Genomic DNA, 239,736 nt, shown 5'->3' with positions numbered 1-239,736 from the left:
AGATATTGAGTACACTAAGATTACGTCTCTGTTCTATTAAAATAACGTTGCAAAAAGAGGGGTTCTGAAAGTAATCTACCTAATTTTTTTTAAAGAACCAACAAGTACTGTCAGTATCTTTTTTCTTGTAATCTAGCAGACAATCAAATCATAACACAATTTTCATGATAAAATATTCAGGTTTCTACTTCACATTTTAAAAAATATACTGATCAATAAAATGTTCAAAATTTTACTTTGTACTAATTGACAAAATATGTTGTAATTCTTATTTTAAAGTTACATTTTTATCCCTGACAAAATCATAGACGACTTTTAAAGGCATCTTATCTAAACTTTTTGAAGAAAAACTTAAAAACGTTAATTAAGTATGAAAACTATTTTCTTCGATTTTTCTGAAGTTATTATCGCATTCTATGGGTTTTTTATTATCATTTACTTATATCGAAAGTGCCAAACATTGTACCCTAACTTATTCATTTAATAAAAAACCAGCCGTGTATGGTTAGTTTTGTTGCATATACGTATTTCAAATTGTTTACTACTGATGAATGTTGTTATCCTTGTTTCATATTGCCACAACAATAGTCGTATTATTTGTTAGCTTTTACCAGCCGCAACCGCAGGTCAGCTGCTTGACAAACAAGGACGACTCCATCCAAAGGTATTAAAGCCATTAAATAAATATTTGTGCGTGTTTTACATATAAAGCTTTGACAAATGTGATAGAATTGAAATATATGTAAGATGGAAAAGGAAAATATATAAAGGTGAAAGGGAGAAGAAGGAATTTTATTCTGCCTCTAATCTAGTAAATTTTATCAAGAAAGGACGGTTGTTATTTATTGTAACAGGCAGACATTATTTCCAATCTGAAGAAAAAGTGACTGCAATAGTCGAACCTTCAGACACAATTGACTTGTAGAGTTGCTTCGCTTTAAATAAAGTAAATGAGACTACTTCTGCAAAGTGGTTTTCCTATTGTCACATACTTTTATATAAAGCCAAGTATATTTGATAAATTTATCTCAATTATAAAAGGTTTTTAGCTACTCCCTATTACATTTTTTTGTGTAATTAAGATCAGCTAATGCTTTTTTCAAACAAACTACACGTCTTTTTAGTGTTTTAGAATTTGTATGAAGAAATATAAATATGAATCTTGGGTGTAATCTTTTTTTTGAGAAAAAAAATAATAATTTATCCTTTACGCATCTCTCGACAACAGTTCTTAAAATAATGCAGATATAAATGTAAACGCAAAGCGTCTTAAAACCATTTTAATATTTTACAAAAATCGATCCTTAGTAATTTGTCAGCAAACTTGCGAGGAGAATTTCGGTACTTAAATTTTTTTCAGACACCCCTAAGAGCGCGGCGAATACTTATCAGGTTTGTCTGTAACCTAGTCACTATTAAATGTATTAAAGTTCTATCTTTATTTGGCTCTCCATCCTATGATTTTTTTCTAGAATCGTTGGTGATTTCCTATAAAGAGCCTGTGGAGAACCTAACCCCCACTTATTTTCCAAATAAGTTTAAAATAAGTAAGAGGGGGGGGGGGGGGTCATCTACTGAGTTGTGCCCTAACCCTGCGTGACTACCAAGTTCTTTTATAGCCTAACCTGTCCAATTAAAAAACAAACAAATTAAAAAAAACCTTCACCGACCATATTTATAAGGGGGTAGCGGTGGGTGGTTACTTGAGCTAGTGGCACTTTCAGGGAAAACACCCAAAATTGATATGAACGTAGCTAAAGTGATATTTAGGTATGTTGAAATTGACCGATAAACCTGACAGATAATCATGCTAATTACATGCCTCGCGGAAATTCTTAAAAATAGTATTTTTTTTTATAAAGTTGGACAAGAATGACATCTTCAATGAGTAGGCAGCAGTATACCGATTAAAAACAAGGATGACAACATCCATAAAAGCGAAGCACTGAAACGGTAGGACAAACGGACATTAACACTTGTATAGTATCTGAACTGAATAATCAGAATTTTAAAGTTTAAGAGTCGAAGCAAAATTGTAAATAAATTAGTTGAAAAACTGCTTAAAGAAGGATAATGTTTATGGACATACTTACATTTTTGGACTTGATTATAGAGATGCTTCGCTTATAATATTGTTCTTTGTTGTCCCAGGAATCAATATACCAAAAATCAGATCAAACGGATAATTAGAACACTTGAAAATTTGTTGTTAAAAAAGTAGAAAAATCAACATGTTTAAATGGGACGTACGGACATTCTGGTAATGATTATAGAGTTGCTACGCTTTCTAAATCGTACCCAACTACTACAGGAATCATCATGCAAAGTTTGAAATCGATAGGACAATTCTAACATGCCTAAATTAACGAATAAAAGCTATCTATCTCGGACGGACGGACGGACGGACGGACGGACGGACGTACGGACGGACGGACGGACGGACGGACCGACCCTAATTATAGAAAAGCTTCGCTTTTAAAAAGAAAAGTAAACTGTAATCGTAACGACCACAACTGCAGTTGCTGCCATATATTGAAGGCATTTTCCCTCAAAGTGCCTTGTCACACACGGAAGTATCTCCCCTTTTTGAAAAATAAATTTAAAAAAGAGGGGCAGGGTTAGTTTTTCGTTTTTTTTTGTTATTTCAGGTCAGGTTTGGTTATACTGGGCATAGAGTATCTCTGCATGCATGGTTAAGGCATTGCAGGTACAGACTCCTTAGGGTAAGTGCCGCCCGTAGGGGTAGGCTTAGGAAAAAAACTAACAATTTTATTTTCAAGTTATTTAAAAAAAGGGGGGAAGATTTCAGTGCTCGATAAATTTGTATGGACTTTAAAATACCAAGTTAAAACGTATAAGTAATTTTAATTAATTTTCTTTGCCTATTTCAATATTCTTTTGCTCCAGTATTCATTTTTTAATTTTAAAGTTATTCTAAGAAAGTGATTGAGTAGCTCTACTCGAATAAAGAGACATATGTGTGTGTTTTTTAAATGTGTGTCGCAAGAAAGCAAACTGTCACTAACAAACCAAAATATTCTCAATCCGAAGGAGGGATACAAAATAGTAATATTTTTCAATAGCAAACAAACAAAGGACGTCCAGGTTTTTTGAGGGGGTAAAATGAGTTATTTTAAAGGTTTTATGGTGTTAATCTAATGTATTTTATCAAAATTTTTAGGGGGTAAAATGAGTGATTTAAAAGTTTGAACCTTTAAGAAATGTGAAGTAGTTGGGGTGTGGTTGACCCTAATGTTAACCTGAAATAATCCACAAATTCAAATGACAACCAGTAAGCGTTGGCTAGATCTCAAGTAACCGACAGACAGACAGACCACACTTTTATCTTGAGCGTGTCATGCTAGTCTCTGGTAGTGGTAGCATCTTGTAAACAGAGAGTTTTATTTCTGTAAATATTTTTTTGGAGGGGAGGTTAGAGTTGAAAAATAGACTAGGAAAATTGACATACCCTCACCTGGACCTTTATAAACCAATTTCCTGAAGAAAAAAAGATACATACAGACAACCAACTTAATACTTTAATGATTACTGTTTAATTAGTTGGAAATATTTGTGTTTATTATCTGTTATCACCCTCAGGACACACATTTAGGAATTAGGATACAATTGAAGGCTAGATCACTACACACACACTCATTCGCTCACACACACACACACACACACTTTCACTCACAGTAGCGAGTGAGAGTGAGATGAAAGCTAAAAGCTTGCAATCAATCAATAACTAAACAAGTTGCTATGCACGCATGTATAGGTAGCTTTTATGTTTAACCATGCATAATTATATAATGGTTAATTAACCAGAATAAAGAAGGTAGCGAGAAGCTAAATAAAATTTTAATAAAATTTTTCAAATTTAAGAAAAGTTGTCACACTATTGTTTCACAGTAAAAGCTATGTCTGACTGTAATCTAAATATACAGTAATTTTAGAGATACAAAATAGTTTTAAAAACCACGTTTAAGATATTTAAACTCCTGATAACTAAATTATAGGTGATTAACTTCGCTGTCAAACAGATAAGTTAAACACATATTTGAAAATAGTTAGAAAATTTACTTAAAGCTACTGCTTCAATCTGTTTGTCAAAAAAATTATCAGTAAAATGTAAGTTTTTTAGCCAAAGACATTCTTTTGTCGCTGGAGCCAAAACCGAATATTGGAGGTTTTACCGAATCTTGGGTGTATGAATGTATAAAGTTAAGATTCATACCTCCAATAGCTTATAACCTGACATTCATTAGATTAAAAACTCTTGGGTTTAAGTTTAAACTTTGATTGGGATGTACAAAATAATATTGTTCAACAATTTGTCTCGTATAATTGGGTAGTATATCCATTTATCGCCCAATGCATCACCCTTTAAAACCTCTATATTTTTCAGAAAACTGACCCTTCGATCATCCTTTTGAAAACTATTTGATAATATAATATGTCTAATGAATGTTGTTAAACTAGAAAAAGCTGGATAATATTGTGCGCAGATAACTTGTAATGGAAAGCTGTCCTGTCTTAGGTATATGCATCCGTCTAATAATCGCAAACAAGGATGACATCATTAATAGTAATGACAAGGATTATAATATCACTGATGTGTTAGTGCTAGAATATTATTTCCAGTGTGGCTTCGGAACTGATTAATATCCACTGGATTAGAACCGGTTCTAAGCCATGCTGATAAATCATTTATCGCATCGTATTATGTCCAGTTTTCCATGAATATAAAAATGTACAATCATAATATTAAAACCAGTTTTGTTAGCCCTTTGCTTCGGCATCTCGTGGTGAACTAAACTAGTTTAAACTTATAATTGTACATTTTTATAACCGCGGAAAGCTGTTTATAATACGATGCGATAAATAACTATACGTATTTTATTCTTCCGACAACATTGTAAATCTCCCGACACCATTCAAGACTTAAAATTTAGCACAGTCAAAATATTTGGTTATATAAGTGCTTTGCGCGACATATTTTCATTTCAATGAGTAATATTTTTTTCACAGGCAATGATTAATCTTAATAAACATATGATTAGAGACGCAGCTACTAAGTAGATAAGGTATTTTTGAAGACTTTTGTGAATACCTAAAAATTGGCTTTCCGGACATGGCAAGCAGACATACGCACTTGTCAGTTGTATAGGGAAGCTGTAGCTAGAGTCCAAGTCACAATCACTGTGTTCATATAAAGGGCAAATATATACTAAATATAAATCATCATACCAAACAGCCCTAATCTTTGTAATGGTTGAGTTCCACTGCCCTGTGTTTATGGGGGACGAGATAATCAAACAATAGGTTTAAAAATAGCATTACAGATAACACAACATTATGTACAACATAGATGAATACAAAATTGGTAATTTTTACAAACGTTAAACGAGTGTGCAAACTTTATATATCTGTGTGTCCATGCTTTGGTTATATCTTTTATCCTAAAAATAAAACATCTAAGTGCCTCGATATAATTGGAAAAAGTCACCATTGTAGATAGTGCTACTACTCTAAAACTAGACCAACCGACAATAAACCAATGCAATGTCGCAAAATTAAGATAGCACATGCAAAATAGGAAATACAAACAATCAATACAATTAAACCAGAAGACACATACTTGTGTTTATTTACGTGCAGTTGTACTCTGTTTAACATGTGTGATTAAACTGTAAACCAAATTGTGGAAATAATCGTCATTGTTTTAGTCAAGCTTGGTCTAACGATTAATCTAAAAATATATCATTACCCTTTATAATTAAAGTGAAACTGTGAAGAGAAAATTGCCCAAACACGTACATATATTATACTGCCATACTTACCCTAGAAAAATTTAGAATGTATGTACATACATGATAGATATAGCAGAATTACGTACAAAGTGTTCTACATTTTAATTGCACTCAAAGTCTAGCTATTTATTACTTAAACTTAACTTTTTAGTGGCGAAACTACTCTATAATTCACTGAGTCATCCGTCTATGACTCCGTTCGTCCTTGAGTCAATCAGTCCATAGCGCTATGGTGGAATGTAGGAAATGGGATTTTCAACGCTGCTATTTAAGAATGAAGGCTGAAACTTCTTAGCACCATTCCCATCATCATGGAGCTTAATTAACTATAAAAGATATCCATGGCGGTCGGACTGTTTTTAGCAGGTTTTTGTCAACGTAATTACTTTGGCTTCCAGTCATCATACAAAATATAAACATTAAAAATAAAAAATACGTGAGAATGGTTTCATGATTTTTTTCTCCAATAAACTTATTATTGATTTCAACAAATGCTCTTAAAATCTCCTTTCCCTATTCTTTATCAAGATTCTTTGGTGCTTTGCTACTTCTGGATGTTGTAATCCTTGTTTAAAGATACTTACATGAGCTAGGTGTTGAGAACTTGAAACCTCTGTACACAATACACATCCCTCAAGCACTCCCTTGTTTAAGAAACCTTGGACAACTCTAGGAGAAGGATCTAACGAATTTGGTTTCCATGATTTTAGATCACGGTGGCATCATTAAAAGATTAACTCAAAATCAAGGATGATTGCGTCCAAGAACAGCGATTCTGTTTAGTTTGTAATAAAAGTAACATGACGTGTGTCTCTGTCTGTTTCAATGTTTGTACCGAAAGATCTCGATGACTGCTTGCCAAATATGGCTCTATTTTCAGTTTTTTTACTTCCTGGACAGGTTTGTTTATAATTTTAGGGATGTTGCCTTATCCGTCAAAATAAAAATTGACCCCCCCCCCAAAAAAAAAGCATAGGAGATCCCCAATGGTTTGCAGAAAAGCTACGTGCTTAGCCTCTGAATAGCCTTGATTTCTAGACGAGTTATACTTTTCTAATCTGAAAGACTTGTTAGTTTTAGCTTTATTGTAATGTTCAAAATTGTTGATTTTTTTTCCTTTTTCATAATTTCAAACGCCCAACAAATAAATGCGCTTTTTCTTACATAAACGTAATTTCCATGGAAACTTTAATCCTTGTTTTTAGTACTTAAGTAAGTAATTTTTCAATGATTTAATCAAACTTTTGTAGAAAAATATCGGGGAAATGATGATTTTTTCTGCCATTTTTCTTTCCCTCCCTGATAATTATTTGTGAAAACGGCCAGTCGGATGATATCTTATTAAGCAGATTTGTGAGTTGACAAAAATAACCAAAGATTTAACGCTAGTTGAACATTTAGGGATTTAAATTTAGTTTTAGCCACATATACAATTTGTTCATTAAATTTTTTTTCGGAAAATCGAATAGAAAATGACGACATTTAAGTATTGATGCAATTTTTACAAAAATATTTTAAACTTTAGGGAAATAGTCCAGTAGATAGCAATTGTTGATGTTAAAATATCTTTCGGGTTTAAAACTTTTATAAAGATATTTCCATCAAGGTTTGGTTTAATATAGTAAGCATATTTTCCTTCAATAATTGTTGTTATTTTTGTTTTTCTCTGCTATTTTTTTGTCTTCGCTTTTCTTAATTCTTACCCGTACAGCATCCTATTTCAAACAATTCTCCACGAATATTAAAATAAAAATCATATATAAATACCAGTTTTAATATTTTAAGTTTTCATGCTAATATCCTCAGAAGGCTGATTATAATATGATGCGCTAAATAACTATAAAATTGGAGAAAGGGTGTGGGGGGTTATCCACGAAAAAATAAATAAAAATGATAGAAAAGAATAAATATTTTTTACATCCCATTAATCCCACTTTATAAAGCAGTATTTTTGTGTCCCCTTATATCTCCCTAACCACTGAACCGTTTAAATTCTTCATTTTTGCGACTCCATATTATATATTAAACTTAATTTCTTCATACATGACAGCTGAATATTGTATCTTATTTATCTATCTTTTGCATGATATTATAATAGCACTAATTGACAATGAAATCATATTAACTGTTTGAATTATGGTCTACTAGCGGCTTCGCCCCTAGCCTCTAGGGGCTTTGCCCTAAGAGATGATAAAATAAAGTGAAAGGTGAAATTTAAAAAAAAAATAAGAAGGACCAAGGAAATCTTCTACAAAGGAAATCTTCTACAAAGGAAGTCTTCTACAAAGGACCAAGGATATCTCCAAAAAAAGGGGGGTGGATTTTTTTTTTTTGGGGGGGGGGGCGGGGTGGGGGTCTCCCACCCCTCAAAAAATAGCTTAAAACCACCACAGGACCAATAGGTATAGACCCTGAAGAGTAGAATCCAATCGGTTCAGTGGTTAGCGAGATCTTAAGGGACAGACGGACGGACTGACATCGTTCTACTTTGTATTATAGATAAATAGTGTACAAATAAAGTCTTTTTCTTAGAGGCAAATTCAACAAAACCCCTAAAGGGCAACGCACAAAATAAATAAGGATTTTTAAAGTGTGATCCTCGACTAATTATACAAAGGATGATTTTTTTTCTAGGGGCAATTTCTCTTGGGAGGGTGGTGATATCCTTTCCAAAAATAGTTATGAACCTTCCCATAAGAAGCTTCAATGTAAAGGAGAATCATAAAGGTTCAGCGTTTAGCGACACACAAACACACAGACAGACAGAAACAGAGACACGCAGACAGACAGAGATTCTTTTACTTTATTAAAAGGATAATGTTTGAAAAGAAATGTTGTTTATGAGTATAGTGACACAGTTAGAATTGCATCTGCTCACTTTTCTTCCTTAACATACAGTATACAGTCTAACTACGCTAGGCCTGTTCATTTTTAAATTTTAATTTTTTGTTTTGAAAATTCTGCCGTAGCTATCTCAAATAGCAGCCTTATTAATTACATTTCCCCTCCAGGACGGCCGAACAAACAAGATAAATTATAGGGTATGTTCGATAATATAAACTACGAGGACCTATTTTTAGGGGATTTTCTTTCTAAAACTGACCTCATTATTAAAATATAAGCAACTAATTATCTATTTAATATTGTATAAGACCCGAATATATAGTTTTAGGTCTCTCAAACCATGGCTCGGAAGCCGTGCATCAGCCAGCTGAAAACCTCAACGAAATAGCTTATAAACTTATAACCTTTTCTGGTCTGGAAATACGTCTGTACAGTAAAAGCAAATAAACGGGTTTAATTTTCATGCTGCCAAGTGCTGTCTAAAAGATATTTATTTCACCACTGATCATAGAAAAAGAAGAAAATAATGAACAGGCCTAACCTACATACAACTTACTTACAACTGTTCGTTTTCTACCATGATTTTATCTAAATTTAACTGTAGAATTAATCTTGAATTAAAACTATATTTGGTATATGTAATACATTAATATGTAAATAAAAATGATAATTAATATATAGAAGAAAATTTGCTACCAATAAATTATACATACATGAAATATTCTAATCAAAATACGTATAAATGCGTGCGTGTGTTGTGTGTATGTTAGCATGGCTGTTCGTGTGTGTGGTAAGCGTGCGTAGCTGTAGGTGTGTGCGTGTGTATGGTGGGCGTGCGTGTATGTGTGTGTGTATAAAGGTAAGTTGATGGCATGGTCAAACCTTCTGAGCTCAGTTGGTGAAATCTGTGGATGGAGTGTGTTAGGAGAGGGCGAGCAGGAAGGACATTCATGGAAAGTGAGAGTTACACTTCCTTCTATAAATAATTATACATATAAAAACTTAACAAAACTCTTAAATCTTAATTTGTTTTATATTTCATATAGATTTATTTTATATGAAAATATAAACATTAATAGAAGTGAATAATACATCAATGTATTGACCTCATAATAAATATTTACTAGAAAATGTTCACAGTTATAAGAAACTGGATTAAGAAATTGTAAAGATTTCACCAAATGACACCGTTACTAGCACCACCAGAAGGAGTACACACTCTAGTAGGCCTAACACACACATTGATAATAAGAAAGTATTTATAATATTCCCATACACATATTAATACTTTAACTCCTTATAGTAAATTCTTGTGAATTCTTAAGAAGAATGTGTAGAAGCCATATAAGAATAAAAAAAGATTTTATAAGATATTTATGATTTAACTTTAGTTATCTAAAGGTTATTTATTTATATATACGTTAAAAAGTTTTGTAGGATTCACTATGAATCATACCACCGAGGAACGTAGATCAAGTGATAAAAAGCAGGCGAGAAATAAAAGCATTTTAAAGAACGGAAACAACGGCGGCAGTGGAAATAAATCGAGCCGCTCCTCAACAACATCCTCTTCGCAACGCCACCATAGACAGCACAGCGGAAGCGGCAGCGGCGGCGGTGATAAAGAGGAAAGTCCGCGGAAGAAAAGTTCTAAATCTCGGAGCACCAGTGATATTTATGATACGCCGAGGGTCAGCAGCTCTGTGAAATGGCGGGAGGATTTGACCGCCGCGTACGAGATGACAATGGCGGGCCGCTATAATCGGCGTGGGTCTTCTGTTGAACATGGTAAGATTATGCAAAAGTTTTATTAGAGAAGCTACTCTAAGATTAAGGTTCTCTGTTTATAAAAACAATTTTGAGGGCAGCACCGTATGAGAGTTATGTATTTGTCAAAATGTATTTATGTAACAAATTCAAATAATGTACTACTTAAAATATTTCCTTCTCTCAATATATGACGTGTTTTGCAGCTGAGCTTTTTAATCTAAAATAATGTTAGCTTATTGCTGCGTTACACATGACTCTTTATGTTTTTCAAAATAGAATTTATTTCGTCTTAAAAAATTGTTATTTTTTTATTTGTAAAGATTTCACGTTGATTTATTTCCTTAAAATGTAGAAAAGGATGACACTATACAAATGTAGTGTTAATCATAATTATCTTTTTAGTGTCACTTGAATGAAATGATTTTTATATGCTTTGCAAAATAAGATTATAAGAAGCTTGCAGCTGCGCTTTTAATAAACCTAATAACAAAGTTATAATGTTTGGTTTTAAATAACACATCAAAGATTCTGTACAAAATAAGCAAGGAAATGATTATGTAATATATTCACTTCACACACACACACACACACACACACGCACACACATACGCACACAAACACAATCTTTTTTTAATGATTCAATTTATTTCCCATATTTTTTCTTATTCTTCCCCCTTGAAAGTGAAATTTAAACAATTATTTCTGAGTAAAATTTTAACAAATATAATTTTGCTTTAGTAACAAGGATCTTAACCTGCATAAAAGCGAAGCTTAACAGAGTAGCATGTACGTACAGCTTCTTATAATAAATCTTTTGTGAAATTTTTTATTATATAGGTTGCTTATTATTTTCGTAATTTACTCTAAAATATCTAAATATCACTTCGTGAAAAAAATTGTAAGTTCTTTCGATATCGATCATACAATGAAGTTGCAGAATTTTTCAATGAAATGTATGAATTTGGTATACGTATTTGGTATAATTTTACTAAAACATGTACAGATGCACTGAAGAACAGACCCTAAATATTGAAAAGCTTTAAGTTTTATAATACCACAAGCCTAGTAGATATGGCTGAGAAAAATAAACGTATACGCCATACAAAAACAGTTCTGTTATTTTATAAACAAAAACCTAGCTTCTGCATATATCAATAAATTAATTCTCAAACTAAATATCGTATTTGTAACATGTACTTGTGCTGGCGATGTTGCCTTAGCCTCTAACCAAGGCTGGAATGTATGTGTCCTCTGTGAGGGGACATTGGACTGTAAATTATACTAATACAAGTTTTAGGAATACACTTTCGTTGGCCTTCAATAAACAATTTGATTTCAAAAAGGGGTAAAACTTAGTTTATCATAATTGGGAGTATTATATACATCTATTTTTCACCCATTGTCTTATTCCATAAGCTCCGTGGTATTGTAGTACCAACCCTAACTGCTCAACCTAACCCTCTAGCTGGCTGAACCCCCAACCTTGTGGGGCTCCACTCATTATTTTATCTGTATATGTATTGATTTTTTGATGAGCTTATTAAATTAGTATGAATAAAGGTATAAAACTGACAACACTTCTAGTCCTCCTTTCATAGGCGCGATCCCCATATTAAGTATCCTCCGTAAACACCCGCTCTATTTAACAACGGACGTCAGTACAGGGCCGCAGCCCTTTACTACAGTATCTTAAACATCACAAACAAATTGTTATTGCAGCTATTTTGACTAAAAAATATAACATAAATATTAAATTTTTCATGGAATCATGATACCTGAAAATTATCATAGGAAAATTAGAAACCTTCCATAAAAACTGGATACGACATAAAAACATACTTTTAAAATAATATTTTCCTTGTTCTGTGGGAAAAAACTATCTAAAATATCTGTTTTCATCACTTTTGATTAATTTTGATTTTAATCTGGATTTACGCCAACTTTTATTTTCAGTTTTTTTATTTCCTGTTCCTTTGTTGCTGTTGTTCTCAATTATTTAATAAAATTATCATAATTAGGTCGAATCGAAATTATTAAAGCTTGTTTTAAAGAAATTATATAAAAAAAGGTTTCTACAACGTAGAAAAATTCTAGCGGCTTCATTATCTTTACTATAATAGCCAAGCAACAAGTTTAGGTATTTTACACTTTATTATAAAATAAATTTTACTTTAACATTATATTATTATAATTTCAATAGTTATACAGAAAAAGTATTTATAAAAAATTAGGAAAATGACTAATTTATATTTTTTGGAGGGGGGGGGGGGGGGGATTTTATCCAGTGGTGATTTCCCCTTCGAAGGTTGTGGTACCCTTTCTAAAATTAGTTATAAACCTTCCCTGAATCAGCAGTTCAGCAGCTGGAATGATCCTTTGCTTTTGGTAAAGACAAGCCAGACTAATAGACATCCTGTTACTTTTATATAAGAATAATTGTAAACTGATCAAATATGAAATCTAAATAAGAATTTGAGCACTGAAGTTATTAAGTAATTATTAGATCAACCCTTGAGGCATCTATTATTGTTCGTGTTTGTGTTGCTATTTGTATCAGATATTTAAGGGATATAGACCTCAAAAAAGAAAAACATGTTTTGAAACCAAGTAAAACCAAGAGTTTAGAAATCGCCATGTATTTGACTGTAAGGCTATAAAGAAATCTCTTAGTGGATAGTTGATTAATAATGATTCACTGAAAAACATTAATTGAAAAACATTTTATCCTCCCCCTATTACAAATCCCTTATAACCCTGGCCTGTTGAGTGATAATTGTTGCAACCCAATCATTATGTTCTCGCTTCCTTGCCCACTATAAAACCATGTTATGGACGGACACTTGGGCTTCCATGAATAGGACAATGGGAGAAAAATTAATCTTCCTCACATAATTAGAGCGTGGATTTATTCTCGACAGCCTGAAATTATGAAGTTGGGTTGGAGATTAATTAATTTTTAATCCTTTCCCTTAACAACTATGATTGTGGAGAAAGTGCTGAATTCTGGACTCAATTAGATTATATTCAAGGTCAGGGGTGGTAGGGAGGAAATGGCTTTACCATAACAATTATTTATCTAGGGAAGCAACATTATATTAAATACAAATTATATTTTCATTGATATATTTCAAACAAAGTAATTATGAGGAAACTTAACATGTGGAAGGAAGTTGTCTACACCTTATTAGAATTTCACCTCCTAAATTTGTATGACACTTTGGTAAAACCCTATACACGACGCTGAACATTACTATTTTTTTTATAGGAATTCTCCTAGTGGCTTCGCCTCTTGCTGCCAATTAATATAAATATAGAAATAATAGATAAATCTAAAAGATAAAAGAAATAAATAGTTCCTCCAATTCTAAAACTATTGTATATCTAATTATAAGACAAAATATGCCATTCGTATTATTGACATTATGTAAATAAAAAGTGTATTTGTAGAAAAATATTACATAATACATGAAATTAGAGACAGTTCAACCATGATATCATTAATTTGTACGCCAAACAAGCTTATACATATGCAAATAATGTGTTCAATTGAATGCGCAATACATTATTTTTCATCTCAAAACACAGGACAGTCGTTAAATTTTCAAGAGCTAAATATTTGTGTTAAAAATTGTTACATTGTTTAATTATTCGAATTAGGTTAAGTAAACATTATATCAAGTTGTATATGCTATTATTGTAAATTAAAAAATTTAAACTTCGTGCTAAATTGAATTATTGATACGTAAAACTCTTCTATTTTGAAATTTTTCTTTGATAATCTGAAAACTTAACTGGTTGAAATGAACACCTTGCAATAGCAAAGTATTCATTCATTGTCATGTCCGTACATTCAGATGTTAATGAAAGTTTGATTTGGTCTGATGCTCACTAAATTCAGGATTATATCAAATAATTATTTACAAGCGTAGACAAATACAATTGTCTTAAAATGTCAAAAAATCTTGGATGGTAGTCATTGTTTTATGAATCTCTCTAAACGCTGAACCAATATGGTTCTCCTGTACAATGTAGCTTCTCATAGGCCAAGGGAATGTTTATAAAGGAAAGGGAAGGGGAGGGTACCCTAACTTGCGAAGAAAAATAGCCCCTAGAAAAAAATAAATCCCCCCCCTCCCTTTTAAAAAAAACTAACTTTAAAAATGGGCAGGAGTCGAATTCCTCTTCCCCTCAAGTGCCTCTAGAAGCCTCTAGGGGCGTTACAGCTAATAAACTACTATTAGAAAGACTTGATTAACTGATTGCAAAGAAGCATTAATAAATAAATCTTTTTTTTGTGAAAAAAAAGTTTAAAGTATTATATTCAACCAGAAATATTTAAATATTGAAAATTATGAATAGATTGTAAAATATTTCTCCTTAATATTTCTTAAACACCAAAATAATCAAAAAAAAAAATACTTCACCAGCAGCGTGCTCAGTCCTTTTCCAGGGGGTAAACAAGGGAAACGTATGCACTCCTTACCCTGAGTTTAGGGGGGTGTATACACCTACCTACACACCTTTTCGCACGTCCCTGCTTTTCCCTGAAAAATGTTATTAATTTAATTTGAAATTTAAATGCATTTAAATCAAATATTACAAATTATCCAAAATTTATCATAAATTTAAGTTTCATTGTATTATTAAACATGTTTGATTGTGGTTATTACCTATGAGGAAGAATAATAGTTTGGTCATTTTTCAATTTGAAATATCATTTTTTATTCATTTAAGTTGATTCTTAAAAGGAATATCTATTTATTGTACATTTTTATTCTTCATGTTTTTATATTGGTTTAGTTAAAGTACGAATAAAATCAACCTCATAGGGCCTGAAAGATTTATTTAGTGTATGTAATAATTCTATGTTAATTTCTTCGTCGGTTTGCCCTAATTTGATTAGATGCTTGAATTAAGTTAAGTAATGGTTAGGAGAGCCTTGAATGATTAGTGCCCCGTAGGTTTGAGCTTCTCACAGGGGCATGCGACACATTTAAAAAAAAGTGGATATGTTGGTCCTCTTGAATAGGTTGAAAGGTCTTGAATAATGAATTCCGATAAATTTTCTACTTAAGGAGATATTTACCCGTAAAATTATTATAAATATTTCTTTAGCTATTCGAAAATTGGAGAAATTGAATATATTAAAATAAGTAGCATTTGGAATTTTGTGCATTATGTTATTTATATCTGGATAGTATAATAGTTTTGCATAACTTTATTATTACTACAATAATAATTACATAATTTTTGTATCTGGTTACTTTCAAATTAACATTGTTTATTTATAAAATTCTGAAGTAATAATAAAGTCACCTAAGGCGTAAAAAGTAAGAAATTTTTTACATTGTTTAAAATTCATCGAACGTGCCCTATTAACAAACAATATATTTACATTTAGGTCAGAATCGCCTTATTAGAAGTACTTTTATGATGTTTAAGATTGTTTTAAACTATTCTTTAGTATGGATTAAGTTACAATCACTCCTGTGCAGTGGCGTGCGAAGCACTTTGTCTAGGGGGGGGCATTTTGAAGATTTTGTAAAATTTTGCCCCCCCCTAAATCAAAGTGCCCCAGGGGGGCATTTTGATTTAGGGGGGGGCATTTTGATTATATATACTAATTTTAAATAAGGGCGTTTTAAGGGGTGGGATTCTTTGATTATAGGCCTTCTAATCCTTATCCCTTCTTTCTTCCCCATCCCTATTTCCCATTTATATCCCCCTTCTCTTCCCCCCCCCATCTCTTCTCCCCCATCCCTTCTCCCCACCCTGCAATGACCAAAGGGAAGGGAGCTAGAAAGCATCTTCGAAAAAAAAGTGCAGAAGATAATTTAACCTTCCCCCCCCCCCCCACCACAAAACATTTTTTTTATGGGAGGAAGGGGATGTTATAAAATCTCAGCAGGAAGGATGAATAACCCCATTAAAAAATTTTCGGAGAGGTGGAGATAAAAACACTTATTTTGGAAATAATTTACCAAAAATTAACCTAATACGTAAAACTGATTTTAAATATTTCTTTATTGTATGACAACAAGGATGACAACATCTTTAAGTAGCAAAGCACAAAAAATCATCAATAAGAATACAGACAAGTAGATTTAAAGAGCATCTGTTGAAATAAATATATATTTTAGGTAGAAAAAGTCACTAATCCTTTTTCCTGTATTTTGTGTGATGACAGTCAAAGTAAATTACATTCTGGATGCTCGAAACAGCAAAAAATTTTATTTTTTTAATATTATAATCCACAAAAAATTTATTGTACCATAAAAACCAAAGATATAAAGAACTATGTAAAAAATAAAAAAAATTACTTGTCCTATCATCTACAGATATAAAAATCTCTTAGAAATATGGAAAACTTTGGGGTATAGTCTCTTTTGTGGCAACACCTCTTAAGGGGCATTTCGTCGTATTTTCATAGTAGCTTTTAATAGGTTATTCAAGGTTAAGTTAGGTCATGTAATTACCCCGCAGGGTTAGGCAATTGGCTCCGCAGGAGCTATAAATAGGTGAAAAGCTACTTAGAAAATACGATGAAATGCACCTTAAGAGGCAATGTCACAAAAGGAACTATACCCGAAATTTAAAAGATACAAAAATAGCCAAAAACGTCCTGAAAAGCAGTCTGACCTTCATGAATTTTTAATAGTTAATTATACTCCATAATGATGGGAATGTTAACATGAAGTTTTAGCCCTCTATTTTTAATTACAGTTGAAAAAATCACATTTCCCCCTTAGCATTACGTACTGACAACCATAGTGAATTATAGAGAAGCTAAAAAGTTATATCAACATATCCTACCCTCTTTAAATGGCACTTTAAAACACTGTTAATTTTTGATTAAGTGGTGTTTCCAAGGATTTATAAGGGCGGTGCGTGAAGCGCACCTAAAAATATTTACTCCCCCTTTGAACTAAAATCAATTAAAGACAACAAGAGTGGCGCATTTTATCAAGTAAGGAATATAGAGTGTAGTTAGTTTTAAGGGTTTTTAATGAAAATTGCCATAAAAAAAAACATGTCTTTTTGTAAGGGTATGTACACAAAAAAAATGATAAACTTATACTGAAAATCATATGACATCATATATAGTTATTCATTTAGACAGACATACAGTATTGAGAAAAAGGCTTCGATAAATATCAACGCTGTTTCTTTTTTATATAAAATAACTTTTTGATTGAATATTTGTTGTTTACACATGTTTTTATAGAAATAAAAACAAAATATACAATGTTATAAAAAGCAGAAACCATTTGGAAGGGCGCGAAGCGCAAATTTTTTTCTTCAAATATGCAGGGAGAGAGGGGTTTTTGGGCTATTTATTACACTAGTCCCCAATATTTCATATAAAATTTTCTTATTCGTTGTCTCAACAACTTTGGGACTTTAATGGAATTTTGATTGGTTGGTTAATTAAGTCGAGTTTCCATACATTTCATCCATTAATTGTAATCTATATAAGGGGTAATTTTGTGTATCATCATTGGGGATGTACAAAATTTCTTTGGTAAAAAGTTTATATTATACAAAATAAAATACGTCCTATCACCTGGTTTGTTATGTTCAGTGAAAAAAGATTATAACCTAATTTCTACACTAATTAAAAAATTTGGTAAGGTTAAATAAATAATAACTGTCTTATTGGCGCGAAGCGCCAAAAAATTTTTTTTTGAGTATTTCTTGATCTTTTTTTTGGAAACTGGAATAGTTTTGCTTTTTGTAGGGTAGGGGGCAAAAAGGGGCATTTTTGTTGACCAGGGGGGGGCAAAATGGGGCATTTTTCAACATTTAGGGGGGGGCAGGGGGGGCGGTGGCTAGGGGGGGGCAGGGGGGGGCGTTTTGGTCGCTAGGGGGGGGCGATTGCCCCAAATGCCCCCTTCGGTTCGCACGCCACTGCTCCTGTGAAACAAAACTTTTCAGCTTTTTAGAACTATAAAATTTCTAAAATTTTGACCTCCAAGTTTTAGACAAAGCTACTTTTTAATTAATAGGATCTGTGTATACACATACAACAGTATCTAAATTATTAGTAGGAAAGTCTACGCAGTTTCTCTCTCTACACAAGAAATCCTCTTTCAACTGACCACAGCACACAAACAAACACTTTAGCAGAAAAACTATTACAATTTGAGTGACTTACTACAGTTTAAACATATTTTTCCTTGTCATCAAAAATAACATTAGCTTACTTACGTCCTTGTTTAGATATTAATTGTACAAATAAGTAGATTTAATATACAATGAGAACATCGATGACAACATCCATAAAATTAAACGGTAGAACAAACGAACGAGAACACTTGTAGAATAGAAAAACCTATACGCAGAATATTGATTTAGAAGTATAAACAAAATTTTATACAAACTTGTTGCAAAATTACGTAAATATAGTCCATTTTGTTTAAGGACATACTTACATTTTGAAACTTGATTATAGAGGTGCTTCGCTTGAAATATTCAGATGAATAATTTAGCAAAGAAGTTAAAAGTTATCATAGTTTAAAATGGACACACGTACTTTCTGGTAACGATTATAGAATGGCCACGCTTTCTAGTCAGTACCCAATTATTACAGGAATCAAAACTAAGTTTGAAATAGATGGGACAATTTTAACATGCCTAAATTGTGAGCAGAAAGATCTAACAGTTATGTACGGTCAGACGTACAGACCCTACTTATAGTAAAGCATCGCTTTTAAAATATGTAGATTTTCTAATGTTTATTATTTATATTTCAGACGATGAAAGTGAAAGTGGAGCTGTTTATGAGAATCTACGGATAGGAAGTGGAGGTGGGGGAGGGGGAGGCGGGGGCCAAGCTGACGGCAATAGTTTGTATGACGTTCCCCGCCCCATACCCAAGAAGATTGACATGCTCTACATTAACAAGAGCTTTGAGGATGGTGTGTATGATGAGCCCCGCAGACAACCTGCCAAGACAACCAGCCATGATAATATCATGAATTCTGATGAGGATCTTATTGAGTGGGACTATGATCTTCCAAAGGAAACACACACAAATACAAAAAAAAACATGAAAACACGTTTTTGTAGTAGAGCAGCTGCTATTACCTAACTAGTACGTACGTATGTCACTTCTTTTTGAAAAAATGACGGCTTTTTTTGAGCGTAAATCTACATCAATAATCAAAAGCTTTTCCTTGTTCCACTTTTTTTTATTATTTTATGAAAATTGTGTTAGCGCTTCTTGTGGATATAATTGTTTTTGTTTTATAGTATCTAAAATTAGCTTCCTTATTTTTATATCTTTTTTTCTTGAAAATTTCATTGTTCTTCTTAGTTTTAATTTACGGAAGAACACATTACTATCGTATTAACAATCTAAATAGATTTTCATTGTTTTACTCCAAGAGTGTTAAAAATGAAAATAGCGAGAATTAATTTTCTGGCTTTGTTCAATTTAATATTAAGATAAGAATATTAAGATTTATTTTTTCAACTTAAAAACCAAAAAGTGACTCAAATGAAAAGAAAAAAGTAGTTGAAATTTTTACAATAGAACTGGATCGTATAGAGAATTTTTTTGACCAGTGATGGACTCAGTGAAATGTAACTAAAAGAAAAAGGAGATACATTAAACAATTTTCTAAAGCAAGGGGGGTATAGGTATACGCCATTATAAATAAACTGTAAATTTTACATTAAAATAAGTTTTCCATTATTAAAAGAGTATTTAAAATTTAAAAGCAAAAACTAATTCTTCCTAACTTGTCCGAGACCTTCATGGTAAATAGCTCTACTAGCTGTAGCTAACCCTTCTCAAGAACAATAGTCCTTATTTTTCATTCTTTCATCTTAATTTAAGGTCTTAAATTAATTTTAAATTGATTATTATCTTTCTCTCTTTCTCAAGGTACACAACACAGGCCACTGAAATTAAAATTATGATATAAACAAGGGTGAAAACATGCACAAAAACATAGCTAATAAATAATGATATAACAATCAACGATGGACGCACTTACTTGTTTTCTAAAACTATTGAGTAGCAACCATTATATAACCTTTTTTTATCTTTTAAATATGAATTTTCACATTTCTGGAAAAGACTTTTAAGTCTATTTGGTTACAATTAATAAGAATATATATTTTTTATACATATAGCAAATCGTCTCATAATTCAATTTGCAAAGTTTTGTGAAAAAACGACCATCCTTTTAGATCCTAGAATCGGAAGTACAAATCCTAATTATGAAAAGTTTTGCTTTTAAATTTATGAGATATTTTTGTATAAATATTTTTCTTTACAGATATTACAATTTAAATTATATTTTGTGTCATTGTTTATCTTTTATTTTTAAAGAAATTTGAGATAAAAAATGCATAGAATTGCATTTATATTTTTCCATAAAAATTGTCTTGACAGGATGTGAGACTTTTTTTAATATGCGTGCAAGCAAATTACAGAGGTATCATTAGAGTTTTAATATAATCTATTAACTATAAAATTGTTATTTTACCTTAAAATCAGAAAAAAATACTAGGTTTCATATCCATAGGTTTTTTATTTGTTTTAATGTACTTTTTCAAAACTTTATCAATCAGTAAAATTTTTAAATGAGGTTCATTGATTTGTTTGAAATTTTCGCATATTTGATATTTTATTTGGTATATTTATTCGCAGTAATTAAAAACATCCAAAGGCCAAGGGTAACAAAACTGGTATTAATAATTCATTTTTCATTTGATATTCGTGAAAAATTTTCTGTAATACGATGCTATACATAATTTTTCAGTATGGCTAAGAACCGGTTATAATCCAGCGGATTTCAATCGGTTTCGAAACCATACTAGACAAGTATTTACTTAATATATGAACAGACAGCGTAATTTGGAGACTCAACGGTTAAAAAGGCAACTGCGCCGAGACTTCTTTGGAAAGTACAGGGCTCCTATAAAAATTGCTCTGGTTCCGACATAGACATTTGACATCCTTTGAAAAACCTGTCAGTATTATTCTATTTAATTTGTCTATTGTTTCAAATGCTTATGTGTGTGTGTTGTAGGGAGCTATACCAGAGGAGGACCAATATGACACACCAAGGTTACCCTTATCTAATTTTTAAAAACATTTTACAGGCCAATGGTCAAAATCCTTAAAGATAGTATTCTATCTGTTATGTAACAAAATAGTAACAAAACAAAACAAATAATTAGCTTTAAATATTTGCACTATTAAAAAGTTACCTTTTGCTTAAGTGGAGTGCTTTTAAAGTTATCCTTGCATAGAAAAAGTAAGATGAGTAGCTGAGTTTAGTGCCCTAGGAAAATGGGGATAGTTGTCACCGCTTTTGGCCTACCTATTATATTGACGTCATAGTAGAGGGAAAGAGAAAGGGAATTGGGTAAGAAACCCACTAGAAAATAGATTGGGTATAGGGTATTTTTTGACGCCAATAGAATAGGTAGGCCGAAAGCAGTGACATCTATCAACATTTTGCTAGGGCACTATAGACAGCAACTAAGATGACCGTCTCTCTCAAAGATCTCGTTTTTCAACTTTGACAGGAAAGGTAGCTTATTAAATATTCCAAGATAAAATGTTCTAATTGACTCTTTAAATAAGCAAAATTGTATATGTACTTTGATTGTCCAAGTACATAAAATAATAAATGAAAAAAGGAATTCACGTTTCAAAAATAATTAAAACTTTAGCAAACACTGAAACCATAAATTAATTTAAAATTTTTGTCATTTCATTGCAAATGTCACGAAAATAAATATTTGTTGATTCATTGACCAAAAATTAATTTTTTTTATTACAAATAAAGATTTATGTTGCAATAACTTGTTAAGTTTGAGAAAAAATAAGATTGAAATCCACAAAATAAAAATGCAAGTAATTAAAAATATTTGGCAAGCTATTCCAAATATTTACGTTATCTATTGTTCAATTAAGGCACCTTTTTCTCGAGTAACGTCAAATTTTAAGGTGGTTGCCAATTTTATTAACAATTTAAATTTTTATCATGAATAACTTTATGTAAATTTTTAGAAGAAATTCTTCAGTTGAGAATCTAGATGATAATGTTTATGAGAACGAAGATTATACAGCGGTAATTCATTATTTATATGTGGATATGTTATGCTTCTTTGCAAGTTTTTAGTGTCAGTCTTGCGCTAGATTAACCTCTGTATTGAAATTTTTCTTTCGGCTTTAATTTTTAAGATGGAGGGAGGGGACATTGGACTGTAAATTACACTAATACCCAAAGTACCCAAAGAACGTTATCCTTTTCGTTGCCACAAAAATTTTAATTGGGTCGTTTAAAAACTATAAGTGTCCAAATATTTTAACCAATAATTTTGATCTTCAGAGGTTGAAATTTTGTTTATCATTATTGTGGATGTATTTTAATTTATCGTTCAAATTGTCTTATCCTTTAGCATCACTGATAACAAGGCTCCAATTATGTAGATTATGTCATTTCAGTTTTAAAAAAATATAACATAAAGTAGGACTTTTATCTTTTATTCGTTCTAGAAAGCCGAAGGACTGACAGACAAACAGTTCGGTTTAATTGCTTGTTAGGTCTTCCCATGACCTCTAACAATTAACAACTAAAATAGCTAACTAAACAAGCCTTTTTATTGTCTATTGTAAAATATACAAAAAACATCCATTGAGCAAAGCTCTGTTATAAAAAGATATGATGTTTGAAAAACAAAAAGAAGTTTCTTTGATAATTCAAAGTTTAGCACAAGCTTCTGTAAACTCATATTGTTATTTATGTAAAAGTAGACTTATAGAGTAGCTTTACGCAATGCATTTTTACAAGAAATAAACAAATAATCCATAATGCAATTAAACAGTTCGAAAAAAAACGCAATAAAACTTTTTTTGTTAAAGCACCATTGATCCTGATTATTTTTCTTAGGGGAAGAGTGAGCCAATCTACATGAATGAAATGAATTCCGACCATAGTTCTGGGTACAGGAGTTCTCCATCTGTACACAGCGAGGAAAATATAGGTAATCATAATGGATGTAGAACAAGTGGACATTGCGAGAGTTTTTTGCACACCCTGAAAAGATACTTCTTCCAGTTGGCTAATACAACTATACCCCTAACCCCTCTTATGACTTTACCCTACTCCCTCCCCTGACCAATATCATGGAGGAACGTGTTGACCAATACCTGAGAACTTATTAGTAACCACAACAATTACCATGTTACAATATCCTCGTATTCTATATCTATTGTAATCATTATATGCTCTAGCAAACAGTTTAAACAGTGCTTCATCAAAATTCTCTATAGCACAAAATTTGTTTCTTTACGGAAGTCATGGCACAACTTTATGTGTACTTGCCCCATAAACTATAGATCTATTTAACAAAATTAAATAACAAAATTCCTAAGGTTTCATATGGAGGGGGTATGAGTATTTATCCCCCCCCCCCCAAACAATTTTGGGGTAAATCCCCCCCACAAAATAAAAAATCTCTAACATTTTTAATACTAAATATTTAAGAAAATTTAAATCACCCCCCCCAAAAAAAAAATTTTACCCCAGGGGTAAGTTTTTTTTTTTTGGGGGGGGGGGGTAAACAAAATTTACCCCTGCCAACAGATTTGAGGGGGGGTAATTATCCCCCCAAGCAAATTTTACCCCCGTAAAAAAAAAATTCGGCGCGATTCGCGCGCCATTTTACCCCCCCCCCCAAAAAAAAAGCTTGGACGTCTATGATTGAACGGTTGGTTTTTTTTACATTAAGCAGTTAGGGAGTTGAATCCATTTTTATAGAAGCAGAAATATAATCTATGATTATGGTTTGGACCCTCTAAAACTGTAATCTACCCTTCCACTTTCCCCTCTCTTGGTGAAGATATCTTCAACGCCAATACGATTTTTGAAATATAAGATTCCACTTTTGTCTCTCTTGTTGAAGATATCTTCACTAAAAGACGCAAAAGTGGAATCTTAAATTTCAAAAATCGTATCAGCATTGAAGATATCTTCACCAAGAGAGGGGAAAGTGGAATCTTAAATTTCAAAAATCGTATCGGCGTTGAAGATATCTTTACCAAGAGAAGGGAAAGTAGAATCTTACATTTCAAAAATCGTATTGGCGTTGAAGATATCTTCACCAAGAGAGGGGAAAGTGGAAAGGTAGATTACAGTTTTAGAGGGTCCAAACCATAATCATAGATTATATTTCTGCTTCTATAAAAATGGATTCAACTCCCTAACTGTTAAGCAGATCCCGTTAAGTTCCTTCTTTTTACGTTTATAATTAATTTTTATATGGGTTTTTGCATGCTTCTTTTTCAGTGCAAGTAGTAAACCAATTTTGAATGGTCTTCGTAATAAAATAAAATGAAAAGTAAAAAAAAAGTAAAATTGACTGCCAATAGATTTTTTGTTAAAAAATGGATGCAATCTTTATTTTCTCAACAAATGTTCATTTTTTACTTTGTCTCCAATTGTTTCTGTTATTTTTTTTTATTTTCACTTTAACTCATTAGGGTCTGTTAACAACAAAATTGTTTTTAATGTTTCTTAGATGGTTCACATTTTACAAGAAAAAACTACAATAATTAAAACTCTGAAGGACAGGATAATTGTGATTTAATTTGGTGTGTACTTCAAATTATAATGATTTATAACCTTTTACATTTACCTAACATATTGCAAATGTAAAAAAAATATTCTAATTACATAAATATGGATAATTCTAAATAAGGAAAGGGTGCCGGGAAATTAAGATTCTTGCAGGGAATGTTCGGAGATGCACCGAAAAAGTTTAAATCGATTGGGAGTATGGCCCCGTGGCTTAAAAAATTCTACCAATAATTTAGGCCTAATGTGGTCCCGAACATCCACAGACATTAAATAGTACTTATTTTTGTTGTTGTGTTTCTATAAAATATTAAATACTAGGATCAGCTACGGCTTGTTGGCATTTTGTCTGCCTGATATTCGTTGCAGTTACTTTCAGTCATTATTTTTTTATCGGAAGACTAAAGACTGCATCGCGGTGGCGGCTGCTGTTTTAACTGTGGATTGTCAAATATTTGGCAAACGCTAGGCGTAATCATTAGAGGACGTGGTTTTAGCTCCAGATTTCTGTACATAACACATTCTTTAAAAGAAACTAAATGGGGTTTAAAGTGCTATTTTTTCTAATAAAATTTTGTCTCCCCACCCTTAATTGATTTTAAGAATTGAATTGAATTGATTTACAAATAATTCAATAGTCTAAACTCTGAAAGATCACTCTTAAACTCAGTACGTCCTGATAAGCATATATGTAGTATAGAAAATTAACACGAAATATCAAACGGACAGACAACAAAAGTTACAGAAAAGCATTTCTGCTAAAAACAATGACAACAAGAGTAAGGAAATAAAAAATATAAGAAAAAAAAACAATATAACAATTATATTTGTTATTATATATTTTGCAATGGGAAGCAATCAATCTTTAATCGTTGAATGTTTGTCTTACTCTAGTTTTTATTACAGACAATTTTGGTCAATAAAGATTAGAATTGTCGTCTAAGCTATATAAATTGTCTTATAATATATGGAGGTGTGTAAAGGTCATGAGAGTTGAAACTTCCGGGCAAGAATTACATTAAAACAAGGATGACAACATCCATAAAAGCGAAGCTCTGAAACGGTAGGACAAACGGACATTAACACTTTTATAATGTCAGAACTGAATAATCAGAATGCGAATGTATAAGAGTCAAAGCAAAATTGTAAGTAAATTTGTTGAAAAACTGCTTGATACAGGATAATGTTTATGGACATACTTACATTTTTAGGACTTGATTATAGAGTTGCTTCGCTTATAAAATTGTACTTTGTTGTCCCAGGAATCAGTATATCAAAAATCAGACCAATCGGATAATTAGGTAACATACAAATTTGTTGTTAAAAATGTAAAAAAAATCAACATGTTTAAAATGGACGTACGGACATTCTGGTAATGATTATAGAGTTGCTACGCTTTCTAACTCGTACCTAACTATTACAGGAATCACCATGCAAAATTTGAAATCGATAGGACAATTCTAACATGCCTTAATTAACGAAAAAAGCTATTTAAAAAAGTAAAAAAATCAATATGTTAAAAATGGACGTACGGACATTTTGGTAATGATTATAGAGTTGCTACGCTTTCTAAATCGTACCTAACTACTAAAGGAATCACCATGCAAAATTTGAAATCGATAGGACAATTCTAACATGTCTAAATTAACGAAAAAAGCTATCCGTTACGGACGTACGGACGGACGGACGGACGGACGTACGGACGGACGGACCGACCCTAATTATAGAAAAGCTTCGCTTTTAATAAAATATTTCAAATGTTAGACGCACACACATTCATTTTTGTTTTGAGGGTATTTTTCTTTAGTTGTTTCGCACCGTAGTCCCCACGCCCCCACCCAATAGCCTAAAACCTTTCCTAGATCAATCATAAACTTTCCTAAAACTTGGGGAAAGAACGGTCCAGCCATTTACGAGATCTTTGGATAGAGACATACTTACATATAGACAGACAAACATCATGTTACTTCAATATACAGGAGAAGTATCTTTTAAATAAGCAGTTCTATCTATTAGAAAATTCATTTAATCCTGGCAAAATTGAGGGTTGGGGGGAGTAAACAATGGGCGATGAATTGATATTCCATCTAGTTATATTTTCTACTTATTAAATACATAATAAAGAATAAGAAGGAAGTTTTATTTATCTTCATTTGTCGTATCCCCATTTTCAGACAATTACAGTTTTTTCTCTTCATTGTGAAATTTCCTGACCAAAATTAATTTTATGTAAGACCATTACAACTTGAAAAGCAACAAATTAAAAATACTTTATCTATATTAAATGTTATCCATATTTTTTTTTCTAGATTTAAAACATAATTAGCTTATTGTTTATATTAACTATAAAATCCAAGACAATGTTAACTTTAAAATCAATCTCAGAACATAAAATCACTAAGGACAAATGGCTTTGATTACCAATTTTTGTTGAAACAAGGATGAAAATAATTTGAGTTACACTATTTTAAAGTTAAAAGTCATTTTCACTCTTCTTAAAATAAAAAAGTAATGCTTTTAAAGGGCACTGCTAAGGTATTACAGACTATAGTCAGCCTTTAGTAAAATAATAAATGATGGTTGGTTATGTTTTAAAATTTCAAATTCAGAGGATTTTGATATTACTTAGGTATCAAAATGGTCACAAAGTAACATCTAATTTTATACTTTTATAAATAACCAGAAAGACTTATAAGGATCCTAAATCATGCTCATGCACAGAGATCTTAATTGACAGGAAGAACATTAGTTTATGAAAAGGACGCTGATATTGAAACCCAAGCATATAACTTAGTATAAGTATATGACTCAATAGACATGTAGAAAACGAAGTAGCCTCGTATTTCCACAGTAGCCTATCTCCTATTTCAAGCTCCTTGCTAAGGGCTCTAAACCAGCAGGGCCAATTTTCTAACCCTGCGAGGCAGTAATTAACATTTACCTAACCTATAATAACCTAACAAAAACTACATTAAAAATACGACGAAACTTGCTACTTCGTTTTCTTTCCATGGTCCTTTAGTTTTCCTTAACAGATATAGTTACCTTTGGACACATAGAGTTATTGAGTAGCTGCACTACTTAAAAAAGTGTGACACATGGTAGCAGATGTTGGTTTGATTAAGTAGCAACATTTATTGATGCACCGTGAACTAAACTCTATAGCCCCACTTCCTCTCTCACCACACACTTCCAGGGATATACAGGGATAGCTAAATGAAGGACAATTAATTTAAATTGACAGATATAGATTTACAAGGAACATAAACTATTTGATATAAATGAGAAAAAAATGAATATCAATAACGGTTTCGTTATCCATTCCCATAATATACATGATATATGCAATATTGAAGTTGAATATTTATAGACTTTTTGTCTTATCCCTCTAACTCATGACTTTGCTGACCAAGCTCCTTTTTTTTCTCAACTTATTAGCCTTTTCTAAAAATACAAATTCTCCTTTAAAAATGCTTCATAGAGATTTTCTACACTTTTCACTTATTAGGACTTGAGTTGATAGATTTTTCACAATCAAACTTACTATTTCTTTTTTAAAAAATAAGCCAATATCTAAAAATTTAATACCTACTTCTTCTATGAATTTGATAAAAAAAAATGCGAAATATAAATTATTTTATATTTTTAATGCTTTAATCGATTTTTTCACAATCAAACTTACTATTTCTTTTTAAAAAAATAAGCCAATATCTAAAAATTTAATACCTACTTCTTCTATGAATTTGATAAAAAAAATACGAAATATAAATTATTTTATATTTTTAATGCTTTAATCGATTTATCAATATAGATTACGGGCAGAATATATAATCACTAAATAATCCAAACTTTAGAAAAGCTTTTCATGAAAAAATACTTTTTTTGAGACAGACTACCATGTGCTGTACAAAACTGCATTGTCTTTCTCTAAATATAAACCAACAATATGGTCCACAATTAAAAAAAATGTCTTTGATTTAAAGTAAATGATGTAGTGGTTTAGAATTAAGGAAACTATAAGGCTTTTTTTTACACTTGGCGACAAGAAGTAATTAGATCATAACTGTAAACTCAATATAACAAGGATATTTGTTTCCAAAAGTAAAAGTAGCTGAGTTCATCAATATTAAACTTTTATTGAGGATAAAACATCACTTTTACTAGAATTTTTACACGTGCAGTCAACGATTATTTTCTTTTAGGCTTTTTGCAATGGAGGAAAGCTTATTTGATTTCACTTTTTTTTTCTTTTGAATTTAAAATCCGGCGTTGAGCAAAGAAGTTAAAGATCGTGGTCGAAAAGTCAGATGGACAGACACAAAAAAATGAATAGTAGAGTAGTCTCTATACTAATAAAAAAAATCTAGCAGGTAAGTCTGTCCGTCATTCAATAAGAATATTTTGAACAGCTTGATCGAAAGAGACTCTTCAAGAAACGTTAACCCTAGAAATAAAAAGAAAAATTTTCCTACATGGGGGGGGGGGGGCAGGGTTTCTATTCAATATCAATGTTTTTATCTCATGTAAGCAACTTATTCTTGTGAAATCAAATATCCAATCAAAGAAATTTCTTGTAATAAAATAATAATTAGTAATTTATCTTACTCTAATATTTAGCAAATTTTTGCACACTAGTTGGAGCGATGAAAATGTAAATGATTGTGCCGAAATTGTGGGGGAAAGGCGACCATATGACAGTGTGCAGGTTTCAACAACATACTCTTTATGTCTGTGTGTTAGAATGACTGTTTGCCTGTGTGTTAGTATGGCTATTTGTCTGTTTGTTAGATAATGTCTGTCTCTGTGTTAGCATGGCTGTTGTCTGTTTTTTAGTTTATGTTTGTATGTAAGTTATCACAGTTGTTTGTCTGTAAATACACACACCATGTTAAATCTTTCTTTGAATCATGTCTCAATTTGTTTTTTTCCCTTTCTCATTTTTTAAAAACCTAAATTGTTTTATCCCGACTGTTTTAACCATATAAAAACTGTATGTGAAAGGAAATGAAAGGGGTATTTCCTATTAGCCATTGGTTACATTTTTTTGCTTAATGTAAAAATGTACAAAATACTGCATTTTTATAGCATTTAAAAACAGAAAGTTCAACTTCAATATAATAATCAAATTTAAGTGTATAATTTCCAACAGCACACAATTTCATTTCTTCTTAGAAAATTTTTTTAAAGCAGAAATGAATGATAAAAATTTCTTTTTTAAAGAGCATTTATACAGTTTGCCAAGATTGTAAATAAATTAACATAAAGTTAATGAAAAGTTATGGAAAATGGAAAGTTTAAAATTCTTCCATTTTTGCTGGGTTATCTTTGAGTAGACATGGGTTTACAAATTGCCTAACCGAGCACAGAACGCGGAAGGGGAAAAAAGAAAATAAAGGGAGGGGTGTTCGTTTTGAGCTCGACTAGAACTTTGAGGAAAAGGAGGGCTTGTTTTTCTATTCAACAATTATCTTAATATGCTTACTATCTCTCGGAAAAAATATAATATTTTTTTTCCCTTTAGGATGGAGTCCTCCGAGTCCTGCCTCCAGCGTGAAGACCAGCTCCAGTCCTAGATCCCGAAGCAGTCCAGCAGACAACAGCAGAGGCACAAGCACAAGTCCACCAGCCGGAAACATGCCTCGCAGGGTTGAAAGTCCTGCCAGCAGACAATCCAACCGTGGGTCGTCCCATAGATTGATAGAAGATGCCAAGAATGGGCGAAATAGCAGTGACCGCGAGGGTTCTGTGGACCGTATCATCAATAACAAGAACAGTCATAGTCACAAGAAGGGACGGGCACCCACCAGCCCGGATGTTTTTAACAATAATAAGTCCATTCATGAGGATAACGAGAGTCCTGAGAGGGTAGATAGAGATGATAATATTGACAAGCTCAATGAGGAAAATATTCATTTTGATTCCAGTTCAGACTACTTTTCTGGACAGGTAACAATATTTTCTTAAATTTCACATTTTCGTATCGCAGCTACTCCAAAAGTTATATGTAGCAGTCCGTAAATAAAATGTGGTTAGCACAAAAATTCTAAATTTCTCCTGTACTATTTCAATTTTAAAGTGGGGCTGCTTTAATCCACCAAAAAATAATTTTATCTTATCTGTTATTTTTCGCATTTAATTTGATTTGTTGAAATTAACGAACTTTAAAATATATTATCCAAATAATATACAAAGAAGGTGTATCAACTTTTTTTTATAGCTAGCCGGTTCTTTTAGTAAGTAGTAGATGTAAAATTTTTCATAGAATTCAGATATGCAATCGGTTTTTTTGTAGACCTCTTATTTTTTAAGTAATTTAAGTTTAAAAAAAAAAAATTAAGTCGATTTTAAGGTACTAAAATGCAACAAAAAAAAGAAAGAAAATGGCCATTATGAACAAAAATAGTAAGATCTTTAATTTGACACCTTACTTTTTCAATTCTGTCAGGTAATTATTGAAAAAATCGATTTTTTTTAAACCACGAGAATAAAAACTTTAAACTTAATTTTATTATTTAACAGGTAAAAAAATATGGGTTCATATATACCTTTAGAATCAGAAAAATATTACGAATTCATTGTTAGCAAAATTGAAAAAAAAAGTTTACAATATAGTATATAAACTACAATAAAAGGAATTATATGAAAATATCATATTATATTGTACAGGCAACGTCTTAATTCTTGAATTGAGTATAAAAATGGGAAGGGGGTAAAGAGGGGGTAAAAAAGGGAAGACGATAGTGTTGCCTGAACAAAAAATACAATTGGCCATTTGTTTAATTTTTTATTTTTTTACTTTTTTTCAATTTTGCTTACAATGGATTCGTAATATTTTTCTGATTCTAAAGGTATATATGAACCCATGTTTTTTATGTCTGTTTGAGAAAATATTTAGGTCTAAAGTTTTTATTAAACCGAGGTTAAAAAAATAGATTTTTTCAATAATTACTCAACAGAATTTTAAAAGTAAGGTGTCAAATTAAAGATCTTACTATTTTTGTTCTTACTGGCCATTTTCTTCTTTTATTTTGTTGCGTTTTAGTACCTTAAAACCGACTTAATTATTTTTTTAAAAAACTTAAATTACTTAAAAAATAAGAGGTCTACAAAAAAACCGATTGCATATCTGAATTCTATGAAAAATTTTACATCTACTACTTACTAAAAGAACCGGCTAGCTATAAAAAAAAAGTTGATACACCTTCTTTGAAATTTTTGTATAATGTAAAATTAAAATATAACTTAACCGTTTACATTCCATTTATGGTTTCTTAAATACATTTTACTTAAGTTTTCCATTTCTTGTTGCATTGGTCAAAGATTTTACAGAATGTTTACATTTGTATTTTAAAAGCAGAGATTTTCTACATTTAGTGTTCCATCGCCCGTAGGGCATAAACTTAGATAGAGTGATAGAGTTATCATTTCGATTTCAAACTTTGTATGCAAATTTCTGTAAAAATGATCTGCGTATTTATTTTTTTATAAAAGATGAACATAATATTTTGTTTAAACTTATAACATGTTTACGTTCGTTCTGATTTTCTGAATTTTTGCGTTCTGATCTTTTGTTTGTTGTTATTCTTGTTTCATGTGCATTTGAATAAGTACTTACAAATATAGCTTTTTATATTTATGTACAATAGGATTTTGGTTAGAAATGCATTGAATTGTTTATTATGTACATTTTTATATACAAAATTGTTTTACAATTTTTTTTATAACATTATTATTCTAGAAGCGAAGCTACTATAAAAATCTGTCATTTTAGTCTGCCTGTCATTTATCTGTTTTTGTATACAAAAGTAACAGTATGTGTGTCTGCGTGTAATGAGAATCTTGCTAACCGCTGAAAAAACCTCCCAAGAGAAAACTCCCCTAAAAAATACACCCCCCAGCCCTGTATATTTTTAAAAAATTAAAGGTAGAGGGTCACCCCTCCCTACTTCATCCTTCAAGTGAGAGGTCTCTAGTAAATATAAATAGAAAGTAGACAAAAAAATAGAGCTAAGTTAACAAAATTGTGCTGCCAATAGATATTCAAAAAGATTCGCTTCTATACTAAATTATCTTTCTTATTAATGATTAATTCTTTTATTAATTAGTAATTCCAGCAACATTCTTTAGAACGTATTACTTTTAATGGTTGTTTCTTTACACTAATAATAAGTCAAAAATGATAAATATATCAAGATTTTAAAATAAAATTCAATAATAAAATAATTGTAATTAATGATTATTGATTAAGTTTATATTTTAGAGCAATGGAGTTGGACTACAGGATGTGAGTGTTGGTACAACTGATACACTACAACGTCTCTCTGATCAACATAATCAAACAAAGAAAAGCTCAGCCTATAAAGAATCATCTAAACGTGAAGATAACATTGAGCAGACAATAGCTCAGGAGCCAACATACACAAAAGTTAACAAGGAAGCTAAAAAGGAAAGAAAGAATCAGAATAAAAAGAATGAAGATGAGTTGAAAGTGAAAGAGGATTCTGATTTCCAGATGTTGTCTAATTTTGAGTGGAGCAAAGATGAGGCAGCAAAATCAAGTCCACCACCATTTGAAAAATCTCCGGGCGACACATGGACTCGCACTGAGGCAAAGAATAATAAATTAGTTACAAGCTTCCAGGAGCACAAGGCAAATAATAAACCAGGCAGTGGGGGTGGGGCTAAAGGAGGTGGTGGGGGTTACGATGATTTTGAGCCAGTTGAGTTTGAAGAGTTTAACCCAGAAGAGGTTGCTCTGCCAATCATTGAAAAGAAAGAGAAAGTGTTGAATGATAAAACAGCTGTGAAACCAGCTGCCAAAGTTGTTGCAGTGAAAACAGCTGTTAAAGCAGCAGTTCCTGTTAAACCGACGCCTCCAAAAGAAAAAGAATCGCCAATTGTTAGATCTGAAACAATCAACAAGCGAAACTCCATGGAAAATGTAATTGCGCTGCGTCAAAAATTTGAAACAATTGAAAATACTAATGAGTCGACAACAATTACTAATGGCATCGCATCATTTAAATCTGCACTGCATCGGTCAAACAATGAATCTCGGGAAGATTCCGCGAATGAGCTGACTCTTAACATCACCAAGTCTGTGGCAAAAGCAAAAGAGTCCATATGGGAAAATATTGATTTCAAAGCATACAATGGTCGTGAGAATGTAAAAAATTTTGCTCCAAACAGCACAGCACACACACCCACTACACCACACAGTGTCCGCTCTCCTATTTCTCCAGCAAAACAGTTACCCTTCTTATCTCCATCATCTGTGGCATCAAAGGGTTTCTCCTCGCCCACGCCATTCCTTGCCCACTCAGCTCCCAAGCCATTTCAACACAGATCTCCTTCTCAATCCCCCTCACCTCCATCGCCCCCATCTCCTGTGCAATTTTCCTCCTCACCACCAACTCACGTGCGTGCAAATTTTGGCGAGACAGTGAAAGAAAAGAAATTAAAAAATCTGAAAGATAGAGATAGATACATAGAGGTGTATCATGAAACTATTCGCCAGAGAACTGTTAGAGATACCAGGAATTTGACACCGGATGTTTTCAAATCAAAATTTTCTCCCATTAGTGGAGGTGCTACAAAAAGCCCGGGTGTGTCAGTCGTGTCTTCTGCAAGTAAAACTCAATATTTTGAGACCTCAACTATAAATAATAATCACATCTACAGCAATGAAGTTGTGGAAGACTCAGAACCGGAGCCGGAAGAGGAATCGCGTCCAATGTTGCCATCTGTAAAGCAGCTGCTGTCAAAGTTTGAGAGCTGCAAGAGCCCAGAATCCAAGATTTTGTTGCCGCTCCCAGCTGCGCCCATAGCACTCGGCAAGTCATTCAACATGAAGAGAGGAATGTCATCCGAGAGTATTTTCTACGCGAACGATCGCAAGAGCCAGTCCTTGGTAAAGTCCAAGCCGCTGGAAAGCCCACCTTTGGTGTCCAACATGTTGTTGAACAAGTCAGAACCCCATCTGCTGGAAGCCGACACCAGGCACGGTGCTTGGGATCCGCACAGATTTGTTAAGGGTTTGTACAATCTACCCGTCATTGAGGAGGATAATACCTACGCAAATCTAGAAGATGTTGATCGAGGTGAGATTGAGGGACATGTGGAAAAGCTGCCGACAGGACGGCGTCGGCCAACTCTGTGGAACGCCTGGAGGAAGGCCTATGTTGTCGCCAAGAAAGGATATTTGTATGTGTATCCAAATGAACACAAACAAACGTACCAGGAAAAGTTTGAATTGTTTGGCGGACAGATTGATTTCTTGGACAATTGTATGGTTGGCCTGGAGGATAGAACAGGAAAATATCTTGTATTGAGAACAGCTACCCAAGGTAAAGCACAAGTATGGGAAAAGGCATTGTCTGTCCAAACTCAAGAATCCTTCTCAAAAACCTTCCTGACTCCTCAACCAATACCCAGAGACATTAGAATGCTGACCAATCTTATCGTTGTTGATCTAGGAGGGTCGTCTGTTAGAGCTGGATTCTGTGCTGATAGTCCTTGCCTGCCAATGCTTTTCTTTCCCAGCCTGATGGCTGTAAACCCAGACAATACGCAAGAAAAATATTTTGGATTTGACGCATTGAAAGAAGAAGTGAGAAAGTCGTGTAACATCTACAACCCTCTGCTTGTATCACACTCGATCGACAAGTATTCTATTGATTTAGTAGCCCTTTGCGGGTTGCTGCTGAAGGTTTTCCAGGAATTGCGAGTTGACCCGCGCACCTGTGAGCTACAGCTCAGTGTCCCAAGGACATTCAATGAGAAAACCAAGCTGGCCATAGCTTCCCTGCTCTTTGAGGAATTTGAGGTGGAGGCCCTGAATGTTGGACACCAGTCAACATTTAGTTTACTTTCTTATTCCACCAACACTGGAGTTATTGTTGATATTGGTAATAGGATTGATATTGTACCTATTGTCCAGGGGTACAAGGTTGCTTCAGGTGTTTCTAAAGTATCAACTGGAGGAGTTCAACTTCATGATCAAATGCGCCAGTCACTGGCAGGCAGAAACTATGCTCTTAACTCTCCTTTGGATACATTTATTATTGGCAATACTATTGAGAGATTGTGCTTTATCTCAAGAAATTATTCTGATGAAATTGACGATGTTAAATCAGCTGAGAGAAGTGTCTACATGAACGAGGGATGCAAGTTCCAGAGCATAACTTTGGGTACAGAGAGGTTTCATGTCCCTGAGGGCATATTCAAGCCTGAACTTTGGGGCCTGGATCATCCTGGCCTTCATGTCCTGGTTAGGAAAGCCATTATGGAGTGCAGTGTTGATGTCAGGAAAGAGGTGTCACAATCAATTTTCCTCAGCGGTGGTCTCACACTTTTGCCGGGATTCAAGCAAAGGCTGCAGCAAGAATTGAACAAAATCCTACCCATCCCGCCACAAGTTCACGCCTCGTCGTACAGATATCACGCGGCATTCTTGGGTGCCTGTGCGCATGCTTTGTCGCCTGAGTTCCAGCAACAGAAGGTTACCAAGACTGATTGGAATTCTGAGAGAATTATGCTAAGTAAATATTGGGTGATGTAATAATTGTTGAACAATACCAAATCTTTGTGCAATATGATGAAATCTTTCTGTGGATAAACAATATTTTTATTACTAACATCTACTAACACAATACTAAATCGTGCTTAAGTTAAGAAGAATAATCGGATGAAAACAGTATTTTCAATATTTTTTTAACGACTAAATTATATTTTTATTATTAAAAACAGAGGGTTTTATTCAAAAAAGTTTTAAAAAATTATTAAACAGAATAAATTATAAAAATATCTTTTTGTCTGCAATTTATGCTGTGCTTGAAAAAGAGTACTTGATAATAAGTAAAAGGAATAATTTATTTCCATTTACATTTCACTGTAGCTATTGAACGTATGGTCAAACTTTTAATTATATTTTTGTTTGTCGTATATAAAACATGTAAAATTCAGCGAGAAAAAAGTAGTCAGAAAGAAATCGTATTATAAACAGCTTTCCGCGGTTATAAAAATGTACAATTATAAGATTAAAACCAGTTTTGTTAGCCCCGAGATGCCGAAGGCACGGCCTAACAAAATTGATTGTAATATTATGACTGTACATTTTCTTTTTCGTGAAAAAAATATAAGATTTTCAACATATTTTTGAGTATAAATATAGAGGGATATGATGCCTTTAATAAATTATTGAATTAATAAAAACCTAAGGGGTGAAGGCAAAACATATCTTTAGGTGTCATATCCATATCACCGATTCACGGTAAACATATTAAGAGTGTAAAAATAATGTATATATATAATTCAATAACTATTTGTGGTTGTTTTCTCCTCTATATATTACTAATTTAGTAACTTTAATTGAATGTTAAATAGCTTTTTCGTTATAGAATAATTGTGCCTTTTAATTTAATCAGCTTTCAATATAATTATGTGCAATACGAAAACATATTAAAATATATTGTAACCTTAAGTATGTTAATTCATTTGTGAATATATCAATTATTATTTTAAGTTTATCTTATTTTTTAAAGTAACAAGGATGACAACATCCATGAAGTAAAGCTTGAAAAATTGACATTGCATTAGGAAAAATACACACTAACAAATATTAATTGGCAATTTTATAATAGCTACGCAAATAATCTTATAACAAATTGTACCAAGAATCAACACTCTGCAGAGATTGTTAGTTTAGTTGTTATGGAGTAACACTCCTTTTAATCTGCGGCTGAGCAGCAAAAACAATGCATGGCTTTCAGTAACTTGCAAAGGTCAAGAATGGTTATTTCTCGCATCGTATTATTAACAGCTTTCCGCGGATATAAAATGTACATCGGGCTAAAAAAAACTCGTTTTAATCAATTAATAATGTATTTTTATATTCGTAGAAAACTGGATATAATACGATGCTAGAAATAGTTTTTTTTAATATGGCTGAGAACTGGTTCTAATCCACCAGATATTAAACAGTTTCGAATGAATACGAGAAATATTTTATATTTTATGAATTCAAATTAGGTGCAGATATAACGAAACCTCGAAAGAAAGAAATTTTGTAGGGAGTTTGGTGATTATTCTTTAAAATTTGACTAAAATACATCAATGTCCAATAAGTGATCCGGAAGTTAAAGTCTCTTAGGCGAAGTAAAATGACCGCCATATTTACACATAAAAACATTGAGAATCATAGTATTTCTTAAGGATTTTTGCTTTTTGACTTGAACGTGTATAAGGCTTTGGTTTAATTGAGCGATAGCGGTGATAATGTACTTTAGTGGTGGTGGCTGGTATTTCAAGTTTTATAATTTCGTTGGCTCAAACTTTGGTACTAATAATTTTAATCAAGAGAAAGGTTTATTAGATTTTCAACCTTTTCCTTATTCCTTAAGATCGCTGAGTGAAATTAAAAACAAAAAATAATAAAATCCAAAGATGTACAAGAATAAATTTATTGTAATAAGCTAAGTACCGTATCTCATGTAAATGTATTTATATAGTTATTATGGGCATAATACTATAAACATCCCTGGGCTAGTCAAGGAGTAAGGGTTTCCTAAGCTTTACATAAAAATAAAGGTAACTGTAAGAAACTTAGGAAACTCTAACGCCTAGGCTAACCTACGAACTTTTATATAATTAAGCTAAATGTATAATTAGAATATATTGCACAAAACAATCACTGTTCAAAATTGACAGGTTTATCAATAAGTATCCCGCCCACAAACCCGCTCATCTTCTTCATAGAGTCAACCTTGCTCCACTTGTCCTTCTCTGGCTCGTAGCACTCTACGGTGTTCAGGATACTCTTGTTCACACCAAATCCCCCGCTGACGTAGATCTTGCCCTGGTGAGAAACGACGGCACAACCAAACCTGGGCTCCAACATGCTCGCCACTGCAAGCCATTCATTTCGTTTGGGACAGTAACGTTCAACTGAAAATATATTAGAGTTAGATTGTTGTTATAAAAGCTTTCCTAAAAAGTGTAACAATAAACAAGTTTCTTAAACAAGGAAAATTATGTTTAAATGTAACAAAGAACAAATTAAAAAAAAAGATAAATCATGATACCAAAATGTAATTAGTAAAAGTGAAGGTAGATATTTGACAGATATTGTCAATAAAACACCAATGTGATATTTTAATTCATGGATTAATGATTTTTTGTATCATTTTGAGTAAAAAAAATTAATCAGTAAGTTATATACAAGGTAAAATACATGTTTTGAAATATCTATTGGAAAAAATATTAAATATGAAAAAGCCAAAAATGGGATTTCATTTTTACCTGTATTGAGCGGAGCCCCCCAGATGCCAGCCTTGGGTGAGTCCATGCCTCCAATGGCGTACAGGTATCCTCCATGATGAACTAGGCCACATTTCCATCTCTTGGTCAACAGGTTGGCTATTTCTCTCCATTCATTCTTTTCTGGATCATATACCTGAAAACATTTTTTTTTGTTATTTTATCAATCCTGAGATCTTTGTACATTACTAGCTGGATGTTATAAAAATTTAAGAGAAGTCACTAGATAAAAAAAAACACTAGTGTCTAAAGTTTTAAACTTGCAAAATATTTTTTTCTTCAAAATTATATTCTTATCGCTAAGTTAATGATCTTACAAAATTATTTACTAATAAAACAATCGCACTTTTACATACCTCAGCGGATGAGAGCCAATCAGCCCCATCGCCTCCGCCCACAACATAAATGAGACCGTCCATAACCTCACAGGTATGAGAGGACCTTGGGGTCGACATGCTCGGCAAACTCTTCCATCTGCTTCTCTCCGTCATGTCCAAGCACTCCATGGAGGAGAGGCGCTGCTCGAAAGTGCCTCCTTTGCCACCTATGCCTCCGATACAGTATATGCGTTCTCCTGGAAAATAAAAAAAATAATTTAATAATTGAAAACCCATTAGACCATTAGTCGTAACAATTTCTTTAAATTTTTAATAGGCAATTGTGTTATGTGAACCTAGTAATAGTGTCTAACTTTTTATCTTTGTGACGTAACAAAAATCCATCTCTTTTATAGGGGTTTCCTTTCCCACCTCCCTTCTCATCCTTAGATTTTTGTTACGTCACAAAGATAAAAAGTCAGACACTATTACTAGGTTCGTGTTATGTGTACTATTATATATGAGCAGAAATAAGAACCAGTTAGGCTGATAATTACACTAGCGACGAGCCAAAAGCATGCTAAGACAAGCTATTATTTGATGAGAGGGGAATAGTATGCTAATTTAATTATCATACCTAGAGCTATACTTGCTGACCAGCGACGAGCCAACAGCATGCTAGGACCAGCTGTCCATTCGCCACTCTCACAATCATACCTGTAATGAGAAAAAATATTAATGTTAAATCCACTATATATATATAACTGTATTGCTAATTTGTCTGATAATTACGTTGACATTATGACCGTCATTAAGCCTTACTTATAAATGCATAAAAAATATTAATTAACTAATTGATTGTAGATTATAAAAGTAAAATTATATGATTACAATATAATATATTTTTGGAAGAATATAATGTATTTTGTTTTAATTGGTTTAGTTTTACAATTATTAATACTAAAATTTTTATAGATTGATATCTGATACAGTAAACGGGTAAATGTTAAGTAGTTCAGGTGCGTGCACAGATATTTTTCAAGGGGGGTGTAAGACTATTAGGGTTAAAGGGGAAGGTAGAATTTCAAAATACTTTTCTCTGCAGAGTGTTTCTAACCCCCTAAAACCCCGGCTCCCCCTACCCCGGGTCAATTGTGTATAATCGTCTCCCCCCCCAAAAGGAATGAAATAGGCGTACTATAACAGTCCCAAGACTTGTAAAACATGTTCTAACATTTTATAACTTAAAATTTTTTTGAACTTTAAAATCTTGATTTAGTAGTACTAACTAGCAGTGTCTAGATTTTATCAACAATTATAGTCTATAGAAGGCGTAATTTTCTATCACAATCAGGGGACGGGTTGTACATAAATTTATTATACATTGTCTTATCCCTCCAGATGGCTGGGGACGATGAGTTTACCTGGTTACCCTGTTTACAGTTCTGGATCCTGTCGGAGAATTTGTATCCACCTCCTCTCCTCCCAGAAGATATATACTACTCTGAAATTGATCATAATCATTAATTATAGTGAAGAACATTATAGACAAGTCATAAATTTTTAAATTTAGTTTGAAGGCCCATCGAGAAAACAATACTCTGATTCGCTAGCCATGTAATTCGAGTGTGGTTAAGTTTTCTTCCATCATTTACTCCCTTTTTTCCTTTTTTGGTTGTTATAATTTGTAAATTATTTTCCGATTGTTGTTTATTAAAGAAGAGCTACATTTTTTTAGACATATTCTTCCTTTTTTGTTTATAATTTACATTAAATAATTTGTTACATTTGAATAATAATTTTAAATTTTTTTTTTCAAATTCTTATCCTAGCCAGAAGCTTTTTTAAGATGTAATTTTTAAAGTTTTTATCAAATAAAGTTATTTTGTACAGAGAAATAAAAAAGTGATACAATTAAAAGTTTTACTTAAGAGCAAAAATATTTTATATAACTTTTTATTACATTTTTATTCAAAAAGAAATATAAGAAGAAATGAAAGAATACTTTTTATATACATATTGCTAATTCAATTTGGAAGTGTTGATTCATTAATAAACACCGAATATAGTTAATAAAAAAGAGCTTTCTTGTCAGAATTGATTATAATTTCAATATGAATACTAAATAAATCATTAGGTCAAGTCAACTCATATGATATTTCTTAGGCTAACCAGGGAGCTACACTTTTCTATGTCTAACATATTTCTTTATATCCTTAAGGAAATCCCAACTCTAAGGCTAGCCTAGCAAATTTTTATAGGATTTTAGAAACTAACAAAAACTAGCGGAGTTAAAAATAAAACCTCAGCATTTAGCCTAATCTAACATATCTTTAGAAGGTAGGTATGAGTTGTGAGATTACATGAGGCTTCAATTCAACGTTTAACTTTTCAATTTTTGTATACTATTCCAGTTCAAAATTTTTCCAAATCCGATTCATTTCTGCTGGATTAGAATAGGTTTGAGTCACACGTAAAAATAATAAAAAAATAATATAACCCTCTTTATTTGCCTGGGTCTACGGTCCCTCGTAGCCAATAAAAACAGACATTAATGCTGATATTTTCAATGATTATCAGTGGAAAACTGCCAATAATGCTTGAGATAACAAGGATGACAACATCCATAAAAGCGAAGCTCTGAAACGATAGGACACACGGACATTAACACTTGTATAGTGTCAGAACTGAATAATCAGAATATAAATGAATAAGAGTCAAAGCAAAATTGTGAGTAAATTTGTTGAAAAACTTCTTGATACAGGATAATGTTTATGGACATACTTACATTTTTAGGACTTGATTTTAGAGTTGCTTTGCTTATAATATTGTACTTTGTTCATGTTGTCCCATGAATCAGTATACCAAAAATCAGAACATTCGGATTATTAAATTTTTTTAAAGTAAAAAATCAACATGTTTAAAATGGACGTACGGACATTCTGGTAATGATTATAGAGTTGCTACGCTTTCTAAATCATACCTAACTACTTCAGGAATCACCATGCAAAGTTTGAAATCGATAGGACAATTCTAACATGCCTAAATTAACAAAAAAAGCTATCTGTCTCAGACGTACGGACGGACGGACCTAATTATAGAAAAGCTTCGCTTTTAAAAAATATTAATATTTACCTTGTATCCAACTGTAGAGATACAACTTCTCCAATTTTCTACTTCAGCTAATTGCTTCCAACTAAAACAAACATTAATTTTTCCATCTGGGCTTTACACAATCAAACATACGTAACTAATTTCTAGCTAATATTAGAAATTGTAAAATAATTACTGCTTGCAAACTTAAAGATAAATAAAAAATAATATTTTACACCCAATTTATTCATTTTATATTTTAATCTCGTTTGAATGTCGTGTGATATTCTTATAGCAATGCTAAATTGTAATTTGTAACAACAATGTCTGTATTTCATTTCGTCTGTAACAATATGAGGAAATTGGATTTACTCGGCTGGTATTTGAGCAAAAAGTCTTAAATTTAAGATATTCCTGTCCAGCAAAATAGTTGGATATACTGAGATGTTTTATAATATGGTCTTTTGTCACTTCTTGTGATTCCATTTGCGGATATGCAAATCATCCAATCAACACCCATGTAGTCCGTCTGTCTGTCTGATTGTATCGATTAATTGTAAATTAATATTTCTTACCATTTCTTTCTGAAGTCGTAGTACTCCATAGGAAGGTTTTTCCAGTACATGCGCATGACAATGAATATCTTTGGCCACCTGGCAGGACGGGGGGTCTGGCTCCAGTGTGACAGCTTCTCGTCCTTGTTCTAAATAATTGGGGGTTTATGTTAATTTTTAATTTAGCTAACAAGTACACAAAATTTATAGATCAATTGAAAATTAATAGTAGTAACATCTTGAAAATTTTACCCACAAGTGAGTATTCATAAAATGACATCAACATTTTACATTACCTAAGTCACATTTATGTAAAGACTAATGTATGGGCATACCCCAAAAGCTTTAATATATGCGCTACCTAAAATATTGTTATAGTTATGATACTTTTTGTCATTATAAGATTTTTGTTTTAACTCCAAAAAGGCTTTTCACTCAGTCTTATATTTGTTAAACAAATTTACCTTCATTGAGTATTGTTTAGCTTCCTGGATTGGTCCAGAGAAAACAGGATTCTTCTTTATCATAGGAACATTTAAACATTGATCTATCTAAAAATTTAAACAAATTAAGTCTTCATTTTTAAATATACTAAATTAATTCTATTTTCTTATAAACAGGTCTTTGCACATATATTTTTTAAGGGGATTGTCATCATAAAGGGGTAAGGGGTATGTCAATCCTATATAATTTCATTTCCTATGGTGGTGTTAACAGTTACACCCCTCCTCACCAATTTAAGGACTGGGAAAAAGATCTTTTCAATTAAAAAACCTTTCCTATTTTCTTTATTGATAGCAATATAAGTATGCTAGTAAACAATACGGACATGTGGATGCCGAAATGAAATAATTTTGCGTCATCCATGCTATTTTTGGTTGGATGCTGTATAATACAATAATTAAAATAATTATTCTAAATGTACCTCATCTGAAGTCATGAGATGGAAGTATACAAATTCTAGCATCCTGTTGAGATCAGTGCTTCGTTCGGATGGGTCGCCTGAGATCCAATTCATCTGACAAAACATTATATATTAAAGCAAAAGTAAAATGCATGATACAAATCTACATATTCCAAAATATATAACAGTTGAACCGATTGTTTTTCCTTTTTATGAAAAAATCTGTTTCCACCTGGGAAGAATCCACTATCAACACCCCCCCCCCCTATCCGAGGAATTTGAAGCTTTACAAGGTGTCTCAAAAAATCAGCCATGTGACGTCATAAAAATAAGGGATGAGAGGAGAAGTGGGGAAGAAAATCCCTAAACAAGAGATGGTTAGTCTCTCATTTTTATGACGTCACATGGCTGATATTTGAGACACTTTGTAAAGCTTCGAGAAATTTTCTTTTGTGACAACAACTTCTAAATTACATTTGTATTATAATTCTTTGAAACAAAGCTGTTATGATTTTGTTGTTATTTCATACCTATGTATAATATAAAATTATGAAAATACTTACGATGGCTTTAAAAACAGAATATTCTGATGAGACGAGAAGTTTTTGACTAGAAATAATTGACAAGAGTTGTTCGCTTGAAAGCTCTAAGAAAGGCCGAGTTTTCGATATCTGAAAAATATTTTAAGTTAATATGTGATCTATCAAAAAATAGAATCATGTAAAATATAATTCTTAGTATTATATCCCTAATCTTATATACGTTAATTAATTAACAAAGCCCTTATAATGAATAAAATCAAAGACTATAGACGAAAAAATTTTATTTTCATCCCCAATTATTGCAAACAAAATTAATCCTTCAGTATAAAAAAAAACTATAGAGGGAAACTTTAAACATTGCTTTTGTTTTTATCAACCAATCAAGATTTGATAAAGTTGCCAAAATTTCTTGAGCAAAGGAATAAGAAAACGTGTTTATAAAACTTTGTGGACCAATATGATTAGTTCAATATTCCCTTCCCTCCCTGATTAATGGAAAACTAAACAGAACAGAAAATACCAAGAATTATACCATTACTGACCTCATCAAAGTGTTGAAGAATATAATCCTTGGCGGCTAAATGCAAGTCCCAAGGTCCCAGGTTGGATGTGTACAGGAAGATAGAAACTGCAGTTGTCTTATCCATCCTGAAAAAAATGAATGCGTATTTTTCTTCATAATTTTAATTTTTCTTAAGATATTGAAACATTTGCAATGAAATGAAAATAAATGCATGTAAATCCTCTAAATATCCTAATTATTTTCTATTTTAATATCTTGATAATTGTACGTCAAGGCAGAACTCTAAGTTCACTATTCTGATCATTACCCCACTTAACCTAACCTTATGTTGTACCTGCTGCGGTTATATTTATAAGATGAGCTGAATTGAGGGAGGAGTAATTTCAATTTTTCTAGAGAGGTGGGAAGATAATGAGCGCATGTAAATCGGGGGTTATTTAACCGTGTTTTGGGCCCTCTGCTTTAAAAACTAATGACCAATACCTGCTACTAATATATTGAACACATGTATGTGACAGAGCCTCAATCTGGAGGTATGTAGATGCGCACAGCAGATCCTGCACAGTGCGCGGGTTCAATACTAGGTCCTTGCTGTACATAAACTTCATTATCTAAAAAATAAAAAAAATATTTAACAAATGTAAATGCACAAAAATACATATAAAGAAAATAAAATAATTTGTATGATATAATTTCTTTTCTATTTTTACAGACTATTCCATCATATAAATGAAAATAATTGTATTATAGAAAAGTATATTTTTCTAGTTATATATTCATACATATGCATAATTATGTCTTTACAAAGTATCTTCTTTAGCTGTGTATATATATTATTGCATTAATGATAACATAATATAAATTTGGAGGAATTCAAAAGTGGCCATTTTCCATAGAACGACTGGAAGTTAATTTTTTAATAGTATATTTGTGAAAAAATGTTAAAATCAAAAAGTAACAAATGAAATAAAAGTCTGTGCTTTCATTTAACGTGCTAAGCGAGCACAGGAACCCATCCCACCAATATTATTTTATTGAAATTGAAATCGTGATGTGGTGCAGTTTTTTTTCTATTTGTCTCAACCCCGCAGGTGCCCAAATCCTGCTGAGCTACCATGTAACCAATATAAACTAATGTAAGGTAAAATACACTTAAAAAGCTACCCCTAAATTTGCTTGTCTAAATAGTTGAAATGCCTTTAAACTTTTGCCTGAAAAACACTGAAGAATTATCTTTAATATATGCTTCTGAAACAATTTTCCAAGTGAAATGATAAAAAGATTAAAAATGTCTTGTTTGGTCAACATATTGCCTTAATATTTCAATTTATGAAACTCAAAAATTTATGCATTTATTCTAAAATACAGGGCAGATAGCAAAGTTACCGCCAGAAGAAAATTATACTTTTTTTAATTTATGGAAAAAATAATTAATTAATTATGTACTAGTTAAATTCAATTAAAAGGCATATCAAATTTATCATCCATAAATATAAAAAATAAATGCTGGATCTTTTCCTCCATGTGTCATATCACTTTATCCTTGATTTAAACTTAAAGAATAGAAAGCATAATATGACAAATTGTGCATTTTATTGAATATATTAAGATATATGAAAATATTTTTTGTCTACACATTTATGATTTCGTTACAATAAGTTTATTTTGAACCATTATATCTATTGTTGGGTTATACTATTGGAAGATGTACCTTTGGGCTTTCCTCCCCCTTGAAACTGACTTTGAAAAGATATTTTGTCTTTTAAATTAAAACAAAGTTTATCCTGTTTTTGTTGTACATACATAAATACATCCAATCACTTTAGTTTTACATTTTGAGAAAAAAAAACTCATACCTGGCACATTATTTTACAATTTCTAATATCTTTAATCTCTACACATGACAAGGATCTCTCCCGGAAACCTCCAAACATTGACCGGAAATAGGAAGAATGCTCCATCAATACTTTCCTAAAAAGTAGTTTAATTTTAATTGTCTATTTCAGCAAAAAGTACTCATTAACGGTTGAGAATGCTACGGGGAAGCAAAACTATGGTTCTTATCTAGTAAAAGTTTTTTGTTTGTTTTTACCCTCATAGGAAATATCGAGCACTGAAACACCCCCCATTTCTTGTTAATGGATTGAAAATAAGAGTTAGGTAATTTTTTCCTATGCCTAGCCTCTACAGAGGCTACCCAGTACCTAGTAAAACCTAGTCAACCTATTGTGATAACGTGTGTTTAAAGATAAAATAAAACCCAAATATTTCTATATTTGGAAAGATAACTCCAAAATTAATTTTAATTAGTTATTCTTTAAAACAATTGTTAGCAAATTTTCGGGGCAGCAGAAAGTGTCATGTGTAACGTTATAAAAATACGTCTATTATCCATTTATATTTTAGGGGTTTCCTTTCCCACTTTTCCTCTTATCCTTTATTTTCAGACCTATTTTAACGACGTCACACATGACACTTTCCGCTGTACCAAATTTTCTCAGTTTTTTTTGCCAAGCCTTAAACTAACTGAAGAATGAGCAGACAAGTGTGGAAATGAACCAATATTGGAAAATAGATTTATTTCACTTTTATGATTTATTACATTCTTAAAATAACTAGGATTTCTTGTAAAAACTATGATCATAAATTTTATTAATCCTATACCTAGTTCAATCTAAAGTGAAAAAAGCAGTTTGTTTGAAAGTAAAATTTACTAATCTAGCATGTTATGTAAACCTAAACCGCGCAAAGGTTTACCTATATCATCCTTCCTTATATAATAATAAAGTAAATGGATCTCTGTCTGTGAGTAGTACTGTGTTCCGAAGGATTTCGCTAACTGCTGTACCGATATGGTTCTCCTTTACAGTGTAAAGGTCCTGGGAAGGTTTATAACTATTTTGGGGGAGGATACCACCACCCTACCAAGATAAATCGCCCAAAGAAGATAAATCACCCCCCCCCCATTGTATTTATTTTTTAAAACTAAGAAATTAAAATTTGGAGGGATGGTCGAGATCAATTATCACACACACACCTCTCTAGAGGCCTCTAGTGTCGTAGCCGCTAGTATAGGCATAAATAAGTATGTTTCCATAATTTTATAAGCAGAGATATGTATTGTTACAGGATATAGGTTAACCCTTTAACTTTTCTATAAAAAAATAATTGCACTTTAGAACAGATTAAAACGAAAATTAAGGTCAAGAATAATTGGTAAGAGTTGTAAAATGAAATCTGAGACTTGGAATAAAGTCAAATTAGTAAAATAAAATAATAGCATCTAGGCTGGTACAATCCATTTTTTTAATAAACAGTCCACCCCACCCCAACCCTTCCACAGTTTTATTTGTCCCCTTCAGGTATAATTTACTATGACGAAAACTTGATGTCATTTAACATAAAAAATAACACGATTAATTTTGTTAAAAATTAGAATTAAAAAGAGAAAGGTAGGTGTGGGAAAGGGGGGGAGGGTAGGGTTTTCTATAGCGACTTCATTTTTGATATAATTATGAAAGAACGATATTATATAAAATTCAAAATTTCACCATATATTTGTTATTCTTGACCATTACGCAATAAAAAGAATATAAATATTTACCTATGACAAGGCAGCCTAGCTCCACCAGCAACAATGACTGTATCAAACTGTCCATACTCCTTCTGCCACTCGTTCAGCTGGTCCTCGTCCAGGGTGGTCGCCAGCACGCTAGACTTGCCCAGCCCCATCTTGCGACACACTTGCTGAGCCAACAGGGTCATAGCCACGGATGCAAACGATACAACTATTCCAAAATAAATTTGAACTCTGTTTTGTTTAACTTTAACTAAGATGCATCTCTTTACGTCGCTCGTACAGCAGCGGAATTGTGTTGGCTTTCTTTGATTATAATACAGACTTCAGCTGCAGAGACCTTGGTCAAATAGTACCTGATCAGGCCAGAGATGTTGGAACAGTACTGACACACAGAACTGTACAGATATCTGTGTGTGTGTGTGTGTGTGGAGCGGAGACTCTCTACGGAGAAAGCAACTTCTTGTATGTATTTGCCTCTTATCTGTTTTTGTCAGCTAATAGAAAGACCTATAAGAAAATGAATGATTAAATAAATTAATAATTATGAACATATAATTTATAAAAGCATACTTTTGATAATTTTATATATTAATAAATATAAATACCCTATAATAAGTAAAATTGCAAAAAAATACTTCTGGTTTGTTTTTTTATAACCCTTTAGATGACGACAATTAAACAATCCATTTTGAATAGGTAATAAATCATTAACTTCTAGATGCTTCGTCCCTAGCCCTTAGTTGGGGGTAAGGTATGCCTAGAAAATAGTCTAAAACCTTTCCAAGACATCTATAAAGGTTTTCTAAAAAGTACGGCCAATTCTAACCAGCATTTCCCGAGATCTTTAGCTTAAGACAATTGCTACTTACTTTATAATATAGGAAAAGAATAAGATGAGATGAAAAATGTGTTTTTATATACAATTATATAATTTTATTTTCACTTGGTTGTTAAAGCTATATTATCACGACTGAAAAATGCTTTTAACTTACTAAACAATCTGATAATTTGAAAAAACAAATTTATATTTGAAATCGGAGCTGTATGTATGTATAATACATTTAATTTTAATCAGATAAAACAACTTCAAATTTACAATGTTTTAATTTTAAAACTATATTTTATATGCAATAATGTATAAGAAATAGTCATGTTTGATTTGAAGCTATCTATTTCAATAAAAATACTATTTTGTCGGCCTATATTGTAATTTGTCGACAATAACCTAAATATTTGGACTAACTTGACCTAAATGACAAAATTGTCCCAGTTTCTTGCAATTCAAGAAATAGAGAACTAAAAGAAATATACGTAAATGCATTCAAAATACACACCTGTACAAAATTCTTTTAGCTCATATACTTTTATTGCTAAAAAAAATAGTATCACAAATGTTTTTTTTTAATATTAATATAACAGATTTAGATTTAACTAGAGAAATTACAATTGACTAAAATGAAAGAATATTTTGTGTATATTTGGTTAAAGGACTAGAAATATACTGACAAAATAAATCGATATAAAATAACACCGGCGTATTCATCCTGTAAAGATCGATAATTTTTCTAGGGGACTATTTTGTCAACCAGCTGTTTAAAGGGGGTGGGAAAGGGGAGGGTGATAGGGGATTATAGATATGAAAGGTTATAAGCGATAAGGGGGAGGGGGGTGTTATAGGATGCTTTCTATTATTCAAGGGGAAAAGGGAAGTAATGTAGGGGAATTGTGCATAATAAACAGGAAGAAGCACCTGCCCATACACTTTGCCCCGGTCATCGCGATGTATGTGTGTGTACGTGTTTTAAAGCCGCATATAAACAGGGATAAAGGAGATATTGGACTGGAAAATACACTAGTCCCCAAAGTTTTATAATAGCGTGTTTTTATTCGTTGGCTTAACAACTTTGGGTATTTTATCAAATTTGATTGGCTGATTTATTCCGTTGAGTGTCCAAACGTTTTATCAGTTAATTGTAATCTACAGAAGGGGTTATTTTGTGTAACGTCATTGGGGATATACCTCAATCTATCATCCATTGTCTTATCCCTTTAGGTCCCTGTAAATAATGCTTTCCCTCCCCTACCCCGTCTAACTACCCCTAATAATTCCCCCGAGATTAAAAAATGAAACCATATGTTTTAATGTCAGATTTACGGCGAATAGTTCCACGGAAATAACTTTCGGGGGGATTGAGGGGGGAGGGGTAGGTAGGGTTAAAACATATTAAATATTTAAAATGTGGGGCATAATAATAGTTATAATGTTTTATATAAAAATATTTAAATTCATTTTTGATAGGTATGTTAATGAATATTTTTTTTACTCAAATTTACTTACGATCTGTTTATCAATGACAAAGTACGGTCTTGGTTAGACAGACTTACGTATGTTTCTTCTCACAAATTCAAGAATAGATGTGCAACAAATAAAACTTATACATATGTTTTATGCAGAACATATGTTAAAATTATATTTGATTAAAAAGTGTTATTATGCTTTACTTTGAAAGAATACAGATGAAAGCATCCCCCCTCCCCCCCCCCCACACTCCCTCTCGCCCTGCGCTGGGTTTTACAAGTCCAGGGATGAAGGGAAAAAATAAATCCGCGGCGGAACAAGAACAAAAAATGGACATATAATATGCAATAAACGCAAGCTAACAGTACCATTTATTTTTAAAGAATTATGAAAAACATACAATACTATTGTAGATGGATAGGGCTGTAGATTTAATTATTTATGATTAATTCTATATGTAAGTTATGATAATAAAAATGTCACTTTATCATATTTTGCTATTGAATAAAAAAGATTTAAAAACATTCTTTAATTTAAAGCAGGTAATAAAAACTTTAAACTTTTACAAAATATACATTACTTAAATTTCATTAAAAAATTTCTAAACAAAAATATTTGATTCTGAATTTATATTGATATAGTAAAACTTTTTTTTTTATTTCAATTTTATTTATCTTTATTTTCTATAGTTATATATTCCCTATATCCTAGATTGAAGCCAAAGTAGCAAATAACATTACCGGCACGCCTCGCGCGCTGCAACTAGGAGCTGCTAAGGGTTGCTGGCCCATGTAATCAATAAATATTTGTTTACGATGCTGGCCTATTCAAAAGGAAAGCTCTGAATAAAGAGAACAAGGGGAGAGGGTGGAGTTATAATAGTATTTATGGATACAGAAGGGGAAGGATGTGTTAGGGAAGCCGGAAAGAACATGTCATTTAATAACCTAAATAAGATTAGGAATTTAAACACACACGTTCATATTGTTCATATTTGTATTGATTTTTTAAAATTCAAGTAAATAACAACATTGTGAATTTAACCATTTATCGGGCTTCATAATTCTTATATTAAAGAATAACAGGATGTCTATCTGTTTGTATCTATGTGTATGTATGTATGAAAAGATCTCGCTCACCAATGGACTGACATGATTCTCCTTCACATTAAAAGCATCTTGTTAAACTATTTTGGGGGAAGGTGCTAGTACCGCCACATTGCCAAGATAAATCGCTCAAATGCATTACATTTACTTTTGGTTTATATTAAAACTTTAGGCTTTACTACAATGCAAAATACGGTCATGAGCACATAAATAGGTCTTAGATCGTATCCTTTGGCCGAAAATGAAATGTTTTGAAAAGTCGAGTTTTAAACAGAAACAAGCAATCGATTTTAAAATTTAAAATAAAAGTTAAAATCATAACTATCATTTTTTATTTTAAAATGTCATATCTTTAGTATCTATTATTTGCCTATTTCACTTTGTATATCCGTCGTCCGTAACGCTAGGGTTAAGATGTGATTTTCGCCCTCTATTTTAGATTGACTGCTGATTTTTTCGGATCTGCTACGAAAGATAAATATCTTTTTATGTAAAGGTTTATAAGTGCACACTTTAAATAATTGGGATGTGACGAGGTAAAACCAACACCTTTATTAATTCAGTTGTGAAAAAAACATAGACGTCCAAGGGGGGGGGGTTAACGATTTTGGGGGTGACCCCCAAAATTTTTTTCATTTTACCCCTCCCCCCCCCATTTAAAATTTACCCCTACCCTGGGGGTGCCGTAGGCAACCCCAACCATTTAGGAGGGGGTATTTACCCCCCCCAAACAATTTTGGGGGGGTAAATACCCCCCCAAAAATAAAAAAAATCTCTAATAAAAAAAAATTTTGCGCGCTTCGTGCGCATTTTTAATACTAAATATTTAATAAAATTTTAATTAACCCCCCACAAAAATTTTACCCAGGGGGTAAATTTTGGGGGGGGGGTGGTAAACTAAATTTACCCCTGCCAACAGATTTCAGGGGGGGTAATTACCCCCCTAAGCAAATTTTACCCTCGGGGTAAAAATTTTGGGGGGGGGTAAAAAAAATTTGCGGCGCGCTTCGCGCGCCATTTTACCCCCCCCAAAAACGAATTACCCCCCCCTTAAAAATTTTTGGATCTACTGCAGTTCACGGTAAAATATTGCTGGTAACGAATATTGCTAAAAAATTATTATTTTTAAAGGCTGCTAGCTGCCAAACGGCTGAACGTACAGATCATGCCCGCACAAAGTTTTAAGCGGCATAAAAGGCCTACAAATAATCTGGAATAGCCATAAATCAATTATGCATAATTATCTTGCAGTGCAGAGAAATGCGCGAAAAAGACCTATTTTACGCGGTTATTCTTCAGTGAAGCTTTCCCTGTGCATCATTGGATCTTGTCTATTCCAGATTATTTGTAGGTCTCCTTATGCCGCTTAAAATGGTGTGCGGGTATGATCTGTACGTTCAGCCGTTTGGCAGCTAGCAGCCTTTAAAATTCATAAATTTCTAGCAATATTCGTTACCAGCAATATTTTACCGTGAACTGCAGTAGATCCAAAATTTTTACCACCCCCCCCCCAAAAAAAAGCTTGGACGCCACTGGAAAAAAATATACATATATTTTTCATTTTGTTTTATGGGACGACTTGAAAGGTTGGACGAGGATGAAAACCTTTTTAAAACGCTATAAAGGAGAGCCATTTTGGTCGAGTCTAGAACTTAGGAGGATCTTCAGTTACAGAAAAATAAGATTAAGAAAACCATTGCATTAGCACCAGACATATAAAAGGATACACAGACAAACACAAACACTTACAGAGTAGCATCGCGTTTGAAAAGGGGAAAATAATGAATAAGGTTGTAAATTAGTTAATTTTATGCTATCCTAACTAGGATTAATTTAAAGAATGAATTTGTTCATTTTTCTCTCAAAATCCATCAAAATCTTATTTTACATTTTATTAATAGGGGTGCTAGATCGATTTCTAGATTTTTAGGTTTTCTATTGTTTTCTCAATTCCTATTCAAAATTTACGGCTGAAATTATCAGGGATTGAATATGCTAATAGTCTACATATTTCCATCAAGTTTCATTAAGATTTGTTAATATATTGTGGTGCTAGATCGATTCCTAGATTTTAAATTTTTCGTGATTTAAAAGTTGCGTGATTTTGAAGTTTTCGTCATTTCCCTATTACATCAATTATATAGGATGACACTGGTATATGGTAAATATATTCATAATATACATTCACAATTTCTGAGCTTCGCTACTTATGGATGCTGTCATCCTTGTTATTATACAAACGGAATATCTAGAGATCGATAGTCCAATCGAGTTATAATTACAATGGTTCAGGATTGAATCTTGATAACATTCTTTTACAGAATTTACTCAAAAAACTAAGTCGGTCATAACTAAACTTATGGATGAAAAACGAATAATCCTTTTATAATACAAATGGCAATTTTCTTAATATTGAATATGGGCTCAAATATTTTGAGGAAAAACCGTCATGCTGCTTATTTAATGTTAGTTTAGGTTATATAAGGAGAAAATACATTTATTGTATGATGTAATCCCGTTAAGTGAACAGCACAACTTTTTTTTATTATTTTGATAAATTCTTACGTAAAAAATAAAAATATAGATTATTTACTAAGTATATTTGCGATAACTTTTATTTAATGAAATCTTCCAATTTTTAACATGTACAAAACGGCCTGCTTAATTGCTTCAAGATCCATGTCAGATCTATATAGGAAATAAATGTCTATAAACGAGCTCAAGTTTTCCAAGGAATATTTGTTTAAAACTCATAGTGCTCCAATAATCCATAATAAACTCTCATTGCCCAGAACGATAAGACCCATTATTTTACTTTATTAAAAATAAATTCCTTTTTTAATTTCATGTTGCTATTTACCTTATATCAATGTACATTTAATTTCTAATCATAAAAAAGAACATAGACGTCCAAGGGGGGGGGGTGGTAACGATTTTGGGGGTGACCCCCAAAATTTTTTTCATTTTACCCCTCCCCCCCCCATTTGAAATTTACCCCTACCCTGGGGGTGCCGTAGGCAACCCCAACCATTTAGGAGGGGGTATTTACCCCCCCCAAACAATTTTGGGGGTGTAAATACCCCCCCAAAAATAAAAAAATCTCTAATAAAAAAAAATTTTGCGCGCTTCATGCGCATTTTTAATACTAAATATTTAATAAAATTTTAATTAACCCCCCACAAAAATTTTACCCAGGGGGTAAATTTTGGGGGGGGGGTAAACTAAATTTACCCCTGCCAACAGATTTCAGGGGGGGTAATTACCCCCCTAAGCAAATTTTACCCTCGGGGTAAAAATTTTGGGGGGGGGTAAAAAAAATTTGCGGCGCGCTTCGCGCACCATTTTACCCCCCCAAAAAACAAATTACCCCCCCCTTAAAAATTTTTGGATCTACTGCAGTTCACGGTAAAATATTGCTGGTAACGAATATTGCTAAAAAATTATTATTTTTAAAGGCTGCTAGCTGCCAAACGGCTGAACGTACAGATCATGCCCGCACAAAGTTTTAAGCGGCATAAAAGGCCTACAAATAATCTGGAATAGCCATAAATCAATTATGCATAATTATCTTGCAGTGCAGAGAAATGCGCAAAAAAGACCTATTTTACGCGGTTATTCTTCAGTGAAGCTTTCCCTGTGCATCATTGGATCTTGTCTATTCCAGATTATTTGTAGGTCTCCTTATGCCGCTTAAAATGGTGTGCGGGTATGATCTGTACGTTCAGCCGTTTGGCAGCTAGCAGCCTTTAAAATTCATAAATTTCTAGCAATATTCGTTACCAGCAATATTTTACCGTGAACTGCAGTAGATCCAAAATTTTTACCACCCCCCCCCCCCAAAAAAAAAGCTTGGACGCCACTGGAAAAAAATATACATATATTTTTCATTTTGTTTTATGGGACGACTTGAAAGGTTGGACGAGGATGAAAACCTTTTTAAAACGCTATAAAGGAGAGCCATTTTGGTCGAGTCTAGAACTTAGGAGGATCTTCAGTTACAGAAAAATAAGATTAAGAAAACCATTGCATTAGCACCAGACATATAAAAGGATACACAGACAAACACAAACACTTACAGAGTAGCATCGCGTTTGAAAAGGGGAAAATAATGAATAAGGTTGTAAATTAGTTAATTTTATGCTATCCTAACTAGGATTAATTTAAAGAATGAATTTGTTCATTTTTCTCTCAAAATCCATCAAAATCTTATTTTACATTTTATTAATAGGGGTGCTAGATCGATTTCTAGATTTTTAGGTTTTCTATTGTTTTCTCAATTCCTATTCAAAATTTACGGCTGAAATTATCAGGGATTGAATATGCTAATAGTCTACATATTTCCATCAAGTTTCATTAAGATTTGTTTATATATTGTGGTGCTAGATCGATTCCTAGATTTTAAATTTTTTGTGATTTAAAAGTTGCGTGATTTTGAAGTTTTCGTCATTTCCCTATTACATCAAATATATAGGATGACACTGGTATATGGTAAATATATTCATAATATACATTCACAATTTCTGAGCTTCGCTACTTATGGATGCTGTCATCCTTGTTATTATACAAACGGAATATCTAGAGATCGATAGTCCAATTGAGTTATAATTACAATGGTTCAGGATTGAATCTTGATATCATTCTTTTACAGAATTTACTCAAAAAACTAAGTCGGTCATAACTAAACTTATGGATGAAAAAGGAATAATCCTTTTATAATACAAATGGCAATTTCCTTAATATTGAATATGGGCTCAAATATTTTGAGGAAAAACCGTCATGCTGCTTATTTAATGTTAGTTTAGGTTATATAAGGAGAAAATACATTTATTGTATGATGTAATCCCGTTAAGTGAACAGCACAACTTTTTTTTATTATTTTGATAAATTCTTACGTAAAAAATAAAAATATAGATTATTTACTAAGTATATTTGCGATAACTTTTATTTAATGAAATCTTCCAATTTTTAACATGTACAAAACGGCCTGCTTAATTGCTTCAAGATCCATGTCAGATCTATAAACGAGCTCAAGTTTTCCTAGGAATATTTGTTTAAAACTCATAGTGCTCCAATAATCCATAATAAACTCTCATTGCCCAGAACGATAAGACCCATTATTTTACTTTATTAAAAATAAATTCCTTTTTTAATTTCATGTTGCTATTTACCTTATATCAATGTACATTTAATTTCTAATCATAAAAAAGAAAATTTAGATTTATAATATAATAAATTTAAGAAAACTCTATTTTAAAAGAATTCGATTGTGGCGACACTTTGTGTGTTCAAATATTAAACTAAAATTGTAATCATCATCATTAACCCTTTGGTGATGGTAATGTAAAGAAAAAAATATAATTTAAAAAATCTTTTTAAAATCATTTAGATTATTAAATATTTACTTTCTTTAGGAAAATAGATTTATTGAGAAATAGATATGCATATAGAAAACTAGCCAATAGGGAGATAATTATATCGAGCCAACTCTAGTATCAAATATTTAAGATATACGAGAAACAATATAGTAGGTGATATAAAGAGAAAATATGCGGGAAGGGGCAGAGGTGGTGGGGAGCGGGTGAAAGAAGAGAGTTTTGTTATGATATTAGATGTGGTAACTAGGTAACCAAAATTATTCATACACCTAGAGTTACATTCACTCTTTATCAGATAACATAGTATAAGCTAACAAATAATAGTTATAAATTTAAAAAAAAACTGTGATCATTTTGTACACTTGTTAGGATCATATTTATTTAATAAAACAAAAAATAATTCTGCAAACTATCGGTTTTAAAAAACTGCAATAAAAATAAATTTGTCATTTGAACACTTCCAATTAAAATTGAAAATGTTCAAGTACTTGTTTAAATGTAAAAATGGATGATTAATTCCCATATGAAATAAATAATTCTTTTTTTCAGCGTAAAACATAAAAATCTATCAAAAAAGTGAAAAGTGAAAACTAAAAATGTGAACTGTATGAGGAATGAAGATGAGGTTTGGTCCAATATTTAGTTTGATCATCATCAGATTGTTGAATCAAATAGGTAATGAATTATCTTTCACTATAAATCAATTTTCTGCTTTTTTTTCTCTCGCATTTTGATACGATAAAGATTTATTCTCTCTCTGGTCGCAATAAAAACGAATTGCCCCAGACTTACACTACACACTCAAGCCAATGAATCCGTTCTTGCGCCTGTCTGCAACCCTTGAATATAAATAATGTGTTATAGTTACATGGCCCTCTTTTCAAATTAGATCAATCGCTAAATAAGGTATAACCAACAAGCAAAATAAATCTAAAATAATATTTGGGGGGCAAATGGAGAGGTCGTCAATTTTACGATGTGTTACCCCCCCAACGACAGCTGAAAAACACGCATAGGTTTCGTGGTTTTTTTTTCACAATTAATTTCGTTATTGGTATAAGTTGGATCAAACGGATCAGAATAAAAAAGTACGATTCTATTGCATAGTAATTATGTCTACATAGGTATGTACCCACTTACTGCACCCGGCCGAACTCTAAACCCCTGATGGGGACTTAAACCTTGCGGTATCCTAACAGTAACCATTTAGATAGGTCAATTTTCAAATTATATCCTTGCATTAAGTAAGTATTTTACACTAATACAGAAGGCAAAAACCGCTAATTGTATAGTTATTAAAAGCATTACAAACTTCAGGTACAAAACTAAGCTTACTTCAGTATTGTATAACTGGAGTGTAACATATTAGACAAACTACAGTGTGTTTTTTTATGAGAACTTTTTTGAAAGCAATTTTACCCCACTTATAGTTATCAGAATTTAATGATAAATGGCTTATTTTCTTCGTTTTTTAAGGGAAATTATGAAACAACCAAAAAAAATTACAGTTTTTGTTGAAAAAGTACAGTAAAGTTGAAAATTAAAAACTTAGGTGTCAACATCTAAAAATGGTTTTAGCGCATTTTTCTTATGTTCAAATATTCTACCTTTTGCAAGAATGGCTGCAAAACGCTTCAAAGTTGAGATATAGAGCTATAAATTTATACAGATACTATTGGGGACATGTACAAGAATAGGTCAAAGTTTGAAGGCCATATCTCAATCAGGGAGAAAGTACTGGCCCCCCAAAGTCGACTACTGAAAATCCAATTTTTATCTTGCAAAGGGTAGAAGATTTGAGCATAAGAAAAATGCGCTAAAACCATTTTTAGATGTTGTCACCTAAGTTTTTAATTTTCAACTTTATTGTACTTTTTCATCAAAAACTGTAAATTTTTTTGGTTGTTTCATAATTTCCCTTAAAAAACGAAGAAAATAAGCCATTAATCATTAAAATCTGATAATTATAAGTGGGGTAAAATTGCTTTCAAAAAAGTTCTCATAAAAAAAACACACTGTATATGATCGTCTATTCTTAATTTCCATGTCATGCACCAGACTTACCATCTGTCTTTTCTGTCTTGATTTGATGCAAAAAAAAACTGTTAAAGCAATTTATGTATTTACTAAAATATTGATTGAGTGTGTAGTAAGATCTCGTAAACAGGTAGACCAATTGGTTTTAGGCTGTCTAGAGGCGTAACCGCTAGTACGATAAAAAGTATTTTGCTGGGACAACACCTAAAAGAAAAGCAAAAGAGAAAAATTCAAAGTTTTTTTGTTTAATTTGCATTATATTGTGAAGAGTTTGAAAGTAAAATAAGTTTAGATTAATGACTTAAACTTTTCAGTCTAAAAATATTCCATACTCTTAATTTAGGTTTCTTGCTGTAAAGTGCAATAATGGACTAGTAATTTTAATATTTACCTTTTTTTAGAACCTGGTATTAGTGTCGGACTGATTATGACGTAACAAAAAAAAATTAGCCAATGAGAGGACATTATTGACCAATGGTAAAATTCATAGTAGCCTCTCATTGGCTATTTTTTTTGTTACGTCATAATCAGTCCGACACTAATACCGGGTTCCTTTTTTTATAAGTAGAGTATATCCGCTAGTCCGCCTGTCGGACCTCCTGTCAGACCAAATAACTTACATTTTGTTTGTTGGTAGATTTTTAAAACATAAAAATAAAATTAAGAAAGTAGGCTTGTTTTTGTATGTTTCTTTATGGACTTTATTGCTCTTGATAACCCGCGACCCAGGCTCAACTTGTAGCGCATCCTCTCGTCGTCGGGGAGATGATAGGCTTAAATCTCAGATTAACAACGCGTCATAACCTAAAGCCGTTAAAAATGGTTTATCGTACTGCTTATGGCAGGTGCGCAACATTAATATTTAGAGTAGGGAGAATGCCTTGAACCAAAACAGGCGCAACTCATTACTTACTATGTACAGTTAGGACTTCCAGTCAAGGGTCGTGCATCAAAGAGTTTGTTGTGGGATTTATGTTACTTAAACTAATACCTCGGGTGTTTGGACAGAAAAGGAGATATTTGGCTCACCTTAGTTATCCTAAGTTGTTGGACTTGACGTTAGAGTGTCAAGGACAGCTGCTTCGTCCGTATAGGATATCAAAGTATCTAGTCCTTACAGAAAAAAAGTTTTAAAAAAATGAATTGTTATATTTCTCATATAAATCCATGTTTAGTTTATCCTTTCTTGTTTAATACATTACACCAAAAAAATAAAGTATACAATCTAAAACTGTATACATGTTACTAAAACGCACAAGAGCTTACTTATATATAAACATTTTTAGAAGCGAAGCTATCTGTCTGTCAGTCTGTTCATCACGCTATTAAAGCTAGACCTCTGATTCTGCTTGTTAACATTCCCATAATTATGGAACACATTTTAATTTTAGTATATAACATCCATAGTAGCCCGACTGCTTGAAGACGTGTATAACAGCATTAATTTATTTTACTGATTTCAGCCTATCATTGCTGTTTTTTGGTCTGATTTAAATTTTTTTGTGGGTAATAGTATCAAAATTATATATATCGTCGTTCTAAGGTTTTTTTTGTTTTATAATATATGAAAGGACAAGTATAGCTTTATTTTCGATTATTTCACTTATTTTTGATTACATCTACTGCTATTTAAGATTAATTGCTAAATTTTTTAGCGGTTTCATTTCCAAAGAGTATCCAGTATATGACTTACTTTGTCTGCTAGTCCAAGCAACAAAAAAAGATAAAAATATTTTTGATGAAGGTTTCGTGATTTTTTATCATTCTTAATATTTTTTATTCTTATGTATTTTCTCTTCGTCATTTCTTTTATTATATCCATTAAACTATTATTTACATTGTTCGTTTGTAAATCCACGTTTGTTTGTGCTACTTATGGATGTTGTTATCCTTGTTTCAATATTTTTGACCCATAATTTACAAGAATTAAAATCGCGCAACCTCTCCGATTATAAAGAAAAACCACCTGAACATTTGAAGGAAGCAATTAACATTTACTTTTTTTAAAGGTTAGGGCTGAAAAAATATTATAGAAAAGACACACATAAAATTAACTTATTTAGAATTATTACTTCAATAATATGGCTATTTATTACAAAAGAACAAAATTTAATTGTTTGTCTTGATAAGTGTGTAATTATTGATGAACATTGAAAAATGAACAAATTATTGAAGTAAAAAGAATTGAACTTGCTTATTGTCACCAAAACATAAAAATTCCTTATTCTCACGGCCGTCAGATATCCTTTGACAATCTAGCACTCTTTAATTAACTTAAAAGAATATGCCTTGATTCTAAAAATCAAAGCTGCAACCAACCAGACGCTATTTAACCCATAATGAAAGGCTCATGTTATTTCTTGAAAAAAACTTTTATCTGCAAAGATCTTGCTTTATTTACCTATGATTTAAAAGAATAGATTGGTTGTTTGTAATGATATATATTAGATCGGGTGTGCAATAATCGACGCATAAACAGGAATTTCTTACATGCATAGCCAATAAGCTTAATGCCTAGAAATAAATATTCCGTAATTTCAGCTTTTTCTTTCAAAACTATCCACAGTTGATTAAATTTGGTCAAAATTGGTACAGCTGCTGAGTGTTTCATATTAGTCAAAATAGACACAAATAAACAAGGATGACAACATCCATAAACGCGAAGCTCATAAATTGGAGGACAAACGAACATTAACACTTGTAGAGTGTCAGAACTGAATAAGCAGAATATTAATGCATAAATCTTTAAAATAAATTTAAGTAAATTTGTTGCAAAACTGCTTAAATACATGATACTGTTTAAGGACATACTTACATTTTAAAGACTTTATTCTAGAGATGCTTCGCTTATAACATTGTACCTTGTTGTAATATGAATCAGTAATAGTATACCAAACATCAAATGAATCGGATAATTTTAATATACAAAAATTTCTGGTCAAAAAAGTAAAATATCAGCATCTTTTAAATGGACGTACAAACGTTCTGGTAACGATTTTAGAGTTGCAGCACTTTCTAAGTCGTACCTAATAAGAATCATCCTGCAAAGTTTGAAATCGATGGGAAAATTCTAACCTGTTTAAATTAAGTAAAAGAGCTAACCGTAACAAACGTACGGACGGACGGAAAAACCTACCATAATTATAGAAAAGCTTCGCTTTTAAAAATGGAGTTTATATGACTTTATTCAAGTTAGAAAATGCACAGTTTATTTCAAATAGCAATAATTTGCAGCTTATAACAAAATAAAAAGTAAAAAGAATATGTGGAAGTGATGTTTCACCTTTATATAGCATTAGATAACCTTCAATTTGTTTCTAAACTAAAACAAATTTATTTTTGTTTATTTGATTTGAGGGGATATAGAGTGTATATAAATAGTATTAGTATGAGTCTAGTCTAGTCTTCATAATAGCAATTTTTTAGTAGCCAAGTTAGACTATTATCAGAAATGTGATTTCTCGTCTGATTTTTAAGGTAAAAGGTTGATTTTTTGGATGAAGATTTCTTGTATTATTAAGAATTCTGTATATAATTTCCTTGTTCCGTTTGCCTGTCGTTCATGCTACAAAAATATACAAATGCATATATATATTATGGAAAGAACAAGGTACTGTATGACAAGCGAAGCATATTATATTCAAGTCCTACACGCGTGAGAATGTCCGAAAACAGTATAGTGTATTTTAATGATATTTATCATATTGATATTCAAATTTATTTAGACTTTTATAAGCTAATATTCTGACACTCTACAAGTGTTTATGTTTGTTTGTTATACCTTCTAGTTTTAGTGTTTTCTTTTATGAATGTTTTCATCCTTGTTTAAATATTTTCTTATCAGGATATGCTTTTTAATTTTAGTTGATTTTACAACACACTCTTTTTGCAGTAGGAGTTTAAACATGTTGTGTTTATACTATCAAAATATTTAGGAAATTTCTTATGTTTGAAAATATTCATCATTTATCATTAGATAGAATGCTTTTTATGACCCCATCTAGGCTTATTTTAAATTCAAGCTGAAATTGAAATAAAGAAAGTTTATGGAATATCAATTAATTAAAAATGAACGCCTTTTTTAGCCTTTTATTTACTCCTATCACTAAAATGCGGAAAATCTATTTCTTATGATATCTTGTTCAATTCAATTTCAAATTTTCCTTCCTTTTGTTCAAGATATGCGTAAAACTTCTTATATCAAAACTCAAAAAATATGTTAATTGGATTGTTTTTAAATATTTTTATAATTTCTTCAATTCTAAGACATATCAAAAATTGGAATGTTTATCTCGAAGCTTTTCTATAATTAGGGTCTGTACGTCCGTGTGTACATAATAGTTAGTAAGCTATTCGTTAATTTAGGCATGTTAAAAATCCATAAATTCATAGTTTATTTTGCATGTTGTTCTATAGATTTTCAATTTTAGTTATTGCTTCCTGTAACAATTAGGTACGATGTATTTTTCCTATGATATATTCACCCTATTCATCTGATTTGGAACAATGATTTCTAGGACGACGAGGTAAATATTTTAAGCTATTTCTAATAAAGTCCTAAAATTGCAAGTATAACATAAAATAGAATCTTGTATTTAAGCAATCTTGCAACAAGTTTATTAAGTAATTATCTTTATACTTTTAAATTGATATTCTGATTATTAAGTTTTGACACTCTACAAGTGTTAATGTTCGTTTGTTCTATCGTTTTTATGGATGTGGTCATCTTTCTTTAAGTTCTCGCTTAATCGTAATTAAAAGACGCTAGAAGCTGTATTTGCTGCTGCTATGTCAAATGAGTGACATTAATTTGTAAAAAGCGAATGTCTTTGATAAAAACAGTGCAACTTATTATTATCCACAGTTTTTTTCTTCAAATAGTTGGTTGTCTGCATTAGTTTGAATGTCATTCATTGCCTTAAGAATTACTATAAAGTTCTGGCCCTAAGTTGTTTCCAACCGTCTTCAGAGGATTAGGGTAGGGACGACGTAAATAGTTTTTTGAAACTAAAAAGTTTTTATTCCTTTTAAAGGAAATTTAAAAGTCAACAAAATAAACTCACAAATCCTTAGAGTGAAAGTACAAATACTATATGTTGCACAATATTTCTTAACATTGAGATAAAACAGTCTTGTTTTGCGGTCAAAAACTTTTAAACAGGACATTTCTATTTTTTTTACGGACAAAAAACTTGAGTTTAGAATAGATACGCGTCTAAAAATAGCATTGACGCTTTTACTTTAGGAGGATTAAATTTAGGATTCAAAATATATAAAGGAACAATTATTTAAAATCAATTTATAACATAATTTATAAATGTGTTATATTTATTAATCATATTTATTTGGACTATGAAATTTTTATTTTAAATAAATATAATCCTCCCGATTATTAGGAAAGATTGAGTAAACGGGCGGAGTGTTGTTAGTTGGGTATTCCTTGGGGGGTTACAATAAAGAATGCGACGTAAAGAGACGGTACTTATTAGGCCTATATAGAGGCTCAATATTAGATTAAATTTTATAGAATACATTCCATGTAATTTTTGATGTGTAGCACTTATCAAGTTATCCTATTAATAAAGGTGAACGATGTTATTTTATATCTTTATGTCCGTTAGTAAAGTTCTATTAAGCTGCTGGTATTGGGTACTCATATTTACATGGAAGCTTTTAATGGGTCCCATATGATTAGATAAATTATCATTAAACAATTCCGTCCCAATATTTTTTTCTCTTTACATCTTGCATTAAAATTTGCTCAACAGGGCGAAACACAGCCTAGGTTCCTTTCATAACTAACTTTAAAATACTAAAATTATAATTAATAAATAACAAAAGAGCTGAAATAAATAAGTAAATATTTATCAAATGCAAATTTAAATTCTAATAGATTGCTGTAAGATTTTAGTGTACAATATTGTGAAACTTTAGACTGCAGTTGCTGTAGTTCTAAACTTCATTTTTCTATGTCTCGTACGGAGATGCTGCAAAGGATTACTTAAACTATGGGGTGTAGGGGGGGGGGGGAGATAAGGGCCTAAAAAGATGAAGTGCTTAAAGGAGAGAGAGATAGTGTGTGTTTGAGAGAGAGAGAGAGAGATAATAGTTAAAAAGCTAAAGAGAGTGAGACAGAGAAGAATAGGGAAAGGGCTAGACTGACTTATACACTGAGAGGGGGAGAGGACGTGAGTGCAGAAATCGTTGGGGAAGACTGCGAGGTTTTCACTGATATGGAATATGGAGGCCATGAACATAATATTAGTTTTGCTCCAACCAGTTCAATGATCAGCGTAGCTCAGTCAAGTAAACATACACACACACACGTGATTAGTTTCTGTTTAGAAACATTTATATATATGGATTTGAGTCAGTGTTAATATTGACATGTTTACGGTTAATTATAAATTGTGAAGGTTATATGTTAAATATATCAATTAATGTTTATGTTTATAAATAAAACATGCGGGCTGAAAATAAGATATAAATCATCCGAATTTTGTAGACTCAATAGTTTGGGATGAATGTAACAAGATTTAATGAATTCAACCAATGTTTCTTCTTTTCTATCCCAATAATGTATGTACTTCATTTTGGGCCTTGCCCAATTCGTACTTTGGCCTGGTTGCACTTTTTTCGAAGCATTTTTTATGTTTTTTTTTGTATTATAGAGAACTTTCAGATGATGAAATAGGACACATAAGAAAAAAAAGTCAAAACATTTACCTTTATTTGGAATTTAAAATCGTTTTTTTGTGTTTCAATTAATCTTTATAAATATCCTTTTTAATTGTCATTTTGTAGAATTTTAATAGACAAAATCGTAATCTAAACAAAAATAAAATAAATTTTCAACCAATTCAAAAGTAAAACTAATTATTGATAGTAGGAAAATTAAATTCTATTCACTATTGTGTCCAATTATTTTTATAACCAATTTAACAACTATTATTTTGACCATGGAAAAAGTAGAAATTATATAAAAAAAAAAACGTTCTATCTTACTAGGTATTTTACACAGTTTTTAGAAGCGGTTTAATCTTAATCTAAAATTTAGTATTTTAATATCTGAAAGGCTTTTTAGAGAATTGTGAATATATGAACTTTTAGCAATTATTTTTAAAAAAATTATTCTTGTAAGAATATACTATCCTTGTAAGCTTTAACTATGATTTGCTACTCAATCGCAAACTACACTGTAACACTTACCCTACAGAGGAACAAAAATTACGAACCAGAGTATTAAAAACTACCTTCTAGCGTATTGAATTTTATTCCATAGAGAGTATTAGATAATACTATAAAATGCACATTCTTTATTTAGTAATACATATTACTCCATAGAAAACTAAGTAATACTCAATACAGTATTGGAATCTTCCTTATATCGTAATGAGGTTTTTTTGCTAGAACGTATGGGATGATGCTAAACAGTAATGAAATGAATTTATAGTATTATCTGATGCTAAATTTAAAAAAAAAATTTAACAGTGCAGTGTATTAAAACATATAAAGAAGTAATGATGGACATAATTTTATTTATATGCATTGCTTATTAACAAATTGTAATAATGGTAAAAATTAGTATGAAATGTATGAAAAGTAAATAGTTGAATACTGGCCAAGAACGAGTAGAACAAAAGGAAAGTTGGGACTTAATTTTCATCCGAAAGCAAGTAACATACTGTTTGGCATTATTGACTTTGCAAGGGGTAAAGCGTTATAGAACACTTTATCATAATTCTATTGGCGCTTTTTTTGGTAGCATAATAGTTATTTCTTACCATAGACACTTTTTTTGCGGATAGTAAAGGAATACTTTATTTTGTATTGTCCTCGACGGGCTATAGTCCCGGGCCAATAAAACAGGGAATAATCATGTTATTTTCTACCTAACTTTTTCTTTATAAATTGTCTTTATAAGATGCCTGATTTTTTGTATGGCTAATGCAGCGGAAGTTATTTGAATTCAAGGCCTATACTGGAGTAGTTATTTCTCGCATCGTATTATAAACATCTTTCCGCGGATATAGAATGTAATTGTACAATTGAAAGATAAAAACCAGTTTTTTAGCCCCGGGAGGCCGAAGGCACGGGCTAAAAAAACTGGTTTTAATCTTATGATTATACATTTTTATATTCGTAGAAAGCTGGATATATTACGATACTAGACATGGTTTTTTCGTATGGATGAGGACCGGTTCCTATCCACCGGATTCGAATGAATACGAGAAATATGTTTCTTATCATTTCCTTCCTAATTAATAATGAATATAAATATTTATTTGTATTATATGAATTTTAAAATGACAAAAGATAAATAATCACAATTTGTTCCTATTTTATCTACTCCTATTAATTCCTAACAATAAATATTTTTCAAAGAAACTTTAATCTCCCTCTCTCTCTCTCTCTCTCTCTCTCTCTCTCTCTCTCTCTCTCTCTCTCTCTCTCTCTATCTTCTTTATAATCTTGCATTGATACAAGGATATTACAATATAGAATAAAAACTAACCATATCACTAATTAATTATATGAATGAGACCTTGCTTTTGGTAGCTTTTATATTTATAGTTTAATTTACAACCATTGACATTGTCCTCCCTGTCAATTTAATTTCTGGTTTAAATATTTGGATGCTATTTCGAAATAAATAAAATAAAATAAAATATAAAGAATTGAAAATGAATTTGTATCCTAATTTGTTTTCTAGATTTAGGGCTTGGCAGTCGGGCAATTTTTTTAAAGAGAATCTCAGCTCAAAACCATTGTAATTCAATTTTTGAAAATTGGTGGCTTGGCTGCCGTTTCAGTTCTATTATCCACTACATTGACGGCTACATATTGTCCAACGGCTGCATTTTTAAAAAGCATTTATGATTTGATATAAAAGATCTACATAACGCGAATGCCGAGCCTCTCAATTATTAGATTTGATAGAAACAAATATTCTTCATTAGAAATTGTATTTAAATTTTAAAGAAACAATATTAGTAAATATAAAAAATAAACTAAAGTGAAACGATTTGATTTTTTTTATCAATCTATGTTCTTAAATTAACCAATATGAAAGTAATATGTGCCCAATTGTTCTAGGAATAACACAACTAAATTCCGATAAAAATTTAGTTCAAGATATTTAAAAAATCTATTTTTGAAATTACCATACGCATTTTTATATAATTACAATTATATAGTTGATAAACTTTCTAAGTTATACCTTAATGTCGAGGAAATCATCATTCAATGTTTGAAATCAATAGGGCAATTTTACATGCCTAATAAAACCATCGTGAGAACATTGACTAATAATTGGGCTAATAAAGTAAATATATCAACTACTTTATAAAAAAAATTTTTGGGTCAAATAGCAACGATCGTATTATAGAGCCAAGAAGAAATCATCCAAGGATTCCAGGCCTTGAGAAATGAACAGAGAAGCTATGCGTCCAAGATCAACGAGTTGCAGTCAGACTTGGCTGAGCACAAGATTGTCATTGAAAATTTGGAGAAGGTTGATGGAGACAGAAAGTGTTACAGAATGGTTGGCGGCGTACTGGTTGAAAGAACTGTTAAAGAAGTTGTGCCAGCTCTAGTCAATAATAGGGATAAACTGACAAAATTGATAGAGAGTTTGAACACTCAACTTGTGGACAAAGGTGCTGAAATTAATGGGTACATGGAGAAGCACAATATTCAAGTTAGAGGACAAGGTGGAAATGAAAATAAAAAGGCTGACAAGGAAGGCGAGGTTAAATCTGGCGGAGTCTTGGTTCAGTAATCACACCACATTTTCAACATTATTTTCTAACAATGCTCACAATCGAGAATTTACAATTCAGTTTTGTTATTTGTAATTTTGTTAATGTCTTTTCTGATGGGCCTATTTGTGATAATGCACTTAATTTTTTACATATTCAGTTGATCTAGTACTGTAAAATAATATTAAGGCTCCCATTCATAAGTCCAGAAGGCCATAACGATCTTGTAACCAAAAATTAAACAACTTTTCTTTTGCGATATTCGTATGAATTAACAAGAATAACTGTAATGCACATGCACACAACAAGGATGTGGTGAAACACCTGCTTATAAGTCCGACTAAAATAGTCAAGATCTTTTTTGCTTATTTTAGTTTTCAGCCTTTTTTTTCCTATTTTTATATTCAACTCTTAATTTTTATTAATAATTCTTAACCTATTAATGATAAATATTGAAAAGCTTTACAAAAAAATGCTGGAGATTTATGCGAAGGGGAGAAAATCGACTTGGACCTCTTCTTTAATCCTTGAATTTTTCAGAAAAAAAAAAAAAAAAAAAAAAAAAAAAAAAGTATTATTGTACATTTATCAGGTTTGATTGGCAATTTCTTTAGGTTTCCGCCTAATATTTGTTGGATATTAATTATATCAATCCATTTATAATCCATTTATCAGTCAACTTTCAGAAATACAGTCGGATGTTGGAAAATATTCTTCTTTTCTTAAAAGCATAATCTAGGATTGCTTCTATACTTCTTTTAAACAAGTAAAGAATTATTACAAGTTTTCAAAAGCGAAGTTTTATATAATATGGATCTGTACGTCTGTCTTTTCATGAATATGATGATTCCTCTAAAAAATGTTCCTTAAACAGTAGCCTGTATGTATTTAAGCAATTTTGCAACAAATTTTATACAGTTTATACATTTTATGTTTAGAGTTATATATTGACATTCTGCCTATTAAGTTCTGTCACTCAACAAGGATTAATGTTTGATTTTTCTACCGTCTTGAGAGCTTCGCTTATATGGATGTTGTCATCTTTGTTATTTGATATTTAATTTAAAATCCGAAAGAAATAAACAATTGTAAACCTGTACTCCATAATCAAGAAAGAGGAATATGTTTAAAACTCCCAACTGTAATATTAACTAGAAATGTTATTATGATGGGAAAAAATGAATGATGGATAATATATACATTATTGCTATTAATATCATTGTTTCATTACCATGTTAAATTTAGTGCTGCTATTATATTGATTTAAGTCTTATTTTCTAAATTGTATTATTATGATAGAATATTAGATATATGATTATTTCTGAAAGGATACATCGGTGAAAACGTTTGCTATTTATGAAAAGCAACTCATATTTCATAAAATCTTTTATACATTGACAAATAAAAAGTTTTTGTTGACACAATGCTTCCTTGATAAGCAGGGTCTGTGCATCACAAAAAAGATGAAAATAAACAAAGACTTGTGAAAACAAAGTCTGATATAAAGAATTACGCAAAATGTGAGAATTGTAAAAACAATAATGTTAGGTATTGCCACAAATTCGACCAACAGAAAAAGGGCATAATAATTTGGTTGTAAGAAAAGGTCCACATCAATCCTTCATGAAACCCCAATGTCAACCTCCCCCCTCCATCTCGCATTTTTTAAAATTTTTTAGATAGAATAGATTTTTATATTATCCCCCAACCATTGAAATCCGTCATTTTCTAATCTGACCCCCCCCCCCCAAAAAAAAAGAATAGCTTGAGCTAGTTTCAAGAGTTTTTTGAAACCTTTGTCTTTTAGATTGTATGTATAACAAATTTTTATGATATAAGAGTCAAGGTTTATCCAGAGAATAGAGCTTTAGAAACACATGCACTATAAAAAAAACTATAAAAATGAAAAAAATGTAAGGTTTTTCTTTCAAAATATAATTTTGAATTGTTATTGAAAACGACCAAATTCAATCAAATTTCAGTAATATATTAATGAGAAGCATTGAAAAAATATCTCATATACATTAGTAAAAAAATAATAAAAATAAAAATTTCATAATAAAAGTTTTTCACAGTGTAACTATAGTACTACATTGCACGCAATCTTTGTTTTAATAGAAAGTTGATCAATTTCTTATAAGATAAAAATATAGGATTTTACTTCTTTCTCTACATAAAACAAAGACTAAGAATTGAATCAATGTAATGCTTATGTTACATGTTTAAAAGTCTTTATTCTTTTAATGAATAGTTCCTTAATAATCAAATTATAATCAATAATAAAATTAAAATACTTTATATTGATAGAAAAGTGAGAGCATAGGTTATCTATTTGTGCATTACAGACTACCAGACAAACATACTTATTAAACAAATTTTAGAGTAGATTGTCAAATAAAAACTAAATTTTTTGAAATATTATTCTATTATTTACGAGTTGGTTGCTAAAAAATATATAAAACAAAATTAATCTGTGTATATTCGATACAAAATTACGATAAAAAGTGTAAAAATTTGAGGCGTATTTTGGATCAGATATTAGCAGGGATCTTAAGGGATAAGACAATGGAAGATAAATTTATAAACATCCCAAATCCCCTCCCTCCCTAGATATGAGTGTCCTTGTCCCATATTCTAATATAAGATTTGGCATCAATCCTTCTAATCACTCTTGTCATTAAATGTCCAAACATATTCTGATCAGATACTCATAACATGTAGGAGGATATTATGATTAATATTTACAGTATAATTGTAACAAAAAAGTATTTTTTTTTCTCATTTATTACAATTTTTTTTATTTCTGTTTATCTTATTCCTTTCAAGTTATATTCCATTAGGCCCTTTTTGCCATTTTCATAGAGTTGAAGAAGAGACATTGTGATTTTGTTTGCAATACCGATGAAAAAATTCGCCATAAACATAAAATTACCACTAATACCTAGGATCGGTAACTGGATGTGTAAACATGTTCCTAACATAACAGTTATTCCGCTCAGTATTTTCTATTTCAATAAAATGGGGTTTAAAAAGCGTTTTACACGTTGCTGCCGAGCCCTGATTAAAACTATATTTTTGAAACATGAAATAGAGATTTTAAATAAAAATTAAGTTATATTTTTAAAACACTGTATGTGTTCATTATCACTGCGGAAAATGAGGAATTTAGAATACATCCTTTAACTTGCAAAACCAAGAGAAAAATCAATATCCATAATCAAGAATAAGATGAAGCTTAAGCGATTAACAAGATATAGATCTTTTTGTTGCTTCTTAATAGAAAATAAAAATGAATAAAATTTAGAAATTCCTTTATCGTCTTGAAATGAAATATTGAGGGAATTAATATTGTTTTACAACAATGAAGTTGGTTCAACCTTGACATTGTTATAATGTTATTACCTTGTGTAATTGTTGTAAGTTTGACTTTAGACTAGTGTTTGATTACAGTTACGCTAATTTACACAACTTTGTTTACAGCTTCATATAATTAACCAAACAGTTATTTGATTAAAGGATTTATGGATTATATAATATATTAAATCATTTCCTTCAAATTTTGGGTTAAAATACCGATTTTACTTTTTTGTAAAACAAAAATATATCTTTCATTGACCTATACACATGAGCCTGTGATAACCATAAATAATCTTTTATCATTTGAAGAAATATTGTTTTTTTTTTGCAGAAAATAAATTTATATATTCTGCAGAAATAGACATAAAAGAATTTTTCGAGCAGTTTTATTTTTGATGAGATCTTGATATTCTAAAAGCATTCTCCTGTTCTTAAAAGTGTTAAAAATTTTGTATGATGATTAATTTTACTTTGTACTTCAAATATTTGAGTTTTATGATGAAAACATATTTTATATTCATTCTTCTAAATTTACTTCAACTTTATTTTTAAAGAGTCTTAGAATTTAACCAAAAAACGCCTTTTTTATGGGTATAGATAATAAAGGCAAATAAATTAGAGGCCCGTAGGGGTGCATGTAACTAATGTGTGAATTTTTAAATCTTCTAATAAATGATAAGGTAACGTTTGTAACTTACTATGAGCCATATACACAGTGACAAATGTAAAGACATACCTTACCTATAGAGTAAAAGCGCTACTATAATAACAAATCATAAAAAAAATAACATCAAATCATTATTATTATTATATTCTATGATTTAATAAACGGTAAGTAATTTTAATCCTCTTCTATATATAAATCAAGTATAAAAATAAAATGTTGCAAAAAATTGATTTTGTAATATAGAATATTGGTAACTCATAAATTATTAGGCAGCCTGGGTAGAAGGATGGCAGAATAAGGCTGGGTTGGCTCACAGGTTTTATATCAGGGCTCGGCAGTCGCACCTTTACAAAGCGACTCTACTGCAAATTTACACTTTTAGATAAATACATATAAAAGACGAAAACGGCCATTAAAAAAATAGGAGATTGCGGATCTATTTTTGGACTTCAGCTTCTGTCAAAGTTTGACTGTACGAAATTGGCATGGCTCAATATTGATCATTAAAAATTGGAAGGTCAGATGTGGTAATTAAAAGCTAAATTGTATGCAGCTACAGCTGCCAGGCCCGTCTTACTTATTACTTATTGCTGTAATGGCATTTATTAAACTTACAATAAATTGTACACAATTGTCAAGAATTTATTATTATATAAACACGAAAGATATTTTTAGAGGTTAAGAAATATATAACAAGAATCATAATATGGATTCAAAGGTTTGTTATAGGTAAATCTTTCCAAACTTGCTTTTAAATTTAATCGTACTGATATTTAAATTTCACCTGTTAAAAAAAAAACAAATGTAAAAATTAAAACAAGGTCAGCTCAGGAAATTATTATTACAGTTATTAATTAGTTTGTCAAATAAATATTTAATTTTAACATAAATGTAATTATTACGTTTCTAAAACGTTGATAAATTTTAAAAAGTTTTAACTAGGGCAAATGTATTGACAAAAACGCAACAATAACAATCTAACATAATTTGATACAAGTAGGAAAAAAAGATTTTTATATAGACTAATATTTAAAAAGTTAGGAAAGTAAGAAAAGTATTTTGATTATTAGGTTTTAATAATCAATTAATATTATTTCACTTTTAAGTTTCCCCACTTTTCCCAGAAAGTAGCTTCTAACAGTTCATAAACAGACGCTTACCCACATTCAACTACTTTAGAAATAGTACACATATCGGCCTTCAATAACTAAATATTAAACAAATTAAAATGAAAAGATTAATCATACACAATATGTTTCTAATGATCCCATGTAAATGTTTTCAAACACGAAGTCTAAATTGAAAGATTAATTAAGTTGAAAGTAAAATTGTTTGAAATTACTCATGAAAGATTTAGCAGTTGAAATCCAAGTGGCAAATAATGATTAATTGATATTAAATTAGAGTTCTAAAACTTATAATTGCTTTAAATATTTTAACTACATATTTTACTTTTTGTTAACATATTTTTAAAAATGTTACTTGGCAATAAAATAAATTTTTATTAAAATTTTTAACTCTTCAACAAATTGAAAAAATATTGATTTGAAATATTTTCAACTTTTATTTGGATTAATTGGCATTTTATTGAATTGAGTATTAGAATATCTTCAGATAGAGTGTTTTAATCATTATTATTTCAACTTTAATGAATATTAATACATTTTAATAAATTTATGAGAAAAAAAAATTAAAAATGGGAACATTACCTTAGTTTGAAAAGTTGAATTTATTTGAAAAACGTCAACACTTTTTTATTATGCCTGTATTTTAACCTGTCCAACCTTCCCTTCCCCTCCTCTCTGTAGGTTCCAGTTGAATGAAAAGGTCATAGCTTGACGGTTACCCTGTCCTAAAATTTGACGTGTCAACTTCTAAAATATGATAAATATTGCCTATATAGTACACACACATGAACTCAGACATTTTTAGCTTACTTTACACTTTAGGGTACATCAGTGTGGTGTTTTAATAAACTATTGTCTGCTAATGTGGCAATTATATTATTCATTTTGATTGTCTCTAACACTTTTCAAGTTTATTTGAATGCATATCAATTACCAACATTTTTCATCTTCTAAATTTGAAAGAAGATTTTAAATGCTTATATAAAAATTGCTTATACCTACCTAAATTAGGTGACTACTATAATATTATGATCTATTTCCATATCATTGGATCACTAAAAACGAATAAACAAGTATTAATTATCTGTAGTACTAGACATTATGCGATTTATTTTAGGACATTATAATAATCAATAAAGCTAGGCTTGTAGAACTATGAATTAGCTTTAAAATCGTAGTTTTGTGAACCATTTAACGAGACCAATATCTATGAAAGAAAAAAGTAACTCAATTAAATTATAATCTATCTGTACTCCTTACTGTATAAACAACATACAAAAATATGGTGTGACATTACTTCCAACAACGTTCATAACTGTACGTGTTTCATTAGCCAAATGACAATAGATTGTGTCTTAAGATGTAAGAAAAGTAAAAGAAAGAAGTATTTAGTTAATAATAATAATAATAATGTGACAGTGAAATATAAATTGATATACAACAAAATAACCCCTTCTGTAAATTAACATTGCTGGTGGAAAAGGTGAACAACTAAAATTGTATACAAATTTCATTAGAAGTTACCAAAGTTTTAAAGCCAACGAATAAGAACTTGTTAATACAACTTTACAATTCACAGTTCAATGTCCCCTTTCTCCATGGGAATAGATGACTTTGAAAAATATGTCGAGAAATATCAATTTTTTTTGCGGTTTTAATAGCACGCCCAATAATATATATTGTAAATGTACATATGAACATTTTGGAATGCATTTTGCCCCTTTTGCACTTTATAATTCTGGCAATATATTTTCCATATACTTGCCTCATTGCATAGGACTCAACCTGATATATTTTAAAAGCTTCAATACTGATAAAATTACAAATACAATACTAAAAATACTTTTGCTCGTGCGGGGATTTTCATGGATAAGACATTGGATGATAAATTGTTGAACATCGTCATCCACCCTTATTAAAAACAAAATTTATCCTAAATAAAAATTTTAGTGAAATAGTTTAGACACTTTAAGTTTATACCTCCCAATCAAAAAATTTAAAAAGAGAACGTAATATATATTTTGAGTACCAGTATAATTTACAGTAAGATATCCCCTCCCGTCCTGAGCTTACGATAATTTTTTTACTTCCTTCTTTTTTTGTCACCTCCTTTTTTTCTAACCATCGAGTGGCAGGATTTTAAAAAATTAAAGTTTTATAAAAGTATAATTAAAAATTCTATACAGGTTTCTCTTTCATTTTTACACTTGAACAAATATTTTTGGAACTTTATTATTGTCAATGAGAGAAAAAATATTTTGATTAGTCATGATTTTACTTAATTCTCCTCTGCTCTCATTTCAAAGCAAAGCTTTTCTATTTAGGGCTTGCTCGTACATCAGTCTGTAAGCCGCCTTAACAAATAATTCATTACCTGAGACTTAAATTTTTATAGTTTAGATAACCTATGAGTTGTTTTTCAAATACTTTAGATATCTAATAGAGAGTTACCTAATATTATGACCAAAATTAGGCTTAACTACTAGAACCTTATATCTACAATAAAGTTTGCTCTAATAATCAATGACAATATTCTTATAATAACACAACAAACAAAAGATAGCCAGGGGGGAATTATTTGGAATACAATAAATAGAATTATTTTATAAAATAAAACTTTGTATAAGGATTTCAAAGACAATATAATAAGTTATAAACATTAAATTTTATAGATTGTATAATTGAAACAATATTTATATTTATTTTCAGAGTATGCATAAACTAAAAAAGTATTTCAATTAATGATACTTTGTACCTAAGAAAATGACATTCGTATAATCATGTGAACTAATATTTTGTCAGTTTTACCAACAACACTTATTTGTGGACTCAATACCCTGGAAAAATTTGCAATGAAACTAATAAATTAAAAATAAAAATGGCTGAACGTGGTGGAAACGGATTAAAATGCAGCCTGGGTACGGCCCCAACCCTGGCGCCTGACCCGCCCGAGCCCGAGGGCGGCAACGGCAGCGTTAGCACGGACACGCCGACTGTTCGCCGGTCGGGCATGAAGCGGAGCTCGAGCGAGAACGCTACGAACCTGGGTCGGGGGGACGGTGAGCACCTTGTGTTTGCGGAGCCTAATGTAACGAAACCGTGGAAGCAGAGGTTCAGCTTTCGCCAGCCACGTAAAGAACAGGTACCTAACACAGAACCAAACATCCCCGGCGACACTTTAATAATTATGTATCATCTAGTTGGGAAGTGTCTTTAGATTGGGAGGACTGATCTAGAGAATAACATGAATAAAGGTGAAATCGTATTATGAAAAACTATCAAATAGCGAAAACTGAGATCTGAAATTTGAGATCTGAAAAGACACATAACCGCTACGGCCGTGGCATTACTTATACCATCATGGGTTATGCGTCTTGCGTCAGGTTAGAAGGGTGACGCAAATTTCAGACCCCAGATTTGGCGATTTGAGAAAAATTTATAGCGAATTAGATAATCTAGCAAGCATCGCATTTACTTTACTAACATTCTCTTTTTTTCAGTCGTCAGTGGAAGGATCTCGTGAATGCTATAGATCCGCAAGTATGAGACATTCATTCAGAAACTCGAGTGCTAAATCTTCCTCAGCACAAATATGCGAAACAACTGCACAGGTTAACATTTTTTTTTGCAGAAGCCAAGCTACTCTAAACGTTGTTCGTGTTTGTTGGCGTATGTAACTGTTACAACTATGGTTTTTTATGGTTCCTACTGGTGCTATGCCAGCTGCATGACATTAATAGTTAGACTAGGAGAATTCCTTGGCCCAAATCAGTCGTTACTCTTTACCAGACATATCACCAGTAATACACCAAAACAAGACCTAATGGTGTATCCCGTCCTCTAGAGGTTATTCAGGTTATACTCTATAGTACATTAAAAGAATATACACAAACACAAAAGTAACACAAATTTGTGTTATAACCCTTTTTAAAATTCATTAGGTACTTTTGTATTTATTTAAAATTATCAGGGTATGAATTTAAAAAGCCTTTTAAAGTATTAAGTTATTTTTTTATGTAGAAAAATAAATTATAAATTAAAATCTTATCATTATACAACAACTAATTAATTTTCATAAACAACAACAACAAAAGATATTATTTAAAGAATTCTCGGTTTCAAAATGTTCTTTAGAACACTTTAGATAATGACGAATTTAGATAACAAAAATTATTCATATAAAAGTAATAGAATAATTGCATGTTAAAGGATTTTTATACAGAAATAAAGTAAGGAATCGAAATGTTGCCTAAAGATAACTATCCTGCATCCAAATTTTCGCAAGTAATAATTTGTATACATATATTTTTTGCAACCAATTACTTTAAGGCTATAATTTTACCAGCGGCAAAGAATTTGTAACATACCCTTTTCCAGACAAAAACCTGAACATATATTTTAGATATTTGAGAATAAAAAACATTATTGTACAGATATTGGTATACTCTTCTTTTGTACATTTTTATATGCGTAGCCTCTCTATAGACACGCCATATTCTCTGACTTCCTTACTGAAATTACAAAAAATGTTTTGATACTTCCTTTATCATTGAGGCGGCATATATATAGGCTCTGTTTTAAATGGGGGGGGGGGGAGTATAGCCTAACTAGGAATTACTTGAAGATTAAGTAAAAAGGAGAACTTAACCAGCTAAGTAGTTATTGAAATCCTAAGATTTAGAGAAAAAAATCTCACTTCTGTAATATAATAGGAGAATTATATTGTTTGTTATGTAATTTTTAGAAATATATAATGTTCTACTTAAACTTTCAAATAATTCAAAATTACTCATTATAAATTTCCTTTCTTTGTATTCAAAACTTAAAGGTTTTATTATAAGTAATATGACATTTGAATATCATGAATTCAATAATGTGTTATATTTGTGTGTGCTATCTATAATATAAAGTAGAACGATGTCTGTCCGTATGTGTGTTCGTCTGAAGCTTAAGATCTTGTTAGCCACTGAACCGATAACTACTTCAATTTTTAAAAAAATAAGGGAGGATTTCCCCACCTGTACACTTCTAGAGACACAGCTAATAGTTCATAAAAATATAATATAAAAACGCCTACACAATTACGACCGTTTGCGGTCTTGTTTATCCTTGAAAGTTTACAATTGTTATATGCAGGGATATATGGCTTTGTTAATACACATTATTTTTTTCGTTTTCCAAACTTTAAGGCTGATATCTCAATTCTTGATAGTTTATTATTATTAGTTGAAAAGGTGTGTAGATTAACTCCACCTACATTTACTCTCACAGGTCTCCTTAACCCTTACAGATCGGGGGGGGGCTCAAAGAGCCCCCCCCTCTAGTTTTTTCAATCTCATTTTTTTTGTAGGTAAGATGGAGAGCTGTAACTTCATGACTTTTTAAGTTTAGTAATTATACGTCGGCAAGAGTTGATTTTATTAGGATATCTGGTCTGTGTCGGTCGTGGTGTCCGGTCAAAGTCGGTTGGGTAGCAAAAAAAATTAGAAATAATTCTAAATAAATCTTAATTTCTACATTATGACTTTTGTGTATAAGGTAGTAACCTAAAATTTTTTTGGTGAATACTTAGATATCAATGACCTTCTGAGAAAAGTGGTGTTATGACCGTTTGACCGCTCCCTGACCGACTTTATGACCGATTTTTGTCCGGCTTTTACTACAGATATAAATCATGAATATCGTGGCTTCTATCACAGCTAGAGACCTATAATTTTTTTTGGTAAATCCTTGAGCAATAATACACAGATAAAAATATTAATTTGCGCCGCCAACCGCCGTTTTACCGCCGTAACCGCCGAAAATGGCGGTTTCCGTTATTTGCCGTTTTTCGGCGATGATCAGAAAAAGTAATTTTTTTGTTATAAAAAATAAAAGTTCGTCCTAAAATTTGGTCATCCTAGCTGCAAAATTGGCCGCTCTACAGCTGTTTTAAAATTTAGCGGCTGGCCGCTAAAAAGCGGCTAAGGAGCGGTCTGACTGCTATGACTAGAAAAAGTAATTTTCTCTAAAAATACACATGAACCACCAGAAAAAAATTTTACGTCTTTATCTGTACCAGGAGCCGAGATAGAGGGGGGGGCTCTTTGAGCCCCCCCCCCCCGATCTATTAAGGTGGGAATTGGGGCCCGATCTGTAAGGGTTAACAAAACCTTAGATTAAAAAAAAATCTCGAAAGAAACGGACAACAGGGCCTTCAAATAGGGTACAGTAGTGGTCAGAATCCGTTGGAGATTAAATCTTAGCTGCTCCTTCTTGCCAGATATTGCAATTTGAAGTTTTGTGGTAAAAATGCCTACAATTACAAGAATTCCAAGGATATTTGCATAAGTAAACACCTTAATTCATCAAATAAAAAGGGTGAGTTTCACATTTGAGGAGTTTATATGTCTCTGCATATGTAAACTACACAGTCCCTCCCCATTTAGAAAATTTTGTTTCTTTAAAGAAATTATTTAATGAAAAAGGTACATTGTTCTGTTTACAACTTTAATCTAGAGGCTGTTACCCTGGAACCAGTAAAGCAAACCTCAGTTCTAGTTTACATATAGCTAAAGTTAATATTTAAAATACTCTCAACCCCCCCCCCCCTTCAACCCCCTCTTGCAACCCATAAATTTTAGGGGGGAGGGCAAAGTAATAGTATTATGTTTTACTCAACCTACCTGAAGTATTGAAAGAATACATTATATATGTAAGATTCTTAGGCCCAAAGTTTCTGGAAATATTGTTGACTACACCTACACCCTCCCCCCCCCCCACCCCACCCCTAATAAAATCTAATTGGAAGTGGGTAAAGAGGCAGAAGAGTTCTTTAGATAGCACTAAATATATATATAAGCTTTAGTACTTAAACTTTAGTAGTCATCAAAATCTCTTGCAAATATTGCTGCAACCAACCCACTCCCTCCTTCTTAGACCACAAATTATTAGGAGGGATATGGAAAATATTCTTGTTTTACTTTGAAATCACTGAATTATATTAAGCAAACTTTGCAAACTCCCTTCTATTACTTATTTGGAGGGAGGGGGGGGGGAGAGATTGTAAAGCCATAGGGAGGGAAAGGGGGCTTGGAAGGAGGTTTCAGCAAAATTTGTTAAAATTACTTTTGACCTACCAAAGCATATTTGCTTTGTTGCTACAATTCTAGTGATTTTGTGGTAGGGTGAAGCAGTTTAACCCTACTGAGCGAGTCCGGTCAAAAAAGCCCCTAGCCTTAAGGATTCTATCAATAAAGTACTACAAGTAGTTACAGTTTGAATGTTTTATTTTAACTGATTATGCACAACAAATAAATGGCTTTATATACAAACAGATTACAATATAGGGTTAGGTAGAAAATGGGTGTGGAGAAGATGGGGGGCTGCAGCCAGGTGAATAGCAGATGGGCAGGCCCCTGTAGGGGGTAGAGTAGACGTCCCCCGGAAAAGGGTAGGTTAACTGGAACATGAAGGGGGGGAGGGGCAACTCCCTCCCCACATGGGCGGCTGATAACTTTGACCGCATTCTTTGGCGGTCAAAATAGAAGAAAGAGTTGGCTTATGAATGTGATGGGTGGAGCTTTAACACCTGTATTGCCGGGAGTCTCAGAACGTAGTATGCTCTGAAAATGACAGTCTGTCTGTCCGACTACCACAGTTTCTTAGTAACACACCATAGTAGTAACCTTTCAACTGCAACCCAACCATTCTCTCTTTACAAAATTTTATGTTTTTGATTTATGAGGGGAGGGGAAGAGGTCAGCAATATATGTAAAAGTGCTTTGTTAATATTAGGTAAGAAGAGCCGATAGGTTGAGGGTTTCTGAGATCTTGAAAGATAAAAATACACACATACTAACGACACATGTAAGTATATTCGTTCTTTATAATTTCTTACTAGCGGCTACGCAACAATACAAATCCAAAAGCTTTATATGTATCTCAAATATTTTCTTGAAACACATTGGAATGATTTTCTGCCACACCCCCCCTCCCCCCCCCCCCCAATTATGTCAGGACGAGGGGGAGGGGGAGAGAAGGTGGTCAACATAATTTCTACAAAATTTTGGCCTAAAAACCTTACATAATAATTTTTCCCACTATACTTCAATTAGTTTTTGAGAAACACATAATAGTATTACTATGCTCCCCCCCCTCCACCCTAAAGTTTGTAGGTTGTGAGAGTATGGGGGGGGGGGGGGGAAGCAAAATAACTAAAAGTAAATTGGGCCATATGTAAATTTAAACTGAGGTTTTTTCCAGGGAAACAGCCTTTAGGATAAAGTTGTAAATTGGGCAAACCTCTTTAAAGTTAAAAACATCACTTATAGTAGTAAAAATTGTTTTAAATGGGGATGAAGTGTGTAGTTTACAAATGAAGAGATATCTAAACTCCTCAAATGTTAGACTCACCCTTTTTGATTTGATGAATTAAGGTGTTCACTTATGCATATATCCTTGGAATTCTTGTAATTTTAGGCATTTTTACCACAAAACTTCAAATTGCAATATCTGGCAAGAAGGAGCAGCTAAGATTTAACCCTTACAGATCGGGCCCCAATTCCCACCTTAATAGATCGGGGGGGGGGTCATATTGACCCCCCCCTCTATCTCGGCTTCTGTTACAGATAAAGACGTAAAATTTTTTTCTGGTGGTTCATGTGTATTTTTAGAGAAAATTACTTTTTCTAGTCATAGCGGCCAGGCCGCTCCTTAGCCGCATTTTTGCGGCCAGCCGCCAAATTTTAAAACGGCTGTAGAGCGGCCAATTTTGCAGCTAGGATGACCAAATTTTAGGACGAACTTTTATTTTTCATAACAAAAAAATTACTTTTTCTGATCATCGCCGAAAAACGGCAAATAACGGAAACCGCCATTTTCGGCGGTTACGGCGGTAAAACGGCGGTTGGCGGCGCCAATTAATATTTTTATCTGTTCATTGTTGCTCAAGAATTTACCAAAAAAAATTTTAGGTCTCTAGCTGTAATAGAAGCCACGATATTCATGATATATGTCTGTAGTAAAAGCCGGACAAAAATCGGTCATAAAGTCGGTCAAACGGTCATAACACCACTTTTCTCATAAGGTCATTGATATCTCAGTATTCACAAAAAAAATTTTAGGTTTCTACCTTATACACAAAAGTCATAATGTAGAAATTAAGATTTATTTAGAATTTTTTTAAAATTTTGGTGCTACCCAACCGACTTTGACCGGACACCACGACCGACACAGACCAGATATCTTAATAAAATCAACTCTTGCCGACGCATAATTACTAAACTTAAAAAGTCATGAAGTCACAGCTCTCCATCTTACCTACAAAAAAAATGACATTGAAAAAACTAGAGGGGGGGGTCAATATGACCCCCCCCCCGATCTGTAAGGGTTAATCTCCAACAGATTCTGACCACCACTGTACCCTATTTGAAGGCCTTGTTGTCCGTTTCTTTCGAGATTTTTTTTAATCTAAGGTTTTGCTAAGGAGACCTGTGCTCTCCCTCTCTGTATAAATGTGTGTACATACTCGTAATTGAAATGAGTATATAATCAGACATAATCAAAAAGAAGGAAAGAATACAGACAGGCATTTTAGATTTTACTGCTACGAATAACTAGTTTTTTCCCCTCAAAAATTAAAATATAGGAAATGAAAAAGAAACAACATTTAAAATTATTTAGGTGTATGTTAGAAAATAAAACGTTTTACGTTTTACATAAATGATTTATTCAATAACTACCAAAAGAAATTAATAATATTAAAATGCAATGCATAATTAATCATGGATCGGCATATGCAGTCTTCTATCCTCATATAAAAGTAACAGGTTCTTTGATTGTCTGTCTGTCTCGAAGGAAACTATTTTGGGGATAGGTTCCACTAACCTCCCAAGAGAAATCGTTCCTAGAAAGAAATTATTCTAGAAAAGTGGGGTGTTCGATTCCCCCTACTTAAGTGCCCCTAGACCTCTAGTGGAGTTGCCGATAGTCTTAGATAAGTTATAAAAAGCTGCTGATCACGGTTGAAATCCTCAGCCACGTCTCTTACAAAAGTCTTATTTAACCTTTTAATTACACCCACTTCACGCCACCATGTTGAACCTTTTATACATTTTTTTTGAATATATGGCCGCGGCCATAACGATCTTTTTAAGTAATCCGCAGCCATAGCTGTGCCGTAATATAAAATATAGTGAGACTTATTTTCTTAAAGATATTATCGCCTTAATGATAAGAGTAAGATAAGATAGAAGTATTATTTTATGTATAGTCAGCAATTTTTCATTTTTTGAAACACTTTAAATAAGTCAATAATTAATTATGCAAATGTTTTAAACTTTGCATTATTAAATATAAGTCATGAAAATGTAATGTACAATTAAGATAGTGTAGGATCTTATTATTATTATCAAAGATATTTTAAAATGTTTTTTTTTACGCGATGGAGAAGTCACATTGCCTGGTTTTTCCTTAGACAATAAGGCTTATTTTAATAAAGAATATCTATAATCTTTAGTACGTTAAACATGCTACACTTAAGCTTTTCACGACATATTTGCGGTATTCCCATATTTACATAAAATTATTTCTCCCATTTAATAAAAACGATGTTATAACTGGTTACTTAATATTTGTATCTTTCTTTGGCTGAGCTTAGCTTTTTTAGTGTTGGCATCCTTAAAATCCAAATTTCGTATTATTAAACCAAAACTTATAAAAATAAATTTTAATTTCCCAGAAAATTCTAACTTTTAATGGATTATAAAAGGATTTAAAAGTAATGAATGAAAAACTTGCCAAGAATATTCGCATATGATAAAAAATCCTGTAAAAAATGGCGATAATTATTTATTTTCCACAAGAATCACAAAGTTTTATATATTTGCAAAACAACAAAAATTTTATAGCAAATCAAAATAAATTAAGATTTCATAATTGATAATTAAAGTAGATTGGTGTAGAACAAGGACGTGCAATTGTGGTGGGGAGTGTTTGACATCACCCAAACTTATTCTTTGGGGAGGGGGGAGGGAAGATAAAAAATTTTACCAGCTCTGAGTGTCATTTTACTCCCCATCCCTCCAATTTTTAATTGCCCCTTCCACAAAATAAAAAGCTTCGACGTCCTAAAGATTTGAAGATTTTAAATCTCCCTCTGCCGAACCGTTAGATTCTTTTCATCATGATAAATGAAATTAGAACACATGCCATACTAAGACCAGTTTTAAAGTTTTAATTTAAAACCTTCAGTTAAAAAAGCGGGGTTGTCTTCAATTCAAAATCTTTTTCACATAATTAAGCTCATAATAAATATTGCCTTTCCTTTATATTTGAACAATATAGTCAAAATAACAGAATAACTTCATCCATTTCTGCCATTAGTGATATACATTCAATTATTGTTTTGTTGATGAAATATTTACTGCGTGACTTTGTATGAACATTATAAAAGTTTGTGTAAAGTTTACTTTTGTTGTAAGATTAAATGACACATGGTAAGATGTGGAAGATTACTACACACACATATCCCTACACAAACTTATTCAGAGTTTTACCTCTTACAACAAGGATGGCTTTATCCAAAAAAGGGAAGGTCATCAAATTAGTCATTCAAACCAAGAAATGTTGACAAATTGAGTGTGACAGCCATGTAAATCTGCCACATAATATCAGGATGATAAATATGGACTTACTTACATTTTAGGACTTGTTATAAAGATGCTTCGCTTATAACATCTGATCAATTAGATCATTTTCATTTGATTTTAATTGGACTCTATATATATTAGTTTTTCATATGGTGAAGGATAAACCTCTTATTATATTTTTATAGATAAGATAAATATATTCTTTTGTAACAAACATTAAGATAAACTTTTTTATCTTTATATAGAAGGGATATTATTGTTATAAACGATTGTTTAATATAGAGAATGTATCTTGTCACATGCTTTCAGGGGTATAAGGATAGATTATGGTCTATTAATTCAATTTTAGAGTTAAAACAAAAGTTAGATTTAGCAAAAAAAAACTCCAAGAGTTTGATTTGATGTTAGATCTAAAGAAGTTGTATCAACTTTTTTTTTTAGCTAGCCGGTTCTTTTAGTAAGTAGTAGATGTAAAATTTTTCATAGAATTCAGATATGCAATCGGTTTTTTTGTAGACCTCTTATTTTTTAAGTAATTTAAGTTTTTTAAAAAAATAATTAAGTCGGTTTTAAGGTACTAAAACGCAACAAAATAAAAGAAGAAAATGGCCAGTAAGAACAAAAATAGTAAGATCTTTAATTTGACACCTTACTTTTAAAATTCTGTTGAGTAATTATTGAAAAAATCTATTTTTTTAACTTCAGTATAATAAAAACTTTAGACCTAAATATTTTCTCAAACAGACATAAAAAACATGGGTTCATATATACCTTTAGAATCAGAAAAATATTACGAATCCATTGTAAGCAAAATTGAAAAAAAGTAAAAAAATAAAAAAATAAACATTTGGCCATTTATATTTTTTGTTCAGGCAACACTATTGTCTTCCCTTTTTTACCCCCTCTTTACCCCCTCTTTACCCCCTTCCCATTTTTATACTCAATTGAAGAATTAAGACGTTGCCTGTACAATTTAATATGATATTTTCATATAATTCCTTTTATTGTAGTTTATATACTATATTGTAAACTTTTTTTTAAAATTTTGCTTACAATGGATTCGTAATATTTTTCTGATTCTAAAGGTATATATGAACCCATATTTTTTTATTTGTGAAATAATAAAATTAAGTTCAAAGTTTTTATTCTCGTGGGTTTAAAAAAATCGATTTTTTCAATAATTACCTGACAGAATTGAAAAAGTAAGGTGTCAAATTAAAGATCTTACTATTTTTGTTCATAATGACCATTTTCTTTCTTTTTTTTGTTGCATTTTAGTACCTTAAAATCGACTTAATTTTTTTTTTTTTAAACTTAAATTACTTAAAAAATAAGAGGTCTACAAAAAAACCGATTGCATATCTGAATTCTATGAAAAATTTTACATCTACTACTTACTAAAAGAACCGGCTAGCTATAAAAAAAATAGTTGATACACCTTCTTTGTAAAAAGTTTAAAGACAATTGTTTTTGCCTAGAATATTTGACCCACAACTTTTTTTAAAATCCCCGAAAGCAGTTTTGGATTCCTAGAAAAACTAACTTATTCATATTTGGATCCATTGTGATAAACTTAGATCCCTGATGCATACCATATTATATGTAGATATAAATACAAGGACAAATACATGCCTTGCGCATATATTAATATGTATTATCTTTATGTTTATACAAATATATAAATACAGTATTGTTCTTGTTTGTATGTGGAAAATTGGCAGGGGATACGAGAAAAGTACAAAGAAAAATATGTATTGTATATTATCTTATTGTTCAGCAAAGATTTTCTAAATGGTCTTATGACTGTTCAGTCACATATAAGAGTTCTTTTTTATGACATTTTGTTTGATTTGTCTAAATATGTCCATTCCCTTCTACATACATTGCATTGTTTTGGACAATAAACATTACTCTTGAAGAAGTTGTGTCTTGCAATTAAATATAATTCAAAATTTTAGCCATTTCGCCACAGGTTAGGTTAATTTAAGATATGAATGTACAAATATACCTCCCCCACAGGGGTTAGTCATTAAAAAAATAAGATAGTTTAAGATAGGTAATGTTAGGGTAACTGTCCACTCCGACGTTTGTCACTTCTGTGTTTGTCCTTGGACCAAAAAATTCTCTGATTTTAAGAAGAATAATCTAAACTTTAAAAAGTGAGAATAATGAACACACCTAATGTACAAGTCTACATATATATATACACAGAGATAATTGAGTTATTTCTTTATGCTTGTTTTTTGTTTAGGCCCCAAAGAAATCGAATTGGGAGGTGATAGAGCACTACAACTCAGGAGGAGGGCTTCCAGGGGTTCCATCCAGCCAGACTAAGGTAAACAATATTTTCTTTTAGTTGCGACCAACTAAGTTATAACAAGGATGACAAAATCCATTAAACATCGAAGATCCTTATCACATGGCAGGGCGAGTTATTTAAGAATTTAAGAAAGAAAATATTTAAGTCTAAACAAAATTGTATGTAAAGTTGCTTAAATACAAGATGTTGTTTATGGAAACTCTTACATTTTTAGGACTTAATTATAGATGTGCTTCGCTTATAACATTGTTACTAATTATATACAGAATCATTATTACAAAAATTACAATTTTACCTAAATTCTATCAGTCAAAATTTTAAAAGATATGCATTTTTGGAGAGGTAAAAATCCAATTAAAAGGGTTGGTTTACCTCTTCCACCCTCCTCCTCAATTTGACATCTCTGCTTACATTGTTGATATTTGTTGCAGGCACTTAATGGAGGTGGTGCTGGGTCTGGTGACGAGGGAGATGAGAAGGATGAAGTGGAGAGTATTCTCCTGGATCCAACATATGACTGGTGGAATGTGTGGGCTCTGTTCAAGCGGGTTTTCAGATCTCATAGGTTTAAGGTAAATCTTATCATTATCCAGCACGCAACGTAAGAGGGGAATCTCTCGTTTGTCAACATAAGAAGATTTATATTAAGTGACAAACAAACTGAAAAAAACATCATGCCTCTGTGTTATAGATTAAATAACACAAAAATGTTATTAATTTTTGTTTCATGTAAACGAGTTACTGTTTAAGCATTTAAAAGATTTAAAGTAACAAACAAAAGAAACAAAAAAAGTAGGGACAAGGGAAGTGATTCTGACAAACAATTCTAATTGAAAACCTCTTCACAACCTTCTTCTCTTATTTATCCCTCTTCTTACCCACTTTCCATCAGTTACATAAAAAAAACAAGTTTTACGCCAACTCTACACCAACAAAATATTTAATTTTCGGTAATTACAAATGGAAATAATTGGCTGAATCGCAGCCCCTGCCAAAAAGTAACAATAAATATTCCAAAGGGCCTCGAAAACAATGGAATCCAAAAATGCCTATCTGTCTGTGGGTAATACATTTTTAATCTATCATTTAAAACATTATAAAAACTCATCTTATTTTTGTTAAGAATGTACACGTGGAGGTGCTATACCAACGATATTTCCTGCGTATGAACCAGAACAACATGACGTCACTGCTGATCCTCCTGGTCATCATAGCCACGACTATGATTGTTGTCAACTATGCCATCTCCTCAGCTGATTCAATTATGCAGGTCCGTCATATTTTCGATTGAGTTTAAGGAAGCAGCATATATTGCCTATAAAAAATGACGCCATACAAATGACCAATAATAGGCCGGTATACATTTAACCATTGGACAATTCAAATGTATACTTGCCTATCATTGGTCATTTGTACTATAAGCTGCTTCGATTTTAACTCGGTATTGGATAAATACAATAGTTATTTATACCATAAGAATAAAACAAGGATGACAACATCCATAAGTAGCGAAGCACAAAAAATCGTCGATGGTAATACGTACAGGTAGATTTAAAAGGTTTTTGCTAAAATCAAGAATAGATTTATTGGATAAAATAAACATGAAACCTTGTTTTATTTGCATGATGACGATGGTCAAAGTAAATTATATTCAAGATGCTCATAACAATGGGAAAAATTATTTTGATACTGATATCCCATAAAAGTTTGAAAATTGCATCAAAATAAACAAAGATATGGGGAAATATGTAAAACATATAAAAATAGCCAAAAACCTGATAAAAGGCAGTCTGGCCGTCATGGTTGTTTTAACGACAAAAAATTTAATTTTTAAATCCTTAACTTAAAAAATTTGGAAAATCGGACCATATACACTGAAGATATGGAAAAAAGTGTTAAATATATAAAAATAGCCTAAAACCTGCCAAAAAGGCAGTCTGGCCGTCATGGTTATTTTGTTTAAAAGACGGGAAATTTAATTTTGATATATATAACTGAAAAATTTTGAAAATCGGACTATAAACACTGAAGATATGGAGAAAAATGTTAAATATATATAAAAAAAACAGCCTAAAACCTGCTAAAAAGGCAGTCTGGTCGTCATGATTGTTTTCTTTAAAAGACGGGAAATTTAATTTTGATATCTATAACTGAAAAAATTTTGAAAATCGGACCATAAACACTGAAGATATGGAGAAAAATGTGAAAAATATAAAAATAGCCTAAAACCTGCTAAAAAGGCAGTCTGGCCTTCATGGTTGTTCCTTTAAACGACGGGAAATTTAATTTTGATATCTGTAACTGAAAAAATTTTGAAATTCGGACCATAAACACTGAAGATATGGAGAAAAATGTGAAAAATATAAAAATAGCCTAAAACCTGCTAAAAATCGGTCCGAACGCCAATGATGTTTTATAGTCAATTGTGCTCCTTAATGATGGGAATGTTGTCAAAAAATTTCAGCATTCTATCATTTATAGGAGCTGAGTAAATCCCATTTCCCCCATAGCGTTACGGACAGACTGACTGACGGACGGACGGACGGACTGACGGACGGACGGACAAAGTGAATTATAGAGTAGCTTCGCTACTAACAAACTAAACTATGTTTATTTGAATATATATTATATAAATATAGGAAGAATTTTTAGGTTTTTAAAAAAGATTATGTAAATTTTATACTATTATCCCGGCATGATATTCTTAACTTTTTAATGATCGAATATTATTATGGGGTATGAAAAATATTTCCTTTCTGCAAAAAACCTTCATATTAAGGGTTTGAAAAATAATAAAGCAATGATTTTTCCAATATGACCCGTTACATTTTGTATAAATTGGTACAATATTACAAGCTAAGCTTCTTCAAAACCTAAACATTATAATCCAGAATTAATCATTGATTTAAAACAGGGCTCGGCAGCCACTCGTCGGTCGCCTGTAAGTCTCAGGGAAATGACCCTTTTACAATTTTAAAAATCAGCTGGAAGTCTAAACTTGTTGCTAATATGGCCGATCCCTGATTTCAATAATTTAAATCAAAATGATGATTGTTTTATATTTCAGGGTGTAACACTTGGTGTATTCTCTATAATGTATCTAATACTGGTGATTTTGATGTTCAGAAGTTTCCTCAATGAAGTTTATCTGATTATATTTTCATATATTCTCCTCGCTTCTTTCTTTGGGATTGAGGTAAGCACGTCAAACAATTTTGTTCTTGTTTAAATTTTTGATTATGTCAATTTGTAGAAGCTACTCTGTAACTCATTATTTCACCTAAGTCTACGAAAATTTGTCATTTTCTCACAAAAAATATTTTTGGAACATCCTATTATGTAAATAAGATTTTTTTAGTCTGTAGCGAAGTATCTCACCAATCGATTAACCGATATAGTTCTCCTTTACAGAAAAGCTTCTCAAAGGTCCATGGAAGGTTTTTAAAAAAACTATTTTGGGGGAAGGTATCTCCACCCTCCCAATGAATAATGCCTCAATCTCCTCAAAAAAATACCTTTATTTCTTTTTTCCTTTTAAAACTTCGAATCTTAAGTGCCACTTGAGTCTTCTAGGGGCGTAGCCGCTAGTAATATAAAACTAAATGATTTTATTAGGTTACAACTAATATAACGAATATGTTTTTATAACTAAAATAACTTTTTTCATAACAAATCTGTTAATTATCTTACCCAAAGGTTTTTAAAAATCCCAATAGTAATTGTAATCTTCATAAAGAATTATATTGTCCAATCATAAGAAAAATAAGAAACTCTAAAAAGAACGAATTTACTAAATTACTACGTATGATTTATGATTAGAAAAAAATAAGATACGGATTAACCATCTTCTGTTGGCTCTAATTAACGAAAAACAAATAATATTGTTGTTATGTATAATAATTATGTATGCGATGAAAATCCTTGTTATTTCTTGTTTTTTTTTCAATATCGGAATACGTCAGATAATTGTGTATATTGTGATACATGATACATTCATAGCATTTTATAACCCCAGCTATTAATTCAGTTGGGAGACTCAAACAAAGTTTAGAATTGGAGAGAAAATGTTTTTACAGACATTTTTTTTTAACAAAGACGACCTATCTTATTTTTTTGGGGTGGGGGGTGGGGGCGGGCTAGTGATGGAAATATAAATATAAGCGAAATTCTTTAGATTTTCCAACCCATCTCAATATTTTTATTTGGAGGGTAAAGGTGAAAATAAAAATGAAAGCTTTTGACCAAGGCGGAAACTAATTGGGACCAGGACATATACAAAAGGGGAAAATAAATAATTTTTTCCTCCATTAAAGATGATTTCAACCTCACAACTGATAAATAGAAGAAATTTTTCTATATTTGCATTTAATGGAATATTTATTTTTCAATATTAAAGTTTATGATTCTGTTTTTATGCAGAGTAAAAACCAATTTGAATAACTCCTTTCATGTAAAACTTTTTACTTTGACATTTTGATATTTTTAAAACTTTGTATACCAACATTTTTTCTGACAGCATTAAATTTTCCCTTTTTTACTCAATTTTAACTTAAAAAGAAAACCATTTTGATGTAAATTGATGTATATGAACAACAAATACTAATGTGAGTAACATTTTTACAAAAGTAGCAGGATGTGTGTTAGTCAGTCAGTCTGTCTCTCTATCTTATTATCTATCTGTACCGAATGATCTTGCTAACAACTGAACCGATATGTTACTCCTTTACAATTTAGCTTCTCATAGGTCACGGCAATGTTTATAACTATTCTGGAGGAGGGGACTAGCAATCTCCCAAGATAAATCGCTCTAGAAGCTAATTTCCAACCCAATTTGAAAACAAAATTGAAAATGTATGGTGGAACGACTTCCCCCTCCCCTCACACCTAGAGGCCTCTTTGTAATGATATAAAACAAGATCTTATGAAATGACACAGAAATTCTTTTGTAGGTTGAAACTAAATATTTTTCTGTTACCAGGTATTGATAGTGCTGGACGCAGACCCTAGGTCCGCTGATGCCGGTGTGTGGTGTACCATGTTCTTCATCTACATGACCTACACACTGCTTGCCCTGCATGTAGAGGAGTGCACAGTCTCCGGTCTCCTACTAGGCTTTACTCAGGTGGGCATGCATTTTTCTCTTCCCACATTTCAGATCATTTTCCTGTGGTTGTATATTCAGCAAGAACGTATAAGGGAGTTGGGTGATTACCCCCAAATTTTTAGGAGGGGGTATTTCTCCGGCCCTAAAAAAACAGTTGAAACCTCTTAAAACAAATTTTAGCGCTTGGGTACATAGGGCAAAGCTCTTATTTTTTTAAATCATGTAAATTTTGGACATTTTCCACCCTAATATGTTTGGTTTTAATCTCCCATGAAAAATGAAAGGATGTTCTTGCGTAGAATTTAAATACTAATCTGGAATGCATTATATATATTCGTATTAGATGTTCTCGCTCAATGGGAGGTTTTTCTTTATTTATTCCATTTTATTTAAGGTCAAACCTTCATTCACCTGATAAATTCACTGAGTGAAAAAGTCTTTGATACTTCATAGTTATTTATTTGAATATATTTCGGTGGACATTACACCCTCTTCAGTCTAAATGACATAAATCATATTATGTAGATTAAGAATTTTAAATGCATTTAATTTTGTCTTTTATCAGTACATCCTTGAATATTTAATTTTCAATTCTTTTCAGATAAATTCTTATATTTTTAATACAACATACAATTTATAAATCTAATCTTTCTCTATACATATATATAAATAAATTGCAGAGTTTAAAGGAAGGCTAAAGAAAAAATATTATTAATAGCCCTGAAATCGCCCGAAATTGTCAACTATTTACTGTACTATACTATCATTTGAAGTTTTTAAAAGCGAAGCTTTTCTATAATTAGGGTCGGTCCGTCCGTACGTCCGTCCGTCCGAGATAGATAGCTTTTCGTCGTTAATTTAGGCATGTTTGAATTGTCCTATCGATTTCAAACTTTGCATGGCGATTCCTGTAGTAGTTAGGTACGATTTAGAAAGCGTAGCAACTCTATAATCAATACCAGAATGTCCGTACGTCCATTTTTAACATGTTGATTTTCTACTATTTTAACAACAAATTTTTATGTGATCTAATTATCCGTTTGATCTGATTTTTGGTATATTGATTCCTGGGACAACAAAGAACAATATTATAAGCGAAGCAACTCAATAATCAAGTCCTAAAAATGTAAGTATGTCCATAAACATTATGCTGTATGAAGCAGTTTTTCAACAAATTTACTTACAATTTTGCTTTGACTCTTATACTTTTATTTTCTGATTATTTAGTTCAGACACTGAACAAATGTTAATGTTCGTTTGTCCTACCGTTTCAGTGCTTCGCTTTTATGGATGTTGTCATCCTTGTTTTTGTTAAAAAATATGCAAAGTCCATTCCTTGGGGTTACCAAATCATTTCTAGACTCTTCTGGAACTTATTTTATTTAACAGAAGCATCAAAAACACATTTTTTAAACTAAAAAGTCTAAGTAGAACGGTGAGGTATTATGCCCAGACCAATGGCGATTGAAAAAATATTATTATTATCTTTGATTGACCCTACTCAGAATTCTTGGACATGGTCACATGATACATTTGCAAATATGTTTACAAAAAGAAGAGGAATTAAATAATCCTTCCTACCAAATATTTTATACGTAGAATATATACGTTCTTATTATTCATTGCTCAACAAAACAAGGCTGACAACATCCATAAAAGTTATTGGAAAAGAAATATTCTTTTTAAAGTCTGAAACAAATTTGTCGCTTTGTTGATTGTGAATTGAATTTTATTACCCAAATCGCACTAAGAATCACAATTACAGGTCGATTTTGCCAAGACCTTCCAAGCTTTTTAGATTGATGGGAGGATGTCTCCCCTCCCCCGTTAGACGTCCTTGGGGTATGCCATAGTTATGAGTAGCTGCGCTTCTAAAAAAATTTATCCTGCCCAAAACCTGAATGTTAGACGAGGATGAATATTGAATGTTGTTTGGGAACCTTTGAATAATTGAACACCCTGTTCACAATGTGGTTCCACCAGGGAGTGAAAGAGGGGACAATTTACTGGTAGCCAAAGTTTTAAAATCACGGTCTCTTAATCAATCACTTAAAACCTTAGTGTACCTAAATTAGATCCCAATTGATAGTTTCAAGCTAGCAGTGTTAAATCTTTGCAATTAATAATTTTGAGTAATTTTGTAAATCATCGGTTGTGGGTGTACAAAATTTTTTTGTCCATTTTCTTATCCCTTATGATCACTGGGTTTCACACATCCGCCAACAAATATTTTTTTGAAATTCAAACTACTTTAGATTAGAATTTAACATTGAGTTTGTGAATTTCTCAAAAGTGGCAACTTTTTATAATTATTTTTTGTTCTTTTTTATAGGTATCGTATTAATGTTTTATTACTCTTTAATAAATTATATTTTGAGCTAAAATATATGTTGAATTTCAGGTTGCTTGTGCAGCAGGTCTTAACTATACTGAGCCTTCTCTAATGAAACAGGTATATTTTAATTCAATTATAAAAGTGGTATGATGTCTGTCTGTCTCTCCCGTAAGTTCTCACAAACCTTTATTTAGAATTCTCCTTTGAAGCAAGGTGTACGAATTCAAAATTTGAATGGATTCTGTGTAAAACAGACTTGATCCATATTCTTTTGAATTTCATGCTTTTAAAAATTTATAAGCAAACTTAAAATGTTACAATTTATTATTAATACCTTTATTACTCGGTAAACTTCAGATCTCAAACATTTCTAAAATTTAAACCACAATTTAAAGGAAACATAAAAAGGAGAAAAAGATAACTAAACCTTTATTGTACATATAACTTTATATGAAAGGTTCTTAAGTTTCTTTTAGTATGCGCCAGTTTTCAATGGAAATTTATGATATGCTTATAATTTAGATGGGTGGTAATGCGATGCTGTTTCTGTGTACAAATCTAGCTGGTGTGTTGACCCACTACCCCAGCGAGGTGGCAAAGCGCCAGGCCTTCATGGAGACAAGACAGTGTATTGAGGCCAGGCTCATCACACAAAGAGAAAACCAGAAACAGGTACAAAGAAGTTAAATATTTTTTTCTAATAATTTTATTTTGTCACAACGCGTTAGTACCGTATGTTTTTTTTATTTCTATTAATCCTTATATAAATTAATAGGTTGTCGCAAAGGGTCTCGCTAACCGATTAACTGTTATGGTTCTCTTTCAAAATGTTTTTTTTTATATGCCCAAGAAAGTTTTGTAACAACTTTTGGTGAGGTTAATTCCGCCGACAAGGTGCTCCTAGGAGCTAAATATCCTCTCCCATCCTTCTTTTCATTTTAGAAATGATCCCCGCACCCCTTCCACGCAGTCGCTAGTTAGAAAAAGGTTTTTTTCTTGCTTATCAATAAATTTCTTTGTCATTACCATTTACATATACAACCCATACTATAGTGGCATATAAATTGTTAAAATATACAATTTTTGTAAAGAAAACTTTCTTGGAACAATCTTACAATTTTCTTAAAATTGGATAATCACCACTCTTCGAGAAAATTGATTTTCTTGATGTCTACCATTAATTCCAGAAAAAAAGGATTATTCGATACTAAATAGTGGAAATGTTTTACAAATGATATTGAAACAAGAGTTAGAATAAATAGTACATTAGCTGATTTAAAATAATGCTATCTATGTAATAGCTGGTAATTTCCCTTAAATTGCCTTGTCGAGCATCGAATTCCAACCCCCCTTATTTTAAAATAAATTGAAATCAAGATATAGGGAGGGAGGAGTTCTTCTTTTGGTTGTATACTATCTCAGGTCAGATTAGATTAGGTTGTATTCGGTACTGGGTAACCCTGCAGTGTAAAGACACTTCCCGCAGGGGTTATTCAGAGGAAAAACTGCCCCCCCCCCCTATTTTCAATTTGACATGCATTTGATTGAAAGCACCAAATATTTTTTTTCAAAATTATACTGGTACCCAAAGTTTTATAATCATGTTCACTTATTATCTGGCTTTAAACTTCGGGTTCTTTTTATTAAATCTTAATTGGTTGGTAAAAAGCTTCGGTATGTCTAAACTTTTCAACAACAAAAATAAAAAAGTTTATTATATTTGAGGTGTATGACAATTTATTTTGTCCAACATTATTCTGTAAGATCTCTGGATTTGACATAATTTTATTATCTTTTGAGATCTATGTAGTCATGGAAGGAAGATATTACCACTCTAGACTGTGGGATGATCCCTTAGATAAGTAGGATTTCAGAATTAGTCAGAGCATTAATATTAAATATACAACATGACTAAAGTAAACATAACAGAATTAATAAATGTATATGTTCCCAACAAACAAATTAAACCACTCTGCAAAAATTTAATGCATGGTGCCTTCATAAATTAAAAATACTTTATGTCATCTATGGGCTCTGTAGTCAGAGAGGTAGTAAAAGAGCATAAAATAGCCAGAAATCATCCCAGAACCTATGTAAAGCTTCTCTTAAATGGAGAACTGAAACCGTTCAGTAGTTACTGAAATCTTAAGCTGCAGGCAAAATTGATATTTTATATAAAAGGAAATGCTGACATATTATGTTATAATGTTATTTCAATGACGTAATGAAAATTAACAGAGAAATACCCACGTAAAAAATCTGGATACAAAAGAGTTTTTCTTCAGATAAATAAGGATGAACTATTATTACATTGAAATTTAAAAATATAAATTTTATCTTGAAATTCAATACTTCCATTCCCCAATTTTCTTATTCTTAATAGAAAAGATTCAGATCTAATAACCTCTTAAATTTATTTTTATTCTCTCCTTTTTAAAAAGAATTGTGTGAAATGTTAAATAACCATTAATCCATTAATCCTCGTTGTATTCAACATTTTTTTAACAACTTTCCACTTTATTCTTTAACTTTTGACAACTTTGAGAGAGATACATTCAATAAAATAAAAGTTTAAGAATTTTATTTTATTTCTTTAAAAGATGAAATTTCTATGTTTATATTTTATTCAAATTTTAAAATTTAAAGTTGTTTAATATATTTTCGTATATCTTTTTTTTGTATGTGCTTTAACTAAACACAATTATGTTCATGAGTAGTGCAGCCATTTCAAGATTTTTTGATTGTCTAAATAAAGCAGTACAAATCTTCTTGCAAATTGTTGTAATTATTTAGATCGTGTTGTTCGTACATGAGGTTGGTAACTTATTTTCTCGTATTCATTCGAATCCGGTGGATAGGAACCGGTTCTCATCCATACGAAAAAGCCATGTCTAGCATCGTATTATATACAACTTTCTACGAATATAAAAATGTACAATCAAAAGATTAAAACTAGTTTTTTTAGCCGGTGCCTCCGGCACCTCGGGGCTAAAAAAACTAGTTTTAATCTTTTAATTGTACATTCTATATCCGCGGAAAGCCGTTTATAATACGATGCGAGAAATAACTATTCACGTATAGATGAAAATAATACGTACAAACATACATGTAGTGTACCTTTGCTACCGATATATGCCCTGTAATTTGGAGATTCATTAATTTTACCTGGCCACAGTTTAGTCAAAACATGTTTAACCTTTTCAGAACAATTTTATATAAACATTTAGGTGCAGGCCTTCAACTTAATTATGTCTATTAATTATCACTAAAGACCAAGGGAGGGCGTGGACATTGGGCTGTTTATTACACCAGTCCCCAAAGTTTTATGATAACATTTTCTTGTTGATTGGCCTAACTACATTGGGAACTTTTATTCATTTCGATTAGTTGGTTCATTTGGTTGAGTGTCCAAACGTTTCGACCACTAATTCTAATCTACAGAAGGTGTAATTATGTGTACCATCATTTGGGATGTACCTTAATTAATCGACCATTGTCTTATCCCTTTAGATCATTAAAGAGCGCATCATTAATTTTGACTTGAAAATAAGATTTGAAATAGAAATTTTGATCAAGAGGTCTTTTTTTAAGTTTAAAATGTTTCTTTTAGTGTTGATAAAAACAAATTTAAAAGTATTTTTTACACCAGTTTGGACACCAGTATTTAAATTGTTTTTTTACTATAAACAATAGAATATTTGAATATTTTATTTGCTTTAAATGCTTAAGTTTACTTTTGAAGCCGCTAATATGGCGATATTGAAAAAATAAATTATCAGGGGAGTGTCTCCATAAAAAAAAGAAAATATATGTTCCCATAAAAGTAAAACCAAATCGATCCAGCGGTTACCGAGATCTAAAGCATCTTTCATATTTGTATTCCAGAATTATTTTTATGAACATGAACATGGCATTATTTGATTTAAATGATTACCAAATGATTAGAAAAAAATATTTGTCATTGTGTAAAAATGATAGATTATCAATTTTGAATTTCTTTATTTTGAGTTTGCGTGAGCTATCTAGCATTGTTATAGAATTCTTGTGAAAAAATATAAATCTGATGACAGCTAGCTGTATGACGAATCAGCAATTTATTTTTCCATAGAATTTCCATTCTCCAGGGTTGGACATTTAACATTAGATTTCTATCAATAAACTCAATACAAAATAAATATAAAATGACAAACGAAATGAATTTATCTGTATTTTTTTCATTTTCAAAACTTTTGAAAAGATTCATGGTTTTTACGTACTTATCCTTTTGTAAAAAAAAAGTAACAGGATGTCTATGTGTCTGTCTGTACCGAAAGATATCCCTGACCAATAAATATCGTTCTCTTTTTCAATATAGCTTTGGAAAGTTTATAGCTATTTTGGAGGGTGGTACCGACCTCCTCCCAAGATAGATTGCCCTTTGAAAAAATGAACCATCCCACCAAATTTTTTTTACTTTTTCTTTTAAATCTAAAAGTATTAAATAAACTAACTCGGATGATCTTTCTTTGCAGGAGCGGCTGTTATTGTCAGTATTACCCCGGCACGTAGCTATGGAGATGAAGGCGGATATTGCTGGTATACCCACAGATAAACAGTTCCATAAAATTTACATTCAGAAACATGAAAATGTCAGGTATAAAAAAAAATTTCCTGTCTTATTTTCATTTCATGTATTTTCTTTGATTAGGGTAGGTCTTTTAGTCCGCACTTGCGTAACGGATAGTTCTGACGGTTAATTTAGGCATGTTTTCGATTCCAAACTTTTCATGATAATTCCTTACTGCTCGGTTTAATCATGTTTATTTTTTAATGATATTATTGCTTAAATTTTTGTCCAGCATATATACAGAAATTAAAAAATATTGCTTTTTGTTTTTCTCAAGATTTTACAGCTATTCCTAAATCAGTTATCAAGTGTATGAGAATTTATTGTCATGATTGAAAACTCTATTAAATAAAATATGAAACAAGGATGACAAATCAACAAATGAATATCAATAGCAAAAAATAATTCAGTGTTTGCTTTACAAAAAAGTTTGAGAGTAAATATGATAAATTATGCAAAGTTGCTTGTATTTACATATTACTTGTTATAAAAAGATTTGTAACTCATAAAATATCAAATCAATTTATACTACAACACCAGACAGGAAAAATGCAGCCTTTACCTGAGTTCTCAAAAGTAAAAATATAAATACAAAACATTTAGAAAGTTTTAAACTGCTGCTGATAAAGCAATATTGAAAATTAAATTGCTTTTACATTTAATTTTATCTTTGTATTGGAATAAAATGTTTTTCCTTAAAGACAATTTCAAAGAACGTGTCCTGACTTTTGTGATTTTGTTTTAACCTATTAGTAACGAGCTCCAAAAGTTAAAAGTTTTTCCATGATTACTCAACAAAAAGTAAGGTGTCAAATTATAGATCTTACTATTTTTGTTCATAATGGCAATTTTCTTCTTTTTTTGTTGCGATTTATTACCTTAAAACCAACTTAATTTTTAAAAACTTAAATTACTTCAAAAATAAGAGGTTTACAAAATACCGCATATATAAATTCTATGGATCATTTTACATCTACTACTTACTAAAAACTCCGATTAGCTTTTTTTAAATCACAAAAGTTAGGACATGTTCTTTATGAATAATTTCTTAGTTTTAAAGTGATTTTTATTTATATAAAAAAGATGGGGATAAGCTTTTTGAAGAAAATTAATCTTTATTGAATATTTGAGTTACTTTAAAGAATGATTTGAAATCAATTTATGTTATTCCTTTAAATTATAATATGAATAGTAATGCATATAATTGATAGTATATACCCTTTTAAAAGGAAAAATATTTTTTTTTATACGCTAAATGCCATGTGTCCTGACTTGTTGTTGAGTAATATAAAACTAAAAACATTATGAATATTTGATGTATTAAAAACTTTTCAGTATCCTGTTTGCGGATATCTGCGGGTTTACATCTTTATCCGCGCAGTGCACTGCAGAGGAGCTTATCCGTCTCTTAAACGAGCTCTTTGCTAGGTAAGTTTTGTTTTGTATAGTTGCTTCGCCTCTAGCCCCATGGGGCTCTATCCAACGGGTATAGATAATTTACATAGCCTCCATAACCTCCATTTATCAAATAGAACCCCCAACCTTTGCTTTCCTAAAAATAACAACACACAGACACAAATCCAGCAACATTCCTTGTTATATTAAATCTATTTTTTTTAAACCTGAACGTTTATCGCCCTAATTTTGTCATCGGATTTATAAGATTAGAGACTGAAGAATATAGTAAAGTTAAAGATCAAAATATACATGTGTGTGTGTGTGTGTGTGTGTGTGTGTGTGCGTGTGCGTGTGTGTATGTGTGCTTGTGTAAAATGAAATAGATTTTGTAGAAATTTCCTGGACTTATCTGTAATTGACAGCAACTATTTATCATTTCAATTCGATTTCCGTGCATTAACAATTTACATTTAGTATTGAGGCTATTTTTTACCCTTACTTTACACACAAAACGGATGGTCCAAAATAAAAAAAATTCACCTAAAACATAAAAAGGACAATTTTGTCAATTATGTTGTAGAGAAGAAACAAGGAAAAATAAAATAATCGCAATATACGGACTTATAATAATCATAGATTTGCTATCCTGCTAAAAGTTACGTAAGTACACGTAAATACACATATTCACATGGCAATAGTATGTCTGAATCAATTATAGCTTTCGCTTTCAAATACGTATCAAATGCTTTAATTGGGTCAAAGTTACATACAATGTCTCTTTTTTTCCGAAAAATGTATTAGAAATAAAAAAAAATGATAACAGTTATAGGGCAGGCTTCAATTACCATGAACGTAATTGGTTAAAAATGATCATGTGATTTTAATGGAATATGCTCCCTCTTGTATTGCTGTATTTTTTTTCAATATTTAGAAATAGAAAATCTTACAAAGTTAAATGTCTTTGCAAAATCTAAAAATTCAGAAAAAGAAATTTTAATTTTAGCACAAAATAATTTTAAAAAATGCAAGCAAGATCTGTTTTATTTTTTTTGTAAAATTAAATCTTATAGGAATGGGTAATCGTTATTCACTGTTCTTTTATTATAATTATAAGCTTTACAGAGAATAAAATACATATTTTGCTCTGACTCTTTGCCAACGAAAATACTCTTCCTCATATGAATTGGATCCAACTAAATTTATTTATAGGTTTGACAAGCTGGCGAACGAGCACCATTGTCTGAGGATCAAGCTGCTCGGTGACTGTTATTATTGTGTGTGTGGTATACCTGACCCGAGACCTGACCATGCGCACTGTTGTGTTGAGCTGGGAGTTGACATGATTGATGCTATCGCGTGAGTTGTTTTACTTTATTTAGTTGCGAAGTTACTCTATAACTCACTTCTGAACGTCCGTCGCTTTAAGCTATTTGAGATAGCAAGATTGTTGTGAAAGTTCCCACATCAGTAAGCCTACAATATATAAATCACTTGGTCTGTTGGTCTGTCAGTCATCCTCAGGGAAACATGATTTCTACAAGGGATATGTGATTACCTCTACTGCTGAATTTTTAACCAAAACTTTTTTGACTCACGAAAATCTAATAGATAAATGCACTTTTTTAGTTTACGCTGTACATATAGTTTTTTTTAAAATAGTGATGTTTGGACATATTCTTAACTGTATTTACGTTTAGTCTTGTGAGAGAGGTGACAGGAGTGAACGTGAACATGAGAGTGGGCATTCATACTGGTAGAGTTCACTGTGGAGTACTTGGTCTCAGGTATAGTACCTAGTTATGATGGAGAGTATTCATACTGGTAGGATCACTGTGGAGTACTTGGTCTCAGGTATAGTACCTAGTTATGATGGAGAATATTCATGCTGGTAGGATCACTGTAGAGTACTTGGTCTCAGGTATAGTACCTAGTTATGATGGAGAGTATTCATACTGGTAGGATCACTGTAGAGTACTTGGTCTCAGGTATAGTACCTAGTTATGATGGAGAATATTCATGCTGGTAGGATTACTGTGGAGTACTTGGTCTCAGGTATATTACCTAGTTGTAATGGAGAATATTTATGGTCTCAGGTATAGTACCTAGTTATAATGGAGAGTATTCATACTGGTAGGATCACTGTAGAGTACTTGGTCTCAGGTATAGTACTTAGTTATGATGGAGAATATTCATGCTGGTAGGATCACCGTAGAGTACTTGGTCTCAGGTATAGTACCTAGTTATGATGGAGAGTATTCATACTGGTAGAATCACTGTGGAGTACTTGGTCTCAGGTATAGTACCTAGTTATGATGGAGAATATTCATGCTGGTAGAATCACTGTGGAGTACTTGGTCTCAGGTATAGTACCTAGTTATGATGGAGAGTATTCATACTGGTAGAGTTCACTGTGGAGTACTTGGTCTCAGTATAGTACCTAGTTATGATGGAGAGTATTCATACTGGTAGGATCACTGTAGAGTACTTGGTCTCAGGTATAGTACCTAGTTATGATGGAGAGTATTCATGCTGGTAGAATCACTCTGGAATATTTTTTTTGTTGTAAAAATAATCTAATTTCTACTTGAAGCCTTCAATAACGGAACATGTATAGTATACGCTAATTTTAATGTTTTTAATGGTAAAATATTTATAATGATAATTTAAATTTTTGATTACAATTGATTTCTGCATAGTACAGCTCACTTGTGTTTATATTGATTATGTTGATTGTTATTATTAATTATGTTATTGTTTGTATCCAGAAAGTGGCAGTTTGACGTCTGGTCCAATGATGTTACAATGGCTAATTATATGGAGAGTGCTGGTATTCCAGGGTGAGTAGTACAGTAGTGTAGCTAACCTACAAGTCTTCATTGCATGGCGGGTTTGTCAGCCTGTAACTTTCAAGTAAATATTGTGTGTGCGTCCACTGAAACACATATTTTAAACTTTAAAGATTAATGCACATATTACAGGTCTGACTTATTTTTATAAACTACAGTGTTTTTTTCTCTGCCATTATGATTTTGAAACTCACCTATCAAATATTATTAAACTAAACTAAAAGTTTAAATTTTTGTTTCCTTTTTCTTATCTTCCGAGGTTGAATTTCCATTAAGGTTTCTTAGAAATGGGAAACTGATTTATCATTGGAAAATAAATTCTTAGAATTTTTCAACGACAAATATTCAATTTTGATGGACAAGATGGCGATTAAAAGAGTTGCGCGAAGCTTTAAAACACAGTATTAAATCATAGGATAAAAGGATTAATTTAGAGACTTTTCGTCAGTTGTGTCTCTTACGTTTAATTGTTTTTAAGATATAAATAAAGCTAATAAAAATATTTTAATACTAATAATAAGTGAATTGAAAAAAAAAATGAAATTTTCACCTAACTGGCTGCACAATTATAATGCAGTAGGATAACTAATAGATTATGGCGAGAAAAACAGTGCTAAAAAAATTTTGAATTTTGAAATTCATTGCATTATAAACTCCACCAGATACACTTTCACCCTAGAACATGTCCTGATATTATGATATAGTTACTTATATATCTATTAGTTCTGTTTCTGTAACCAATTGGAAACTAAAGATTGTTTCGTAAAGGCTGACATGCAAACACTTCTTTTATAAATTTGAGTCCTATGCACGAAAAATATCACAAAATTATACCAATATTGGGACAAATGTAGACAGGAGTATTATCTGTTTTTGCACAAAAACCCTTTCCCTGCATTCTACCCTTTTCTTTAGAAAGGGTGTTAAAAATCATTTATGGATATTATAGACGAATGGTGGTTTTTTAAAGCTTAGATAGTGCCAAATTTTTTCGAATAATATTAAAATTCTTCAACTTTAGACGAATCCACATAACCCGCGATACTTTGATGTACCTGAATGGCGACTACGAAGTTGAGGACGGCAACGGGGCTGACCGTCACCCCTACCTGAAGGTGGGTTAGTTCTAATAATTTTTATGTGTACGTGGTGAAGCATAAATATTGTAGATTTAATTTTCATTTACGATTCTGAATCTGCTTTAGAAGAATTAAATTGGTTATACATGTGCGGCAATGAAAAAATATTTTTCATGTTTTTATATAATATTTTTTAGGCTTTTTGTTAGTTTTGCACAAGAACTTACTCACTTAGATTACAATTTGTTCAGTTAAAAATCTATAAAAGAAGGTGTATCAACTTTTTTGTTTATAGCTAGCCGGTTCTTTTAGTAAGTAGTAGATGTAAAATTTTTCATAGAATTCAGATATGCAATCGGTTTTTTTTGTAGACCTCTTATTTTTTAAGTAATTTAAGTTTTTTAAAAAAATAATTAAGTCGGTTTTAAGGTACTAAAACGCAACAAAATAAAAGAAGAAAATGGCCAGTAAGAACAAAAATAGTAAGATCTTTAATTTGACACCTTACTTTTAAAATTCTGTTGAGTAATTATTGAAAAAATCTATTTTTTTAACCTCGGTTTAATAAAAACTTTAGGCCTAAATATTTTCTCAAACAGACATAAAAAACATGGGTTCATTTATACCTTTAGAATCAGAAAAATATTACGAATCCATTGTAAGCAAAATTGAAAAAAAGTAAAAAAATAAAAAAATATAAAAATGGCCAATTGTATTTTTTGTTCTGGCAATACTATCGTCTTCCCTTTTTTACCCCCTCTTTACCCCCTCTATACCCCCTTCCCATTTTTATAGTCAATTCAAGAGTTAAGACGTTGCCTGTACAATATAATATGATATTTTCATATAATTCCTTTTATTGTAGTTTATATTCTATATTGTAAACTTTTTTTTCAATTTTGCTTACAATGGATTCGTAATATTTTTCTGATTCTAAAGGTATATATGAACCCATATTTTTTTACTTGTGAAATTATAAAATTGAGTTCAAAGTTTTTATTCTTGTGGGTTTAAAAAAATCGATTTTTTCAATAATTACCTGACAGAATTGAAAAAGTAAGGTGTCAAATTAAAGATCTTACTATTTTTGTTCATAATGGCCATTTTCTTTCTTTTTTTTGTTGCATTTTAGTACCTTAAAATCGACTTAATTTTTTTTTTTTTTAAACTTAAATTACTTAAAAAATAAGAGGTCTACAAAAAAACCGATTGCATATCTGAATTCTATGAAAAATTTTACATCTACTACTTACTAAAAGGACCGGCTAGCTATAAAAAAAAAAGTTGATACAACTTCTTTGAGACAAACTTCATACTTTTTCTACACTATTTAGAACATGAGAGCATAAAGAGCAAGTTTAGTTTTTTTTCATTTTTAGCTAAACATTTAAAATAACTTTTACATGTCCATACCTGGTGTATGAAGTGTCAAAATATATTTTTATAACATACGAATTTAAAATTTCAGGAGCACAATATCAAAAGTTATTTGATTGTTCCCCCAGATCACTTCTCTAATCCCTCCAAACAGGTAAATATAATCTACTCTATGAAAAGCTTCTCCAGTAAGGATTCAAAACCGACTAATATCCGCTTGATTAGAACCGGTTCTCGGCCATGCTGAAAAATCATTAAAGCATTGTATTACAGAAATTTTTTTTACGAATATTAAAATAAAAATCATAAAATTGCTACCAGTTTTGTTAACCCGGGCCCTCGGGGCTAACAATGCTGGTTTTAATCTTATAAATTTTCATTTAAATATCCGCGGAAAGCTGTATATAATACGATGCGATAAATAACTATTTTATGATTGGGTTTTTCTTGCGTCATATATTTTGTTTTAAATAAATGGTGGGCGTTTCTTAAAGGATGACCTAACCTTCTTTATATCATTTGACATAGATTTTTTATGATTATCAAAAAATATTTAAACATCAATAAAGTAATCTAAGAACATTTAAAAATAAATAGATTGTAATAAACAAATTTCTTCGTTACTAGTCTCTTGATTCTTTGCAAAAAGCTAAAACCTTTTCTGGGCCTATGTCATACTTCCCTAAAAACTGTCCTGTAGTCCTGTGTGGACAAACATACGTACAGACAGACTTTGTATTGTACCTGACTAATAAAAGTACATTTGTCAGCCCAAATTGGTTAAATAATTAAACCTTTAAGTACTCTTATCATAAACTTAAATTAGATGTTTTAATTTACTGTATATTTATGTAATTAATTACATAATTTAAGTAAAACCATGTAAGTTTTAAAAAAATACAAGATGAATCTAGTTATATCAAAGCATTTTTTTTTATTAAACTGGAACAAAATCACAAGTGAAATGCATGGATCTGAAGGGATTAGACAATGGCTGAAAATTGATCTCCAACGATGATAAACAAAATTACCCTTCTGTAGATAAGAATTAAGGTTGAAACGTTTGAACACTCAACTTATTGAATCAACCAATCAAAATTCACTAAAGTCCCCAAAGTTGTTATGAAACTTTGTGGACTAGTTTATTAAAAGCCCATTGTCCCCTCTCTCACCAATTATTTTAACCCCATCCCTTTAATGCAATGAAGAGAACTTTACTTTTTAGTAGCAAAACTACTCTACAATTCACTTTGTCTGTCCGTCAGTCCGTAACGCGATGGGGGAAACGTGATTTTCTCGGCTCCTATTAAGGATAGACAGCTGAAATTTTTAGTGTAAACTCCTATGACATATGCTCATCTAATCTATACATTATTTTCCCCGTCTGTTCGTTAATTTGGGTGCTAGATCGATTCCTACATTTTTACGTTTTTGTAATTTTCTCAATTCCTTTTCAAGATAAACGGCTGGAATTTTCATGGATTAGATCAATTCACATTTTACATATTTCAGTCAAGTTTTATTAAGATGCCTTTATTGGTTGGGGTGCTAGATCGATACCTAGATTCAAAGTTTTCATGATATTTTTGATCCCTAAAAAGATAGACAGTTGAAATTTTACACTCTACATATTACCTTAAAGTTTTATTAAGATACTTTTACTGGTTGAGGTGCTAGATCGATTCCTAGTTTTCCTGTTCAAGAGAAAACGGTTTGATTTTTTAGTGATTAGTTAAGTCAACATTTTGACCAAGTTTTATAAAGACTTATTATTTGTTGGGGTGCTAAATCGAATTTTAGATTTTAACGTTTTTCTTATTAGCCTAATGCTTGAAAAAAGACCATTTTTAAAAGGTTTCGTGATCTTTATTATTGAAGTTTTTTATGACATACTCTACAGATAATTTTTTCCATATGTCTATTTATAAATTTGAGCTTCGCTACTTATGGATGTTGTCATCCTTGTTTATTTATATTGTAATCTTGATGTGGTTAAGAAAAGATCGAATAACTTTCTTTTTTCAATTAAAACTTTTTGAAATGGTAAAAGATTTATGTCCAAAGTGTCCTTACATTTCTAAGGAGATAAGTTTGCAAAATCAATCTTTGAAATTTTCTTTAAATGATATAAACTAGCGACTTTAGCAAGGGAAAGGGGAGAGTCAACCCTTCACTTTCAATATAAGTTTTACAAGAAAAAGTAAAAAAAAATGTTGGGGTTACAGTTTTGTTTTCTAGGGACGGTTACTTTTGATAGAGTTGAGGTTACTTTTAAAACAGGATATATAAAATATATATTTAGGAATAAAGAAATAAAATAGTTTTCTCGTATTCATTCGAATCCGGTGGATAGGAACCGGTTCTCATCTATACGAAAATTCTATGTCTAGCCTCGTATTATATCCAGCTTTCTACGAATATAAAAATGTACAATCATAAGATTAAAACCAGTTTTTTAGCCTGCGCCTTCGGCACATCGGGGCTAAAAAAACTTATAATTGTACATTCTATATCCGCGGAAAGCTGTTTATAATACGATGCGAGAAATAACTATTATCTTATTTTAGTTGGCGGATTTTTTTATCGAAAAATTTATACAAAAACAAAAACTTAAAATAAAAATATAATTTATTTACTATAAAATATCTTTTTTTTAAAGTGTGTCATAAAGTTTTCATGTTTAGGTTATGCATACTATTATCGCTATTTTTCGGCATTTATAACAAAAATTATTTAATTTGGATAGTATTTTATTTCGATTATATTAGATGAATTTCACAGTAACTATAAAACTAATAATAATTTCTCTTTTAGAAACATGTGATAGTCCGTAATGGCAAAGTAGTTGTTGGAGGTAGTGAGATCAGCAAGGAGCTCAGGATGATGGGCCATGGCGAACACACTCAGTCGGGACTCAAAACAAAGTAAGTTTTCCAAAATAAATCCGAACTAGAAATGACTTCTTTTGTGTCTGAGGCTAAAGATCTTTGAAACGAGTTGTTCTTTAAGGAAAGATCGAAAAATGTTTTGGAGTGTTTTAGTCTATTTTCCTGACCTCCCTTAACTTTCCCTTGAGGAAAGAAGCGAAGCATAATTTTAATTTATATTATCAAAGCTACCCCATAATTCAAAATACCCGTCTGTCTGAAATGTGTCTATGAAAATCTTAATTCCCTGGTAGCTAATTAAGATAGACAGCTGACTTTTTATAACGATTTCTAAGACTATTACTTTTTTCCTCAGCTCATGATAGATTTCTATCGGTAAGAAAATAATTAAAGATAGACGACTGAATTATTAATGAAGATTAGACATCGTGACAATTTATGTACAGTCAGTTACCAACAACACATGCAAAAGTCATGTCATCAAATCAGTTTCATATTTGGACGCTTTTTCTCAAAGTGCTTAAAGAGTACATAACCCTCCCCCCCCCCCCCCCCCTATATTCTTGAAATATATCAAAAATAAGGGTGGGTTATTTATGACTAATTCCTGAAAGGGGGGGGGGGGTAACCCTAATCTAAAGTAAAACACTAATACCCAAATAAGTACCTTTTTCATTTTTTACCAAAAATGGGGGGGGGGGGAGAGGTGGGTTCTGTGGTCGACAAGGCACTTTGAGAAAAACTATTTAGACGTTAAATTTAGAACATAAAGTTTACACCATTGTTGCAAAATTAGATTTTAGGTAGCAGAGACAAATTTTAGCAGTTGATAAAATTTAAAAAAATAAAATCATTATTGATTTTTATCATTATTTGTGTTGATTTCTAGTTTTCATCTAGTGTGTGTGTGTGTGTATAAAGTTGTGTGAAGGGATATTGGCACCTTCTTGTCAGTAATTAACTTCTCAGTCTAGGAGCATCAATACGAATTATCTAAAAACTTTTCTCGATACTTTGTGTAGTATGGAGTTTCAGTTGTATTCTGTGCACTAAAGCGGCTTAAGTACTGCAAAGAAATTCTTTTTAGATAAACTAAACAGATAAAATAAAAGAGCTAGTTTATACTAAGAATATGATTATCATGGAAAGCTCATTACTATGAATTACATTTTTTTGAAAGTATAAATCTATGAAAGATAAATTTACAAAATAAATAGAAGATAACATTAGTTTACAGTTTTCACTCAAATGCCCAGCACTGTAGTATTTTCTTTACTAAACAATATTCCCAAGGATTTTAGGATTAAACATTATAAGAAGATTTTCTATATAAATTATAAAGATAATGAAATCATTACTTACATTTTTTCTCCAAAATTATTAAGCTGATAAATAAGGCTCATAATCTGTCTTTCTAAAACTGCGGATTGTTAAAAACAAGGCGGCTCTGCTGTAGTTGATTTAAGACTGGGAAAACTCAGAAATAGAAAGATGGTTTGGGTCTTACTGCGACCGCGTAAATGGACCTAAAACCGACGTTTAGTACATGCAACAGCAAATTGTCATAGCCAATAATGGGGTTGGGTACGCGGATTCTTGACTTTTTAGCAACTGCAGCTAGAACCACAAATAGTGAAAAAGACAAGTTAAGTTATATGCGAGTGCTAAGCCCTGATTATAAATATACTGTTTGAAACAATATTGCAAACGTTTCAAAGATTTTTTTATTCTTAAGGTAAAAAAACGCATGAAACACAAAAACTTGTTTTTTTCCTAAAAGTTTAATATATGAAAGATTTTTTAGCTTCTCCTTTTTTACCACGGTGCGAAAAAAAAGACTTTAATCTTACAGTCTTGAGTCTTTTTACTTTTTGTTTCATAATTAATTTTGATAAGGTTACGTGAGTTTATTGCATTTTGTTCTATTATTTTATTGTTTTATTCATACTTTGTAATATATCGTCCTTGTCCATGTAGTATTCGTTTTCTTGTTTATTTTCAGAAGATTAAGAGGCTATGATAAAAAAAAACATCTTTTTAGCCACAAACTTTTAAGACTGATGAAAAATTGGGTCAATTGCTCACTGCTCAGTCATGTGTCATTTTGCAACTGTGGCGTAACACGAGCGCATCCGCTTGTTGTCGGGAAAAGGTTATAGGTTCGAATCTCAACCCCAAACCGCGTCATAACTAAAGAAGTCAACAAATGTTTCCTACTTCTGCTATGTCAGGTGTGCGACATAAATAGATAGATGAGGGAAATATCTTAGCCCAAAACAGGCGCAAGTCATTGCACGCACAGTGAGGACTTCAAGACAGAGTAAGATGTCGTGGTGTATCCCAATTTATCCTCAAAGGCTCTTACTAACTTTGTGACGAACCATTTTTGTAAAAATTACAAAGCTGCCTGACTACATACATTTGATACGTATCCATGAAAACTCTTTTGTGTTGTATATCATGATTATTTTTAAAACTAAAGCCTAATCTTATTTCTGACTGTAAACTATAGAAAAGTTTTGCTGCACAAAGTTTGTTTTCTTACATAAAGATAGATAAAATAAGAATAAGAGATTGTGTCGTATATGTTTATGTTATCTGTATTATCTTGTATGAGTTGTTGTTGGTATGGTAATTCCTTCAATCTTTAGTTGACCCCCCTACTCTTGATATTATTGCAGTTTATTTAATTCTTGGTAAACTAATGAGATTAAGATCCTCCCTTCTTAAATAATCCATTTTACCATAGTGTGTGTGTGTGGGGGGTGGGGGGGTATATCATGGTTCATTTTGTATTTATAAGGATATTGTCGAGTTGTGTTTGTGAGTGTCCCCAGGGGGATTAAACATAACTTTTTTTATTACGAATCTCAGAGTAATTTAAATAGAAAACAAAAAATAAATATTATTTTTGAGGCATAAAATAATGCAGTTGGGTTGGTGGAAAATGTCTTATCTGTTAGACAGATAATATAAGATTAACTTGTAGAGTAGCTAAAGTGAAATATATTAATATTCGATTTAATCATATGATTTTTTATGTATATCTTCAAATGTATTTTAATACCTATATGGAAGCATATCTAGCGTTAAGGTAAACATATTTTTAGTAGAAACAATAATTGGCTTTTCGGTGAAAACAAAATAATTTCAACTTTCATGTCAAATGTCTTTGGCATTAATTGTAGTTAAACAATAGAATTTTTGTTTGCACGACCTTTTTCTTGAAGACCAAACAGTGAAATGTTGTAAATGATATTGATTTGCGAATCTTTGTAATTAGGACTTTCTTGCATTAACCTTTCCATGCTTTTTGTTCAGGCTTGGTATTGGTCCTAGCCGAGAGGAGGAGGAGAGAGACACGGAAGAAGAGGTGAATGATTACCTTGCCAGGGCCATTGATGCCAGAAGTATCGACAGGCTCAGGAGCCAACATTGCAATAGATTTCTTCTTTCTTTCAGAGTCAAAGAAATTGAGGTAAGCTCTTTTATTTTTGTTTGTTTTGATCTTCATAGAGGTTCAGGTCATGTAATGGTCTAAAGTTATTTCATTTTTAAGTTTATGTCTAAATTGTATTAGGCCCATGAGATGCTAGGGACGAAGCCGTTGGTACTATTGTAACAACTCATGTCTCTTGTATATTTATGTATTGGTCTTTTGTAGCAAGACTGACAAACCGACGTAACAAATAAGTTGTTTACAAATTACAGACATTCTGCTCTTTGAAAAGGGGTATTCTTACAAAAAAAAGTCATCCGTCTATCTCTATTAGCTGCCGAGAAAATCACATTTCCCTCAACGCGTTTCGACCTTACGGACAGATAGATAAAATTAATAATAGTATAACATCGCTTCTAATAAGAACAATTAATAAGTATATTTTGTTATTAGGAAAGATATAGCAAACAGAGAGACAAGATGTTGGAGTCTTATTTCATCAGTTCCATAATTATCTACATCAGCCTATATATTATACAGATCATTGCTCTACCAGAGTAAGTAATATTCAGTTCCAAAATTATCTACATCAGCCTCTACATTATACAGATCATTGCTCTACCAGAGTAAGTCATATTCAGTTCCATAATTATCTATATCAGCCTCTATATTATACAGATCATTGCTCTACCAGAGTAAGTGATATTCAGTTCCATAATTATCTACATCAGCCTCTATATTATACAGATTATTGCTCTACCAGAGTAAGTAATATTCAGTTCCATAATTATCTACATCAGCCTCTATATTATACAGATCATTGCTCTACCAGAGTAAGTGATATTCAGTTCCATAATTATCTACATCAGCCTCTATATTATACAGATCATTGCTCTACCAGAGTAAGTAATATTCAGTTCCATAATTATCTACATCAGCCTCTATATTATACAGATCATTGCTCTACCAGAGTAAGTAATATTTAGTTCCATAATTATCTACATCAGCCTCTATATTATACAGATCATTGCTCTACCAGATTAAGTGATATTCAGTTCCATAATTATCTACATAGAATTGTACACATTTTAGAACAAAAGGGTAGTTATTTTATAATTTAAACATATTTGTATTTCAACTTAATTTAAACAATCGTTTGATTGTCCATTTTGGGCAATAAATTTATTTAACAAATTTTCGATGCTGTGAGTATTGGTGCAAAAAATATGACGTAACAAAAAAAATTAGCCAATGAGAGTCCACTACCATTGCCGCCATTGGTCAATAACGGCCTCTCATTGGCTAATTTTTTTTGTTACGTCATATTTTTTGCACCAATACTCACAGCATCCAAATTTTCAACAGTTCTGATATTAATATTTCTATCCTTGTCCAAATATATCCTATACAATTATACAATAAATAATGTTAATTATAAGATGCAGAGGTTTAATTCAAGTTGAAGTTCACTGCAGAAACAGTTAATTTTATTAATTAAAAACTTTTTTGCGTAGTTCCAAAGTTCGGTTACTTAACCAAGTAGAAATAATTTGATATTAGTCATACTAGTAAAATTTATACAGGGTGCGCCACATATCCTGGGACTTAGCGTCAAAACTACTTTACCAATCAGGTCGTTTGATCCCACTATAAAAAGCTTAGGCAATGACCTTTAAGCACAAAAAAATCTTTGGACGAAGATGGGCTCGTACTCCGAGCTGGCCGCGCTTATGTTCAACAAGGCAGATTCGAGTTGCGTCGATGGTATAATCTGGATTCTCGACTAGGGCCGAATAAATCGGACCTCAGCCCATCTGTAGATGAGGTTGAGTTATGCAACTTGCTGGGGATATTGTTAGATACATAAGTAAGACACTAGAAAAGACTAGAGCTCTCTGTCTAAAATGGCTTGGCTGTAGTACTCCGGCAAAGTGAAACGTGACAGATTTAGAGATGTCAAAAACGTCAAAAATTGTGTAAAATCGTGAAAATTTCTCGGTTCTCGACTTTAGAGACCCATATGGAACTTAAAAACTCATTTTAGACTATGGGTTGAGATGGATCAATAGCTTTTAAAACTTTTAGACTATGGATTGCGCTGACAACCCTATTTTAATGTTCATGCCATTTCTAAAAAGGTATAGGACGTGGTTCTAGCTCAACTGTGGTCTAAATAAAGGCCTCCGTGTCAAATGGTAGCTTGAAAGTTGGGTGAATTAGGATCCTGCGGTTACTCACATTCCTAAGGAAATGGGGCCTCCCAGAAGCCCGATCTTAATTAAATGGACTTTTGGGCCTAGGGCTACTTTGAAGCATGCACCAATAGACGTGCCCATGCCACAAAGACCTCCCTCATTGCCACTATCAAGGAGAACTTCACCATCTTGGACAGTTACATTTTGACCTGGGCCTGCCGGCGGTTGAGGAGGCGGGTAAAGGCGGTGATTGATGCTGGCGGCGATTTTAATCAAAGATCTAATAGTCATATACCTAGTTTGCTTCCGAGTTTTTAAAATTTAATAAAATCTTTAAAATTTACGATTTTATGTTCATTTGTTTACAATTTAGAAAAAGTCCGAGGATATGTGTCTCACCCTGTATGATATGTATAATATTTAATTAATTTTTATTTTTGCTCAACATTTTTTTATCGTTTTAAAGAGTTATTTGAAACTATAATTTAAAGAGAGCGTAGCAATTCTACAATCATTACTTTAAACATTTTTATTGTTATACGTACTTACAACTTATACATGATAAACTGATTCTGGAATGGTAGTAAGGCAAAATGGCATTACTGTAAAGAGAGCGTAGCAATTCTACAATCAAACACTTTAAACATTTTTATTGTTATACTTATAACTTATACATGATAAACTGATTCTGGAATGGTAGTAAGGCAAAATGGCATTACTGTAAAGAGAGCGTAGCAATTCTACAATCAAACACTTTAAACATTTTTATTGTTATACTTATAACTTATACATGATAAACTGATTCTGGAATGGTCATAAGGCAAAATAACATTACTGAAATTACCTCTTAAAATGTAAGGATGTCCATATCTTTAAATTAAACTTTTATTATGTCATTTAGTATGTAACACTTATTTGTTATGTTACCTTGGCGTCAAAGGTTCGATTTTTCAATAAGTATGATTTTTAATGATAAATTTACAATTTGCTAAAGTGTAAAAACCAAGGATGACAACATCCATAAGTAGCGAAGCACAAAAAATCACATAATGCACAAACGGACAAAGTGAGTTATAGAGAATATGTTCATAACAAAAAAGGGAATATTCAAAAATTTGAAAAAATAAGGTTTATGTCTTTGGAAGTATGACCAACAGATGCACGGACAAAACAATGTATGGAGTAGAGGCGCGTGTGTCATAGAAATCTTCACGGTAACTTTCATCAGTCTATCTTCAATAGCAGCCGAGAAAATCACATTTCATACCGTTAGAGACTGACTAACGTACTGACAGTAAATTATAGAGTGGCTTCGATATAAAAAAAAACTTTTAAAGAAAAATAAACATTGTTGTTATTGTGATGTGTAATAAAAAAGTTGTGAAAAAGAATAATGACTAAGACGAAGAAGTAAGATATAATTTCCATTAGCGACATTCTTTTGTCCTTTAATTGCCAGAGGTCTCTCTCTCTCTCTCTCTCTCTCTCTCTCTCATATATTCATCATATTATCTTCATTTCATTCCCTCACTTGCTTATTTTTTTCTTAATTGTGTCTATTGTTAAAAAAGACCAACGCATATCTTGATTTTTCTAGCCTAATTTCAAAGGTTCGTAGTAACTATTCTTATTTTTTTGTAACGCATCTACTCTTTGATTTAGTTTATTCTTCTGTCCCTCCAAACCTGTAAGCTTCTCTTTAGGGGTCGACAGCTACGTCTCAGCCGTGCGGCTGCAGCTGACGTTACCTTTAACTGAATGTGTCTTTCTTGAGGTGGCTGCGGTTGCGACTGGAAGAAAATTTGGTTGCTGCGGTTATGTGTCGTTTATTCTTCCTCGATATTTGCCCAGCTTTCTCGAATACGTGCTTTTATTTTAAAGATACGTAAAGTTGCGGCTTAAGTTCTAACAAGCCGCGAGGGTTATTGGTTGGTTGATTATTTAAATAGGCTAAGGCTTAAGATTATTAGATAGCTGAGGAAGCAGCGCAACTAACAGTTTGCTGAACAAAGATTTAATGGCTTAAAAGGTGGCTTTGATAGCCATGTGGCTTATTTATAAGGATCCCCTAATCTGTGCTGTTGATGGTGGCTGTGGCCACAGCTGCCTAGCCCTACTTCTAAATATAAGTTAATAAATATTTCCTTTCTCCTTGTTTCATGAACGTTTGGTGTGGTAATTGTGAAGAACCATTGTTGATTAATAAATTAATTTATAACCATTACCAAACCTAATCAAATTGTTTAGATGAAAAAGTGTAAATGATGTTAATGTGTGTGTGAGTGTTTATATGGGTGTATATGTGTGTGTATGTGTGTGTGTGTGTGTGTGTGTGTGTAAGTGTTTATATGGGTGTATGTGTGTGTATGGGAATGTAATTGTGATATCGTGTGTGACACTCAATTAATGTTATAATGGTGTGCACATTGCTCAACTAAATCAAAAATATAAAATTAAATATTCAGAAAAAGAACAAACATTTTTTACTTCTATAAGCTTCTATCTACTTTTTGTTGCCACTCTACAAAAAAGCTATCGTAATGACAATTTTCGGAGCTTTACAAAGTGTCCTAAAATATCTGCCGTGTTACGTCATAAAAATTAGGGATGAGAAGAGAAGTGGGAAAGGAAACCCATTAAAAAGAGATGGTTCTATTGACGTCACACGGCTCATTTTTTAGGACACTTTGTAAAGCTTCAAAGTTTCACTTTAAAAACCTTATAGAAAATTTGTGATTTAATTTTGACTTTGGTAATAATGATTTCTTATTAGTAGAAGTAAAGTGAATCTACTTAACTTTTTTTACTTATTTACTTTTTCAATGTTGGTTTTCTTTTCCACATTTTATTGTGTGAAACCACTCTATTTTGTTTCAACACCCATGAAAATAGGTGTCTTTGGGAAAATATCTACAAGAAATTCGTGTCAAACATTTTATGTTAAAGATACTTTGGCATATATTCATTTATCTCACTTACAGTTTTATAAAAAGAATAACTTTTTTGTAAATGTTAAATAAACATGAAAGTGTTGACACACTCACTTCACTATAAGCCTCTAGGGGCAGGACTATTATTTAAATCTTGTATGTAACAACTAAATATTTAATATTCAACAAATAAAAGTTGAAAATAATTTGTTTTAGGTTGAAAAACGACAAAGGTGAGTCTGTGGAAGAATATAGGGGCCCAGATGGAATCATAAGGTAAGAGTTTTTATTATCAAATTATTTTTATACACTTCTCATTTCTGCTTTATCAGTGGCATGCGGAAGGGTGGGTGTAGAGCAGTGTCAACACCCCTCTATTGACTGCCCGCCCCTTTTTTTCACCCCCTGATAATTTAACCCCCCCCCCCCCCCCCCCGTGGATTACTGTGCACGCCATTGATTGACCTAAATAATGATTTTTTTTACAATTATTTACATTTACAAGATTCTTTAAGCTTAAACTTGATTTGAAAATATTATTTTACCATATTTAAACAGGGTTTTTTTAGCCACAATTCTCCCCCTTACTTTAACAATCCGGATCCAAAATCACTGTAACAAAAAAAGTATAATCCAAGATATTTATTCAATTCTTCAAAACTAAATTTTGCTAACAAGAAAGAAAGATAAGAAATTTTATCTTATTTTTCAACGTATTCAAGTTGAAAAGATTTGTATAAAGAAATGCAAAAAATGTAATTTAGAAGCAAAATAAATCCAACCAAAAGTTGTGTCCTTTTTGTACGTACAAACATTATATAATTTTTAAAGAATAAATTAATCTTTATTTCGATTCTAAATAGAAATAGTAAACTTTCTCTAATTGGCGTATTCCTTTCCATAGATTTATACTTCTGAATTCGCCTCTAGCCTCGAAGAGGTAAGCCCGCCCCTAGAGGTGAAGAGAGATTCCTCCTATATATTTTTTGTGGGGGGGGGGGGGCTGAGGAGGGTGGATATTTTTACAAAGGGGGTCAAATAGCTGAATGCCACTACAGGATCCCTATGTGGATTCTCTGAGAAGCACAACCTGATTTATTGAGTGACCAGACGGATAGAAAGACTTTTAAAAGATTTTTTTATTGATTCATGTTTTTTCTATTACAAAATTTATTTTTTTAGGTATGATTCTCGAAGAAAAGTGTTTGGAATAGCAGGATGTATCATAGTATTTGTTACTGCAGGAAAATATTCACATTTACATTTTAAACAACATAGCAACTGATAAATTTGCTGGAGTGAAACTAAAGTCCTTTTCTTAATAATTGATTCAGGTTCGGTCAAAATGGCACCCTCTTCATTCTAATACAGTTTAGCTGGATGTCAAGTGTAGTCATATCAACACTTATATATTATAGTAGTTGAACACTGTAATAGTGTCTGACTGATTATGACGTAACAAAAAAAATTAGCCAATGAGAGGCCACTATAAATTTTACCATTGGTCAATAACGGCCCCTCATTGGCTAATTTTTTTTGTTACGTCATAATCAGTCAGACACTATTACTGTGTTCATAGTATTTGCTTTACCCCTAGCATATAAGACAGGGAGGTTAGGAAAAAGCCATAACCAACTTAAGCATGTATAAAGCCTCCCTTAAAAGTAGATACTATTCGGGCCAGCAATATGTGAGATCTTTAGTGTTAGACAAAAATACCTTACTACTTTATCTTATAGAATATATATGTAGTTTTTTTCCTGTCTGTTTGTATGAACGAAGAGAACCCAGTAAAAGTGTCTGACTATGACGTCAGAAAAAATTAATAATTAACCAATGAGAGACCGCTATATATTTTACCATTGGTCAATTACAGTGAATACTGGCTTCTCATTGGTTAATTGTTATTTTTTTCTGACGTCATAGTTCGACACTTTTACGAGGTTCGAACGAAGACATTGATTATGACAACGAAGTAATTAGAAACATATCTAAAAGCTTTTTAATTTGGAGCCTAAGGTTTTCTTTAAAATCCCGTTTTCCCTTACATCGCTTACATTGTGTAAAAACTCACGAAATAAATTGCGAGATTTTTAAATCAAAATAGTTTTATTTTAACATGGAAAAGTATAGCATATTGATAGATTGTATGTTGGTAAAAGAGCAACATTTCAAAATTATGACACTTAAAAAGTCCTTGTTTTATTAATAAATTAATTAGTAATGATAATAAGGAAAGACTTGCGTAATTTATTTGCGTTGACTCTGGGTATGGACAATAGAATTATCCTGAATAAACACTTCTAATATAAACCAGGGTTCCTACATACAAGGACAGGGATAGTGCTTCTCAAGATAATTTGGCTGCTAGTCAGTCAAATTATTATTGGTAATTAGAATTTGTGGCAAATCTGTATCTTTATACAATCCCTGTCTGAACTACGTAAATGTTCTGTCCATTTTATTTAGTTTTGGTCGACTATATGGTTTTGATTAAAAATAGTCATGGCTGAAAAAGTATCGATATAGTTTAATGGCATTATGTTTACATACTTACATGGACATAATAACTACACAGTTCCTTTAGACCATAAAAGAAGTGGACCTTTCCACTTTGTAATATGAAAGCAATTTGTTGATACAAAATTTTAATTGTGTGTGTGGACACTTAATAAAAGATATCATGGCTGACATATTTTCATCTTGTCTTTGGCACTTTGCCTTTAATCAAATTTTTCTGTAGGTGCCCTATACCTGCCCTTGAGAGAATCAACACACAAAGTAAATACCAGAGTCAAAATAAACTTGCTTTTATACATCAATAATATATATAATAGGATGATTAAATCACATTTTCCTATATAAAAGGCAGAAAATTATATATTTTATTTTTCAAGAATTTCGTCTATTTTATATTAAACGACGACAATTAATCTGTTTTTTTTTATGCTTTACACATGGTTTTGTCAAGAAAAAGAAAACGGGAAGAAAATGGCGTTTAGAAATATAAGGGATAAACCAAGTAACAAAAGACTGACAAAAATGAATTGAAGAAAAGCTACGGCACCATAAAAAATCTTACTTTTTTAACTTTAGAATTAAACACTTAAATTAAATATGGAGTGTTACTTGAAAATTGACTCCCTCTACTTATATCATTGAATATAATTTAGTTATATAATTTGTAACCTAATTTTGTTTTTATACAAATTATTTAATCTAAAGTATTTTATATGCAGTAATGATAAAAACAAAATAGAGAACAAAGACGATACTGCCAAAAGTGGCAAAAAAAAATAAAATAATAAGGACAATTTGGACAAAAAAAAAGATTGTTGAATGTAACTTTTCCCCATAAAACATGCATTATAATTAAACAAAACAAAATTTAAAATGTTATTTAAAGATTAGAAATAATAACTAATAAAATTGAAACTTTGTAGAAAAATCTGACACGTAAAGAATCCTTGAACTTTGATAATAGAAACAAATACCCTTCTTGTAGAGAAGCTTCGCAGCAGCAATTAAAACAAGGCAAATAAGGGAGAACGTTCATAATAAGCAGAGCACAAAAAATCATTAATTCACAAACAGACAAAATGAGTTATCATTAAAGATTTTAGTGAGAGTAATAAAAAAAAAGAGAAAGAAGGACATACAAATGTTCATGATCGACGGACCGACAGTCAAAGTAAGTTTTGTAATGGATGCTCTTCAGAACAAGGTAGCTTGAAAAACCATAATTAAAGTGGTTTAGCTCTAAATGCAGTTCGTAAATCTCATTTTTTCCATAGTGTTACGGACAAATGGAATAGTAAAGATGCTTCCCACTAAAAATTGTACTGCGGAACATTAAATTAGATAACCTGGTGTATTAAGCCTAATATAATATTTATAATTAACAAGATTACCGGATTATGCAAATGTACACTTATACAGCAACATATAAAAATACTTGTACTCTAAATACCATCAAATTCCTTATTTTTGATATTAGTTTTACTTCTGTATAAAATATGTATACTTTTCAAGATACATCATTTGTTATTTATGCAAAAAGCGCAAAAACCGAACCGTTTTGCCGTTATTCACTGCCAAAGGCAGAATTTTTACGTTTTTTGCCGTTCCTGAGGATTTAATGCGCATTTTAGGTAGGAAGACGTTGATTTTTCAAGATAACTGTGAAATACTTTTATTTAGGCATTTTATTTTACTAAATTTCATGTGAAGTAAAAATTTTTGTATATCCAACCGACTTTTGTCAAAAGGAATTTCAAATGCACATGGTTTATGTTTCTTTTATTACTTATGTTATAGCAATTATTTATATTATATACACTTCATTTTCTTGTTTTAACAATCGACGAAAAATGGTTAGCTGCACAAAAAATTTGACTTCATATGAATTTTAGAAAATTAAATTTCCTAAATAAAAGTATTTCAGATTAATCTTGAAAAATCAACGTCTTCCTACCTAAAATGCGCATTAAATCCTCGGGAACGGCAAAAAACATAAAAAATTCCGCCTTTGGCAGTGAATAACGGCAAAACGGTTCGGTTTTTGCGCTTTTTGCATAAATAACAAATGATGCATCTTGAAAAGTTCTACAAAAATGAAGAAATAGTCTATGGCCTTAAAACGACTCCTTCCTCCCAAAAATGGGCAAAAACCATCATTTTTCAAAAACATGCACAGGGTGTCCCAAAAGTGTAAAAATTTGTAAAAAAGGCAAATATTATTGTTATTAGTCAAAATCTGTATCTATATGACAGTTTTAAGTAACTTAAAAATAGAAAAAAAATTTAAAAAAAAAACAAAATTTTTTTTCTCTTTTTTTGAAAATACAGGGTGTCCAAAAAATAGGAAAATATTGATCTGGTCAGAAAACACTATGGCCAAACATACTAAGACACATATTAGAGTAATTTGAAAAAAATAGCCAATTTGGACCAAGTTTTAGCTCTACAGACACAAAAATCACATTTACAGGGTGTTCCAAAATGAAATTTGACAACCTTATAGTCCCGGGTCCTCCGAACCGTTATATACCACATATGCCCACAGATAAAACACAGGATTTAAGCCAAAAAAAATGATTTTTTTCGGACAGGTATTTTGGGTATTACGCTTGATATCCAAAATACACTTTTTGTTGGACACCCTGTAAAATTAGAGTTTTGGCCAAAATAGCATTATGTGAGCTTTTTACATGAATAAACGATCATTTTGGTGTATAAAATGTATAGGTTGGATGTAAGATTGATGAAAAAATTAATTTTTAAAATTGTGAAAAAATGGGTGTTTTTTAAATTTTTGTTACCTACCTTCATAGATAGCTAGATATCTAGACATCCAGGGACTCTGAAACTTTTTTTTGGCCATCCAGCATCCTTGAATTACCCAACGGACCAAAATATAGAGTATTAACAAAATCGGAGAGGTAGTGCAGAAAAGTGGTACATTTGGCAAATAATGCACCGTATATAAAAATAGAACATGAACGAATACGGCCATGACAAGTACATGTTAAATTAAAAACATGTTCAGTTTTTTAAAAAAGGGTAAAAATACCTATTTCAAGACATTAAAGAGTGATTTAAAATCTTATAAGTTACCATTTACAATATACAGTGGGCAAGAAGCATTAAAAAAATGTTTTGAGAAACATAACAAACAAAGTAGTAAGGAAATCTAAGCTTTAAGAACTTACTTTGTATAATACATAGATATTGATTTTCATCTGAATCTTAATTTTAGAATAAATTGAAACTAAAATCAATATAAAAAGTACTTTTTTGATAATTAAAATAAATAAAATGTGAAATGTTGTTGTAGTGGTATTATGTGAGAAGTGGGCGTGTCTACCAAAATTTTTATCCAGGTAAAAATTTTTAACCTTAAGTCTTGCTTATTTTATTATTTCAAGATTGCTCTCTAATTATTGTAACGCTGATGTTTAATCAATTGAACAGAGCTGGATCTTTAAATCATTTCAATGGTGCGCCAAATCGGGGTGAGCCAACTTTCCACCAATGAGAGCACAGCATTTTACGAAATGCCGTGCTGTGATTGGCTGAAATTCGGTGCACCCCGATTTGGCGCACCATTGAAATGTTTTAAAGATCCAGCTCAGAATTGAAAATATAATAAGTCTTACAATTAGAGAACCCGTAAATAGATCTACTGTTGCTTTGTCATGGACGCGACTTTTACTAAGAGTAGGGAAAATGCATTTCCCAAAAATGGTGTAATATCAGGATCAAAGGGTTGGTTGTTTGCAATATATAAGATGGTAGTGCTCGGGTCCGAATATAAAGGTGGTTCCCTACGACTTTCTCAACTGTCCGCAGAGAAGTATTGCAAATTATTCAAAATCAGGAACAAGGTAGAACCAAAAAGCGAAATAAATCTAAAATAATATTTGGGGGATAGAAAAAAGATCTTCAATTTTGCTATGTATTGCCCCCAACGACAGCTGAAAACGCTTACAGGTTTCGTGATTTTTCTCTGAATTAATTTCGTTGTTTGTATTAGCTCAAAATAATAACTTCTTTAGTTTCTAAATTCGTAATCAGATTTGAGCTATACTTAACTTACTTTTGATATTTGCAGGATGTTTAACTACCTGTCCTCCTCCCGTATCCTAGTTCAGTTGCTGGGAATCATAAATGTTTCTGCTCTATTTGCCTGTGTTATCATTCCAACGGTAAGTAAGAATAATTGTACGAGACGATTTATTTGTATAGAATAGTAATCATACAAAAAAATGACCAATGATAGGCTAGTATACCAGGGGCGTCCAAGCTTTTTATTTTGGGGGGGGTAATTCGTCTTTGGGGGGGGGGTAAAATGGCGCGCGAAGCGCGTCGCAAATTTTTTTTACCCCCCCCAAAATTTTTACCCCGGGGGTAAAATTTGCTTGGGGGGGGGGGGTAATAACCCCCCCTGAAATCTGTTGGCAGGGGTAAATTTAGTTTACCCCCCCAAAATTTACCCCCGGGGTAAAATTTTTTGGGGGGGTAAATTAAATTTTATTAAATATATAGTATTAAAAATTTTTTTATTAGAGATTTTTTATTTTGGGGGGGGTAAATACCCCCTCCTAAATGGTTGGGGGTGCCTACGGCACCCCCAGGGTAGGGGTAAATTTTAAATGGGGGGGGGTAATCGCCCCATTACCCCCCCCCTTGGACGCCTATGTAGTATACATTTTACAATTGGACAATTAAAATCTATACTAGGCTATCATTGATCATTTGTATTGTATGACGTTATTTTTTATTAGGCACTATAAGCTGATTCAAGATTAATTTTCATAAAAAGCAAAGAGTGTTCTAAAAGGCTTAAAAATTGAATTTTATACTTTTTATACAATACAGTTTCTCTAATTTTCTGAGAAGTTCTGATTTTAAATTTATTTAATCATTATTTGACAACTGTTTCCTATTGAAAGTCCGTTATTTAAAATTAAATTATAGTGTAACAGATTGTTAAACACTTTATTAAAGTCAAAGTGACAATTAATAAACTAGATATGCTATTCGATATTAGTATTGAATGTTAAACTTGAAAATAGGCTTTTGATTTCAAAAAAGGGGGTAGATTGGAAAACTTTTCAGAGATCCCTTAAAACAAATTGCTAAAAATTGGCTTCCTAAAAACATGTATTAGGAAGAGGATCAGTTGAAATTAACATAAAACTCTTATTTTTCCCATGAACGTATAAAATTTATAAATGTTCCAAACATTTCGTTTTACGGGATCTTTTTGCCTTTTGTAAATCTCGAAAAAGAAAATTGTGAAAAGAATGTTAAAAAGATAAAACCAATACAATTGATTGAAAGAGGACAAAGCATTTTTCTCAAAATTATTTTTCTCTTTTCAAAGACTTTGGTATATATACAGAGCAAGGTACATTTTTTACATGAATAGCGCAGCAGTAATAAATTTTCAACGTTTTTTTTGGAAAGAATAATAGTAAAATGCAACACAGTATTTTTTAATTGTCATTTTTTTTTATAAATGTAGCAATTAAACGATAAGAAATTAGTGTATAACAAAAACTTTTCGATCAAATAATTACTAACTGCGCCCCTGGATTCTAGAGGCTCTATAGCTAAAAGGAAAAGGGAATTGGGAAAAAAATAGCCTTAAACTAGCTCAATACTTAAATCTAAAAATAAACCATTCCAGTACCTATGCGAAGCTTCCCAAATGATAATGGGTACGTCTATGTAATCAATGTACCCAACTTTGAAAACCCTCATTTTCCCGCCCTCAAAATAAATAAAAATACATCATATTACCCCCAGTCTAGAGTAGCTGTGCACTAAACAATATAAAAGATGTTATTTTAAAGAAAGTCAAAGTTACGTCATCCTTAATCCTCTGTGCTACAAAATTGTTTTTGTTATTTCTTTTTTCCTAAATAATCATAAGCTTTAACAGTTGGGGAGTTGAATCTATTTTAAAAGAAGCAGAAATATAATCTATGATTACGGTTTTGACCCTCTAAAATGCATAATCTACCATTCCCCTTTCCCCACTCTTGTTGATGATATCATCAACGCCGTTACGATTTTTGAAATGTTCCATTCCACTTTCAAAAGAGGCGAAACTGGAATGGTACATTCATGTTTACATATCAGCGTATTCATAAGCATTAATTTCCTTACTTAAATCGACATAATAGTAATAGTATATTCTAGTTATTATTTTTATTTTACATAAAAAAAATAATTATAAATAGTATTTTATACATTCCTACGATTAACATAATTTAAAAATAGTATGTATGATTTCAATTATGTCGATGTTATAAGTGTACACCACCATTCCAGTTTCACCTCTCTTGAAAGTGGAATGGTACATTTCAAAAATTGTATTGGCATTGATGATATCATCACCAAGAGCGGCAAAATTGGAATGGTAGAATACAAAAATCATATCGGCGTTGGTGATATCATCACCAAGAGAGGGGGAAGTGGAATGGTAGATTACGTTTTTGAGAGGGTCAAAACCGTAATCATAAATTTTATTTTTGCTTCTATAAAAATGGATTCAACTCCTCAACTGTTTAAAATATTAAATTTTTTTATTGCTTTCTCTTAATTCTATATTTTTGGACACGAAAAGCCTTAAGACCTTATCATACATAGTTTAAAATTATAATTTGCCCTACTAGGTCTGTCGTAATACCATAGATACAAGAAAGGCTCGATACTATCATATTAACAATTAAGACAAAGTTCATACAATCAAACAATTGTTATTAATTGCCCCTTCACAAACCTTAGATTTTGGACAATCAAAAACGGCCAATCTAATTGTAGATTCTTTTCTCTATAGGTTATCCTTGGTTAGAAGCAGCTTATAGTGCCTAATAAAACAATGACGTCATACAATACAAATGACCAATAATGGGCCAGTATACATTTTACCATTGGTCTATTACAATGTATACTAGCCTATCATTGGTCATTTTATTGTATGCCGTCATTTTTTATTAGGCATTATAAAATGCTTCCCTTGCTAAATTTACAGGCTATTTGTTTTAGTTGGATCTTGAGACATCCCGTATAGACACGTGTATCGACAACAAGCTGAACGAAAGCAACATAACTGATGGTATATGTTCTGGGGACATCAAGGAGACGATGGACAAGTTCAACATCACCTACGGGGAGGAGTGGACAACTAGGAAATCTTGTGGTATTGTCTATTCCACACATTTTCCAGAGGTAATCAGGTTTTTTTTTAGTTTCGGGAAAAGAAGTATAAAACCAGGAAGGGAGGGGATATTGAAATGTAAATTTATTGGTTGGTTCAAACTAGCAGTGTCCAAACTTTACAAACAATTATTTAAATCTACAGGAGAGGTTTTTTGTTCATCATCACAGTCCGAGGTTTTGCATCTATTTTATTTATCTTCAATTGTCTTATCCGTATAGAACCGTGGGATCAACCAGTCTTTCTTCCAATTTAAATTATAAATTTATGTATTGCTTTAGAGTATACTTTAGAACAGATTTTTTTCTTTTTTCAAATCATATATTGCTCTTAACCTTTGAAATAATACTAATATTCATCTCAAGGACTATTTCTCAGATTACTACAGAAGAATAAATAAGATTTTAAAAAAAGATCATACAGATTTTTACAAGATTCTTTCTTTAGTTAAGAGAAAAAGGGGAGGGGGCAGTATAGCAACCTCCTCGAATTTAGATCTTTTTCATTATAATATTATTTCTAGTTCATGATGCATCTTATGCTGTTAGTATTGATATTTTAATATCCTTATAATAAAGTAACATTATGTTTGTCTATTAGAGGCCTCTAGGGGCGCAACCTTTATTTTCTAATATGTTCATATATAATATTATTTCTAGTTCATGATGTATTCTATGCTGTTAGTGTTGATATCTTGTGCAGTGTTTCAAATGATGATCAGGTACAATGAAAGATAATTTTAAGTAAAATATGTTTTATTAAGCTTATTAGATTCAACCCAATAATTCTTCTGCCACTGTAGCCTTTAAATTTTAATGTTCAAATAAATATGTTTATATTTATGTTTTTTAAACCATTGAAAAAGTTATTTTCGAATATTTTAAATTTTATGAATAAAATGGAATTTATTTGTTATAGTGCTGTGAAGATGGTAATGTTGAGCTTGATGTCCCTAATCTACCTTGTTCTGCTCTACACACATTTCTACAATATCTACGATAACAGAGACTTTCTTCTTCACAGCAATGATGGGTAAGCAAATTAGAACTGTTTATAAAAAAAAAACTATACACGGAGATCTCGGCAGCCGAGCGTCACCCAGTTATAAGCCGCAGACAAACCGTTGTATAACTTTACATATCAAGTTCATTATACTATGCCTGTCCTTATTATGGCAATCCGTCTATTTTTTATCTAAAGGCTAAAAAGGAGTCCAATTTATTATTTTTCCTCTATGCTTGTCTTTATTAATTAATTCTTCCCTAAAGATTAATGATTTATAATGTAGGAACTGTCCTTATCATTACGTGGCAACCAAGTACATGATCATGAGTATTGTCATCTCATTTACTGTGGCTCTTATCATTCATGGTTACCAGACAGAGTCTACATATAGGTAAGTATTTATTTCCTTATAAGTACTGGAACATGCACATTGCAAACCCTATGGTCTAAAAGAAAATTTTATATAAGGAAGGGAGGTAGAAGGTAAAAAACGTCGTCTAAGTGTCGGAAAAATAGCAAAGTTTATTTCTGAAAATGCAGTGAAAGTTCACTCGCTAAAAAAGTCTCGTTAGATGGAGGCTCCAACCCTGTGTGTATGATAACTAGGGCTAACACAAACGTCCTCACCTCCCCTTGCTACAAATATTTTTTATGTTTTTTCTCAAACTTTGGGGAAGGGGTGGGGTGTAAGTTTTGTGTACTCTAATTGAATGGATATTACCAATAATGAATTCTAAATGCCAATACCTATCTCTTACATAAGTATACAATTCTCAACATAAGCATACCTTTAATTGTTATTGATCAACCTTTTTGTACAACTTCGTGAGAGTTCATTCTATTAGTCAAATAGTTTATTCTTTAATATGAAAATCAAATAAAAAGACTAAAACTGTGGAAATTTGATTTCCAAATTTGAGAGTATAAAATATTCATAGATCTATGTCAATATTTACACTCTCTTTTATCCAGATTAAATTTTAGATGTGTTTCAATATTTTACATTTATATTTTTTTCAATATCATCCGTTTAATTTTTAGCAGTGCAGCTACTATTTGACTAGAAATGTCCATCTGTTCGTTTGTTCAATGGTCATTACTAAAACACCAGAAACAAATCTGACTGTCTAGTTTAAGATTATAAAAATAAAAATGTAAAATGCTCAAAATTAAGTGATGAGGGTTTTTAATAATGGCTTCTATTCTTAAAAAAAGTTTGTTAATAGTTTTTCAAAGCTGATCTACCTGACCCTCTCCTTGCTAATTTTTGTTTAATCTTTCAATACCAATATTTAGATTACAAATAAAAACCGTATTTTAAATTTATCAAATTTTATTATAGTTTAACATTTAAGAGAAATTAAATCTAGTTCCGTAATATTCAAACTATTGTATAGTGGTAAATAGAAAATATTCCTTTTTTTATTTTGAACATTATTTGTTATGTTTTTAAAAATTTGTTTGATGTATAAATTTTAAAATGTAGTTTTTATGCAATAAAAACAATTTTGAATAAGTAAACTTCGATGTTTACTAGTAAATCTTGTTACATTTTATTTCAATAACTAGAGGATGCGCACCTAGCATCTAGTGGCTCTGTAATAGCAGAGATATGGAGTGTACAGAACTAAAGCATAGAGACTTTACAAATAGTATTACTTATAGTATAGTTATTAAAATCTTAGGATAAAAAAATAACTACTACTTTTTATAATATTCACACACAGACTATCAATCTGTTTTTTAGATTGGACTTTTTATGGAAGTTGCAAGCTACAGAAGAAAAAGAAGAAATGGAACATTTGCAGGTTTTATTTTATTCATTCTTCAATATTTATATAAAATAAAATTTTATTCTTTGATTTCATTTTAAGAAGAAGAATTTGTTTCAGATTTCACAAAAACAATTAATGATAAATTGAATAAAACTAATTTAACAAGGATGACAACATTCATTAAATAAAAAGGAAACAATTATATAAGAATTCTATCTTTTTGATAAGTAAAGAAGAAAAAAAACAATCGCTCACAATTTTCATTATAACCCTACAATTTTGCTGAAAATTTTAGTTTTGATTAATTAATTTATGCTGAAACAATAACAAAAAGAAAACAATATTGAATTGTTAATCTACTCAACTCTTCAAAGCACCACAACTCGAGACCTAGCCCTTCAAATCATAACATTATGAGGTCTATCTCCAAGATTTCCAGCACTTAGACCGGTTTAAATTGTGAGCGATTGGTGTTTTACACTCTTTATGTATTTTTTTCAAACATTCAAATGTAAAAAGTAAAACTTTACCTCGAAAAGTACACCCTTAAAATTAATAAAGAAATATGTTATTTTAAATCTAATCTATTCAATTTTATTTTTAGGCATATAACAAGAAGCTTTTATCAAATATTTTACCAGTTCATGTGGCAGAATATTTTATGTCTGGGGATAAAAATAATGATGTAAGTGTTCACTTTTTTCAAACCTATAGTTTTGAACCTTTTTTACTGTTTATAACAATTTTGGATCATGGAAAGAAAACGAAGTAGCTTTAGTCGTATTTTCACATTAGCACTTATTAGGTTATTAGTTATTTAAGTTTAGGTTAGGTAAATGTTAATATTTGCCACGCAGGGTTATGAAATTGGCCCCGCAGGGTTAGAACCCCCCGCAGTCTCGAAATAGGAGAAAAGCTACTTCGTTTTCTTTTCATGATTCATAATTTTTAATGGTTGGTCGTCATTTGAATGGTCCAAAGGACCTCTTAATAATGGAATCCTCACGCTGTTCAATTAGTGGGATGTATGTTTCAGGGAGTAAGGGAGGGGACAATGGGCAATTAATTCAAAATAAGAGTTATCAAAGAAAGGGCATGAAATCCAGTTTAATCCAATAAATTTGTAGGAAATTATAAAGGGATTGTTAATTGAATAATAGATTTCCATAGCGTCATGTAAAGTGAAATCACAACTTGTTTTTGATGAAATATATTGAGGTTTTTTGGTGTGATTTTTATATTAAAAGATTATTGGACCCGGCCAGCTGCTAGCAAGAATATGACTGCCCCTTTTTATTCAGTTTATTTCCCTTGCCCCTTGCCCCCACCTCCCTTCTCCCCGTCTGCTACATTCCAAACTGACACAACGAGTGTTTATTTCCCTTGCCCCCACTTCCCTTATCCCTTCTCCCCGTCTGCAATATTCAAAACATACATAACGAGTAGCGGCATTTCATGCGCAAGTCCCCAAACTCAGTCAGAAACTGCTAAATTATTGCACATTCCCTTTAAGCCAGTCCCCAAAGTCTGAGACTCCTAAAAATTGAATATTCGATCCATTGTCCCCTCCCTTACTCCCTGTGTATGTTTAGCTGTATTCAAAGGATATTTTCTAAAAAAAAATTAATTTTCAGGAGTTATATCATGAGCAGTGTGACAGCGGCTGCATCATATTTGCTTCTATACCCAACTTCTCCGAGTTCTACGTGGAGCTGGAGTCCAACAACGAGGGTGTCGAGTGCCTCAGGCTTCTCAACGAAATTATCGCTGATTTCGACGAGATTTTGGAGGAGGACGAATTCAAATGCATCGAGAAAATTAAGTCGACTGGAGCCACATATATGGCGGCTTCAGGTACAAACTTTTGATATTTAGTTTAAGAGCATTAATGTGAGAAGAGGGGTCGAGGGTAGGGGGGGGGGGGGGGTGGTTGTCAACACCCCCTGAAGATATGCCTGTTTTATATTTTTACTCAATGTTTACACCCTCTGGCAACAAATTCATATTTAATTACATCTTTATGCGTTATGTTTGTTTCCGGTCTTGTTGATACTTTATAATTCAACAAAATCTATTATGATGTTTTATTCTTACAGCTTAATAAATCTTAGCTATCCTATGTTTGCACATAAAACATTTAAAAATCAAAAAAAATATTAATTTTTACTGTTTAGGGCTTGCTGACCAGACCTGCACTGTGAACAACCAGCACGTGGACGCCATGGCCAAGTACGCCCTCAGGATCAGACAACAGCTCAACTACGTGAACGAGCACTCATTCAACAACTTTCAGATCCGTATTGGCATCAACATGGGACCAATTGTGGCGGGTGTTATCGGGGCTAAGAAGCCGCAGTATGATATCTGGGGCAACGCCGTGAATGTGGCCAGCAGGATGGACAGTACGGGTGTCGTTGGCAAAATACAGGTATGTCTTTTTTAAATGGTAAATCACAGGTTTATTGTTTCTGCAACAGATAAATAACATTATTTTATTCCGAAAGGGCAGTTTCATTCCCCCACCTCATTAAATAAGGCCATACGAAAAAGATAACCACAATTCTTCCATTCTTAATGAATTTTAAATCATTAGTATTTCTTGCACTGGATCTCCTAAAAACTAGTTTCAACGATACTAGTTATTTAAAATCAAATTAATCGCTCAATCAAGTTGCGCATGCAATGGAATTTGTATATTCGCACACAGACGCACAATTGCATAGGAATCCGCGATGTTGAAACTACTTGTCCAAATTTTAGTTCTCGAAAAAAAGATTTTTTTTCTCGACACCAAATTACCTCTTGCCTTTTTTTATAATACTAAATAACATTGAATTATTATATAGACGAATTACTATCCCTATAGAAAAGAAATGTTTTCTATTTTTACATGATTTACGCAACTAAAGTTAAACTGACCATCCAAATTGTTCTAATGGTTAAATCTAATTTACCTCGGTTCACCTTTTAATTTGTTTAAACGAACCAATTATTCAACATTAGAAAGAATTTTTTTTCATTCCTCCACTTATTATTCCGTATCATTATTAAACAACAAAAATGTAGTTAACCGCTTAGAATATCTTTAAGGTATATAGTCAAGCAAATTTTTTGCCCACTAATATTTTGATATTTCGTTTTAGATTTATGACGGAGATTTTAAATTTAAGGAATTTTTCCTTCTTATTCAAGACTTTCTTGATTTTAGGTGACACAAGAGATCGCAAATGTTCTGCGGCCCAAGGGTTATTCTCTGACCTGCAGGGGTACCATTTCTGTCAAGGGTAAGGGGGATATGGTCACATACTTTCTGGAGGGTCAGGATGCTTCTGCTCAAATACAGAATAAAAGTCCTCTTGGTCTTCATATGGAAGGAGATACATAACTTTTCAGGTAATCCTTTATTCCACTATTCGGTTAGTGGGGCAAAATTGTTTTCAAGAAAAATCCTCCAAAATCACATTAAAAATCTACAAAAATGAAATAAAATCTTATGTTAATGTTAATAACTTAATGACCCTTCTATGATTTTATTTTATTTTTGTAGATTTTTTATATGATTTTGGAGGATTTTTCTTGAAAACAATTTTGCTCCACTAACCGATTAGTGGGGCAATTTTTTAAAAAGAATCCACCTCTGGTCTTTTCTATAGTTAGTGTAGGTTCGTCCGTATGACCGTAACTTGGCATGGAGATTCCTGTAGTAGAAAGCGTAGCAACTCTATAATCGTTACCTTTATGTCCGTATGCCATTAAAAAAGGTTGATTTTCTAACGTTTTTAAAGAAATTTTCTCTCTAATCAAGTCCAAAAATGTAAGATTGTCCTTAAACACTATCCTGTAATTATTCAGTTATGCAACAAATCTAATTACAATTTTGCTTAGACTTTTATAATCTGCTTTTTCAGTTCTGACACTCTACAAGTGTTAATGTTCGTTTGTCCTATAGTTTCAGAGCATCGCTTTCATGAGTTTTGTCATCCTTGCTTCTATTATAAACATGAAGTTTTTTTATGAATCTAATTTTGTCGGGTTTTTTATACTTTTTAATTATTTTAGCTGTGAACCTGATGCATGGAGAAATTGTTGACGTGTTACCTCTGTGACCTGAACCCAGTTAGTTCACTCAACTAACTATCCACTATATATATAATAGCTTCATTCTAGCAATCCATATAAAACAACAACAAGTGATGTACAAACTATTTTGGAACATTTTATTCAGGACTTGTGATTGGTGGGAATCGAACCTGATCAGCTTTTAAATGTTTTAGTTTGTAGGTCCCACCAAAACTGTACCATTTCATAACATTTATTTAGCATTTTTAACATTTTCTAAGCATCTTAAAATTTAAGTCAAAACGTATAATTGTAAAAAAAATAAACGCGCAATATTGTGCTCAAAATATTTACATAACTTATTGATATTGAAATTTCTTTATATAATATATATATATATATAACTGTTAATTATAAAAATTAAAATTTTAAAGTCATTGAAATAAGTTTCGAGTATGAATAAATATTTTTGTAATTATAATGTAAGCTGATAATGAGGGTACATAAAATCTTCATAATTAATAAATTGCTTAATTAATACAAAAACAAAGACGGTGTTGTTTACGAGTGGTTATTTGTACATGGATAGGAAAATAAAACATGTCAATGGGAGCAAAGAAAGCAGACAAATGGAGGGACAAATGAGGTTATGCACAAGTAAAAATGGAACTCCTAATATTTTAAAAATAATATGACCTTCAAATTTGAAAAGAAAAAAAATAATGTATCAATAGATAGAGAAACTAAATCTAACTGCAATGGCAAAGAATTTTGTTAATAAACGAAGAATGATATATAATTTCAAGATATTTGATATTTTTTTATTTGTTATTAGTATTATTTGTTCTTATTAATTGACTCTGATGTCACCCAGGAAATAGATATTCCTTTAGATACAATATAATAACAAAGATAAAATGATCCAACGCTGGTTTCAACCATGCTGAAACTACCAAGATTTCATAGATTTCTCATGAGGTTTTGCTCTCTAAATATACATAATATTTTCGTTCAAAAAATGCAGTAGGAGTCCTTTTTACCACCTGACCAAAGACGTAGGATATACTGAGAAGCCTTGCTCTCACAAATAACTAAAATTCGTTTATATCCAAAAATAAGAATAATAACATAATAGAAAAGCAAACGTTTAAATAGATTTGTGTACCCATGATTTATCAGCAAATGATGCAATTGAAAATTAGTAATAAAGTTTTCCTATTTTACTGTCTGTGTACCTACATAAATAAAAAGGAAATATTTGTATTTTTTCTTTACATACGAAACTTAAGACTATAGTATAACAGTTAGGGAGTTGAATCCATTTTTATAGAAGCAGAAATATAATCTATGATTATGGTTTGGACCCTCTAAAACTGTAATCTACCTTTCCACTTTCCCCTCTCTTGGTGAAGATATCTTCAATGCCGATACGATTTTTGAAATGTAAGATTCCACTTTCCCCTCTCTTGGTGAAGATATCTTCAACGCTGATACGATTTTTGAAATGTAAGATTCCACTTTCCTCTCTCTTGGTGAAGATATCTTCAACGCAGATACGATTTTTGAAATTTAAGATTCCACTTTTGCCTCTCTTGGTGAAGATATCTTCAACAAGAGAGACAAAAGTGGAATCTTATATTTCAAAAATCGTATCGGCGTTGAAGATATCTTCACCAAGAGAGGGGAAAGTGGAAGGGTAGATTACAGTTTTAGAGGGTCCAAACCATAATCATAGATTATATTTCTGCTTCTATAAAAATGGATTCAACTCCCTAACTGTATAAATAAATGTATTTTTCAATTACAAATCAAAATATTTTTGAAAGAATGTGATCAAAATAAGATTCAGTGTTTTCTGTCCAATTTGGAGATAAGTTTATTTATATCGAAAATGTTTAGATTTTATTCATAGATTTATTAGAATGATTCATATTATAGTTTAGATTTTATTGATTCCTAGAAATTTATTCAAATTGAAATGTGTTAGTAATATTTATTACTACTTGTTTTTATCTTTTTCATACATTGTTTTGCTGTATTTTAATAGTGCTTACTTTTTCAAATTATTTTTTTAAAACCCAGTTATTGGTACTAATTTGTAGTTTGGTACTATGTACCCAAAAATTGTAGATTTATTTTATTTGTACCTGTTCTTTTTAGGTTCTTCTTTTTAGTAGGGTGTTCTAAAACTTCCGCAAACTTATCACGCATGAAAATAGTTTCAAATATGACAAAAAACAAAATAACCATAATAAATGGATTGTCTATTAGGATTAGAGTTTTAAAAAAGCAGAGTGGGTAGTTTTTACTTTAATAATATTTTGCTGAACTGAGAACTTTCTTTAATATGAAGGAAGATTGTGAATTTAAGCGGAAGTGATGGATCATAATTTTATTAGTTATAACTTTCTATACTTCTTACAAGTTGGTTGCTCTACAAATTTGATGTTAAAAATGGCATGAAAAGTTTTGTCAGAAAAAACAGGTAGAAAAGTAAAAAACTATGAGGAAGACACACTATGGGGTTTTTTGTTTTATGAAAGAGCTTAGCAACTATTGAATGTAATCGTTTTTGTTTTTATTTTCATTCAGCTAAATAACATGACATGTTTTTAAAGATACAAAGCAAAGAGTAAAACTAAATTTCAAAAATATTTTCATAAATCCGAAATAACAAAAATATTTTGTAAATTACTTATGAGCTTTGTATTAAAAGATATTTTATTAAAGTTAGTCGCATTTATTAGAAATAAAGTATGTGTGTACATTATTACAGAAATATTATTTTTATTTTTAAATGGTAAAACCTAGTGGTCTGTCTATGTATATGTGGTTAAATTACTTAGGTGCAGATATTTGTAAATTTTAATATGGATTGTTGTGTCAGAATAACACAATAAATTATATGATATATAATTTCTTTGTTTTTTTTCGAAAAGCTTCTTTATAATACGGTTGTGTTGAAGTAACTGACAGTCAAACCGTTAGACAGGAAACCACCGTTGGATTTATACGTTAAAAAAATTTATAATAATGTGTTTCAAAACTCTGCTGTAACTTTAATCACGCAACCTCTATACGAAATATAATCAACATTATAGAAATGCAATATTTGCTGCATGAAATTCTTTGTCTTTGGCAGCGACTTTGATTTTAAACTTTTTTCTATGGGGGATTTACTCCCTTAATCATCTTGCCATGTTTTTTTCTATTTATAAGAAAATAACATCCAGTGAATATTTTAAAACAAAATAACTGATCTTAGTTAAAGGAAAAGAAATTTTGTAGTCATGAAAATAAAAAAACTTTGCTTGAAATTTTTTCACCCTTTTAAGTTTTACTTTCTCCGGTTAATGAAAATGGGATCGTTTGATAAAAGCCATAGCCTTAGCCGGATTCAGCAGAGCGGCTTTTGAAAAAAAACCTTACTGGCAGCCGAGAAGCTTAAAAAGGCCACCATATAATCATCCTAACTAAGACTAAGCCACTGTTAGGAAAAGGCACCCGCAGCCGCAAAATTTTAAATTAAAACATCCGTGCTGAACCCTGATAAAAATAAAACAAATAAAACGGATATTTTCGAACCTGCATATTTGCATATTTTTTCGTTAAAATATTTGCATATTTTTTGCTTCTTGACCCTTTTATAGTCATCTAAAATGTAAATCATTTTGTTCAACACTAAAAGCATAAGTTATTGTTATTCAATAAAACAAAAAATATCTTATTATTTTAATTCCTTTTTTTTGCTTTCACTTTTTAAATGTCCAGTCTATGTTACCAATTCAACGGTTGAAAATATGGTAAAAATCAAGAATAGTGTTTTGTTGTCCATATGACATCTGGTAGGCGAGATCATTACAGGGGTAACAGAAATATTTAAATAATCAAAATAAAAAAATGTGTTTTGGCAATATTCTTTTGAAAGACAGTTGTGGTACCATGAACCTCAAATTACTTATCTTAACTTTGTTGAGAAACACGTATTTGTTTCAATAAAACAAGAAAAGCAGAAGGTTTATGCATAGTTAGTTGAGCAATTTTGTTGATTTCATTTTTAGTTCTTTAAGAACTTCATTTATCACTTTTGTTTTGTTCCATATATTTATCCTATGAAATAGTTAGAAGGAAAATATCATATGTACTGTATCCTATGTTCATATTTATTCAAAGTTACTTTTTACATAGTAACCAGTCAATACTGAAAAAATCTTCTTATTTTAAATTTGATTCTTTTGAGTATTTTGCAGGTATACTCTTTACTTTTGTTCTGTTCGTTTATTCACAAGCATTTATAGATTTCCATTATTGAAATAAATTTACCACTTCTTAAGATTTTATTAATAGTTAAAAAATTTAAAGATGAATTGCTGGAATTTTCAGGGATTAAATAAATTCAAATTCCACATATTTCCATCAAGTTTTATTAAGATACCTTTATTGGTTGGGGTGCTAGAACGATTCCTAGATTTTTACGCTTTTGTAATTTTCTCAATTCCGGTTCAAGATGAATGGCTGGAATTTTCAGGGATTAAATAAATTCAAATTCCACATATTTCCATCAAGTTTTATTAAGATACCTTTATTGGTTGGGGTGCTAGAACGATTCCTAGATTTTTACGCTTTTGTATTTTTCTTAATTCCTGTTCAAGATAAATGGCTGGAATTTTCAGGGATTAAATAAATTCAAATTTCACATATTTCCATCAAGTTTTATTAAGATACCTTTATTGGTTGGGTGCTAGAACGATTCCTAGATTTTTACGCTTTTGTAATTTTCTCAATTCCTGTTCAAGATGAATGGCTGTAATTTTCAGGGATTGAATAATTTTAAACTCTACATATTTCCATCAAGTTTTTTTTTACGATGCCTTTATTGTTTGGGGTGCTAGATCGATTCCTAGATTTTTACGCTTTTGTAATTTTCTCATAAATACAAAACATTTTAAAAACACTAAATGTATATAAAGAGAATATAAATGAAGCATAACTTTCTAAGTTATAACTTTATTGAGACTTTAACATAAAAACTTTGTAATTATGATAACATAACTGTTAAAATCTGTTATAATGATATTTTTATGAAAAACAACAACTGACACTTGGTGCAGTTATCCTACCAAAATCTTACATCTAAATATTTCAGTAATTTAAATCTATGATTTGAATAAGTATTTTTTTAGACGTTTCTCTATCTGGCGTTCAAATGTAAGATTCTTAAAATAAGATCGAATTGGGTTAAGATTTTCAGGGAAGCTTCTTATTACTATTTTATTAGGCTGCGTATTAAAAATAATAACCAAATGTTCATAATATATATATAATTTATTGTAATTAGGTATATTAGCAAATTATAACCAAACTGCGATTGCACGGGGCTTTTTCGTAGAATCAGAAAAAAACATTCCCTTTTTCAACTCTGCTGAACAAAAAAAAATAATGTACAGCTGCCAAGTCCTGGAAAGATGATTTAACTTATTTTTCTGAAAACTCCTGAAATATGGACTTTTTAATAAACCTTGAAATTTCTTACTATTTTTACCTGCAGAAAAATGTCCTTAAATTTTCCTTATTTTTTTGTATTGAAAAGAATTCCAACTGAAATCTGAAATTAAGCTTGTAAAGAATCTAAGCTCAGAAGAATTGGTAGATAATAATTAAGCACATCTACCAACTGTTACTTTCCAAGCTTTTCAATCTAAGCGCGCGCGCCTACTTACACACAAATACACGCACATACACAAACTATTCACAGAAGCTAGATTAATAGAAACAGTAGAAACTTAATATTCAAATTTTTATCATTTATAATCAAAATAGACAAAGGTAAAAAAGTTTACATGCCATTTTTAAAAATGTTTAATTCTTTACAAAACTGTATCCTATAAAAGCATCAAATAAATAAGAATTAATAAGACTTAAATTGATATTCCGTAAAACCCCATAAAAGTATTTTAAAAATGGCTATAAACTAGAGAAAAAATGCTGAATTAAAGAGTAGCTTTTTACACATTTAATTTTAGTTACAACTAATCTGTTCAAATTTCTCCTATCTTTTCTTTTCGCCATCTACCATACATACACATACAAGGATGACATCATTCAGATGAGGAACAATATAAAAATAAAAAAATAATTATCCACAAATATAGCGCGTAGTTTACAATTTGAATCAAAGTTATGCCTTTCTGTAAAAATCTAATTGCTTAATAGCCAAATTAAACGACAGATTACAACTGGAAATTTTTACAAAAATTTTACAAATATGCCGTCTTTGCTAATCATTATCTCTCAAAATATCTCCAATATTCGCGTTTCTGATCGACAGACGAACATCCACATTAGTAGAGTAGATTCGCTGATAACAACCAAAAATCGCCCAAATTTTGTGTTATGTAATGCCTAACCCATATTCTTGAAAAAGTTACACAGAAGACGAATATTAGAAGTGGCGGTGTGTAGAGTTGGTGTTTGATCGCTCCCACAGAAACATATTTCCTTTAAATTAGTCTAATAAAAGCAGAGCACAAATTTAATATAATGCCAACGCGACTAGAAAACGTTTATTCCAGGTGATAACAGAAAAATAAACAGTCTGAAATGAATTAGACATAATATTTTCTCTTAGAATTAGATCTTCGCCGTAATATAATTTTAATATTAATTTCAATATTTTATGAACTATATTTTGATTCAGTCGATAATGATCTACAATGTAACATTTTCCTTCTATGAGTTATAATGAGCAGAACACAGTAATAGTGTCTGACTGATTATGACGTAACAAAAAAAATTAGCCGTTATTGACCAATGGCCTCTCATTGGCTAATTTTTTTTGTTACGTCATAATCAGTCAGACACTATTACTGTGTTCTAATGAGCAGGTAAGATTTTGCGGGTTTAAAACTGAAGCGGGCTGGATCGAACACCGTGAAGTCAAGTATAGGGTGGAGTAGAGTAGGCTGTATTAACCATCTGGACCTTCAAGGGGCGACCAAACCAATTTAATTGAAAACCAGGGCTAGGTCAATACTGGGTGGGGAGGGGGGGGGGGGGGGGCAGGTGGTAGTATGGTTTATATCTGTGTAGAGAGTGGCTCGTGTGCCAACTGACACCAAGCATAGATTTGGGCGCTGACTGTGCGTCTGTTAGCCTGTCTGTGCGCTATACACACTTTAAAACAATCATTTGATTCTCTTATGATGACTTTTGTATTGATTTTAATGATCAACATAAATTTAAACACAAAAATGAAAAAGTCTATAAAATAAAACTTAAAGGGCTTAACTTTTTTTTAATATTAAGGCCACAAAAATTGAATCAAAACATATAATTTATAAAAGATTATATATTTGATTTTAAAAGTCGTGCCTTTAAGGTTTATTTATCCAATATATATGCGTTTCAAACGTAGGCGAAAATACAAATCTGCAAAAGAAAATGATTTTTAAATAAAATATTAAAAAGACATAATTGATTTATAATATACAGAAGTATTATACAAGTAGTGGCGTGCAGAGGATTTTGCTATAGGGGGGTGCGAACGGTAGAAACAAATATTCATTTTCTTATTTAATGATTAATCAAAGGAACGATGATTAAGGTCGTATTCATATGGAATTTACCAAAATCTTAACAAAGTTAGGAGCGGGTTTTAAATAATTTCTTGAAGGGTTTATATATGCCCTTGTCTGCAGATATGTATTAACCAATCAATCGCTTCTTTTAACAATTTTGTGAAAGACTTGATCAATTTGATTTTAGCAGACTTTTATCCGCGTATTTACTTCATAGACAAAAAAAACTTCCCTGAAAAGCTTTAATATAGTATAGATATGTGATGACAAAAATAAATGAATAATTACTTAAAGAAAATTAAAGTTTAAGAAATTATGTATAAAAATATTATTACCTGGAACGAAGTAGGTAAACATGGCTTAAAATAACAATTAATTCAATATTCTTTTTGACACTATTATTATTATTTGGTAATATCCCTTAAATAGCTTTGGGAACATAAATAACCCTCCACTCATTATATCCTTATTTTTAAAGTGATGATATAAAACAAACAGTCAATGAATCGTGAATAAGCTATGAATAAGATCTATGAGAGTCCCCTAGGGATAGCATTCCCTCCCTTTAACACTCCTATATTTTTAAGATTCATAAGAAAAGCGGTGTTATTTAGTCAACTGTTTCATTAAAGGTATTCTATCAGGCTCGGCAGCAAATAGCCGCTAATGTAGTAAAGATTGGCTGCCAAAAGTCTAGATTGCTCAATTATGTACAGAATTAGCCTTTTATAATGATGAAAAAGATTAAATCCATTGCGGTTTTTAGTGGCTAGTTTGCACCCATGCCGAGCCCTGAATTCTACTTATTTTGAGCAGTGCGCACTAAACATTTGTTGAATTAATAAATCAAAATATTATGAAAAGCTGTAAATTCTGTTTGTGTAATTATATAATATATAATGCTGACATACTGAGTTTATATCAGTTGGGGACCACAAAACAAGTATCACTAAGTACGAATATGTTCAATGGTTTAAACTACATTTATAGAACATACATTTGTAAGAAAATCAATTTTCTGCCATGTAGTTTTAAAGACTTAAATATCATATTCTTGTGATATATGCAATTATTTAGCTGGCTCATTTTCACAAAAACAGCATGATGACTAATTTAGTGATGTCTGATTATTTGTTATTTATTGTAATACAAAATTATATATGGTTGATGGCATACTTATAACTTAGGCTTGAAATAATTTTTCTGAAATGCACTACATGCAACCATCCCTTTAAATCATATCAGTTTAATTTACTCTTCTGAAAATATCAAAACTAAGCTTTGCTAAAATTATCAACAATGAAATTATAACTTGTTTTTAACTTAAGAAAATTAAGATTATTTTTCTTTTTTTTTATAATTATGAAAATCTAATTTGTAAAATAAACTAACTTAAAAGTGATTTTCTTCCAAACACTTATCTCAGTGTGTATTTTAAATTAAATCAACCGCCAAAGTTACAAATAAAGTTTAGATCATAACCTTTACTTAAATTTTTTAAGACTCTGCCTAAATTTTGTCTTGCATCTATCAATTAAACTTTTTTGTTTTCAGGACAAACGCAGGAGTGTGAAAATATTAATTTAGTTAAGTATTTCTATACAGGTTAGGTTAGGTTAAGATATGTATATACAAATAAGCCCCCCGCAGTGAGGGGTTAGGCATTTAAAACATAAAAGATAGTTCAAAATAGGTTAGGCTAGGTTAAGTTTCCACTCCGACGTTTGGGACTCCTGCGTTTGTCCTAGAGGACCTTTTTTTGTTTTGATTTTATTCAATCTGTCACTGCAATTCGACGATACATTTTACCCAAATCACTTTGAAGTATACTACAAGCGGATATGCTTTATTTTTAAATAAGTTGGGCTAATGATAAGCATTTAAACTATAAAGAAAAGCTTTCATATAAAAAAAAAACTGTCAAAAATAGCATAAGGTATTTGATTTCGAGCTGGACTAATGGTTTGTTTGTTTTAGCCCCATTATCACATATCTTTAAATACTTGCAAATCTATTTAATATGTTGCCACCCCATAAACAAACAAAGGTTATAATCAATGTTATTTCTATAAATCAAGAAAATATGGAATATTTTATTTAGGTTATAAATTAAAATATATTGTTTTGAAAAGGTCTTTCCTTTAGTTGAAAATCTTTGTTATCATTAAATTGAATCATAGAAATTATAAAAAAAAGTATGATAACTATAATGATCTTAAGATTTTATCAAATTTAGTTGATTGGTTGAGTTGTTAAGGGTTGGGTAAAAGTTAAAGGCCTGATTTCCATTTTTTTTAATTGCTACCATTTTTTTTTAATTCATTTGTTAAAAACAATAAAAGCCTAATATTGATTAGAAGCCTAAAGGATGCGATCTTATTTATCACAAAGTTATTTGAAGATAGGATATACTCAATAATAACGTTAAATATAACAAAATGTCAATAAGTTATATTTCTCAAGCTTTACTTATAATTTTGTGTCCCATTGTCAAGGAATGACAGAACGAGTTTATAAACTTTGAAGTTCGAAGTAATTTACAGTTCCCAATGCCCCCTCAATCTCTGGAGAATTAAAGATGGAATAAGACCCTGCTAATAATGAGTCAGCATTGACCACTTTTAGTCAATGCCATTTAGTCGACTTTAACAATTTCGATTTTATGTCGGCAAAAATTTTGTCAGTAAATTTTCAATATTAGGTTGGGCTTTAATTACGCATTTTCAGTTTCTAAGGTGCTTAAATATCGAATTCATCTGCAGTTTTTTTTTCATTAAAACAATCAGGTTCATTTGCTGGGTTGTAATGACACCTATCTGCCAGGTGTTTGGACTGAGTCAAGTACCCATTATCAAGTCAAGCCATGGACTTCAACACAACATTTTTAACTTTAGTGATGACATGACGACTCAGATACATTTAAAAACTATGATACATTGTTTGAGGGGGGGGAGGGGTGTAGGGGAGTGTCAACAGCCATAAAGAAAATAAATTATGAATTTTTGTCATTACTTCTCTTAGCTCCCAGCCCCATGACAAACTTCTGTGCACGAGTCTGATTGTACTTGAAACAAATTAGAATTTGAACCGGCTCAAGAAAAGTGTTATTGATATCAAAGTAAAGTTAAAATGTCAAAATATGAATAGCAATTTTTTTTATAAAAATTGGATTTCTTGTTGATTAGTTTTAAAGCAAGAATATTTTAAAATGAAATTTATGCTAAAAAATTCGGGCAATCAACTTGGTGGTGATTAGGCATAATGACTCTATACACTCTTGTTTTTAAATTATCTCCAATATTGGAACTTGGAAGATTTTTTAGACAGAAAATAACAGAAACAACAAAGATGTTTAATAGCTTAAATAAAGCCTAGCCCATATAGCCTCTGTCAAAACAACATTCCCTCCAAAAAGTCATTCAAGGCGTTATAGATTGTCGGACGGACAAAGTAAATTATAAATTTAATAGATGCTTATTATAGAGGATTCCTCACAATTACATTCAACTGTCTATCTTACATAACAACCGAGTAAATTATCCTTCTAACGTTGCGAACGTACGGACGGATATATATCGTGAGTGAAAGAGTAGCTACGTTAGAAAAATGGAAGTTTGAAACTTTTTAGAAATTATCCAAAATGGCACGGGCCAAATATAAATAGGCAGTCAACTCATTAAAAAATTTCATTTTTATGGGGGGTGGGAAGCTGAGGATTGGGGAGGGGGGGGGCGTGTGCTATCTACTCACCGGAAACAACAACCATTTACAAATTGTGGTGTGAACAAACTTCCGCATGTTTCAATTTTGCCAAAAGAAAACCGAAAAAAAATGACTTAAGGTAAAATGTATATTGGACTATCATTGGTCATTTGTTTTGTATTACTTCATTTTTTATAGGCATGGTGGGCTGTTTAAAAAAACACGTCACTAAAAATTGAACTAGAGGAAAAATTAAATTATATTGATTTCTGAGCCGTTATAAAACATTATGTTCTAGTTATTTGATTGAATATATTTGGTAAATGTGATGGTACACTCCTAAATTATCTGAGTTTAATAATGCCACGTGTTTAGCAACCCCTCCCTCTACCAAGCCCCTCTCCCGAACAACCCTTGGTTAAAATTTAATACTTTTTTAGACCCCCTTCAAATCAACCCCCTAATTGTAATGCTCAAGGTATTTAAAACTAGACGGCATTTCTAATAATCCTAAAAACTATTTTTATTTTTCTAAAAGTATCCAAAGTTCTTATCCTAAAAATTTTTGTTGTTGTAAATGATATGCATTTTGAGGTGATATGTATATAATAAAAGGTCTTTGAATCATAAAACTAAAAAATACACATCCTATTACAGTTTCATTAATAAAAATAACAAACTATTAGTAACTAATACAATAATCAACATACTAATGATATTTTGAAAACCTTAATACAAAATATTTATTTATTTGTATCATTGCTAAATTTCAAGTTGCTCCTTGAAGAATTAATTCTTGAATTTATCTTTTTAATAATTTTATGTTGTTTTGTATTCACAAACATTTAATAGGGAAACGACCCCTTATACTTACGTACCTATCCTACCCTATACCTACTCCCATCATTTCGTCATCTGTTTAATCTATCTAGGAAAAAATAACAGTGCTTAATAATCACATTTTTTCTAGATTTTTGTCTAAGATTGATTAGATAATAGATTCTTTAAACTGTCCTTAAAAATAAAATGTTTCTATACAAAAAAAACCCAAGAAATTATCATCCTTTTATATAAAGGACATAGATTTTTATTTGTTTAAAGCTTAAGATTTTGGTAAATATTGAACCGTTTGAGTTCTCCTTTTCAGGAAAGAATTATATGGTTTTAGGCTATCCAATTTTTTTTTAATTTTAGCATTTGGGTGGTTTTAGGCTACTTTTCTGCCCCCTTCTTATCCCCTTGAATGCAAAGCCCTTGGATGCTAGGGCACAGCCGCTAGTTTCAATAAACGAAGAGGAAAAACTTATACCCGCAAGTTTTCCTATTATGCAGTAAATAAAATCATCATAGAATATTTTTTCTAGTATGGCTTCGAAACAGATTAATATTCACTGGATTAGAACCGGTTCTAAGCTATTCTGAAATACATGGACTTATAACATCGTATTGTAGACAATTTTTCACGAATATGAAAATGAAAAGCATAAGATGTATACCAGTCTTAATCTTATAATTTTTCATTTTATTATACGCGGAAAGCTGTCTGAAAACACAACGAGATAAATAACTATTAAAGTTTTTTTCTTAAGTAAACCCATTAATCAAAATTGTCTATCCTTGTTGGTGTTATAGTATACTATTGTTTTCAAAATGTTTTAAAAATATTAGTCAATATTTGACTTAAAAATAATAACAAACATACATTTAAAAACAAAATTTCATGCCATCAAATAATAGGTGGTATAATTTATCTAAAATGTCCATGAAGGAACACCTACAATGCTTCTATATTTTTTACAATAAGCTCAATTTTTCCAACGTTTTTCTCTCTAGTAAGCGTAACCGTCACGCAAGATTACCAAGTCAGCACGCGCCAGGCAAAGCCTCATTATCTCCGACCATGTAATACTCGACTCCTATTGGTCAGACCTAGTTTGCCGCCAACCAATCACGGACCGGGCACATGCTGATTTAAGCCACAAAAAAACTTATGGATTGATTTTTTATTTAAGCAATAGATATATAAAATATTTTTAAAAAAAACAAATTCAAATTCGAAAAATCATAATAACTGTAAATTAACCAATTATTAATCGATTATCTTGAAATAGAATCTTTATAATAGGTTTGTACTTAAGATACAGGCATTATAAAAATCAACTGTATAATGGTTTCTAATGGTTTTACCAAATAAGAGGCGCTCTTTATCTTATACTTAATACTAAAATGAAGAGAGAAAAAAAAGGAAATATTAGATAAGAGGGGAATTCATGTTATTAATTCGTTCTTTTGAAAAATCACCCAAATCTGTCCAAAAAGAACTGAAATATTTACATAAAAAACTAAAGATCCACAGGATTAGCTCCTCTAGAATAACTCTAGATACTAAGTAAAACAAACAAAAGAGACTTCTATCTACTTTAATACAAATCTGCTTGGAAGCAACTTGCAATGTCTCTAAAGAAGCTCTTTTATGATGTCTATAAAAAATGACGTCATACCATTTAAATGTTCAATGATAGGCCAATACACAAACTAAATTACCAATACTAGGCCAGTATACATATATTTTAATTGACCAATGATAGGTTTGTATGACGTCATTAATATTGGCTTTATGATATAAGTCTCCAAAAAAGTTAACAAATCGCAATTGGCATAATAAATTTGAATATTCATATAATTCATAGTAGACTTAGTCAAAAGTGAACATAAAAAAAGAAGATTAAAATATATAAATATTAAATTGTATGTGGATTGCTGATTAATGATTTACAGGGTTGAAATTAAGATATTTTTTAATTGTTATTTTATGATGAACATAAAAGTATTAAAGTTTATAGACGGGCTTGATAAATGTTTTTATTGCTACGAAGAATTATCCATTGAGTTAGATTAGATAAATAATAGCATGAAAAGGGGTAGGGGGGGGGGGGATAAAAAATGTAAAAATGTATGGACATTTTTTAACTATTACATTGGGCAAAACTAGACATTTAAGTTTTTCTTTTAAATATTTACTATCTCAATATCGAAGGCCAGATGTAAACCGACAAAATAAAATCTTTACTCCAAACAAATAAAAAACTATAATAAAGGACTATTTTTTTATCAAATTCATAAAAACGCAAAAAATGTAAAAACAATATCTTACAGATTTAAATGAAGTATAAAAACTAAATTCGATCGCGTTTAAATCGGTTAAAGAAACTTTTATTTAAAAAAAACATTCCCTATCAAAGAAAAAGTAAATGTAGAAAATGACATAGGTTCAACTCTTTGTAAACAATATCTTTAAGTATATAATGAAAAGTTAAAAGTTAAATTTAAAGAAAAGTATGATCTGTATATTCCCAAGAGGCTAGTGGCTTATCACTAACTAGAAATCTAGAACTAACTTAAAATAATGATGGCCTTGCTTGTAATTAATTTGTGTATTACTAACAACTAGGTGTAAAGCACAAACCACTTACTCTCCTAACACATTAACCACCTTTTTGTTATAAAAATGGAAAGTTAAAATTAAATGATGCGTTCATCTCCTCCCCCCCCCCCTCCCACTGGTTTAATGTTCTTGTTTGAAAAAACAAGGATGAAAACATCCATAAAAGTAAAGCTCAAGAAATCAGACAAACAAATACGTTAATTCAAAAAGCATTAAAAGTACTACCTATTGAAAAAAAGCCTGAACAAATTCTATGTGAATCTGTAGAAAAATTACTAAAATATATGATGCACGAATACGTATTTAAATTAAAAAACTACGCTTCTTAATTTCAAAAGTCATGTCAAATAAGCCTTAGAAAAAAAGACTTACAAACTTTCTAATAATGAGTTTAGATTTTCTATGATTTTAAAATTATATCCTCTTTCTATAAGATTCCTTGTGCAAGGTTTAAATTCGATAAAATGATTCTAACATGCAAAAATTTACGATTAGGGTTGAAAAAAAAAGGTATGCTATAAACATTGATCTCTCTTATTTTTCTCTTTCATGCAATCTTTGTTAAAGGCGTATTTTTTCTATATTTAGGGTCGGTCCGTCAGTCCGTACCGGATAGCTCTTTTTGTTAATTTACAGATGTTAGAATTTTTCTTTTCAATTTCAAACTTTGCATGTTTATTACCTACAACAGTATCCTGTATTTAGCAATTTTGTAACAAATTCATTACAATCTTTTTGACTTACAAGTTAATGTTCAATTTTTAGGATTTGACATTCTACAAGAGTTATTGTTCGTTTCTCCTTCCTTCGCTTTTATGGATGTTGTCATCCTTGTTTCTACTCTTCCTTTTAACCTAACCTTTGGCAGATAATTGCAGACTCAGAGTCAATAATTATAACAACTATGGTTTTGGCGTGTGCCATCTTCACCTCCACCCCTCCTTTTCTCTCCCCTCCTCCCGACCCCCCCCCCCCCCCCACTCTATTTTGTATCTCTGAACTCAAACATAAGCTACTTAATAATATTTAGGAAGCATTTAGCGGTGTTTTATCGCGTTCGCAAATAGTCATATCTGAAAATTATATTGCTTCCGTAAGTATCACATTTACAAATTTTATTTGAATAAAAATGTGGTGTTAGAAAAACTTTAACGTTGTGGACCATCCACATGCAATTGATGATGAACTTTATGATAACACTGTTTTTTATTAAGATTTGATTTTATTAAGATCTGATGCTGTTTAAACAATTCAGGTGTCTTTGAGCTTGCATTTTTAAATTGTTTTAGATTCATATCGAGCCTTTCTAATAGTCTTTTATAATTAAAAATCATTTTTTATATATAAAAAAAGTTTTCTGTGAAAAGGAGGAAACACCTCTTTTAGCTTGGATATGTAAGAAGAGAAAGAGAGAGGGGGAGGGGGAGTGGCCGCCAGGTGGTCAGCGGTAATAATAATCATCAACTCCGCCGGTTTCACTGCTTTACCTCGGGTGGCCATCCATACCATACTACCACCAGTCACCACCTCAATTACACACAACACAACAAAAAGGAATCAACGCACACTTCAGTTTTGGTTTTCAATCCGGCTAGATTGGTCTCGCGGGTGTCTTGAAGCACAATCTTACACAAATAAGTTTTTTTTGAAATTTTAGTCCTTTTTTAATCTTTCAAAACTAAAACTGTGATTAATAATTGAAAGCTAAGTGAAAAGAAAATACATATTTATAAACATAAGCTTCATAAAACTTTCAAATCTTTAGTTACCTTATCAAAACAAAAAGATTTAAAGAATTCAAAAGTGATTTGAATATAGATCCTGAATTAGCCTAAATGTGTGTTCAGTAGATGTGCCTAATTAGCGTGAAATATGGATAAGGATGGTGAGTTTTTTGCCACAATTAATTGTTTTCTTCGAGCAAAAATTGCACTTTTTGTTCTTGAAATATTTATTACTTTAGTTTAGTCAAACACAGATATAACAAAAATGAATTAAAAATGCGTTTTTGAAAAAAAGATTAAGCTAAGAGACGTTGGTTCTACATGGAATTCAAAAACAAAATCAAAAAAGATCTCGTTTGCAACATGTTTCTTAAACAGTTGAATTCAACAGCTTTTAGTTGGCTTTACAACAATAGTAGATTAAAAATGAATAGGTTCTCATTTCAAAGTTCTTCCAACGTTAAATTTTAAATATTTTAAGAGTGAAAAAAGTTATCAAACATCAAAAGTTTTTTCAGTTTTTTCGATGATATTCAAAACAAAATATGTACTAAAGTAGAGTAGAAATTGGTTTAAAAATTAATCATCTCAAATTATAATCCTACAGCACGATCGTTCCACAGTTAAATGGAGGATTAGAATTGGTCCAGGGCAGGTTTTAGGCTATTTGGAAGAGAAATGTTTCTCAATGTTTTCTAATGGGACATCTTGATCTATTGTTTTAACTGAATTAATTTTGTTATAATTATCATTTAAATGGCTATTGGACACAAACTAACCTTTTAGCGTTAGTAGCCAGGCATATAATAAATTGTTTCTAACGCATACTAAAAATTATTATAGATTTTCTGAAAGATGTTATATATTTATCAGTACTAAAGAAATTTTGTTTTTTGTTAGTTAAAATTAATTATTTTTGTTCAATTTTGTTACACTACAATTTCAGTTGTTAGATGATTGAAATTCTTAGATTTTAAGAACCAAATATTTAGCAATTGCATTTCTAGCGTATTACGGACTATTAATTAGAATGTCCGCTCATTTTTTAATATTTTTTTTTGTTTAATCTTGATTCGACATGTATTGATATGCAAAGTAGAATGATATATGACCCTCTGTCCTATAAAGTACTAAACAAACGAGTTGAAAAGCCACTATCATAAAAAAGACCTACTTTTATTTTAAAGATTTTCTTTGAAAGACCTTTTTAAACAAAAAGAAGTGTTATCTTGTTGTTTCTACAGATGCAATTATAATTGCTAAAAATCTATTATTGCATTAAGACTTTTGATGATGCATATGAAATATAACGAAAAAAGTCCTTTTTTATATTTTAAGAAAATATACATCCCTTTATAAATTATCATACTCCATAAAGCAAGCTCACACTAATTTTTAAATAATGTGCAATAAATTCAATCATGTATAACTAATATTTTGTTAGAATATCAACTCTTTTAACCAACATAGTCATAGTCTTAAGATTTTTAAAAATTATAAACTTATGGCTGAGCCTCAAGCCTCGAATTTAAGTTTTATTATTGAGAGAAAAATGTTGAGCTAGTAGGGGTATAGGAATTTATTTTTAAAATTGGCAGAGTTAGACATTCCCAAAATGCCTTTCAAAGCTTAGGTTATCAAAGGCTAAATAGTTGAACAATTGAAACATATCCATCCACTTTGAAATGTAATATTAATAAAACAAAATTTTTTTATTCTTTGTTTATAGACGGGAAGAGAAAGCTGTTGTATCCTGAAGTGAACAATCTGCGCTACCTGTCCAACCTCTCCAACCTGTCCAGTTTATCCAGCCTGCAGAGTGTACCCAGCATGGTTTCCTGTCCAGGTTTGTGTCCGCCACCTGCGGCCTACCCACCCTACAGCCTGTCACCGATGGCTCCGTTGTTACCCTCGTGGTGCCTGCACACACTCCTCCTCCAGTCACAAGCTAACCTTCTTCACCAGCTACAACTGCAGGCTGCCCACTCAGGTATACAAGTCTACACTGTAAAATCATGGTAAAATAACTGCAAGCCCAATGTACCACATGCTTTGACGTCCGAGCAACTGCCTAGAGTAGTTTTTTATCGCATTGTATTATAGACAACCTTCCGTAGATACCAAAAGGAACAATTATAAGATTAAAACCATTTTGTAGGCCACGAGGGTCCGAAGGGCCGGGATAACAAAAGTTGTATTAATCTTTATTTTAATATTCTTGGAAAATTGTCTCAAATACGAACCTATACATGATTTTTCAGTATGGTTGAGAACCAGTTCAAATCCAGTGGATATTAATCGGTTTCGAAGCCATACTGTAAAAACCTGTCTTGTCCAGATAAAAGATAAAATTAACCCAAAAATGACATAAAAAAAAACATTATTATTTGATTTTCCTAACTTTGTATATTCATGAGTTGCGCCTTTTATGAATCAATTTGTCCATCTTCTCTTACTTTAATTACCATGCGCCTAGAATACCAGCAGCAAGAAATATTGATAATATGCAACAGCTTTTGCAGAATCAATCACCTCATAGAAAACTATTGGACTCGTTTACATTTTGGGCTTATCAATTAAAAAGTTTGTCTTTTATAAATTGCATATTTTTTTTTTTTTTTTTTAATGTAAGAGCGTTTTAATGATTATACTTTAAGAGTGAACTTTAAGTTTAGTAGGTTTAAGTTAAGCTATGGTATGTATAATATATATGCATAATTAGCGTAGCAATGATTCGTTAACGGCTGAAATAGTATATCATGGTAGTAATATATCAGAAATATTTCTAGTTTATCATTTTAAGTTAGCCGTTTGACAAGAATTTTTTCTCACTAATGTAAATGACGATCATTGACGGACGTATTGACACGAACTACCCAAACTATCTGCGAGCTCCGCTATAAAATAGCATTGACGTCAAAAGAACTTTGAAAACCAAATTATTAAAATTATTTCATACTAAAGAAGATAAATGTACATTCTTTACATAAAATTAAAAATAATTAGATAATACAAAACATCAAATATAATAAAACATTTTTATTTGATTATTCAGAGTCCCTGCGACGAAGTGAAGTGAGTAGCACAGAGCTGCACCACCACCGTGCCTCTTCCCCCCTCAACTTGAGCATGAAGCATGAAACTATAATAAAATCTGAAGTAAAGGATGATCCCTCAGATTGTACCCCTAGTCCTCCCCTCCCACCAACACTATCATCATTACCTAGTCCACATTCCTCTCCTCTGGGAGGGTTCACCACCCCAACAAGTTTACATCTCCCCACCTCAACCTGGCAAAGTAGATTGGAATCCAGTGGCCGGTCAGCCGCTTCCATTTGGTCGCCAGCGGTCACATGTGAACAGGAGACAACTAAGAAGAAGAATCTGAACAACAACAACAATGTTGTTGAGGTGAATGTTGTGTGCGGTGACTGTGGCGATGTGACTGGCAAGTTTAGTCCGGATATGACCGCTAGATGCTCCTCTTGTCAACTCTCTTCATCCCTGCACAGAACCGATAGAGCTTTCCCGGTAAGTCAGATATTATAAGATAAGAATACTTGAATAATTGGATGTTTGTCTTCAGAAAGAACTAGTAAACATCTTGAAGCTTAGAATTAGTCCAAGGCAGATTAAATGCTTTCGTTACGGTATAAAGAAAACATTAAAAAATAAAAATGCCTAAGAGTGATCTTTAAAGTTTTAATTGACAGTTCTTTATTAAATAACTTCTCTATTTGATAACAATTTATGAATAATAAAAAAGTTTAACATCTCTAGTTTAAAAGACGTGGTTCTTTTTTAAAAATAATATAATAGATTTATTGCTTAGTAAAAGTAAAAAATATAAATATTTTTCAATTTACTGAAAACGCCAAAAATATGATAAATAAACATGTTCTATTGTTGCATAATTATGACAAAATAACAAATTACAAAGCTTTAAATAAATTGTTTGAAAACAAAGTTACACAATTATAAAAAGATTTGCAACAATTAATTAAACAGAATTAAATCCTAAGCATTTATTTGCAAATTAAGTCACTTAAAAGGCTTTAAATAAACAGTTGGTTGCAAGCAATAATAGATTTAAGATTTATTTTAGATGATGCAAAAAATTTAATTTTTATACGTCTGATTTCCAAAAATGTTATAAACCTTTTGGACCTATTGGAAGCATCACATTGAAAGAAAACCTCATCGGTTCAGCGGTTATTTTTTATGTAAGAATGATTTTTTTTATTGTAGTGTCCTCAGTGTGGAAAGACTTTTAAGCGCAGCAGTACTCTGTCTACACATTTATTAATCCACAGTGATACACGTCCTTATCCTTGTAATTTCTGTGGGAAAAGATTTCATCAAAAGTCAGATATGAAGAAGCACACTTATATTCATACAGGTAATATTTCTTGTAATATCTATTTGAATCAAGCCATGTAATAATTTATTAAAATATATATTTACCCCTGATTTTTACAAGTCTTCACCTTATAGCAATCAAATACATAATCCTAATAGAATGATAAAAAATCTGAAATCTTATAATAGTTTAATACCACTAAGAATCTCATGCAGAGAACTATTTAGCATTAATTAAGAACGATTAACATTTAATCATTCTCTTAATAACTTGTTTTTATCCTTTTTCTTTCAGGTGAGAAGCCCCACAAATGTGTGGTGTGTCACAAAGCATTTTCTCAGAGCAGTAACCTGATAACGCACATGCGCAAACACACAGGCTACAAACCTTTCTCATGTGGATTGTGTGAAAAAAGATTCCAGCGAAAGGTTGACCTGCGCAGGCACAGAGAAACCCAGCATCCTGGAGATTTGGCTGTTGACGTGACTGTTGGCGGGTTAGCACCAAGAATTTTGGGTGGAAATGATATATCTGGCCAACTTTCTCATGAGTACCATGAGCAGCTTCCTGGAGGTGATGCCCAGCAGAGGAACCTGTTCACTCCAGAGTCAACAACATCCAGTGCTACACCTTCGTCTGATACCAAGTTTTAATCTTCAAATGGTAACATTTCATATTTTGGTAAAATTGCCTTTTTTTGAACCTTACTTAACAAACAAGGGAGAGTTTATTGTTAATTCACTTGTAAAATAAAGATTTTTACATTTTTTTTAATAAAGCAAAAATCTTTTGACAGCTACTATGCTTTTGCTCATTTGGCTAAACTTTAGTTTAAATCTCATTAGTTTTTTTTTGTGGAATATATAAAATTGTGATATTTTCTAGAATATAATATTATTAGCAGTATTTTCATCAAATATGAAAATTACTTTTTAGTTCATAAACTTAAAGTAATAATGTTCTCAATAAAAGTAATGTGTCAATAAAAGTTGTATAATTCGCCAAATAAATCTACTTTAAAACTCATGTGATCTCTACCATGCCTTAGACAATCTCGCCAACCAAAAACCCAAAAGAAGACATTAAAAAAAAATATATTTCCATGTGATATCCTTTATATCCGTCCTAATTTTGTCTCACTTAACGTTGATAAAATTGTTAGTAACAAATATTAATTTATTCCACATGTACAATTTTACTTTATATGTAATTCATTAGAAAAATGAAAAAGTATCAGTTTGACTTACTTTTACAGCTAAATATTAATTCAAAACTTTTGTTAATAATTTCTAATGTTATTATTATTGATATTATGTGTAGTTTAATTCTAAGTCCACCAAAGATTACTAAGTCTGTGTATTTTTAATTATTGATTAATAAAGGTTTTAAACAAAACTGTTTATTTATTCTTTTATTTCTTCTAAACTTCAAAAGATCGTTATAGGGGGGTGTAATACAGACAATTATTTTTTAGATGGGGGTGATATACCGCCTTAGGTGTCAACCCCTACAAGATCAATATACACAAAAGTTAAAATATAGCCACTTTTGCATGACTGGTAAATTGTCGTGTGAAGTTTTTACCTTGACACCCCACTTGACTGTTTTAGGCGGGTGTATCAGAAGACCCTTGTCAAAGGAGGTGGACAACTAAAAAGGTGTATCAACCCCCTTTAATTTTGCTCGACTCCGGTTGATTGTCTGTAAAATATCAGTATGAAGATTAGTGTTAAAAGTTACTTACCATATCTAGGTAAAAATGTCAAATTAAGTTAGAAATCATAACAAAATGTCAATAAAAATAAAAATTTGACACGTTCATTCATTTTAAATAAGGCTTTACACAGTTGTGCTTTGATTAAAATATTTGTGAAATAAAACAGCTCAAAGGAACCCTACAAGAAATACCCCGCTTTAACTGCTGAAAGCCTGCCACGAGTAGACCCAATAATTAAAATTTGAAGCCTCCGGCTTCAATAACAAAAAAGTTAAAGACATTTCAAAATGATTATTTCAGTACAATGAAAATTTTGAAAGAATATCATTGCTTATGATGGAAATTTCAATATTAAATTAGGTCGTCTCGAAGCAAAATTAAAAGCTTATCTTTGTCAGAAACTTAGACTGCAAGTAACTGATAACATTTTACAATAAAAACACCCCTCTTTATAGTCAAAATGTCTTTTAAAAATTCGGTTTTAATTGTGTTTGAAAGCGTAAAATCACAGCGGGAAAAAAATAAACTAATATAAGTAATACAGTTGCTCAGCTGTGATTGGTTGTTCAACGGACTTAGCGCAGACTCAGACTTAGGATTGGCTGGAAATCCTAAAGGCTGGCATTCTCACACTACAGTACTCTCAATGCAACACAAATTAAACTGAATTTTTTTAATGATTTTGACCATAAAGAAGTGTGTTATCAGTTACTGGCATCCTAAGTTTATGCCAAAAATAAGCTTATAATTTTTTTTCTGAGCGACGTATTTTAATAATAAAATTTATATTATTAGCAATTATTATTTTCAAAGTTTTCATTGTACTAAAAATATGATGTTGAAATGTCTATAACTTTTTTTTGTTTTTGAAGCTGGAAGCCTCAAATTTTGGGTATTGGGTCTACTTGTGACAGACTTTAAGCAGTTAAAGCGGTATATTTCTTGCATGGTTCCTTTAAGGAAAATATAAGACCAAATATGAATATAAAAGTATATAAATAAAATATAAAATAAATATAAATAAAATGTTTAATAGATATCTTTTAAAAAATATTTTTAAGTCATCAAGTAAATGACATTCAATAAACCAATATCCTTTTGAAAGGATGAAAACAGGCGTAAAAAATTTCCAACATATAAAAATTCTATACTTAAAAAAGGTGCTTTAACAAAACATCTTAAATTTCGTAATATATAGCGTAATAATCAAATATAGCCTTAAGTGTAACAATCAAACAAAAACACTTATCTGAGTTATCAAGGCATTTTGTATTAATGTTAAAATATAACCTAAAAATTATATTTTTTAAGGCATGGCTTTTCTACATTTTGGGAAAGATTTCCGTCCGTTCGTCCGTAACAGAATAGTTATTTCTCGTATCGTATTATAAACGGCTTTCCGCGGATATAGAGTGTACAATTATAAAATTAAAACTAGTTTTTTTAGCCCCGAGGTGCCGGAGGCACCGGCTAAAAAAACTGGTTTTAATCTTATGATTCTACATTTCTATATTCGTAGAAAGCTGGATATAATACGATGCTAGACATGGTTTTTTCGTATGGATGAGAACCGGTTCCTATCCACCGGATTCGAATGAATACGAGAAACATGTTTATCGTACTAAGTTTTCAACTCGGTGTGTTAATTCCCGCAAACATTTGGTACAATGTCAAAAGCGAAGCAACTAAACAATAATTACCACAAACACTTACAAAGTAACTAAAATTGCTATGACGTAAAAAATATATAATGTTTGCTGGTGTTTAGAAACATAAGTAAAAGAAATTGGGTAAACATAATTTCAAGCTTTAATTCTATTTCAATAGACTAGGGTGGGTGGGGTAGGTGTGGGGGAGGGCTGGGCAGTGGTAGCACCACACATAACTCAATGGAAAAAATCGATTAAGAACGTGTATTATGATTTAATGTGTGTTTACAGATATTATGAATTAGAAACATAATGAAATAATGTTTGTCTTTACAATTTGTCAAATACTGTAAAAAAAAAAAATATTACAAACAGAAGTTGCTAATTTTTGTGATTTTTTGCGTCTGATATGCCAAAATCGAGGAGGTGTAGGGGGAGTATTAGAGACAACCATGGGGGCGTAATTTTATGGTCAGTTCTTTAACATTTTGAAGGTTTTCTAAACTTCTATTAGTTCGACTTTTTTAAAACTGTACAGATACAACTAAAATATCTATTAATTTTTGTCTTTAATTATAATAAATTTATTTGATTGAAGGTTCCTTTCCTTGGAGGTTTTTACCCTCCCAAGAGAAAATGATCTAAGAAATAAGAACTCACCTAAATATCACGAAACCTCTCTCGTACATTTTGTTAAGTTATAGCTAATGTAACCTAAGCACTTTTTAAGTAGTATGAAAACATGAAGAAAAGACTTAGAATCTTAAACCTTACCTGTTCATGGTATTGGCCGTCTCTCCAGCTGGCCGCTCAACATAGACAACCAGCCAAAAGCCAGGTGTTCTGTCATGATAATCATGTCAAACAGTTTTTTTTTAAAATCTGGATGCCATCATTGTAGCTGTCTTTTAAGATTCTGAAGCCAATATTTTTAAAATTAATTTGCCCTAGCATTTCCCTAAATGTTTTTTATACGATGTTTCTAGAAACTTATCAGTCTTGTGTCAAATAATAGTTCACTAGTCGCTATATAACCATCTCATCAATAATAAGCAGCCTTTATTCAACCGTCATTTCTAAAATACAGGGTGGGGCAAATAAGACCAGACATTCTTTAAACAGCCATAGCGCCAAAACTACTTGACCAATCAGGACTTTTGACCACACTATAAAAAGCTAAGGTAATGACCCTTTAGCACGAAAAAATCTTTGGACGAAGATGGACGTGTACAACGAGCTGGCCGCGCATATGTTCAACAAGGCAGATTCCAAATGCACCGGTGGTTTAATCTGGATCCTCGAGTAGGGCCTACTAAATCTGAACTCAGCCCATCTGTAGGTGAGGTAGAGTTATGCAACTTGCTGTGGATACTGTTAGATACATAAGTAAGACACTAAAAAAGACTAGAGCTCTCTATCTGAAATGGCTTGGCTGTAGTACTCCAGCAAAGTGAAACGGAGCAGATTTTGAGATGTAAAAAACGTCAAAAACCATGAAAATTTCTCGGTTCTTGACTCCAGGGACCCATATTAAACTTTAAAACTCATTTTAGACTATGGGTTGCGCTGACAACCCTAGCTGAAACTTTATGCCATTTCCAAAAAGGTAAAAAACGTCGTTCTAGCTCAACTGTGGTCCAAATAAGAGCCTCTGTGTATAAGGGTAGCTTGAAAGTTGGGCGAATTTGAATCCTGCGGTTACTCACGTTCCTAAGGAAATATGGCCTTCCAGCAGCCCGATCTTAATTCAATGGATTCTTTGGCCTGGGGCTACTTTGAAACATGCACTAATAGAAGTGCCCATACCACAAAGACCTCCCTCATTGCCACTTTCAATGAGAACTAAGCCAGCTTGGAAAGGTACATTTTGACCTGGACCTGGTGGCGGTTGAGTAGGCGGAAAGAGGCGGTGATTAAGGCTGGCGGCGATTTTATTGAATAATCTAATAGTCATATACCTACTTTGCTTGCGAGTTTTTAAAATTCAATAAAATCTTTAAAATTGATGATTTTATGTTCATTTGTTTAGAAGTTAGAATTTGTCCGGTCTTATTTTCCCCACCCTGTAGTTGTTGTTGTTGTAGCCATGATTCTCTGAAGTTAGGACTCAGATGCACACGGAGATTGGAAGTGAGAATCCTTTGGCCAATCTTAGATTGGTAAGCTTCGCGCACAGCTGATTGTATTCTATGTTACATTACAAGCTGACCCGCAATTCTCGTGGAAGCTACTCAATTATTACATCACCCTGGCCTAGAGTTTTGGCAGGTGTTCCATATTAAGCCACCCTAATTAATGGCACTCTCATACGAGGAGCATGGATAAGGGAAAGCATAGTTAGAGCTGCTTGATTTGTAGAATCCTAACTTCCTACAAATCTCCCCCCTTACAACCCTAGGGCATCTTAGGGAAGGTTGCGTGATCATAATCTGACAAATTGCGACAGCATTTGTCAACCAAGTGCAAAGTCTTTGTGGGGACTTGAACTCGATTTCTCCCAGCTCATACCAATAACGAAATTAATTCGGAAGAAAATCACGAAACCTATACGTGTTTTTCAGCTGTCGTTGGGGGGCAACACATCGTAAAATTGACGACCTCTCCATTTGCCCCCCAAATATTATTTTAGATTTATTTTGCTTGTTGGTTATACCTTATTCCTGGATTTCTCCCAGCCACAGCGTAGTGCGCTAACCACTACACTATGGGACACCCTTCCCCCACCCTGTATATGTTAGTTATTCGGTCTGTCTGCTCTTTTTACACGATCTAAATGGCTGACCGAATGTTCCATAATTCTGTGACATTCTATTGTTAAAATTATCACTAGTATAGAAACCTATAATGAGAAGAAAACGCAGTATTTTTTTAATTAATTAAAATTTGGTTTTTTTTGTGTAACATTATGATTAATTTTGTAAAGAAAAATATATGTGGCTACTCTATCCAAAACAATCACTGAAATAATTTAATGCATAAAATGCCTTTTTAACATTAATTCTTATATCAATAAAAAAATTGTGTAAAGCACTGCTATAGTTAATATTTGATTAGAGTTGACGCTGACATAAATACACATTAGGTGATGAAATGTTAGCAAACTTAAATAGATTTAGTATACTAGATGGCTCATCAGACACACTAAGCAGTCGACAATCCAGGACAAAGATTTTTTTTTGAAAAAGATAAAGTTACAAATTTTTAATCAATCAATGCAAGCGACAAAATTTTTAATGATATAATTTGCCAAAGAAAAGCTTCACATTTATAAAAAAAAAGCTTTCTTATTATAAGAATAAAACAAATAGATATCGTCCATCAATACTTTTTATATTTATTAAATCTTTACTTGTATGTTTTGTTACAAATTCACACAAAATTTCCACAGGACTAAAATTTCTTCCATTTTGGACATTTACTTAACTAACCATCCAAAAGATTTTGCTTGGTTTAGTAATATTTTGATAATCAGTTTTAAGTTTAATTAGGTTTCAAGTTTTTTTAGTACGGGAGCTTGTATGCAGTTAGAAGAGTGAACTTTTATTTTGATATAATCACCAATTGTACCATGTATAAGAGAACATTAACAATTATTAATAAAACGACTCGAGAACTCACCATTTATTTGATTATTACCAATTAATTTTAGTATTATACACTTTTCATCAAGCTAATATATTCATTTTAAGTATTACAAATGGCTGCGGCCAAAGCCTTTAAAAGATTGCTAAATTCAAACCCGCAGAATGTTTTTCCACGCGAGTTATTGTTGTACCTAAACAAGATCTAAAACAAGACTAAAAATGATTATTTAGTCAAACATCCAACCTCTGAAGCTTGTAAGAAAATCCTAAATTTGAATATGTTGGGCCTTTCTTTTGCCAAAGCATGTCTCTATCTCTTTATATTATCATTACTCTCGTAAAATTTTAGCAACTAGTTGTTACTCTAACTCAACCAATTTGCTAAAATTGTAATCAATCTTTTAAAAAGGAGAAGGATACTATTTTTTTCATTTTTATTTGAAGGCTAAATAATATACTTAAAAGGTTGCGTGATTAACACTAAAAAATTTTAATTTCAGTTACTACGGTCGGTATAAACGTTACATTTATTGTACTGTCTTAAACACGAACACATAAATTTACTCTTTTCAACCATTTCGCTTATTATCATTATTTTTTTACGTGTAACAATATAAGGGTTATCCATATATACGCGAACCTTATAACAATTCAAATTTCGCAGCTTGTGTTAAGGTAAGAAAAATGTTAGAACCACTGTAAGCTCTAGTTTTTGTAAATTTAAGTATTATTTTTGTGTTTTTTGTATTTAAGTAGCTACGCCCATTTAGCAATTCCGGTTTAGAAGTCTCTTAAACCGTAATTTACTGCTCAATTGAGAAGTATATTCTTTTTTGGCTGGCTTTTTCTATCTCTCTGTCTGTGAAAGATAGAATGCTATAACTAAGTGACTTTTTAAATATGGGTATGAAACATAACTGAGTGTTGATTTTTTTAAATATTTCATTAAGATCCGCCACTGTTTTCCCGCTGACCGCCGACTGCGGCGGCTATCAGCTAAAAGGGTGAAGGAAGCGAAATTTTTGACCCACCTTTAGTCAGAAATTCATTATCAAACAGGGGACTCGCACACAAGTTTCAAGCCCTCTAGCTCAAATAGGAGCTGAGGTAATAGCCCCCCCCCCCCCCCGACCGATAAAGGTACGAGGTAAAGACGCCAATGATAATAAAAATTCTTTGTAAATAATTCTCAATGTAACAATAAACCATAATGTTGTGTTTCATAGACAATTTTTGTTGCGCTTCTTTTGAACGTAATGGCCTTTAAATCTTGTAAACAACTGATTGAGTTCTCCAATTTCAGAAAAATTTACTTAGGTTGGTTCTAGGCTACCTACTATATTAGATTTTGACCCTGGAATGGTTTTTGACAAACAAAAATGTATTTTATTAAAACTACTAATGAGACGACATTTACAAATACCTTCTATTATTTCCCTTTCTTGATATTATATTTTCCGAATAAATTGTGAAGTAGAAAAGTTTTTAGATTTACTCTGAGATAATTGGCTTGTCTTTCACCCCACTCCCTTTCATACAGTTATGTACAGAGAGCGTGGCTACTCTATACAAATATTTTGCCGTCCCAGTACGTAATGAAAAAATAAGCCATGATACAGAAATGTCGTTTGATTAATTGACATTACCTGCAAAAAAAATTGCAATTTAGACAGTCTTTATTTATAAGCATTGGATATCAAAAGTAAAAGTGAAAGATGATTTGAATTATGATTCAAGTAAAATGATAAACTTGTAATTTATGCCAACAGCGCTTTTTAGTAACTATCCTTGTTTAGATTATTATTTACTTTACTAAAACAATTATTTAAAACATATATTTGCTTATGGGGAATTTGTTGTGCCATGCTTAAGATATTTGTATATTCCCTAAAGTATGTATATATATTATTTGTAGCGCAGCTACTCTATATTCAGAGTATTACGTACGCCCTAATATTCTAGCCATGCAGTGTTCCGTATGATTACCCATTTCTGTTTTTCGTAAATCATTTAAATTTTAAACGTACTTCTGTTTAGTCTCGTTCATACATCCGCACTTGTACAGACTATTACACATACACACAAGAAAACCAAAAGTGAATTATACCTTATTTATGATTATCATAATTATTACTGTTTACTGTTCTTTATTATTACCTATATTTATATTTTGTAGCTGTTCTTTTTTTAGACATAATTGTCCATGTATATGTATGGAGTATGATTTGCTAATTACATCTGAATGGGTATGTTATATGTATTGCGAATAAGAGAATTATTCTTTTATTGGATCATACATATCTTAATATTTCTTTGGAAATATAATTTAATTTTTGTATTTTCTAAATTCTAATTTATCCATCCCTAGTCGTTTTTTTTAAATTTCTCTCTACAGAAAGTATTCTTTCTATGTCTAACTCTAAAGTATATAGATAGAGAAAGAAACTTAATGTAAAGAGAAAGAAAGTGATAGAGAGAGAGAAGGAGGGGAGAGAGGGTAAGTTGAGGTCGGTATGCTTCCTCTCTTTTAACTACAGTTGTACCCAGGCCATAACTCTGTTATGAACCTCCGACACTTACTACACACATATATACAAATACACATCTTCTGTTCATCAGATAGTAGTAGCACTATCAAAGCATTTCTAATATCATTTTCATAGTTGGCTGGATATGTGTGTTAAATGCTTTGCAAATGTCTAAAGTGTATTATTTACACTTGGAATATCTGATAAGTGAAGAAAACATATTATATGTCAAGAGCGTGGCATGCCAAAGTTAAGGCAATTAGATAAATTCAAAGTGACGTAGAGGAATATTTGCAATGTGAACAATTTGTGTGACATCCTCTCTATTTATATCCAGACTTTTATCTTTGCAATATTACAGTCTTATTACCAAGCATATATCATTTATATGGTCAACAATGGGCAGAATAAAACAATTAATTTGTGATTTTTGGTGATGATAGCAATTTATTTACCGCGCCTGAAAGCGCATAGTAGAAATAATCATAGATATTCTAAATTTTCTGATGAGATTTGTGATGGTGCCCAGTGCTGGCCTGTTGGTTCTGATCCTGCCAGCTCTGGTCCTTCCAGACACTCTGGAGGTGCCACAGGAAGATGTTTACTCGCATTACAGGTACAAAATCTAAATACTAATTAAAACCTTAAAACAATCTGCTTTTGAAATCTTAAATATTGTTTCCCTAAATAAGAATGCGATGTACGCCACTGCGTACATAAAATGTGTAAACCTGAATATCCATCCATGATAAAATTAATCAAGTAAAAGTAAATATAGGTGGTACACATATACTATAGTGCAGTTATAACATCAACAATAAATTAATCTTCTTGGATAAGACAATAATTTAATTATAACAATCAAGAGATAAAAACCAAATGTTTTGCTCTGAATATTAATACACAATAGAAAAGATAAGGACAGTGACTCATATAACATTCTTAAATTTACCACTTTCTTTTCTGTCAGCCAGACATAAGCTTTGTTTAGTCAAATGGTGTTGTTTGTCTGTATGAGAGTGTACATTTTTATTTATTTTTATTTTATAAACTTTTTTTAAAATTGTTGTTATTGACTGGTATAAAAGTTGGAGGCAAAATTTATCAATATTTAAAATCAAAACATAACACAAATAAATGTGACAAAATTAATGTTGGAAAGGTTTGATTTATTATAACATAATTAAAGTGTGACAATAAACAACACATAGACTTCTAAATTATTCAACATAATTTATTTTAATTCAAGGTGTTAATAAAGCAATAGGATGTGTATCTACATAACCTAGAACTTATAATGTCATGATTTCTTTATATTGTCTTGACAAATAGTTTTCCACAAAAATTTCTCTTATAAAAGACTGTAAATAAGTAGAAGGATGTCTGCCGGCCTAAGCGCTTAAAATTTTCATGAACGATTAATCAACGGGGCTGTGCATGGTTTTTCTAGGAGGGTCTTTTCGTAAAAATAAAGTCTTCCTCTCCCCTCGAAAAAAATACCATTAGCTTTAAAAATATTGATATTATTTGAATTATTTGGGCATCTTTAATATTGGTTTTATTAGGCTACTTGATAATATGATTTGTTTATTGAACATTTTGCCCTGACTGTTTGCTATCTATTATGTGCCAGGCTCGGCAGCCGCCTGTAAGCCTCTAGGAAATCAACCTTATATAATCTTTAAAAACATCAGATGGAAGTCTAAACTAGACCTAAATATGGCAAATAACAATTCAAGCACCCAACCCCAAACGGGTTTAAATTTGAGTTTTAGTCGCTGCTGACGCTCGGATGCCGAGCCCTGATGATGTGTCCCAATACTGGGACATCTAAGAAGCTAAATATGATAAATGGTAGCACAAATTATCACAACAGTTACTGCTAACATTTAGCACACACAAACACTCACACACACATACAAACAAACATTCACACACACATACACACAAACATTCACACACACATACACACAAACATTCACACACACATACACACAAACATTCACACACACATACAAACAAATAGTCACACACAAAAGCTAAAACACACTTAATACAGTGTAGAGTGTAAGCGAGTTACAGTTTTCTTAAGCGAATAGTAAGATCCAGTAAATACTGCGACCGTGGCTCAACACGTATCGCATCCTCTCGTCGTCGAAAAGGTTCGAATCTCGTGCCGACACCGCGTTATAACTAAAGACGTTAAAATTGGTTCTTTCTGCTGCTATGTTAGATGTTAGATGTGCAACATTTATAGTTAGAGTAGGGGGAATGCCTTGGCCCAAAAACAGGCGCAACTCGTTACCATGCACAGTTGGGACTTCTCAGACAAAGGTCGTGCATCACAGAGAGTTGGTTGTCTGTTGGATGTTACTTCACCTAATATCCTTGGGTGTTTGGAAATAGAAGGATGCGTATCAGTCACCCTTAGTCTTCCTGGATTGCTGGACCAGGACCTGGGAAGTACATCAAGTCGAAAAGTCCTGGACTGCAATCCCGCCCGTACGAGGTAATCCGAAGTTAAAATACGCCTTATCGAGAAAAAAATCATACTCCTAATGAACATTGAAAAATCATCTCCTTGTTGATTGAATGCAATTCGTAAATCTTTAAGTATACAATTATATAATTCACTTTCTATATTAGTGAAAAAGTATCAACTAAAGTTATAGTTCTTAATAAGGTATGGTATTTATTGCTCTATAGAATAAGAAAGCTAATTGAATTAAAGTTTATAATATAGTTTAGTGATTCATACATACCAAAAATCTAGAAAAGAAAATTGAGATAGTAAATAGTAATCTTAGCGTATTCCATACTGAAACATAAACATACAGACACACAGATTGTGGAGGGCAGGCACACTTAATGTGCATGGAAATTTGATATGATATATTTGGGTTATAAACTCACTTTCCCGCCTGGAATAAATGGCCATTCTCATTTATATATCTGTCCTGTGGCGTGCAGAGGGGGGCTGTATCCACCATCCCCTCCGTCACAATTAAGGGGGTGGATACAACCATCTGGGTGTCCACACCTCTTTAACCACATTGACAAGTGTCTACACCCCTTGATACGCCATCCTATAATGCAAGGGGGTGGATAAAAAGTCATTTTTTGTCGTCTGTAACATATCCCCCTAAAGCTCAAATCACTCGAATATTGTTTAAGGGGGATGTCAAAAGTTTTGGTAAAACTCTGTGCACGCCTCTGTATCTGTCCTTTTATATTATATCTATAGCTCTTCCTTTAATATCAACATTTGTTTTATGAATAGCTTTGCTTTTTATAAAGGAATGTAATGTTTAGTATTTCTTTTATTATACGATTACGAGGACCATCTTGCCTTGATGGATTGTTGCAAAAAAAAAAAAATTTTCTTCCGCAAAATTTGAAGTAACAAGGATGGCAAATTCTTTGCAACAGGCGAAGCTCAACAAAACAGAAAAATCTAAAGGACAAAAAGTATTTTGAAAGTAAATATAAGCAACTTTTTTAACAATTAAAGTAAAACATTTTCTCTTTTTTAAAGTTTTGAATGGTAGTTTTAGAGATGCTCAGATATTCCAAATCGGCATAGAAATCACCATTTCAAGTTTTAAATTGATAGGATGATTAAATCATATACATGGGAAAAACATATACATGTTTGGAACACTGACCTTTCAATAATAACTATTGAGTGCTTATGCTTATCAACTTCCATTTCCATGTTATCCATATGTAATGTTTTAATTTGTTAAAACCCCTAAATAAACCATCATCAGGATATGCTTACGGAAACACCGTTTTTGTAAAAAGTTTTGCTTTCGAAAATTATATTTTTCCACGTTTAATTATATTGCCATGTAAGAGAACTATTGGCTTAGCATTAATGGCCTTACGTTGAATTTATTTTCTCTTTTTAAACTATTTCAGTAACACAAAAAATCTATGTTATAAAATATACCTAGTCAGCTAGGTTTAGGTAAAAACGTGGAAGTTATGCGGCTGAGTTTTTTGTGTGACGGTTCCTTATGTCAATGAGCATCCGTATATCATTTACTGAATTCGTTCTTCTGTTGTTAGTCATGCTACAAAAATATAAATATTAAAACATACATATTACATAAAGAAAATGTTAATTATGTTATATTTAATGAATTTATTTTTGATTTAGGACCACTAAACATCTTCTCATTAAATCATTATGTCCTTATGTACAATGAAACAATATTATAAGCGAAGCATCTCTACAGTGTTAGTTTCCTGCATTTTCGCAATTTTACAACAAATTTATGTACAATTTGTTTAGATTTGCAAATTAATGTCTTGCTTTTTAAGTTCTGAAACTCTACAAGTGTTATTGGTTGTTTGTCCTGCCTCCTGATTATAGAGCTTCGCTTTTATGGATATTTTCATGTTTATAATAAAAAATCGATTATTTTACTTTTTCTTTTCTTTAAATTTTCCCTCGCTATACTTTTCCAATTTTCAATAAATGCTTTTTTCAGTATCCAGATTTTTCTCAAGTTTTGTAAAAGCTGGAAAAGCTTAGAGCATTGTAGTGCAAAGAATGGTTGGCAAATATTTTGTGCAAAATAAGGCATTATTATGGGCTACATAATACAATATTGCAGGGTTAGGCAGCCGCAAAACTCAAGTGTCATTAAATTAACAAATCAGCTGATTAAAAAAACATTTGATAAGGTTGAATACACTCCATATCCCTTTTGATTCTTAGCTTTGCTTAAGAGGCAATAAAATTTCCGACTTTTGGCGACTTTTTGGCGGACGCAAAACTTTGCAGTTTTGAACAAGTACAGCAAAAAGGCGTGTGTTTATATGTCTTTTATTATTAGCACTGCTGGAGCTCTCATCCAATATGATTTCTTGAATTTAAAAAAAAATCTTTTGTATTTATGTTCTTAAGACATTATAATATTGATAAAAACATCCCAATTTAATTTTACTCAACAAACAAAAAACATGAATTTATATATAAAAAATATTAGGAAACATTAGAATTATGTTTAACATTTATAAATTATTAAAACGTTCAATATCTTTTAAGAACTGACATAAAAAGTTCTATGATATTATTTATTAAATAATTCTTTTGAACATGAAGAATATGTTATTCACATACACAATTAGATTATAAAAGAATAAAAGTAACAAGCATAAAGTCGCATACAAAAGGTCAAATATTCTGCAACAAAAAAAATAATTTGCAATATTTGGCTCAGTGGCCATGCGAATTTTGTTTACATATAATTAGAGTGAGGCTGAAATAACAATTCTTGAATTCAATGTTTGTTTTGAAATATTTTGTCCAGTTTATGAGAAGTTTATGGGTTTGTTCATTACTATAATTTAGTTTAATCACCACATCAACATGATAAAAATTTATTATTATCTCAACAAAATGGAAACAGCAATGTTTTATAATATGTAAAAATTGTTGATTTTATGCCTTTTCATTTAAGTTGTCATAGGAATCTCAGCATTTTGAGTTTAATTATCATATGATTTAAATCTTGTCTTACTTTTCTATTTAAAAAATCAGAAATAAAACATTGAAAACATTTTTTGGTAGCGAGGGGAAAAATGAATAAGATTTTCTCGGATGCTATTTCTGATATATTGCTTATTTTTTTTTGTAAAGACCACCTTTTTTCGAGGAGCATCAACTTGTTTTGTCAATCGGTCTGACAGTCATGCTACAAAAGATATTAATACATTATTATGTAAAAGTTCCGTGATTGTCTATTTTTTATCATATTTTGTCCTTCTTTTTTATGACCACTAAACAAATTATCTGTAACTCACTTTGTCTGTTTGTCTATCAATGATTTTGTTGTGCTTCGCTAATTATGGATGTTGTAATCCTTATATATATTTATGTAGAACAGTAGAATATTCTTTTTATAAAAAAATCTTTGTAAATGTAAAATAAAATCCGAGTCCAAGAGTAATAGCAACAATCTGTTAAATGATTTAGTATATTAATATCTTCAGCAATATTATTAAAATATTTGGCACAAGCTGCTACGTCCCTAGTTTCTAGTAGCCTCAAACTTGAGAATCATAATATCACCATAATTATTCTTAAAAATCTGAGAAAGCGATTTACCGAAGTGGGTTTTTACCTACCTCCAGGAAAGTACCGTTATACTAATTGGACAGTCGGACAGACAGACATCGTTCTACTTTGTATTATGATTTTATTTTCCGCCCAATGCGGCCATTTTGTATTTGCACAAAAAAATCCGTCAAATTTGAAAATGAGAAAATATTTGCAATAAGCATTGATGATGGTTAGTTAGTGCCAGGGATGTAATTGGATACCTTGTGCCTATTTTTAACAGTTTGTTCTATATAATTTTATAGGTTTTATAAATAAAGTGTATAAAAATAAGTGTATACTATAAAGATATTAAATCTTATTTTAACACCTTACAATATTTTTCCTCAAAAGAATAAAGTGTAGAAATTTAAAGAGTCGGTCCCCTAGTTTAAGCGAACGTACATCTAGACAGGCCCACTATGCGCTATTTTATTAAAAAATATTTTTTCAATAGAAAAACTGCTGTTCAAGATTTAACTGTCATAAGAGATCTTAAGGGAAAAAAGGTTGAATTACAATATTTTTCTTACTGTAATCTTCCTTATCAATACCCTGATTCCTGGTTATTTTAAAATGCAATGGACGCTGTGATGGCTCTGATTATTATTGTTGACCAATTTACACAATGCACCTCACTCAGTCCAGGGGATAAGGATAATGATATGGCACCAAAACAAAAATCATTCTTCCACCTACTTTAAAACTAGTTAGAGTTAAAAACTTATGAGTATTGGATTGTTTTATTTATAAAATTTTATCGTAGCTTGCTTTTGTATGGTATGATACAATTGACTGTTTCATATTTTATTTTCATTATTGTTTTAATTAGTGTAATGGTCAACATGATTGTAATAACGTAAACATCATATCCAACTTTTTTTTGTAATCAGTGGCGTCCACAAAGTTTCGCCTTAAACCAAAATCAAGAGGGGTGTAGTGAGGTGGAATACAGACAACAAGAGGGGTGTGATTTTATTGTCATGTGGTGGATCAACCCCCTACATAATCAACAAGTCCCAACAACGTCCTTTAAATAGTGAATTGATTCACGAATAATATTTATTCAGGTACCACAACCTTTTTCCTGACTTAGACCCACTTGTAAAATAATGAATCTTGTTCATTTTTCTAGGCCAATTATTATTATTCTTTACAACTTTACTAAACCAATTATTCAAAGTTAAATGAGTAACAGTCTTGGTTAGATGTGTGGTTTTAAGAATAGGAACTGAATTCTTAAGATTGGGTTATGGTTTGAATTTAAGTTTACAACATAAATAGAAATTATTTTTCCATTTAAAGAATTTTAATTTTTTTGCAAATCTTAATGTTTTCATTTCAATAATGAAATGCCAACAGCGTCTAGATGAGAATTATAGCATTGACAAATTTTCATTTCATATAAACAAGGACAAATATTTCAATACGTAGCGTAGCAATATCAGACTTCTTTAATTTAAGACAAATAAAATCAATGATTGTAAAGTATTTACATTTTACACATATCTTTCAAACAATTATCAGTCTACAACATCCTAGGCAACAGAGTTACGGACAAAGCATAATTACAATATATATATTCGCTTTGCTCAAATAGAAACATATATTCAAATATATTTATGTTTAGATTCAAATTTCAAATGCAAATATTCTCATTTCAAATATTCGAAAAGGAAGAGAAAAAGCAGAAACGAAAAGTAACAATGCAAAGAGTTGTATCTTTTTAAAAGCAAGCCAGTTTCTAAGCTTTAAGGTCCAATAATGGCCTCTTAATATTGATATAGAGAGAATAATTTTTATTCGAGTTAACTTGCAATAAATTATGCTATTAATTTGTCAACAATTTCACATTCTAACAAGGATGACAACATCCATAAAAGCGAAGCACTGAAACGGTAGGACAAACGGACATTAACACTTGTATGGTATCTGAACTGAATAATCAGAATTTAAAAGTATTAGAGTCGAAGCAAAATTGTAAGTAAATTTGTTGAAAAAACTGCTTGAAGCAGGATAATGTTTATGGACATACTTACATTTTTGGACTTGATTATAGAGTTGCTTCGCTTATTATATTGTTCGTTGTTGTCCCAGGAATCAACATACCAAAAATCAGATCAAACGGATAATTAGAACACTTGAAAATTTGTTGTTAAAAAAGTAGAAAAATTAACATTTTTAAAATGGACGTACGGACATTCTGGTAATGATTATAGAATTGCTACGCTTTCTAAATCGTGCCCAACTACTACAGGAATCATCATGCAAAGTTTGAAATCGATAGGACAATTCTAACATGCCTAAATTAAAAAATAAAAGCTATCTATCTCGGACGGACGGACGGACCGACCCTAATTATAAAAAAGCTTCGCTTTTAAAAACAGATAGTAAATTTGTTTTAAAATAGGCATACCTAAAAATATATGTTAATGAATGATATATGTCCTTCTCTTATTTAAGTGTATGTAAAATTTTTTTTTTTTTAAAAGGGCCTATCAATATTTTACTGCCTTATATCTTGTCTTTAAATAATTACTCTATGCAGAGGATAAATGTTTGCAAGGAAGCCCTAGCAGTAATTATTACAATTAACTTTTATTATGACTAAATGAATACATTATAGAAATATTATGTATTTAGTGAGATATTTGTATAATGCTGCTTTTTAGTCAAGCAATAATACCAATTATGAGTATAAAAGATACAAACATAAGACAAAAGGACAGTAAGCCAATTAGTTTATAAGTATAGGCCACGAACAAATTAAATAATTAGGGCTCGGCAGAGAAGAATGAAAACTATGCTGCGGTTTACAATAATGAAATATAAAAAATTGGATTTTCATAATTGGGCTAGTGGTTGCAGCTTGTTGATAAAATATGCATGCAGCTGTAAAGCTTTGCTGAAATTTCCAATTTGAATTTTTTTGTATTTGCTACCCAAAACTCAAAATGATTAAATTTACATAGGACTGCCCCTTAAAAATTATTTCCTAGGATCTGTTTTTTTTTTCCTTGTGCCTCAAGAAATTGTGTTTCTACGTATGTGAAAGTATGGAATGAAGGACAAAGGATTGTTTATTTATTTACCTTAGTAATTAGTATCAATACAACTTACATATACATATTATGTTCATTATAATTGGAGTTATAACAGTCATAAACCTTTTTTTGCTAAGACATTTTCTTGAATTACATTTAAATTAGAAAATGAACCTAAAATTTATCTTAAAACTACCCTATAAAATAGAAGATATTTTGACATCCAAACTTAACATATTACAGATGAAAAGTGTAAAAGTTCCCTCATCTATACTTTTAGCTATTTAGATGCTAATACATATTTTGTTTTCTTATTCTAAATCAGAGTAAGATCCTTACGTGCAGCCAGCTAATCTTTAACTTAATAAAATGTAAAAGAGATTTATAAGGAATTTTTTTTTATGTGAATGAATAATATGCCACCCAAAACTTAAGAATTTAATAGGAATAATAATATGATTCTTATGGAAGCTTCCCATTGATTAAAAAACAATTGTGTATACTACCAAACAAAGATTAAAAGATTAGATGCTTTTAAGTGTCGAAATTTCTGTGATTCGTTTCAATCCATATTGCATTGGTTGCAGCTTTTGTAATTTTTTCATGTATCTAAAATAATTGTTAGAATATAGATATAAGCTCTACATTAGGGATATTCTTCTTAAACTTGAACTCTGCGACAAACATAACAAAAACTTCCTGAGCTTTGTTTTGTTTATGTCATGTGTATGTGTGTGTGTGTGTATGTGTGTGTATGTATGTGTGTTTGTCTTAATGTTTGAGTTTCTTCTTGTTTCATGGTTTATATTTGTGTGTATGTATGATCTTATAAGGACTGTTTGTTTGTTTTCTATATTAGGAGTTTGTTTTTGTGTACCCAATATTTTCTTATTTTATGACTTGATGTTACTAATTCTTATTTCCAACAACTATAACTCACATGTTCCATGTTTTGTAGTAATGTTTTGACGTCCAATGGAAGTGTTTAATTTTATAACCCTTCATTTTACCCCCCTCAAAATTTTTTTAATTACATTACATTAAAGTTACCCCCTACTCCCAAACCTTTGAAACCCTTCATTTTATCCCCCTCAAAATAAACAGTTTGGACTTCCTAGCCTGTAGTTCATAGGTTTGATTGATAAGTTTACTAAATGTAGTACAACTGTCATAATTGGGCGAGGCTAAAGAAATAACAATTATTAATGAGGGTTGTGTAACTTAATTTGAACCAATAGAGATGACGTGGAGTACATTCTAAAATGTTTTTTTCCTTCCTATGAATGTATCTCATCTTTATACATGAAACCATTACCACTGCACTGCAATGAAATTTGGATATGTTTGAAACAGTGTATGTATATATTTTATTGTATAAGACCAGAGTGTTTCTGTTCAATATCAATATCCTTGATGAATCTATAATGTCTTCACATTTGCATTTTCCATTTACATTCACACATATATACTACCCACACACACACATTTACACATAACGTACTGGTCCAGGAATATTCTACTAACTCTCAATCATACACAAACCCACCCACACACCTACACACAAACACACACACACATAATATACAATTTTCCAATAATATATCTGGAGATATGACATATAGTAAAACATTATGTATGTAAATTTGTAATAACATTATTTACATGCATATTCAATATTCTCCCATTAAACATGAATTTCTGGAGGCTAAAATTATTCTTGTTATATCAACAAGAAGTGCAACATCCATAAAAGTGGAGCTTTTCAGTAATTACACAAAGTATAGATTTTTGGTACTTTAATGATAAATGGACGTTATTTAATTAAACCCATTTTTTAAAGCGTATAGGAAAATATAAAGTTTAGTAAATATTGTGAATAAAAATAATATCATCTTAATGATATGAATACCTAATCACAATAGTTCTTGCCAATTTGATTTCTAATATCTACACTACATTGATAAAATTTTTGATGGAAATTTATTATACACAACAAGTTAATTTTGAATTAGTTCTATAGCTTTCACTTATCCTTTTTAACTGATTTTTTGAATGCTGAACAGTATATAATACTAATCTGAAGAAGAAAAAAATATAATTCTTATATAATAATAATTTAATGTTACCATCTAGTAAAATTTTATATCAAAACATTATTTATGCTTTAATTTCTATGTAAATTTTCAAATATTGTTTTTTTCCTTTATATTTGAAACGAAGCAAATAAAATATGAAGAAGATGGATGGGGCGAGCAAAATTGATATACTTCACCCCTAAATTTGATACGAGGTGTAGCATTCACAACAAAGCAAAATTTTATATTAGATTTCAGTTCCTCCAGGCTATACACATACACACACATGTATTGAGAAATGTCTTGGCACACAGACATGCCACACACACACACATTTAATACATTTGTTATACATGAAATATTATACATTTATGTGTTCTATGTATTTGGAACAATGGATTTGGAATCAAATATTAAAGTTTGCCTATTAAGGAGGGTTGCCAAATTTAAGATAAGTTTTAAATTTATAAACATTTGCATGGAATAAAATTTTATTTAATTGTTGATTTCAAGTTGGATAAGTTTTATCAACTCTATCAAATGCCTTAGATAAGTCAAAATACACAACATATGAAGACAGGCTAAAAACATATCCACAAAAAAAGAGCAGTGATATCTATTGTTGGCATGTATTGTCAATTAATCATAGAAAATGAATTATAAGAAATATCAAGATAACGTATATTAATGAGTAGCTGCACTAGTAGAAAAGAAACAATATACGTTCGTTAGATTGATAAAATTCCTTATATTTCTTTGTTTCTCAAGTATTTGCTTTTTGTCTCATCTATTTTGAGAAGTTCTACATCTTGATGAGATAAATATCCCAATATATAAAACTTACTTCTTTTACACCTTTTACTAGGAAAAGAAATAAAATCTCATAAAAAGAAAGATTACAACTATGAAACAAATAAATATTTAAGTTTTGGAACCATACCAAAATAGATAAATTTGCATACAGAGCTATCCGTTTTGTAAAATAGATTAGGAGCAAATACCTATGTATATTGTCTAGTAGGTATGATGATCTCATTTGATTTCAAGTGACCATCAAAGGGCGTCGTCTATCTTACCTAAACGTGTTGCTCAATCAACTGGAGATTTAAGATTAAGTAACATCCATCAGGAAATCAACCTTCTTACTGCACAACCTTTCTTTAGAAGTCATAAAAAGGTAATAAGTGGGGCCTTTTTATGAGACATTGTATTCCATACAATCGAATTAATAGGTCACGCCAAACATAACAGCGGTTGGTACTATTTTAACGTCTCTAGCTTGATAACCCGCGGCATTAGCGTAAATAATAGCGTCCTTACTTAAAGTAGGACCACACCCAGTCATACTAAATAAGTACATAATACACATCCCCAATAAAGAAAATCTATGCTAAAAACTAAACAAAATTGCTATTCCAAAAAGAAAATATGTAAAATTGCGAGACAGGGTAATGTTTGCGTAAAACTGAAATATTATGCAAATTGAATTTTATTTAAAAGATAAGCCTTTTATAAAATATCCATAATCCTGTATTATATCCTTGGATATTTACAAATTATATTACAAAATAGAAAGATATTGTTACATCACCTCATTTCTTTACAGATTATAAAACAGAAAATAAGGTTCAGTCAATAAAGATAACATTTTAAAGAAAAATTATTGTCTTGTAAACCCAATTACTCTAAGTTTATTGCAAAGTTATAGGATTTCTATAATTGTGTATATCATTAGTTAAATCTATCTGTTGTGTCTTATTCAAAATTTTACATTTTTTACTTTATTTTATACTTTTTAAATTGATTTGGACATAATAAAAATGAACAAAGATCAATTTCAAGCATTGTGCTTTAATTGATAGCTTGTCCTTCAAATTTTATCTTTTTAAAAATAATTTTCATTTAGTGATTTTGGATTTATGAAGATTTCTTGTGAGGCCAGCTAATAGACGAGTTACACAAACACAACATACAGAAAAGTTCATCGTGTAAAGGGATTGTCTGTCTATCTGTAATATATATCAGATACACAATGCTATAAAAAAAAGGACTTAGGTTTTTTGTATGTAGTTTGAAATTTCGATATCTTCTGAACCGATTGAGTTCTCCATTTTAGGGAAGCTTTACACGAGTCCCGGGGTGATTTTAGGCTTTTTTCTTCTTTAATCATGGGATGGTTTTCAGCAAATTTTCCTACCCAACCCTTCTACTTTGAATAAGAAGCCTCTAGATGCTAGGGGCGCAACTGCTAGTTTCTGAAACATTTGTCCTGATGCTAATTTATTTTACCTCACGGCTTCGATCCGATTCACTACCGCTGGATACAAACAGGTTCTAAAACATTATTATATTGTCCATGAAAACGTAAATTAAATGATCTCTACTCATCCTGTTTGTTGTTCGCTAAGCCTAGAGGCGACGCAGTGCAATGTGCAATTTTTAATAAAATTGCATTAAGAATTCTGATTTGAAATTATAAATGGAGATATAAATTGTGTGACCTTAATTGTAGAAGAAACCACTTCTCTTCCCCCACCATAATTGGTTAGGCCCGGATAAGCTGTGTTTCCGTCTGACTGACAGACAAATAGCCCGGCTAACTATGTCATGTCAATTTAAAGTAAGTTTTGCTTCTTATTATATCACGCAATATAGCTTATATACAGTGTGGATATAATCAATATAAATAAAAAACAGCAAACAAACAAAAAATAGTTTTATACCTAGAAATTTTAGGTTTAGAGAAAGATTTTTTTGTCTATTGCAAAATATCTTTGGATGTTGGCCCTAATAGATTGCTCCATGTTCAGATGGAATGGTTGTAGGCTATTTAGGGGGTGAGATAGTGTTTTATAGCTCAGCTGCTCTGTAAGTCTAGAATTTTTATCCGACTGAGCGAAACGTCTTATTAATATGACATGTTATAGAAAAAGAATAAAAAGATATCAAACTTATTAATAAATGTAAACATGAGAAATTTTCTGGTAATACCTGCCATTTATAAACTTTACCGTTCTGTTTGTATGATAAAGGATATGATTGTTCTTGCTAATCTTTTTAGATTTTCTATTTTTTTATTAAAAAGGTAAGTTTTGCACATTTCTCAAATTAATTTTTGTGAAAAATGTTAGAAAATTGAAAATAATTTGTATACACAATATGAGGAGGGCGGAGGGTAAAGGGAATTTTGGAAATACATCAGAACATTATCCCCTCCCCCCCCCCCCTAAATCTTTTAAAATTTCAATTCACCCTCCCAAAATAAATAATTTGTACGTCCTTGTGTATAGTTGTAACCTTCCCAGATATCATGCGAAGATATTCTTATGAAAAAGTGAATGTCGATATGTTTTGTGGACACGAAATATATATTCCTATATCAATGCGGCGAATCTAATATATTGATATATACTTCTATATAATATATATATAGTATATATTATGTCTGTATGTATTGAGAGAGTGAGAGTAAGAGTGAGAGAGAGAGAGAAAGAGAGAGAGAGAGAGAGAGAGAGAGAGAGAGAGAGAGAGAGAGAGAGAGAGAAGGAATATATTGAAAATTCTTTGTTTCAATTTCAAGAATGTCAGATTAAGGGGACAACATGAGGTTTTAACAAAGTGATTTAACCTCAATCAAATCGATTTTAAATGTTTCGCTACTTTGTTCAAAAATTCTTTGTTATCATGCTTATTTAGTTACTTGCCTATATGTATGCCTCTTAATATCTCATTAACCGTTGGAATGGGAATTCTGGAAAACTTTATTACGGTTTTAAGTAAGCTTGGGGTAAATCTCGGTGATGTAGGCTAATAAAATTTCCAAAATTTACTTTTTCAGTTTTTAAAATTTTGGATATTTAACTTTTTTGTTATTTAATGGATTTCTAGGCAGGAATTTATTGCGGATTTTTTCTACTCTAAAGAAGCCAACTCTTGTATACGTAGCTACTTCTGGAATCTATTATTTTATCCATACATGTATGTAAAATATATATATTGAAGTAGTGACAGACAGAAGGAGTAGGTCTTGCAGTGTAGCTTATGAAACCCGTACCCATGCATTAGAAAGGAAAATAACATAAGTAAGTAATTACAGATATTCCTATTTAAATTTGTTCAAAATGCTGAATTTTATTATAATAGTTTGAATATTATTTATCTTTTTGAAAACTAGTATCCATAGAATAGAACAGAATCTTAGTCCTCTTGAAGGATATCTACTCCGTCTAAGCTTATGTCAGAATATACAAATACTTATATACAGACAAATTTGGGTGTGTGTGTTTGTGTTTGTTACAGACTATGGAATATTATAATATTGAATTCAACATCATAACAAGAATTTCGCAAATTAGTTTTATAAAACTAAAAATGTCATCTTTGAGTTTTAATTTTCAAATACCTCCACAACATAACAAAATTAACCTTAAACATTTAAACATTTAAAACTTTTACATTTTACACATTTACCGTAATTTAATTTGGGTTTATTCCTCCCCCTCGACAAAATGTTACCCCTTGGATAGAATATTGTAATAACTAAGCTTCTCCAATTTGAAATATTTGTAAATGTTTTGTAACCCGTATTCTTATTTTCAATAAAGAAACGTTCAAGTAATATATTTTGTAAATTTAGGTTCAGCCAAATTAATAAAGATTTGGCATTATATACACTCCTGCAAATCTTATATTCTGCATTTTGGCGTTGAATTGAATATTGCAAGGTTTTTTTTGTAAAACGATAGTTTTATAATATATATAATAATATATATAATTATTTTATAATATATATAATAATATATATGATTATTTTATAATATACTAGCGGCTACGCCCCTAGAGGCCTCTAGGGGCATTTGAGGAAGAGAAAGTCAAATTTTATAATTCAATTTCTTATTTTAGCTTTAAAAAAAAAAATTGGGGGGGGGATTTTTCATTTTTTGGGGGGGTTAGCTGTGTCCCACCCCCCAAGAAAATAGTTATAAACCTTCCCGGGACCTATGAGAAGCTACCCTGTTAAGGAGAACCCTATCGGTTTAGCGGTTAGCGAGATCCTTCGGTACAAACATACAAACACACACACAAACACACATCCTGTTACTTTATTATAAGGATATAATAATATATATTATTCTTTTTACGGTTTCGAATCTGATATATAGTTGCTGGATAGAAACCAGTTCTGAACCATGAAGAATAAAGAAATATAATTATTATGGCTCTAATATGATTTTTTTCTTTCCATATCCACGGACAATTGTATTTATAAACTATAAAAACTAAGAATATATAAATATGAGACTTTAGGATGACACGACGTCACTCGGCCAACTAACAATTGATCTAATTTATGACATGTAGAGTAGCATCACTATAAAAATCTGTTTAAAAACTTTAGCAATGTTTTTAACTTCATCTATTTCTATGTATTGACAGATGGAAAATAGTGCCGCACTTTATCCGAATTTATCCAACAAATTCCTTTATTATACTCTATCACCTCCCCCCTCCCCCTTTCAAAAATATTAGTAAAGTAGTTTTAGGTTAAGAAAGTGGGATGAGGTCCCCTGCTAAATTAGTTTACCCTTACAGAAGCAATAATTAATTATATATGTACATATATGTTAGCGGGAGAAATTTTTATCACATAGCAAAATTTGTGATTATGCTTTAAACATTTATTTTAATTTTACAGGTTTATTTATTCAGACTAGTATGTTTACTTTTCAGTAGCGAGGCATCTTTACAACTAAGGCCTTTCATCGTCCTTCTTCCGTGAAGGGTTGACGAAGCTCTAAACACGATTTTTCTAGTAATTAATTACAGAATATTACTACAATGTGATGTACTGCAGTACATCACATTGTAGTAATATTCTGTAATTAATTACTAGAAAAATCGTGTTTAGAGCTTCGTCAACCCTTCTCATATATTTTTAAATGCCACCTAAATTCAAGGGGTTCTTAGATTGTTTAATACATAAATATCACAGTAGAGTTTCTATACATGAAATGACATTTGCTTGGGGAAAATATTTGTTAAAACCAGCCATCTAATAACATATTTTTTTGTCTGCTATATTCAAAACTAACTCAGCTAGTTAGCGGGGCATTGATGCGCTAGTACCCAAAGTCAGGCAGAACCTGCTTAATTCTTGCACATTCCCTTTAAGCCAGTACCCAAAGTCGGAGACTCTTAAAAATTGAATATTCGATACATTGTCCCCTCCCTTACTCCCTGATGGCTGTACAACTTGTGGATATCATTATACTTTATCAAGGACATCAAAATTGATATATGTATAATTTTTATTTATTTAATAAATAAATAATAATTATAAATAATAAAAATCGATGCGACAAAACAAATATCGATAAATCTGATAACCTTGTTTGATTATAGTGAAAGTCACAAAAAGCTCAAAACATAGACTTCAATAAAACATACAGGTTTTCGTTATTTTGTACCCAATTTATGAAGCAAAGCCTTCTTTATCATTCAAACCTAGATAATTCAAGCTTTTTAAGGTTTTCACTTAAGGCTAGGACAAACATGTTATTGTTACTGTCTATGCCCCTAGAAGTTCTTAACAATGCTTATAACAAGGATGACAACATCCATAAAAGCGAAGCACTGAAACGGTAGGACAAACGGACATTAACACTTGTATAGTGTCTGAACTGAATAATCAGAATATAAAAGTATAAGATTCGAAGCAAAATTGTAAGTAAATTTGTTGAAAAACTGCTTGATACAGGATAATGTTTATGGACATACTTACATTTTTAGGACTTGATTATAGAGTTGCTTCGCTTATACTATTGTTCTTTGTTGTCCCAGGAATCAATATACCAAAAATCAGATCAAACGGATAATTATATCACATAAAAATTTGTTGTTAAAAAAGTAAGAAAATCAACATGTTTAAAATGGACGTACGGACATTCTGGTAATGATTATAGAGTTGCTTCGCTTTCTAAATCGTTCCTAACTACTACAGGAATCATCATGCAAAGTTTGAAATCGATAGGACAATTCTAACCTGCCTAAATTAACGAATAAAAGCTCGGACGGACGTACGGACGGACGGACCGACCCTAATTATAGAAAAGCTTCGCTTTTAAAAAAGGGGGTAGATTAAAAACTTTTGGCCAAAGAATCACGAATGATGTAATGGTAGAAAAATCCATTGCTGTAATATGACGTAATTTTGAATATTTTTGTATAGGCACTGTAAAAAGCGTCATGTCCCTAGCATAGTACCTATCTAGGTTTGCTGAAAAATTCAAGGTTTAGAGACAAAAAAAGAGGACAGCTAACCATTTTTGAGCTTTAGTTAAAAACAAAACCAGGAACTGACCTAAAATAAAAAGTTTAAAATATACTCTAATATCGAGTTATTGACCTGAACACTTCTTTAACAGATCTAGTTTCAATACAAGCCCAGGGACTGTTAAGCTACAGCTTTGAAAAAAGATTTGACTGGTACTTATCCGCTAGTAAAAAAAATGATTGATTAAGGATATTGTATAAATATACTACCTGAATTATTTAGCTCAGATAGACATACCAAATATAATAGAGATAGGTAGGTACGCCTATTTCTATTTGATTCAAGTCCCTTTTCTATTTATATTATTGTACAATTTGTGGTTGGTATAAAAAACCATTGCTGAACAGCTGTTGAATATTTTTTTGTTCGGATGCAATATCCCTGAAGAAAACCATATGAAATACATTTATATTATTCATATCTTTCCCAAAGGATCTTGTATGTTAAGGCTTGCTTTGTGTGTATTTATGTGGGTTGCATTGTAAGTGTGCGTAGTGTGTGTGAGTGCGTGTGTGTGTGTGTGTGAAGCAACATGAACGGTCCTAGATTTCCAATTCAATTGGGAATTGAGTTATGAGAAGTTTGAAGTTGGCGGTACACAAATTTGGAATCTATAATCCTTCATTTTGCTAAATTTATTACATTTTATCGCAAGACTTTTTTTATAGTTCTACGCCCTCCCTCTCTCAGCTTTTTGGAGGAGAAAGCGACCCTCATAGTCATTATCTTTGCGGAGTTTTCTCGCCCCAAAACTTGAAGCTTTATAAAGTGTCTCAAAAGATCAGCCATAAAAATGAGGGATGAGAGGAGAAGTAGGTAAGAAAAAAAGAGAGGGATTTAGACATATTTTTATAACATCACACTGCTGCCTTTTTTGGACACTTTGTAACAACATCAAAACAACATCAAAAAAACATTGAGGGTAGCCAGTTTCATGAAAAATAATCGCGAGTGGCAAATTTATCGAGTCGCTCGATTTTTCTAGTTTCATATAAATCACTTTTTGATGGATCTCAAGCGTTTTTACTATTATACATGTAGCATGATGCTTTCAACGATTTATATTATTAATATTTTTACGGAGCAAACTTTTTATTGACGATGACCAAGTAAAAAATCACTGTGAACACTTTTCCTCTCTGTAATTTTTCTTCCGATTGTAAGACAGACAATCCCATTGAATAATGTAAATCTACCATAATCTGTTATCTATACACAATAAAGGACAAAGTATAGTAAATGGTGAAGAGAAAATGTCCAATATGTAAAAATAGTTATGTACATGTATGGATCTTTATGTTTTGACATTGATAATGTACTCATAGATATTTAGTTGATTAAATTTTCGCTGTGTCCCTCAAAGTGCCTAGTTGAGCACGGAACCCGTGTCGGTTGTTAGTGTTATATTGAAATAATAATTGGGGCTCTCTAGGCACTTTTATTGGGAAATCTTTAACTACATTGAACAATAATACTTTTTACTTTTTCTATTTAATCAAACAAATTGTTTCAGTTAAGTAATATAAAGATTCAGCTTAAATTCACATACTAATAAGATAAATAAATAAATATAACATTGCTTTAGCTTTTTTAATGAAAGATAATCCATTGAAGTATCTAACTAAAAAGGTATTGATGTTTTACTGTTTATATCAATAGGATAAAGAGAGAAGTATTATTGGTATAAAGCTCCAACAAATTGCCACCATTAAGTAAAATATCGCCAGACTTACATCAGGGTAAGGTCAGGTCAGGTTAGATCACACAAAGAAGAAATGTAACAAAGTAGTTCATTGTTCCATTGTTTCAGAAATATTTTAATTATTACATGATCAGGGAATAATTAATTTTTAGACTATGCGGGTGTAAAATAAAAACTAATAATGTTTGGCTAGTGTTATTTAATAATGGCAAATAATAATATCAAACACTTTGTTAAATTCAAAGTGCTACAATTATAATTAAAATGTAACAGGAAACAAAAAAACACAATCTTTAATAATAGATATAGAAGGCGTGGATAATATGAAAGATTATCGCATACCCTGATAAATATTTTCTAATAGCTGGCTAATATAACGATACCCCCATCTCCCATCTTTAAGAATTTGACCATGGTGGAACGTATTGACCTATAATCGAGGACTATTTTAGCAGCCTAAATTATGTAATTTCAATAATTACCTTCGTTGTTTGAAAGATAAAAGAAATAAGTAGTTTAATAAAAACTATATGTAAATAAAGCATGAAAAAATGCTTTATCTCAAAGTAAGTAAACCTTTTTGCTATGTTTAACTTTAAGACATAGAAACTAAATGCTATTAGGACCAAGGTTACTTCAGATGTATACGAATAAATAAGTTTCTATGAATTTCAAAGCTAACACATTAGAGTTTTATTTTTATACGTACCATCAAATATCAAAATTAGATTAAGCATTCTATTGTACAATTTAATGTAAATTTTTATCTCTAATACAGATTTTATTATGCTCAACAATTATACTCAACTTAAATCGAAAAAAAAGGGGTGGGGGTGTTCGATTCAAGGGCCGCTAGAGTCTTCTAGTGGCGTAGCTGATAGTCTTTAAATAAAGCACACTACCCTGAATCCCGCGGGCAATCAACTCTTTTGTCAACTAACTTTAGTTCGATTTCGCCTACTAACATTTTGAGTCAATCATGTAATTAAAATATTTATTCGTTACTTGGTTACATTTTCATTTATCTAGAAATATAAAATGGAGTAAGACCAGGTTAAGATTTTCTTTTCCTTGATTACACCCATCCATCTGAAAGTGTCAGGTTAGGAGAGTGTGGAACCATGTTAATAGGGAAGCCAACATTTATTCATTAAATACAAATATTATGGCCATTTATGTGTTAATTCATATAATTAGAAATTAGTTATTTACGTAGAAAAAGCCTTGTATTCTTTACTGTAACAGTAATCATTAAATAAACAAATTAATTATTCAAGGCATTTAACATATATGTCAAATTTTAAAAAATACCTCAGAAATCTAGGTTTTTTATCTAACTCATCATAGCTTTGTCTTTGTTAAGGACGCTTTTTATTTGGGAGGGGATGTGGTTACCCCCTGCTCCCCAGATAGATGTCACTGGTCTTTACATTTGTGATGTTACAGTTAAAGCTGCTACAAACTAAAAATATGTATGCTTTACGACTATTTCTCATAAATTAAATCAAATTTATTAGAGCTTTTTGTTATAAAATGAAGAATAGTTATTTCTTTCATCGTATTATAAACCGCTTATATTAAATTGGTTTTAATCTTATGATTGTACATTTCTATATTCGTAGAAAGCTGGATATAATACGATGTTAGACATAGTTTTTTCGTATGGATGAGAACCGGTTCCTATCCACCGGATTCGAATGAATGCGAGAAAACATTTTATACTTTTTATATCAAAGTTTTGCTGTTACAGCAGTTTTATTAATGAAAATTGCGCTTGCAATGTTTTCCAAGATAAAGAAACTAACTTATTAGTGTCTACACATTTATGCGAAGAAACCTCTTTTTTTAGTAGCAAAGCTACTCTATTATTTGAAATGTCCGTCCGTCCTTCTGTCCGTAAGAGACAGATAGGGGGAAACGTGATTTTCCTGGCTCCTATAAAAGACATTCTACATGTTTCATTACGATTCATCTATTAATTTCAATGCTAGATCGATTCCTAGATTTTAATGTTTTGTGATTTATTTTATCAAGTTTATTGTTTATTTTTATAACGCTGCTGTAAAGTTAATTATTTCTCTCATGCCAATCCATAATTGTTAGCTTCGCTACTTATGGATGTAGTCATCCTTGTTACTGTATTATATAGGTCTCAAATGACCAATGTCAATATCTCTTAGATTTCATACACCCAAAACAAATTTTACTAACGGCTGAATATCCAAATATTCAACGGTTTGAAATTTATTTACATTTTACGAAAAAAACGTATAAATGTCATATTTTTGCAAGATTCCTTTTTCGTGGTTTTAATTGAACACGAACTTATTGGGAGAGTAGTTTATTTAATCTCAACCTTTATCACGTTCACTTATCCTTTTTGGTAGCAAAGCTACACTATGATACAACATATACGTACATACGCCTGTCATGCCATATTATATTTTCCTCTTACGGGTGCAATCTTGGAACTGATATAGGAGAAAGTTGATTAGCTCATCTGTTCTTGTTTATTATGCATAAAGCATATTTTAAGAACTCACAACTTTCATTTTAACCAATATCATATCAAATGTTAAATTGAAATTTAAAACAATTCTACCAAAAACAAAAGGCCAAATGGTACTTTGAACTCTAACTTTGAATCATATTTCATATGATATATATATTCTTATCATTATAGTTTCTTATTTCCAAGAAAACTATTAAAATAAGAAGGAGATACGAGTAAGAAATGGTTACATCGTTTATCTTAAATGTTTCCATATACACATGTATGTATATTTGTATATCTATAAAGAGAAATATTGTTAGTATATTGTGTATATTTATAATTCATTCAGCGCATATACAAAAACAGTTTGGTATAACCTATACATTTCAGTAGCGAAGTCTTAGAGTCATAATGTATGACCAATTTTCATAGAAAATTAAAATTGTGGTCGAATAGGATTTGGGACAAGTGGCTTGGCATTTATAAGGTACATAGTATAAAGATAACGTAAAACAAAAGACTCTTTACTAACTAAATTGGAATAATTACTCTTTTAAAAGAAAAATAACACTCTCTTATGGCAATAAATGAAGTAAAAATTAATATTAATGTATAACAAATTGGGTCACATGAGAAAAACAAAGTAAGTGGAAGTAGCACAAACCTAAATTTAATGTTAAGGGCATTCATGAAGAATTCCAGATGATGTATTCTTAATCAGTCTACCGTTCATAACAACATAATCATGTCCATATCCCTTTTACAATTACATTTCTTAGCTGGGTGAATAAAGCAAGCTTTTTGCCAATTGTTACATATTTGAGTTTGGTCAGGCTGTTTGCAATTCAAATATAGTGTTTATGTTCTAATCCCAAGTAAAATAGTTATAAACCTTCCCAGGACCTATAAGAAGCTAAGATGTAAAGATGAACCATATCAGTTCAGCTGTTAGCGAGATCTTTCAATAAATATGGTCACACACAAAGAGACACAGACAGACTATTACTGTTATATTGGATTGGATTCTAATTGTGGATCAGAAGTTGTAAAGGAACATTTGGTGTGGGTAATTACACATACTAGGGAAATACAAATTAAATAAGGAAGCTGCTACATTAATGTACAACAATAATGTAACAAATATATATCTTTATTATTGTTCATTGTTTTAAATAATTTACAAGACCTTGTAATAATTACCCTTTTTCTCTGCAATCTCTCTCTCTCTCTCTCTCTCTCTCTCTCTCTCTCTCTCTCTCTCTCTCTCTCTCTCTCTCTCTCTCTCTCTCTCTCTCTCTCTCTCTCTCTCTCTCTCTCGCTCTCTCTCTCTCTCTCTCTCTCTCTCCCTCTCTCTCGTATTCTTATCTAACGACTATCACTTTCTTTCTAACCTAAGTAAATTATGAGTAATTTATAATAAGGTTATAGAAGCCTCGCTCGCTGTTTTAAATGTGAACATGAATAAAACATTTTTTATTTTGATTAAAATCATTTTGATATTTCTATTCTTTTTTCATCCTTGGCGTTTTAAATTCATTAACCTTTTAAATCACTTTCATTTTTTTTATTTAGGCAAATATCTATTTAGTTTTTGTACATTTGCTTGAAAAGTCAAAAACTAATATTCAAGATTTAAAATTTATTCCAAAACATTTTGTTTTTTTAGCTGCCATTTATTAAAAAAGAATTTGCCCATAATCTAATTCGACAGGATGTGCAACATTAAGGCTGACTACTGGAAACCTATATCTATCATATATAATCATAATACCGTAATTAGAATATAAAATTACACCAGTTTAAAATTGGTTCTTTTAGATACTACTATCTTTTATATTAATAAAAAGGTTTACCTTTCTTTTGATGATTTTTTAAAAGTTTACCAAATTAAAAAGCATTTAAAAATAATTTTAATTTAATATTTTTTTCAGTCTTGTGGAGATTTGTGGACGAATGCCGGGAGAGAAGCAGTCTCTGTTCCTGAACACTGACGTCAGCGTCTTCACATTCAACTCCACAGATGTGGTCAAGTCAACCTTCCTCTGCCATCTCGAGCTTGAGGTCAAGAACTCAAACTATGGCTTCTCTGTCTTTATAGGAAAATTATATTTTCATCATAAAAGTGTATCACATAAGTTTGTCAAAAATTGTGTGTTAAATTTTGCTAGGACGTTCATATTCGTAAATTTTGTTTATAAATCAATAAAATTAGTGGTGTGTGATTATAGAGGAGTTGAAAATAATGTTGACACCTTTTCTCTGCATGGCACTGGTAAGATGATAAATTTACTGGATAATTAATGTGTTTATCAAAGAATAATAAGAATAATGTATTCATAAAAAAATTAGTTTTCCCCTCCCCTGCAGGAAATTCCCCTTCTCTCTACCCTCTGCCCCCTGGCATTCCATTTCTACATCAATATCAATTCTTGTCCAATTTTTTCATCATCCAAAAAGGTTTGTTGCATTTTTGTGTATCGTGTTAAAGGTCTTCAGGGTGAGAGAAAACTTTCTGTCTTTTATCAAAATTAATGGAAAACAATGTTTTGAAAAGTTTTGCTTTTATTTATATAAGTTTTTTTGCAATGTGATTATATTCACTTAAATAGTTAAATTAACTTTTAAAAGACAACTTCTTTAATTTAGTAATTTATGCGGTTTTTTTTCTTTTACTTCCAGCAAGAATTATTGCGTAGTTTTGTAACCGATTGCATGATTTGATCACACTTGTCTTCTATGTATTTACACAATGGTTTGGGTTGAAATGTGTTTTCACACCTCTTTGTAAAAAAAATAAAGGATATTTGCATTAAGAAATATTTGGTTAGAATATCTAAAAATGTTAGCTAATAATTTTTTCTGCAATGATGGAAATGGGTTTAAATTTTGAAATTATTTTAAACCATCAACCAAATTAAAATTCAAGTATCTTCAGAATCATAAAGGTTATAAAATGTAATGATGATTGCGTTGGATATTCAATGATTTTTATATTTTAAGAACATATTTTTTGAAATTTTTACAATCCATTATTTTCTTTGGGAGAGGTGTGTTAAAGTGTTTGATTGTGTGTGTTGTGTATGTGATGAAAATATGGTTGAACAGAGGAGATGCAGTTATCTGGCAGCATAGCTAACTGCAGGTAAATAATAACACACCCTGCGTGCACCACAACTTTAATAAAACAAGGATGACAACATCTATAAAAGCGAAGCTCTAAAACGGTAGGACAAACGAACACTTGTTGAGTGTCAGAACTTTAAAAGCAGAATATAAATGTATAAGTATAAACAAAATTGTAATCAAATATGTTGCAAAACTGCTTAAATACGGGATAATGTTTTAGGACATACTTACATTTCTAGGACTTAAATATAGAGATACTTCGCTTATAACATTCCACCTTGTTGAAAAAGGAATCAGTGTTCAAAATATCAGATAAATTGGATTGATGTATAATATAAAAATTGCTATTAAATAGGTTAAAAAGCAACATGTTTTAAATGGACGTACGGACTTTCTGGTAACGATTATAAGTTGCTACGATCCCGAAATTTTACACTAATATATGTATCACCAACCATGCAAATTTTGAAATCGATAGGATAATTCTTACATGTCGAAATTAACGAAAAAGTCTACTGTTCCGGACGGGACGTACGGACCGACCCTAATAATAGAAAAGATTCGATTTAAAAACAAGGCAGATTATGTCAATAAGTAGAAAAGCTAATATAGTGTAATTAAACAATTTCACTAACCAGGAACTTGTTTTCATACTTACTCATATTTACTAAAGTACTGTAAATTATTTGTTCAGTAAGGTCTTACAAACAGCTAGATCGTTCAGAAAAGCATAGTATTTGATTTGGGCAGTTTTTGGGCTACTTGGAAAAGGGAGGTTGGTCAACTCTTATTAGGCAGATACCCTCGAGCCAATAGGGGAGCTCTAGGCTAGAGACTATGGACGATGACACCCTTATACTACATATAACATTATACTAGTACAAATTAATGTATTTACATGTAAAAGAAAGTAACTTTATAACCTGAATAAATATTTATGACAAGATATAATACATAAAAGCTATACATAAACACACACACAAAAGTAATCTAATTATTTCTTTATATGTATAAGTGGTAGGTAATGGATGATATGAATATTTATGTTGCAATTAAGAGAAGTAAAAAATATCTTTGTAAATTGTATACTAAACTGAATACTTTATCTGTAACTAGTGGCTACGCCCCTATCATAAAGGAGTTTTCTTTTCTATGTTTTTTGAAATAGTATATGACCTTTAACCTAAAAATATTTATAAGTCTAAATCTATTCTGGAACATACATGAAGCTTCCCTTATATAAGGAGAACCTAACTTGTAGTTATTAAATAAAATATTAAGCTTCAGACAAAAAAAAACATTACTACATACATTATATAATTGGATATGTAGGTGTTCTTGTCTCCTAGTATGTATGTATGTCTTTTATAACCTTATTCAAAATAAAAGACAGGTTAGAAATAACTATGTTATTATTCAATATATTACATGACAAAAATGTTGGTATAATACCTAACTACATAATTATATTTCTTACGGCCTCCCAAACAATATAAATTAGGTCTAAAACTATGATGGCCAGCCAACAAATACATTCTTATTTGTCCGTAATTTTTCTTTGGTCATAAACATGAGAATAATTATGTCCAAAATAAGGGTGGGAGTTGGGAAAGCTAACAATATTCAAAATAAATAAATATATAAAAAGTTAATTATGAAATCTTTCATAACGGATTGTAAAAGTTGGTTTGAAATAATATCATATAAGTATTTGAATAGATAATAAGATTTTGACAAATTAATTTACCAAAGTAATATCTAGATGCTTTTCTTCAAAGTGCCTAGCGAGCTCATAAACCTATTTACCTTAGTTCTGAAATATGTTGAAAAAAGATTAGGAATTGGAGGGGGACCGTGTTTTTTTTATGTCTGCAGGGCCTACAACTGCGGTTCCCAAATCCCGTGAGGCTACCTTGTACCTTACATATCCAACTTACACAGACCAAAAGAAAACCACAAACACATGTAAAAACTACTCTCCCACCCCGCTGTGAGGGAACCCGCCAATTTTTGATATTTCAAGCCTTAGGAAAACGTACACCCATATTGTATTGTAGCTAAAAAAAACTGAATATAGTTGGATGGCTAAATAGAAAATATAACCCCAGCGCCGGAGGATAATAGAGTTTGTGTAAATAAATATAAATAAATATATTGGGTTACAAGTCGGAGCTCTGAGCTTATCTTATCCGACAAATTGTTATTCTTGTCTCTATAAAAACATTGTATTTTTACATTTTTGTGTAAAAACAATGTGTCAACATTTTTGTTAGATGTCGTCTTCTTGTAAAATTGAAACAAAGGGAAGCGAAATATAGAAACATCATATTTAGCTACCTAAATGAGGTATGGGAAGCTTGGATTGATACGCTGTTTAAACAAAAAAAATCATTTTTTTCTCTTAAAAGAAACGATATTTGATTTTTCTGTATAACTTGGAATCTGGAAACAACTTTTCTCGTATTCATTCGAATCCGGTGGACAGGAACCGGTTTTCATCAATACGAAAAAAGTAAAAAACTATGACTAGCATCGTATTATAAACCGCTTTCTACGAATATAGAAATGTACAATCATAAGAGTAAAACCAGTTTTTTTAGCCTCGAGGTGCCGAAGGTATCTGCGGAAAGCGGTTTATAATACGATGAAAGAAATAACTATTATTTCATTTTCAACGTCAAACGCTTTACTAATATCAAACTGCATAAAATTACATGGTTTCATAGTTTAACGAAACCTTTGCATTCTACGATGGGATACGCTTTTGTAATAATTTACTTCTTTCGAAATCTGGACATTATCGTCTTTGAGTGTAATGAATTTCTCCAAAAGCCAGCAAAAAAGAAAGCACAAAAACTTTTGATTATCTGTCCTTTAATTGGTATGCAGAATTTTGAGTGACTGCTGGATTGGAAACTGAAATTAACATTCTTTCTGTTTTTAAAAACAAAGTTTCCTTTGAAAGTTGGTGATAGGAATTTAGACAATTTCCCTGTAATTGCCAGTAACGCACTCTTAATTCACTCTACATCGAAGCTTTTTATAGTTCCTATAAAAATGACGTCAAACTGGCCTACCGTTGGTCAATTATAATTTATACTAACCTGCCATTGGTAATTTAGTCTGTGAATTGGTCATTTGTATTATCAGGTTTTTTTTAATGTAAGATAAGTGTTAGAAACATTTTAAAGTACCCCTTGGAGCTAGGGTAAGGTTATAGAGGTCCCCCTTACGTAAGAAAAAAATGATGTGGGGGGGAATTTAAACCGTGAGAGGGGTATGAGTGGTTCAATAATTATTAAGCGGGAAGCTACCGGAATACTAAATGCAAATAAATAAATGAGCTTTCAGATTGTTTTGCTATCAATCAAAGTGCGCACAAAGTAAAGATTTGCTGCATAGTTTTCTTCAGTGCAAATATACTCTTTTAAGTCCTAATAGTTGATTGATTAGTCAGATTACGTTTATGATATTAACAATGCGTTTGAGACAAATCTAAGTAAATTTGAATCTTTTTTACAGTGTTAGCATAAATTATCCATATGTGAAGTTTTCGCTTCATTCTGACAGATGGACAGACAGACACACGTTGTTCTACTTTGTATTATACTAGCGGCTTCGCCTCTAGCCTCTAGGGGCTTTGCCACAAGAGGTATAATTACATCTTTTATTACTTACCCAGCAGAACGGATCGCAAATTTTCGCACCTACCCAGCAGAAAAAAAATGGGGGGGGGGGATTTTTTGTTTTGGGGGGGTTGTTGGTGTCCCCCCCCCCCCCAAGAAAATAGCCTAAAACCACCACAGGACCAGTAGTAATATTCCCTGAAGAGTAGAATCCGATCGGTTCAGTGGTTACCGAGATCTTAAGCTTCAGACGGACGGACGGACAGACAGACATCAAGCTACTTTGTATTATAGATATAAGTTGTTACGTTAAAACTTCTATTTCAAAGTTTAGAAAATTAGAAAAATTGCCAGAAATTTTGTAGCAGATATTAGTCTGGACTTTGATATTAAGATTCAAATTTCTTTCAAGTTTTAAATCTGCCTCTCCGCATTAGACAGACACTGCAAAAACAGGCAAATTCAAAAGTTTCTTTGATAGAAATTTTTTTTGTCTGTAGCGAAGGATCTTACTAACCACTGAACCGATATGGTTCTCCTTTACATTGAAGCTTCTTATAGGTCCACGGATGGTTTTAACTATTTTTGGGGAGGGTAGTACCACCCTCCCAAGAAAAAAAATATCCCCCCCCAAAAAAAAAAAAAATAATTTTCTTTTACTTTTTCTTTTTGAATCTAAAATAAAAAATTTGGTCATCGAATTCAACTCCCACCTCCTCAAGTACCCCTGGAGGCCTCTAGAGCCGTAGCCTCTAGTATATAAATAAAACGTTGTTTTTATTGTTTTGCCTAGAGCTTGGCATATACTTTGGCAGTTGACTGCCCCATATTGAAGAGTCATTTTTGGCGGACTGCACAGAAATAGCGACTGCGGTAGCTTAAGAAAGGGCTGTTTATGTATTTGAATAAAGCCCTAGAAAATAAGACATCGAAATCCTTCATATTATTTCATATTAAGAAAAATTAAATATATTTTGATAATTGTTGCACACATTTGCTCTGAAAGGTTGTGCGAAATATGTCAATTAGTATCAAATTAGCATCATGCCAACACAAATTCAAATTAATATGTGTGTGTGTGTTTGTATGAGAATGCGTGTGTGTTTGCAGTGCAAGGCAATGTGCATTAGCCTGGCACAAACTACTTTTTTAAATTGAAAAATAAAACAATAATAATATTATTTTGAAAGAGATATAACTTACATATTTTAAAAAAATTATGTTGGTAATGCATTTGAAGACATTAAAAATACTTGTTATTATTTTTAGAAAAGTTTCGTGATTTGTTACACATTTATAATCTGAACATCTTTATAGTTTACTTTGTCCGTTTGTCGTTATATTATTTTTTACTTATGAATGTTGTCATCCTTGTTAAATTTTATTTCCATATAAGAGGTTTGAAATAAAACAATTAAAGTCACTTTTATCAATTTGAAATATTGAAATTTGAAAACACAGAAAGAATTGATTATACTGTCTTTTTTTCAGTAAATTTTAGATTTCCAATGCATTTTTTGTGAAGAAAAGTGGAAATAAAATAAACGTGAAATATTAGATTCACAGGCAAAATTATTGCATTAGAGACAATACAATTACCATCCAAATTGTAATTTGATTTTGCAAGTGGTGAAGCATTCCTCTCTGGATTCCTCTCACTCAGCTTACAGTCAAATTTTAGGCACAAAGTTAGGGGGAATGGGAGGGCTGATTACCAGAAGTTGTGATCTGAAAACAATGTTTGGCGAACCTTATATAGTGCCCATAAAAAAACGTCATACTGGTCTACCAGTGAACAATTAAAATGTATACTGGCCTGCCATTGGTAACTTTGTCTTTGTATTGGCCTATCATTGGCCATTTGTATTTAATGGCATCATTTTTATAGGCACTATAAAAAGCTTCATGTTAGGCAGCCATCTTTCTGCTGGCTTTGTCCTCAGCTGCATATTGTTAAAACAATTAAGCAGATGGTTGTGGATGGGGCTGTAGATTGTTAAAAAAAAGTTGCTGAATATAGAAGGGTATTAAATAAAAATTATACTGTGTAATAACAAAATGAGTCTAAACTGTTAAAAACTCAATTGGCAAAAATTAGATAGTAATACAAAAGTATTGATTATTAGATTGGAGTTAAAAGTTACTAATTATATAAAAGCTAGGTTTTAGAGCATACAAGTATAAAACATAAAATTAGAAATAAGATATGACAAACTTATGTGGATTAACAGTAAATATATACAATATATATTTAAAGATCCACATTCCTGCATTCAAGTAATAGAAATTATATTGTTTCGGAAGAGGGCTTTACATTTATACCAGGAAAGGAAGGAAAGGATGTAACATGTTTGAATGTATGCATACACACACAATATAGTTACAATAGGTCTGTTTATTATGACAGAACACTATATTATTTGTTTTTGGGGGTAAAATTTGGCTTTCATCAAATTGTGACCAAAAACTGATATTTTTCACCAGTTAAGGTTGAAGCATTATATAAAACAATGAAAAAATAAAATCACTAGGTCATTATTAAAAGCTTGTTTTGCTAGCATCCACATTTTTGATATCTCCATAATACATCAGTTTAATCATCAAATAAGAGAAATAAGCACCATCATAATATGTAGGTTTTGTAAGTCTCATATCTGTAGACTAACAGATCAATTTTTCTAGGGGTGATTTCTCTTGGGAGGGTTGTGGTCTACCCCAAAACAGTTATAAACACCTTTTGAGAAGCTACACTGTAAAGAAGAACCATATCGGTTCAGCGGTTAGTGAGATCCTTTGGACACACACAGGCAGATATCCTTATACTTTATTACAAGGATAACCCTTTGAGTCTTTATAAAGGTTGTGTAACCTCATAATAAATTAATATTTATTGTTAGTTTGACTTTCTCAAGGCCTTTGATAGAGAGAACACAATATACCTATTATCGAAAATTTAAAGGTTAAAAGTAAAAATACTGAACAGTCCTAGTATAAAGATACATTGTATGTATTGTATATAGGTGGGAAATAATATTAGTATGAGCATCAATAAAAGGTGGGAAATAATATTAGTATGAGCATCAATATTAGGCGTATTAGTTTGCAATACATACAAATTAAGCCCTGGGTTACTGGAAAGTTGAAATTGGCATTTACTATTTAAAAATTAAAAATATTATTTAAAAGATCTCTAAAACAGATTCAGGAATTTAAAATTCATTTTTTTAAAGGCGTAGACTAATTCCACAAAAGACCTAAGTTTCACCTAAAAAGCTAGATTTAAATGAACTAATATAAAATGAAAGTTTTATATTTTTAAACATCTGTATATGCAGCTGGTATACAACAAGAATTCGAAACATTTGAATATAATGTAAAGTATTAAATTAGCAACATTCATAAGCACACTGAAACAATGTATTTGCTCTCATATCTCATACTAACTCTTTGCAGATTCTCAAAACAAAACTTTTAAATCAATATTTAAAATGTCTTTATATAAAAATAACAAGTATGACAACATTCTTTACAGTGAAGCTCTCTAATCAGATGGTAGGACAAACGAACAGTTACAATTGTAGTGTGTTCGAACTTAATGATAAGCAGAATATTAATTATTAAGTCTAACCAAATTTGTTTTAAAATTTGTTGCAAAATTGCGCAATTTTTAGGACTTGCTTATACAGATGCTTCGCCTATAATAGTGTACTTTGTTGTCCTATAAATCATTGTTCCAAAAAATAAGATGAATAGAATATTCAAATTGTTACAATATTGTTGTTAATAAAGTTGAAATGTTTTAACTGGACTTTCTAGCAACGGATATAGAGTAGCTACGCTTTATAAAAGTTTAACAAATGTAAAGTAGTTTAATTTTAATGTGTCCTTTGATTGACATTGATTTATAATGAAACCATAAGTTTGCTACAAAAATTATATCCAAGTTATACCAAAAGGAATGGAAGTTGTGGTATACTAATATTGCAAAAAGAATTACAACTTTTGTTCATTTGAAAGAAACCCAAAAGTTGGAGGAGATAATTTTCATCCCACCACACCCATCCTCTCCCCTTTTCTATCCTCCTCTGTAATCTTCATATCTTTCTCTCTCCTTGACCAAAATTGTGGCTTTCAATTCCTCTCACATTCCCTTGGATCTGGTTACAAACACACACACGCACACGCCCATACAAAATCACACCCACACATAGAATCCAACACTACTAGAGTTTATTCTCATCACATAAGAACAAGTTTTGGGGTTGGCCAACAAATTAACAGGCAAGGTGTACTGGTGTGAACACATTCTTTAGCATTTTTAAACTTCAAAACATTTTAGGGTGGTGGTTTTTAAGTAGTTACTTACCCCAAATCAAGTATATTGATATATATTTTTAAAAATATTTGCAGATTTGTATAAAGCTTAATATAAAAACCTTTGTGAATTAAATACTTATTTTCTGGTTTACTTTTGATTTCTTCAAAACAATCTCACAATTTACTCTGTGCAATTTTAAGCAATCTCATTTTGTCAATTAAACATCAAAAGAAAAAACTTTTGTTTGATATTGTATATGTTTTGTTAGAAGGACATGTTACCTCGAATTAAGCTATTGAAGAAATTCTCTTTAAATTATTTTTCATTTGCTTAACTTTTCATATTTTTTTAAGAAGTATTCAAATACTTTTTTATGGCAGGGCAGGTGAAACAGATCTGTTTCCTTAAAATACTTGAAACATCCTAAAATGGCAAAATGGGAGAATAGGACTGGGGGCCCATCTGTAAATTATGCATCTAAAAACGTTTAGTAAAGCTACCTCGTTCTAGGTAACCAAAACTCAAGACAGAAAACATAATCCATGAAAAGAAAAATTGGAAATCAAATTAGATAAAAATTTTCCACTTTTATGTCAACATTTCTAAAATTTAAAATTATTGTTAACATAACAATAGTGCCTATGAAAGACTTTGAAAATAACTGGAAACTAAAATATAGTCAAGGTTGTAGCGAAGCCATTAAGCAACCTGTAAAATCAAATAAGTTTTAAGTTTAAGTGCACTTAGTAAATCAGTTAATTTGTCTGCCCTTTGCAGTCCATAGAATACTTCTTGTAAAGATAGCACCTTGGTATAGAGTAGCTATGCTACAATAACTAAAATCTGAAAGCAACTTGGATCCTGTTATAGATGCATATGTATTGTGATACTTTGTAGTGTCAATATTCAACTTTTCTCATTCACAGCAAAACTTCAAACTTTATAAACATTTTCAAATATTTTGAATATGTTCTTAAGTATCTTTAACCCTTTAGATTCCAGTTCTCCCTCTCCCTCCCCTTTTTCAAATATTTTAAATGCATAAACTTATAAATTTGAGTAAATATATTAAACTTTTGGATTGGACATATTTTTAAATATTCAACAACACAATAACCCTATAGTTGTTGACAAATAAATCAAAATTATTCTGAAAAAAATTGCACATTGACAACAGCCAACCCAACGGAATTTTTGGACGCAACAGCAAGGTGACATAAAAGTCTAGTAGGTACACTCTTCTTGAAGACAAGATCGACTAACAGAGTAGTTCTTTCTTACAAAAGATTCTTCAGTGATGTAAAAGGCTTAGTTGTCATTATTGATCATGATTAATAATATTTTATAGGTTATCGGGCAATAACAAGCTGAAATTAAGACAAAAAAAATACTGCTATTATTTTGAGGAACTTCTGTTTTCATTATACGTTTCATAAGGTTTTTTTTACTTATGTAATACTTTTTTTCTATTTTACCACAAACTGGTTTTGATCCATTTGTTTTCTCTATCCACCAGATGAATTGTTGAATTTTCTATACTCCACAAAGAATATAATGCATTTAAATTTGCGCTAGGATAAATAATTTGTATTCTGTGTAGGACAAGCCAGGGGTTCACCAAATATTGGACATGTTTAGAAATATTTAAGATATTTTGTATGATGGGGTATATTTACCTCAAGTATATTGTCTTGGCCAAGTTCTGGTCTTCACAGTGTGATAAAAATACAAAATAAATCGAAGTAAGATTAACTGGCTTCGACTGATTTTGGTAGAGTTTTTATACCTTAAAAAAATACTTTTACAAATAATTAACTCATTTTTCTTATTGGATATTTGTTTTATTTTTGAAGAATAATGTACAAATACTTTTTGTGATTGCTAGTGCAATTTTAAACTTTCCCCTAAAGAGGAATCTCCGGATTTTATTGACAAAATTATGTATCATATCGTATTATAGACAAAAGTAGAATTAATATTAAATTTTTTTTTACTTTTCACATATAAAGTGTGTTACCTTTTTTTATGTTTTATTATTATTTGGCCACAACTTGGTCAAAAATGCTCACAAATCAGACCTTTTTTTTGACCGAAGATACTCAAATGGTTCCTTTACAAGCCCAATCAATCTGTTTTAAGATATCTTTATATTTCAAGGAAAATTGATGAAAATACTAAAAAACGGCAAATTTGGGTGTTACCTTTTATATGCACAGATACCATAAAATCAACAGAAAAAATACTTATTTTTACTTTTCTGTCATTTTTAAAGTTTGATTCTGTTAAATTGGATATTCTTGAAGGGATTTATGCATTGATTATACTGAAACATAATATTGGACAGAAATTAATGTATTTCAAAGAAAGAAATTTTGGAAAATAAGAAATTCGACCTTTATCACTTCAGAGGACAATTGCCAACCTCCAGTTGACAGGATGTAGTTAAATACTTGTTAGTAATAATAATTAGCCCAAAAAGTAAAACAAAAATTTTTTTAATATGGTAAAAAAATGATAATCTAAATCTTAATTTTGGGGATGATAATCTTAAAGATGCTCTTGCTGTTGGTGATGATGACCCAGATGGTATCCAAATACATGAGCATTATGACAACTTATCTATTAAACTATGGTCCGATTTTTGTATTTGTAGCATTCTCCAATCAAGAAAAAACCTAAAACATACAATCATGGTTTTTAAATTCTCCAATTCATAAGGTAAATATAGTAGTTTTTAAAAGATGGTTATATTTCTTGTTACAACTTTTAATTGAAGGCTGCTACAAATACAAAAATTGGACCATTGTTCAATAGATGAGTTGTCATAACGCTGATGTACTTGGATACCATCTGGGTCATCATCACCACCAGTAAGAGCGTCCTTCAGATCATCATCCCCAAAATTAAGATTTACATTATCATTTTTTATCATATTAAAAACCTTTTTGTTTTACTTTTTGGACTAATTATTATTGCTAACAAGTATTTAACTATATCCTGTCAATTGGGGGTAGGCAGCTGTCCTCTGAAGTGATAGAGGTCGAATTTCTTATTTTCCAAAATTTCTTTCTTTGAATTACATTAATTTCTGTCCAATATTATGTTTCAGTATATTTCAATGCATAAATCCCTTCAAGAATAGCCAATTTAACAGAATCAAACTTTAAAAATGACAGAAAAGTAAAAATAAGTATTTTTTCTGTTGATTTTATGGTATCTGTGTATATAAAAAGTAACACCCAAATTTGCTGTTTTTTAGTATTTTCATAAATTTTTCTTGAAATATAAAGATATCTTAAAACTGATTGATTGGGCTTGTAAAGGAACCATTTAAGTATCTTCGGTCGAAAAAGGTCTGATTTGTGAGCATTTTCGACCAAGTTGTGGCCAAATAATAATAAAACATAAAAAAAGGTAACACACTTTAGCTATCTATAATACGATTTGATAAATATCTAATACTTTATCAAACTTATTTTTATTTTGGAATAGCGTGCCTTGTTCATGGTATGTATGTCTGTGTGTAATGTTTATCAATTCATTATGCAGTCAGTACAAGAGAAGAGTAAGCAAATCGAATGGAAAATGTGGAAAATCAGTACAGTATATTTACTTATATTGGGAATAATAATCGATTTAATTTAGTAGTATAGATGTTTACCTAAATATAAGAACAATTTACAACCGGCTCTGTTTTAAACGATGTTGAAGCATCAATTTATAGAGGGGAGGGAAGATTTGAATGTACCCAAAGTTTTGAAAACAACTCTCTAAAAACTTTGGGTACTTTTCTTCAATCGTGATTGGTTGGTTCAAACTTTCAGACAAATAATTTAATCTCCAGAATGGATAATTTTGTGTATCATCATTTTGAATATACATTAATTTAGTGAAAATTGTCTATTGAGATCCTATAAAATTTAATATATACTGGACGCGATACACTTCACGCTTAAGCTACGGATCATGTAACCTAAATTACTATTAAATGATAAATCTTGAACTATTTCTAAGGCATAATCTAATACTGTAAAGTAATTGAATTAGTTTTCATTTTGTGCTACATAGATGGAATTAGGGTGATCAGATTATCTTGGATAATAAATGATGTTAAATAATAGAGTTACTTAGAGTTCAAGACCCATTTTCACAGATAATCAAATCATATTAATATTAATTAATATAATTTTACAAAATTTTCTTAAATTTTTGCGCTTGATACGTAACGGAGAAATTAAAATAGAAATAAAAGTATATCTAGGAAAAGTTTATATAGTTTTATTGCTACTATTTCATGTTATTATTAATTAAAATCTATCAAATTTCATATACTTTATCATTGTCTATTCTTTACCACTTATTGTTTGATTGTCTGCTTTGAAAGGGTCAATCAATATTGATTCTATTTAGCACTCTATAGGGAGTACATTTATTCTTAAACATCTTTGGCTAATATATCTTGTAAAGAAATATGTAAATTGAAGGATAAAGCAAATTTTTTTTTATATTTATGAGTATGATTATACAATATACATACATTAAAATACATTCTTAATTACTACATAAATATAAAGTAAATTTTAATATAACATATTTTAGTGCACATTTGTTTGTTAATATGCATGAAATGCCTAGTTTCTTAATGATATCTGTTATTTCCAATGTCTGAAGAAATATAGCTAACTTTAAATGTGTTAGTTGTACCGTTAATAGTTAATACAACAGAAATACATGAAACTCAGATCCGGTTCTTATCCAGCGGATATTGATCGGTTTCGAAGCGTTACTGGAAAGTAATTATTTACGAATTATTTTTCAGGGATGATTATCTTCAGTTTGGACGGGATATTTTATTTGTTACGTCACACAGGTAAGAAATGTTCATAGTCGCGAAGCTACTCTACAAAAAATCTTGTGTGTGCGGACCGAAGTGACTTTTGGAGCCTGTTTCTTTAAAATTAGTGGTGTTCAAGAGGGTGTTGCAGAGGGGTGTCAACAATCCCCTAAAACACGAAATCAATGTGAACAGCCTCCCCCTTTTTTTAATTCACCCCCTATTTCTTGCACACACCTTGCAAATTTCAGGCACGCCAATTTTATATATTTGTTTTTTTTTATATTTTCTTCTTATTTTGTTTGTTTTTATTCAAATGTGTAATTGTTTTTGTTTAAAGTAAATCATTAAAATAAAAATACAGCTTAATGAAATTTAGACATGATTAAATGTATTTAGCAGGTCTTTTTTTCAAATAAAAATCGTGGCAAAGATCTTTCTATAATATTCCTGAATTTGTAAATATGTAATAAATGTATATTGTGAATATATATGATTATGTAGTTTACATGCAAATCTTGCAATTATAGAAGCAATTTGCTTAATCCTTAGGTAATTACTATAATTAGACCATACTCAGCTGAATCAAGAGCTAACATTGTCAGATAATGGCTGGCACAAAGGGATAGGCAAATGGAGGATAAAATTTCTCTGCACATCTAATTCAGGAGAATAAAATATTAAATCCTAAAAATTTGGAATGAGATTAATTTATCTTTTGTTTGCCTATACCCATATCCCTGGATAATGGTTTCTATCTTCATCTTTAAAATAGCTTTTCTTTCCTTTTTCTTGTGAAAATATTAGGACAAAACTTTAACAACAGAAATAAAGTATGGCAATGTTTATAAAAAGTAAAAATTATGAAGACTTAACTTTACCCATTTTCTCCCTTCCTATTGATTTTCTTTTAATTGTTTGTTAATTGTGAACGTCAGAGGGAAAATAGAATATAAATAAATCTTTCCCCCAAAGCTATTGTATGCTATCATATGTGTATTAACAATAAATATAGCACAATATGATATTATTCCACGAACGAAGAAACTTTTAAACATAATTGGGAGAAAATTATTTAAAATTCCATTGTCTTATAAAAAGATATAAAAATATTTTCATGTTTTTTTGTTATTTTTGTATTGAAGAGTATGGAAAATATCCCGACAGCAATCAATCGGACAGACCAACGTACGCTATAAGTCATAATAATGTTTATACTTTTAGAAGTATAAAATATTGCGGGGAAGTTGAACCACCTGTACCAATTTCATCTCAAGGTATTTATATCTTTTTTTTTTATTTTTATTAATTACACTTTCAAGACTGATTGTTCTAATATAACGTAATAAGGCTTTTTTTGACTGTCAGTTAGGATATCGCAATGACTGCATCGGTTAAGTTTTCAATTTCAGGGAAGCTTTATTTATGCCCTGGACAGTTTTGTTCTTCATATTATTTATTATGTCATAAGAGGCTGGAGCGCAGTCGCAGCTACAAATAAATCATACCTGCAATTTATTGAAAATTTTGTTTACTTTTGATTTTAATAATAAAACCTAAAAGTTTAAATTATATTCCTTCTTTCTTTGTATTACAGTTAGGGAGTTGAATCTATTTTTATAGAAGCAGAAATATTATCTCTGATTACGGTTTTGACCCTCTAAAAAACGTAATCTACCATGCCACTTTCCCCTCTCTTGGTGATGATATCATCAACGCCGATATGATTTTTGTAATCTACCATTCCAATTTTGCCTCTATTGGTGATGATATCATCAATGCCGATACGATTTATGAAATGTACCATTCCACTTTCAAGAGAGGCGAAACTGGAATGGTGGTTTACACTTTTAACATCGACATAATTGAAATCATACATACTATTTTTAAAATATGTAAAAATTTATGTAAAATAAAAATAATAACTAGAGTATACCATGTCGATTTAAGTAAGGAATTAAATGTTTATGAATACACTAATATGTAAACATAAATGTACCAGTCCAGTTTCGCCTCTATTGAAAGTGGAATGGTACATTTCAAAAATCGTATCGGCGTTGATGATATCATCACCAAGAGAGGGGAAAGTGGAATAGTAGATTACGCTTTTTAGAGGGTCAAAACCGTAATTATAGATTATATTTCTGCTTCTATAAAAATGGATTTAACTCCCTAACTGTATTAGGTATATGTTTCTCTTTTTCATTTAAATGTTGTTTACTAGATTTATTTTTATTGCTGCACTATTCATCGATATATTATTTCAAACGTTAATATTGTTATGGCGTTAGAGATGTTTTAATTGATCACAATTCAATAAAGCTCTTTATGGTCCCTATATAAAAAATGACAAATACAAATGACCAATTATAGACCACTTCACAGAATTAATTACCAATGGCAGGCCAATATACATTTTAATTGACCAATGGTAGGCTAGTATGGCGTCATTTTTATAGGCACTATAAAAAGCTTTCAATTCAAGGATACTGCACAAAAAAAAATATGCTTAAAAAGTCATTTTACAGTTTGGATTCAACTATTTAATTTAGCTGCCCATATTGACCCCTTTATCTTTGACAATTCTTAAAAAATAGCAATTTTTAATCTTTAAAAATTAAATTTCAGGAATGACAAAGTTTGAGTTTCCATATACACCTCTAGGTGAGTTGTTTTTACATCTTAAAAGATATTTTTTGAATCTAATTAGCTTAAATATAATCATTGGGGATATACATTAATTTATCGTCTTACCACTGAAGATACATGTAATTAACAAGATTGTCTCACCAAGTCTAAAAAGGTGGAAGATCAACCCTTTAAACATATTTGGGTGAAAAAATAAATTTGTAAATGACATTAAAAAGTCATCAATCAAATGGATTGAGGTAGCCAAATTTGTACAATTTTATCCCTTGTTCATGTTGAATCTTTCATGGGACATAATTATTATTATTTCCCTGGATATAAGGATAGGTTTTGGTGTTTTTAGGAGAAAGAAGTTATAAACCTCATTGCCCCTTCCCTCCTGCGGGAATCTCTATTACCGAAAGTACAAATTTCTGTCTCAATTGACTAATAATCACAAGGGTGGGTTAATCAATCTTTTTTTTGTTGATTGCCCTATCCCTTACTGACAAAATTCACTGTGAGTTCTAAAAGATGAAATTGTATTAAATTGTAATTGAGGACTTTGACTGCTTTCATAAAGATCTAAATTGGATAATAAAACTCGACATGGACTCACATTTCTAGTTTTCAAATTACCCCCTCACTTCCCTGCATTGAAATGAGCTATTTTAAAAAGGGAAGGATGAAGGTATGTAGCATAATTTCAATTGGATTTTTCTTCTGCATAAAGTGCTTCAAATATGAGTTATTTAATTTTCTTCCTTCAGAGCTTTTATCGTTAATGTTTGAAAGGTAATCTATGATTAGAGATTTATTGTCAAAACTTAAACGCAATTTGTATCTGAAAGCAAGATTTTAAAAATTCATCTTACTTTCATCTTCATGTGTTATTTCAATGAATCCCTTTCAAAGTGACAATGTTTCATTTAAAAGGAGATATTTGGCGGTTTGTCTCAAAGTGCCTAGTCGGACTTCGAACCCTTCTCTTATTTTGAAATAAATTGAAAATACGGGAGGAGTAGCTTTTCATGTGTTAGTTATTTACTTTAGGTTAGATTAATGGTAGGTTCTTACGCAGTGATTAAGCATAAAGAATTTTATTTGAATTAATTTCAGTTTGTAGGTATTTATGTGCTTGCTAAGTATTTTGAGGGAAAACACCAGGTATTGCTCACTTAAAAGGGTAAAAATATTTATCTCAATTTAACATCGAAGGAATAAGTAGAAAACTGCAACTGTAATTAAAGAGTAAAAAAACTACAATAGATATTTTTAGTTCGGAGAATATACACCGAGGAAGTTGACAAGGACATGGACATTTGGCTGAGGGTGGCCACGCCAGATCAAGAAAATGTGACCAAGTCTCTGACCCTGGTGGTCACGCCGTTCAAGAAGTTTTGTGGCAGCAGTGACCAGTTGTACAGACAGTGCAGATATTCTACAAAATGTGTGAGACGTGAGTTGTTCTGTGACGGCAGGGTCAACTGTGCCTGGCCGTATGCAGAACCTGCAGGTCAGTGTTAAAATTTATTTTAAAAATCAGTTTATTGTGACTCTGTCCCAAACAAGCCATCTATTAGAGGCCTATTATTGATTGTTTTTGACAAAGCTTAGCCCAAAATATGTATGTCAGTCTAAAGAACTGACTTTTCCGAATTAAAGAAAAGCATCGTGATTTATTTTTAAATCCAATAATAAGCAAACATACATTAGGTATTCTTTTACCTGCGTAATTCCGTTGATTTTTTACAGTGCTGAAAATGTAATAGGATTGTTTGATTAAACAACGGATAAAGTATCTTTTATCCATTTTCTATAACAGTATAAGACTGCATAGATTACCTACTCAGCCCCCATGGACACCCCCACCCCTTTCCCCACTCCACATAATCTCATTTATACTCTCATTTTTTGCATTAACATATTATTCAAAGTATATACATTTAATGGCGATGACAATAGTTACTTTTCTGACTTTCAATTTATATTTCAGTGACCAAAATTCAAACATTTTTCTATGGACAAGAAAAATATGAAAAAGGATAAAAAGGATTTTTTTCATTTGAAAATGAACCTTAAGGTCTTAAGTCTTGGTTAGCAAATATAGTTAAGAATTTTGATAATTTACTTTCTGTTCATTATTTTTACTAAATCATGCAAAACATGTATTTTCTTCCCGATTTTAAACTTATTCTTTACCCATTTCGATAGAAAAAGTGTTCTTAGGTGGTGCAAGGTTAATATATTAACTTTGACCTTGCATCTATAGAAATAGGATTGATAAAAAAAAAGGATAATGATTTTTGTATATAAAGCGCACACAGCTAAGTACCATACACACTCCGTAGTTACTTTGATTATTATTGTTGGAATAATGGATTTCCTTTCATATTGTTATTACAAGTCTGGACCAATATAAGATAATTAGGTAGAGGGGCGGATATACAACATTCATATCACAGACAAATATTTAGGTATTTACTACAAAATCTGTTACTTTAAATCCTTTAAATATATTTTTGTAGTCTCACTTGAATAAAAATATAATTGTTAAAAGCGAAGCTTTTCTATAATTAGGGTCGGTCGGTCCGTCCGTCCGTCCGTACGTCCGTCCGTAACGGATCACTTTTTTTGTTAATTTAGGCATGTTAGAATTGTCCTATCGATTTCAAATTTTGCATGGTGATTCCTTTAATAGTTAGGTACGATTTAGAAAACGTAGCAACTTTATAATCATCACCAAAATGTCCGTACGTCCATTTTAAACATGTTGATTTTTTTACTTTTTTAACAACAAATTTTAATGTGATCTAATCATCCAAATGATCTGATTTTTGGTATATTGATTCCTGGGACAACAAAGTATAATGTAATAAGCGAAGCAACTCTATAATCAAGTCCTAAAAATGTAAGTATGTCCATAAACATTATTCTGAATCAAGCAGTTTTTCAACAAATTTACTTACAATTTTGCTTTGACTCTTATACATTTATATTATGATTATTCAGTTCTGACACTATACAAGTGTTAATGTCCGTTTGTCCTACCGTTTCAGTGCTTCGCTTTTATGGATGTTGTCATCCTTGTTATTTCTATATTTAGTTAAAATGTAAAAGAAAAAGTTATAGTTGAGAAAAAAGTATTTTATTGGGATTTAAATATTCCTCATTTAATCGTTGTAAACAACCATTGATTGCTAGAACTTTGTGAGGAAGTCCTTCCTTTGTATTATAAATATTTACGCCTGCGTGTAGACCAAGGCATTTTCTTTACCTTACTTAAGACTACTCACAATTGATATAGCATCATGCAGGAATATTTTAAAGTCTCTAGTCTGACGAGAAAGGAGTTATTTCTTGGATACTTTTCACGTTAAAGTAAAAATAAGGACAATATATTGTAAGCTAAGCAGGATGTGAAGAAATTAATCTTAATGAAATAGTTGAGAAAAGAAAGAATTTTCTAAAGACTGTATGAAGACAGTGCGCCATCACTATCACACAAACACTTTTCCTACTAAAAGTTACACATTAGCAAACAAAAAATTCGTCATTTCATCTTTATTTACTACTATATATAAGGTTAGGTTATATTGAACACTGGATATCCCCGCAGGGTTAGGTCATCGAAGGTAAAGGCTCCTTTTCTTGGGTTAGGCTGAAAGAATCTTCCTTATTTTTTATTTATTTCATTGCTTGAAGGAAAGCCCGGGTAAATTAAATTAGAAAAGTTGATAAATGATGATGAAAACTACTTATAAGTAAAACGTTGAAATAAATGCAAAGATCTATGGCTCGCTTGAATTATACCCAATGTTCTATTTAAGGATTAAATTTTACGGACGTAATGGTGCACATATGAAAACTTATAATATTTCAGAGTTTCTGGGGGACAGACACAAACTTTTACAACAGTTTTTTTCTGCAACAGAGTTAACAATAGTTTTACTAAAACTTTTATTTCTAAACAAAACAATATGGCACAAATTTATGTTTCCAAACTAATTCTAAAAAGATGTATATTCTTTAGTATAAATAGTAAGGTTTTTGTCTGATATTTAAGATCTCAATAACTACTGGACCGATTGGGTTCTCTATTTCAGGTACGCTTCGCATAGGTCCTTTGATTTTCAGAATATAGGCTTGGGATGGTTTTAAGCTATTGTCTAGTTCTTCTCTGCCCCTTCTAATGCAGAATAGAATTAATCCCTGTTTTGTTGGCCCCGATGACCCGAAGGCCTGGTCCAATTATGATTTACCCTAACAAGGAAAACTTTATTTTATAAGAAACGATTCATTATAAGGAAGATATAAGTTTCGTATAGTAACTGCAATTCATGTTAAGCAGATCTGTTTAGTTTCTGCTATTTGCATTTAATCAAAATCAAATCCTTAAGGACAAGTAAGGCATAACATGTAGTATTTCATATTTATTTCAGAAATGTATTGTATACTGGATTCTATATCTCAAAAACAATTATAAATTATCGAATTCATGTGTTTTCACCTTAACTGCCATTTTTTACTAATTTTGCTACCCTTATCACAATTTCTTTATGTGAAATTATTGAATAAGATTGCAATATCACCACTAGCAGCTACACCCCTAGAGGCCTATTTGGGTACTTGAGTAGAAGGGGGGGAGGTATGTGACCTTCCAATTTTCCATTTTAATTCAAAGGAAAACATTTTTTGAGGGGTTGGTAATTCTCTTTTTAGGGTAGTGGTACACCCCTCCAACCTCTCCTCTCATAAACCTTCTAAGGGCCTATGAGAAGCAACATTGTAAAGGAGAAACATATCGGTTCAGCGTTAAGCGTCTATATTTTATTTTTTTCATTTTTAAGTTTTAACAATCAACCCCCCCCCCCCCCCACTGTATACTCTATTGTGGATAATATAGAGAGACAATGCCCAACTCATTTGCAACTTTATTTGTCTTACAACTTGGATTTCATTCAAAACACAAATATAGAACATACATTATTGTTCATATAGATAGCAAGTCACATTATAAACACGTCACAATTGATACGTCTTTAAAACGTTGTTCCAGAGTTTTTTTTCCTGCAATGCCTATTTGATTTCTTATGTTTATGGTTACAAATTTACTATTGATCAACAATTAAGTAATTAATTATAACTTTTAACTTATCTAAGAAATGTTCATTCTTTTCTTAATGTCCAAAAACAAGGAACCAGGATTCTGACAAACAATTCTCTTTTTTGTTCTCCCCCCCCCCTTCTTTTACCCATTTCCCTTTAGTTAGAGAACAAAACGCCAACATTACGCCAACAATATTTCCAAATTTTCAGCAATTTCAAATGAAATTAATTTGCTGAATACCGGCTCCTGATTAATGACAGTGAAGCTAGTAAAAGTGCCGGCACAGATTTTGACGTCAAAAAAAATTTACCAATGAGAGGCCAGTTTACACTGTAATTGACTAATGGTAAAATTTATAGTGGCCTCTCATTGGTTAATTTTTTGACGTCATAATCTGTGCCGCGGCTTTTACTAGCTTCATGACAGTTCCCTTTAATGGCACATCAGCAATAATTATAAAAGTCCGGTATAATATCGTATGAGGAAGAAACCCCTATGTGAAAAACTTACTTGAAAAAAAAACCTACGAACAGTACAACGATTCCAGATATTATTCTTCCATCTTTATCAAATGGTTTGCTTTATCTACGAATTTCTTTAATATAATTTTGCTCTATATTGCACCATTAAATGTTTTTAATTATCAGTCATTAAGTTTCCCCATTACTTAAACATCTGCCCTTCATGAGGAGAAATAAATCATATCTAAGCCTCTCTTACATATTATTTTATGTTTATTCAGGGTTTTGCTTTAACATAACAAAACAACATTTATTCAACAAACAAATGATTACTAAGCCAGGGAGGAATGGAATAAAGATAGACTTATTATAGACTATATTCATAAACAAAAATTACTTACTACCAAATGTAGAATTTGAACACACAAGAATTGCTGGAACGAATTATCTAAATTCTGTTTTCTATCCCTGATATGAAAAGTTTAAAATTAATTCCATTAAACATTTTTTTTTAATTATTTTTCAACTTTTCTTTAAAATTTTATGCTTTAAAGAAAGTTAAAAATATTTATCCCTGAAAATGTTAATATGCAGTATTATGAATATAAAAGGAATCATATAACAAACATTAAATAATCTCAGCCTCCTTCTATTCATGTATACAAAACAGATAAATGCAAACTTAATGTATATATTCATAAAGGAAACTGTAGATAATTTTTATATAAAGGGTTTCATTCTTACAACTATTTTTTAATGGGAAAGCTATCCGTCCGTCAGAATTTTTGTAAAAGTAAATTGTTTTGGTAAAGCCTTCTCTGGCCAACGAGAATCTTTTTTAAGCTCAATTTTGGTTTTTCATATTTGTCATACGAAATAGGCCTCTAAAGTTTTCTTTTGAAGATCACACTTATCCTTATTCATCAACTCTAATACTACTTTGTCTGTTCATCTTTTCTTGGTATTTAAAGAAAATTTGTATAGTATATTCTTCGCTCATCTTCTTTCTTTAATAGAAATAAAGTCATTGTGGCCATATTTATCAATAATAGAAGAAAAATGAAAACTTGAGGAGTAGTAAAAACTTTGAGCAAATCTCGTTGTTTAAAACAAAACCCTTAAAAGTCATTAGCACGAAAATCTGACATTGATTTTTTTTAAATATTCAGTTTTTACCAAACATTTTTTTACGAATAGTTTAAAAATTAATGTTTATATCAGGGATGAGTGGGTCATTTAACTATACATTACACTGGCCCTCAAAGTTTTATAAACAATGTCCAAAAATGTTTACAAATAATCTTAATCTAGAGAAGGTTTTTTTTATTTGTGATACTATACCTCAATTTATCTCCATTGTCTTATCCCTGAATATCCCTGGATTATATACACCCATCATTGTTTTTTTAACACCTAGACTGAGAATTAAGTGTCTGTACTGGACTAAATGAGATGTTAATTCTTTAAAACATTGTTTCAACAAATACCTAGCATTCCTAAAATTGACGGCTTTCAAAATAAATTGCATAATAAATGTAAGGAACATAACAGGAGTTATATCTGTCTAAATATTTGTATCGCATTTTTCATATTAATATTTGATTTCTATATATTAACAATTACTTAAGATAGTAATTGATGCTTTGTAATTCATTTTGTAATAGGTTTCGTGATTTTCTTAATATTTTTTTCAAGCTCCTTCTTCATTCCCTGAAATAATCTTATTTTGTAATTTATATTTTTCTTGTTGCCTGCAATCCTATTTTCTTCTAACTTTAATATCAAGTGCATCTGTATAATATTAGATTTCTGCAGGGCTCACCTTCTGCACAAAAAAAGTATTTTTTTTAATCTGCTAAAAAATCGCAGCCGCAATTTTTTAGCTGATCACTTCTCCAGATTTTCTCAGGCTTCTTTATTTTCTTGTATTTTTGATAAAAAAAAAACACAGCAATATTTTGAGTTCTTAAACGATTAAAAGTAAAAAAAATTAAGCTACAGCGAATATCTTTTTGTTAAGAACTCCTCGCAGCTGAATTGCCTAACATATAAGCGGTGAGCGATCCCTAGATTTCTAAAAACATTTACAAACATATTACATACATAGTTTATACCAAATCAAGAAAAAATGCTTGTTGCATTAAATTGTTAAAAGAAAAGTAAAAGAAATCAAAATTAAGAATAAATCAGACAAGTTAATCAGCTCTGGATTTTCATGGCTTGTTCTCTGATCAATTGTTATGAACAAAGTTTATAACTAAATCCTACAATGAAGAATAATAAATTTATTATTCTATTTCAGACGAGGTATACTGCAAGGATCTGAGCGCGACAACACAAACAGTTTGGTCCAGTTGGAACATACCTGTCCTTGTAGTGGTCGGGGTTGTTGTGCTGGGGGCTCTTACCCTTCTGTGTCTTGCTATTGCCAAAATCACCCGCAAGGTGAAGAAGTTCCACGACTATTACAACGAGGAGGGTTGTCCTGACTCGTCTATAGAACAACCTCATGACTACCTACGGCCACCGCAGCCTGCAGGCGGTGACTACCGGCCCAGTTGTCCTCCGCCGCCACCAGGAGACGGAGGTTTAGCTGATAATAGCATAATTCCATCATGTCCACCGAATCCCTATGCCGAACCGAGAATAGGCTTTGCATTGTCGGCAACAACCAATGGCGGATGTGGGAGCAGCGGGGCAGCTATAGACCAGTTTTCGCCAACGGCGGCGTTCCGACCCCCGCCTCCCTACAGCCCGCCACGGGCACGCAGTAATATTGCACCGACTGGGCCTTTGCAGTCAACGGATAATTTAACGTCTCCGCCATATCATGAAAACGGTTCGTTACCGCCTGACCTGCCGCCGTGTTACTCTACCCTGGTTCAAGAACAAACTTAGATTTTATATTTTAAAATTGTTATTATGATAACGTTTGTGAAATATTTACTAGAGGTTACGACAGAAAAAAGAGGGAAAAATTATCTTCCCCTAAAACCTACTATTATTTCTTTTTTAGACATTTATTTAAGGTCAGGTTTTGCTTACACGGAAGGTTAAGGTCCACTTTTTTAAAATGTAATATAGAGGGGGGGGGGAGTAAGAATCTTTAATATAGAGAAATAAGGAAGTAGCGAATCTTCCAGGGATAGCTTATAACTTGATTTTCCCCTTAACAATCTAAAGCTATTAATATTAAATTCTGAAATTTAAGAGGGAAAGATAAACTAATCTTCCATTGTCCTAACCCTGTATCCCTGAAAGATTTGCAGGAAATAGGAAAAGTTGATATTATTTATGTCTACATTCAGTCCCAGTTACTTCCGTTTATTTGTCCATCCAACCAATATTCATTTCTGGGTCCCTTAGACGCGCCAGCCATCCGCCAACCAGCTGCAAGTTTACAGCCGTTTGGCTGCTTTAAAAAAAATTAATGTTTCCAAATATAAAAGGCACCCGACGGAATGTTTAAGTTATGACTAAACCGTTTTTGTTTTTTCTTGTCGGCTTGCTGGCGGCTGCCTTATCTAATCCCTAAAATTTATTTATCTGTTCTTTTTGCCAAATTTTGGAATTTGCATAGGCATCGCTTAGAGTATATAAAGTATAGTTAAATTAAGCTTTCTGCTTCCCCTATATCGCCCTATTCACTTTAATTTTCTATCTCAATTATTTTGTTTAATATTTACATTAAGAAATGTTGAGCATTAAAGTAAGGGCAGGTGATTTTGTTATGTTGCATATTATCAAAACAAAAATTCATTATACCATGTTATTGTTTCTACAAACAATACTAAAATTCTTGTTTGCTTCTAATCAGAAAAATGTTTATGAATGTATATATGTGATATATACATACATTTAAATTAGAGAATACGGATTTAGTCCAAAATACGAAGGTAGCTGTAAAGCCATCGTTATTTACTAAGTATATTTGCGATAACTTTTATTTAATGAAATCTTCCAATTTTTAACCTGTACAAAACGGCCTGCTTAATTGTTTCAAGATCCATGTCAGATCTATATAGGAAATAAATGTCTATAAACGAGCTCAAGTTTTCCAAGGACTATTCGTTGAAAACTCATAGTGCTCCAATAATCCATAATAAACTCTCATTGCCCAGAACTATAAGACCCATTATTTTACTTTATTAAAAACAAATTCTTTTTTTTCATTTCATGTTGCTATTTACATTGTAATGAAGTATTTAATTTCTAATCATAAAAAAGAAAATTTAAATTTATGATATAATAAATTTAAGAAAACTCTGTTTTAAAAGAATTCGATTGTGGCGACACTTTGTGTGTTCAAATATTGAACTAAAATTGTAATCATATAATAAACCCTTTGGTGATGGTAATGTAAAGAAAAAAATATAATTTAAAAGATCTTTTTAAGATCATTTAAATTATTAAATATTTACTTCCGTTTAAATAGTAATGCCGGGTGAGGAAAATAGATTTATTGAGAAATATATATGCATATAGAAAACTAGCCAATAGGGAGATAGTTATATCGAGCCAACTCTAGTCATATTATATGAACCGGTATAAAAAATTGGGATAGTCCATACCAAAATATGCACAGGAGTAGCACAGCTAAAGACCTTGTGCGTAAAAACACGTTGATGCACCCGCCCTGTACAATGTTGTATCTTGACTATTTCAGATGTTCTGGAGCATTGTTGAATCGGCTAGCTGTTGTGCAACTAGCCTTTTGATCGACAAACCGTTAAGTTATAAAACAAAACTTTGTATTTTAGACTTAATCCGCATAAACTTTTTTTTTAAATCAGAAGGACCGTGATTCTGCAATTTTATTCTATACTAAATTCACAAAAAAAATTAAATAAGTTGTATTCTAAGGTAATTAGGTATTTAAGGGAGTAACAAGGGTAGTAGGTTATTAAAATTTTGACCCCTTGCATTGTCCCTGAATAAGAATAAAATTTAAATATTGTAACCTTTATATATATTTTGTTAATTCATCGTCTTCCATATTTTTTAGTAAATAATTCAATTAAAAAGTTTCATATTTGATATGTTTAATAATAAGTACACAATAAATTAAGTTTCATGTCAAAGACTTGTCGAAAATTTAAATATTATTTATTGAATTTATATGTGATCAAATTTGTTTGAAATTGTTTCTCTTTATTCATAAGAAATGATTAATGATATTGAAAACTTCGCAATTTTATTTTGAATTTTCTTCTTTTGTATATTTTGTACTTCATTTTTATCATAGAACAAATTAATGATTTTAAATTTTTTGAAGAAATTATATTAACCTAAAGGTTTTTAAGAAATAATGTTAAAGATATACCACACTCTAGCAATAATGATTATTTCTTTGACTTGCTTGTAAATCTAGCCAAGGCTTCTCAAAATTATTTGTATCATTAAGGGTTAATTCTATTAAAAGTTTCTTTTTTAAAATTAACCTAGAACTTAAGTAGACATTAATTAAAGGAAGAAAAATATATTAATTTATTACCTTTAATTTCTTCCTGAAAGGTGCTCTTATATTTATAAAATTAAATTTGTATTTTTCTTAATCATAGAAATAAGTATCTTAATTTTTTATTTGCTTTACCCTGTTGTAAATATGCAGTAGATAAATTTAAAAAGTTGTGGATCTAGTCGGAACTACAGTAGTATTTTTCTAACATCTTTTAAGCTGCTACACAGTCAGAACGAGCATAAGAAACAAGTAAAACTCGATAAGGCCTTTGCAAAATCCTAAGATTTTTTAGATTTTGCTTTGACCTTGTTGTTCTAATTAAGTGTAAACAATGGTCAGCCGTTTGGTCGTTATCAGCCTTAAAGTTTGGGAAAAATACAACCTCTGTATTTCTAAATTGAACCGAAATTATTATCATTTGCTATAAAGATATATTACCCATAAATTTATAAAAATTTTCTCTCCCCTGCCCTGATATTGTGATACTATTGTTCCAATTTTATCTATTTAAAGCATGAAAAAAGTAATTTCTTTATAAGTAAACACCATTTAAAGATTATATTGTACAAAGCATAATTAAAAAAAAAGACTCTTTTTTTCATGCCAAATATTTATGTAAATAATCAAAACATTCCAAACATCTATGCTATTAAAAAGTGCTTATAAAATATACATTAATCAGTTAACATGTTATATAAAAAAAAGTAAAATTATTAGTTGTGATGAAGTTTTAATTAAAATAATTCTACAATAATATGTATTTCTATAAAAGTTGCATTAATCTGAATTTCATTTGTCTAATAAACTGGTGGAATCCCATTCGTCGCAAGCTGACCAAGTAGCACAAAAGAGAGAACTTTTTGGGGCTAAGTGACTGCTTTATCAGGACCCTCAGGATTAGACCTGGCCAAAATGTCATAACCAAGTTTTAGTCCTTGTATAATTATACAAGTACCAGGATGTCTAAGTGTCTACCTGTCTGTGTGTACCAGCTAACCGCTAATCCTCACTCTATTTTTGGGAGGGTACCGTACAACCATCCTCCCAAGAGAAATCAAAAATTGCTGTACCTTATCTTTTTTAATAATAAGTTAAAAAGAGGGTAGGTTACTTCCACTTCACCTCCCCTTCCTCCCCTCCAACTTATGTGCCCCTAGAAGCCTTAAGAGGCTTAGCCGCTGGTATATATTATTTTAACTGGTAAAAATATATGGTAAAGGTGATGTAAGGATTCCACCAATGAACTGCCTTAAAGTGTACATGAAAAAAAATGCAAATAATCCTGTTGTAAATTTTCTAATTTTAAACGAATTAATTAATTAGATTTTTCACTTAATTAAGTACACTATGGTCAATGGTCAATACTTCATGAACTTTCAAAATCAACAATTGAAACTATTTTCAACAATAAATTTATTCAAGATTAATATTCCTTTTACATAAATTTTCTAATTCTATATATCTAACTTTCTGAAAATTAAGTAAACCATATTAAGTTTATTTAAACTTTAAATCAATTAGGAATATAAATCTTAAAATAAAAATTTTTAATAAAGGTTTCTTGTATTCAAACAATAGTTTTACAGCATAAGGACATTAAAATTTATACAAAATTGTTTAATTAAAAGTTTATTTAATTTTCACCAAAAAAAACGTAGTATAACCACATTTAAAGCCATTTTAAATTTATTAGTAAGGAACAAATTAAGCAAGCTGCTCAAAACTTTGTCTGCCCATTTAATTCCATATGTTGAAATTTTAAAAATATTTGTGACAAAATATAAAATTTTATGATTTGTGATGATAACAAAGTATAAATAATTTGAAATACAAAGGTGCATGTTAGATTAATGTTTATTTTCACTTTTCAAGAGAAAAAAGTTTAAAGAAAAGAAAAATTTCAAAGAAATTGATATTACAAAAACAACAAGCTGCAGAAGTAAAAAAAGTTATTCTTCGTTTAAAATCGCCATTATACTAGGGACGTGCGGGTGAAAATAATTCCCAGAGACGAAACCCCAATCTGTATTACTTTTGAGTCACTTTTGTTCCTGAGACATCATATAGATTTCGGGAAAGAAAAGGGAAAGGGGGAAGAAAATCTATATGACGTCACAGGAACAAAAGTGAATCAAAAGTAATACAGATTGGGCTTCGTCCCTCCCTGAGATATATATACTTATCTCTAATACTTATACCCCCTTAAGCCTTATACTCTTTAAAATTTAAAGTTCGTCAATTGATAAGGACAATTTAATCAAATGGAAGCAAAACATAGAATCCAATAACAATTTTAGATCTTCCCTTTGAGCTTGGAGGCCATGAAGTGTAAAAAAATCAAGAAAAGAAAGTATATTTAACTTCTATTAAACCTAATAAAAGAGGCCGGACTTCTTAAAGGCTTATAGAGTATTTTTACTTTAAAAAAGAAAATATATTTGTCATTTTCTAAACTTTGAATGCATGTAGAAGTGAAAACAATACAAATAATCCTCCTCAAGGACCGACATGGAAGGAGTGGTAAGTAACTGGTAATAACTAAAATCTCCCAAACGTCAATCTTTTTTTATTTTTCTTTAAACCATCCGTATTTGTGAGAACCTTCAATTTCTCTTTCTCCCTCTCGTTGGAAAGGAAATGCCTCTTAAAATCCAACAAATATTCTTGTTACACCAAAGTTATGGAGCTTTTACAAAGTTGTGTAGGCTTTAATGGAGTGCATACTAAACTGACAAATAAATTTACTAACAAATTTAGCAAAATTGGTACAAAAATACACAAATGCTATGTTAAATTAAGTACAAAAAAAAGAATTATATCCTTTCGTTCTTTAAGATCTTACTAACACAGATTAACCGATTAGGTTATGCTTCTATGGAAATATATCTAATAGTAATGATATGTTTTTTGTTTTTACCTGGGGGTGACACTAAATTATTTTAACACCCAAATTTCATTAGATATGAAAAGACAGGATAATTTAGAGCAATTGTGACGCTTGAACAGAACCTCTAGATAGAATTATAATTCAGACTTTGACTGTGTACCATTAATAAGTACTTTATGTTCAATTTAAATGGAAAACTGGAACAAATAATTCTATTTTGATGATGGGAGTTCTTAACAAAGAAAACAGTGGTTGGTGGTTATCCCACTCCTGTTTTTTGGCGAAGCCCTTTCAGTACTGACTGCGGTCCTTTTATCTGATCTTCATAGGAATCATTCAGCTTTTTAAGATAATATATTGTTAGTGGTTAATGACAAAGGTCCTTGTGACGCCTTTCCTTACAGCCTACGGATTATTAACCCAGCGGGGCTTTTGTAACCTTTACACTTACCCTAACCTAATATAAGCATGGGAACTACGTTTTTTAGAAGACCCTTTATATAAACCTTCCTTGCAACAATGAGGATCTTTACTGTAAAGGAAAACCATAACATTTCACCGGTTAGCGAGATCCTAACCTAGAGACAGACATTCTGTTACTTCTCATGCTAACTTTTGATCCCTCTTGTAAATACTATATTGATTGGCTGAAATTTGAATTTTAAAATTAGAAAAAACACCGAAGGTTATAGGCCTGTGTGTAAAACTAGATGTATTTCCAAATTTATTTTGCTTAGGCTGTATTTGCATTGAAAATAGAAAATTGTGCATTCATATAAAGTAGATATTCAGCGCCTTACAAGTTTTATTGAGAACATTCTGATTTCATCTTCATATGTTCTATACATATATCATCAAGTGCAAATATGTTTAAATATCTATTTACTAAAAGGACCTTTCATGCCAAAAAAAACACAACTCCGTGAGAATTTGATAAAACACAGATTTTTTGTATTATACTGTATACACTCTGTCAGTTCATACCAACAACGGAATTAATTCGAAACCTGTACGTAAACCGTATCCTGGTTTATGTATTAGAGAAAAACAATAGAGGGGAAGGGGGTTAAATAACTGTTTGTTTCCTTTTCGAGGACCCTGTGGCGACTTTCAATCTAGTTTTTAAAAATCAACCAATAGCGTCGGGAATATTAACAAATCCAATTCGCTACAAAGAACAGAAAGCAATTTGCTAGCAAACGAGAAGGTAAAAAGTGATAATATTAAAACAATGAAATTTATGTTAGTAAAAATTATTTAAGGATGGAAAGCCTTTTAAATCCTTGCACACTTTACAGTATGATAAGTGAAAACTTATTTGGATAGCTTTACATTATACACGAAAAATACATATTTGTATTAAACATTAATAGTAAGAGCAGGTGAAATGCCTTGGCCCATAAGCAGGCGCAACTCATTAACATGCGCAGTTAGGACTTCCAGACAAAGATCGTGCAATCAAAAGGGTTGGTTGTCTATCGGAATGAACACTTTACACCGCAATTATGCAAGGTGCATGGAAAGGTGTAGATCCCGAAGCGACACACTAAGCCCCCTAGATGTCAATGTTCAAACATGACATTAACATACCATAATATTTTTAATCATGGTATTAAAGTAACTTTATTATATTAAAAAAGGGTTGGGTCGGATACCGGAATCCAGATATCCGACTGAATCACATGTCGGATATCCGATAACCGGCTTGATATCCGGCCAAACCGGATATCCGGAAAATTACCGGATAACCGGCCAAATTACCGGATATTAAAGTAGCAAAAAAATCTTCATAAACCAGTGTTTTATCATATAAAATTAAGGTTAAAACTTAAAAATTAAGTAACTATTAAATGATCTTTCTTCTAAGCTAATAAATCTTATGAACTATTACCCTCTCAATCTGTAATTTTAATTCCTAACGGTTGGAGGATGGGTGGGGAGATGGCATTGAACGTCCGCCCCCTCTCCCCCTCATTTTTTCTATGAAAGGTATAGGGCTATAACTGAGTGACTTAAACAAAGCATTTCATGTTATCAAATACTAAAATATCCTATTGTCGTAGGTTCCTGTGACTGCAATTTTTTACTTGGAGACTTCAAATTTCAAACTTAGGCTTTTTATATATCTTCATGACATATTACACTTTCATAAAATCCGTTGCCGTTTACCTGCCGACCGCCGGTTTGCTGCTGGCAGCTGCCAAGTACTGCTGCCGTCACCAAAGTTTATGTTTTGAGATTTCTAATATAAGCCACTTGTAACATTAAAAAGCAGAGATTTTTGTTGTAAAATATAAAATATTATATTACCGGATATCCGGCCCAACCCTAATTAAAACTAAAAATAAAAGATTTTTAAGAGCCTTACTTATAGGAGTGTACAGTTACATACCCAACCCCCTTGCCAAATTAATGAAAACCAAAGCAATTAAAATAAACCACAGCCCCATAACTAACACTTTGAAATTTGAAAGGATGATATATTTGAATACTTACCTTTATCTTGATTTCAGAAATCAAAATAAACTTTTTTTGGTAAATTTTTTAGCCAAAAAAATATGACAGGATATATTGTAGATAAATAATATATGGTAAACATAAATATTTAGGTAAACGTTCACTTTTATGAGACAGATATATTTTAACGCCTTTTATCTTACATTAAATTCAACTGACAGACAAATGGTCATGATGAGTATTAAGATAAAATAAAATGATACTAGACATAATAAAGACGTTGTAAAGTTTACTTACTTTAGTTTATCTTAAACTAGTTAAACAAGTGATATGCCTGGTTGCTGGCTAGCAGGCAGCCTGCAAGCAGTATACCTGGAGGCGGAGATATTCTGGAGATAATTATGATGAATACATTAGCTGAGGTTAATAATATATGCTTTTACATCCACATACACACACACACACATCAAACTTTATCATAAACATACATTTACACAGAATATCATACTTCAGGGAGTTCAAAGATAATTGAGAAATTAAAATTTAAAAGCCAAACTAAATAGTTCTATCTTGATTACAAAGTATCTTGATTTTTATCAACGCAAACCCCTCGGCTAGCCTAAAATTTTTCATATGATTTTGCCTCAGTGTCGTGCACAGGGTTTTACCAACAAGAAGGGTGTTATTTCATTTTCAGAATTGTTGATAACTTGATTCACCCCTCTAATATCCACCCCCTACATAATTAATTTGCTAAAACTTTTTTAAAGCGTTCTATGACTGTTAAATTTTTTTAACACTCCACTTAAATTTAAGGGAGGTGTATGATGGGAGTTTAGACCCTTGTCAAGGGAGGTGTAGGGAGGTTGGACACCAAGGGAAGTGGATAAACCCCCCTCCTGTAAGCCTCTGTTTGGTCTATTACATCCCTGACTTTACACACAGACTATTTTTCATCCTTTCATAAACTTTGATAACTTTTTCATGCACTGCACCATGTTGTCAACTTTATTTTAACCAATTATACCCATATATTATAATACATCAACATTATCAAAATATTTTTATATATTTATCGTATGAACAGAATTCACCAATATAAATATATAAAAACAAACTGCAGCCAATGTTACTGGCCAGAAAAAGTAGCTCATGATATTATTTTGTATATATTATATTTATGATATTCCTAAAATATTTTAAAATATTTATTATATGAACTGAATAGCTGTACAACATTGAGTTTTATTATCAATATGGTGCTGCTGATAATAAAGTACAGTACAGAATTCATTATTATAACTTTTCTGTCTTCCCTTGTGTTGTAACTGGTAAAAAAATATGTATTTAGGTCATTATTATCGGTGGTTTAGTTTGGAAACACTGGTGCTTTCAATCGAACCTACTTTTGGACCACCACTGAATACTCCTTATCCTTTCCCAAATATTGGATAGTTGATCACATAGAATTCCATGCTGTCTTATTGGCTAATTTTTTGCTACTTTTCATTTAATTCGATTGAACAATTAAAAACCTAACAGACATACAAAGATATTCTGTCTTACTTTTACTATACGTTAAAGTTGACATTATACCAAACAAATACGAGAAAGGAAAAAAATATTAATTTTGTAACATTTTGCATGTTAAAAAAAATTTTTAGCAGAAACCACTCAACCTAATTAACATTCATAATCTAAAAACTTGTTTAAAACAAAAAAAAATGTTTACTTAATATCTCTAAAACTGTATGTTCTCAGCTTGATTTCCTTCTTATCTTACCCCCTTCATTATATGTTTACACCCTTCACATAATTTAAATAATGGGGTATCAACAATTTTTAGGGAATTGCTTTGCAAAATATTGTGCACGCGCCTGAATAAAACCATCGTGAGACTGTTAGTAATACCTAGTCTATTTATAACTGCCAGATTATCAGAAACAAAATAGATATTAAATCTGCTTATTTAGGGTATACCCAAGCAAAAAAGATTTTAGAAAGTGTGTTTAGATCCAAGTTTGTTTAAAGATAGAGCCATATCCGCCAATACATAGATAAACTCTTTCGTGTATGTGTTGTGTAGATAGATGGTATGAAATATGTATGTGTGTTTACCTGTTAAATTTTGTGCTGTCCTTATATCAACATTAAATTAAAGGCCAAATAGCATTGTTGTATATTTGGGTTTTGCTGAAAACCTTAAGAGGTAATATTTTGGTGAATATAAAAGGTTCTTGATAAAGTTTATTGCCAGTCCCATGGATAGCACGTCTTTTAAAGAATAAGACAATGGACCATAAATTGATGTACATCCGCAATGATATGAAACAAAATTATGCCTTCTGTAGATTAGAATTCAAGTTTGGAAAGTTTGTATACTGCTAGTTTTACCCAAAAAATCGGGTATAGTCCCTTTCGTGGCAACGCTCAAACGTGACAATAACCAATATAACCTAACCTAACCTAAAATAACCTATTAAAAGCCATTTTGAAACTACGACGAATCGCCCCTTAAGGGGCATTGCCACGAAAGGGACTATACCCAAAAAATCAAATTTAAGAAAAATACCCAAATTTTTTAAGCTAATGATTGAGAGAGCATACCTATTCATAAAACTTAGTTTACCAGCTTAAATTACAATCACATGTCTCCTCTCTCCCTTTTTTTACACATTGATAAAATTCGCAGGATTAATGCTTAATATTAGTCCATGTTAATATCAGGCAAATTTTTACAATATTCTTTTAGGCGATTTTATTTTAAGTCAGCAATATGTTTGCAGGTTGAAGAGGTAAATGTATGTATGTATGTACATGTCTGTTTATCTATTCAGCAAGGTTACCTCTACGCTTAATTCCTTCTTTTTATGTTTTGCTGGAAATAAATTTGTTATTCCATGTGAAGATTTTACTTTCCTAGTTTGTTGTAAAGAATGGGTGGAAAGGGATACAGAGATAGGACACTAGAAAATAAATAATTATACCTCCCCCCCCCCCCCCACTTCATGTCTTAAATTTTAGCTGTTGTAGTATTTAATAAATTGAGTTAAAGTAAGATTTGGTATTGTCCATTCTATCCCCCCTATCCTTGATGGCTGGGGGGAAAACTTTTGTAAGTTTGTTTGTTTGTATTACATTAGGCGTGGTATTTTATTTTTTTATTTTTTAATGAATATAGTCTAAAATGTAAAAAAAAAAGTTTTTTGGCCACTTTTATAACTCGTTGCTTCAGCCTTAAGAGGAGCTTTGATGGTCTCAAATACGAGAGAAATTGTCATGTGTGACGTTATAAAAGTACGTCTAAAAAGAAGGGATGAGAGGAGAAGTGGGAAAGGAAACCCCTAAAAAAGAACTGGATTGTAGACGTATTTTTATGACGTCATACATGACACTTTCCAGCGCTTCCTCAAATACATCAGATTTTTATTTTCTTTAAAAAAACATATTTGGCGCGGTGATAAATCTTTACTAAAGATTAATACTCTCTTGGCAGGGTTGACGAGCTGGACTTGTTGCCTACATGGAAGGACAAACTTGAAGCTTCCCTGAAAGTTAAAAATTGATATCATAACAGACACACCGACAGATATATAAAACCTCCTTTTATTATGAAAAATCATCTTACATGAAAAAAGATTTTACAGTTTACTTCAAAAATAAAACAAAAGCACCTACCAGAGTGGTGCGGTCATGATAACGCTTCTACAGGTGGCTTATCATACTTTAAAGCAAAGACATACTAACAGACATACCCTAACTGAGGTGAAGCTTCGCCGCTGATAATATTTTTTGATATGCAGAGCGCAGATGTGTTTATATGACGATGCTTTAAGTATCGTCGCAACTCTAAAAATACATTTGTTTGTCGGTTACTCCGTTTGCTCAGAATTCCTAAGGCATTGGATAAATCAATGTACTACACAATTAAGATACAAAAATAACGTACCCTCTATCAATGTATTGTACATTATACATTTGAGTCTGTATTAGCTCTTTAATGTCTGTTGTTTGGCTTTTCCACAACATATTGTACAAAAAGTGTTTTGTTGATCTAAGACATAATTTAGCCACATTTAATTTAATTATGTGTATTGGTTATGCTAGAAATTTGTGGTTTTATCCAAGCTGCGCTAATTGTTGAAAATTTTGTCCTAGTTGTTTGTACGTGTCCCTATTATAGAAAATACTGCGGTAAAATTTTTCAATTTCTTTTTTTGTTCACAATATAGAATTCCTTCTCAACAGGCTCACACACATACACACACAAAATCACACATACACACATAAACATACATACACGCACGCACATACTCACATATTGAAATTTTTCAGAACTTTTTTTCATTTTAACTGGTGCTAGGAATAAGCATATTCAATTGTTTTTAAAATTTTAAGGTCTCAAGGACAAAAACTAGTTTAAAAGTTTCCAGGGAGGTTAGATTATTCCCCAATGAATCCTTCAAGGTGACTGACAATCTAGGATTAGGTAATGGACAGAAGAAAAAAAGTCGACGGATTTATGTTTGATTAATGGATTGAAATCGTTCAATAAGTAAAGCTCTGTCCCTTGTCTCTGCTATTTCATTATTACAATTTTTCAGAATTTATTTAATTGCACATGGAAGTACTTTTACGAAGAAAATCAGGTGAGCTAAAGCTCATTATCGACCGACAAACAGACCAAAACGCTTTACGTTAATTGAGTTGGAATTCGTTTTTAGTATGAAGAACAAAAAAAGATAAAATTTGTTTGTGTAAAAACAAATAAAAGAGTTCCAGTAACGTGCATAGAGCTATGACACCCCTTTTAAATGAAAATGTAAGCCAGGGGAGTAATATTTTTCTCAGAGGGGTGTAAGCCTTAGGTTATTAAGTTTATGTGGTGTAAACAAGAATAGCCAATCTGCTAACGATATAAACAATTTTAGGGAAGCTTGTTGTTGGTTAATTTAAAGCTGTTTATTCGTACTGGCATACAGATGTAAAAAATAATTAACCTCCCTTCTGTACGCTTCCGAACAGATCCTAAATGTCTAAGCAATATTTTTGTCAATCTTAAAAATCACGAAACCTTGCGTTATGTTGATATTACTATAAAAAAAGCAGAACATTTTTTCGCCTATTGTGATTTCCTATATCCCTGTTTTTGACATTAAATATTTTTTTAGTCCATAAAGATCTATAGACCCTTATATTTTATTATTTAAATATTTTAGTTAAATATTAATTTTTATTGCAAAACACACGAAAAATACTCACCAAACCTCATAACATTTTGTGATTTTTATTTATTTTTAGTTAATAAGCAACTTGATCAGAAGTTTACATTATTTCAGCTTATTTTCTATCAAATGCGAGATTTGAAATAGCATTATTGAAGTCGACTATATATTATTGAATAAAAAAAACATGAATGCCAAATTATCGATGATTGGACATACGCAGGAGTGACAAACGTTAGAGTGGACAAACGTAGGAGTGGACACCTAACCAAACCTAACCTTTCTTAAACTGTCTTATAGGTTTTTTTAAATGCCTATTTCCTTCGTTAGTCCTGGAACTAAATTATCGACATACAGTTATTCTTGACAAGGGATTTGGGAATGTCCAAGAAAAATGAGAATGTATGCTTACCAAGTAATATTTTTTAAAACTGATATTTACTTAAATATGAACTTATGTCATGGTGATGTGAAAAACAAGTCTTTTTTCATAATTGTGTGCACTTTCTTAGAATAAAATGCTGATGTGTTTATATCCTTGTTATGATTATGTTTCTTGTTGCCAATTCTACAAGTCAGGAATTCTGGATAAAAATTGTCAATATAAAAAGTTTAAGTTTTTTAACTACTGAATTTACCAATTTTTTACATCATTGAAATATTATAAAGACAAAAATTTTCAACTTAATTTAATTTTAGTTTTTTAAAAGTACAGATTTCAAGTTTTATAAAGAAACAGACATTGATATTTATTTTAGTCTTACGTCATTTAACTGATTTGACAAGCTTAAAATACATTTTTCTCTATGTGTATGTTATTTATTTCATTTGTTACAATGATTCTTACATGATTATGCTTATTTCGAAAGTTTAAGATTATTCTCACTTTGTGGGGAGGGAAGACGACCAACTCATTGATTGTAAGGTTTTTAATAGAATTATAATAGAAGAAGCATAGTTTGAACCCTTTTTTCGTAAATCTGACAAAGGAACTCCTCCAGCTGACAAAAGAACTTAAAATTTTTCGAGTATATAATTTCTAGAAAGCTAACTTTATATTAAGGAATTCAACCATTCATAGCTGACTTATTAAAGGATTTGTAATATGCTTTACACTATACTAGAAAATAGATTTTTACACGATATAATTTACGTGAGAAAAGCTTTATCTTAAGAAATGTGACTATTTACAGCTGACTCTTTATATGAACAAATGTATGCCCTTTCCTTTTACCCACATGTGTACAGTGTATACACTAAGCTATAAAAATTGGAAATAATTTTAATGAATATAATAGATTTGAAATCTGCATAAAATTTTAAGGATTTTTTATAAAATTCGTTTTTTATATAATTCATTATTTAAATGCGCAAATCCAATTTAAGTTAATAAATTTTGACCAATAGGATAGGTGGATTGGAAACTACCTGCGCTCTAATTGGTTGAACGATGTACGTCACTTAAGCTTCTCCAATCAGGGCGCAGATAGTTTTCAATCCACCAATCCCAGATGTCAAAATTATTTAACTTAATTTGTATTTGCGCTTATAGATAAAGAATTATACAAAAAACGAATTTTATAAAAATTCCTTAAAATTTTATGCAGATTTCAAATCTATTATATTCATTAAAATTCTTTCCAATTTTTATAGCTCAGTATACACAGTACAACGCTAGGTCCTGTTGAAAACGAACGTACTGTTGTATTGCTATTTGTTGTTATTTTATTTTTATATAATTTATTTTGAGGTAAACATGAAACAAACTATGAATTTATGTATTTTAAATGTTTATAATAGATACGAATTACAAATTAAAGATTATAAATCATGTACATTTGAAGTCCAAGATATTATTTTTTTGTTTTAATAGAAACTCAAGAAAAAAATATGATTTTATTAACTTAAATTCATAAAGGGATTTTTATTATTTTATAATGATTGCAATAGATAAAGCATATTTATTATTAATGCACAGATAAAACATAGATGTGAAACTACAATATGAAGGCAGTACTTCACGTGATGGACTTGATTCGAAATGTTTTGGTAAGCTCAAAATATGTACACAATTTCAACCAATGAGATTTCATGTATGCTCCGATACGATTCTCCTGTTGGCTCAATCAGACATTACCTCTCTTTCTTAGTACCTTTATTGGTTTTTGTTAAGAAGTCGTTCTCCTAAATCTTACTGTTATTAATATCACCTATATAAGCAGCTTAGGTATAACTTTTGTGCTGAGATTTGAACCTATTAGAGTACTGCATCAGGAAAAATAATGTTTAATATTTTAAACAATAGATCAAAATGTAATTACTCTTAGAACTTGTTTATTTCTATAAATAAATTACACTATCATTTTCCTCGTTTATATATTATATATGAATTTTTGGTACTAATGCCACATAAATCTTGTATATTAATGCGCCTTTGTGTAACAAGCTCGTTCTTGTTCATGGATCAAAAGGGATAGGATAAGAAAAAATTAATGTATCTAACTATGAACAAAATTACCCTGTAGATTAAAATTCTTGATTGAAAAGTTTGATAACTGCCAAACCTTCAATGAATTAGATAGCGATTTTTCATAAAACTTTGAGTACTTATGTCCCCACCATCTCTGTTTTTTTCAGCATGAGTTGAAAATTTAGCAATTAAAAGATTTGAATTTTGATAAGACAGACGTTTTAAGTGGTTATTTTAATTTTTAAACCAGGATATTTCATCACAACAATTTAAATGCAATAACAAAAAAAAACAAGCAGTGTGTGCATGCAAATTATATTTTATATCGAAAGGAATGTTTAATCTGTGATAATCTACTTTACCTCCACATTTTCTGCATGTGAAATGACATCTACATTAGTAGTCCGTCAAATGCTGGCAACTGTAAATAAGTACAATGATGTATGTCAATAAATAGTGCAACTATTTCGCATAGTCCAAAATTTCGCATTTCCACTTTAAAATAATACGGAACCCGTCAAAATTGCGACAGAATAAAGCTGTGACTTGCTTTCAAAAAGTTTTTAAAAACGGTTGCGGTTTTGGTCAACTTAAAATAAGTTTTAATTTAAAAATCTTAAAATTAATTTGAATACTTTTTTATGCAAATTTCTTTAAAAACAAATATGTCAAATCTGAACTAAATAAATTTGTTTAAAGTAAGGAAATGATATTTATGAAACTGTCTCTACTTGATTGATTGATTGATGTAATCCATAGGAATTTTAAGATTTCAGGGAATTTATATTTGTATGTTCACAATTTTATTGGAGCAAAGCTATTTGATAACCCAATTCAATCACAGGTGGCAAAGCTTAAAAAGCGGACAAACACACAACCAAAGCAATTGAATTAGAAGCATTTTTTGAAAAATTATAAAAAAGTGACAGGATCTGTTTTTGTCTGTATCGGAGAATATCCCTACCCATTGGACTTATATGGTTCTCCTTTAAAATGACTATTTAAAGGAATAAGACATTGGCCGATAAATTGATGTACATCTCCAATGATGATACACAAAATACCCCCTATTTTAGATTACAATCAGTGGTTAAAACGTTTGGACACTCAACTTAATGAACCAAACAATTAAAATTTGATAAAAGTCCCCAAAGTTGTTAAGTCAACAAATAAGAAAATATTATTATCAAACTTTGGGGACTAATGTAATAAACAGCCCAATGTCCCCTTCCTCCCTGATGACAACATCAATAAAAACAAAGCCCAACAAATCATGTTTATAAAAATATTTCATCCTTGTTTTAACCTACCAATGTATAAAAATACACACATAACAAATACTAAATACACAATCTCAATTTCTGTTTACATCAAAGTGTGAAAAATTTGTAATCAAATATAAACATTTCTGTGTAAACAGTTAAATAGAATCACACTGCTAGTTTAATTCCATAAAGTAATAAAAGGTAAATTCTTTTTTAGATTTGTCAGTTGAGCTGTCACTGGGTTCTCTCCTTTTACCCAGCACAAGGTGGTTAGCTGGTTTTTATAATAGGGCATTTGGACGTTATGGTTGATCTACGGGTCCTTCTTTGGGTACTAGCTTCCCTTCTGGTAGTTGTGGAATATATCAGGTCGAGCAAAGATTCCTGTAAATCTTAGGTATAATCTTTGATTATTCAAATTAATTGTCAGATGATGTTGTTCATCAAATCAAAACTATTTAGAGATCTAAATATGACATGATAGAATAATCCTATTAATTGGAACCTTAACTATCTCTTTCTTCTATAACGTGTCTATTATGTGTAACCCTGTCATTTTTGTAAAGTTCAAAAGTGTATATATTATTAAAAGCCATTATTTTCTATAATTACGGTTTGTATGTCACAACGGATACAACGGAGTTGAACGTTTGCATTTTTAGACAAGAAAGAACTATATTATAGATTTTAGATTAGTTGATTATTTTTCCGTTTTGCATCAGTTTGTCTACCAAATCCATCTTTAAATGTAACTTTAAAATTTCTGTACGTCCAGACTAAGTTAAATTTTCAGTGCATCTGCAAAAAAAAACATATAGTAAATTATGCCTCTTTTAATTCAGATTTCAATTTGTGCCCAAATTTGTTTGTCAAGAATTATTAAGTAGCTAAATTCTGATTTTTATGTAGCTTCGCAGTTATGGATGTCGTCATCCTTGCTTTAACACCAACTTACACAAAAGCAAGTAAAGATAAAGTAATAACCTTTAACACTTATTGGCCTAACAGTACTTGATTCTTAATAGAGTAAGAAGAGAGGAAATTCTATTTAACTTGATGAGCTGGAGTGGTTTACCAAAAAAAATCTACCATTATCCTTTGCATCTTGTTTGGTACATTTAAGATACTCTTCTCAAATGATAAATGTAGATCTTTTATCAAGGATAAAAGTAAACAAAACAAAACAACATCAAAAGTTATTATCAAGTAACAACGATACAAAAATAGATAAGATCAAAGTTTTAATATTTTTTTCCAGTATGGCTTCTGTATCCGCTGGAACCGACTGAACTATACTAAATTAATCTGAACATTTTTTATTATCTGCAGAAAGTTGTCTATAATATGATGCAGTTAATAACTAAAGTTGAATTTTATGTTATAACAGAAAAATTTCCATTAATCCACCTATCTCATTTACTAAGTATATTTGCGATAACTTTTATTTAATGAAATCTTCCAATTTTTAACATGTACAAAACGGCCTGCATAATTGCTTCAAGATCCATGTCAGATCTATATAGGAAATAAATGTCTATAAACGAGCTCAAGTTTTCCAAGGAATATTTGTTTAAAACTCATAGTGCTCCAATAATCCATAATAAACTCTCACTGCCCAGAACGATAAGACCCATTATTTTACTTTATTAAAAATAAATTTCTTTTTTTAATTTCATGTTGCTATTTACCTTATATCAATGTATTTAATTTCTAATCATAAAAAAGAAAATTTAAATTTATAATATAATAAATTTAAGAAAACTCTGTTTTAAAAGAATTCGATTGTGGCGACACTTTGTGTGTTCAAATATTAAACTAAAATTTTAATCATCATCATTAACCCTTTGGTGATGGTAATGTAAAGAAAAAAATATAATTTAAAAAATCTTTTTAAAATCTTTTAGATTATTAAATATTTACTTTCTTTTAGATAGTAATGCCGGGTGAGGAAAATAGATTTATTGAGAAATAGATATGCATATAGAAAACTAGCCAATAGGGAGATAATTATATCGAGCCAACGCTAGTATATAATGCGCTAGTGTTTTTTCAATTTACATTAACATACATCGAAGTCTTAAAATTTAAAACTTTATACACAAAAGGGTGTATCAAATTAAAACAACAAGGATAATACGCAGAAATAAATGCTCCAGGCACCATAACTTATGAGAAGATGGGCCTCTAAACATAAAAGCTGTATACACACAAACAAACGCACAAAAACAGCATAAAAACGCGCCTAAAATCTGAAGTCTAATACATTAAAACCATACAGACAAGCTTAGCCCATCACATAACCAATCTTTCTCTTTTGAGTTGGGGGACTAAACTTAGGACAATGATTTTGGCCCTAAGTGGATATTTTTAGAGTGGCAATCTGCAGCTATATAATGAATGTTAAACAGGCGACATACATCATTTTGCTTTCTGATAAAGTTTAAGCTTCAGAAATGAAGTGAAGTACTTTATTCCCCCTAGAAGCAAGGGGCAAAGCCATTTTTATATTGTAAGGTATTTCGGATAAGTCTATGCTTAGAGTTAATTTTAATTAAATCTTTAATTAACTAGTCCGAAACTATACGAGTCTTCATATAACAGTGTAGTGTATAAAATTCATAAACTATAAGTGCATACATTAGTAAAAACAAGGATGACAACATCCATAAGTAGCGAAGCACAAAAAATCGTGGATGGAAATACGTAAAAGTAGATTTAAAGTGGATTTATCCCAAAAAAGTTTGAAAATTGGACCAAAAACACCAAATATATGGGTAAATATGTAAAACATATAAAAATAGCCAAAAACCTGATAAAAGGCAGTCTGACCGCCATGGTTTTTCTTTAAACGACGGGAAATTTAATTTTGATATCTATAACTGAAAAAATTTTGAAAATCGGACCATAAACACTGAAGATATGGAGAATAATGTGAAAAATACAAAAATAGCCTAAAACCTGCAAAAAGGCAGTCTGGCCGTCATGGATGTTTTCTTTAAACGACGGGAAATTTAATTCTTATATCTATAACTGAAAAAATTTTGAAAATTGGACCATAAACACTGAAGATATGGTGGAAATGTGAAAAATACAAAAATAGCCTAAAACCTGCAAGATGGCAGTGTGGCTGTCATGGTTGTTTTCTGTAAACGACAGGAAATTTAATTTTGATATCAATAACTGAAAAAATTTTGAAAATCGGACCATAAACACTGGTTATGGATAAAAATATGAAACATACAAAAATAGCCTAAAACCTGCTAAAAAGGGGTCTGACCGCCCTTGATGTTTTATAGTTAATTTTGCTGCTTAATAATAGGAATGTTGTCAAAAAATTTCAGCTGTCTATCTTTAATAGGAGCCGAGAAAATCACGTTTCCCCTATTCTGTCTTACACGGACGGACAGACGGACGGACAGACGGACGGACGGACGGACATTTCGAATTATAGAGTAGCTTCGCTACTAAAAAAACTTAACATCATTTAATATCAGATATTTTGAAAAAACGAAGTGAGTTGGATGTCAAACATTTTAAAATAGAATTTAATGAAAAAAGAACATCAAAAACAGATTTCTATTTTTGTAACGCTTTTGTAAATGTAAAATTAAAAGTTAGATCAATAAAATTTTGTCATCTCTGTCGCATTAGTATATATTTCATAAGCCTCACTGTGTAACCTTTTTTAAAGGAGTGGCCCTGCCCAGACCAGGGTAAAGGCATCTCATAGGCTATATTAGGCATCATATAATTTCATAAAATCCACAATCGACTTGTACTTATACCCCCCCCCCCTCAACCATTTTTTTATTCTTAAAAATAAGATAATAGCCCCTGTAGGAAAAATCTGCCCTTTCTTACGGGTTTTGGAATGTTGATTCCTAGGACAAATTAAGCATTCTTTGTTTATGTACTTTTAGAACATATTTATAGGGAATTTTCTTTTAGAGTTAAATGTCTGGCCTTCTGATTTGTTGAGCTTTGCTTTCATGGATGTTATCATTCTTGTTTAATTGTATAATATAGGTCGCAGGGGGGAGGGGTTGAATTGTTAACTGTTGATTTGTGGGAAAATGACCATAATTGCACCCAAGGCTTCTTATTTACCCAATCTATTCCCCCTTTTCACTTCCTCTATAGCATCAAAAAAACCAGACGTAGTTAATTTAGAAACTTTTTCTTCATTTAAATCTTACACAAAACAATGATGACAACATCCATAAAAGCGAAGCTCTGAAATGGAAGGACAAACGAACATTAACACTTGTAGATTGTCAGAACTGAATCAGTACAAAATTTGTTGCAAAACTGCATTAATAGATGATACTGTTTAAAGACATACTTACATTTTTGGGACTTGTTTATAGAGATGCTTCGCTTATAACATTGTACCTTGTTGTAATAGGAATCAGTTTTCAAAAAATCAGAAAAATCTGATAATTTTAACATACAAAAATTTGTTGTCAAAAAAGTTAAAAATCGACATGTTTAAAATGGACGTACGGACATTCTGGTATTGTTTATAGAGTTGCTACGCTTTCTTAATTGTACCTAACTACTATAGAAATCATCATGCAAAGTTTGGAATCGATAGGACAATTCTAACCTGTTTAAATTAACGAAAAGAGCTAACTCTCTCTGACTAACGGACGGACGGACCGACCCTAATTATAGAAAAGCTTCGCTTTTAAAAATTCAAAAGAAACAGTGTGTTTTCAAGCACTAAAAAAAACCATACAAAGTTACATCTACCAAAATCAAAATTATCAGAGATAAACATGAAAAATTAATTAAAAAGCAAGATAATTGCTAGTAATCAAGCTCTGATCTTTAATTTTTAGAAAAATCTACTTGTAAAGTTTAACAAATTACGTTAAAGTAATAAGACGTCTATCTGCATGTGTGCTTTTATCAAACTGCTGTAGCGTTATAAATCTCCTTAAAAAATGGAGCTTTTATAATTTTTTTGGGAGTTTACTATTACTTCCAACCTTTTCAAGAGAAATCAGCCCTAGAAAAAAATCTTTAACCATTGAAAAAAATAATCTCTTTAATGTTAATTAAAGGTGGTGGGTCACACTCACATCCCCTCTTTTGGAGTGCGTCTAAAGACCTCTAGGGACGTAGCAGCTAGTTTTTATGTAATAATTGATACGATTTTTAGATTACTGTGTTTAAAGGGCTCGGCAGCCGCCCACAACCCGCATCAATAACTTGGATTTAAGTTTGTATTGTGCTCACAAATTTTCTGTTTAACGTATGGATTGCCATTGAAGAATAAAAGTGTCCATTAAGCTGATTTTTCAAGTGGCACCTGAAGTGCGGTTGCCGAGCCCCGTAAGCATTCAAAATTTCATATCAATGGAATATTTACAAATGAATTTATGACAATCCATGACAGTGTTTGCAATGCGTTCAAAATTTAAAATAGGATTTGGGAGTGCATACAAAGTGTAAAATAATTATTCAACTTTTTATATCTAATATTAGAGAAATATAACAAAAATAACTATTTCTTTATTCTTTTAAATCCTATAAATACTAGACACTGCGTTCCTAGCATCTGGGGGCTCTGTATTGTGAATAAGTAAATATTTAATTATTTTATTTTTTGCTTTTGATAAACGCTTTGATTGAAGGATGGTATATTATTTAGTTTTGCTTTAACAGAAAGTCTAGACAAAGGCTTCCATAAAGGATAAATAATGTCCCTATTGGGACGCAGGCTAAAAATGACAACAAAAAGGCAACAGACCGATTAAACATTGCATGTCTATGATCATACACACTGAAAGACAAATTGACTGAAAATTATGGTAATTTTGTTAACATAAAAACTGTTCTTAATATTAGGGTAACTTTTTTCTCATTCAAATTTCTCATTAAAGAATTAAACTTGTATTGAACCTTAACGTATTCCAATTTTTTATTGCTGTAACCAGTGGCGTGCACAGCGATTCATCAGGGGGGTGAAACCATTAGGGGGCAAACCAAGAGAAGGCAAGTCTTTCCGATTTCTAATTTAAGGAGGATACTGACATCCCACTGCGCGTTACTGGCTGTAACCTTCTTTTTACTAGCTCAAAACAAATCTATTGTTTTTGAGCGTATGATAAGCTGAAAAAGACACAATGAAGGGTGGTGCCTTTTTCATGCCATTTATTTTGGAAATTTAGACATTAATTATGATTGGTCTCCATGCACAGAGATAAAGGATCGGGTAATCTTTTTAGTGCTAGCAATGTTTAGATCAAGCAACACTGAAGTTTGCCTGGCTTGTTTATGGGCCAAGGCTTTGACAGAAACAATTTTACCATAATAAATTTAGATTTTTTTAGTTTGTTTTAAACTAGCATTTTTCACTGTAACTTGTGAAAGAATTGGTTTCATTATTTGTAAGAAATTTGATTTTAAAAAAGTTTCTTAATGATTTTTTGAAAACATAAAAAAAGAGTAGGTAACGTAAAAGAAAGGGAACATAAAGTTTAACAAAGAGGGTAAATTGACATACAGACAGGCATCAGTTATTGAGTAGATGCACTATTAACATTGTGGTGATAAAACAAACAATTATTATGACAATTAAATAATAATTAAACTATTATCAATGTAATTACGATTATTATCAATTCTTTTTAGTGGTGATGGTATTCTACACCTTATTTGTCTGTCCATCGGTCTATTATTTTAATGACATACTAGATTTATTTTGTAGGCTGCTATCGGAGATAGAAGACTTATTTTTGTGATTCTGGTAAACAAACAGAACCTACTCTTTGACTCTCTTGTTCGCGGGGCCTGTTTTTGATGCTTCAGAGAAAAATAATTTTCCTATCTCCTGCTATTTTGGATAACAAATTCTACTCTAATGAATCCCTTAGTCCGTGGGTTAATTGTAATCTATAACATCAACTTTCTTATGAAACAAGGATGACAACATCCATAAAAGCGAAGCTCTGAAACGATAGGACACACGGACATTAACACTTGTATAGTGTCAGAACTGAATAATCAGAATATAACTGAATAAGAGTCAAAGCAAAATTGTGAGTAAATTTGTTGAAAAACTTCTTGATACAGCATAATGTTCATGGACATACTTACATTTTTAGGACTTGATTATAGAGTTGATTTGCTTATAATATTGTACTTTGTGGTCCCATGAATCAGTATACCAAAAATCAGAACATTCGGATAATTAAATCACATAAAAAAAATTTGTTAAAAAAGTAAAAAATCATACTTAACTACTACTGGAATCACCATGCAAAGTTTAAAATCGATAGGACAATTCTTACATGCCTAAATTAACGAAAAAATCTATCTGTCTCAGACGTACGGACGGAAGTACGGACCGACCCTAATTATAGAAAAGCTTCGCTTTTAAAAATGTGTTCCTCGCATCTATAGACTGTTGCATAACATGACTGTGTGCTCCTCTACCTAATGATATTGTCATCCATATTTAGTGTATGATTATTTTTATTAGGAAGCTTATCAATCAAATCAAACAAAAAACAAGGACAA

The 239,736-nt window shown here is 31.2% G+C and overlaps 5 protein-coding genes and 1 pseudogene across 9 annotated transcripts; 5 read left to right on the top strand and 1 right to left on the bottom strand.

The window, feature by feature from the left end:
* The first annotated feature begins 9,553 nt into the window (after positions 1–9,553).
* LOC145316782 (uncharacterized) lies at positions 9,554–37,546 on the top strand. The gene is made up of 7 exons (XM_080157516.1): positions 9,554–10,442; positions 19,178–19,447; positions 21,468–21,504; positions 22,456–22,516; positions 23,339–23,432; positions 30,546–30,970; positions 33,285–37,546. The coding sequence occupies exons 1-7, from the start codon at positions 10,100–10,102 to the stop codon at positions 36,582–36,584; spliced, it is 4,530 nt and encodes a 1,509-aa protein (XP_080013642.1). The 5' UTR covers positions 9,554–10,099; the 3' UTR covers positions 36,585–37,546.
* Positions 37,547–38,468: 922 nt separating this feature from the next.
* On the bottom strand, positions 38,469–50,356 carry LOC145316779 (kelch-like protein 12). 2 transcript variants are annotated; one of them, XM_080157511.1, is made up of 15 exons: positions 50,188–50,356; positions 48,878–49,360; positions 47,130–47,244; positions 45,757–45,884; positions 45,293–45,398; positions 44,772–44,879; positions 44,230–44,322; positions 43,769–43,855; positions 43,326–43,453; positions 42,793–42,853; positions 41,082–41,161; positions 40,295–40,374; positions 39,697–39,914; positions 39,323–39,476; positions 38,469–38,968 (listed from the first exon to the last, which is right to left on the bottom strand). In XM_080157511.1, the coding sequence occupies exons 2-15, from the start codon at positions 49,036–49,038 to the stop codon at positions 38,712–38,714; spliced, it is 1,776 nt and encodes a 591-aa protein (XP_080013637.1). In that variant the 5' UTR covers positions 49,039–49,360; positions 50,188–50,356; the 3' UTR covers positions 38,469–38,711. The 2 variants fall into 2 exon arrangements, with proteins under 2 accessions (XP_080013637.1, XP_080013639.1); XM_080157513.1 differs by lacking the exon at positions 50,188–50,356 and adding an exon at positions 50,102–50,151.
* A 7,824-nt stretch (positions 50,357–58,180) lies between these two features.
* LOC145316780 (adenylate cyclase type 5-like) lies at positions 58,181–135,882 on the top strand. 2 transcript variants are annotated; one of them, XM_080157515.1, is made up of 33 exons: positions 58,181–58,308; positions 78,083–78,193; positions 88,464–88,547; positions 88,964–89,104; positions 89,656–89,802; positions 91,600–91,728; positions 93,511–93,654; positions 96,038–96,088; positions 96,494–96,643; positions 100,483–100,604; positions 101,913–102,005; positions 103,185–103,331; positions 103,673–103,759; positions 104,741–104,812; positions 105,843–105,936; positions 107,369–107,431; positions 110,092–110,201; positions 113,487–113,643; positions 114,058–114,161; positions 118,946–119,005; positions 119,912–119,973; positions 124,566–124,611; positions 125,343–125,436; positions 128,288–128,470; positions 129,119–129,180; positions 129,378–129,491; positions 129,748–129,855; positions 131,212–131,272; positions 131,844–131,924; positions 132,874–133,093; positions 133,414–133,667; positions 134,448–134,632; positions 135,299–135,882. In XM_080157515.1, the coding sequence occupies exons 2-32, from the start codon at positions 78,125–78,127 to the stop codon at positions 134,622–134,624; spliced, it is 3,486 nt and encodes a 1,161-aa protein (XP_080013641.1). In that variant the 5' UTR covers positions 58,181–58,308; positions 78,083–78,124; the 3' UTR covers positions 134,625–134,632; positions 135,299–135,882. The 2 variants fall into 2 exon arrangements, with proteins under 2 accessions (XP_080013641.1, XP_080013640.1); XM_080157514.1 differs by lacking the exon at positions 58,181–58,308 and adding an exon at positions 77,296–77,724.
* On the top strand, positions 69,058–69,999 carry LOC145316781 (prefoldin subunit 2 pseudogene; annotated as a pseudogene). Its single transcript, XR_013878689.1, has one exon. The product of XR_013878689.1 is annotated as a prefoldin subunit 2 pseudogene (transcript).
* A 15,673-nt stretch (positions 135,883–151,555) lies between the features above and the next one.
* LOC145316778 (uncharacterized) lies at positions 151,556–157,501 on the top strand. 2 transcript variants are annotated; one of them, XM_080157509.1, is made up of 5 exons: positions 151,556–151,907; positions 153,476–153,736; positions 154,802–155,277; positions 155,995–156,145; positions 156,401–157,501. In XM_080157509.1, exons 1-5 carry the CDS (start codon positions 151,895–151,897, stop codon positions 156,757–156,759), a joined length of 1,260 nt encoding a protein of 419 aa, XP_080013635.1. In that variant the 5' UTR covers positions 151,556–151,894; the 3' UTR covers positions 156,760–157,501. The 2 variants fall into 2 exon arrangements, with proteins under 2 accessions (XP_080013635.1, XP_080013636.1); XM_080157510.1 differs by having other exon boundaries at positions 151,757–151,907; positions 156,004–156,145.
* Positions 157,502–165,592: 8,091 nt separating this feature from the next.
* Positions 165,593–215,484, top strand: LOC145316777 (uncharacterized). Its single transcript, XM_080157508.1, has 8 exons — positions 165,593–166,200; positions 190,273–190,439; positions 191,447–191,483; positions 204,231–204,281; positions 205,470–205,522; positions 206,874–206,909; positions 208,153–208,389; positions 214,747–215,484. The coding sequence occupies exons 1-8, from the start codon at positions 166,091–166,093 to the stop codon at positions 215,340–215,342; spliced, it is 1,287 nt and encodes a 428-aa protein (XP_080013634.1). The 5' UTR covers positions 165,593–166,090; the 3' UTR covers positions 215,343–215,484.
* Positions 215,485–239,736: the final 24,252 nt, after the last annotated feature.

Source organism: Acartia tonsa, chromosome 4 (assembly GCF_053477335.1).
Source record: "Acartia tonsa isolate MP-2025a chromosome 4, ASM5347733v1, whole genome shotgun sequence".
NCBI lineage: Eukaryota > Metazoa > Arthropoda > Copepoda > Calanoida > Acartiidae > Acartia > Acartia tonsa.
Note: the sequence above shows the minus strand (reverse complement) of the source record. Positions and strands in the feature narration are given on the sequence as shown.

Coding starts and splice junctions, on each gene's coding strand:
- LOC145316779 (XM_080157511.1), bottom strand. CDS start 49,038: ATGACCCTGTTGGCTCAGCAAGTGTGTCGCAAGATGGGGCTGGGCAAG. Junction 47,245..48,877: donor GCTAGGCTGCCTTGTCATAG/GTAAATATTTAT, acceptor ACTACTTTTTAG/GAAAGTATTGATGGAGCATT. Junction 45,399..45,756: donor GTTCAATATATTAGTAGCAG/GTATTGGTCATT, acceptor CATTTTTTTCAG/GATGGATAAGACAACTGCAG.
- LOC145316777 (XM_080157508.1), top strand. CDS start 166,091: ATGAGATTTGTGATGGTGCCCAGTGCTGGCCTGTTGGTTCTGATCCTG. Junction 166,201..190,272: donor GATGTTTACTCGCATTACAG/GTACAAAATCTA, acceptor TATTTTTTTCAG/TCTTGTGGAGATTTGTGGAC. Junction 206,910..208,152: donor GTTTCCATATACACCTCTAG/GTGAGTTGTTTT, acceptor AGATATTTTTAG/TTCGGAGAATATACACCGAG.
- LOC145316778 (XM_080157509.1), top strand. Junction 153,737..154,801: donor ACTGCAGGCTGCCCACTCAG/GTATACAAGTCT, acceptor TTGATTATTCAG/AGTCCCTGCGACGAAGTGAA. Junction 156,146..156,400: donor GCACACTTATATTCATACAG/GTAATATTTCTT, acceptor TTTTTCTTTCAG/GTGAGAAGCCCCACAAATGT.
- LOC145316782 (XM_080157516.1), top strand. CDS start 10,100: ATGAATCATACCACCGAGGAACGTAGATCAAGTGATAAAAAGCAGGCG. Junction 10,443..19,177: donor TGGGTCTTCTGTTGAACATG/GTAAGATTATGC, acceptor TTTATATTTCAG/ACGATGAAAGTGAAAGTGGA. Junction 30,971..33,284: donor CAGACTACTTTTCTGGACAG/GTAACAATATTT, acceptor TTTATATTTTAG/AGCAATGGAGTTGGACTACA.
- LOC145316780 (XM_080157514.1), top strand. CDS start 77,461: ATGGCTGAACGTGGTGGAAACGGATTAAAATGCAGCCTGGGTACGGCC. Junction 125,437..128,287: donor CCTGTGTTATCATTCCAACG/GTAAGTAAGAAT, acceptor TATTTGTTTTAG/TTGGATCTTGAGACATCCCG. Junction 133,094..133,413: donor CACATATATGGCGGCTTCAG/GTACAAACTTTT, acceptor TTTACTGTTTAG/GGCTTGCTGACCAGACCTGC.